General features: G+C 42.4%; 14 protein-coding genes across 22 annotated transcripts; 6 read left to right on the forward strand and 8 right to left on the reverse strand.

The window, feature by feature from the left end:
* Positions 1-34,290: 34,290 nt before the first annotated feature.
* On the reverse strand, positions 34,291-41,663 carry trappc3 (trafficking protein particle complex subunit 3). Its single transcript, XM_075449777.1, has 5 exons — positions 41,498-41,663; positions 40,424-40,521; positions 38,313-38,412; positions 37,105-37,287; positions 34,291-35,100 (listed from the first exon to the last, which is right to left on the reverse strand). The coding sequence occupies exons 1-5, from the start codon at positions 41,537-41,539 to the stop codon at positions 34,981-34,983; spliced, it is 543 nt and encodes a 180-aa protein (XP_075305892.1). The 5' UTR covers positions 41,540-41,663; the 3' UTR covers positions 34,291-34,980.
* A 524-nt stretch (positions 41,664-42,187) lies between these two features.
* smap2 (small ArfGAP2) lies at positions 42,188-60,399 on the forward strand. The gene is made up of 9 exons (XM_075450066.1): positions 42,188-42,587; positions 52,924-53,057; positions 53,890-54,054; positions 54,169-54,228; positions 54,613-54,670; positions 55,012-55,169; positions 56,204-56,384; positions 56,502-56,917; positions 57,003-60,399. Exons 1-9 carry the CDS (start codon positions 42,485-42,487, stop codon positions 57,126-57,128), a joined length of 1,401 nt encoding a protein of 466 aa, XP_075306181.1. The 5' UTR covers positions 42,188-42,484; the 3' UTR covers positions 57,129-60,399.
* A 699-nt stretch (positions 60,400-61,098) lies between these two features.
* Positions 61,099-101,262, reverse strand: rims3 (regulating synaptic membrane exocytosis 3). Its single transcript, XM_075449959.1, has 7 exons — positions 101,047-101,262; positions 88,643-88,972; positions 68,736-68,877; positions 68,540-68,652; positions 67,854-67,955; positions 67,621-67,760; positions 61,099-66,756 (listed from the first exon to the last, which is right to left on the reverse strand). The coding sequence occupies exons 2-7, from the start codon at positions 88,905-88,907 to the stop codon at positions 66,544-66,546; spliced, it is 975 nt and encodes a 324-aa protein (XP_075306074.1). The 5' UTR covers positions 88,908-88,972; positions 101,047-101,262; the 3' UTR covers positions 61,099-66,543.
* Positions 101,263-103,216: 1,954 nt separating this feature from the next.
* Positions 103,217-106,449, reverse strand: nup42 (nucleoporin 42). Its single transcript, XM_075449376.1, has 6 exons — positions 106,240-106,449; positions 106,054-106,142; positions 105,848-105,924; positions 105,584-105,670; positions 105,364-105,469; positions 103,217-104,833 (listed from the first exon to the last, which is right to left on the reverse strand). The coding sequence occupies exons 2-6, from the start codon at positions 106,127-106,129 to the stop codon at positions 104,331-104,333; spliced, it is 849 nt and encodes a 282-aa protein (XP_075305491.1). The 5' UTR covers positions 106,130-106,142; positions 106,240-106,449; the 3' UTR covers positions 103,217-104,330.
* A 1,844-nt stretch (positions 106,450-108,293) lies between these two features.
* LOC142368060 (gasdermin-E-like) lies at positions 108,294-114,541 on the reverse strand. Its single transcript, XM_075450107.1, has 11 exons — positions 114,297-114,541; positions 113,285-113,382; positions 112,706-112,944; positions 112,378-112,570; positions 112,032-112,209; positions 111,725-111,845; positions 110,858-111,007; positions 110,428-110,549; positions 110,022-110,199; positions 109,853-109,923; positions 108,294-109,632 (listed from the first exon to the last, which is right to left on the reverse strand). Exons 3-11 carry the CDS (start codon positions 112,914-112,916, stop codon positions 109,408-109,410), a joined length of 1,449 nt encoding a protein of 482 aa, XP_075306222.1. The 5' UTR covers positions 112,917-112,944; positions 113,285-113,382; positions 114,297-114,541; the 3' UTR covers positions 108,294-109,407.
* Positions 114,542-120,558: 6,017 nt separating this feature from the next.
* Positions 120,559-133,371, reverse strand: LOC142367074 (oxysterol-binding protein-related protein 3-like). 4 transcript variants are annotated; one of them, XM_075448977.1, is made up of 22 exons: positions 133,351-133,371; positions 130,995-131,185; positions 130,491-130,607; positions 129,788-129,841; positions 129,525-129,638; positions 129,195-129,347; positions 129,007-129,097; positions 128,753-128,856; positions 128,465-128,554; positions 128,175-128,334; positions 127,881-128,005; positions 127,660-127,791; positions 125,682-125,751; positions 124,993-125,228; positions 123,901-124,038; positions 123,727-123,790; positions 123,209-123,287; positions 122,897-123,041; positions 122,370-122,514; positions 122,155-122,281; positions 121,560-121,682; positions 120,559-121,291 (listed from the first exon to the last, which is right to left on the reverse strand). In XM_075448977.1, coding segments are annotated over exons 1-22 (2,556 nt in total). In that variant the 5' UTR covers positions 133,352-133,371; the 3' UTR covers positions 120,559-121,194. The 4 variants fall into 4 exon arrangements, with proteins under 4 accessions (XP_075305092.1, XP_075305090.1, XP_075305091.1 ...); XM_075448975.1 differs by having other exon boundaries at positions 124,993-125,267; XM_075448976.1 differs by having other exon boundaries at positions 125,664-125,751.
* Positions 133,372-148,057: 14,686 nt separating this feature from the next.
* tril (TLR4 interactor with leucine-rich repeats) lies at positions 148,058-151,436 on the forward strand. The gene has a single exon (XM_075449498.1). The coding sequence runs from the start codon at positions 148,419-148,421 to the stop codon at positions 150,897-150,899; it is 2,481 nt and encodes an 826-aa protein (XP_075305613.1). The 5' UTR covers positions 148,058-148,418; the 3' UTR covers positions 150,900-151,436.
* Positions 151,437-152,404: 968 nt separating this feature from the next.
* On the reverse strand, positions 152,405-168,444 carry LOC142368039 (cyclic AMP-responsive element-binding protein 5-like). 4 transcript variants are annotated; one of them, XM_075450079.1, is made up of 11 exons: positions 168,286-168,444; positions 165,836-165,902; positions 165,472-165,565; positions 164,030-164,139; positions 162,555-162,790; positions 159,075-159,201; positions 158,698-158,769; positions 154,519-154,887; positions 154,167-154,430; positions 153,969-154,077; positions 152,405-153,308 (listed from the first exon to the last, which is right to left on the reverse strand). In XM_075450079.1, the coding sequence occupies exons 2-11, from the start codon at positions 165,887-165,889 to the stop codon at positions 153,130-153,132; spliced, it is 1,614 nt and encodes a 537-aa protein (XP_075306194.1). In that variant the 5' UTR covers positions 165,890-165,902; positions 168,286-168,444; the 3' UTR covers positions 152,405-153,129. The 4 variants fall into 4 exon arrangements, with proteins under 4 accessions (XP_075306194.1, XP_075306197.1, XP_075306196.1 ...); XM_075450082.1 differs by having other exon boundaries at positions 152,405-153,286; positions 168,286-168,443; XM_075450081.1 differs by having other exon boundaries at positions 152,405-153,292; positions 168,286-168,441.
* A 5,738-nt stretch (positions 168,445-174,182) lies between these two features.
* Positions 174,183-186,269, forward strand: LOC142367064 (juxtaposed with another zinc finger protein 1). Of its 2 annotated transcripts, none has more exons than XM_075448964.1 (5): positions 174,183-174,467; positions 181,440-181,512; positions 182,643-182,770; positions 184,089-184,258; positions 185,356-186,269. In XM_075448964.1, exons 1-5 carry the CDS (start codon positions 174,353-174,355, stop codon positions 185,530-185,532), a joined length of 663 nt encoding a protein of 220 aa, XP_075305079.1. In that variant the 5' UTR covers positions 174,183-174,352; the 3' UTR covers positions 185,533-186,269. The 2 variants fall into 2 exon arrangements, with proteins under 2 accessions (XP_075305079.1, XP_075305078.1); XM_075448963.1 differs by having other exon boundaries at positions 182,643-182,839; positions 185,356-186,262.
* A 1,754-nt stretch (positions 186,270-188,023) lies between these two features.
* Positions 188,024-211,563, reverse strand: tax1bp1a (Tax1 (human T-cell leukemia virus type I) binding protein 1a). Its single transcript, XM_075448965.1, has 19 exons — positions 211,426-211,563; positions 210,401-210,511; positions 209,608-209,822; positions 206,571-206,673; positions 205,822-206,012; positions 204,982-205,137; positions 202,268-202,416; positions 201,708-201,798; positions 201,420-201,605; positions 200,996-201,247; positions 200,412-200,603; positions 200,226-200,298; positions 199,345-199,646; positions 199,030-199,248; positions 194,720-194,806; positions 191,943-192,129; positions 191,641-191,849; positions 190,885-190,967; positions 188,024-189,441 (listed from the first exon to the last, which is right to left on the reverse strand). The coding sequence occupies exons 3-19, from the start codon at positions 209,794-209,796 to the stop codon at positions 189,231-189,233; spliced, it is 2,880 nt and encodes a 959-aa protein (XP_075305080.1). The 5' UTR covers positions 209,797-209,822; positions 210,401-210,511; positions 211,426-211,563; the 3' UTR covers positions 188,024-189,230.
* Positions 211,564-212,028: 465 nt separating this feature from the next.
* On the forward strand, positions 212,029-235,514 carry hibadha (3-hydroxyisobutyrate dehydrogenase a). Its single transcript, XM_075449789.1, has 8 exons — positions 212,029-212,130; positions 213,275-213,435; positions 213,587-213,696; positions 214,407-214,528; positions 226,513-226,646; positions 227,670-227,746; positions 232,738-232,894; positions 234,020-235,514. Exons 1-8 carry the CDS (start codon positions 212,061-212,063, stop codon positions 234,176-234,178), a joined length of 990 nt encoding a protein of 329 aa, XP_075305904.1. The 5' UTR covers positions 212,029-212,060; the 3' UTR covers positions 234,179-235,514.
* Positions 235,515-259,463: 23,949 nt separating this feature from the next.
* Positions 259,464-262,049, reverse strand: evx1 (even-skipped homeobox 1). 2 transcript variants are annotated; one of them, XM_075450102.1, is made up of 3 exons: positions 261,686-262,049; positions 260,492-260,637; positions 259,464-259,991 (listed from the first exon to the last, which is right to left on the reverse strand). In XM_075450102.1, the coding sequence occupies exons 1-3, from the start codon at positions 262,047-262,049 to the stop codon at positions 259,464-259,466; spliced, it is 1,038 nt and encodes a 345-aa protein (XP_075306217.1). The 2 variants fall into 2 exon arrangements, with proteins under 2 accessions (XP_075306217.1, XP_075306216.1); XM_075450101.1 differs by having other exon boundaries at positions 260,492-260,727.
* Positions 262,050-270,998: 8,949 nt separating this feature from the next.
* hoxa13a (homeobox A13a) lies at positions 270,999-272,382 on the forward strand. Its single transcript, XM_075449656.1, has 2 exons — positions 270,999-271,650; positions 272,135-272,382. The coding sequence occupies exons 1-2, from the start codon at positions 270,999-271,001 to the stop codon at positions 272,380-272,382; spliced, it is 900 nt and encodes a 299-aa protein (XP_075305771.1).
* Positions 272,383-281,465: 9,083 nt separating this feature from the next.
* On the forward strand, positions 281,466-284,353 carry hoxa11a (homeobox A11a). Its single transcript, XM_075449521.1, has 2 exons — positions 281,466-282,229; positions 283,077-284,353. The coding sequence occupies exons 1-2, from the start codon at positions 281,560-281,562 to the stop codon at positions 283,307-283,309; spliced, it is 903 nt and encodes a 300-aa protein (XP_075305636.1). The 5' UTR covers positions 281,466-281,559; the 3' UTR covers positions 283,310-284,353.
* The last annotated feature ends 3,000 nt before the right edge of the window (positions 284,354-287,353 follow it).

A 287,353-nucleotide genomic window follows, 5' to 3' on the forward strand; every position in this document is an offset into this window, starting at 1 on the left:
TGTGTTGCACCTCAAACGTATGCCGGCAAATTCAATTAAACTGTTTGGAATAACCTGCTGTCATTTGCAAACAGTTTATGCAAAACAACATGAAATTGTTCCTTGCTCCTACATCTAATCATCAGTTTTGTCCTTTTGTCACTCAGGCAGTGGAAAAGTTGTTATTTTTTTGTTTGTTTTTCTTGCATCTCTTCCTGAGTCTCAGGTTTGGTTTCTGGTTTACGCTTTTTGGGTTTCCACTCTTAAGGCAACATGAATAAACAGGCAGGTAAAGACAATTATGCATAAACTCTCATCTTGAAGCAATCCGAGCAGAGAAGTCTCTGAATTTGTTCCTAATAGAGGCCAGGGTGTAGTCTGACGAGTACGAGGTCTGTTTGTGATTTTTGAGAAAACGAAAAGAAATGTTCAACAGAGCTCTGAACAAAAAGGACGTTCCAGCATCCAGAAAAAGGACCAGCAGTGGCATGTGGACGAACCAGAAATGATCATCAATTTGGTTCACAGTAAAGGACATGCAGTAAAACCTTCACTCTTAGGAACCATAACGTTAACAGATATGCCACCATTTTCTCTTTAAGATAAACTTACTCGTGAAGTCACTTAGGAAGGCTTTCATTATTTCAGTTAACTGTCTTTCTTTCTTTCTCTGCTCATATAAACAGCGTGTCTGAGCATTGACACAGCAGATGACAAATCTTTCCACAACAAGATAACGGCTAATCTGATAAGGGATAGATCTTAAGATATGCTGATATAAAACCATACCCTCCAGTCTCCAACTCATCTGCACTCCTGAAGGGTATTAGTGAACCAGAAAAAGACACCACACACATTTGGACGGACCCCACTATCCCACAGATATAATCCTCCCTGGAAGAGACTTTGCTAGTCTGTTTCCCATTTCAAACCTCAATGAATCCTATCCTCATCCTCTAAAAGCACCCAGACGCATTCACACCGTGGCCCGCAGAGAGGGTTACACTCGATGTCGACTCAGTGGAAAATTTCCGAACCACAGAAACAAAGGAGTTTGTTAAGATCAGAGAATAGAACTTTCAGAAATTACCATTGATGTCAATGTTTCGTGGCTTTACTTTATTTGCTCTGGAGACGCACATTTACATTGAATGCACTTGACTTTAGTTTAGCGGTTAGTGCTTGACTTTTAAAGACAACCTGCCTGTGTTCACGTGTCAGAGAAAAACCACTGAGACATCAATCTCAGAAATGTAAAGCTAAACCGCTTCATTTGCGTTTATATCTTTACACGGATGAACTCCCGGAAAGATTCTGTTGCCCGTCATAGACCAAAAAAAAAAGAATCAAATCAGATCAAATAAAACAAGTGAATTTCACAGTGGTGACATGACCAGTGGTGCTGTTTTCATAGCAGCAAAGCCTGAGCTTTTATGTGTTGATCTATTTAAAGACGTCCATTAGTTAATAAGTCCTGAAGTGCCCTGCTCTTTCCTTTTCCATTTCATCGTACAAAAACGTGTTTGTAGGATGTAACATTCACTCATATGCGCTTGTTTCAAAAGAGGTCTTGGCCGGAGCTGTGTGTTTCCAGTGTGGTTTCAGTGGATCAAAATGGAAACATATTGAGACATCGGTACAGATCCAGCTCTCCTTCAGTTGTGTACATTCTTCATCAGCAGTGAGCGCTGCTGAATCAGAAGGAGTTGCATAACAAAGTTGCGAAACCAAGAATCTCAGGGCAACAAAGTGCTCCTGGTTGTCTCACTTATGGGACGCCCTCGCCTCGAGCCCAAATAAAAAAAAAGATATTCCATAAATGTTTAGTTTGCAACAAAATGTTTACAGACAGTTTTCAGAAAGCCAATTGGTATTTACTTATTTGATATTTTGTTCTTATGAGAGAGGCTGCATGATATAATCATGATCTGGAAAAGGCCTGTGCTGTCAGTTTGGATCTGTCTAGGAAGGGTGGGAATGATTGTATCATTAATGTAATCTGAAGATTACATTGCAAAATGAAGAATCTGATGCCAAGCTGACCAAAAACTGTGTGACCCCAAAAGTTCAACGACAAACAAGCACATTTAGCCTGCCTCCGATTAGAATCAAACCACGCAGCAGAAATTAGTATGCTTTACAACGCAATACATTGCTTATTTTTACACTGTCAGTTATCATTGGAGTCACCATTGTATTTAACAGCGACACAAAATAAAAATCAGGGAATGTTTATGACCAAAACACATTCATCGCTAAGGAAGGATCCCCTGGGCAGTTATTGTTCCATGGCGTTCCTCAATATCAGTTTACTTTGAACCAATTCAAGTGTTTTGGTTCTAGAGGTTCATTGGTCTTTCCACCATCGGACCCAAAATATTTCAACAGTCATAGGATGGACTGTTTTTTTTAGCACCACTTCAAGCAAGCAATATGATATGGATAATAGGATATCTGAACATCTACAAGGACTGGCACGAAGTATAGTTCTGAGTTGATGAAATCAACTTTTGTGTTTCCTTGATGCATCCTCCTCCGATGATGTTGACATTTGATAAATATAAATACTGGACAGTCCCCTGTTATTTAAGTCCATCAGTAGGGATGGGAATCCAGAACCGGCTCCCAGTAGTTTGATCCCGTTTATAGGTTCTGCTAACGTCTGATGCATTTGCGCGATGACGTCATGTGCACGTATTTTGGCTCAGAATGTTTCCAACATGGCGTTGAGGAAGAAGCGTTCCAAAGTTTGGTTATATTTCACCAAAAAGGACAATCCTAGAACCAGTTGTAACACGTGCATAACACCTTGGAAATACATCCAACATGCTGAAACATTTGACCCCACAGCATGCAATTACTTTGCATGAATGTAAAGTCTTTGACACGCTGCTAAGCGATGGCGGCAACTCTCACGGGGGAGCCTGTGGCACGCCGTCTTCCGTCTCAAAAGTCCCAGGTAATGCAGGACTCAAGTTTTACGCATTAAGCGTGACAATCACGCTTTTCAGCCTTTTGTTACGCACTCCCACCACACATAGCATTTCTCATGCTGATAAAAAAAAAATATTTAAATTTCTCTGGCGCGCCACTATCGCTATGGAAACACCAGGAAACAAGCACATCTCCCATGAGTCTGAGCAGAGCAGTTATTAATAACAACAACACTAATATTAATGAAAGACAAGTCGAACCGGCCAAAACCGCCAAAAACGGCCCGTCCAACGTGGGGTGGGGTGGAGAGATGCCACCCTTGCCTGCATTCAAAACTTGAGAGTCCTGTAACGTAAAACTTCTAGGTTGTGTTGAGTGTAATAATGTTAGCGACATGCAGTATGAATAATTTCCATCTGATATTAACATTTAGTTGACGAGTGCAACGACTGCAAGAGTGAGGCAGGCTCCCGCATACCTATAGCTACCCATTTCATGGAGGCAGGGAAAAGTAAAATGACAGAGGCGAAAATAGATCAAATGTTGGTGCATACTTGAAATTAAAGTGTTACTGCAACCAAAGCCATTTGTACTATATATAACTGGATGAGAACCGATAAGGAACCGAATCGATAAGCGATATCGATAATGGAACCATAATTGCTAAATTCTTAACAATTCCCATCCCTAGCCATCAGTAGGTTCTTTGGGGGGTTAAGGTTTAGAATTGGGGGGAGGGGGTTGACTTTGTCAGAGGCGCTTGTTAAATCTTCGAATGTGGTTCTGCACGTCTTTCAGAAGTCCTGTTGCAGGAAGGGCCATATCTGGCTATTTCTGTAACAATTAACATTCCCACTTACTTTATTTGCTGACCTGATTGATAATCAGTCACCATTGAACAGACAGAACAAAAAAAACATAAATATGATGTCTATGAAGGACTGCTCTTCAATCAGTGATAAAGCATGCCCATCTTGAGCCAATATACACTCTTTGAGTCTGACAAAACATCATATAAACATTGATTGTGATCAAGTATTTACCAGCTCATACAGCTTTTTTTTCATGAGATATTGTCAAACTGCCTTAATCCAGCGCTGCTTTGTGGCTGAAGTTTTTGGAAAAGGTTCAATTTTCTGTATTTTTCTGCATCACTTACAAGCTTGAAGAGTTGTTTGACTGCCCAGAGTCCCTGTATGTACAAACATTATTATCCAAAATGGCAACTGAGAAATGGATTCACTGTGTTTTCCCAGTATCAAGCTCTTTGAGACAAACAATACTGAACAATAAGTTGATAAAACCATTGGTCTTCTTTTAAATGTGTGATTCCAGTACAGCCAACAGGGTATTAAACTGGACTACCGACTTGCTGAAATACACTCGGATGAAGATAAAAATCATCTGTTGAAACTCTCGTTGATCGAGATGCCATATTGGATGGACCCATATTTTATCTTTTACTAATGACAAAATCACTGTCACTGCTTGATGGCTCCATTTTGACTTGTATTGTAAATATCTACATCAGCCAGATTGATGAAACTCAGCTCAATGTGCAAGCCTTCAATGCATGAGGATTTTTCTTGGGTGGTGGATTAAAAAAATGCATGTGAATGATCTTGACTCGGTGTACAAACCCCTTGTCCAGAGACTACCTGTCACAAAAAGGACTGTTAGAAAGTGGTCACAGGAAGCTGAAGAAGCCTTACAGGGTTGTTTTGATGCAACCGATTGGATTTCTCTTTGTAAGCCACATGGAGAGGACATTAATGCCATGACTGAGTGTGTGACTGACTATATAAACTTCTGTGTGGACAACACCATCCCCACCAGAACAGTGAGATGCTTCCCTAATAACAAACCCTGGATCACCAGTGAGCTAAAGGAACTATTGAACAAGAAAAAAAGAGCCTTTAGGGAGCGAGACAGGGAGTTACTGAGGAGTATACAGAAGCAGCTCAAAGTTAAGATCAGAGAGAGCAAGGAGGTGTATAGAAAGAAGCTTGAGAGTAAACTGCAGAGGAACAATATCAGAGATGTGTGGTCAGGAATGAAGAAGATCACAGGCCTCAAGCAGAGGGAGGATCGGATGGATGGAAGTCTGGACAGAGCAAATGAGCTGAACACATTCTTCAACAGGTTCAGTTCAGGAACAAGCTCACCATCCTCCCCTCCTGTTCCCAGCCAAAGAGACATCCCACCCTCCTCTGACCCACAGCTTTCCTGTAACATCTCCACCTCCACCTCAGTCATGGATTATTCTGCTTCCACTAGTTTGTCTTCAACCCAATCAGGAGATGCTGCTGTCCCCTTGGCCTCCCCCTCCCACATTTCTGTTTCTAGAAGTCAGTCGAAGAGGCAGTTGGAGAGACTGAATCGGAACAAGGCTGCAGGTCCAGATGGTGTCAGCCCCCGAGTCCTGAAGGCCTGTGCAGAGCAGCTCTGTGGGATTCTGCAACACCTTTTCAACCTTAGCTTGACCCAAGAGAAGGTACCACTGTTGTGGAAGACATCCTGTCTGGTTCCGGTACCAAAGAAAACTCACCCTTCAGACATCAATGACTACAGACCTGTTGCCCTGACATCCCACATCATGAAGGTCCTGGAGAGACTCCTGTTGACCCACCTGTGTAAGCAAACCAGCACATATCAGGACCCCCTGCAGTTTGCTTATCGCCATGGAGTTGGAGTTGAAGACGCTATCATACACCTGCTTCAACAAACCCACTGTCATCTGGACAAAGCAGGCAGCACTGTGAGGATCATGTTCTTTGATTTCTCCAGTGCATTTAACACAATCCAGCCTGATCTGCTTCGTCTGAAACTCCAGAAGACTCAGGTGGAGGCCTCAACAATCACCTGGATTGATGACTACCTGACAAACAGACCACAGTTTGTCAGACTGAAGAATTGTGTGTCTAACCAGGTGATCAGCAGCACAGGAGCACCACAGGGGACTGTACTCTCACCATTCCTTTTCACTCTGTACACTTCAGACTTCCAGTACAAGTCAGACTCCTGTCATCTACAGAAATATTCAGATGACTCTGCAGTTGTCGGGTGTATCAGAGATGGACAAGAAGCTGAGTACAGAGAGCTGGTGGACCGCTTTGTGGCATGGTGTGGGAACAATCATCTCATCTTGAATGTTAACAAAACAAAGGAGATGATTGTAGATTTCAGGAGAAACCCGGGTCAGATCAAACCCTGTTTCCATCATGGGAGAAGAAGTGGAGGTGGTTGAGGAATATAAATACCTTGGTGTTCATCTGGACAACAGACTGGACTGGAGACACAACAGTGAAGCCATCTACAAGAAAGGACAGAGCAGACTGTACTTCTTGAGGAAGCTAAGGTCCTTCAAGGTTTGCAACAAGATGTTGCAGATCTTCTACAAGTCTGTTGTTGAGAGTGTCATTTCCTCTTGCGTCATCTGTTGGGGCAGCAGCATCAGAACCAGGGACCTAAAAAGACTCAACAACCTGATAAGGAAGGCTGGTTCTGTTCTGGGGACGACTGTGGAACCTCTGGAGACAATAATGCAAAGAAGGATTTTGCATAAAATCAAGAGAATTATGGACAACCCTGAACATCCTCTCCATGAGACTGTTATCAGAAAACAGAGTCTCTTCAGTCAAAGGCTTCTTCAGTTTGGATGCAAAACGGACCGCTACAGGAAATCATTCCTGCCCACAGCCATCAGCATCTATAATAACTCCTTGATTTAATTGAGCTACATCAACATTTAATTTCCCTCTGGGATAAATAAAGTATTTTTGAATTTGAATTTTGAATTTGAATTTGAATTGAATTAAATACAATATACAAAATGTGCATGTCTGTTCACATGTTTTAAACGCAATTATACCCACAAAAACAAGGCAGATTACTTATTTTCTCCTTTTCTAAGGTTACCCTCAGTGGGCCGGTTTCAATAGATATAACACACATTGCAAGTATTGCTCCAGTGCAAATCATGTGGACAAGAAGAGATAGAATTACAGTATTTTACAGATGTGGTGGAACCTACGCGTGACTTTCTGATAAAAACACTGAATGTTTTTTAACTGGATCTTTGGCATGAGCCCTATAGGCCTAAAGTGAGTCTGAGCAGTGAGCTGCAGGGCAAAATGATTGAATGATTCCAAGCATTTATCTGCCGTTTGTCGTTTCTGATATTTTTAGAGCTTCCATGTGGGATGATAAAAATAGGTTGATAAAACTTATATCGAGACCAAGCTTTCTCTTGCAGCCCCAAGAACAGCACACTTAGTGAAATCTTGCATGTGTGCCTCTGTGCTGTGTTCCCATCACTACTGGGACCTGAATGCTGATCACACAGTTTTCCAACTCATTACAAAATCCAGACAGTTGTGGGTGTCGGTGGATTTAACAAAGTGTTGAGTCGTAATAATGCCACCTCACAGCGAGAAGGTTCCCAGTTTGAATCTCAGCAGGGGCACTTCTATGTGGTTTGCATGTTCTCTCGTGCATCTAAAAACATTTATATTAGGTTGTTACTATGTCTCGGTTGTGTCTGTTCTGGCCCAGTGATGGAATGGCACACAGCCTGGTAGTCACTGAGACTGTTAACAGAAGAAACGCACAGCAAGTTAGAAAGAAACTGGCTTATCTGCAGGAATTTGAGACAGAGGATACAGTGGACAAACTACAAACATGTATGGATTTTTGTTATCGAGCTGTTTGTGACATTCCGCAGACTTTTCGGGATGCCATGACATCGCCCAAGTCAAGGCAATGGAAAAATGCTCTGGATGAAGAAATTAAATCCCTGGAAGAAAATGAGACTTTTAACCTCACCCCACTACCACAGGGCAAACGAGCAGTGGGGGGCAGATGGGTTTACGCACTAAAAAGTGACATAGATGGATATGACCAATAAGGCAAGATTCGTAGCAAAAGGCTACAGTCAGAAAACCGGAACTGATTATGAAGAGACATTTTCACCCACAGCGGACATGACGAATGTGAGAGTGATAATGCAAAAGGCAGTGCAGGAAGACCTGATCCTACACCATATGGATGTAAAAAGAGCCTATTTGCATGCACCAATTGATTGTGACAGCTATGAGAAAAAGTCAAAAACGGGTGAAAAGTTGGTGTGCAAATTACAGAAGTCTTTATATGGTTTGAAACAGTCTGGCAGGAACTGGAATGCTTTGTTACATACGTGGGTGAGGGAGAATGGTTTCGTGCAAAAAATCCTGCTGATCATTGTGTGTATACAAGGGAAGAACGTAACGAAAAGGTGATATTACTTGTTTGGGTTGACGATCTTATCATAGCAGCCAGCAATGAAAACGTACTCAACAGTGTAAAGATGATGCTCACCCAAAGGTTTAAAATGAAAGATCTGGGAAAATTGAAGCATTTTCTGGGAATAGATTTTAATCAAACAGATGGCCAAGTGAAAATGTCACAAAAGAAATATGTGACCCAAATATCGGAGAAATTTGGAATGGAGGATTGCAAGTCCAGGGAGACTCCATGTGAGCCCAAACTGGAGTTCAAAGAGAATGCCGAAAATATGAGAGAACCAAGGAAGTACAGAGAGGCAGTGGGAAGTTTAATATACTTATCCACATGCACTAGACCAGACATTAGTTTTGTCATCAGTAAACTAGCTCAGCATTTTGCTAAGCCAACAGAAGAACACTGGAACATAGTAAAACAAGTCTTCAGATATCCTCAAAGGTACAGCAGAACAGGACATGTGCTTTAAAAAGTCAGAGCAGCTAGGCCTCAGAGTGTATAGTGATGCTGACTGGGCACCAGATGTAACAGACAGGTGCAGCACATCAGTATATTGTGCAAATCTAAGTGAAAGAAGCGCTCTGATCTCATGGAAAACAAGAAAACAAGCAACAGTGGCACTATCTACATGAGAGGCAGAATACATATCCTTAGCATCAGCTATACAGGAATGTATGTACTTGGAGCAGTTGCTCAGTGGTATAGACAAAGAACAATATGCACAAACAAAAGTGTATGAAGACAATCAAGGTACCATAGCACTAGCCAAAAACCCAGTAAATAGGCAAAGGTGCAAGCATATTGATATTAAGTACCATTTCATAAGGGAAACTGTGGGCAGTAAAAGGGTAATTCTGGAATACTGTCCTACTGAACAAATGATTGCTGATGTGATGATAAAACCAGCCACCAAGGTAAAACTAAGGAGATTTGTTCCAGATTTGTTTGGAACTTAAAAGCGTCTGCCAAATGAACAAATGTTTGTCTAAATGAAAAAATGTAATATAAATGGAAACTATGTTTCCATTTTGTGCATATTGTTCTTCAGAAAGTCCTGCATAGGTTCCACCACATCTGTAAAATACTATAAACATAGTGTTTGTTCTGGCCCAGTGATGGAAAGGCGACCTATGCAGGGCGCACTGTGCCTCCAACCCAGTGGCAACTGGGATAACCCCCACCTCATCCCGAACCCTGAATTGGATAAAGCAGTTATAAGTTATGCCATACTTTTTATTGTGAAATACATTGTAGTACAGAAAAATGTGTATAAGAACCTGTATTGCAGGAACTTGTAAAACTGTTCACAGATTTTCCTTAAGGACTTGATTCAAGTGAATGTTTAATGGTTTTGTTTCTCATTTTATTTGAATGTGTGGAATCTATCAAAGCAGAATTATTTGAGCATGTAGACATGATGTCAGAGAGGATGCAATCATACTGCAGTGCAAATCTTGTCTGGCTAATGTTTTCATCCATGACCCTTGAGGTAAGCATTACAAATATCAGTGAAACTGCCTGATAGTATTCCAACATATAACAAAGGATAAGCCCGCTCTTGTTCATGACCACTGGACAGGAAACAATCATAAAAACATTTGAATTTATAGTTAAGGTTCCCAGTCTGCTGCAGAAAAATACACCAAATTGAGAACATATTTGTATATAAAAGTTTTGGTTTTCTTTTTCTAATTGTAATTGGGAACATTCACATTCAGATTTGAAAGACAAAATCAACAAAATATACCAGCTATTAGGGAAAAAGATGTAAATAGGTTCAAATTAGCGTTGCTCCAATTGGGAAATAGAGAACACATGTATAACAGGGAGATTGCCAGTAAGTTGTGTGAAAAAAAAAATCAACAGACTCCGTCAAGGGAAAGTCAAAATAAAATTGGAATTGGATGCCTTTATATACATGTAAATACACAAGTTTATTTGTACCTACTCAGATACCATGATGAGCATTACCTCAGCATCACCGAAGAGTTCAGTAGGTTGGGCAGATAGTCTTTTGGGGCCTGCCAATAAAATCTCCAGGGCTTTGCGGTGAGTCATTGGCCCAACACTTCAAAACACTCCCCAAATCCTGGATATCACCCTGAGAGGGAACATCTGTTGACTGGGGCAGACTGCAGCTGAGACCAGACTGAAGGTGTGTGTGTGTGTGTGCGAGTGTGTGCATGCTAAGAGAGACTGTGGTTATGTTAAACGAATAGGAGGTCTGGGTTATGATTTATGTCAATCAGCATTTAAGTTTCTTTACAATATGTGTAATTTGTTTAATTCCTTCTGTGGACATCCTTTTAGCGGTATTACCATTGCCTTACCATTGTGTGTGTGTGTGTGTGTGTGTTTGTTCTTACCCAACTGTCAGACTGATGATCCTTTTGACTTTCAGATCATTGGAGTTAGGACATCTTTGGGAAAGTGGAAACATCCCATATAACCAATATCATTTATGAATATTGACTTACCCCCTGCTGCGTCCTGTGAGCCGAGTTCCAGCCTCGTTTTGGCGTTGACGAAGGTAGTCCGGCTAGTTGGCCGGGGCTTAAAAAATAAAGCGTCTTGCTTCTCAAAACAATATGCGTTCATAAGAGTAATACATTCGCATCACAAAATCGTCCATCCAGAAAAGTCAGACCTCACAATCGCTTGGCGCTATTTTTGCCTCCCTTCATATCAATGCGTTCAGCCACCTGCCGATAGCTGCACCTGTTACGGTGTTTACTGCTCGGAAGCAGGGGACTGCTCGGTCTGCACGATTTACACAGCCGTAGTGATACGAAGGTAGAGGGTAGAAGGTAGAGAGAAATAGCGCCAAGCGATTGTGAGGTCTGACTTTTTCTGGGATGTCATACAGCTTCATGTCAAAAGAGGCAAACTATCCCTTTAAGGTTAGAATCAGGTTATTGTTATGCTGGCTTCATACCTGCTGTGCGGCCTGTGTATTGCTCAGTTGCTGCACTGTGGCTGCATGTATATATTCATACTGTCAGCCTTTCTATTTTGGCAGTGCAGCTACTGTCCACACAATCTTTTCCCATTTGTAATGACCATAAACACTCAGAGTTCTGTGTATTTCATGGCTTATAAGAATAGAAAAGTATGGATGGGAAAGTTGACTAATTGTAACCAGATTTCTAACCCCAGTGCAAAGAGGGAGAGGGGAACACTCAAAAACTGAAATTCAATTCCATCGACATATCAGCATAATCAGATCCCACTCTGGGCTTCTGCAATAACCATAGCGAGCCTACTCATATATCCACAAATCTCCCCTTTAAAAAACATGCCAAAATCGATTGAAAATCATCATCATGAAATGTAAAAATATATTTGTAATTTCTGTGACATATTGCCTACACGCTGAAACTCCAGAGAAAAGTCATTCAAGTCAAAATATGTTTTAGCTGTGAAGAGATCTGCTTTCCTGATGCTGACCTCATGCAGAAAAAATAGTCAACATGCTGAAGGTTTATAAGGTAGACAACCGCACCTGAGGTGTCTGGGTCATGATGCTGTTGTTCATGCTCTTACCTGTTTACATGGGAGCCTAAATGAAAATCATCACGTTCTGCACACAAAACCCACACTCCATCGAGCTGGTGTGAGGGCAGCATTAGGGTAAGTGTTTAAGTGTGGCACTTGGGGCCTGATTTGGGGTATTTAGTCAATCCTCCAAAGTTCTCCAAAAACCTAAGATTGCATAGACCTTGGAGATTACGCTATGGGTAGGTCAAATGTTAATTGGTTGAAAGTTAGCTTGATTTGATAGGGCGCAACAATTTTATCACAAAGCAAGGGGAGTACCCCAAAGGATAGAGAGGTGAAAAGCATGGGTGAAAAGTACAGAACATAGATTGCCCTTGACTGTCATCTTTATTTTAACACTTTGCTTCACTCCACCACAAAACAGAACTTTATCCATTTTGACTTGTGACTTTTCAATAGAAGAATAAAGGACCAACAACAACAACCCACCAGCACCACCAAGGGCAGTCCATCCCTCAAATTGTTCCACACATTTCTGAGACTCTGTGTTTGAGGAGCAGCAATGCAGAGCAGTCGCAGAAGCATTGTTAAGGCCTCGGTCTGCTTCTCCGTCGCTATCCGTCAATCCGACTCCGTGGTCACTAAACCTTTCAAAGTTCTCCGTCGGGATGTCGGACACGCAAGGCAATTCACCTCCCGATCAGTAGGCGTCGCTACGTTAGACGAACCAATCTCGCGACGTCTATCGTGAAAGTCGTTGATTGATTGTTTACCTTCCGGCTCCGTTCCACTCCTCACAGTCAACGATGGCGACCGAGAGAGAAAGACTGTTGATGGAGTTGGAGTTTGTTGAAATTGAAATGCAAATCATTTTGACCAAATGTTGACCGACACACAGTAAACCCTTTCAAAAATGGCGGTGTTGTTGTTCTGAGAGGAAGGAGCTAAATCGGAAAAATGATTCCGGAAATGATGTTGTTAGCTGGCCAATCACAACCCTTGCGGTCTCCGCGAGTCTCCGTCGCCTCGACGTATAGATCTGAATTTTGGCTGACACACGCAAGCGACGGAGCTCTCCGTAGACGACCATAAATCAGGCTTAAAGGAGAATTCCGGCATTTTTACAAACATATCCCATCTGTTGGAGACCCAGGAAAGTTGGCCAAAGGGAAAAGCGCCAGAAATTTTCACGCCAGCTGTGCAAAGTTGGTGAGTGTGTGCATGCATGGTTGTTTGTCTCGTTTGTCTCTATGTGGCCCTGCGATGGACTGGCGGCCTGTCCAGGGTGTACCCCGCCTCTCGCCCATTGACTGCTGGGATAGGCTCCAGCCCGCCCGCGACCCGATCGACGGATTCAGCGGTATAGATAATGGATGGATGGATGGATGTGCAAAGTTGTCCGATTGCGCTGATTTCCATGAAAGCGGGCTCTATCGGGCAAGCTTTTAACCTTTCCTGTGGCTCTTAACGTGTAACTTTGCGCAGCGGGCATGAAAATTTCTGGCGTTTTTCCCTTTGGCCAACTTTCCTTGGTCTCCAACAGATGGGATATGTTTATAAAAATGCCGGAATTCTCCTTTAAAGCTCTTAGTAGGGAAGATTGGGCAAGGATGGGGGATTAGGGACTGCATGATGTCACATAAATGTCCTCACAAAGATGGCCATATAAACATAATTGTGTGTGTGTGAGTAGTTAAACATGACATTGGCATATTTGTCTGTGAATTAATTCTGTTATGGCAAGAAAATTATCGACATAGCTAACACTATTATGGGGTATTGAAGAGTATGTCTTGATTTCATATACCAAAAATATCAACCAAAAGGTTTCACTAAATTAGCAAACAAAACAAAACTGTCATGATGTTGCTATAGTTTAAGTCTTGCTTCAACATAAACATGCCCCAGGTTTCTTTTGCCAAATTAGGCTTATTTTAGAAAGGTTGCAGGTTTGTCGTTGTCTGCAAGATTGTGGGCAATCGACAAGCTCTTTGTAAGAAAAATACAAAGACCTGCATGAAAATACACTTTGTACTAAGAGTGCAAGTCAACAATATATCGTTCAATTTAACACATGCTGACACATCACAGATTTGTTGCTCACACACACCTCCCTCACACGCTGCTCTTACAGCCAAGACCAACTCTGACTGACAACTTAAGCATATTCATCCTGTCTGTTCCCTTCAGGTGTGCTGACTGGCGGGCTGAGGATTTTAATCCAACATTTTACTGTAAACAGAAAAGGGGCGTAGATTTAAACTGGTCGCGGCCCACCAGCCAAGGAAAGCAGAGTTTTGTAGCCACCTCAGCAAACAGCTCGATTAAAAGGATTTACCCCTGATTTCTTGGTTAAAATTACAGTGGAAATATTTGTACAAAAGCTGCTATCAACATGAATTACCACTGACATGTTTGCACATTTTAGGAGGGAAGAAAAGAACGCTAAACTTAGTGAGAGCAAAGAAAAACAAATAGGGAATAAAGCGAGAAACGCAAAGAAACAGACATAGCCATGGTGAAGCTGAAGGTGATGTGGAGATTTTGTGAGAAGGAGAACATGAACGTTTATGATCAGCCTTTCTAGGTGGGAAGCATGTCGGAGGCTGAGTATAATGTTGTATGTGGTTTTCCCAAGGCCAAGTATATCAAGCCTGGTCCATCACTTTCTCATAGATGCACATTTACCACTGCAGAGAGTGTGTGTGTGTGTGTGTGTGTGTGTGTGTGTGTGTGTGGAGGGGGGGGGCAGGGTTTTCCTGTTCATGTGGAAAAAAAAAAGGAGAGAAAAGGCAAGGGAAAAATGAGTGGAGGTAACCCTAGCCGCCAAGGTGGCCTTCTGGTGGAGCCCAAACCCTATCCTGAATCTCTCAGGCTCCCTCACTTCCACAGACGCAGACGAGCGAGCCGAACACATGGGGTGAGCCACCGTGCACGATACTGGCTGATGGGGTGGGGTCCTGGCGCTGCTTAGGCCTCTCCCTCTTTTTGACCACACTTACATTACATGCCAGTGGGTGTCTGGTTTAGAAAATAAAGCAGTGCGTTGGTCCCATCCAGGCTCGTGCAGTATATAAAGCATATGTCTCCAAACACAGGAATCCAAATTCCAAAGGGAGGAATTTAGCTGAGCTCTTTAGTTCTACTTCACAACAGCACGGAGGTCTTTCAGTACAGAATGTAATTATCTTGCTTACAAATTGCTTGACAATAGCAAGAGTAAAGGGGTTGATTTATAGCACTGCAGGGTATTGAATGTAACTATGACCGTTGGACAGGGGCATTTGTCTCTGTCTCTGTCTGGTATCCACTTACTTTCTGCTCTCTTCATCACAAGTCCTGCTCTTTCCTCTTCATTTAATCTTCCCCTTTCTCCATTTCTGTCTCCCTCTGGGGGACATTGTGCAGGCAGACCTCAGTATTGCTGCTCTGATCCCAAAGAGGACTCACAGAGGAGGGACATACTGTATATTAAACTCAGCTCTATAAATGTCTAGCAATTTACATTCAGCACCTGGGAAAATATTACCCACAAAGTGTTGTGGTGACATTCTCAGAATGCATGACTGTATTCATTGTGTCTGCTCATAAATTCTCTGTTGTGATTAACAACAGAATGGGAAGCTTTCTGTGCTCATTAAACAGCATATGTTTAGAATGTTAATGGTGACAGATCATCCAATTGACATTCCGAGTATTTTCTTCTTCTTCATGCGGGGACTATAATTTTTGTAAGTTGAAATAAAAACGTTTGCTGGAAGTTTTAGCTAGGTAATTCAAATTTGGCATCATAAATATACACTTGATTTAAACATGCATGAACTTTTTTTGCAAAAAGAAGGAGTCTGAACAAATCTGAACCTGATTTCAACAACAAACGCACTCGGATCGCTACGTGGGCCCCCGAATCCTATAAAATGTGTCAGAAATCCATTGATAACCCGATTCTGTTTTGTTTCTGCAGATCCACAGTCACTTATTTCCACTTAGTGAGTAAACTTCTGAGTGAGCTTGTGCCATTTTACAGTGGCACAGGTTTGCTGCGTGAGAAGCCTCTGTGCAACACTTAAACTGCGTGTCAGCCAGCCAGTCCACTGCCCCTCTCAAATTTAGCAGTAATAACAGTCTTTTTTGCCCAAAATCAATGCTTTACAGTTAAAGATAAATACAATATTTTGGACACCCTTTATTTGCACCATCAGATGAAACCTCTGGAAATGATTTGTATTTTATAAGCAGGAAGTAAAGTCTGTAAAACAGAGTGAGTGACAGCGATAGCACATCAAATGACATGATACATACACGAGATCCATAGTAAAATAAACTAACGAGACAGTATTTCACTGCCTGTGTGTCAAAATAAGGAACAAATTCAAACTAGAACTATCAAATGTATTTTTCACTGCGCTACAAAGTATCAAAAATTCGGTGGTTCTCTAGTCTTTTATTCAACATATCAGTTCAATGCTAGCTAACGAATACAGCATTCATAACGATGGCTTGCATTTTCTCAGAATGGAAGACGAACATACACTTTAAACAAATTCTAAGAACTGCGTCGGACTGCATTAAATCACTCTGTAAAAAAGTGTATTGCCTTTGAATCATATTCTACCCCCATGTATGAAGATATGTATCACATGTTCTTACGAAAGAGAAATACATGCTTCCTAATAGCTGCACTGCAAAACATTATACATAATATGATTTTCATGAAAGTTATTTTCATCGTGTTCATATACAACACGTAACTTTTATCAATTTCTACTTAATTCAAACTATTCTTTTTTTGTTTGTTTTGTTTTGATTGTCAGACCAGTTTAAATGTTCAAAACTGGCACAAACAATGAGGGGAAGGGATGAACTGCAGAGAATTCAGGGAACACATTACATTAGATACTGATAGAAACAAGACTTTGAATTCTTAATCTAGGTTCCGTTGAATTGCATTTTAAGGCAGCGGAGAAATTTCTCACTACTCTGGTGCGTCACTCATACAAAAATCAGACAAGTTCAAGAAAAAAATTTTTAAATTTTATTCTCAAACAACAAGCTTTCACTGCCTCCATGGTGCCTCCCTGTTTCCATCACTGCCAATCAAAGCTGACAAATACCTGGGACTGTTGCAAGGTCATTTGACCCTGGAGTTGAGGTTGACACTACTCTTAGCGCCCTTAAGTCAAATGTTAGATTAGAAGGGGTTAATGATTTTATTTTTTTCAGTGTCAGCGTTGCTTATTTTTGCCTAAAATAGCCTTCAGTATCGGCCATATTCCTTGGGCAAATGTTATCCATGAAATATGCTCGTCATGGTTAATTTTGTAACCTAAAAACCAGAAAACATGTGTATGCAGCAAGGGGAGTTCACACATCTGGGAGGGGAGATTTTGTTCACCTAAAAGTGAAGAAAACAACATTTCTTACAACACATCAGCACATTGCTGATGAACTCTTACTAAATGCCCAGGCGTGCCGTTTTTTTGCTGACTGCTGAGAAATGTACTGTTCAATAGGCTTACTGTGTCTAGCTGTCGCAGCTGGACAACTGATCCTGTTGTGTGGAGGCATACGACTCAACGCCAACACTGAATCTTTGTGACTTTCTAAAAATACAACTTAGTTAATCTAACCTGCGGATCCTGAACAACGGATGGCTGTGGTGGGCCCTATTTGAGTTCAGTACAATGATCTGACATGTACCTAACCTGGGCCACAGCCATGACAGCCCCCCTCCCAGGCTATGATAGGCTTTCTTATTATTACAAGACCCCCTGAGTAACAGTTCCACTTGTCTGTGTAAGACCTCCTAACTGCTAATTTGGCACCTTATGTTGGTGGGTTCCTGTTATTTAGCAATTTAGTAACATAACATAAATAGTCAAATTTTTCCTTTAAAAATACACCATTTACCGACAATCCTTGGCCACTGCTCAGTGAACCCAGAAAACTGCAACAGGAAGCATGTGACATTTTTGGCCTCAGAAACCCTCCTCTTGGAATGACTTACATTCAGTCTCTGGGAGCCAGAATGCTTTGCATTTTGAAGTACAACCACAGTTGTGATTTTATGATTTTATGATGAGAGTGTGTTAACTCTGAGGCATACTACACTGTAAAGTATGGAGTAGAATTGAATTTTAGATGATTCTTGCCAGTTAAAAGATCTACAATTCATGTTTTGAATAAATTCTTCGCATGTCACCGGGAAATCAGAGGCACTAGCAGTTCTGGTTGCTGCTGCCTTACACACTCAATCCAAGCCTGACTATAAATTTCACAACAAGTCAACTGGTCTCTCTCTAGCTTTAACCTTATAAATAAAATTGGTCTCGAACTTCAATCACAAAACCAGGCTCGGGAGTCAAACATGCTCATTTTTAACAGGCTTTGGCAACTCTAAACTACAACAGAGAGCTCTCCGGTTACCACAGCTGCTCTGTGCGAGATGCAATTTGGGAAACCGATTTGGAGGGATGAATCCAAGGTAGAGATGGGATCTAGTGGACTCGACGCGACCTGGACTACTTCAGCCTGTGCACGCTGACAGTGATGAAGAAGAAAAACAAAGAGCTGCAGGGAGGGAGAGGAATCACAGAGGAAATGAATATCTTACAGTAACACATGGTGTGAAAGAAAGAAATGTCTCTCTCCCTGACCTCCTTGTGTTTTTCATTCCCCCCCACCATCCCTCTCAGCCTTCCCATCTACCCCTTACTTGCGCTCCATGCCGATTGAAATATGCAAGTATAATAGTCTGGGAAATGGGATCAAGAGGTTTATGAAGGAAAGTGTGTTTGGGCTGGGCCTGGAGTGTCAAAGACCGGCGAAGATTTATGCTGTGAAGGTAAACTGGGACTATCGCTCTGAAGGCAAAAGGCCACAAAGAGAAAATCATGCAGAGGAGAAGCAGAGCGAGAAAGAGATAAGGATGATAAAGAAAACTTTGGAATTTGGTTAGGAATGTGTAGTAACACAGGTCCCATGTGCAGCGATGTTTCAGAGACATGCTGGCAAATGTTATTTCTAACCATAGAGGTCACAAAACCTGGGGCATTCAAGAAAGGCAAAAGAGGGAGAGGGCACCAGCTGGTAGTTAAAACAAATGGTAAATGGTCAGCATTTATATAGTGCCTTGTTAACCTTGTCCATGTTTGACAAACTGCGGTATTACATACAAATACTGATGAATCGACTCTTTAAAGAGGATGGAGGGCTTTTTCTCAACCATCAATCAAAATGAACAGATTCGGAGTTATTCAGGGCCACTTCATCACGTGGAGGAGTCGAGATCGATTGCCACTCTTCATTTGCGCCCCCCCCCCCCCCCCCTTTATTGGACTAAGCTAACAAAGCCAACCCTCACAGCAGGATTAAAAATTAAAGCTGCAGTCTGCAAGATTTGTTGTTGTCATACGTAAAGTCCTACTTTTTGGCATTTTAAGAGTTTACATGATCTATCAGAACGCTTGAAGTTGAAAACGGTGACCTCCGTAGTCGCAAAATGCAAGAAATGCTTATTTTTTAACCGAAAAATAAAAAGTTATTCAACTTCCTGTCCCGCCCCTTCAAAACACATGAGAACTCGTGCACGTAGACGTGCACGCCAGATGCGCCTACACGACTCCTCATTCATCAACTCACCTGTCATTTGCGATCATGGAAGACACAGTAAGTAGACAAGCCGTAATGAAGTTCAATAGTCCAGATAAATAAGCGTGGGGACGAGCCTACCTTGTATCGCGCGTGCACAATCGGTGATTGACAGGCAGCAGAGCCCAGCTCGTAAACCTGATTGGTTACCTTTTACCGGTCCGGTCTGCAATTTTGTAAACAAACCTGCTGGCTTTGGAGGGACCTAGCGGGACATATAGGGGACCTAGAGAACTCTTTTTTTTTGTATTGGGGTATTTAATGTACTACTTTCAGAATCCCCGGACAGTTCCAGGCATTATGCTTGAAAAAGAGTTGCAGACTGCAGCTTTAACTACCAGTCATTTTGGGGAAAAAAGGCTCATTTGAACAATCTTGGATTCTTTTTTTTAATCCAGAAGTTGTTTCTTTCAATTTCTTTGGTAAACATGAGCTTCTCTGAAGACATGTAAACTAGGTCCTCTCTTGCAGCCACGAATACTAATGTTTTACCCAGGGTGTTGTGTTGTGTTCCCATCAATGCTGATTGGAGTAGGAGCCAGTAAAAATACCTCCTGTGAAGGCAATTGATGCAGATTGAACACTTTACCATTGCGCTCAAAAACCACAAATATACGGCTGTTAATGGTTTTTGAGAGGGGGAAACCTCTGTAGAAGCATCTGTAGAAGCAAAAAGCTAATCTGCTAGCCATGTCATGGGAACTTTAGTACACAACCAAACCCGGTCGTGTTACAAGAAAAGTAAATTTGCCATTTCAGTCCACACAATCACAATTCTGTAAAACTTAAGGTTAAAAGACTGTTTTAGGGTGTGGAGTGAATACCGCTCACAGACCTTGACAACAAAGACGCAAATAAAGGGGTTACAGCTTTTCCCTTGCGTTAAAGGTGCAGTGATTTAGTGACTAATGTCAGAAACTGCAGATTGCAACCAACTAAATGCCCCCACCTCACTCTGTCCATCCAAGGAAGTAGGGAAAAAAAACTATGTAGCCATGAATTTACATGAAAGCATAGATATGATTATAATGCTGTTTTCCTGCTAACAGATTGCCATAATAGTTACAAACTGCAATTGAAAGGTAATCTTGTTTTTAATCTAATTAACACTCACTGATTTAAATTTTGGATGTCGTGAGGTAACAAATTTGTTGACTGATTTGCCCAATGGATAAGGTGGTTTATGGTGTTTCGGTGCTGAAGTAGCTCCCTTACTGACCTTCTAATTGCATTGTGGTTCCCAGCAAAAACACGGATGTCCACTGATGTGGAGGTTTAAGTTCTGATTTTACCTTATATCTCTTAATATCTAACTCATTAGTATTTTTACCAATATTTGTTTGTTTGTGACATCTCTGTTAAATAACCGTGCCATATTGGGTGTCAAGTCATCTCTCCTTTCGTAACTTAAATCACTGCTATTCCAGAATCCTCCACAGCGTGAGATGTGCTCCCTCAGAAGTGGCTTGGGGGATTTGTGCAGGGGTTCTTGTTCCCTTTTTCTGCGGGACATCTTTGTCTGACTTCGCTCATCCAGGAGGATCATTATCTTGCACCACTGGCTTTACAATTACTTTGAGGGGATCTCTGCGACAGACACAATCCCACCACAGCTTGCCAAAATCACTCAAACGTGACCTTAAATTGTAAAGGATTACAACGGTAAACATGTGAAACACTCACTTTATATCATTATTTCACTGTTGAAGCTGTGTTTAGTGCATTTGTCTCCGAGGTTACATGTTCCCCACTGTGTCTGCGTGGGTTGTTGGCCCCGTATTGTGAGACTGGCAGCCTGTCCTTGCTCTCATCTTATGTCAGTTGGCATAAAGGCCCCATGACCTTTTGAAGTTAAAAGTGGGTAAAACAAATGGATGAATGGACAATCAATTCCTCAGGTTGGGGTGAATGAGACCTGGCCAACACCGAAATCTTTGTGGAATGGCTAAACAGTGCGAAAAAACAGCTAAACAAGCAATCTGTTGGTCAAAAGTGAACGTGCCACCCAACATGGTCTTAAGAATAGATATAGATTCAGATCATAACAAAGCCTTAGGTTTAGTTGTGACAGAAAACAACAAAATGACAAGTAAGAAACTTGAGATTCGTCACTTCAACACATCTACACAGACTCTGGCTCTTCTCTGTTTGTGCATATAAGCCAAATTCACCAGGTGACACTAATTAACGGCTATTGTGATGTGAAAAAGATTAAGACAGACTGGTCAGGTCTGGCCTTATGCACACCCAGATGACTATTCCCATCTCCTACATCCGGTTCAAAAGTCACACAAGAGCGCCCAACTTTCTTTTCCTACAGCAACCTCATCTGTCATCTGTGGCAGCCACAAAACTCCTCCTATCTCTCTGGTGCCCTGGACCAGATGGAAACATCAGACGGGAAACATCGCACTGTCCTTTCAACATGTGACTGTGTCCACTGGGATAGAAAAACTCATTGAGGCAAGCTGGGTATTAAACACATCAAGTGATACAGACATTGTTGGAGTGTACATAGGAAGCATTCCCGGTCAGCAGCTTAACAGCCGTTCTGTAAGAGTAAGAAAAAAAGGGAAACACTTGTGTCAACATTGCGTTTCTTTTTTTTCTTGCTTTATCAGTTGTTCCCACTGAGGAAAGAGCATGTGCACTTTTTCTGTGAAGCCACGTCACAGCCACAGAGTTTGTCGCCCTTCGAGCCAAAAATGGCGGGAAGCACCTGGCTGTGTTCATCTATCCTGAGTTTAACTTGATTGATAAGTCAGATATGACAGAAATAATCATAACGAACACAGAACAGACTAGCTCCAGGCGCAGATTGATGCTAATGTTGCTGGTGAGGGTTGTGATTTTATCCCTGTACCAGTTGATAGCTTGTAGGAAGTTGTGTTTTTAACACTGACGTGAGTGAGAAGCACTGGGGTGACGCACTCCAAAATGCTTCTCTGCCAGACACATGTGAATTTGACATTCACATGTTTCACTTTCTCCACTTGCAATAGATCAGATGAATACTTCCATGTTAAGCAATTCCCACTTCTCAAACTGCTAAAGGGAAACCATACAGTCCGGTCGGTGCTGCTTTCACCTGTTGATTTAATTCAACAGTTGTCATTTCTGTTGATTGATGTAGCAACAAAAGCATATCTTGCGATTAGAAATGAGTACTGAGAGTACCGTTAGGATAGCCAACAAATCTAAGCCGTATAAGTTATTGCGATCTAGTTGAAAACACTCAAGCTGCACTGATGGATTCTCCATAAAATCTATGTTTAGACACTCCTAATATTTACAGTGTGGATTCAAAGGAAAATGTTACATTTCCCATGTCTAATTTCAGTGTGTTGCATCGTATAAAATCAGGTAAAAAAATGTATACGGTAGTTCAATAACTGACTCAAGCTGCCAGTCAGAAGTTTGTCAACACCTCAGTTTGTGAAGAATAGGCTAAGAATCTCACTGGCTGAGGCCAGCTACATATATACTGTCAGACCAGAAGTGGTTGAGCATGCCTGGTGTCACTTCTGGGGTTTTAAGTTGAGCTGTAGGGCTTGACTTGGGCTCCTTTGGGGCTGGGCCCAGAGGTTTTGGCCGGGCAAATAACCTTGGGCCAAATCGGGCTACTCTGGTATGAGTGGACATCAAAGGCAGGCTTTACCTATGGATTGAGTTAGGGTCTTATTGTTGGTTTTTTTTGCCATTATTTTACCACCAATTTTGCTCACTAAACAGTGAAATTATCCAAATGAAAGTCTATGTCTGAAGCTACAAATCTGAGCTGCAGTTATAAGTAGCTGTATCATTTCTATCTACTTATTTATTTGATCAAAAACACCTAACAAAGATATACTCGTTGAATTTCTTTGCTTCTTTACAGCTTAGTGTAGGACCTCTTTTAGTCATTGGGCTACAGGCAGGACTCTTCAGTCCCCTTAAGCCAAAGACTCAAGCAACTCAACCAGTTCATGCTCTTCATGCTCTTTCACACCACACAAGCATTTTCTCATGCAGAGAAAAACAAGTCCGGCGATGAAGTCTCGGCGTAAAAAGAGAAGACTGACACCACCAGTGTTTTAGTGTTTTCCGACTTGGCGATTTACTGTCTCGCAAGGCCGATGGCAGAACAACTATCTGCTGCTCGGTCAAACACAGCAGCGCCTGCGAGCTGCTGCTTGTTCATGCGCACCGTCGTCCCTGAGGTGCAGGAGGCTGTGGGCTCACTGGAGACATTCTGTCACCTCTAACTTTCTCTGTGGAAGATCATCCCACAAGATATATTGCCAAAATCGCTGCGCAGATGTCCTCTTTATTGTATTTGGATAATGGTTTTATCAGATGACCCCGTGGTTATAAAATCACGAACTTATCAGAGCAGAGCAACGATCTCCAAATACTTTGATACTGACTGCGTGTTGACGTTCAGGCGTAATGAGCCGCACGATTTCAGACACAATCTCAGAATTGTTTTGCTGACTGCAAAAAGAAAAGAGAAAAAACATGCAGTTGAGCTCAAAACAATTCAAACTTTACTATCAGTGTTGCTTTACACATGACTGAACGTTCCTTGAGTTCTTTTTTGTCGTCGTCTTGTTTGTGTGAACGGCTGCTGTGCGACGTGAGTAAAGTGTGGACTGCGAGCACTTTGGGTGGCACTTTGTATGCAGCTTTAAGGGCACTATTCCACAGTTGAAACACAGCAAGGTTTTTGGCAGGGAGCTTCAAGCTCTGGGCTACAATCCTGCAGTTGTCCAATAGTGGCCAATGTGTACCGAACAAGTAATCCTCAGGTCCCTTTACAAAAAGAAAGTAAGTGATAAAAAAAATATATTAAAAAATGCTTAAAAAAATCAGCCTGCTGTTTCAACTGAAGTAAAATGATGAGAATCCCTGAAAAACAGCCTTTTAATGACTTCTGTTACAAAAGAAGTGGGCTGGTAATGGAACTCTGAAACTCTGAAAATTGGTCTCTCTCCAGCCCTGGATGTAAATGTGAGTTATTCGATCATTAGCGATTCCCTGCTGGGCTTTAGGTTAGATGCACATTCTTCAGAACATGCACTTCAGAAACTTCGAAGGAGTGAAGACATTTGGAACTATTTCAGGAAATGTATGTAATTCTGTATTTCCACGGAGCGTCTGGTTAGGGCTGCAGCACACTTGGCCTTTAGAACACCGGTAGCGAGCGCGGGCCCACAGGTGGTGTAATGTGCCTCTGAACACATCACACCACCATCATCATTTTATACTTCACGTAAGTGGCCCAAAATGTGAAAATGGAAATATTACATGCAGTTTTCCAAGCATGCTGCTCTTATTTCTATTTTTAGCAACCCTTTCTTTTTCTAAATGAGGCCCTCACTTCTACAAAGAGGTGCTTATAAATGACTCACATTTCACGGAACCCTCCACTGCGCCTGTCATTCGTTCCTCGCTGTGTCCACACCTTGCACCACTGACCACTGACTACACTGATCCTGTTATTTTCATCACCGTCGCACTAGCTCGCTCAGGTTCTAACCTGTTTTTTTTATTGTGCAGGGAGTGATCCTATTATGGTTGAACAATCCATACATTCATCCGTCTTTCAACAGTCTTGTCCTTACTCTTTCTATGAAATCTATTAAAATATCTTGCAACAGTTTGGGGCAACTTTGACCTTTTAGCAACAATTTCTAGCCAATCTCTCATTTTTTTCATTGCTGGTGTAAAAAATTCTGATTAATTCTGACTTGGCATGATCTACCTCTTTTTTTTTCTCTTCTCTTAAGTTGCATAATTTTTACAACTTAAAGCAGCCTCAACTAAAAAACATTTGAGGAGTGGAGGTTTCATCAGTTATTTAAGAGTTCTTTTTTCTTTTCCCCAAAAGCATCATATTAACAAGCTACGTTGCCATGGCAAATACAAATAGAATCCACTGGCTGTCTCCACGGTAGAAAATGAAAAAAAATTAAACATTTAGTAGAACACTATATAATAAACGCAATGTGTCACATTGTTCTAAAGGCTGGCAAAAACATCCAAAACGACTTGTACCGGCCTTTAGGGTGTACTGAGCTGTGCAGAATACGTATGTTGGCTATGATGGTGCTGAGAGGGGCCTCATGGGTCACAAGGAGCTCAGTGTTGTGGGCGGTAGGGTGGGTCAGGGGTCACTGAGGCCTTCAGAAAGAAAGGGGGCTGTGATTGACGGCAGCTTGTTACTGTATAATTACACAGTTATGTTCAACTCCAGATTTCCTCTGAACACAAGTCACCCCCTGAGTTATTATTGTATTTCTTTTCCCCCTTCATCCTCCAATGACACATTTTCCCAGAGCTGGTGTTATTGCTAATTCGGTTAGTGCTGGAAAACCAAACAAAGGTTGACACAGCACTCCATCACTTGGCTTGATGATGTCATGATATCATAAATACTCACCTTCCTATAGCACTTGTCAGAGGTTGGTGAACCATGGGCAGGTGTTTGTGCAAATCAACGACACTTTTCGGAGGCTGAAGAGTGACAGGGTGTGTTTTTAAGACAACCCCCCCTCCCTCTCCTCCTCCTTATGTTGTAAAGTTTTACCAGACCATGGTGCACCAGAGGTGGGTGTGAATGGGGAGTTATGTCTCTGAACAGTCCACTCTTTGAGGTCCCATTGCCAGGGTCATGGAAGAGGTGTTGCCATCAGGCTGACTGGTGTCGCTGGCCCCGAGTGTTCGAGTAAATTCTGCTTTATTCAACCAATTTCAGTTTTTTTGCAACCAATTTAAACCTCATATTTACCATATTTACGCCAGGAAGACATTTGAACAAATAGTGGGACAGTGGCAGCTTTGCCACTTTGTTGCATCGGGCATTAAGGGGGCACCGAGAATGGAATTTGCACAACACATAAAGAGGTGGTATAGGACACCATCACAACACTGCAGTCTTATAGCAGCGTAACCTCAAATGTGTCCTTCAAGGCCCACCTACTAACCTGATATGTCTTCAAGCTAGCAGTGAAGTTCCGTCTTGGACTCTTGGGGTCTTTCTCATTCTTCTGGTGTCCAGGAAAAACTAAGCATAGTGTGAAATTAATGGATGTAATATTCACAGAAAACCTGCTGCTCCTATTTCTTCATTTCTGTAGCGACAAAGATCAAAACACATTGATCTGAACACTGAACACTCCGCCTTCCTGCCTTTTAAGAGCGGAGTCGTGCATATATGTCCTCTTCAAACCTGGTGTACTAATATATTCGCAAAAAACTTAATATCGTCATTTAATAGAACTTAATAGAACGTCAGGGCAAAGGGGGGATGTTTTGTTGTGCACAGAACCCAGGGATGAATTACAGGCTGAGTGATCAGGATTTTCTCTACATTTATGAACAAAGAATGGTTCCGAATTGAGAATGCAGACTTTAAAAGCTTCAATTTGCATTAGTCGGGCAAGGTGTACTCGACTCAAGCAAATCTCAGAGAAATCTATAATTCATAATCCATCTGAATCTATAAGAATGGCATAGAATGACATTCAAAGCACAACTGCAGAGAGCATTTGTAGACTTATTAGCAATGATGTCAGTGTCCCACCACAGCTGACTGTGTGTGAAAGTAAGCTGTGTTCATTTGCGTGGGATTTGATATTTACATCTAATTTGAACATTAGATCACATTTTGTGATCACAAGTAGGTCACTTGTATCACATGTAGAGGCACGCTGTAATACCAAGTATAAACCGACGTAGTTAGAGCTGCTGATTTGTGATCAGATGATACAAAAAAGTATCTTAAAACCACGTGTAAACAGCCTGTAGGAGTTTGTGGTCTCTCTAGCAGCTGCTTGAATTGTATTTACCGCAGTAACTGAGTTACATAAGCTAAATTCAGCTTGTTACCACGGTTGCACTGACAACAATATGAATCTTACATAAGTCACTTGTTTACCATATTGGCTTAATCTAGGGTGTTGCAAATTTTTGAAAAGCAAGAAATTTCTATTCTATGAGGAACCCCCCCCCCCCCACACAAATACATAAAGAGAGCTATCGTGTCTTTAAAGCACTGCTTTGCTGTGAGAAAATCACACTTTTGGACTTTGGATTCATTACTATCGTGCAGACACTGTCTTGATCCGCTCGTGCCAGAAAATTGCGCTGCCTAAAAACAAGTGTCATCACATTCATCTTTGCCAATGCTCGTTTTTTTTCTCACTGTATCGTCTTATGTGCACCGATTCACATCTGCCAAGGAACAGATAAAAGCTGAGGGGGGGGGGGGGGGGGGGAAGGAGGAGATGCAAGAAAAAGGAAAAAACAACGCGAATGTTGAATGTTCCCTCGCAGCTCAAGTTATGCTTTTGTCTTCCAGATCACATCTCTGAGGACATCCAGGTCTCATTCACTTAGCTTCGCTGGCTTTTATGTCCACTGCAAACGTCTCCGTGGTGACAGCAACTTAGCGACTGCAAAAGAAACCAAATGTGGTTTCTTTTTGTGGCACCGACTGTTTTCACTGATTATTGTTTCACTCTCCTTTGTTTCTGTGGGATGGGACTTTGCTTTGGATTGTCGTTGCAGAATTTCTGAATCAAAGAAAAAAGAACCTATTTAATAGAAAACATGGGGTGGGGGGGTACGCAGATTACACGGTCGGACAACAAATTGACAATGAAATCGGTTCATGGTAACCATGAAAAGTTAAACAACAGTTAAATCAGCAACAAACTGTTTACTGAGATTAAGACATCGCTGCCGACTTGTGGCAGGCTTTCAGTCTGTCCACTTGTTGTTTGCATGTGTGGTTGTTGGCAGCCACGTGTGCATGTTGCAACATGGCCACAGAGATCAGAATCTATTTGTTTGTATCTTTTTTTTTTAGTTTTTCTTCAAACGATGATACACTCCTTTAACTGACCAACTAATGTCGGCGCCGACAGTCGAAGGTCAAGGTCATTGACCTGCAACATGAGAAGCCCGGAATCCGTCCGAGAAAAGTGCTACACAGCTTTCGAGATCTTTTTTCTCTCTCTTGGTTCCCTGGTTCACCATGGTTGGTTTAGCTGGGTCGGTTTCACAGTAGATCCATGACTCACAGAACCCAGCCGGGCCTGCGGAAGCAAAAAAAAAGGTTTATGAGGCCCACGGAGAAAGCTTTCAGCACCTCCACGTTGAAGAAGTAAAGAAATCTCATAGGGAGGCACGCAGGTGAAGCCCATGCACACATGCACAAGCGTCCGGGCGTAAATCCTCGACCATACGCATGCGGCCATCACGTCCTCAAGGCCATAAAAATTAGGAACTTCTGGAGCAGTGCTCACATTATGGAATGACATGAGTGAGGAAATGGGAAATTCGAACATTCAGCTACATATGTTTGGCACGGACTTTGCCACTTGAGAATACGCACATTAAGCGTCCAAAACACATGTATGCATGTGTTGCAGTTGGAAGACAATAAATACATGCAGGTATACATGTAAGGGCTGCACTCGCATACGAAATGAAGTACTCCCTCTCGCACTCAGAGGTTCACAAACGCCTCCCTGCTAGCGTAGATCATGCTGCTAAAACATCTTGTTACAGCTGTCTTTTCCCCCAAGAGCATACATTTCATAAATTCCCACACGCTTCCGCGTGTTTGACCTTCCATGATAAAGTGGCAGTGAGAATACTTTTTTGCCGTGCTTAATGCACTACATCTTTCACAGGCAATTTTAAATCTACTCCGTCTCCTCTCATGCGACTCCTGATATTCATTATGGATCAGTGAGAAGGTATGCTCTGCTCATACTGGCCTGTCCGATAAATATGACCTGTTGCAAATCACCCTCAAAGCCTTTGTGTCTCTGCGCAGCAGGTGAACAAGAGGTCTCGGGCTTGGCAACGATAAAAAGACTCTGAAGACTTAACAGTTGGGCAGACACATCACCACAGACAACAGCAATAATGGAACGGCGAAACACTACACCTGATTAAGTAATACCAGGAGCGACAAGGTGGACAATGGTCTCGTCTTGTCAGTTTTGACAAGAGGTTAAAGAGCAGATGATTGTAGCCAAGTCCGGGTTTATCTTAGCAAATTAGGAGTTAAGTATGACAGAACAAATCCCCAGTTGTTTTCACTGGCAGAGGGATGGAAACCCTCCTCCAGATTAAAAATTTAAAAAAAAGAATGTTAACAAATAGGTAATTCCCCCAAAAAGTAACAGCATAGGGAATTGATACAAGACATTTGTTGGTTTCGGGTTAAGTTTTCCACAGCAGTTTCCTTAAAAAAAAAAAAACATAGGTCAACAGAAATACTACGAATCCTCCAAAAGTAAAATACCGGCCAAAAAAAAGAACTGGATCAATGTTTGCTGCAACTTGTTGGAGGGGTTTCACGCCGCTCCAGGTAACCTTTAGGAATCGGCTCAAGTGGGTTAGGGTTAGGACTGAAATGTTCGTCTCAAATCATTTCCATCATGCTGTCGGCATGTGATGCCGATATATTCAGGGCAATTTGTCTAGTACGTTTAATATGCCAACAGTCCACTAATCGGAAAATCGGTGGTGCAATCTCCGGCACCTTCACTTCACATTGCGAGAGATTGGGAAAATAGGCTGAGTGTAAAGAATGAGAGGCATAGTGTGAATGTGTATGTTAAAAGCTAAGTGTTGCATGTGATATAAAGTGCTTTTACTTGTCCAAAAAGACTGGAAACATGCTACATAAAGGCAGTCCATTTATCAATGATGCTACATAACGTCTCAATCAGGACGGAGGTTAACCTTATTTCCCTGTGACAGCTCGAGGGTGTTAAAATATGAATGCCATACTTTGTGAGCCTCAAGTGGGCAGTTTATAAATCATTTGCAAAAGACATAAAGCCTCAGAGCCAGTGTCTAGATTTATGCCTCGATATTAGCTCGGACATAATGCTTTACACGTTAGATATGCGGCCGGCTTGGGAGACATGCATCACGACAATCCTGCTGCTCTGTTCGTTGCATGAGGTTTGTTTAGTCACGACAGGGTTGGGTTTAAGGTGACATACCCACACTGTCAGTTCATGTTTGACAGCGGCGAGCAGCGATAGGCCTATCCAGTGCAGCTGGTGTGCAGACAGCCTTGTGCTCTGGAAAGGGGAGGCCTGGTTTGATTTTAGTCCAGGGCAAACCGGGACTTTCACATTCCTGCTTTTCAATTGGAATTAACATATTTGTTACAGCCTGGGAGGCTGATATAAACATATGCTTACATCTGAAAATTTGGAGGGAAAAAAAAAAAAAAGCCTGGAATAATGAAGTCTAAGGTGAGGTGCCGTGTGGCCTCGGGGCCAGTCGGTGCAAAATTATACATAAAACCTTTTCTTTTTTTTTTTTTCTTTCTTTCTTTCTCCGCCTCACTCCAACTTCAAGTGAGGCTGTTCCAAGCTGGAAAGTTCTGTCGCTGTTACGTAAACTCCAGCTCTTACCGGCTGCAGGGTCAAATAAAAAAAAAAAACGCAGAAGTCGAGCAGCATTGTGGGAAAATTAGGCTCAAAAAGTGTCCGGAATTGCTACAACCTGTAGCAAAAAACGTCTTCTTCATCAGATCCGGGGGTAAGTCGGAGAAACAAAAGAGCAGTAGGAAATTGGGAGCAGGGTGGAGGCAGCTAAGCTGCTCCCATCCAAAAAGCTTGGAAGAAGGAAGAAGTGAAAACAAGACATTAAATGGCTCGGCCTCATCCAGACCCTGCCCGAAATCCAGGCCACTGTTGATACAGAAAAGAAACACAGCTGTGGACGTATGTCAGCCTGACGTGTCTTCCCGTTGAAAAAAAAAACTAAAACAAGAATCTCTTGTGACACCAGTGATACAGGACTGCATTGTTCAGGTTACCTGAATCTGACCCAAGTATTTTGTTTCACATTCCACCTCTCTGGCCAACACTTCCGATGACCCGAACGCAACTTTGAGAAGCCCAATAACTTCACACCTTCTATTAGATGGACTGCCTGACACACACCAAATGGAAGATATAGGAAGTGCTCAACTGTTTGCAAGCGGATGATGATTCACGATCCAAATGGCTTGCAGATGCTGGAGCACGTCTCAGCGGGTAAATACTGTGACTGATAAGCAAATCAACTCATAATTACCTCTCAAGACCACATCCAGATTTGTTTCCTGAGATGTTTACGCACATAAAACTGAAAAATAGCCTCCCCTCAAACTGTTAAAATCACAAACGGCGCCTTTAAATAGTCAAGAACGAATCATGTGAATTACACTGCTACAACCATCAGTTGTGCACTGGAGACATGCGCGGTGAATTGAACACGTTTCTAGTGTGCTTCGCCGCCTGGGAATATTAAGTTTGTCGGGGATTTTGATCACGAACACACTTCTTTGCTGACTCATTGCATTCTCTTCATACAGCGCGCCGCCTTCCCTGCTGTCCACTCTTTCCACTGACCAGACGCAAAGCACACATTCCAGCAACCCATGAAAGTCCCGGGTGACTGAATCTTCGGTCAGCCTTTACTTCACCAGAGAGGCGCGGAATGTTTCCCATCAGGTGCAGGACATTCCCAAAAAGGTGACTTTCACACATCTTGAAGTGAAGGGGAAAAAGGAACACTGGGGTCAAATGACGAGGATGTTTGGGAAGAGGAACGTGCGTAAAGTATGAGCAACAAGAGGGTGAAAGTGGATGAAGTGAAGGTAGAAGAAAGAGATGCGGTATTCAATAAGCGCAGGTCAATACCAAGCTGTGTGCTGGGCTTTGCTGTCACCGCGTGCCTTTCACCATTTGGTTCCCATAAAGGCCACATGGAAACGTTTATCTAGCTTAAAGCAGATCAGCGCACGCTGTCTCGGGCCTGTTACATTTGCTACTTGTCTTCCAGCTCTGTCCTAATAAAGTTTTCTGAAAAATACAGTCGGCTGCAATAAATAACATTACGAAAATAAAATGTTTTTTTTTGCAAAAAAAGGAGCCCGTCTGCCGAGGCGAGACGCTGAATAAGCTGTGCTCGATATGAGCGATGAGAACGTCCCAGAGTGAGTGGTTTAAACAAATAAGACAGAGACGGGAGGGGAGGGGAGAGGAGAGGAAAACACAAGATAAAAACAGCATCCTTGAGTTGTTCCTCATGGCTCGACAAGTCTCAAGTGTCTCAATAACAACTCTTCTTTTTCCTCCAAGTGTTTTTCGTTCTATGACAACATCTGCAGCGTTGCTACAGGAAATAGAAATCCCATCTGCACAGGTTATGGGGAGTGAAGTCATAATGGAGCTTTGGTTAAGTTTGTAGTTCTCATACTTTCTCGTTTAATGAGTAAAACTGTGAAAACTATCAACAGAAAGCTCTCACCAGGCATAGCAGCGAAGCTTTTGAGGGCTGAGAGTGCAAAATGGTCCATTTGCGTGTTTGGACAAGGTCCTTCTAGTATGTATTAACACCCGTTTGCGAGTACGGAGGTGGTAATAAATGTATCCTCACTTCGGCCACCATGCATGTGCGAGTGTTCGTCTATGCGTCTGTCGAGTTCGACTCCTGTGAGCGCATGGCAGAGGCATACCAGCTTGCACAAGTACACAAACCCAGCTGTCCATCCATCCTCCAGGTAGACAGCACCACACCTGCCAAGTCATTTACATTGTGGGGAGGGAGGAAGAGGAGAAAAAAAAATAAATAAATAAAAAAAATAAATAAAAGAATTTCCTCACTTCCTCACTTTCCATCCAACCTACACATTGCAGGCCAACAGGGTGCACAGATATGCACACGTAATGTGTAGAGAACGTGGAGTTTATTGGCCCTCCTGGTGCTTCCACTTTCCACTCTTGTTCCCTTTACATAATCATTACCACAGACAGAAGTGGGCAGAGGCTGTAAATAATAATCAGAAATCCCACCATATTACATCTCACAAAGTACAAAGTCGGCATGATGTCATTGTCTCTCTTTAATTTTGAGCCAAATCAAAGCTGGAGTCCATATATTTGCACTCTGCTCAACCACTGTGGATCGCTTTCCACGCTCCTAATCTGAAAAGTAATTCACGTCCATTTATGTTTTTGGACAGCTCCAGCCTCCAATTCCACAAATAGGGGGATGCATTTCTCCCACAACAACCATCTTTGGCAAAAAGAGCATTATTTTACATTGCTTCAGCCTCGCTCTGGGGAGCAAAGCCGCCATCAGGAGGGAAAAATCGTGTAAAAAGGCGCCCTCTGGCGGCCGCTCTGAGAAATCCCCAAGTGCCTCCTGTGGCCATAAAAACAGCCGTGGGTTCATGCAATTGCAGCTATAAAATGGGATGTGCAGAGCCTCGAGGTTTCCAGCATCTAATAGCAGACAGATTCCTCTAAAAGGAAATCCCTATCTGACAATCTCATCCTCTAAGCGTTTTCAGCAGACTCACAAGTTTGTGTCCTAATGTTACTGTTTTGTTTCACAATAACACACGCACACACACAAAAAGACTTAGAATAAGAAAAACATGGCTAATGTTCTCATGGTATCCAGACCAGATTTTATTTTTTTCTCTCCTTCCAGTAATGTGGGACCAGGAATGATTTGTGTGTGTGTGTGTGTGTGTGTGTGTGTGTGAGAGCCTGCGTGTGAATAGCCGCCTGTGTTTTCCGTTACTGATGAGGTGTGCGCTGGGTCCGACCGGGAGGTTCTGCTCGTTACTCCTGGATGACGTAAAGCCATTGACAGGTGTGACAACCAAAACCGAGCGCAGACTTTTCTGTAAACACGCACACACACACACAGATTACTTCCATGTACGCTGGACAAACATAAGGCTGGCATTAGGTCTGTTATTGTTTCTCTTTGCAAGAGCGGCTGCGGAATGCCAAAAGGAGCATCTGAAGCAGGAACAGCAAGGCGGTAAATGGGACACAGTATTTGCACATGCGTGTGTCAACAGTTTAAACTGTCCAAGGTCACCGAGGTCCCCCCCACGGGAGTCTCACAAACACAAGAAAAAAAAGCATCACGTCACATCACACTGATTTTACTTGAGATACCCATCGACATAAATTAATGTGCCAGACAATTGGCAGCAATACAGATTTAGATTCATACAAAAAGAAAAGAAAAAACAGAAGAAAAAAAAAACAAACGATTCAGCACAAGGGTTCGCTGCCTTGTAGCATGAAAAATATGTATATACGCAGATGAAAGCGCAGGATACAGGACATGAGCATCATCTGAGGGGAAAAAAGTGTCTTTTTGACTTAGGGTCAGTGGCAGAAATGTGCAGAAGCATCGTGCCCCCCATGTGACGGACATGAGCCTTTTTCCTCAAAGCGGACCGCATATCAGGACCAAGTAAAGTGATTTTTTTTTTTTTTTTACTGTATGTGGAGGAGATGTCCGGGTCCTGTTATGATAACGTAGGGACTTTCTTTTCCCTGTAAAATTTGAGCAACAGTTTACCGGAGCAGAAGACGAGGAGTGAATAAGATGCAGTTCAGACCTTTCTCGTGAATAATCGGGCATTTTTATGTTAAAAGCAACTCACAAAAAAGGTCAAACTGCAAGGAGAGTAAATGTCCTGGAGGCTGTTAGGATTTAGTGATGGTGAGAATAACGTTCTGTGTCCTTCCTTTAGAGCGTGAAAAGGTTCCTGGCGTAAATCAGTCCTCCCCCAAGAGAAACAGAGGTAAAAACACGTCTTTATTTCCATCATTCGTCTCCTGCTGGAAGGTTTTCTTCAATCCTCTTAATGAACTTCATACGAATTTCTGTGACACTGTCCCCTCTAAGAGTGTCCTGGACAAATTTCACATCCACGGCCATCTGGACCTAAATTGGATTGAAAATCAGTTATTTTTCTGAGCACAAACAACACCAGCACCTCCTTTCACAGTACGGGCCTTTCATCCTCATGTTTGTTTTACTTCTGATGGCGTTTGAAGGATCGTTAACTCCTCGGGATTTTCTACAGTCTAAAGCATGTGAAAAATGTATGTGAGCCACGTGGCTCGGCAGGTAATTTGAGGGGTGAAATTAGACTCGGGCGCTTTAAATCAGTGGGATGAAAATCGCATGCGGCGCTGTGTTTTGCATGAACCGAAACATTGCTCACCAAAATCTGAGCTTCACAACTAAAGAGATTCCTGAGCGCCTCAGAAAGAGCTTGTTTATTCGCCCGTTGTTGGCACGGCATCTTCTTCTTTAAACTAAAGCAAAGAAAAGACAGCCTCTCTCTCCAACTCCGGCTCCTTTGCACGAGTTGCCTATACGATGCTGAATCGTCGTGGTTTAGCTCCACGTTACATGACCGATATGTAAACCCCTCTTTCCACTGCCACTCCAGTTGTCCCCCAAGCGGCTGCAGTCCCTCACACGCATCTAAAACCAGAGTCTTTGCACACTCTTGAACAGTGTTTCCTTGCGTATCCAATCTTGCTTAATTTTTGGTCATTTTAAAACAGATTTAGAAACTTTTTTTTTCCTTTTTGCTTCGGGTAAAGCTGCAGTTAGTCAAATCCAACCTTTATTCATTTCAACTGCCTGTTATTCTAGATTGTTGGTGATAAGTTTAGGATTATTTCATTCATTTTTTTTTCTATCAGTTAATGTTTTTCCCTCTGTTGTGTTATGATTTTCAGGTATTTTTAAACAAGTACATGGAGGAGGAAGTATTTTAACGGAGGACGATGAGGGATAAATATATAAATAGAATAGAGTTAATTGTTATATTGTAATTTACTTAGTATATGGTATATTTCATGTAAAGCACTTTGAATTGTTTTGTACATGAAATGTGCTATACAAATAAATTTGATTTGATATATTTATTTATGGGGATAGTTTTATATATATATATATTTATATTTACAAGGATATGTATGTAGTATATATGTATTTTTGTGATTATATATTTTTATATAATCTTTTTAAATTCATTTAAATTATTTTATTTGTTTCTCTTTATATTCTTTTATGCATTTTTAATGCTTCTTACACTCCCTGCTGCAATGCTTTTATTTTATGTAAAGCACTTTGAATTGTTTGTACATGAAATGTGCTATACAAATAAATTGAATTTGATTTGATTATATAGATATTTAGGAAGTGTATATTGGTATATATTTATAGAGGTGTATTGTAGTTAGGATATTTACAAACTGAGTTCCTTTTTCGAACAAGGTGCAGTGTTTTAATATGTATTAGTTACTTTATGTGATTTTTTATTTCTCTTTTTCTTTATTTTGTATGTACAAATAGTTACATACATTTTTTTTTATACATGTTCGAAATAAAATCTATCTATATCTATAGGTTGTTTTTATGAATTTGCACTATTCCATTTGTCTTTTAAATGACTGACATTATATCATCCCTCTATAGAAAGACCTTTGAGTGAACCTCTGTTGTTTTTAAATGCGCCACAGAAGCGAAGGTGACCTGACATGCTTGATGAGGTGGGACATAGACCCAAAGCACACAAGCGGCTCTAACAAAGAACGAAGTTAAGGGTTTTGAAAAAGTCAAAGTCCTGACTTTAATCCAGTAGAAATGTTATGGAAGGAAATGAAGCGAGCAGCTAATGTGAGGGAACCCACAAACATCCCAGAGTTGAAGCGGTTCTGTTAAGGGGAGTGGGTTTAAATTCCTCCGAGCTGACGTGCAGGCCTGATCAACGTTAACCAGAAGCGCCACTTTGCAATTATTGCTGCTCAAGGGGAGCAGCAGCCAGGTTCACATACATTTACCACTCACGGATATTTATGACATCATTTAACCCATTTATAATTTTCTCTACTAAAAAAATAGACGGCTGTGTTCTGTGCTGTCATTTACCATCTCTAAGGCTCCTCTCAGGGCTCCACATAGCAGGTTGGAGTAGACGAGGGTGCTGTGGTTGTCCGGCAGCTCCACAAAGTCCACCAGTGGGTTGTTCTCTAGAATGAGGGAAAATTCATCTCCCGCTGGACTCCAGTTGGTCACACTGGGGGTGGTTCCCAGGTACATCTTGAACGCCACCTAACAGACCACAACACGGACAATGAGCGCACGGAAGAGCAGAGATTTACAAAAGAATGGCGCGTCAGGACATAAGTGCCCAAAGCAACTGGTGGACAAATGTGCAAATCCACTCTTTTTCTGCTAAAGGCCCAGGATCGACTTCTGAGCCCAAGGTCATTGCTTTTTCCACATAAAAAGATGACATAAGGTGATGATTTTGAGTTTTTCTCATGGCGTAAATATGCTACATTCACATGTAGGAAAGAGCAGCGAACATTTTCCTTGTTCAAATATATCAAAGAACGTTTCTCTACTTTGTTTTCTGCACGCCTGTAGCTCAATAAATGGCTCTGGAGATTTTTGTGGTTTAACAAGAGGTCAAGTGATGTCATCAGGCGAGGCACCTTCCAAGCTACTGTCCCGCAGTGGTTCTGTTTACAGTCTTCACCTTTCACCACCATGAGCAAATTCCCTGAACGAGTGTGCGGTTACATCTGCGGAATGACACGTCCAGCGAGCAAACCGCAACACCTTGACAGCAGCTGGAATGCTAAAGACGAAATCCCGGAATCGTCTTGCTGGACCCGTTTTGTGTCTTTTTGTCCAGCAGTCATCGTGAGCAACGGCGTTTATAATTGAGAAAACATGGGAGTGTTACAGAAGAAGAAAAGAGAAAGAAGCGCAGGTCAGAAGTTGCAGGATATCGAAAAAAAAAGTCTGGCGATTCAGTAAATAACAACAATACTCGCTCATCAACATGTCGCTCAGTCAACCAGAGAAGTGTTAAATTGCTACATTTCATTCCACAAAAGGTAAGAAAACACAAATGTGCTCTTCTTCATTCTGGAACTTGAAGCTTTTCTGTTCGAATCAAACATCCGCCCTTCCTCGCCCCTCCTTCTGCCCTTTATTCTATCATGTGTTGAGATGTTTTGATCTCTCTAATCTGAAATGTCTGTCCTCCCTCCTTTTCCCTCGTCCTCCCTGTATCTTGGGAGATGTTTCACAGTCACGCTCCGACCGGCCTGGAACCGTCCGGTTACCTTAGCAATGACATCGGCCGTTTCTCGGAAATCCTGACACCTGCCGATGCTGGAGCGTGCCAAGAAGTCCTCGATCAGACGCACTCCTATGTTGTAACCCCTGTGAAAGAGAGCAACGCAGACACAGCAGAAGACATGAAGTCATTCCTACTCAAAACAGCACAGAGGACAAATGACAGGCTACACCGGAGTGCGCCATAAAAAATAAAATAAAAGGTTCAAAAAGAGAACAAATCCTAATCCTTCGAGGCATTTTTGGTTCACGCTTTTGATGCCAATTCTGATTAGAGAATTAGAGAGTCAAGACAACTTATGTTAACTTGAGAGTCTAATGCATCCCAATCCTAACATGGTCCGTCTCTGATGGCAAATGGCAGAGTGGGCAGTGCAGATTCACTGCCTTCTAAGGGCAGGTAAGGCATTCCTCATCCTGATTTAAGCTCGAGGTTGCCTCACAACCAGAGAAACAAAGTTCATCCAGTCCAGAGCTCTGTCAACTTGACAGGATGTTTTGAATTTTTTAGGCTGTAAATCTGTGGTTTTGTCTAAACTTTATTAGGTGGGATTACTGTATCCAGCTTGGCTTCCCACCACCACTTTTTTTTTTTTTTTGCACTGTTAGAAATATGAACCGGCATTTTCTTCCTCTAAAGCCCCCCTCGTTCTCCCAAAGAGTCGAAGTGTGAGATATAAAATCTTATTAGGCCACGTCGCTGCTCAACTGAAAACAGAAGAATGTGCCCGAGTACAGTTAAGCTACGAGTTTAAGGGAGACGTTCCAGAGGCCAGAAAAGCCTACTCGGCCCCTTATAGATGATGAACATGCAGCCAGGGGGCAAAAAAAACAACAGTCGACTGTCGTGAGATTGTAAAAATGGATTCAATAAACGAACACTCTCTCCATTTGTAAGTTCTTCTTCACCCGATTATCAATTAAGTCATCTGAGAAACCCTTTTTCAGAGTTTAACAATCTAAGTTGACAACACACCCAAATGATCTCACCTAGTTGTTGACGCGTACTGTGTGTTTCTGCTCTCTCCGTATTTGACAGTATCAGTACTGTGAAGGTAATTTCACTGAGGCTCAATTAGTAGAAATGTTCACGCTACCATGCTGCTTTATAGAGGAAATGACGCGAGTGACAGCCAACTTAGTCTGGGACAGCGGCCGGCACCGATTTAAACCTCAGAGCAAACTGTTTCTTCGGCCCTGTAGCGATGTGGCAAAGAAACCCGCTGATAAGGGTCACGAAAAGAAGCATATAAACATGTTTGAGAACAACAGCTTGGTGCGAATGCTACATAACGGAGAGCAGCTACTGCATCTTGTTACCGATGAACGCCAATGAAAATGTAAAGTACTGTAACACTGTGATTGAATTCAATTTCCACACAGTTGCATTGTGTCTTTCAGTACTAAGTCATCCTGGTTTTATGAAATTGGTTGGGTCAACATAATCTTAATGTAATCACTGGAACCAAACTGAATCCTGTTGTATAAACAAGTATTTTGTCTGTGATACTTGTACCAGTACTGTTGAATGAATGGAAATGGTGTTAACTGACACAGAACCCATAAAACCTGTACAGGTGCTCTCCACAGCTAATGTCAACATTTGTTCAGTCCACCTAATCAAACTAAACCTGGCCCTTGTAAGTTTAATCGCCTTTGGCAGATTATGTTGACCCGACTCAAACACATCATTTAAAAACAACAACAAAACACCCAGAATTGCTTCATAAAGAATTGCTTTAAAAAATAGCCAAACAATTCTGTGGAAATTTGTGCTAGGTATTTATCAAGAATAAATCATTTAACAAACCTAAACCAACAAAACCTTTGTTGAATTTTGTTTTGAGTGAGGCAGTATGATGTGTGTTTTACCTCTGTGTATTGTACCAGTACCATATGGTTGTTATTAGTCTTTATTTATGGCAATATTTTCAACCAAGATTTTGTGTTTTTAGTAGACTACAACACAGGATACATGCGTGAAAGCAGTGAAGAATGTGGTTTCCTTCACAATGACTTCCAGATTTGTGTTTAAATGCACTTGCACTATTTTCTCACTGCAGCTGTGTGTGGAAAAGTCTAACCAAAAGGTACTTACATTTTGTCCAGCTGTTTATTGACTTCCTCGTCATTTTCATAGTCTTTACAGAGCTGGGTGACCAGGGCCCCGTAAGTCAAGGTGAACAGCTCGGAGTTCTACAGGCAGAAACAAAAGCAGTCGTCATCAGGTCTGTTGTTTACAAGTTGATGAGCGGCAACGTTTTCAACCAGCAACTGTGGGAATCTTACATTAATAAACATAATAACTTATTCAATCGCGTAGAAGAAAGAAGAAGAAAAAAGCTTTATTTTAAACAGATATAGTGTCACTTTCTGTGACGTTTAAAGGGCATTGGCAAAGTTTTTATAAATTGTGGCTCTTTTTAAAGATGTATTTTGGCTAACGTAAGGTATAATTAGACGATCATTGAGGCTAAAATCTTAGGTAGATACTGCAAATTTTAAAACAATGATGCTGTCATTTCAGCGGTGTTTACACGATGAATTACTCATTTCTGCCATGACACAGGCAGCAGTGGCGGTTTCATTCATTCTTTTTTGATACATGTCATTGTTTCTTTGTGACATAATTCCACAAATCTCTGAAATGAAAATGTGTGACTCATGTATTCAAACACGCTGGCAGCGCCAAGTTTGGAAACCAACACCAACACAAATATTAATAATTCATTCATGTTTACGGTTACTGGATCTCCTTATCAAGCCACAAAACACTAGGCTATACTTGTTAAGAGTCTTGTGTGGTTTCTGTGTATATCTCTCTATTTTTGTTACATGCTCTACTTGCATAGTATAATTCTATTTGTTAAATTACCCAAAAAGAGACGCAGCTACGAGGATAGGTACTTCTATTTATTGGCATCCTTTTAGCCTGTATGCTAAAATGTAACACTTCCTTTTAAAACACTGAAAGAAACTCAAACGTAACAGATTCAAATACCTTCCATAAACCTGGACACACATGCCAAACAACAAGACATGACTGTCAATGATGCAGTAGGTCCACATTTTTCAGTATTTTGTTAGTTAGCAAGCCATCTGATTACGGTTAGCATTTTGCTAGTTAAACCAGCTAGGTTAGGCTGCTACTAATCCTGCGGAAATGGCCTACCATCTTCTTGCTGTCTGTTGTTCGGTTGGATTGCCTGGACATTGTGGACAGGGTTATAGGGTTACACGGATGGTGACTCAAGATTAATCCTTTATTTATTTGATTCTGGCTAAGCGGTTATTTCCGTAATCTCTAGTTTACACACTTCCACGAATGCAGAGTAAGCTAGAGTGAAACAAATAAACTTCCGGGGTTTGTTTCAGAGTAAAAGAATCAGCGACGGTAATTGTTGAGAATTGTGGAGTGTCTGTGGAACAAGCTGTATTAAAGATCAACTTTAGAGACACTATAACCTATTTGTGACAATATAGAATGGTATAAGACAGTTTTAACAGAGTTTTAACATTTCATCAACTTTATTTTAAAAGGCAAATGCATCGTACATCCGGAGTTGCCTGGCGCAGTGAGTCAATTCGGAAGTCAGCTGCTTTTCCTTTGCTGTTTTACATTTTTTCTATTAACTCTTACCGCCCTCTTGCGGTCTGGAGGGAAACAGAGGACCACATACAGTCCACCTCAACCGTAGTCCTCTAATCATCCACAGGATGGCAGTAGAGGTGTTCCTGTGTGTCCTGTGCGCGCACGCGTGTGTGTGAAACAGAGAGAGAGAGAGAGAGAGAGAGAGAGAGAGAGAGAGAGAGACTGTATTGGGACCTCACAGTGCTCTATGATAGGTTACAGATGTGCTTCAAAGCCAACAGCGCACTTTGAATCCTGGAAATCACATGGTGTTTTCCTGCGCGCTACGTCTTAATTGGGGTACATGCGCCTTGACTAACCCGCACGCTGGTTGGCTGAAAGACTCTCATCCCATCGTGGTGAAACAAACTCACTGCTCTCCCGGTCGAGGAGGAGGAAGAGGAGGAACCGAGCGCGTCGCCTCTCCCTCATAACGCTTTCCTTTTGTGAAGTAAAAAGCTCTTTGACAATAGCCGGCGCTGACTGTAAAAAGGGGGGCTGTGGAGGAGGTGGACTAATAGTGCAGTGATGACGGGCAAATCTGTGAAAGACGTTGACAGATACCAAACGGTCCTCAACTCTTTGCTTGCGCTGGAGGAGAACAAATTCTGCGCTGACTGCGAATCTAAAGGTGGGTGATTGTCTGCATTGTGTTTCCCTGTTCGATCCCGCAAACACCCAGTCTTTGAGTCGCCCTTCCCGGTCATTTACTACGCTGGAAGATGCGGTGTTGCACACACCAGCCCTCGACCACTGGCGATGTAGGTTATGTAGGGGCCACATCCTCACAATGCAGAAGCGTGGCATGCAGTTACATCATATCAAGATAACTCAAGTACAGTGATGTCCATAAATACCTCGCGGCGACAAGACGGGGATTCTTACAGGATGGCCTCTCTTTCAAGAGGTTTTTTTTTATTATTCCCCTCCTTTTGGCTCCTTCATCCCCTGTTTGGAAACTGTAGCAGAGGCAGACAGATGAAGACACCTGTGCTGACTTTGAGTCGCCCCCGGACAGCTTGTTCCTGAAGGCTGAGCGCATGCAGGGACATCTATCTTACATTACAATGGCTCTAAACTGCACTCCCAATGTGAGGCTGTTATTCTCAGATTACTTGGGGAGCAATTACAATTATGTGGTTTGACTGGCCAACATGCTATCAGGTTGGAACACTTTACTGTTCCTAATTGTCCTATTCTGGGTCATTGTATTTATCACCACCGGTCTGACTCCAGGTTTGTGTGTTGATATGTGTTCGACCCTCATTGTCACACAAGCATCAAGTGGGCCATGAACGTGTCATCCAGTGGCGGCTGCTGACTTTTAAAACAGGGGAAGCCCATATTACGCGTTCAGGGTTGTAGTGGCTCGTGCCATCCCAAAGCAGAAGATAGCAAAGTTAAAAAGAATTAGTTATAACATAGCTGTGTCTAGTATGACAAGTATGCCCAGCAAATACACAGAAAGAAGGTATAGACTTTGAAAATTCACACAGCAAGGCCAAAATCAAGTATGATGGAATCTAAGGCCTGTAAATGGCTGGATCAGAATCTGTGGAGCATTTTTCCCTGTCATAATGAATACTTAGAGTTTGATGGTGGTGGTAAGTATTCTTAAAAAAGGTAACATTTGTGAATGGGCAGCATGAATTCTGGAAAGAAACAACTAAAAGTATTACAGCACTTTCACAGACAGCCAGTCTCTTTCGTATCCGCTTTGGGACTGAAGTTCCAGCGTGCTTCTCCCCGCTTAAAAATTCGGCTGCCACAGAATCTCTCATGATGGACAAACACTAACTCCAATCATCACGACACAGCCCCTCATATTGACACGCCCAAGTCTAATCTACCCCCAGAGACGCCGAGCAGCCTCGGAAGTGATGAGTTTTTGTCGATTTAGCCAATGATGACCTAGAATTGTAGAAAAAACTTGACTCTCCCGCCCCCTCCTGAAGCCGGGCAGCCCTCGGCTCGGAAGCCTGGCTGTTAGTGGCGGCTTCATAACATGATTTTCTCAGTGAACGGCGGCGATTTCAGAAGAAATCACTTCATTAAGCTACAGGACAACATGTTGTAGTTATGAAAGTAAATGCAGTATTGGGCATATCTTGTGTTTTGTGAATAACTGTTTTTTCGTCAATTTAACATTGAAGATGTAGCAATTTCGCCAGAGAATGGGAGAGGCTGTCCGGCTTCCCGTGTTGTCTCTGAATAGCCGCGGCTGGTGTCATCAGCTGTTTTTGCTGAACCTGTTTTGCCACACTGGTGGGTAAACACTGCTGTTTTGGTCACAAACACACTGAGCTTAAAAGTCTTATCATCTGTATCTGTCTTGTCTGTTTGTTGTTGTTTTTTTGGGTTTTTTTTTCATGTGTAACAAGCTGTCAGTGGGTTTTAGTGGGAAACACTTCCTGCAGCAGGCGCTGCCTAAAGGGGACTGGCAGGCAAACAACAGCCCACTTTAAAAATCCTCCTACATACGTAATGGTCGGTACCAGCACGTGAAGACAAACAGGGAGGTGTTGCAGACAAACACATAGCTTTTTTGGGGCACTAGTTAACCTTTGTGTCAGTGCACTCGTTGGACATTTAGTCGAAGGCCGTAATTATCCTCGTGTTCTCTCTGTTTACTTCCTCATCCCCCGCCTGCCTCAGCTTTCCCAAACGCAGGTAAAAATGATCTGATGCCAGCGGCCCCGAATAGTTCAGTGCGGGGACAAATGAATAGCTGTTCTGTGGACACGCAGCCTCGTGTCATACAGAATAACAGGGGGATTGTTGTGGTCTAAGATTAACCTACAAAGAAAAGTCTAAGCTTGATAAAATTCTAAAACCCATTTGTTTGAGTCTCTAATGAGCCATACAACTCCTTTTAAACCCTGTCGATAATCTGGGGTGAAGCATGCAACTATAAGAGACTCTGGTTCTAGTTGTAATAGAAAATCTCCCATACTATATGTACATCATCTTTAGTATGGGTTGTTGTTTTTATAAGGCTTTTAAATTAATCTTTAAAACAAGGGTACAAGTCTTATACTGGCAGTAGTGTGCAAAAGTCTTATTTCTGAGAGTCTTTTCAAAGTTTTCCTGGAGACATTGGCTGCTTTTTCACCCGTTTTCTGTCCATTCCTCGCACCCGACCATTTTCAGAGAAACGTGGTTAATGTTTATTTGTTTGTGAAGCCACTTAACACTGACCTATGAATCACCCCAGCACATAAAGCACAAACAAACTGAATGGATGAGCCGGTGTGCTGTGTCTACCCCTCACAGACAACTTGGCAAATGACCTATTTTAAACCTCGTCTTTAAAGCACTTTGTTACTAACAGCCTGTTGCGAAGGCAAATAAATTGCTCTCATTCACTTTAATGCATTGACAGTCATAGAGGAATATTTTTGGTCCAAGATCATTTCCAAAAGAGCTTTGGTTATTAAGAAAGAAGTTCAGGTGCCCGTTGTTCGGGCACTTGTGATTCACTTTAGATGTAACACATCATCAGTGTTGTTCAGTTCCATAAAACACTCATTGATACACGATGAAGGGAAAGATTGTTTGATAAAAATCTAGCTGTATTTATGTATTTATGTTTGTTGGGGGGCCATATGAAGACCAGTTTTGTAACTGAAATCCAGCTAATTTCATCTGATGCACGTCTGACTGTTGTCTTATCAAGTATGAGCCAATAAAAAGTTAAAGTGAGACAATGACCTCGAGGACATTATATGAATATTATCATTTCATGATGAAATAATCATCATGAGTTAGGCATTACATAAGTAAGTGATCGATACTCTTTGATTCACTTCTCTGCCGAACGTAGACAACGGCAGAGTTTGTTCTTTGAAAAGAAGACACGGGACCTCCGAGTTTGAGTTGACTTTAAATCGGAGAACGTCACCTGATCACGATGGGTGATGAAGTGCATAATACAAGGTTTTGTTCCCTCTCATATTGCCTTTGGATGATCTTTTAAAGAAAATACCAAAATTTAACTGACGCAGATGATGATGCACTTAAGGCAAAGTCAGTTCAAGAGTTCAGTTCATGCTGGGATCAAATCTCGCAGCTTAGCCGAACACTTGATTGCTTTAAGACTTGATTACATTTTAAAAAAGCGAGCCTAAGATGAATGTTAACGCGTGCATCGCATCCTTATAATTGACTTCAGGGAATGTGGAAAGACAAGGGCTATCTATTTAGGGCTGACAAATACGCTTCAGTTTTGCTTATATTTGAAGCCAACTTTTATTTCTTTTCCTCACATACTTAAACTCAGGAAGTGTGGTCATGTGTTGCCTTTTATATTGCCGTGACTGGTCACCATCAGTGGCAGATTGGTCTAATTAGGCTGCAGATGAGATTAGGAGTTTAGGGGGAAAAATAGAATCCCCTTCACACACACACACTCACACGCACAACCATGAAAAGGATGCAGAAACCCTGATTTGAAATGTGTTAGAATTTTCCTTCATTAATTAGGGACGTGTTACTACAAACTGATTTTCTGTTCCGTAGCTGTTACTCAAAAACACAATCTGGCTCCATGCATTCACAAATGAATCTTATGTCCCGCTTTTTCATATAAAAAAAAGCGTGAAGGAATAGACCGACGCTTGGATCTCGGTCGCCTACAGATGTTTTACCTCGTCGCTGAGCAGCACGTTTTCCCAGCCACACACGTGCGCTCGCATTCACAGGTCCACGTTCCTGCCTCCACTCAGGCTTTCAGCCAAATGGCTCGCCATGATGTTTGGCCTAATCTTGTTTGCGTTGACATAGTGCGCCGTGCGTTTATCACCTGCCTCCCTTGTGGGTGACTGAAGAGGAAGTGGTGTGATTCATGGAGCCAAGAATATGTTTGCACCAGCATATGAAAGAAAACACTCAAAGCCAGCAGTCTCCACATCTAGCCTCGCTGTACGGCTGCCACAGCCATGAAACCGCGTCTCTGTTTCCTCGCCGCAGTTGTGCTGCTGTGCTTCGCAACTTCCCGTCTCCTTCACAACCTCCGTTCTGCCCCCCATTTTCTATTGTTTGTTCTTCCAACCACTTCCTCACAAAGTGACACTGCTACTGTAAACCTTCAATACTGCCAGGAAACTCGATGGAGTGGAAGAGCCTGAGGCAGGTGTGTAATGTTGTACACACTTCCACCTCTGGCTTCAGTCTCCAGGTCCCATCTGTGGGTACGTCTCCTTGTGTGCGTTTGTGTGAGCTTGCATCAAAGCGCACTTTTTTTTTTTTTATTGTCTCCCTTGTGCTCGTGTTTACGCACATACTGGGCACCGGTTGCCGTGGAGATATCACCTGGCTATGTCATGCTTTCTCCCTCTACTGTAACCTCTCGGCGCCCCTCCTTTCACGCTCTTTAACGTTATCCAATCAGACGCCAGCAGGAATTTCCATTTAAACTAGACTTTGATTGGCTGTTTGTGTACCCTGCTAACTAGTGTTCAGAGTCTCACAGTACCATTGAGAGGCTGGCACAGTGGGAGGCTTCACACGGTGTTAACTCTCTAATACATTGGCATGCTCAGACAAACCTGCTAAAGGGCTGTGAGCAAAATAAGCTGCTGATTCCCCCTTTAACACCAACGATTCTCCCATTAAAGGTGAAGTTTCTGCATTACTATTACTGGACTCTTGCATATTGATCCTACTCTTTTGATTAAGCACACAATACTAAATACCTAAGCATGATTTGGAGCAGCATACGCTGCCATCCAGACAATAGTTGGGTTTAATCAAGTCTGTTTGAGGCTTGATTAAAGTTACGCACCAGAAAAGGTTGATGAAAGTGGTCAGTTTTGTCTGTATGTGACTTTATGCTCTGGTGTGTTTAAGTGGATACAGAAATGTATCCACTGAAAACAGTTTTGAACCACTGTTTTAAGCTAACATACAGTGTTTAGGACTGTGGGAGGAAGCCACGGGGGACCCAGTGGGCACAGGGAGAACATGGAAACTCCAAACAAAAAAGGCCACAGCTGAGATTTCAAATCAGGAACCTTCTTGTTATAACATAGCTGCAACAGTGCAAACCACCACATCACCATGCAACCCGATCCTAACCCTAAAGAGTTTAGTCAGTCCATTTGCTTATACCTTAAAGTTATTAAAGGTACATTAATGTGGTCTCGGTTGTCATTGATCAGTTTGTACCTTTAAAATTAAACTATCTACACATCTACAATGAATTTGCTTTTTCTGCCTTGAACACAACATTAACCAAATACCAATCTCCTTCACTGTCTCCATATTCAATGTTTACACCCTGCAAATCCTGATATGTATATAGCCCGAGTTTGCTGGTGTCCCCACCGGTGGAATCTTTGGGTAAAAGGCATAGTGCACAAGCGAGTGTGGGAACTTCTATGTCTTTAACAGCGTGGGTTGTCTAACTGCAGCCCGAGGTTAAAAAGATGATTTTCTGCCTAATGCGGGTCACAAAGAACAAGTTACGACAGAGCTGATGTTATAAATGACCTGTTGTCTCCACTTGAACAGAATAAGCATGGTCAAAACTTGCTGACACAAAATGGGAGTTACTTTGGGGTTTTCCTTGAAGTTTTGTTTCTGGTTAGCGACCACTACAGTTTATTGCCGCCTAATACAGCCTACACCACCACTTGCTCGTTAGTTGGTGTCAAACCAGGTATTAAAATTGAGCTGGAAACGCTTTTTTTTTCATGTAGCAGCTTTTTAAAAGTTTCCTTCAAGTTCGCTCCACAATTGGATGATACACAGTCATTGTCAGTCACAGGGACGACCCTCTCTATTTCTGCTAAACCAATTCTTGGTTTTCCAGTTGAAGAGTTTGGGGGTTTTGCTGGTCTGAGGCCCATCACCCACTGTGGATATTTGGCCCATTATGACACTACATACAACAAAACGGGTGGCAATATAATATAAGATAAAAAGAGTGATGATTAAAAACAGCAAACTTTTTTTTAAACTGAACATTGAAAACAAATAAGAGGTCATGCATCACATGCCACTGAACCAGTTCTTTTTAAACGAGTTGCTGCTATCAAATACAGAATGGTGGGGGTGTGTGTAAGTAAATTATCAATAAGGGTCCATCTGCCTCGCTTAGACTGGGACTGGGTCACTGGGTGGCTTCAGGGTTTCTGGACTGGTTTTAGTGCTGAGGGGGGCTAAAGGATGGCACAAGCGTGTTCTTGAGTGTGTGTGTTTGGATGGTGGTGGAAGAAGGGCGTAGCATCCACTGATGGCTGAGGCTCTATGGGATTAACTCGGTGCTTGCAGAGAGCACCATTTATCCTTGCGGGATATAGGCTAATGAGCCGTGTGCACCTGCTCATTGCACAAGTGTGTGTCGGTGGGCGTGCGCACGTGCACATGTGTTTGTGTAACGTGTGAGTTATGCCCATTGGTCTGTGTCGAAAAGCACCCACAGAAATCCATCCATCCATTTTCTATACCTGCTTAATCCGTCGGTCGGGTCGCGGGGGGCTGGAGCCTATCCCAGCGGTCATTGGGCGAAAGGCGGGTTACACCCAGGACAGGTCGCCAGTCCATCACAGGGCCACACAGAGACAACCACACACACACTCACACCCACTCCTTGGGACAATTTTAGAGACACCGATTAACCTAACATGCATGTTTTAGGACAGTGGGAGGAAGCCAGAGTACCCGGAGAGAACCCCACAGAAATATAGATGTTAGGAAAAAAGAAAAAGAAAAATCTGCATGTATTAACCTTTGATTCTCCGTTTTTTTTAATAGAGGCCCGATAAGGATCAGGGGAATAAGAATTTAGACTGCTCAGAAGAATTGAAATACCAATAAAAGTTCATTTAAAATCTGTTGCCTCCCGCTAATCGTCATGGCCTTGTTTATACATCCCAGCAGGTCATCAAACAGCTAAAGTCCAACATTTGATGACTTTAAAAGCTCTCTCCACCCTTGATGTGCTTCAGTTTGCATGTTTGACAAACACAACCACTGGCCTGTTTTTTTGCCAGGCTGTTTCATCAATCACCTAAGCAGACACGCTTCTTTTGGGTACTTTGCCCTATAGATTGTGAATGGGTTTATTAGTCATACCTCAGTTTTATTTGTTTTGTGTTTTTTTTATGAAACATGAAAGCGTTGGTATTTGTTCTTTGACAACAAACAGAAAAAACGCAGTTCATTCGTCTCTCTCGACCAACAGAGGAAAATTTTGCACCGCAGTGCGAAGTGTTTGTTCAGTCTTTCCCTCCTACTCTCTTCCTCTCTTCCAGCTCTAACTGTTTAAAGTACGAGGAGGTGTGAGCAGTTGCTGGACGGACATACTCTATAACCGGTTCTTCTTACACAAGTGCTGCATTGATTAAAACCAAAAAAAGATTCACTTAAGTTGTCTTCTTACATCCTCTTTTGACCCATCAGACAAGCAGTCACACATCTAAACAACAGGACTCCAAATACTATATGGCGTGGTATGAAAAAAATATCTCTGGAGTCGTATTAACAGCTTAGTGCATCGGTGTCTTAGCTGGCTAACATGCTCACATTGGTATATGGTTCAATGTAGAGGTTGAACTGTCACTGTTCAAGTCACAAAAGGCAGAACCCTCTGGGAAGTCGTCCATAGAGGTCAATTAGAAAAGGGCGAGCACTATTAGAAAAATACTAAACAAGTGACTGGGTTAAGGATTCCTGCTTACCGTGTGCAAAAATCAACAAATAAGAACAACAAAGTATTCTGATCCAATCGGTTCACAGACCTAAAGCCTAAACAAAGCAAGCAAAGGACACCAATTGGTCCAAACTTTTATTTTTTTGGGTCCAAACAGATAGTTTGGAGGCTAGAAAAAAATGATAATCTGGTTCAGATTTCATAAACGTTATAGCTTTCAGTGGTCAGAAATTTCAGAAGGAATGCCACCTTTTGTGAGCAAACTGAATACAGTGCTTCACTGTGTGTAATCTCCATCCCTGTTCGCATCATTTGGTGGATGTAGGGGGGTGGTCCTGTTGGGCATTAGACTAGTTACTAGTTGTGAAGTCATATCAGTAAGATGTACGTGTGTCAACCTCATAGTGTTGGAAAAGTAAAGTTGGTAGGTGAATTCAAGAGAGCCGTTTCCACAACACGCACTGCAGCTCTGAAATCAGCCAGAGGAAGGACTGCATGTAAGAACACAAATGCACAAATTCGAAGGACCGGACTTTGTATGGACTTCACAAATTCACACAGTACTGCCACATAGAACAAAGTCCTGTGAAAAAGTCTACAGTTCTCAATGTGCTGTAAACAAATTCTTGTGATTTTGACAGCATATCTCCTCCCAATGCACACTGTTGATCCCGTTTTTGAGTTCCTCCCACTTTTCAGTCTGGCTCAAAGCAGCTGACCAACAGATCAACATTTCTATGCCTGGAGCCATGTTGTTAATCTGCCCACCACCCAAAAGAAAAGAGCAACTGCATCGGCAGAGAAAAATAATAGAAAAGGAGGAATGTAACTGTCTGAGAAAGATATGGACAGACAAGGGAGTGGAGGGAGGAGACAGCAGTGGTGAATCAGAAAGATAAGAGATTGCGGGCAGGACACAGGAGGGGGGCTTTGGGATAAGGATGATGAAGGATGAACTAACGCCTGTGTTCAGGGAGTTCAGTACAACAGACAGTCTCTCTCTCCATTTCCCTGTGTCAGTGGCAGTGTTTGCAGCGCTTAAGCAGGCTTTGCAGAGTAATCTACTATTATTAGCCGGTGTGACAGCTAATGCTGCAGCTAGACGGTCAGGGTGACAGACGAACGCTCTCTGTCCGATGACCCCGGGCTTTACATTTAACGGTTTTGTCTCCGTTATGATATCAGCATTTCTTTTTGTTTCTCTGTCTATTTTTCTGCTGTTCAGAAAAGAGGAGCCCCCAAATGACCACATAAAACAAAATCCCACCCAGTTCAGTGATTGCCTCTTAAGAATGCAAACAGAATTCTATCCTTTCTGCATCCACGTCTCAGGATGCAAGCAGGACAAGAGTCTATTCCTTGGCTCTGCAGCCAGACACAGTGTCTCCGCAGCTGCCACAAAGAAAAAAGGTTTTGCATGTTTTTCCTCTCTGAAAATCAGCTTCCCCTATTCATTTGCATAGAATGCCCTTTTCTTACATACTGCACAGTGAATCCAGCTAACAAGAGAAAGTATCAATTCAAAAGCTGTTCTTCCACCTAGTGGCGTATAGGCCACAGTGCATGACAGCGATTTGTGGACACTACAGAGGAGAAGAAAATTACAAGTATTCTCTTTGAAGCTGAATGTTCTCCCTGAAGATGCCGGTTGCATAATTTTAACTGGGGGAAAAAAAAAATAGCCTGAGTGTTGCTCTTACTTCCGTGCTCTCTGATTTGCATGTTCAATAAATGACGTGACAGCTTTGTACTTAGAGGGAAGAGACTACATGAAACCTGAAATATACTGTATGCAGCACTGAGAGGTTCACACAAACATCACATGGATCCATTTAGATACATATGGCGGTAAGATGGACAAAATGGCCTGTTAAGATAACATTGCTCCCACACACAGGCTCATGACCAAATGAGTAATCATCCCTGCAGGTATCCAGGCTCTGAGTGTGTGTGATTGCTTGTCTATGTGTGTGTGTGCGTAATTTTATACTCCCCCTCTCTCCTCTCAGTCTGTTATGTAGGCTAACTCTTGTATTGGATCCTATTATGTGTCAGGACACTGCATGACTTACACAAGATTAGATGTGCTCCCTGCTGAATTCAAATTCATAATTGAGGTTCCAGGCTTGTCTCTATTATTGCACTAGAATTAATCAGAGTTTTTCCCATCATTCTCCTCCTCACTTAGTTGTCAGGCCCATGTAATCTGCCTTTCTGTTATACCACCAGATAGATTCATTACCTCCTTTCATTGTCCCTCTGTGCAGAGTCTTCTCTCTAAATGTCACATGCTTCCTTCTTCTGTCTCTCCTAGGTCCAAGATGGGCATCCTGGAATTTGGGCATCTTCATTTGTATCCGTTGTGCGGGTATTCATCGAAACCTGGGGGTCCACATTTCCAAGGTCAAGTCCGTCAACCTGGATCAGTGGACACAGGAGCAGGTCCAGGTCAGAGGTCAAACAAAAGCCATCCAACAGCTGCCAAGAGCAGATTTCCAGTGTGGGGTTCGAAGTTTTGGAGATGAATGGAATATTTTCAAATGGTGGTTTTATGGGAGTTTTATGTCTGGATGCTCAGGAATCATTATTCCTTGCACTGGTCACTGAACAAATTGAAAAAGCGTGTGGATATGCGCACATTGACGTTTTTATTTATTACTCAAGTAGGGCCTGAATGATGGCATTTTTGCAGCCACCAATTCACGCATGTCAGAAAATGTATTTGATGTAGCGATACCAATTTATAGAACAATATTGTTACCAATCATGTCAGCTGTCCATCTCCCCATCTTTTTCGTATGCTAAGCTAAGCAGCAGCTAGCTTTGTCATCATACTTTCTCACTGAGAGAGCTTGTTGTCATAGCATTTTTTTGTTGCATCCCTAATCACAAATAGAGAGCAGGTATAATTTCTGCCCTCGAATTAAAAAAAAAACAAACTCCTAGATATTTCCAGTTCACTCATTACCTGAGTGATCGTTGAATATCATAGCTTTCACCAGACTAGTATCCTTTTTGCTTAGCATGGCCTGAACATATGCCCGGCTCAATTGTATTTTATCATAAACCTTCACTCACTATTAGCTTCTATTATGTCCTTTCAGAGCCTCTATTTATAAAGTTATTTGAGAGGCGGTGGGGTAGATGGGGTCAGGATAGAGGAAGACAGACCCATGGCATGAAACCCTTTTTGGTATTATACCTCTGATATTGATTTCCAAATGTTCGGTCGCATGAGCTTGCTGTTTGAACTTGTTTTGTTTCTTGTTGGTGACCCTAGAGTGTTCAGGAGATGGGAAATGCCAAGGCCAGACGTCTCTACGAGGCTTTTTTACCTGAATGCTTCCAGCGCCCCGAGACAGACCAGTCTGCAGAGATGTTTATTCGGGACAAGTATGATAAGAAGAAGTACATGGATAAGGTCATAGACATCCAAATGCTCAGGGTGAGTCTTACACGCAGATTACAGAAAGAATAGGTTTTTGCTTGTGTCTTTTGGCTGAAGATCAGCCAAAAAGAAAAGACTCAACAAACAAAACCATGTGTTTTCTCCTAACAGAAAGAGAAGAGTTGTGACAACATCCCCAAGGAGCCTGTAGTATTTGAGAAGATGAAATTGGTATATACATCTTTCCATGTTTATATTCAGTATATCAAAGATTTGACTTAGTAGAATCGACATCATTTTGTACTTTATTCGCCACACTATAAACATTTACCTGCATGCAGCATAAGTGAGTGCAACACTGAGCTAGATTACTGGATGAGGAGGGACGAAGGAGGAGATGTGTCTGTCATCGTGGTGAAGGTGACATACTTATTACTGCATCAGTTTTCAGCCAGCAAAGAAAAACAGGGTGTGACTCTGCTGTTCTGACTCGAGTAGAGAAAGTCATTACACTGCCACCTGGGAGCCTGAAAGGGGAAAAAGAAAAAAGGATTTCTTAATGCAAGCCCATTTGTCAATGGAGAAATGTTGCATTAATTGTATTGATTTTCTCAGAAAAAAGACATCAGCCCGAAGACAAATTTCCAGTCCCTCACAGACCTGCTTGGACTAGGTATTGTACTTCTTGAATTTACACGGATGCATTAACACTCATTTACCTTGTAATGCCATTACTAGTACTTACAATGAGTGCTGGGCTAGCATAGCCACAATGCATAAATTGATTTAGATTACATGGCATAGTGAGAAATGCTCTATGAGCCAGGATGCTGTTGTGTCACACAGAACTGCTTTTGTGTTGCTTGTCTGCACCCCCAAAAAAAAAGAGAAACACCAAACATCCACGTCATGGTTTATGATTTGAGATTCAGCTTGATAGATTGATTCCAACGGGGTTGATTGATACCACAAAAAGTTCTAACCATTATCGTTCTTCCATCTACCCTCCATTAGATGCTCCTTCTCCAAGTCCTGTGGTATCTAATGGTGGAGGATGTGTCCGAGACAGGAATGAGAGCCCAGTGGTGTCTAATCCAGCTCTGGCACACTCTGCCCTGGATCTCTTCAGCTCCCTCCCCGCCCCCTCTTCTGCTTCCTGTACAAAAACCACGGTAGAGAATAGCACACTCTACATACCGCATGCTGTCAGTCTGTTGTATACAAACCCTTTATAGAATCCTCTCTGGATAACTAAACACTATGTATGTGCAGATATACTGGCATATCATTGATATCAGCCAATTAATTTTGCTCTGAAAAAAAATCATTGGGGTTTGCCGTGTCAAACGGAAATACTTGTTTTCTATGGCGCATGTTTCATTTTATGTCTGGCATTAAAGGTGAAATAACTGACAAAAATGGTCTGTATTGGCTATCGGCCAAATTATTATTTTTAAAATGAACTTTTGATGTCGGCCCAGAATTTCACAATCAGTCCATCCTCACTGAAAGCATCAGATGTTAACAGCACTCCCAAAGGTAGATTAAAATAATCCAGTCAAACAAATAAAGAAAAATAAACATTTTAAGTAACTATTCATCAATCCCGCTTTAATGAGTTTCAGCCCGTTCGACCACCAACATGTTTTAGAGATTGGATGATGGCTTTATGCTGGAATAAAGAGTTCTGCTGGATATATCTGCCAACCAAACATTTTTCCAGGAGCATTGTGGCTCGTCCACATGATCTTTGGCAAACTAGAGATGGGCAAAAATGTTACCTTTGAGAGCAGTGGCGTTCTCCCAGCAGCACACCGCTGTTGTTCAGCCTTTCTTCTAATGGTGAACTAATGAACATTAACATGAAACAAGGCCGTTGCTTTAAAATGGCCCCTTTTTCCATCCCAATGAGAATAAACAGGTGTTTTTCTAAAGTCCTTTGAAAGCTCCTGCCATGCGCGGTTATCATGCCACTGATTTAAAACACCTGACTGTAATTTCACCTTCAAATTATCTCCACTGTTAGAGCTTCACATATTTTTGACACTTTCAGATATGCGCCATACCATATCTTACTAGTTTGTTTAGCAGAACTGGATACTCATTTATCTACTTTTAGGGCTTTTATTAACAAATCTTATGACGTTTATGCACATTTACAGAAAGTTCTTGTATGTGCCTCTCCATTCTCCCCGCCACCCTGCAGCCTGTTTCCAGCTCCATGCCTCAGAGCAGAGTGACTGCCTCAGTGCCTGAAAACCTCAGCTTGTTTCTGGATCCGAAACCCAAATCATGGGACGGCACAGTCAAGAAACTGTCCAAGGATTCTATTCTTTCCTTGTACGCCTCCACCCCCTCAGTGCATGCCAGCAGCATGGCTGCACATGGTGAGAAAAAACACAGATTTCTCCCAGAAACTATCTAAAGATATTCACATGATGGTGGTCTCTATGTAATTAGTGATTATTTATCGCCAAAATTATTTCTGTGCTTCTTTCCAACAGGCTTGTACATGAACCAGATGGGATACCCGACACATCCATATGGGTCATACCATTCTTTAGCCCAGGTGGGTGGCATGGGAGGGGCAATGATGACATCACAAATGGCTATGATGGGACAACAGCAGAGCGGCATGATGGGGGTTCAACAGAACTGTGGCATGGGGCAGCAGAATGGCTTAATGGGTGCTCAGGGTGTCATAGCACAGCCTAGCGGTGTTGCGGCATCACCGTACATGTCAGGGATGACCCAGGGCATTATGGGACAGCAGCAAAGTGGACTGATGGTTCAGCAGCAGAATGGCATCATGGGACAGCAGCAAAGCGGGATGATGGGACACCAGCAGGTGGAAGGCTTGGCAACGTTACCCCACCAGCAAGTGTATGGCGTGCAGCAAACTCAGTGGAATGCTGCACAGGTGCGTGTGTGTTTGCTTTGGAGCATGTAGGTTTTGAGAGTAGTAAATGTGCTTCTCGTAACAAAGCGCTTTTTGTGCCTCTCAGATGACGCAGCACATGGCCGGCATGAATCTCTACAACACCAACAGCGTGATGGGATACGGCAGCCAGCCCATGGGTGGTTCAGCAACTCAAAGTTCAGCACACATGACAGCCCATGTCTGGAAATGATCTTATACATCCAAAAACGGAAAACCATCATCTCACAAAAGAGGGAAAGTCGTTGGATGAGACTATCCATGAAACATTTTCTGATGCAAGGGAGGAGGAGGAGACAGGTGTGAAGAAGATTTGAGAAACAACTACTACCTCTCTTTCTCACTCCTCTTGCTGTCTCATCTATAGTCATGCTCTGCAAATTTCCATGTTTGCCTTCAGGAAATTTTGGTACTTCAGCCCTGACAGTAGGTTACAGAAGCCACTGGTTGAACTCCATATGTCTCCTCTCTACCAGCCATGACGTAAGAGTGTGCGCACACATCTGCTGTCAGTAGGTGTCAAGTGGCTGCTTTGGTTTTGGAGAATTTTACTGTTTTCCATTCAGCACTGAGATTGAGCACCGATATTGGCCTAGCTTTAATAGTTTACGTGACTAACTACTAGAATGTATTGAAACAAGGCTAAATATGCCTTGTTAAAGGCTAAGTAGGTTTCCTTTTTGCAAAGCATGTGCTAACTATGTCTTTAAGCTCATGTTTGCTCAAAAGAAGTTTCTACATTTTAGCAGAAACCATATTTGAAGGAGCAAATACATCTTTACAGCGGTTTAGAGATTGTTGCTCAGGTGATTTTGAGTAAATCATTTGAGCAGATGTAAGAGGAGCTGCTGCTGTTTATGTACACACAAACTAATGTAAGCTAGGCTAATAGTCCCTTTGCAGTTGCGAGCAAAAGTTAGGGCAAGATTTTTGTTACTGTGTGAAGTGAAAATTTTACCAAAGCGGTAAACTTACTTCCAAAAGGCAAAAAAAGTTCAAAATGACACATTACTTTGATATTTTAAACATTTTTTTATTTCTTTTTTTTTCCAAATCTCAATCGTGTTCTCAGTGACGAATTATAGGTCATGACAAAAATCACTAAGTGAAACGTTCAGTTTGCACCTCTTGGTGGTAATCCATTGTGCATTTTGAGTTGTGTTTGGGATCGTTAATCTGATGCAAAGAGAGTCCTCGTGCATGATTTATCCACCCCTGTCCTGTACAGATGGAGGTGATGCTTTCACAAAATTCTACACCCTTTTTTTTGCCAATTAACCTTTGCTCATTGTGGCCCTTTGCCTGTCCACAGGCCACCGAATGCATCAGGCTTGTTTAGATATTGATCTATAAACTTAAATCACTATATATTGGGGTGAAGGCACTGTACATTGATTAGGACTCTCAGACAAATGATAGTGCATGTCGTTGCCTCCCCCAACGATAACGGTGAACAAAGCATTACCCGATCAGACTGATTAAGGTGTTCGACCTTTTCAAAAGTTCTCAGAGAGTCTATATCTCAAACTGGAATGGTGATTGTCACCTTTTTTCTTCTTTTTTTTTCACTCAAAAATTCTATTTAGAAAAAAAAAACGATACAAAGATCTTTTTTTGAATCTTGAAAAAACAATGTCTCATCTTTAACTTTATATTGGGATCAATTCATCTGTGAGTCTCTTGAGTTTTTAAAGTCACGGCAGTTTTTACTTTGGTGCCAAACACCTCCTTTTATGCAACACGCAGATGACTTAGGCATTAATATCTTCATCTGGTTCAACGTGAGACGGAACAATGGGTAAAAAAAACCTTTAAGTTTTCCTCCCTGTGCACAACACGTAAGTTCAAGAAATCCCTTTAAATGTGTTAATTATTTCCCAGATCTGCACTATATAGCAAGCTAGAACGTCAACAAAGTCTGCCTAAACAACCCGTATATATGATGTCTTCATCTCGAATTACAGAGGGCTTCATTTGAAATCAATAATCTCAACTTTTAAGTGTCCAAAAGTCCTAAACTGGATTTTGGGAGACCAAAGATCAACACTAGCTTTATTCAAACTGTACAGTATTCCAGTGTCCTTTCTTATATTGCCACTTAACTAGTGATTAGTAGAGAAAAATCAACACAGCAGTCCATTTGGAAATACCTGCTCCTACAGTTCACTGTGCTATTGCCTCAGCAAAGGTGGGACACTTAAGAAAATAAGAGAAAAAAAAAAGAAAAAATGCATGCATCGTCATCATGTAAGCGCTCGCACACCTCAAGTTAACAATCTACCTTGTACAATGGTGGCCTCAGATAATGTTGAATGTCTGTAAATGAGAGAAATTGGAGAGAGAGGTACAGATTCGTCATGTTTCAGATGCTTCCACTGAACTGCATGAAAAGAATGTTTATTTAGCTCTGATTGTATGTACTGTATGTTTAAGATTTCTGAATGTTTCTCTCTACTGTAAATGTCTGTGACCAAGACCAACAAAAAATGTCAGTGTGTGTGCGTCCTGAATGTGTTCATGATTGTGCTGGACCCATTTTGAGCACACTTGACTTATTTATTGCCGTGGTGTGCTGGTTTTCTTCCCTTTTTTTTTTTTTAGATATAATTATTTGACTTTGTAAAGCTTCGTGCACCCGTGCGTCTCTTGAATGTTCTGTGGTTGAAAACCTCCCGTTAGTTTTTTTTTGGTGAAACGTTTCATTCATCCGCGGTTTTGCTGGAACTGTCTTACCATCGAGTTAGGAGCAAACTGTGACCCGGCTGAAGCCTCTTCAGGCTTTTCAGGAGTGTTTGCAATTTGGCCAATCCACATTGTCAATTGAAAAGGGATTGTGCTTCCACAGTCTTTCACCTTTCAGTGTTTAGTTAACCTTCTCCATCCTGATTTCTACATTTGCCCTTTGGTATAAATGCATGGAGCCACTGATGTAAATAAACTCGGTCTTTCCACCTTTTTGTAAAACCACTTTGGGGTTAACCGCTGCCAATAAGTCGTCAGCCCAGCCTGCAGAACCCTCTTCTTTAGTCCTGTTTCTTTCAAATCTATCTAATATGGGGGCAGTTCAGGCAACGGTGTGACAGAAGCAGACGCCATTTCTGCCGAGAGCAATATTATCCAAAAAGAATGTCTTCTCTTCACTGTAACGGCAGATCTGTTAGAGAACAAAGAGTTGCTCCCGGAAAGGCAGTAAGATCCATCTTTATACAAGGCAAATATATTTAGGTCGCTTGCAATCAGTTCCTTTTTTTGTCTTGTATGTTTTCTGTGAAATGAAAGCAAATAAAGGAATGTATCTTTTTATGTACTCGTCAGTCAAGATATTGTGCTTTCTATTCTTTATCAGAATATCTCTGAATATTCTGTTTATAACTGGGGGTTAATCGACATGTTCTGTATATTAGCTTTGCGTTTACGACTTCAATGAACTTTTAACAATATAGATGTAACACATACTTGTCCCTATGGCAACAAAAAATAAATATTGATTAAATCGTACACATTGTTTTGATTTCAAATGCTAACCGTTGGTCTCTGCTGATGAAAATCTGCTGCCTATTCAGGTGGTTCTTAAGTCTGCTTAAGGCCTCCTCATCCAAACAAACGGTGGAGTATACAGCTGCAGCTTTATTTTGTTTAATTCATTTTTTTGTTTCTTTGTTTAACTATCCAGGCATTATCGAGGTAGTTAACACATGAGGCGACTAAGGAATGTTCATTTCAGTGGAAGACTAACTCCTTCTTTTGTGTGTACTTTACAACCTCGCAAGCCTTTTAGAATTAGAAGGAAAGCTAGAAGTCATTAAAGAGAAGGAATTAAGCAAATCTAAGCAAAGAGCTACTAGGAACTAGTTCACAAATTTCATAGGAGTTTGAGCTAATGCTACATTTAGTGAACAGGGAAAATTCACTTTTCTATGGCTCTGTTCTGGGTTACCTGTTTGCTGTGTTCGGTATTACTCCAATTCTCCTAACTGAGAACCCCGACTGCTCTCCACAGATAAGACATTGACTGCTCATAGGTACTTCATACAGCCATACTTTAAGATAAATCTAAATATCCTTTTGAAAGGAATTAATATTCTAATTCTGTAAAGTTTTTTAGCTTTGCCCCTGTGACCAAAAACACCCCGAAACACACTGAAATACACACTTGAGAGATTTTGTGATTCAAATAAACTTTATTGACTTTGCGTCCAGATGTCAAAGGGCATGCAAATACAGGCTTCTGAATCTGAAATAATAGATTTTATTTTATTTTATTTTTTTGTCCTCAGTTTGGTTCTATTTTCTTACAAAACTACGTGCACCTTAAGTAATCAATTTTGCAGCGTACAAACGACAAAAATACCAGTTTTACATTATCAAATACTGCACATAGAAAACATATACAAAGCACAGGTATAAAATTACAGCTCCGTTTGTCTTCTTTGCCATAAACTGCATCCTTTCATCAGTCTGTTACGCTTTGCTCCTTTAGTCTGCAAACACTCCTCAGTGGAAAGTTTGAGGCCAGTTCAGAAAAGACAACGCTCTCTTACCAACACCAGTGATCCAATTTTACTGGGATGAATGAATTGAAAGATGCTTTAAGATATCATTAATCTAGTCTACCATGTGTGCTTAGGAATATCATTGTGGTCCACTGAAAATGAGTAAAACTAAAGATTGACCTTGTTCCGAGGCTCCAAGTTCATTAGTTCAGGTTGTGTTTTGGGCAGTTCTGGGCTTGATAAGATGAAGGTTGTCTTTACAGTGGCGAGGGGAGCTACTATGGCCTTAAAATAGTCAGACAGACAGCCCAAAAGGACAAAGTGGCGACTTAAGAAACTTGTGCTGTGATCACTGACATTTCTAGACAAGAATGGAGACAAACCAGAAGCAAAAAGCTCTAATGTGCCGATAAACTCGGCAGTGTTGCCTCAAAAAAAAAAAAGGAAAAGAAAAGAACATTTGCTGCTTATGAGGGCTATCACATAGCAGGTATAAACAATGCCTTGCATGCTGTGTTGAGTCCAAAGTTGCTACTAGTGCTTGAAGATGGGTTTCAGTGTTAAATTTTATTTGTCATCATGGGAGCTCAGCGGATACGGTCCCCGTATCAGCAGCTCTATAGACTGCGGAGATCAAGAGCTCCAGCAACAGTCAAGGCTACAGCTGTTTGTTATTGCCAGAAGAAATATTTGCGGAAATGTAAGGCCAAGTCCATGCTACTTAAAGACACAGCAATGCAGACAATTCTTTAGCATCCCTTGCAATTATCTTATATCTTGTACTGGGTCTAATCTGTCTCATCAATGTGGCTTGTTTTCACCGTAGTCATAGCATCATAAAGATTAAATACAAGAAAGTTGTTCGAGAAATCATGCTGCAAACATTTTCTTTTGAAGTACAAAGGTCAACCCCTCGATACGTAGACTTGAGAGGTTAATCGGTGCGGGGGGGGCAGCAATCCTTTCTGCTCCGAAACCATTGTGGCGATTTAAATAAATAAAAATGCATCTCGCCAGATGGAATTCATGCTTCTTTCTAACACGGAGCTGTTCTCTCAGGAAACAACTAATAAGTCACAAAGATTACAGTACAGTAAAAGTTGGGACCCTCTGAGGCAACATCCTCGGAAAGTCTTCAAAGAGATTGAATACAAACAGGATGACCAAATGAAACAAATTGCACTCCGTTGTGGTGTAAGGATTTAGAAATACATTCATAAAACTATAAACATATAGGACTTCAGTTCAATATTCCAAGCAAAATACATTTGTCAAAACTTTCAGTTGTGTGCTACAATAGCGAAGCATTGTCTCCTACACCAAATAAGGCCATTGTAAACTTAACAAGCCCTCTTTTTTGCAAAAATCCAAAGGAAGCTTTTGCCCACTTCGCCTCTCTGACTCTCTCCTCCTTTACTCAACAATATCTCTGCCCTTACAAAAATAAAAGACGCTTTCAACACAGTACTCAAGACATGATGCAGGTTGATTTAGGATCTGTTAGTAAAGTTTTTGCACACGAGAGAAGGTGGGGTTTGCATGGGAGCAAGCAAGTCCATGGGGTTTACATTCTGAGCATCTGCAGCCTTTCAAATCCAAAACTCTGACTCAAGCTCTACACGCTCCGACTAACAGCTCTTTAGTCTCTTCAGAGTCTGCAGTCGACTCCCGATGTAGATCCAACAATTTAGCAACCTGCTTCGTGCATCTACTGTCAGATTTAAAGAAGTCTCTCAGATCCACAAAACCAAGTGACTGAAAACCTGACGTTTTTCTCTGCCCTGGCTTCAGGTTTCAGATTCATTTTTAAAAACTCACTCGGGTCATAGAACAAATAAAACCATCCCCGTTTGAGACAACGCATGATGATCATGTCACAATACGGTCATTTTTTGAATTTTTTTTGTTTTTGTTTTACAAACCTACAATAAAGTAAGTGACAAGAGGAAAAGACATTCTGAAAACCTCAGATGTAAAGAAAATCCTCACTGTAACTTTAAAAGTACATTTTCAGTCATTATGCATCACACAGTACAATAAATGCACCTCGTTAAAAAAAAATATACACACAGACAACACTTTGAGGAAAGGCGAATTTCAATCTTCTTTTGGTTGCAGGAATCAAAGGTTTTCGGACAAATTTGGCAAACGCTCTCGGCTGCCATAAACACTTCTGTTATAGATCATTAAACATCTCTCTGAATCATCTCTACTTTCACTCTTTTGAAGGGCAAATGTGCTCAGCGAGTTAATATACAGCAAAGGGACGCGCACGGTCTCGTACAAGCTGCAAAAACATTTGGATTCACATGAAAAAATATCAACAGCATTTTCATAGGTCACGAAGGATTGAACATTCAGCAGGGAGGTTATATATCTAGAAATTTCCTTGAGGTTAATTCTTCTTTTTTAAGAGCTTTCCATTTAAATTCTTTGCTCATCAGCCAAGCTTTTTTATTCTCAACAGATGGTGCGCACTTAAGGGAATTTGTGCAAATACCATGAATCCTTATTTTCACATGCCAGTCATCAGTCAAAAACAGATACAAATTATTATAAGATACATAATATCACTTCATATATGTGACCATACAAGTAGAGATCCAGCAAGAAGTCGCTCCAAAAACAAGAAAAACAAACTGGAACCCTGATCTCGACGGTAACTCTAAAAAGAGTTGTGTACATAATGGGAGGGTCAAAAAAACGACTATCATCCCCAGCCCAATATAATACAAGAATGCCAGAGCTCCCTATATCCAGAGAGCACTGAACCAAGAGTTGTGTTGGTGTACGGTGTTGAAAAGAAAAAAGAATCAGATTTTCCCTTTTTGCTGGAAGATGAAGAGAGGAATGAGATTTGTAATTCTGAGACGACAGAACACACAGTGAAGATGGAACCAAATGTGGGTTCAACAAACACATACACTTTTAATAGCATACGGGGCTTAACACTGTCAACGCTCTGCTAAGAAAACTATCCACATAAAGGTTTGGTGTTGGTTTCAACTCAGGCTTTTTCTCCAAACTCCAAAAAGCCACTGAAACGGCAGCGGATATCTTCATCTTAAAGAAAATAGGAAACTGCTCATTAAATCAGAACAGCTGACAGCTGTCTGTTTTTCCTGTTTTTTTGTTTCTGTTTTCAGATCTAAAATAAATGCCTGAGCATAAAATCATTGTAGTAATTACAGTGCAGGGTTAGTCATCGTAAACTCGGCCAGAAAAGGTTTTCTCAATTAAGAAGAAACAAAAGCCCCAAATCCCGTGGCTTACATGCTTTTTGTGACTAAGCCTTTGCTGTGCAAGATTTTATTTTTTGCCAGTAAATTCTAAAGTCTAAAACCAGTGGCAGAGCTGACCTGTTTCAGCTGTTCCAGTACGCCTCCACACGGATTTTTAAAAATACACTCTTGTTACATTTTCATGCTGGAATTCAAAGATTCGGAGAAATGAATGCGGTGTGACGAAAGGAAGTAAAAATACAGAAAGGAGTGGTCAAACTATACTCAGCTGTTTATATATAAAACATAATTTACAGTAAAGTGCGAGCCAAATCAAACAGCTAACCCAGAAATGGGGACCACACCAGGGACATATTGCGCCTGAAACGGGCAAAACTACCATCATATGGTAGATTACTGTTAATGCTAACAAAGTAATACTGGCAGAATATATGTCAAAAGAAAAAAGTCATTTGAAATAAAAAAAAATACATGTTTACACATTTACAGCAGGCTCAGTGGAACAAACAAGAGTAAGAAACTGTGTCTGTGATCCGAACGGAGGCGGAGGGAAGCAGAGGCACGCTCGCTGTCTCCCCTGCGTCCCTCATCAAGCAGGAAGAACATTTTGTGACATCAAAACAGGGAGTGAAAAAAAAATAAAAAATAAAAAATAGAATTCCAGGTGCTGGTAGAGCTCATGAGACATTGACCCTTCCTGGATGATGAACACAAGAACCCCAAACTGCTCTGTGCTTCCAGCAGTTGGATGCTTTGCGAAGATGAAGGCGGGATTGTAAATGTGCTCGGCAGCGAGTGTGTGGCTGGCTCACTAATTTGTTCTCCTCCTCTGCAGATAGCGATGATAGTCACCAAAGCCTTATCCTTTTCCCTAACTCAGTGCAGTGCTCTTTTCTCAGGACAGATTGCAAAACAAAGCGGCACTATACTCCTGTTACATTGGTCAAGGCAAGCTAAATAAAAAGATTGAAGCACTTTTAAAATGTCTCGCAAGCAAACATGCAGAATGCAGCTAATACATATTTAAAGACAAATAAGTATTTAACTATCTATTTAAAATATGTATATATACACATATATATGTATATATACATATATTATATATATGTGCCCTGTGAAAATGATCAAATAGCAGTGTTGCTACCTCACATAATAGCCATTATGTGAATATCCACGCCTGTTAGCCAAGTATGTTTATGTGTTTGGCCCACCATTCTCAGCCTGTGTGTGTAGAATGTGTCTTCTTTTTTTTTGCATTACATCTAAGTCATCGACTCTGCTACATATCCATACTTTATATTGTATACTAGTTCACCGAGTACTTATGTTAATAATAACAACAATAACAATTGCTTTGGTTTTAAAAAATAAAGTTTTTTTTTCTTAGTTTGGCATAGAGAGTTTAGAAACTGGCATCGGGATGGCCCTGGGATGACAGGTGTCACGGAGATCTGGTAACCTGGAATGCAGGATGCGGCACCCGGTGAGTCCTGTTAGGAAGTGCCCAAAACACGTGAGTGAAAAATGCTACATGTTCGGTTCAATTTTGTTTTCTTTGAGTTGAAAATGCTGATCGTTTCGTGAGCTAACACTGAGTGGGTGTGAATATGAGCATACAGTAAAGTATAATGGTCGGGTGAAAGTTATGGCAGGATGTTTGTGTGTTTATGTGTGTGTGTGTGTGTATATTTGTTAATGTGAATGCAATCAGGTGTTTCTCAACTGTGTCTTTCTGCACAGCTTCCGATGGGTGTTTGTGTGCGTGTATGCCTACCTGTGTTGCACTTCAAATACAGTTGTCGTGTATATACAGTACGTGTGTCTGTGTCTGCATGACTGCCTGCGCTTGTGCATGTGGGTGTCTCCTGGATGTCTAGGTGCATGAGGGGCTGGTGGCGCTCTCCAGGGAGGACTGGGAGAGGCGTCTGGTGAGGGGTCCGATGCTGGGGTCTGCCAGAGAGGAGGTAGGGAACAGCTTGTACCAGCCGCTGACTGTGGCAGACAGGTCCAAGTCCTCCAGAAGGATTTGGGCCATTCCCATGAAGCACTTGTGGTCCATACGCCCATAATCCCCCCACACTATTACCTAGAAGAGAGATTGCAGTAAAAAATAAGCCTCGATAGCCCTTTTTACACTGGTAAAAAGTGTTTAATTGGCAGTCACTTTATCACTGAGGACATTATCCTCTGTCTGAGTTTATCCATCCAGCTCCCTGGTGCCAGTTAAGTCTGACTGAAACCTTTCTGTCTTTGTACGCCAAACAGAACCCATGGAAAAATAAACATGTCCACATGTTTGCAAAGTTATCCGCAGAGGAACTGCTTAAGTTTCCCTGTCTGTGTTCTCAACCTGTGTGTTGTCTTTTGGGGTTGAAATCTTGCAGAGGTGGCTCAGTGCTGCATCAGTGTGTCTTTACAAACAGCAAGTATCGCAAGTCTATGGGGCTCATTTCGAAAAATACTGTTGGATACTGCTGTGAACCAATTAGGATTTTAATCTGATTGGTTCTGTTTGATGACAGTTAAAAGGTTGTTTAATTGATGTCAAGCAAATTCAAATAAGCCACTTTTTTTCCTGAATGCATCTTGCTCTTACGTGGCAAAACATCTTTAAGTTCCTGACACTCATCCCTGTCGGCCAGCATTATTTCCAACTCATGATACAAAAATGTAGAAACGTGTCTGTGCTCTTTTAAAATCAATAAATGGAAAAGTCTTAAGCCATGCAAGAAAGAACGAGGCACATTTTATTTTTGACGTGTGATCTATCGTGGCAACTGTGCTGCAAGATATTTTGACTCATGAGAAAAAAATATTATCATTCCCAAAATTACTGAGGAGACAGGAAGGTGTACATTAAGATGTGTTAAGTTTGTCTTTTGGGCAAAGGCAAGGCAAGCAAATAATGATGCAGGGTGAAAAATAGAAGAAGACAATAAACACCACTTACCTGTAAGACTTTGCCCTGAGGACTCTCATCAAACAACAGAGCCTGCTGGTAGGTGGGGTCCAGAGTTTTTTTCACTGCTTTGGTTTTCTTCTTGGCCAAGCACATTCCGTTCTCCAAGACATACACCTTCACATAGGTTGCTGAATGAATAAATAATCAAATAAATAAGCAAGCATTCTGCAGGCACTTTGTAAGTAAACAGTAATGTAATTCTAAAAAGGTAAAGTTGGTACCTGGTATGTTCCTGGAGCCTGGTTTTGGGGTTAACCCTCTGGCCTGGTTGACTTCCACCTCCAGCTGCCCTCCTCTGTCTACCATACCAACATGGACATCCCCTAAAGAGAGGAAAAACAACAGCACAAATCCCATTAAAACAACCAAAAAGTTAAAGCTCACATATTGACTGAGTTCTGAGAACTCAATTGAAACTGGACTATAAGGTGCAGTAGTCAATGTCTAACAGCAGAGGGCCTCCCGGAGCTGCAGGATGGTATGAACCAGCAGGTATGGAGGAGCACACGGCTCCGTGTTGTGGTTTTTAACTGGTGACCTTTGCATGAAAGATTTATATCTCATGCAAGAATAACTCCACTCATGCTGAGCGAATAAACAAGTACTGTGTGGTGTTTTTAGATGCAACTGTGCACCTGAGAGTTTGCATGTTAGGAAAAAGATGGTTTATGTAACCGATTCCCATTTGAAGAGATGATGGAAATGGTCTGGTTGGTAATGAATAATAACTGGCTGCTGTAATGTGCTCTTTATTCAGATATTTTCTTGCTCTTGTGTTTGTGCAATCAAATTCAATCAAAATTAGGCTAAACTACTTCAATTTTGGTTTTGTTTCACAGTACAAGAGGAAAAAAAGAGGCTGAACAGGATAAGTTAGCAATGCTGGTTGTCCTAAGTGTTGACTTACCCATGGGGGGTGTAGCTAGTGTTTGCCGGCCTACGATTTGAGCAGGGCCTAGTCCATCCAGAAAGTCGCTGAACTGGCTCTCAGGCCCGAGGCGTGTGGTAGGGAAGACAAACCTGAAAGAGGAGAAACACGACTGGTGACGGACGAATAGATGCTGAATATAAATGGATAGAGGAGTAACTTGTAGGACACTCACGTTCCATCAGAGCTATTTGAGTTGGTGCTGCCATCAGTGGAGTCCTTGCTGCCCTGCCGTGTCACCCGGTTCCTCATCTCCACGGCGATGCCAGTCTCTGTGCTCCTTCGGATGGTGCTGCGGAGCTTCTTTGTTCCACCGTCTGAAAAACATAGGTCACTTCTTTGAGCTGCCTTATTGCAGCAGGATAATCCACTGAATAATAATAATAATAATAATAATAATAGGGGATGGCTGATAGACAGCGCAGCTGTCGGTAGACAGAACCGACAGCTGAGCGATGAACCATCCACATGGACGTGCAGCTCACTCACTTTAAGAACAGTTGATATAAAATGATCTGACCATAAAGTAACAACACACATAAACAAACACCTGTAAGTGACAGAGGATATATGTTTCTGTAACCTTTTTTTTTTTCCCATCCAAAGGCTTTTCCTCAAAACTACTCTGTAGAAACAGAGGGAACTGAGAAGGCAGTCTCGCCTGATATTCACTGGGATGTCACTGCACCATTAAAAAAAAAAAAAAAATCTCTCCACTTTCCCGGTATTACTAAACTCCATTTTAAACACACAAAGCCTATTTGGCAGCTGCTGTTGTGAGTGGGGAGCAATAAGTTGTGAGGCAGAAACACCCACTAACAACTGGCAGCATATGTAGTGTCGTGGGTGTCAGGGTAGAAAGAAAGTCAACAGGCTGAGGACAGGCGACAAGGGTGGAGGACACGGGGGGGAAAGGGGGGGGGTTTAAGCTTTACATCTCTGCTGACGCCAGGAGAATGAGAGCGAGCTGGAGAGCTGCTGACCCCAGCTGAAGCTTTCAGGACATCATCCTCTTTGACGACACACTGTATCTACGAGTGATTTGACATGCTGAAAAAGTTGTAGGGCACGGTCGAGGTGATTCAAGTTGAGGCTGTGCACTCATTAAATTAACTGTGTGACCTCCAACGTTTATTTCCTGATCTTTCATACAGCATTACTCAAAGATCTCAGGGTCCAAAGACTTCAGGGCACTTTGCATATACATGTCAGAGTATCTCCAGATTAGCTTCAACAAGTAGACTTAAATTATTTTTTTTATTTTATGAATCTTTAAACACAATTCTTTCAAAACGAATTGAATAAAGACAGGTTTTTAATTTTTTTTGTGTGTCAGGGGTGTATTTTTTTATTGGGATCCCCTCTAAATTGATTAATGAATTTTGCTTTTATGGTATTTAAAAAATGGGCTTGTTAATAATTCCTTTCAAACAATGAGTTCAGCACAGATTCTGCACAGTTACATGCACACAACCTGTAGCTACGGTTACAGACCTGGCCACTTAATAGGACCAGCGTCCTTCTCCCAGTTTGCGTGCAGGGACGCGGAATCGAGTTATTTTCTGAAGTACGTCTTACGCCACAACGGTGAGGACCGTGTGAGAAAGGGGTCATTCTGCCTCCTCTAACTTCGTACATGTCAAGTATAGCCGGATTCACTGCACAGACGTCTTTAAGTTCTTAAAAACAGTCTTACCCTTATCTAATAACACTGCGAATAAAATCAGGGCTTTATTAGATCAGAACGTCAGTCGTGAAGTGGCCAACAGACCCTATGGGCTGATTGTCAACCACAAATATGTTAATGAGAGTCACTTTCTTGGCAATTTGGCAACATCAATCTATACTTAAGCTTCACTGCTTTTACAAAAAGATGCAAAAAGATAGAACTTTTGAGCAAGTGTGGAGTTGAGCATATAAATGAATGATTCAAACCCAAAACCACATTATCTTGGTCTGTCGGTCCGCTTTTAAGAAGCTTGGTTTTCTGTGATTTTGGTCTATCATGTTCTCATATACATGTTAAGAGTCTGCGTTTGGCAGGACGAACACAATGACTATTTTTAGTTTTTTTTTCTGGTGTAAACATATTTAAGGGGTCCTGATTAAAACTCCATTAATAATCTTTGAAAAAAACTGATCTATTATTGGAAAAGTCTGCAATCTTTGGAGAAAGATGCAAATGAAGAAAACATTCATTTTCTTTTTTTTTTTATTCACAAAAAATAAAATGTAGCTGTTAAAGCATTTAAAAAAACCTTTGGCCATTGGCATGCAAAAGCACCAAAGACCCGCTGTATAGCCAGTTTTTATATATGGTGATGCAACACGGCAGACCAGCAAGGACCACGACCTGAAGCTCTTTTAAGATCTAAATTGCACCTAAGATAATAAAAACACAATTCATACCCCCCCCCCCCCCCCCAATCTGTACACTAATAAAACCATATATATCATTTTGTGCTCCTACCAACAGATCGCCCTGTTTTTTAAACTTTAATATTCAAATATTTTGCAAAGAATCACCTCAACTGACAATGAAATGATCTCATTGTCAGAACCCCAATACGAAATCTCAGCATTTCATCACGTTTTTGTTATGAATTGCATTCACAAGAAGTTGAGTGGAGTAATAAGCCGAATGTCATGTTGAGTTTATAAAGCAAGTTGCCAAAAGGACGAACAAGACAAACACAGAGAGAAACACCACAGGCATTTTAAGTGCCATCTGCACACATTTACAATATAGCATTTACACACAGTTAAGCACCGTGTCTGCATATGAACAGTGCTGATGACAGGGCGACAGTTCCCTGAGGGATGAGAAAGCAGCTGAGTGGTCATGTCAGCAAAGCTCGATTTATAAAGACGTTTACAAAGTCTGTTTCGGGAACAACCCTTTGACAAGGGTTTCTGCATGCTTTAGTTTTAGTTTTTTTTTTGTTTCTATAAGTTTCCTTACGTTGTCCACTGAACTGGCTAGTTCTGAGGTTATTCATTGGTCATCAACAGGTAAGCTCCCTCAGTGTTAGCATTGCGTCTGCACAGCTCATTACGACGGTGGCTGTGGATGCAGCAGAAACTCACACTCTTCTGGGGCCCAGATAGGTAAAGGACGGAGTGAACTCACTCCAGCTGACTTCTAAGAAGCCGTTGCTCATTGTTCGCAGGGTAAGAACAGACCCAGGTACGGCCTTCCCACCTCATTAGCCTGAGAGACTCTAGTCTCATTAAGCATCCTCACCGTGCCGGTCTCATTGCCATGACAACCACAGACACCCTGCATCATCACCATCACTATGGAGATAAACAAAGGCAAACAAAGCAACTCGATGAGACTTTAGGGAGTTGAGATGATGATGATAGAAGGTTTTGTATAAAGTATGAGGAGTGCCACAGAGGAGAGAGGATGAGTCCTGAAGAGGGATGAGAGATAAGAAAGATGAGAAAGATGGGGTCCCACGAGTGTTTGGGATGAGGAGAGGAGCGCTGCCTTCTGATGCTTTCTATTTATAATCCTGCAGTCAAGAATATTTCCAACAGACATGCATGCGTGTGTGTCTCTGTAGCATGACACCAAGACAAACTCCATGCGCTCCTGCTGCCATGACAACCCCCGCCCTCGGATCCGGACCCAGACAATGCCACCTGAGACAACTGGCGCCATGGCGACAGGCTCATCTCCTTTCACTTTTTTTTTTAAATTAAATTTATAGAGGCAACACTTTATTGGAACTCCTGCACTTTACATCCTCTCTGCAACACTGACCTCTAACTCTGCCAATTACGGAGCCGCAGGGGGATGCTGAAGAATCTGAAACTGTTGTTCAAACATCAGACAGCAAGTGTTTCTGATTTATCATCACAGTAAAGTGTGCAATTAATTCACACAAGTGAAACAAATCCTGAAGGAAACTATCAAGAAGCTAACTATTTCACTTATTATCCACACTTGTTACTTATTTGTCTGTTGAACCCCCCCCCCCCCTCCCATCTAAACAGCCCCCCAACACCACTCCCATGGTGCGAAGCAGTGATCTCTTCCTTCCTAATCCCCTCCTCCTCGTCTGCGTTTTCCCTCCATTCGTTTCCATGGCAATGCCTTCTGCATTGCACCAAGAGCCCCAGCATGTTCGCTCATAAGCCTTTCCCCTCGCCCCATGTCTTTCTTTCCTCATATTGTCCTCTTTACAAGTCTTAATTCGCTATCAGCCACCACTTTTTCACACATCTCTGCCTGTAGCTCTTCCTCCTTTTACAGCTGCTTTTCATCCGCAGCTTCGTCTTCTGCTAACAGCCCCCTTTTCTACTCTTATGCACAGATGGTTGTTTTTTTTTCATAATTTTTTTAGTTCTTTGGCTTCTTTACACCTTTATCACACATCGCTTTTTCACCACACACTCATCAGTCTCTCTAAATTATTGAAGGTATTTTCTCCTGTCCTGCTGGTGAACCGACTCTGTTATTCAATATCAACATCAAACACACACACAGATCCTGGAAGAAGTAATTAGAGGCTGATGCCATTCGAGTGGCTAAAAATTACATTACACAATGTGCTAGAGGAGGGGTGTTCTGGGTCTGTGTGTGCTACGGACCTGTTAAAGTGTCTCCTGTTGGCCTCACTATGATGAGTAATATCTCAGTAAACACACTCAGGAATCTCACGGAAATGTGCAGCCTGGTGAGCGCTCACGTGCTCAAAACTTTCTTTTTTTGTGAGAAAAATAAATATTCGGGGGCTACTTATGCAGTTCACGTGTTTGATAATCGTGATAAAGCCAAGACCAAGCCACTGGGAGGAATAGACTAATAGGAGACCGGAGTGGTGGAGATGGAAAAAATTAATAACTTCAGTGGCGAGAATTAATAGCAGAGAGGGAATAAAGATAGGTGGGATTATTGAAAACGCCAATAATGCAGAAAAGAGCCACACACTGCGATGATAGACACGCTCTCACGGCTTTTATGTGTGAGGGAGTGTGCGCGCGCGTGTGTGCTCAGCAGATCATTAAAGCTGCTCTGACATTTGGAGAGAACGCTGATGAAGCCTCTCTCATTATATGCTGTAATATAGAATGCTGTTTTTAGACTCCCCGGCTGCGCCGACATGCCTATTGGATGCACCGGTGACGGCAACGATCCACAGTGCATAGCAACAGTAACCAAGGATGGATGTTGGAGATGAAAGATCTGTTGTGGTATCTTTACCACGGGACCCCTTCTAAATTTAACCGTAAGGAGATTAAGGTGGAAGCTTAAGTAAGTCAAGAAATTGAGCATTATATATATTTCTGTGACTCTGAGTGTTATTCATGCGTCACAATTTCAGTTTACAAAGACTTACTTGACTTCAAAGTCGTAGTTCTTTCTCTGGGAGCTATTGTGAATTTTATTAAATATGGGTCACGTCAACCAAAAAATATGCCTACCAACTAAAAGTATGTGTAGATGTTTTTTAATGGTTTTATACACGATACGGGACGTCTATGTTTAACATTCAACTTTGAGAAATCATTAATCATGATAGGCAGTATGCTTTGCTCAAGGGCACATGAACTGCCATGAGTAATGCTCCAATCATTATGTGTTAAAGTCTTATGACAACTGGTGGATCGGTGGAAAGACCAGTTCAAAATGATGAATTTTGGAAAATGTGCTTTTTTTCTGCATTGAGTTAGATAAGACAAGCGCAATCAATGCAAGTCTTTTAGTTTACCCTAACAGAAAGACAGGAAACTGGCCAAACAGCTTCACAGCTAGGTACAAAACAGAGGTGGATTTACTAAGGGGGGGTCCAGTGGAGGGTCCAGGCCCCCCCGTCTTATCAAAGACAGAGTACTGACCCCATCAACATTGTTGATTGGGCATCACACACAGGAGGTAGGGAGGAGGGGGTGGATGGAGGCATCAATCCACCGACTTCCATGTAAGGCACCAAAGGTAGAAAACCATCTCACGTATTTTCCTAACTTCAACTTTCCACTTCGCTCTTACTCGCACATGGTTGGGCTTAGAGGTTACAAAACACATGGTTCAAGTTAGAAAAATGTACATGCAAAATTAACTGTCGCACGTTTTCTGGTGAGACTGGACTGTGGAGCTCCACATAGAGTCAGTGTACTGTAGACTGACATAGCTGGTGACATAGAAATGACACTGCAACATTTCCAAAAGCTTCTAAAACATTTTGTGTACAGATTAGCCTTTATTTGTATCTAACAAACATAATGCAAAGCCTTTATTGTTGTTGCACCGTACAGATTACATCCTACAAGCTGGGAAAATGTTAACACGTCCATTTGTGAGCTTCATGGGTGCTGAAGCTCAGGTAGGTAGATTTTGATAATATCCAATAGGGCCAAGGTATAAGTTTCCCCATTAGCAAATATTTTTGCTAAGCAAACTAACCAAATACTGGCTGCAGAAACATATTTACAGGTACTAAGGGTGGCATTAATCTTCTCATCTCTCTCTCTCAGCCAAGAGGTGAATAAAAATACACTTCCAAACAAAGAAAGTGGACCATTCATAAAGCTAACACAACACCTACCTACGCATTAAGTAGCCTAATCAGGTCAAAGAACAGAACTTCTGAATCTGCGTGTTTCTCATTGTATTTATGTTTGAGTGCACTCGCACGCATGTGTTTCTGGTGGCGTCTCTGTTTGTGTTCTTCCTAAATCTCAAATTCACTATAATTCATCCGCTCACTTTCCCACTTTTCTAGGATAGCTACCGAACTCGACAACATTCAGCGACACAAACGCAGCAGAGAGTGAAGTGTAACCTGATATTCCAAGCTTTGCTTTGTGTTTAATGATAATGCAGAGGAATTAAACAAATCTAATCTCCTGTGTTAGTGACAGTGTGCGGGGATTACAGTAACAGCTCAGGCAGGGACATACAGTAAACCAGGGAGTGGTCAATGAGAAGAGATTAACTTCTTCCCAACACAACATAGCAAAGGAAATGATTTCTTGAAATCAAAACTCTTTGTGGATGCGCAGGATGTCTTTCAATGAGGTAATATGCAACACTTGGTTTCGTCTAATGGCAATTAATTACAATGAAGGAAAGAGTAATCTAATCCAGATGTAATTTCACCTTGATTACTCATCTGCGTGGCTGTGCAGTTAATGAAGACAATTCAAATCAGGAGATACGAATAGCATCAGATGGCTGGAAATGACAGCTTTTTAAAAAGCTTCAGATACTGTACATTTTCAGCACCTGAAATAAATGACGGCTAACATTAAAGGACAGAGAGAACATCCGTCTTTTTCATTTGCAAAGACATGTTCAACGATTGTGGCATAAATTAGGTCTAAAATTTTGCATTTAGAATGAGAATGAGATATTAGCATTTCCTCAGAGGGAAATCTGAGGAAATGATCTATGTTCAGGCAAAAAAAAAAAGATGGAGCAATAACTTTTGTTCTAATCCCCAAAACAAACAGAAAAATAGAGAGATTATTTATATCTCTCATATTTTAGACTTGGGTGTAAGAAACAATAACATCAATGTCTAAAAACAAAGCTGCATCTCTTATTCAGTATTTTCTGCAGTGCAGCGGTGGTGCTGCTGTGCCATGAAACACATGAAACAGATTTCAAAATCAATCACAAAGTGTGTTCAAATTAGCCAGATAGGAACTGTAAGAGTGTGAGTGTGGCTTTCTATGCACCAAAAGCTTGTTCCTCTGTCTGCTTTTTCTTTCCTCGCATCATACGTCAGGCGGCAGAAGGCTCGTATTGGATGTGCTAGAATGTTTTATAATGTTTTCATAATGAACTAACGTTAACAAGTGAAGCTAGCTGTGGCGCTATTTAGTTTTAAAACTGTCTCAAAGGTAACACTGGAAAGAAAAAAAACTTGTTGTAATCTTTCCTGGACAAAGAGTTGTATATGTAGCCTATTAAAGAAGCATATAGTGGCCAGTCATTTCACCTGTACAATGTCAGCAAAAGAAGTCAAAAGTTCTGCTTCTGTAAGAGCGCCAAGTGGAACTGAAAGTCAGCGTGTGGTGAACATTTTGGACATTAATAAAATTGGTGCAGTGTACCTTTCAAAGCTAATACTTCAGAGACGCTATAACCTGATGGACAGAAACTGGTGCACAGCCAAAAAAACGGTGGGTGGAACCGTAGAGCTGTCATTCGGAGAATTCATTTATGCTGAAACAATCCCACTTTTAATAATGCTGGGCTCACAAGGCGCATCAAAATGAGGAATCTTCCTACCAAACAATGACTCAGGATACGCACTGCTATACCCATCGAGATGTGTTTACTGCGAGTCAAGGTGTAATAACCTCGATTATATGTATTTTACAAACAGGCCTATAGTACCTAAACACAAAAATGAATCAAGGCGACTCATTTCACATGACAAAAACACACGATACATTAAAAAAATCTTACTGGGGTGCAGTTTTTTTCTCACAAGGAAACGTAGAATCTGGGTGCTCTTATCTGCTGGCTCAGCTGGGTCAGCTGGCTATGTTTTGTAAAAGTTCAGACATGCTGTATGATTAATTACAGTAACAAGGTGTACATTATTATTCTAATCATGTAATAAAACAATTCCAAAAAAACTCACGCAGAGGACTCACAATAGAGTAGTTACAGAACCTCACACTTCACTGGAACTGGCCCCTGTATAAAAGTACCCGACTTAATTTCATAAGCAAACATTTATGGACCCCAGTACATAAAGCAGATTTGCTCTCCTTGTTCATTTGTCCTGTCATGACAACGACACGGGGCAGATCCGTTTTGAATTGCATCTAGTGATGGACCTTGTCTGTACATCAGCTGTGCATCATTACTTTTCTATTAATCTGTTAGTGCAGACACAATAGTGTTGACTGTTCAAGTTCAGCGGTTTTGTGTCTCGATATACGTCAACCTCTGTGGCTTCATCCAACTTCTACATACTGTACAGCCAGTGGGGTGGATCTGCAAATTGTCAAAATTCAGGAGGAATTAGGTGATTTTGATTTTTTTTTTTTTTTTTAAAAGTCTGTCCCTTCCAACTTGCTGCAAATTCACAGTGATAACAAGCCCTCATGAAGTCTTTACTTACCCAGTGACAGTGCAAAGCTGTTGGCAACAGTTAAACATGAAATCGGACACCATTTCTAATTACGTTTTTGCTTCCAGTAACTAATAAAACCAAGATAACTGAGATAAACAGCGACCCTTTTCTTTTAAACTCTTTGCGATGTGTATTACTAGTTGTGCCCTGCATTGTGAATTCGTTGCACCTCCTTCCTTTGTAGCTGTGCTCCTTCGTTCCCTCCTGTAAGTCCAAAATCAGTCTTATTTAGCTCAGCTTGATTCAAAATGTCGAAAAAAAGTTTTGTTGTTTTTATTTGATAAATCCAAGGAAGAAAAGGTAAGTTGCAGAAGGATCTCTACTGGCAAGGTGCTCCACTTTGTCTCCAAACTGTCACGTGACTCTCGCCTGGTCCACATTTAGCACAGCGGAAGTGTCGGTTACCTTTCAGCTCAATGTTGAGGCTGCCTCTGCCATTCTCCGGCACCCTCTGTGGATTCTGCACAGGTCCCCGAATGGATGCCCTTGTGTGACGGACTTGTCAAGTCACCCCATGTTACAGCCGCTTCCACGTTTATTTCTATTCCATTTCTATTCTTTTCTTTTGTTATCCTTTGGCTTTAAGTTCAGTAAATGCACGAGAGCAGCAGTCATGTGAAATAATCAGGATCTCAACGTCGATCAAAATAATAGTCTTGTGATTATTGCCACAATCAAGAAGCACAACAATCATCGTCTTATTTTGAGCAAGAGAGTGAATAGTTATATCTAAAAAAACTAAAAACATACTGTGTCATGTCTAAGTATAGATAAATGCGTTTAAGGTATGGATGCTGCGATTCTCACACACACACACACACACACACACACACACACACACACACAGTAGCAGCTAGGAACAGCTGAATGGTTCGTCCTGTCTGGCTAAGGTTAGAGCATAAAGCGTGAACGAGCTGGTGGGGAAGATCGAGCAAACGTGATAGACGCCCGAGTGAAAGTGAGAACAGCAGAGATGGAGATGAGGAGGGGAGATAAAGGAGAGGGGAAATGAACAAAGCTGAAGGTAACACAAAGAGGCCACTCCAGAGAACGGTGAGTGGAGAAATGAGACACAGGAAGAGCAGAGAAAGCAACCGCTGGTCATGGTAGCCTCCAGGAGCCTCAGTGGGGATGTGAGAGAGCTTTTTGAGACGTGCAAAGTTTCAGCCAACAGGCTTCAAAAGAAAAGGGCATATTTAAAAACTACAGAAGGATATTTTCGGTGGATATGAATAACAATGAAGTTTAGTCGTCTTGTGAAATAGCTATCATTATGAAAGGGCAGTTAGAGTGTTACCACATTCATTTTCATTCAGCACTGGACCGCCATCCTTGTGCCAGTTTAAATCCAGTGGAGGGGGGTCGAGTTATTATCTGAAGTATGTCTGATGCTGCCAGGCTGTGGAGTGTGTGAGTAAACGTTCGAGATAATGCACTGCTGCTAACTTTCTCTGTGGAAGATCATTGTGCATCAAGTATAGCTGAATTCACAGCACATATATACTATACATATATTGCTTCAAGTCACTTGAATGGTGACTGTGTCTGATGGCGCTGCAGTAAAATCAGGATTTTCTTAGAGCAGGTTGACAGTCTGGAAAAGCTTTAAGCGGCAAAAAAAAAAAACATAAAAATATATGAGTGAGAGCAGCTTTATATGGAATTAGGCCGCATCGATATACACTTACACTTTACTGTTTGAGGGGAAAAAAGATGCAGAGAGACGGAGCGCTTTGCCACATTTGAGTGAAGCTGAGCATCTACATGCAGACTGATTTAACCTCCAACCGCATCATCTGGCTGTGTTTGTCCGATTCTGTGAAGCTCCATTTCATACAGTTTCCAAAAGATTAACATTGTTTACACGCATTTTCAAAGTTCTGTTTTGGATGTACTGACATAATATCAGTAGACAGTAGTTTTTTTTCCTACTGTCACGTAAACTTCATGTAAATCATGTTGTTCAGCCTTTTGAAAGCTGTCTCGAAATGGAAATATTTCTTTTAAGACATGAGCTGCGCCTCAATGGATCTGAACACTGCAAGCTTTCCAAAATGTGCCTGCCAAAATTCCTAAAAGTGTGTTTCCTAGCTGTGACTCAGAGACAAAGCTGGAAGTAGGGCACGAGTGACTCAGCCTGAAAACACCCCGAGTGCTGAAATTGCCAGGTCTCCTCTGTAGTCCCGTGTAAAAACGACGTGTCGTGGTCGACTCTTTCAACTATTAGACTGACTGTGGCCTTGAACTGACGTTTGATTACTTTTATGTACCTAAATGTGCCCTTGTATTATAAAACCTTCAAAAGTTAAGGCATATTAAAATTATTAGGCTTAAAAAAAAAAAAAACAGTAGGGTGGTGCTGAAGGGAAGGTCTTTCCTCCAGCCAGAGTGAAACAGAACCCCTCAGGAAATTGTTTCCTTGGCTATCTCGCCTCTGCATCACATCAACCTTTTCCGCCAGAGCTGTCTCAATGTGAGGGAGCACAATGTTCATGTCGCAAGTATCCGCCAAACAGCAAAGACTTTTTATCAGCATCATAGTTCAGAAAAAATGATCAAATTAGAGCTTAAGTTAAACATTTTCCTGTCAACAGCCCATCACATTCCCTCCTACGAGTAGGAACCAGTAGGCTTTAGATAGTCTCTGAAAGAAAACTAAAGCAGAAAAACGGACGTCGCTAACTTGCATGTTAACCTATAAGCATGATATTAATAAGAAAACTAACAAGTTGGGATCTAGGAGAACATATACTGTTTTTACACCCAATTAAATGTGTTTAAAAAGGCTTTTCAAACACAAGTATAGCCAAACAAGAGGCTTGATTCCTTTCCTATTAACAGTATTAGCATGTTTATCCTCAGAGCTCTAGGGGGTTACGGCATATTCAAAACTGGTCCACAAACTACCACTACCTCACAAGGGTGAAGCCTGTAACTATGACAACATAAAGGATGGCATTACACTCTTTTCTACGGCAAGTGTTGAGCACCAATTTCTATCCAGCACCTCTTTCTGAGATGATTAGACTGGTTTCTTATTTTCGACTGGACAGCAACGATCCCATTTAGTCTCCAAGTAGTTGGTGTCAGTTTTTTGACGAATGAAGATTTTAAGTTGTCATTTCATAATACACCAAATGTTTTTAGTGGGCGACAGATTTGAACAAGCTGGCTGACCAGTTTAGCAACTGGATTCGTACGACAGAGCCACACTGTTCCCATTCCCTGAAAAAGACGACATCTGTATAACAGCGCATCTTGTTTCCAGCCGTGACAAACTTTTTATGTTTTTGTGGCACAAAGAACACATTTTTCTCATTTTGTGGAAGTCGGTTTCCAGTAATCCTTCGAGTCAGTATTTTGGTCAGTAAATTTTCCAGAAACAAAAACAAAGCATAAAAGATAAGCATGTGAAAAAGAAACACCTGTGTTATTTTCCTGAAAGTAAATTCCAAACTGAGTGGAAGCATTTAACATTACTGGCAACGATGTTCGGCAGCTTCACAAATCTTCACTCCCAGCCCGGAGCTTGGGTTACAGTAAGCCAACTCGAAAATATTTGTCTGACAACAGTATGGAAAGAAATGAAATGTGGTTGCTATTGGCCTTGGAGCAAAGATGGAGCCAGCTTAATAAGCAAACTAAGAAGTAGTAGAATTATTCTCTTCCCCTGACAGACAGTTTTCCTTCCCCGTCTCTGTTTCTTTCCTGTGTCTCTGGTATACCTCCAGCAGCAACTTCATCCCCGCAGAAACAAACACACAGACGGACGATTTAAAACAAGAATGTTTAAAGCAATTGAGGAAAGAAGAGAATGGGTGTTGAGTGGGTTGAGAGAGCTAATTGAAGCAGGAAAGTGTGAAGTGATTGAGTATAAATGTGCAACAGTCAAACAAAAACAGAAGCACACGCAGACATAAACTGTTTAAGCAGGGACAGGGATGAAAGGGAGGGGGCTGGGGGGAGTGAAGCCTTTCACTGGGACACTAACCAAAGACACACACATATCTACACCTGGTTTCCTTTTATCCAACTGCTGCACTGCATCTCATCAATGGCGCTTGTTTCTCTGAAGGCCACGTCCCTCCCTGCAGGTCTTTACGAAACTGCTGGTTCCGTTTTACGCAGCCACAGATAAACCTGCTCAGGAGATAAGAGCGTGTTCAGCAGAGGAGTGACTCAGCCATCAAACCTGGGAAACCGTTTGCCTGTGTGTGTGTCTGTGCTTTCTTCTCACCGTTGCTAATAATAGCAGGTAATAAATAGAGCACAGACAGAACCCAAATGCCATCACCAATACTCGCCTGGTACAAAAGCTGGAATCAAGAGACACGGGCGCAGTGGGAGTCAGAGCAATGCATGGAGTGGCATGGAAAACTGAAAAGCAACATATGGGGGAAAAAAACAAAAAACCTGCGTGTAGGACTGCATGAAAATAGCCTGCATCAACGTCAAGAAGTTGTGTGTGTGTATATATGTGTATATATATATATATATATATATATATATATATATATATATATATATATATGTGTGTATATATATATACAGACACACACACACACACACACACACATACATCCATCACTTACACAACACAACTATGCTGCACCTCAAAACAAAGAAAGAAACTTATGCAACTTTATTTTCATTTATTTAACTCTGGTGCCATTATTTACAGCAATAAAAAAGATCATTGCTAGGGCCGGCCAACTGAGCTGTGAAATTGTATATTATCATTGCTATTATAATGAGCAAATGTGGTTTTGGTTGGAAACAATAGCGGGCACAATCGAAATGCAACCATAAACACAAATAACTCTAAGAGGCTTCGGCTGTGATCTGAAAATCTTGACTTGTACCACTTCAGACATCTAAAGCCCACTTTGTATAAGTGGATGGGTTTTCTTCCCCAGCTGATGTCTTCACTATAACTGGTTTTCCAGAGTGATAGTTGAGATTCTTTTTATTCTTTTCACCTCGTGCCGTGACCGTGAATTTCTCAGAACCTGAAGTCTTACGCCACTGGGGCATTTAGTTCCCAGCAGATTTGACTGAGTCAGACAAGTTGTATCAAAATCTAAAGAGCTTCAGAGCCAGGCAGGACATCAGACACACTAATGGCACACGTCACCTAGTTAGTTTTAATAATAAAAAAAAAATCTGTGTCAGCTCTTGATCATTATGCCATCAGAACCGGTGGCAGCAGGCCAGGAGTAACTCCATCAGAGGGTTCTCACCATGGATGAGAAGTTGATAAATTAAGTTGTTTTAGGACACCATGAACCCCTTTATACCAAGAAACTTAATGAAATCAGCTTACCTTCAAATACCAGCCAGTCAGACAAAATACTCTGTCTTTGTAACTCTCCCAGTGTGGTATCAAGTTGTGTTCAGGGAGCACAACAGAACCACATTGCAGTTTAGGAGCGAGTAGAAGTAGATGCGTTTTGAGTGGGAGACTTCTGTAGTTATCTCCTGCATCAGTTTCAAATCTTTCAGCATATGACTACCTTAAGCAAGTCTATCTTTGATAGAGATAAATAAATAAAAAAAATACTAACAATAGGTTTTTACAATAAATTAAAAATAAACTACAATTTCAACATGGATATTTTGATTGTTCTAAAATAACATTAAAGCTTTGCTTGGATGACATAAAAAATACATACGCTGGCATAAAACCGTACCGAGGGAGGTTTGTAGATATTTGTAAATGTTTTTATTTTTTTTATTTGAAAGCTTTGACCGTGTGTCTCGCCCGATAGATAGATAGATAGATAGATACTTTATTCATCCCAATTTGGGAAATTATTGTGTTGCAACAGCGTACAGTATAAAAGATATGTAAACAATTAAAGGAAAAACAAATAGAATAGAATACAAATAGAGAATAAAACATCAGCTATAAATAAATCTACAGTATAGAATAAACATCAGAGAAATAAACATTAGCTATATACAAATCTACAGTATGAAGAGTATACAATTAATACACAATTGTGCGCCAATCATAAAAATAGGTTATTATTACATAGGTTAAAATATGGCAAACTTGTCTGTTTTTAAATCCGGAGTAAAAATTTCCTGTGATCAACCTGTGGCTATTAGCTGGTCAACTGAGCCTCTCAGAAGGCTACTGGGTCAACGCAGACCAAACGGAGCCGTTAATGACTCCCAGTAAAAAGGAGCCTCATCTAACCCGACCAAGTGGGAAGGAATGTTTGCCTGTCAGTCATTCTGTTGAAGCTGCTTATCTAATCATATGGCCTACTTTGCCTTCTAGCCAAAGTAAATTATGAGGGAGAAAGAGAATAAGACAGCCCATCTTGGCCTTACTGGGTCATTGAGTAAACAACCTTGTTTTGCTCCAGCAGCAGGTTCCAAGACTCAGTCTACTACATTTTTCAGCTTCAGACAAATTCCTAGTAGCAGCAATGACATAATTTTGCTGAGTAAATTTTACGTAACAGTGCTGGACCTTGATTCAATTTGCACCGAAATCAATTGGGCCAGTAACTGAGCCTAAATCAGGTTATTTTGGCTCAAAGATGCACCGATCCAACTCTTTCCAATGCTCAGGGCATCGGCCTGTAATGAGTGGCAAACCACCATCAGGTCTCACAAATGCTCCCCTTTGCAAGCTGATCCTCTTCCTAAAGTGTTATTTCTCGGCCGATGCATATTGATCTATTTATATCTCATAGCCAAGTTCTGCTCCTCAGAGGAAAACTTTGGAAATTAATCTAAAAAACCTGTTGCCAGCGCTTGGAGTAAAATGATCACAACTCCAACAAGGTGAGTGCTGTGGATGCGAGAAGACAGGGAGGGGTGCATGATACTGTGATTTTGTTTCAGACGCTGTGTTCTTCTGGCAGCTGAGAACATCTAAATTTAGACACACCCCTCGTCTCCCCTTCCTCCTCTCCACATCCTCAGCCCCTCCTTGCTCCCTCATCCACACTTTCTCCTTCACTGTGCTCTCCTCATCACCGCAGGCACAGAGACACAAACACCCCTATGGTGAAAATAATAGCTCTGTCTGCATCAGACAAGTGTCAGCTGTGCCTGAGTGCAGCGAGCCCTTTGAATGAGTGAGTGTATGAGTCTGTATTGAGTGCAGAGGCTACGACATCACAATACTGATGGTCATATAAAATGTGGCTCAATATAGACGTGAAATGGGCAAGAAGTTTTTTCCTGTGAGATGGGCTGTAGTCCGATAATGAATATGCTAAACGTCCATATTCTAATCATTGACCAAATCAGGTCAAACAATATGTTATGGGTAATTTCGATTATGTTTTTTTGTTGACATCATGAAAGATATCAAGATTTTAATGACTATAAAAATGTCTTCTTTTTTTTGTGAGGCCTTTCTGTTGATTGATTTTATCATTAGAATGATTTTCTATCCTCACAGTACAATGGTGTCTCAACTTGCATACTTCTACACTTAAATTGACTAATTTGAGTTCTTTAGTGTGTTTGAATTGACAAATACGGCTACAGGCAGAGCAGTGTGATTACCCAGACGGGTGTACTCATTCATAGTGGTCAGAGTGTGGAGTGCGGCACACGGCTTCTAACCCTCAGCATCCTGCTATTTCTAACTTTCTCTCTGAGTGATCGTTGTATGTAGAATTACAGCTGAAGTAATTGCGCAGAAAGATGATGCAATGCCTCTAAAAATCAAGATTTTTTTGGGGACAGAGCAGCAGCCCTACAATGTTTTCAAAGGAACCACGACTGAACACTTTGGCTTAATGGGCAGCTATTCAGTCCTAATTTCAGACTTCCCGTCCCATCCGTGAACAGATGCAGAAAGAGATAACATTAAAATACAGCAAATGCAGGTGCAGAGAGTAGGAGAGAAGCGAACAGATGTAAAGAGCTGGAACAAAATGGAATGCAAATCTGATGGAATGATGTCATCAGGGCACACAAGTCTCCTGCACTGACCGTGGGATACACATACTTCAGCCAGCTCTCACACTTACCCTCTACACCTTGCATGCTGAGAAGTAAGGGATAATGCCCAGCCAAGTGTCACATCATACAGAATTAAAGAACTAAACGCAGGCATACAGAGTTTTGCACCTGGTTCACTGTTGTACCGGGTTATACAGACTTAATAGCCAAATACCTGCCAAGGATAAAACAGCATTTGTTGTTTCCAGGTGAATTCCAAAATAAGTTTCTTGTGATCCTGCTGCAAGCAAATTACGCACGCAGTTTATTCAATCAGCACACACACACAGACACGGAATGCAGAAAATTTGAAAATATTTTGAAAAAAATTGACCTTACTGAGAGAAATTGAGTTACATTGCCATGGAACAAGATGAACAGCTGATATCCATACACTGGACTGGATTACTGAGCCCTACCTCCTCTCAGATTTCTCCCCATCCCAAGCTTTGCTCTGGGACTGAGTGGATGTGCACGATGGGAGTTCAAAAGTTACAAATCCATGGGAGTTTCTTAACAGTTTTGCAGCGACCGAATGTAAGATCTGCCGGTTTCCGTGTACATATCTTCAAAATCGGATTCCTAAATCTCAGTCCTAATTCTTAAAGTAAACCAAATATAATTCTTCCAAATGTTCATTTTGGAGCAATGAGTTGCTTTAATGATAATGGCACTAAAAGGTAAGAATGCATTGCCCTTGCAGACAAATGGAAGTGTTTATCCTTACATTATAGCACATTAACTAACACTTTTAACCCAAATTAAGCGCAGCGTAAGCTCAACTTTGCATTCACTATTCTGCTTTATCAATGATCTTTCGAGCAATGTTGACGTGCACTCGACATTTCATCTCATAAGCTCCCACACAAGGTATCGTACTTCAGTTATGCTTCATGTCTTTGCCATGCATAATTTAATCCTTGCATTTGTGGGTTACAAAGATGTTAAGGAGGAACCTAAAGAGTTCCCCTTTCATTCTAGACACTGGAGGGTCAGATCAGAGTAGGGGCAGGAGAGGAGTTTTTGGAGAAATTAGCAATTGTTGTTGAAATATTAGAGGATGACTGAAATAAGGGTTTGACAAATAAAGAAAACTATATCAATCAGCTAAATCGCTCTGTTTGTTCATCTCTGCTTATGATGGTCAGTTATGAACAGTAGGCCAAACTGAACCAATTTGTAAGTAGCAAAAATAAATGGGAGTATTGGCCGGAGGCCACTAATGCCAAAGTTTGAATGGCTCTGTCCCAAACAGTTTGATGAATTCGCTCCAAACTTTTGAAGAAACTACAGAGCCCTGGACATCATGAAAATGCTAATTAGCATACGACATCACCTATCAAAATGTGGAGACCTTTTAGGCATGTCTGAGCTGCATAACATTAGAAGGAGTTTCAACACTGGTTAAAAGGACTATAAGTCGGAAGCAATGATGGTGATGCAGCAGCTAACTGGCGTGCAAACATTAGCAGATATTGATTAAGCATTGCAAATATAAATTGTAAATATTTGCTGAGTACCGCAGCTTAGCTTGTCGAATGTTTAAAACATTACACCTTTACAAAATATTAGAAGGTGAGAACCTAGCGCAATACATGCGGGGCCAAAGTGTACTAATGATGACATACTAAGTGTGACAGAGTGTAAGCCTTAGGCTGAGATAAATGATGATGTTTATTAAGTCTGATGAGCAGTTACTTTAGCAACTAACCAGTTTAGTTAAGTTCCTTTCAAATTGGCTTTTTTCTGTGGCCAACTGCCCAAACCTTTACAATCGAAATGAATAAGAACATTTTTTGAAAAGTACTTTTTTCAAAAGGAAAATGACCAAAAAAAATCTAAAGATACTCGGCTTTCTCCACGAAACAGAAAGCCTTAAAGCCAGAGATGCAAACAAACACTCTCAGAATAAGTAAAGAATATCAGGCAAGCAGACAGGAACACAGACACAGACACGCTGTTCTCTTAAGGTTACAGTTCAGTGTACTTGAAGCAGAAACAGAAGCCGAGGAGAACAGGAGGAAATGTACAACTTGTTTTCTACTGACAGACCGCGGAATGAAAAATTATTTAACTGCACTGGGATGAGTTGCATCCCCTGCCCCTGCTGGCACTGCCTCTAAGCCATTACCAAGTCTCAGTGTGTGACATGGTTTCCCCATTATCCAGCAGGAATGAGTGGGCTTTTGTGCACCATTGAGGTGCAAATTGAGAAACACTTTTGTTGCAGCTGCACAGGATCTGTAATTATACACCATAGGGGACATATTAGGACATAGAGCCACTGCCATACGGCCACAATGCATGCTTGCTGCTACTGCTGCAGACCCACTGCAGTATTCAATACACAATGATGCTTGACAAAAGGGTTGAGCATCTGACAAAGACTCTTATTAAGATAATAATAACAACACAAAGGTGCTTTAAAGCCACAGAGAGCTTGTTGAGTAATACCCTAAGGACTGAAATTAAGGCAATGCAGTAACGAATACCCCTCGGGGTGGATTAGGTAGTATTTTTGTGTACACAGTGAAATAAACCCTGTCCTGTAATCCAAATCTTATTGAAATATTATTGTCCATCCTAGAGCATTTAACAATAGTAAGGGCACATGGAAAATTTTGTGACATTTAGACCAAACTTAGAGTAAAGATGATCTAACATCTTAAAAACACCAAATGAAAATGACTCCCTGTTTGAAATCTAAACCAAAGTCTAACCAAATTCTTAATATTCCACGCCTAAACAAACTATATTCAAACAGACAATAAAGACAGAGAGGCCGAGGGCAGTAAAAGACTGGCTGAGAGAAGAAAAAAAAGTGTGGAAAAGTGTGGAAACAATGAGAAGAATGGAAGGAGAAAGAGTCAAAGGGAGCCCGGAGTTACACAGCATAGGTTACGCAAGAGGTGAAAAAAAAAATATCAGAATCAAGTCAAATAAATATTTTAATGACAGCATAATAAGAGGAGCTTGCATAATGTAAAATAATTTAAGACTGAAAACTGACCTTGCTGGTTGAGCTGCTGTGTGCTTTTGCTCCACTGTGACAACCCCACAATTGCCACCATCTTGGCACCCAGACTTGAGCGCCGCTTCTTGTTGCCGGCCAACGATGCCGAGTCTGGACCACCGCTGCTGGGACTTTTCTCCAGATTGTACATGGCCCCCGAGATACTGGAGGAGCGCACCACATTCCGGGCCGCCGCACTCAGACTGCTGAGACCACTCATCCCACCCGGGCTGGGCACCTCAACGGAGCTGCTGAGCATCATGGTCCCGCTGAACTGGAGGGCGGATGGGCTGGGGGGAGAGGGGGGTGCAGAGAGCTGCAATGGGGCTACGAAAAAAAGACGAGAGCAGAAGAAAAATGACAAGGTGAGGGTGGAAGTGGAGATATTGAGTTAGAGAGAGGTAGCAAATCTCAAATAAAAGGACGTCCTCGTGTGCCGTATCTCTGATAAAATGCAGTCTAATAGCTTGTCTTACAGCTGCACAAGCTCCTTGTGACTGAAGGACAATGAGTTTCAATTTCAACAGTGTGGCTCTCAGTTTAATTACCCACTTACTGCAGACACAGCAAAAATGACTTCCTACAGGATAAAAAGAACAAAACATGGAAAACTCTCAAAGGTCTTTTAGATATCCAGAAGTTTTGCGAACTGAGAAAACAAAGAACATAAAGGTCAGCAGGTGAGGATAGTACAGATAGCGACTGTTCAAACTAGCCAAGATGCTAAGAAATACCTCCTGCCTTTCACACAAATGTCAAGGCTGGCCTGCTGTTCAGGGGCTGAACCTATCAGCTGGTATTTGTCTTGTGGGGTTTTTTGGGTTGGTTTCTTCTTTTTTTTTTTTTTTTTTCTTCTTTTTTGCCTGACCTTAAACCGTGACAGATGATGAACTCTACTGTTGAAGTCATCACTGGCTGGCTGAATCCTGGCAGAATGCCATGAATACCAGTGTGATCATGCGCACACACTAGCACACGCACACACTAAACATTGAAAAAACATGTAATATCTAACTGATTGACACAGCAGCCTCTGTTTGCACAGATGAGGCTCTCATACAGCAGGAAAAACACAGCTGCAACTAATAAGGTTAAGAATGGTGCTGCTCTGTCGAAGAGTCATAAGCCCTGACCATAATGTGAACCAGGATTAGTTGGCAAGGATTCAGCCAACTAATTGTATCAATTACCTGCGTTTTCCATCTATGAGATGTAAATGTTTCCACAAAGATCATTGAGCACTGCTAGGGAGGTGCTATCCTCCTCTATCATCTTCTCTGTTCTCTCCTTTCTTTCTCCTCCATATGATCACTATACAATAAGGCTAAGCTGACAGCCATAGGGCAAATGAAATATATGGAGGCCATGTTCCTCAACACCGTTTTCAAATATTTGTTGTTCTTTTTTCTCCTCTTCCAAATTACAGTTTATTGTTGCAGCCCTGCTGTGACCTATTTTTTTTTTTTTTGTCACCCTCTATTGTTTTCAAACAGAGTACTGCATTGCTCTTTCATGACCTACATTATAGGGTCTTGAAAGATATGTCTACCTCAGCACACTAATACACATTAATATGATCATGTAACCAGCTAAAGAATCTTCTGCCGCTGCTAGGGCAAGCTTGAAGCTACTGCCAGTATGCTAATATGACAACAATGACTTTACTGACTTTTAATAGGCTTAATGTATTACGAAGTTGACTATTTTAGTTAATGTTGTTAAAGACTCCCATTGATCCAGGTTGTGGTATATCTAGGTGCCTAACCAGATGGGACCTTTGATACATCTTAGCTGAGCATGCAGCAGTTTTCTAATTAGCATCAGCATGGGTTAGTGTGATGCCGGTAATGCCAGTTTTACAAGCATTCGGGACAGGACCAGTTTTGTACAATCGTAATACTTTAACAGAGCTTCAAAAGTGAATGAACAGCAGCAGAAAAGGCTTTCATAAAACAAAAGTAAAAAAAAAAAAAACTAGCAAAGCACAAGCTGTACCCAGAGGAGCTCTTTCCTTAAACTTTTTTTTCCATTACTTTTGGCAACAATGATAGCCTGCTTATTTCTTGTCACCTAGAGGCGTCTCACACCTGGCAGTTCATGCCACTTTTCCACATCTATAGGTGACATGAGTCAATTTACCAATGGAAGACTTCAGCTTTCTTTAAAGGATTTAAGCGAGGTTTACTCTAAGTCTAATTTGTTTCCGTTCAATCATTCTCCTTTTGAGTTGTTGGATGCATGCTTTTGTTTTTCCAAAGTAAAAGCCGCATAACCTCTCCTGAAAATCTTGTTTTATGACACTGAGAAACACACTTTATTTCACATAATTTCTTTGACACATTCAATGCCTCCAGTAAAAGAGGCAGCAAAGCAAGCCCACATCATGATAGAACCCCCAATGAATTTTACTGCGTGTAAAGCGTTCTCCTTATGGGCCTCAATTTGTCACCTCTGAATAAACCGATGCGCTGCGTCCTCCAAGAGTTTGACTTTTGTTTCCTCTCTCAGTAAAACATTATTCCCAAAAGACTGTGGCCTATCTATGAAAGTTTGCCAACATTAGTCTTGCCTTTCTGTGCTATTTGACCGAACATAAATTTGACCTGATGACAGGGCCTTGAGGAAAAACGATGCACAAACACATTCAAATTCATCTCAGTGTCATGATAAACACCATTAGATCCACTTCAAGGCAATCCATCCAATAGTTGTCTAAATATGGAGGCACTGGAAGAAAAGTCGGGGGACGGTCAAGGTCTGCAGGAACCATCACTGAATATCAGTACAAGATTTTATGGTAATCCATCCAATAGTTGTTGCCAAACAAATGGGAAATTTCCATCTCCAGAGACGTGTAGCGTGCCTAAAAAGACTTAAGTTTTTTGCATACAGCCCATGACTGCAGGGAATAGTGCACAAATGTCGTATGCCTCTAAAACACTTATTGTACTGCCCAAACTAGAAATCATAAATAATGTAAAGACGTAAGAACAATGGTTTTGCCTTTATAGAGTCAGAACAGGAGACTGGCATGCAAATGCACAGTGCTTTAGGCATAAATCATCATCACAGCCCTGCTCTGTCACACACAACCCTGATGCTTACAAGCAAACTGACTGAATAGCCAGCGTAGGTACTACATAGGTACAGAGGAAAACTGATGTAGCAGAGGTTTAGGTAGCAAATACTGGCATTTATTCAAGAAACTCTGAATAAGAAGTCAAGGGGGAGGAAGACTGTGTTCACAGCAACTGCGGTGGCATTTGTAATGAAAGCAAAAAATAGAGGAAAGAATGAGGGAGAGACAAGGAGAGGGGGCTTTAAAGTTAAAATTCAGGTGAGCATATATGCCCTCATTTTCTCCCATCTCCTCCTTTCTTTCCCTCTCCTCCCTCTTCTTCATCTTCCCTGTTCCAGCCAATGTACACTCTTCACTGGTTCTCTGGGGGGCATGTCTACTTTAAACACACAGCGAGCAGAGCAGGGGGAAATGAGGAGAAGAGAGGAACAGAGAAGGCTGCAAGAGATAAAATAGAATAATTTCTGCTCTCAGAGAAGCACAAGGATGGAGAGGAACACATGAGAGGAGAGGAAGGACAGGGAGAGAAATGTGGAAGGAGGAGACGCTTCATAATGAATGGACAATGAGAGAAACACTGCACGAAGATGTGGCTAGATCCAGTGGAAGCGGGAGAAAGAGAGCTGGATGAATTTGATACCAACAATGACAATGACTGAGATGTGCATCTAGTTCCCCTTTCCACTTAATGATGCGATCCTCTATCCATCCGCATGTGTCGGTCTTTGACTGACATGCTCTGCTGTGATACAGGCTAAAGTGAGGGGCGCTATACCGTATATAGTTTATAGTATATATGTTTTACCTCAAAGCATGTTATACTGGATGTTGAAAGTCACTATGTGTGTTTCATATCCACTGATTAAAACAGAGCAGATTGGACATACTCCCATATAAAGGTTGTTCCAGTAAAGGAACACCTCAGCATTTTGTGCACTCTCTTGCTTACTTGCACTTAGCCTTGACAATACAGCAAAGAGACTATTAGCCTAGCTCAGCACTGTCAAAAGACTGGAAGCAGCAAAAATAGCTAACCTGTCTCACTTCTGGTTTACTCCAGTGTTTGCCGGTCAACCTTGCTGCCCATCCTATTATTGTCCACTTTTCAAGGAGGTGAAAATGAGAAAACAAAAGCAAACACACACATTAAACTAAAAGGTTGGTGGTGTAGTGCGAAGAGAAGCATTTACTCTTAAATTCTCTCCTGAGTTTTAGAAAACAGAAAAAACAAACTGCGTTGTACTAAAAGAGGAAGCTATTTAAGTTTAAAAGGTCTGATTTACGAAAGCAACAAATAAAAAGAGAAATCAGACTGATCTTATTATCTTGCAATGAAAATGCAGCTATGTGTGGTCATAATTTGAAGATGCAAAACACTGAGATGCATCAAAGCACTGATTATTAACAGGTAAGTCACAATTTCATCGACTCGTGAGGCCAGCAAAGACTCACACCACCCTCGTTGTTTCTGCATTTCTCTTCTCTGGACCTAAGTAGCGCAGCTTCAATATCTTTAGCCAGTGATTTGGGCTTAGTTTTGCTGTGCCTCTTTGAAGCAGATTATTTCTATGTGCTTTGTTAACTTCACAACTAATAAATCAAGCCACGGAAAAAAAAAAAAAAAGAGTTAGATTTTCTTTTTCACTTTATTATAAATAATGATTAAGATCACTAATATGTACTGTGTCAAAGTGACTCATGCCGACACAACCTGTGTCCGTATGTTGTGTTGCTGGACCTATAGGCAGACCCAGAACACATCCATCTTCATCTCTGTGCCCGACTGCTCCCTCGCCATATGTCTCCGTGCTCTCTAACTTCACATCCAAAAGCTCATTTATTTCTCTCTCCGTCAGCAAACTGCCCTGCTCTCGGCTCCTCCTTCCACACCTCCAAACAACCCGTCTCCACGCCACACAGCCACTGCTGTGCAAGATTTGACGACTTCATTTGTACGAGTATTTGTCCCATGAGATGTGGAGAAAGGAGTTGTTTCATCAAGTGAGCCATTTGAGCTTGAAAGCTGCTGAAAGTTTGTGAATCCTTTTAAACTGTTCTCAGAGCCAGGTGAGCCATTCCCCTCAATTTCATTGTTGCAATCTTGAGTTGTAGCTTGATATCAGTTGCATTCCTTTCATCATTGAAAAATAAATGTTTCTCAAAACATTCAAAATCGCAGGCTCTGGGATTTCTGGTGAATATAAGTGCCTGCTCATATGCAGACCACACTTTCACTACTGGACGGTATGCCTCATCAGCCCCCAAAGCAAATATGACAGTAAAGATTCACGATAGGTGTGACGGCCACATCGAGTCACACGTTGACAGAAATTTGCCCCAAGAAAGTATAAAAACTAGTTTCTTATTATTTATTTTTTGTTGTTATTGCGACTGCCTACTTCTTTCGTCCTATTTTTGAGTGAGTCTGTAATTTTTTTCCAAAAATTCCCCTTTTTGTGCTTGTTGTTGGATGAGTCTGTTTACATCCATCTCTGCCAAGTGTTTTTTGGCTGTGACGAGCTGAATGTCCCACATGGCACAGAAGAAGAGTAAGCTGGGCTGAATCAACAAAACAACAAACACTGAAGAGGAGTATCTCATCAGGGAATGTTCTATAGGTCATTTGATATCAGTCAAATTTAATTGATCATTTCGATAGTAATCAAACCAACATTTCTTATACTACTTGTGTTTGTAAGTAAGGTGTTAGCCAAATGACTTAATTTGAGAACAGCCGTCTTACCCCAAAGACTTCGATATCATGATTATGTTTACAACCACATTACAGTAACTTTTCAACAGTAGGATGCAGAATACATAGTCCGTGGGATATAAATAACTGGACATTGCCAGTAAAAGTTAAAAACCTTCCTCGATTAATTGCATATTTTTGATGTAGCTTTGGGAGAATAGCCGGCAAACTGGTTTGAAAAGACAGATTTGGGTTTTATAGTATATATGCGCTGGACACACTGTTTGATGAGTACAGCCTACAAAGTGTGCAAGTATGAAAAAATAACTAGAAATAAAAATTACATTCATGAACAATCAGACCGGCAGTGCACAAGGGCGGGCGAGAGCTGTAATGTACTTCCTGCTAAGGCTACCATGGAAACTTCCCAGGCCGCGATACAGAATGAGTCGGCCAGGCGCCTGCTGCCATTGCATTGTGGTTCGCCTAGTGCTGTACGCATGTGTGTGTGCGTGTGTGTGTGCGTGTAGCTGATGCATCTCTCAGATCATGAAGGGCCTCTTAAGGCGAGAAAACAGAGGGCTGGTTTTACAGTGACACACAGGGGAGAGTAAGAGTGCCAGGCTGAGGGACAACTGGGAGCCAAATGGATCATCACAAATTGACACACAGAGAAACCCGGAGTAGCACAAACACACATATGTTGTACTGAGTGTATGTGCCAGGGGCAGAAGACAGGCAAAATATTGGATGACAGAGGGCGTTAACACTGATGTCTTGGCTGTACGACTTGAATTAACGTCCAAATCTTCTGTAAAGCACTCGGCTCAGAAACAGATTGGCTTCCTAATTTTCACACCTGCTAAAGGAGCGCAAAGAGTCAGAAATGAACTGACCGCATACAGTCGCAGCGCCATTTAATATTCACAAATTTGCCATTTCACACTTATCGGAATAATGTTAAGCCTTGTGCGCAGGGGCTCGATTTTGAATTCTAACAGCTGTGAAATGAACAGAGAAGAAGGGCTCATAAGAAGCCCGTCCCATTGGCCCAATCATATTTTCATCCAATAGAATCATTAATGAGGTGTGTCGCTGAGTCATTCTCTCAGCGTCACCTCTTGACAGCAGACATAAATTCAATCCGTTACACCATGTTTTCCCGCAAACCGGCAAATTCATGTCGAATCAGGCGTGGCAGGCAAACATTTTCTCTATTAGAGCTGCAAAGCACTGAAGAGATTTTTCTATTATGTTAAGATCTGGTTGCGATCTGGCTACTCTGTAAGGTTTGATTCGGATTGTGAAGGGTCAATCCAAGTGCTCCATATTACCACTGTGCTTGTTGCACCAAGTTTTGACTGCAATAGTGCATCTGTGTAAATCTGCACATTATCATCATGGACATTTGCAAAAAGCTAAGAAATGCCCCATAGAAGAAACCCCACCGCGCAGAGCTGTTACATTAAAGGGCCAAGAGAATTCCAAGATTTAGCCACCAAAAATCCTCACAGAACCACCTCGATGCTTCACTGTTAGGTGCAGACAGTTAGGATCAAAAGCTTCTTTTGAAGTCCTCCGTGGAAAGATCATCGGTGAGGATTCATCAGAGAATGTGACTTTCTCCCACCGCTTCGTTGTCCTCTTCATGTGGCCTTAGCAGCATTCAATCTCTGTCACTGAACTTGGCATTCAATCTTACCAGAGGTGAGTTATTCTTTTTTGGTATGCCAGCATTTATATTAAACACAATTCCTCTCAAAACTCAGGAGCTCTTTTTACAGCCCCAAGTGTTCAAGATTCAACAATTAGCCTTTTATGGAAGTCAGAAAGCTCTTGCATTTTGACATATACAGTTATAATTCACATTCCGAATTTATGCTAAAATGTATATCAAGTATCAAAATGGCTAACATTATCATTGTGTCAATGCTTTACTCCAACGCTGCAAAATGCTGCCAAACTGCCAAACATTAAATCACTACCCTGTATTCATTCAATTGTTTATCCACTCATCCCAAGCTACTCCCATTTTCCAGGCTAATCCCCTCATAGCTGAGCTGGCAATATTGTGTTTTCATTGCAGCGATAAGTCAGCTATGCACTACTACCAGAGTCTGAGCAAGGAGCCCTTTGGAGCAGTGAGACCTCTTTCATATCATCACAGACGTCTCAAAAGCTCACAGGGTTTGGTTCTCTACACCACCATTATGTTCTTTATCTCTCCACAGTGACTGTCTAAACAAACTCCCTTAATTGTTATGTTCACACTAAAAGCTGTTTGTTTGAAGACGTTCCTTGCTGCACTACAATGGTTGACCCTAAATCTCTTCTCACTTTCATCCCTTGCAGCAACCTGCAATCTGTCCAGCACTGAATCATTCTCTTTGGGCCCTCTTCTCTTTCTCCGCCATCAAAAGAGGGATGGCAGACTTACTCCATCAGCAGCAGGGGGGGGGGGGTGGCGAGCCAGCGGGAAACAGAAAAATAGAAAGTCAAACTGGCAAGACTGGAAGAAAAGTGGGTTAAGGGGGGAGTGATGGATGAGGCTGGGAGCTTTTCCTGACTCATGGCCTGCTTTCTCTGGTGACTAATGTGGTCAGTGACATCTCTGTCTCACCACCCCTCAGCCGCCCCAGATCCACCATCGCTCCATCCCACCTGGGATACTGGTAGCTGGCCTCGGGTGGAGTAGCACACACAGTCTTATCCAATTTACCATGCATTAAGTCCAGGCTTACGATGCATTAACTGTGACGTGCTAAATGTGAGAGCTACAATCAGCCTGTAGAGACACAGCCAGGGTCGAGAAGAGCACACCTCTGTGTTTTACTTAGTGCTGAACCTCTGAAAGAGATGTGTGGACTGGATCGTAGTCCAATCCCATAGGAGAACAAAATATGGGTCATGTATTTATCTATTTCAACATTTATGTTTCTGACACCTTTATCAAAAGTTTTCTATCGACTTCACTCTGTACTCCCCTGTGTGGCCTTATTTTTGTGTTGGTTGCTTGTTTTGCTGATCCAATTGATCTCTTCTTACCATAAGATATTGGTCCGTGTTATTATATTTGCTGGCCAATTGCGCTTTAAAACTTTTCAAAACAGTCTGGCCTGCTGATTCCTATTCCTGTGTGTTTGTGTGCGTCCACAACCAGGTAGACAGAAGTTACGCTGAAAACTTGCCTGATTCCAGTCACTAGCCCACAAACGAGCTCATTCCTAAGTTGAACTATTACCTGCGACAACATTCTTACTTATGCTATTTCACAACTTTAAATCTTAATATGAAATACCTCTGTGTAAATTAAAGTTAAAAAGACACTGCAGTTTAAGTTATTATCAAGAGGTTTTTGGGGGGTTTTTTTCTCACAAATGGATTGTGTTAACATAGTGCAGCATATATCAGCTATTTTTGGTCTATCACACGTATATATCGTCTTGGTTGACTATTTATATTTTCTTTTTTTTTTTCACTTATTCTTACCAACATAATTAAATCAAATGCAGCGAGGTGAAATAAATGCATCTCAGAAGAGAGATCAGTACAATTTACACAATTTATAATTCATGAAACAAAGTAAGTGCAAAGTAAGGCAGTTAATACTTTTATATATATATATATATATATATATATATATATATATAATATACACATCATCAATAAAACAAACTTTATTTGGCGACCCACATGAAATTCCCCGCAACCCACTTTGGGAATGAATGATCTTGTGAGTCAAGTTATCAACGCTTGTTAAGTCCAACATATTCACAAACTGTCCTTTGTCGCAGTAGCTGGAGTAAGATTAAACTCCAAGAATAAAATGCAATTCAAGACTGTTAACTAAGAAATAAGCCACAAAGTCCTCATAAAGCTTTTGGAGAAGACATGGAAATAAGCAACAGGACTTAAAAACATAGGATCCAACTTCAAGACCACCTTCGGACAGCTTTTATTTTTACTTCTTGCTTTTATGCTGTTCAGTGTTCTAATTCAGTATTTGAATTATACTTAGATTGAAATAAACTGTATGTAATTGTGTTTGTCTTGGACCTCTTTACTTTCTCTTTAAAGTGCTCGGAGACTACTTTTGTTGTGAATTGGGGCTATATAAATAAACTGACATCATTTAAACTACTTGGTTAGGTCCAGGAAAGTGGGGGTCCGGTTTAAAAGTACACTGCTTCTTATTGCTAATCTTAAACTGACGTTAAAGGCCTGCATTGGTTTGACTGACAGATTGACAGTATGCGATATATATATATATATACACACACACATATACATATGAGACTGTTTTACTCCCTGTAAATCTATAATGGCCCTAGGATTTTTGTATTGTTTATGCTCCATAATTTAGCACAAATGAATAAACATGTTCTGTAAACATGCTTTAGTACAGCCAATGGCAGACTTTTTAAAGGCTAACATGAGCATAATGGAGGTCGCATTTTCTGACCGAAGCAGCCTTTTCGCACATGTAACAGGTTTCAAGAGTTATCGATTAATCAGGAACTGATGTCGCATCCCCAGGAGAAAGTACACCAGCAGTAGACTGGATCATCTCCTGACACTGAGCACTGAAAAGTACAGGCCAATAAAAAATATGTTGACCTCTTCTAGATGAGCGAGTGTGCAAAATAATCACATAAAAGTCCATAGCGTCGCACTGGGAACTCATGATATTGACCAACCATTCATAGTCAACCAATCACAGCCTCTCTCTTTGATGATACACACGAGTTGGCGAGTGAATTGTGCCTTACAGATGGCTGTCCGCAAGTGCACGCAGCAACATGCCATGCAACAAAACAGACAAAGATGCGCCCGAGCGAACACGCTGAAGCCTGCTCATTACTATGATAAGTGTCCGCTCAGCCCCTTGGTTGTTTTCATTTGATTTTCATTTCAAAGAGCACCAGGACCAGCAGCGGGCAGCTACAGATCTGAAGTGTGATCAGATGTGTCAGTGCATGTATGAGTGTGTGTGTGCTGTACTGAACTTTGCCCTTTCCAACTATCAATTCTGAAAAAGAGTATGCCTGCGTGTGTGTGTGTGTGTGTTTTTTAGCGGAGGCTCTTTGATGGAAGATGATACAGTGCACAACAGTCAGGCTGGCCTTTTCAGCAGACAGATTATCTGATAGCATGTGACACTCCCCCAACCCAACCACTCAGACTCAAACACACGCACTTTTCAAGTAAATATTTCACAAGAGCAGGATTTTGCTTGCCCCCTCCCCCCAACTTCGTGGCACACATCTGAAAGCCCTCTTGGATCGCCACACCCAACCAAACGAGTGCATGAATACTTCATAAAAAGACATGTACGCTTTGTGGCAGCTGTTTGAGAATGTGAAATGGGATGACTGATTACCCTCTGTTTTGCACTGTATGCAGAATTTGTGGAAAATGGCCTTTGCATTCAATGTTTAAATTAAGACTAAATGGGTTATTGAGTCATGGGTTTCCACAGTGCACGACTGGGTCTCAATTATGTCTCAATAGATTATTCAAAGGATCAAGTCTGAGTCAGGCGAGAGTTGAAGTGTTAAGCAGGAGGATAATTATTCACTTTCCAATAAAACGTGCCAAGAGGGGCCCACAGTTAATGCAGTTATTACATCTCACACACAGTGCTCAGCAGTAACAATTACAGATGTCAGAAATATCAAACCGCTTTCAGAGTCTGATATTATCTCAGAGAGACCAAGTCTAATAGATGCTCATGAGCCCCGTCACGTGTTTCCGTTGCCATCCACAGGTGGCGAGCACAGTCTGGGCCAAGATCGGGACGTTTTTTGTGTTTGCAATTGTGTGTTGCATACATGTGCATGCTGCCATCTGATACAATCTCACACCTCAGCATGCATTTGGCCTGACCTCAGAGGGCAGGCAATCTTGAAATATGCTTATTTTCTCCCTGACACACCCTCCCCCCCTCGCTTTTCTGTGACATGCACTCAAACAACACAAACAAATGGAGAAAGCAGTGTTCCGTTGACTTATTGTGAGGCGCATCTTATGCCTTTGACCTAATGCAACCCTTACTCGGATCACCGGAGGTGCACAATTGAACCGTGGAAGATCCATCTCTTTGTGTCTCAATAAAAAGACAGACCCTTGTAGGTCAGGCAAAACTTAAAAATCCCCTCAACATAATGAAACGTACACTGGAAAAATAAAAGCACATGTTTGAGAACCTCATGACAATCTCTACAGTGGAATTTCTTCTCGCTCTGTCATCTTATATGACCATATCGATCCCGTTAACCATATTTTAAGATAACAGAAGGCATCAACTTAATCTGTTAGGTGTACTCTGACATTTCTGGTGTTACAATGCCATAAGGATGAAAAATGTAAAGGGAGAAATGAAGTCTTCCTAGCAAATAAAAATCCAACCTGGTGGCCCTTACTTTTAAAATAGGCGTACACATCATACCATCAAAAACAAATATCTGTGCTGAGTTTGAGCCATACGTGCTGCCATCACTGATCACCATCTCAGATATTAATTTCTTTATTCAGGGCTTTAGCCCACAGCCGCTTCACTGTAGCGCCCTGCGCAGAGAGCGAGCACCGCGAGCCTTGCAATTAGAATAAAAAAGAAATTGGAGAACTCACCACTTAACAGCAAGGAGCGGCCGTAGGCAAGGTGTGGGGTCGGAAGTTGTCAAATAAATGTTGGCCCCTGTCGTTTGTGTAAGAATGTCATCGTTTGGGTTTAATGTTTGCTGTGCGGACGGGCGGCGGTTTGCTGGACGGTTTCTGCGCTCAGTGCTGCTGGTCATTCGGCATCCAAGGCGAGGTGAGAGGCACGCTGCTGTGGCGAGGAGAGAGGAGGAGATGGAGGGGAGAGATTCGGAGGGAGGGAGGTGAGAGATGGATTAGAAGTAGGCTCAGCTGATTTGAGAGGATTGGCAAACAGCGACCACGGGTGGTGGAAGCGTGAACAAAACTGAGAATCGTGTGCAACAGAAAGGGAGGGATCAAGATGAAAATATAGAAATGATCATCAGCATCTGGCAAAAAGTTCACTCTGAGCATTTACCATTACAGAGGCCTTAGTTGCCATTTGCATGATATTTCAGTAAAACAGGTTTCAGCATAGAAAAAACAAACAAAAAAAAAAACGGTTAAATGCTGGAAAATCTAGTGACCCAAGTGGGGACAGTGGTTTGGACCTGGAATGGCATCTAAGCCAAGCACAGTATGAACAATGGACCAATAGCTCTGTGTGAATGACAGGTACGCTCTGATCCACAGCCTGGGTGCTAAACCTGAACCATGGGTCTTACTGTTTGATAGTACATTAATCCTAAAATATTTGCGGTGGTGTGCTCACATTTGTAAAAAATGCTGTATATAAACCTTGCTGTGGTTGGTTCTAAGAATTCTATTTTAAACTAACGCACATGTGGTCAATTTGAAATGACGACTCCTGATTTGGGATTTCCTTGTAGACAGTTTTACAGGACCAAATGCTAGACTTGGACAGAAAAGTGAAGGCAAAAAAATGGGCTTTATTTCCAAAAACTATGGATCAGGCAGACTGAGGTACAGTAGTTTGGATTTGACGGCCTGAGATGATCTCAAACAGTCAGAGCAGCAGAGTAACAGGTAGGAAGGCAGTGGCCCTGGAGATGAAAGCAGGAAGAGGTTAGTAGCCAGAAACTTAGGATTTAGTCAATGCATAGCCTACTAGTTTTGAATGGGGGGGGGGGGGGGGGGGGGGGGGGGGGGTGTCACAATCATGTTAACAAAGACCTGACACAGGTACACTGGAAACACAGATAATGTATCAGAGATCAAAACAAGAGAAGCAAACTTTTCAGGAGATGAGATCACAACGATGATACGTGAGATTAGACATAGTGGGGCCTCACCTCCAGCCCTGGGGGACCACTTCCCAGCATGTTTTAGATGTTTCCCTGCCCCATCATGCCTGATTAGAGTGAAACTGCACTCCTCAACAGCTGGTCCACTAGTTCTGCACTAGCCTGCCCCGTTAACCTGGTTTTAGAGGTTCCCCCCTGTCTTGAAGCAGGGAAACCTTTGAAAGATGGCGTGCAGAGGCGCCCCCATGGCCAGACTTTGGGAACCCCAATTTAGCTCTGAAATCATGGTGGGTCAACAAACACGCATCGTGAAGGTGTGCTGCTGCTGTAGCAAATTAGATGGGGGCGGAGAGATTGAGCTGTGGCTGATACTAAAAAGAAATGAAATAGTAGAAAAATAGACTTGGCTTATAGGCCAAATAATCAAACGCCCTTGCTCACGGTGGCCAAAATATTCACCTCATCCAGTTTAAAATACACAGTATAAATTCTCCACTGACTCACCAAAGTGCGTGAAGAAAGGCTGGTCCAGATCTGTGGCTCAGAGGATATGTTTGCAGGTGAAATATGTTCAGCTCAGTCACCCATGAGGCAAGCCACTCAAACAGGTATAAATCACAGGCCAGGGATCAATGCACCGTTTCCCATAGGCGAAGTGCTCTGACAGAGCACAATCAATTCCACCCCTGGATTCATTGTTCCAATTAGTAAGCCTTGTTCTTTGCTATGAAGGTAAGGGGCCTCGAACGGCATCAGCTCCCACCAAACATTAGTAACACCAGCTCTGCATCTGAATCCCTTCATTAGCATTCTGCAGAAAGGCACTTCCAGCTGTGGGAGAAAGCATCTGTTGCCGTCATCTGCAGAAGAAGAAGAACAAGTTCCCTCTGGGGGAATACTGAACAATCATCAGAAGTGAAGTGTGACTGACTAAAAAAATAAATAATCAGGTCAAATAAGTTTATTTCCTTTATTAGAATACAAATCAGCAGTGTGAGCAACACGTCCACAGCCTCAGCCCTCACGTGTACTGCTGCTCGGATCCACTCTCCACCTCACACACGTTACATAAACACCTGCAGTTTGATGGAGCTGGACAGCGACTCAAGGCGAGTTCCAGTGAAACGAGCGCGCCTTTTCATCAGACACTCGCTTTTTAATCCGCTGAATTATTTATGCATTATCTTTTAGCAGGGGGACTGCTGACACAAACTGCACGCTGTTGCTCGCGGTTAACGTTCTGTGGCCACTTTTAGGTATGCAGTTTTATTGCGTGAGCGAAATCCACGATGCCTTCGGCCTGGCCAGCGCTGCACTCAGACTCACTTTCACCCGCAGCATCACAAAAAGCGCTCAGGTCAGCAGCGCAGCAGCCTCTGTGATCAAACTGCTCAGTGCTGCTGTTACTGTGTCTGGTTGTGGTCCTACCCAGCGAACAAAATAAATACACCCCGGATAATTCTACTCATTCGTTGTTATTTTCACTCGAACACAGTTGCTGTGGACTGATTAGTTTTTGGTTTCATTGTGGAAATGTTTTGGCAACACTGCAGCCTGAGTGACACAAGTTACACATCAGTTGCAGCATTTGCATGAAGAAATCCCTATGAACGACTAACATCCGATTAGCATTGCTTTGCCCCGTTGCGCCCCCTCCCGACCGATGTGTGCAACTACAGCTTTTTGTTTTAAAAACTGCAACGTGGGAATTGTATTATTCAATCGTATTTTGTACAAAAGACAGTCATTTCTGAAATACCTCCTGATCTTTCTACTACAAGGCTTATTTTTCTGATGGGTTGTAATAAGTATGTACACCTGAAAAAAAAAAAAAAAAAAAAACTATACAAATTGAGATGGTCAGAATGACTCATTCAGATTTCAAAAATAGCGCTTTGTGTGAGACAAACCCTGTTTAAATGACATGCAGTGCATTGCACAACTGTACATAATGTATACTTTGCATCTTTCAACGATCAGAAAATGAAAACCAAGCAAAATGCCAAAACTGGTCTGCAACACTTATTTCTTAGTAGAAATGAAAAACTCAGAGGTGTGTGTTCCACGGTTTCATACCAGTAGCATGTTAGCTGGGGGAGGCTTTAGTGGAATCTGGCCTAGAGTGAATCGCTTAGCCTTGAACTGATTCAGTTCTTCCTCGGTCAGTTTGCTCTCAGGTGAAAACAGGCTGTCCGATGCCTCCCCAGCAGAAACGGCTCCTGGCGCAGCCCCAAATCCTCCGCCCGCCTGTGCGAAAACACCACTGCCGCTTGTTGTGCCGCTCCCGAATCCCCCTCCTGCGTTCGCTGTAGAGGAGAAGCTGAAGCCCGAGGCGGCTCCAAACCCCGTAGGGGCCGCTGGTTTGTCAGCGGTCGAAGCAGCAAAGGGGAAAGTCGAAGCTGAAGGTGAAGAGGACGACCCGAACCCACCGGGAGGTTGTGTCGGAGGCGCTAAGGCATTACCAAAACCCGTGGTGGATGATGATGCTGGTGCAGCAGCTGAGGAACCGAACCCAGTATGTGAAGGAGTAAAGCTGAAGCTACCAGCCTGGGCAGGTGCTGGGGCACCAAAACCTGTGCGGTCAGAAAGACGATAAAAGGCTTTTTGAAAAGATGTTTCAGATACAACTGTCTAAAAAAATAAAATCCAACCAAACAACAAAGCGCGGTATATATCTCACTTTATCTAACGTGAGATATGGCAGAGGTAAGTGTTTCTGGTGTTGTATCGAGTTACACAGAGGTGGCTGTTTTAAGCAACGTTTAGCTTCTTAGTGACGCATCTTTAGGCTCGAATATGTGAATATCATGAAGCAGTTGCAGAGCACTTCCTGCACCAGGGAACACAAAATTACTAAAACGTCAAACTGATCCGTCAGTCATTGGCTAATAAATCCGGGAAAAATAAATAAATAAATAAATCAGCCAGTTCATCTCACACGCAGTGTCATCAGTGTACCACTCGCCCTTTTCTCCCCGTCGGTTTAAAACAATTCGGCTGTGATTCATGCATGTGCGAGACTTAACGGTGACAGGTCGAAGTTTTTACAAGCGCAAAAAAACGACAAATCGCTTCTGCTGTTGCAATAAAGCAAGACATGAACCTTTGCTTCCAAAGCTGGACGTGGAAGATCCGAACCCTGCTGCCGCTGCTGTGGATCCAAAGCCGCCGGAGGACGTCTGAGGCGCCGCACCGTTCAACTCCGCCAGCTGTAACCAAAGAAAACCGTCAATATCAAAACTTGCTCAATGGAAAATCGTTTACAAGGATAGTTATGAACTCTGTTGAACAATCACCACGTGTGCATGTTATGTATGTTTTACCAATGCTGTGCGAGTGGATGGACTCATGGTCTTCAGCTCCTGGACTCTGCTTTTCCACTGACTCAGCAGCTGATTGATACCATTAAGCTAAACACGCAAAATATGAGCATGTCAAACTCTTGCATATTACAAAATACATGCACATTTTTGAACATGCTTCAAAACCACTCATGTATATCATCTTGATTGAACAGAATACCACTCGTATCAATTGACGTCTTTTCAGATAAGAATGAAAACATGTAAGATCAGCGGGTGACTTACGTAGCCCTGCAGATCTCCAGATGCCCTTGTGGAGTAGTACTCCAGCCTGAGCTCTTCTGGAGAGAGATCAGTGAAACCTGCACACAACAGTTACGAAACACGTTCAAGTCTGGTGACTTCTAAAAAAAAAAAAAAAAACACAAAAAAAAAACGCGGCAATAATAAAAAACGATGGCGGTGCATTTCAATGTATATTCAATCCAGACCAGATAAAGAAGTCTTGAAGCTGGAGTAACACGAGAAGCCCCACTGCCCGGAACTGTCCCAGATGTCCATGTCCATCTGAATGATCTCCCTGGTTGATGGTGAGACATGTACACAACCGATCATATGACACACAAAAATGTATTCAAAAGGCAAACGATGTGGCAAAAAGAAAGGATCAAACTCACAGTTTTTTATCGTCATCTTCATCCCCAGCTGTTCCTACTCCTGTCGTTCCTCCTCTTCCTCCTCCATCAAGGTCACTGGAAGTATTGAGTGTTGAGAATCTGTTTTGAGAGGAGAAACTGAACTCGGAGCTCTTCAGGTTAGCTCTTCTTCCTCCCCCACCTCCTTCTCTGCCCCAGTCGCTCCCACCGCTGCCTCCACCACCTCCTCTGCCCCAGTCGCTCCCTCCGCTGCCGCCTCCACCTCCTCTGCCCCAGTCGCTCCCTCCGCTGCCGCCTCCACCTCCTCTGCCCCAGTCGCTCCCTCCGCTGCCGCCTCCACCACCTCCTCTGCCCCAGTCGCTCCCTCCGCTGCCGCCTCCACCACCTCCTCTGCCCCAGTCGCTCCCTCCGCTGCCGCCTCCACCTCCTCCTCCTCTGCCCCAGTCGCTCCCTCCGCTGCCGCCTCCACCTCCTCCTCTGCCCCAGTCGCTCCCTCCGCCACCTCCCCGACGACCCCAGTCATCGTTTCCTTGTGAGAAGGATGACGGCTGGATGAAACCTCCTTTTTGCTGGGAAGGATTCACCCAAACTCTGTTTCCAAACCCTGTGGCAAACATGGAAAACACCATTAGTCACAACTTTTCCAATAGCAGATATTGCTGTGCACCCTGAATCCCTCTTCTGTAACCAGCCCGTTTACACACAGGTCATGCCAGGCGTGTCATGAAGTGTTTTAGAAGAAGAAAAAGTGCAACCTATAGCCCAACTTCTGCCTGGCAAGTTATATCGCTGAAGAGTTGTTTAAAGGACACTTTTAAGTTTGTTTGTATTACCTCCACCACCTCCCCTGGACTGCTGCTGACCAGAAGAACGGTTGTAGTTCTCGTTGTAGCCTCCTCCACCACCTCCTCTGCTACCTCCTCTGGGGTGCTCATTCCAACATTTGTCCCCGTACCGACAACGTCCCTGAAGGAAAAAGCTACACACTGTCATTTCAACACGGTTTCACAGGCGTCAACTAGAGGGGTTTTGTTAGAGCCGAGGAACACTCCCCAGTCGGGCGAAAAGTACTCCGGTTATGCTCGAGTCGCACGAGATTTACGTCATAGCGTCGATAACTGCCCACAGCGACCCCATGTGGCGATTTTAATTCAAGGCGTTCATCTCTTCCGGTGGCCCCTTCCAGGAATTTTGATCCAATTTCACATCATTAAGTGCAACTTCTTACGCAATAGGCTTTCTGTCCTGTTTTAGTCAAACAAATGGTGTCATAAATCACGTAAAATACAAAAGTTAAGAAAAAGGAATCAAGGCTGATAGCCCTTGTCTTTTTAGTAATATTTGATCTAACCAGTTTAAAATGATTTTTGTTATATTCATTGTATTTTTTTGTGGAATACACTATACTTATATATACGTACAATTGTAAATCTATCTATATAAATGCCTATTCTTATCGTCTGCATAAGTTGTATTTGTTCATTTGCTCAATAAAGATATGATGAATTTTGATTTGGAGTGTCATATTGAACATGAATTGAACATTCACTTTAAGTTATATAATCAGACAAACTATGTGCCTCAAAGGCTGACATCTTACAGCAAGTTGCCCTGGGCTTTCTTTGATATTTTTTCTATCAAGAAAGGGGAGAAATCAGCAAATTCCTCAAATCGAAACACAATCACCAAACAGCTGTAAGTGGCTGCTGCCTGCTTCCATCAAACTCAAAGGTGAAACTTTCTTGCCGTTTATTTTTCTGTACTTCCCAACAGCATGCCTTTGTCCGCCTGTTAGGCCCTTTTCATCGTCTCCAAGTCCCCAACAATTAGGCCTGCAGACTTTACTGCAGCTGTCATTGTAGGCCCAGAGGGGAGAGCCATGGTGGTGGTTGACTCCTGTGTGTTGTATAATCATCTAAAATGTGTTTTTTTTTTTAAATGCAACCAATGATTTGACTTTGCTTTTCTGTATAGTGACAGCAGTATTCATAACAGGCGGCAGCGTAATGCATCCCACCCGTCATCAGCGTGGGCGAACAGGTGTATGGGTTATTCATGGTCCGTGAACACAGAAAAAAAGTCGAGTAAAGTTTTATTGAAAACACTTTTGCAGTGAAAAGAGCATGTGGGAGCATGAAGAGCAGCAAACAACAGAGGTTTTATGTATACAGGACCAATTAAAGGTTTTAACCCAAAAATGAAAAAAAATCAAATGAATAAACGTTGAAATTAAAATACAACTACAGTTGTATCCTCCCAGAACTCACAGGCCATTCATCCTGACTGACACACTGGTTATCGGACAGCAGCAAAAGAAAATACAAGAACATTTATTGCGTATAGCTTTCAACATGAGAAACCTTGAATAAATAAACACTTTCCAGGTTAGGCAGAGGAGTACAGTTTCTCATTTTGGATCGACTTTTCCTCATCTTTGGGAAACATTATTGATGGGATATATAAATATATATATTATGTTTTTATAACACAAATTATTAAAAAATGAATAACACTGTATCGACATGTAAATCTTCTTCAAAGTTTGTCAATATATCATAAACAAAGTCAAGTGCTTTTTTTTCTTTTTTTTTCTAAAAAACAATAAATTAGAAAAGTGACTGTCGGCATATGGCAAGGATGGCCTCGTGAAACCTTTCAGCTTATGTAGACGTATACAGAGTAAGCTCACGAAATGTTAAGACTGCCTTTTGAAAAGATTTGTGTTCGTCGAAAAGCCTTGAAACATGTAAGCGTCCCTGCAGCCAACATTCCCAACTGACCACTGAGGCAAATGAGCTAAAAGTTAAAGCATCAAAACAACAGGGATGGTACCTAACTCTCATCATTTGTAGCACAGAAAGTGCCAGGTTGAGCTCCGAACTCCTTAAAGGTTCAGATGGCAGAGCTGCACCACAGTATCATGACTTTCACCTCCATTCATCTGATATAGCTTTTTTTTCCTCTCAACATATATATAAAAATACGAGTGTTTGCTTCAGTAATAAAATATATGCTTTACAATGTGATTCTATGTATGAAAAATAGCATAACGAAGAATGTCAAAGGTGCAATAATACCAACTATGTGAATGAGTCCTGCATTAAACGATGACGAGCTTATTCTCGATTAACATATATAATAAAGAAAGAAATGAAAACGTTACAATACGCACGCAAAAAAAAAAAAAAATCAATTGCACAGCAAGGTCAACCCATGTACACTGAGACTGAGGACCAGAGGGAGAACACCTGCGTTATCTCCCTCCTCCATCCAGAGCTGGCCTGCGTCTTGACTCAGCATCACGCTGATGGAACCAAGGAGCTGCTCCGCCTGCTGGAAGGCCTGGTTGTCCTGCAGCAGCGCGGGAAGAGAGTCGACGGAGAGAGGCCCGTTGCTTCCCCCAAAGCCGCTCATCTGGAGTGATGGAAACACAGACAGTAAATAAAGTAGAAGTGAAGTCTGGGAAGTAAAGTTTTTGCTACAAGAATGATATACAATATGCTAATAAGTGTGTTGTAATATGTCTGGCAGTTGGATTTTGTTACTTTTGGATAGAACCAGGCTAGAAGCTAAATAACTCGTGTACAACAGCCATCAGAGCAAAACCTATAACAAACCAAACAAGTTAACCAACCAGTGCGTCCAAGGCTGCCAGAAAATCTGGTCGGCTCTCGCTTAGAAGGTGGAGCGTTTCATCCGACAGCTCTACAGAAGCAGGGAAAAGAACACAAAGCCAGATGAAACACACAAAGAAGGAAAAATACATTCTTTCGAAGGCCTCAAAAAATGTTTGTAGCTCTCACCTTCCATGGCGCTGACCAGCAGGTGAGCTGCTTTTAGGGGTGCAGGGACGTCATTCTGGCTGTATTGAGGGAGATCGTCTAATTCCAGCAGGTCCAAGGCAATGGTCTCTCTCAGTATCTCTGGCAGCTCCTCTGTAAAGGCCGTATTGACCGTTTGGCCACAGCACAACTCCTCCAGCTGTTTGAGAGGAAGATAAAAAAAGGTTTGTTTTTTTGTTTGTTTTGCTTAGGCACACTGACTTTAAAAGCAATAAAAGCAATGCATGGTGGCAATTTGGGAAAGTTTTGCTGTTGCAGCATTATCCAAACATCCCCTTTCAGAAGTGCATCAATATGTTTCCTGTTTTTCGCAGGGCGTGGCCATCACAAACACGTTGAATATTAGCATACGGACGATGTCCCTCACCACACACTGCAGATATGACAGAGCAGGTCTATCCCTCAGAGACTCTCGAAGCTTCTTGATCAAGGCGCATCGAGTCGACTGAGGGAGCTCGGCCAGAGGAAAGAGGTCCATCTTCAGTGATCCTGCATGACAGCAAAATATGTTGGCAACAAATCATGTACTCACTTGACCTCTGTATCACCAAGACTCCATTTTTTTTTTATCACCGTTTGTTTTAGTCCCAGCTTTTAGCATAAAGTTTCAAAACTAATCAAACTAACTCCTGTATGGACACATCACAGAAACAGCAGGATTGCCTGTCTTTCAAAGGAATGGGAACCTTCTTTGGTTCCAACATTGCAGAACAGCGTTTCACTTCCTCGTGACCACTAAACGACATTAAGTTCTTCAGCACTAACGAGAAACGGGACAAATTTATGAATGGACAAACCGTCCTGGAGTACACTCGGCGGTGCCTCCTCCGGAATCGTGTGACCGTTGCTCTTGCCATCGACTGTATCAAAGGAATCGATGAGGGAACGGGACGTTGAAGCCGAGTCCTCCTCAAAGCCTCCAATTGTGCCAGGTTGCAGGCATATATCTGAAAGTACACAGTTAATCACAGATTAAGGAAGCAAACCCCAGGCTTGTTAATCATTAAGTTAATTACCTTTGTAAAAAAGGAGAAATGCTTGCCTAACCATCAGATGCACTTCTCTATTCCGTGGCAGGGCGACGCCCTTCTGTTTTAAGATTTATCCCAAGCACCGAAATGTTTTTTTTTCGTGCAGTTTCACCGAAGAAACAGAATTAGATGCTGCAGGCTCTCTGCTCTGTCTGACTCACAGAAAAGAGAGGTGACGGCACGTCTTGCACCACCGATGGACGACTGTGAGTTTGTCACTCTTCCGAAGTTGCACTCACTATTTTGATGTCATTAATCTTAATGGCACTTTAGTTTTGTTTTATATCGTCAATCATCGTTATCTATGCAATGGTTTTGCTGTTGGGAGACTTTTCTGTCGCTGTTCGATACACAACAGTTAGTTCCTTTTTGGAATACAAGCCAATCCTGATCCTCCTCTGCGTTCATTGTTTTTAAAAACAAGAAGAAGAATATTTGTCGAGAAAAAATAAGCAATGACAGAACTGAACTCAGAAAAAAATCTGACGAGATGAGAAGTTACAACGCGTCAGCGTTTTTGGGTAAATGGTCAGAGAGATCACAAACCAGAATGGAGAGGTTACGTTGTGCGTTTCACTTTTCTATTCAGACATTCGATTTGCAGCACACAAACAAACATGCGCTCACACTCACCGTAGTGTCCGTCTTTCTTTATCTCCAGCTCCAGTATGCTGTATGCAATAACTGTGTCGGAGGGGATCTCCAAGGAAACATCACTATCCACCTCGACGTTGTTGGTGTCCTTCACACTAACCTGAGAACACGCACAGGTTTGATTAATGGAGTGCTGACTGACTTCAATACCTTTAGACGGCAGCTCTGATATTTGTTCAGCTTGGACAGGCAAGTGTAAATATAATCCTTTTGTGTTTGCACTAAGAGAATTGGACATATGACAAACGGTATATGATAACATACACATCTGATATAGATTTCCCACCTTGACGGAGCTCCCCAGCAGGCCCAGCAGCCCGAGCAGGCCCTGAAAGGTGCACTGCTGCTTTTTTTTCAGGGTGATGGAGCAGGAGCTGGTGGTGAGGATCCTCTCCTTCACCACTGCCAGCACTTCAGCCCGCTTCTCCAGCTGCTGCACCAGCACATGCTTCATGTCCACTAGCCTGATGCAAGGAGACACAAAGAGGCTCAGCGCACTGAACTCAACCAGCAGAGTGTAACATCACATCGGCAACATGGGTTTGTTCTGTGATACCTGCCCACATTCATCGGTGAATTCACCATCATGCCGCTGCAATGTGCAAACAGTAAAACAGAGAATAGCTGAGCACCTGCTGTGGGAGTCGCTCAACAGCTTTTTCACGTCCAGTTCCTCTTTCTTCAGCTTGTCAAAACATGAGTGGAGCTTGGACGTGCTTCGCCCCTCCAGCGAAACACTGACATGGCCAGCTTCTGTGTCCAACGTCCCAGAGTGCTCATCGCTGTATGTGCCCTTGTAGGTGAGGAACTCTGTCTCAGACACTCCTGACAAAACAAACCCAATCAATGGATGCGTGTCAGAAAGGGCGCAGGCACGGAGAAAAATATATGTCTCACTGTAGAAAAGGGTAACCGTAATCATCATGTTCACATAGAAAACCACCTCATGAAAAACCGTACCAGGTCTGAGCACCTCGCCACCCAGCAACAAGTCGCTGAGGGTGAAATCTGTCGGCTGGTATTTGGGCCTCTGCCAGGCCCAGATTCGGTTGCGCTTGACGACGAGCCCCATAGGAACCAGCTTGTGTGAGTCATTTACTCGGGACACGTGGATGAGGCTTCCTTCAGGGTCAACTTGCCGCACAAAGTTGGCAGTGGCCTTGGAAAACATGGCCTTGGCAGAGGAGGATTGCAGAAAGCTGAAAAAGAAAGATTTTCTTCAGGTTCCATTACCCTGAAGGCCACTGAGAACAATAACCGCAACCTTGAAATGTTTTTCATCATCTTCTAATTCTAATCTAAGGGTGATTTCCACTCTGAACTCTCCCCAGTTTCCCCCTCTTGATAAAGTTTATGCAAGATTGAGAAGCCCTTATGAAGACCATGGTCCTCGGTGTAGTGATTCACAAGGATTGAGGAAGTCCCCTGCATGTCAATCCATTATGGTAACCGTAAATACACACCACCGCTATCTACTTCTGCAGGCTCAGATTTCATAGTTTAAATATTTAGATTAATCGGCCAACAGAGGGGATTTACCTTGTGATGAAAAAGAGGAGAAAGAATGGCAGATAGTCACGGCTGTGACACCAGAGGCTTTAGGGAGGCTTCAGCTAAACAACCGATGACAATGTTGGCTGGAAGACACAGAAAGCAGACCTGAATGAAATGGAGAAAGCAACCCCCCCTCTTTGTTACATGATCAACAAAACAAGCTCAACATGACATGGCGTGGTATTCACCCTGTTGAATCACTCAGAATAAATAATTTAAGAGTTGTCCTGATGTCAGGGCGGATCTGTCCCTAACCGCAAACTCGCATTCCAAAGGCTCAAATGTACGGTTTATGAATATTTAACGTTTCTTCTGTTCAGTGTGATCTGAACCATGGAAACATGGAGGAAACAGGATGAGAAGCACTATAGAAGATGTGCAAATGCATTCACTACAGGAGCCTGCACGTGGTGAAGGCAACCTGTAATACAGTAATAACAGAGCAGGAATGTTTCAACGTTTATCTATCTATGGTCATGTACAGGCAAATCCAACTTCAGCTTGTGCTTGAACAATTATTCAACTAACAACATTCCATAATATCAATACACTGTAGATGTTCTACCTGGGAATGTTTCACTGAAAATAAGGTGAAGCCCTTTTTAGATACAGATAGAGATATGAGATACAGCTAAAAAACAAATGCATGCGCGTTCGCCCTTTCAAAGCAGGCATGCGAGCGCGTGAGTATTTCCCGGCAGTCCACTTTTTCCGAGCTGCAGTAGCTGGAAGCAGCGCGTGCCTGCGTGGTGAGCTCAGGTCACACATGAACTTCTGAAGACCCATGACTCTGATTAGAAAGTTAATTCAGTGAGGTGACACGTTCTGACGTCACCATTATAGTTAACGGGAGTTCACTGGACCAACAGTAAAGCCATTTTACTTGCTTATCCAAAAAAAAAGGATTAACTTGGGCTAAATAGTAAGGTTAGATGGGATTAATAACGCTATTTGCCTCAAATGAACCTATTAAGAGTTTACAAGTTGAGTTGACTACCTTCGTTCAGAGCTCGTGCGCGTCCAGCTGTCACTCCAATGTCAGTGATGGCGCTGCCACGCGTAAAACCAAAAGCGGACGAAAATGGTCGGTCGGTGAAACCCTGATAGTCTTCAACAAAACGTCACACGCTGCAGCTGGACAATGTAAAGCGACTGGTTGCGGTGCTGTTCGGTGAGACTTGTGACTGACGAGCTTGAGAAGGATCGACTTCACAGCGGAGGCTAGAGCCCGCCCTCCTCCTCTGATTCTCTCTGGAGTTAATTATGATCGTATGAACACACTGATGTTTGTGTGTGCGCGCGCGCGTGTTTGTGCGTGTGTGAGTGTGTGTAGGTGTGGATCGGGACATGAGCAGACTTGCCTGTTCGTTTTTCACTTTACCGATTAATCAAGAGTCAATATGTTCGCATATCATGTCTTTGTGATTCATTCATACATTTCTGCGGTTATCCGTTTCTGTTGCTGCTGGTACGCAGGCTGGTCTGCAGAAGCCATTTCAGTCACACCGCCCACGCCACATCCAGTTGAGGGAAGAACACGACCTGTACAGTTCACAGAAGAAAAAAACATATATATCAAGCTTTTGTAGCTAATTCTGTGTCAAAAACTTCAATTTTGGGAATTCCCTTAACATATAACATATGAGTCTCTGAACAGAGTTCGAGAGAAATTAGACAGACCGTGGCTACAAGAATGTTTGTGAGGGACAGTGGGAGTGAGTGGATGTTTTTGGTGAGTGAGACACTTGCCAGTGATGATAAGTGGCAACTTAAAGCTGTCAGGGAGTTGTCACTTAGATGCAGAGATAGTCGTCCTCTGCCTCTCTGCGCCCACACGCACACGAACAGTCCGAGCTGAGGCCTCTGTGACAGGCTGCCAAGAGCACCTTGATGTTGTGGAATAGATATTCTATTTCCTCTATTTTTCTTAATACACTTATCCGCACTAATATTGGTGTGATAAGGTGTAATAAAACAGTATTACCATTACTACTACTAGCTTTTATATTTGAACAGTTCTTTAGGTCTGTGGTAGAACATAAGTGCATAATGTCACAGTCTGTCCTGAGCCTGTGACATTATGCCCCCCACAATTCACAAATTACCTTAACCCTTTGGTGTCCCTCGGGTCAAAATGACCTGGGAAATATTTGGGGCTTTAAAAACAATTTTAACAAAAAATTTTATTTCGTAAACCATTAACATATATTGTCTTTATCTCAATTTCAAACAACTGAGATAATATATATATCAATGAATACAATCAGTCTCTACTAGAACACAATTAACAATGGAAGAATGACTACTCTTTTTGTCACAAGGTTATAATTGATGTTAAAAAAAATCCACTATACTCAGTACTTGGGTGTCATAAATCATGCTTATCTTGGAGAATACATGGCATACATGGAAGCTTTTCAGAGACATTGGGCCTCATGCAAGAACCGTTCGTACGCACAGATTTTTTCTTAAATCGTCCGTACGAGTGATTTAAGAGAATTTGTGCATTCACCAATCTTTTCGTATTTTACGTTTTCTTTCAGGTACGAACAGAATTTACGAGTGATCCAGAGCTGTCGTAGGAGTTTCGTAAAATAGTCCGCTGTTATTCAAATCAAGTTTGCTTGACTAATGGATTGTATATTTAATTACTTTCAAGAAAACATAAATAAATATACATTATACCCCATAATTATGCTGACATTATTTTGTTTGACTTAAATTGTGCACTATTGAAGGTTCATTTGAATCTGTAACGGGAAGCGCAGCGGCTGTCTTGCTACTTTTGGATGCCTTAGTGCGTCAGGCTCTTGGAAGAGACCGTGTGGAGACAGACGAATGGCTGACATCGCGATTAAGATTCCCAAGGACTGTGCTGCTACAAATATGCAGCTTCATAGAGCCACAACTCCAGAGAGAAACACGCCGATCAAACCCAATTCCACACACGCCCACCATCCTTACCATCTTTGGATTTTTGGCCACTGGAACCTTTCAGAGGGAGATTGGAGACGATCGGTTGTGTGTCCCAGTCCTCTGTGAGTCGTGCGCTCCCCTTGGTCATCAAAGCTCTCATCAGTTTATCATCCATGGTACATCAAATTCCCATACACCGCTGTCCAACAAGGACAAATTAAGAGGGACTTTCATGCCGTGGCTGGACTGCCAATCATAATTGGAGCACGAGACACATATACGCATCAAAGCACCCGTGCTGTCGGGAGCGCACTGAGCTGAAGGCCAGGTGGGTGCCAGATTTGCGCAATATTGCCATGATGAACGAGGGTCTCCTACTACCTGAACCAGCCCAGGCAGACAAGAAGCTGTGGTGCCAGAAGACCCCCCTCATGGACCACCCCATCAAAGTGCCATCATGATGAGGCAACAACTGATTGCACGGCTTTAGTTGCAGTCATCAAGCGCCTGGCCATGGAGAGACGTTTTTTAAGCCATTTTCATATCAAACCATTTATTTTTTTTTATTTCGGTGACATGGTATTAACAGCACTCCTAATTGCTTCCCATGTCTTAGCTTTAGCAGGTCCCGTAATTCCACTGCTGACACTGCTAAAAAATGACAGATTTTCCTTTTTGGATCTCTGGAAGCAGAACTTCAAACTCAGAGCCCGTAAAGTTGTTCTTTTTGCGCCTTGATGCTATTCTCATGACTCAACACTCAACACTTCCTGGCACAGGAGAGAGGAAGCACAGCCTTATATGGTATCATTTTGGGCGTGGAGTATGCAAATCTACTATCCTCGTGCACGTGAACTTAGATACGCACGAGTGGGATTCATCATTTACGCAGGTCGTTTACACACTTTTTCCGAAGTTAAGAGCGTTTGTTGAATCTGACGTGGCGTGTTCGTACGAGACCTTCTTACGAAAAAAGTGAGAGAAATTTAGAATAAAAATACGAAAATGTTCTTGCATGAGGCCCATTGTGACTTTAAAAATTGCTCTCCCTGCCTCAGCATCCCACAGACTTTCAGTCGACTCCCCTCTTGATCTGTAGACACCAGCAAGGATGAGGATGCCAAAGTAGGCATGCAGATGCATGATGTCTATCTCTTTCCACTGGTCACATGGGATCAATACCACTAAATTTGTCCATTCTTAGACAAATATGTCTGTGAGGCTCTTCCAGTGGCTTGCTCTTGGGCTGCTCCAGTGGCCACCTGTGGTGCTCCTTGTGGTGCATATTTCGAGTGAAGGCCATCTTCAAATTCACATTCAGATTGACATTAAATTATCCTCATATTTGGAGATATCTTCCTCTTCCACATCGCTATGTGCCTGACTCTCTTCAAATATTAGTTCCAAAGTCCTCTGGCAGCTAAATCTTTTGGTCATACTGATGCTGGAAGACTTGTAATTTAGAGGTATTTATCTCTTTGTCTCACCCCCTTGATGTGCAGGTGTAAAGCATATAGTGCGAGAAAATTTTTTGATTTTTACAATGTTCTGGAATTATATCTAAAAAAGAAAGTGAGAACAAACAGCTTCTGTGTGCTTTGATGATAATAATGTAACATTGTGTGTGTCTCTGTGGGCATGTTTCTGTGTGTCTCTGTGTATGCGGGTCAAAATGACCCGAAGACCATATGAAAGATGTAAATGTGTGGGGCATAGTAGCATGTGTGCTAAAAAAATGTTTTGGTTTGTACATGTTTATCACAGAAAATAAGCTAAGGCCATTGAGTTTCAGGTAGAAAAAATACTTGTACCATTTTTCTTCTTTTGAAAATTTGAAACGGGTCAATTTGACCCGAACACCATAAAAGAGTTCATTTCCGTTCAGCAGTCGAGAGGATTTGGAGTAAAATAGCGGGGCAAGAAGATTTGCATGATCTGGTTTTGAGCCAGTTAACCGTGGTCAGAAGGTAAGGCTACATTACATCACACTTGGCTGTAATAAACAGAGAGTGACTTTAAAAAGTGTAACTTAATCCTTCTTACATGGATTTCTCGAGAATGTTTGGATGTGTGTGTGTATGTCTGCATGCTACAGGCTGCAGTTGCAGAGCGGATGAGCAGTGAACGGCAGTTTTATATGGAGTAAAGTCAAGCTTCTTTTGGCATCTGCCGCCCAACCGTTTTCAGATTTTTGCCAGCTGAGTGTATTCGCACGATTTGACTTATTGAATATTTTCCCAGCATATATTTACATTAAACCTGTCGTTTGTAGCTTTTATTGTAATATTAAAAAAAAAATAAATAAAAATCGGTCTTGAAACCACCGCTGAAATGCCTCAATTTGCAGTACCACGAAAGGCCGCTAGGCGCGGTCACCAAATCAGTGTGGAGGTGGCTACTCTGAAAACACAGTAATTCCACATTTAAGCAGATTCTTGTACTCAAAGAAACAGACTTTGGCTTAATCACATTTCCTCCACAGCTCCACCCACTTGTACAAACATGGGCACTTTTTATTCAAAAAAATATCACAATGCCGAGCTCTCCGTTTCAGCAGCAGTTCGCAAACCAACTTGACTCCGTCCATCTTATATCTACTGACTGTAGTTTCAATGACAGTGCGTTTGTAACAGTAGGTGAAAGCTGTGGCATGCTGAAATTTCCCCTCCGTGAGAAGACCTCCTTATGATCATTACTGATGAATTGTTCACTTATTTCTTGGACTGTTTGGAAACACAAACCAAAGGAGGGCTGAAATGTTATGAGAAAGTATGATTAATTGATGGTGATGCTTGCCAAGTGAAGTGGGCAAATTTCCCCTCGGTTTGGTCATGCATATAAACAGGGGAAATAAGAAGTCCAGACATGGAAAGCAGAGCATGTCCAAAACCTTTTAGTCCCTGTGCTATAGCACAGTTCTTGGTATGTCATATGACTTTGATTATGTGTACTTATCTGAGTTGAATTGTTTGACTTGGAATAACCTAGCCGCTGATTGAGCAATGGCGTCCTCGTTTGTGCTCAACTTTCCACTAATTTGCCGACTTAAGCTTTACTGCCTGATGTCCGCTTTATCTTTTTAGATGACGATCAGCAAACTCATCCTGACTAACTAATGCATTCATATTTTTTTTTTGTAATCACATTTGATGAACCGTCTTTCCTGAAAGCCCACGAAAAACGTCACTTGTGCTTTTCAAGGAATGTATAACTCCACCAAAGGACCTGAATCTTTCTTATGCTTTAAATGACAAATGCAGATTTTAAATTAGTACAATGAAGATTGAGTTAACAATTTTGTATGGATGTGGTCACAGTAAAGGTGTTTCATTCAGTGAACAAGATGTGTTGTTAAGGTGCCTCTTATGGAGGTTCATTATTTTGTCTGCATCAAATTCCTCTAGGTTCTTTTTCCTGAATGAAAACTGAGTCATTAAAGTAAGTTTCTTTAATTTCTTCCTCAACAAAATGACAGTTTATCTGCATCGTCAGTGTTTAATCAAGTTCAGTCTATGAATAAATTCAGAGCACATTATGTCATTAATAATCACTTATGCCATATTCAATCATACTTCCTAATATAATAATAAAAAAAACGGACATAATGGATGACTGTGATATACTTTAACCATTTTACCTCAGGACACCATTTGACGAAACACTCAAAACGGTGGAAGTACGAGGATGGATTGCCTTGTCCTTAAATCATACTTCACTTTCATCAAATGTTCAAACATTAATCAAACTGAGGACGTGTTAAGTTTCATTCTGAGAAATGAAAAAGACCTCAAATTAAATTCAACAAAATGAATCCTGCGGGAGACGAAACGTATAGAAATAATTGAGGGAGGTAACTGGGAGACACAGGCGTCGTCTTTGCAGTTTTTGTAACATAAAAGCTTCAAGACTTGCTGTACATTTTCAACTGAAAACCAGAGCAGTCGTTATGTTTTCGTGTTTTTTTTGCAACGCTGTGGATATGACCATTGTTTCACCCGAACATTTGTCAAAGACCACAAATTGAGCTGAAAAAAACGCGTAAAGGGTTTGCACTTGGTTCAGTATCTTGCCCAAAGATACTTCTGACACAACCTGCTCCCCTTTCATTTGCAAGCTGGACAGCTAATGTCACCCCATAACAGCTGGATGTGTGATAACACGTGCTTAGTTAGAACCTAAACATATCTCAATACCAACCGGGAAATGTGTCTGTGCCGGCCTGAGTTCACTCAAACAGTCATTATCAACATATTCATAAAAATAATCTAGCTTCTTTTTGTGCCGTGTTTGGTGAGTTTAGGAAAGTGACAAAAAAAAAAAAGAAGGACGTTTTGACACACCGCAACTCTTCCACCCACTGTACAGTTTATTCTAATATTTCAATGTAATAATCTTGTGGTTTCTTCAATGAAAAACTGTGTCCATAGTCGTATTACAGTCATAGCCGATTATAACAAGGCAGCGCACCGACAAAAGCTTTTAAAAACTTCCTTTTTTAAAATCAAAACAGCTTGTTGCTGAAGTCATCACAAATTCCTGGCGTGTTAAAACTTTTTTGCACAAGTTCCCGATCCTTCTCTTTTCAGGGAAGCATCATTCTGACATCATCCAGTCTCAGAGTAAAAATCTTTTTTTGCATAAATGCTACAGCAGTTCATTGAGTGCAGCTTTACAGTAAAAGGCACTTTGGTAAATGCTGAGATGCGATATAACACATTAGTCTACCCTGGCATGGTGTAAATGAAGGTTTTTCATGCTGAACCATGATAAACAACAGTACCCAAACCCAAACAGTAAAAGAAGTTCTTCAGGCTCTGATCAGTTCTGTCCAGAAGGAAGAAGCAGGAAGGCCGTGTAGAATTTGGTTACTGTGACACAGAGCATTTCACGTTAACCAGGTCAGGACTACGCTGGTCTCAGTTCAGTTTTATACTTCCTTCTCTATAGTCAGAGTGGAGGGACATGATCGGATCCAGAGGTCACCACAACACCGGGAAGTCAATTTTGCTGAAGCCAGAGTCTCTGTGCAGCTCCCAGTACGTGTTGTTGCTCACCCACGTGTCATTCTTAGACTTCCTGTACGTACGCACACCCACACAAAAAAAGAAAGAAGAAAAAAACGTCACGACACCTTTTGAATAATTAGTCAATCACATTGGTATCTATCAAATTGGATCTGTTACGTTGTGGGGAGCAAAGTTTTTCAACATTTCTAACACAACGCAGGAGATGTTGCAGAGGGGATCGCAGATCATGCCACAGACTGATTTTTGGTGCCGAAACGTGAAAAAACTGTCTCGTTGCACACGAAGACATGCGTACGAACAAGCAAACAGCAGCGTACTTGAAAAAGCGTGGCTGATGGGACATGTTGTTGTCCTGCAGCACTTTCTTCCTCTCCCTCTGAAGCTGCTCTATCCTCTGTTTCTGCTCCTCGGCTCCTTCCACATTCCCCTCCTCAAGCAGCCTGGAAGAAAAATGGAGAGCCTCAGGATGGGAAACAGCTGGATTTCAGCCCCACTAAAGTGTAAGAAACATTTCTCCAGCCTCTCTCCTCTCGCACACAAAGGGAAAACTCTTTGTATGTGGCTGGCAGTTATTTACGCAAGTTTGGAAATATGAACATCTCTGTAAACATTTAGAAATAGGACAATGGTGTTCTTGTGTTTTCATCCTTCTGTTGCCATGGTAATGTTAATATTTCTGTCTCCACACCACATGGGTCTAACAAATCTTGGCCCACAAACTCGTGTTTTTAAAAAAAAAAAAAAGATTGGGACCAAATGGTTGAATTTCAGAGCATTTCATCAGTTCAGTCCAACTCTTCAAATTAGAGGGAATAAAAAAAAAAAAACAGTAAATTAGTTAAAAAAATACACACATTAAGATTGTAAATGCATAGAGACAGAAAACATAAATGAGAGTTTAAGAGTTGCGACCTCTGGTCCGGCCTGAAGCGTGTGTCTGTGGGGGGCAGCTGCGGTCTTAAGGTCGAGTCCAGCTCGTTTAACTCTATTGCAAACTGGGTGAAGCCGTAGAACTGCTCTTGGTCCACTGGCATCGGATCTGCAGACACACACGCACGCGTCAAAGTGAAAGCACTGCGGTGTTGTTGTACAGTCATAGTTGACATTTCCTGTAATTATTCACTCACTTGCTCGCCAGATACACGTGGCAGAAGGTGGGTCCCCTTGAAACACCGATTCGTGCCACTTTCCAAAAATGGAGTGCACCACTTCTCCATTTGAATCTGTGACCACACCCTCTATTTCATTCACTGTGGAGCTCCATGACCTTGCCTGAAGAAAAAGTAGGACGAAAAACAATCATGAAGAAAAGGAATGTATAAACAAATTTTTTTTTAAAGTAAGACGTTGTTTCCACTAGATGGCGCCATTGACCAAGATAGTACAGCATATGAGAAAGGAACTGTTTCAAGAGGCAGATCTGCTCACATACACGAGGAAGCCAAAATCCCACCGCACATTTGAATCAACCGCGCTACTTGCAAGCCTTTAATAGAGCTTTTGTGCTGTTCGTCTCTACAGGACAGGATTCACCTGAGGCATCACTAGAGAATTTCATCCACTAACTTTTCTTTCTTCTCAAAACTCATTTGTTCACAGCTACAGCAGAGGCATTCACAAAAAAGAAAAGAAAAAGGAAAATCTGTTTCCCCACCTTGACAAATGTTATTTTACACTGACAAACGTCACTGTTAACATTCTTGATGGCCATTTCTCCGTAGTGTTCGATCCATCGTTGGCCACTCAGGATGTTATGAATGCAGGACGTCACTTTGTTCCATTCATAGTGGTCCCCAAAGCTGGAGAAATCACACGCATGCTGTGTTTATTGTGTGTGAGGTGCGTGTCGTTTCATTTCGCTAACACATACAGCCTTCATTGTGCACACTGACAAAACGACCACATCAAATATACACACACTCGTGCATGCATTAACACACCCACAGAGAAGGAGCAAAGGACCTACGCAGGTAGCGTGACATGTGTGGTTCCCATGGGAACTATTTCCATGGATTTCCCCCAGAATTTATTTTTCCATCGCACATCTGAAATGACAAATGAAATGACAATTCAACAGGCAATATGGAACAATAGAAACTAATTAACACAATTTCAGTCTTCAAAGTTGTTCATCTGATCCCATAGACCCACAACAGCTTATTTTTATGCATCTTCTTTATTCATGTCCACAAAGAGAAACAAAGGAGGCAACAGGCTCCAGTTTCTTTGGCAACCGGCGGCTGTTCCATTGTATTTGAGAAACACGTTAATACCACCAGACTTAACGAATCAGGTCGCATTCTGCACAATAATTTGTTATATTATGCAAATGTAAGGTGGGATCATGAGGTCAAATCCAGTTTTTCACCTTGAATATAACCCTCGGCATGTTGGAAGCACTTGGGGATAAAAAAAATGATGTAATCTAAAAGTAAGCAAAGGCAGAAAGAGGACATTGGATGTTTATTCCAAACTTGTTCTCACCTTGCCAAAAGCTGAAGTTCCTTGAAGCCGAGTGACATGCTGAAACAGGTGGGTGATGACTCACCTGGGATTTGGAGAAAAGAGAGGATAAGATGCTTTGTCGCCTTTTCTGTGCATTTAGTAATCTAGACTGTGCTCTAATTCGGAGAATTGAGCAGATTGTGCAAGCTCTACCTGCTCCGCTATAAACCTGAAGCCCTTATCAGGTCTGTCGCACTCGTAACTCTCTCCGAGGACGGGATTAAAGGGTTTGCTTCCTGCCCGATAGTAGGTGGACGTATAGGCAGATATCGCAAATGTGGCAACATACACCTGTGTAGGAAAAGAGAAGGGAGAGGGGTGAAACGTCCGCACTGTGTGTTCACAAGAACGGCTGAATTTTCCCACTAACTCTGAATTCATACTTGTTGGCACGCGTGTCTCTGTGTGTAAATGACAGTTTGTGCTCGTGTCAGTATTGTGCTGTGATAGATGAATATGACTGTGTGTCTTGGTAACTAGCGTTCCAATAGAATAAATATGTATCCAGTCGTGTGGGAAAGTGAATCTACTGAAAGAAAAGGATCTATAAGGCAGATCTCTAAGAGGGGCACACACTGAACAGAAGACAAACATTGTTCTAAAAGCTGCTTGAAGATGAACACTAAGCTCAAAATGCACGTCAACAAAACGAGTCAGCAGACTTTAACCTTAAAGGAGAATTCCAGCTATTTTACAAACATATCCCATCTGTTGGAGACCCAGGAAAGTTGGCCAAAGGGAAAAACGCGAGAAAGTTTCATGCCCGCTGCGCAAGGTTGTCCAATTGCACTGATTTCCATGAAAGCGGGCTCTATCGGGCAAGCTTTTAACCTTTCCTGAGGCTCTTAACGTGTATCAAAATACTTTTTACCGAATTGGCCGTGGTGTCAGTAGCAATACAATTCAACCCAGGGGCTAACCATACCATTAGCTAGCACAGACATGATACATTTTGAGATTTCAAAAACAGCGCACCTACCTCTCTCAGCTTCCGTGTTCCACAGGCGTGCGCACAAATTAATCGCCGAAGTCATACACTATAGTATTCCAAAATTGTCTTTTTGTCCACCAAAAACGACCCTCGGGAACCGAACTACACATTGCCATGTTTGTTATTGTTTCCTATCGAACAGCTGACTCGTTTCAACACCCATTTTCGCCGTGATGTCATGACGTGTCAAATATGTCATAGACTAACGGGCAACTTCGCAAATGCAAAAATAACCGGGAATTCTTTTTACTCACCATGCGCTGGTAAGGATCTGCAGTCTGGTTTGCGGTGTCCAGGAGGTCGCTGTACTCGAGCTCCTCGCACAGCCTCTGCAAGGTGTTGAGTGGCTCGTTGAGCTGAACGGGCATGGCCACCTTGGACAGGTCCTTACCGATGTTGTTCCTCAGGATGTTCCACAGGCTTATGCTGCTGGCGGGACAGGGGGACGGCAGCGTGGCGCGTCGGCGGGCCTGCGTCACCGCGCTGCTGACTGAAGGACAAACGTGGTGAGACGGAGCCCCTCTGAGAGCTAAAACACGCGACAGGTTGTCTTGAGAAAAGATGATGATATCGTGTTATCCAGAGCAAATTAATCCAGATCAAACCCATATTTGTATTCGAAAGCGAACGCAGCTATTAACGCCTATTCTTTGTGTCCCTGCCCCCAGAGGCAAAGATGCAGTGACAATATATAAGTAAGTAATGAGTAATTTCCCCAATTTGACACATTCAGAATTTATTTGATGCCGACACTCTGAGTAAAATACACAGGAGGATTAGTCACAGACAGACAATCCCTGCCTCACTGACAGCACAGCAAAAGGTTTCTTTACTCCGTCTTGTTTTTCCATCCGCTGAAGGGGTTAGTGTGACTTCACACATACACACACACACATGCAGAAACACATGTAACTGTATCATGTACTAGAGTTGTGTCTCTCACTGCCTCCGTCGTACGTGTCCATGGAGACACTGTCGCTGACATCACTGATATACGAGTCATCATCGGACACCTGCAGACAGAAAATCAATGAGGAAAGGTCAACGAGTCTTTGGAGTGGAACGAATAGAACTCAAAGCAGAGCGTTTAGTGAAAGTATTGAGAAAAAGAGAAAAGGATTGTGCGTGCCACCCCTTTCAGTCGTGTTGACTTGTTTTTAATCAAAAATGAGTCAATGAACTCATTTGAAATTAATTTTTGACCTTCAGTCAATTTATTTCAGACATTTATGAAGCAGAAAATGAAAACACTGCTTATTCAAGTTGTCGAAAAAAGGGCAAGAGATCACCATTTACAGTGGCTCCAGTGAAGGAAATATTCTGATAATAACCTGACCAGGTTTTTTCCGATCACCTTAACCTGAACAAGGTCATAATTGAAGCAATAATAGAACTAAGATATGTAGAGATTTTCTTGACATGTTTACCCCTTTAGGGCATTATCTCGTGTGACAGCATCTGACAACAAACTACTGCTTTACAACGCATTCTCAGTTCCTTTTTACTTTTTAAGAACCCAGCCGCTTGTTTTAAACTTGTTTTCATAGAGTGTCTTTCTTATTTCTGCCACAAGATCTGGCAACACCGGCTCCAGAAGCAGAGTCGGTGCAGAACAGGAAGTCTGTGATAAAAAGAAGACACACTTGCGGGGTGAGAAAGGTACCAGAGTAATGTCACATACTTTAAAAGATATGGATTTTATGTAGGTTTTTGGGTGAGCGCTAAGATGGTGGTGGCATGGGAGGATGTATTGTAGGTGTGACTTATTAATCAAACTCAAATTTTATATAATTGATTTATACTGAAACATGAATGGATTATCCTATACGCGACTGATGTAAACACTGCAACTGGAATAATGTCATATTTAGAAGTTTGTTCAAACGCACTATTCCCATTCAGAGACAATTTTACACGAAAATTTACTGAAACAAAGAGACGACCAAAAGGGGGTAAGAAGTATCGCTATCATACTGTCAAGTTCATGGGGTTTTCCCCATGTATTTAGTTCTGTGTTTTATCATGTTTCAGGTCACGTCACATCTTAGTTTTTAAGTTCATGTTTAGTTAAGTCTTGCCATGTTTTGCCATTGTTTTTTCCTCAGTCCCCATGTTCAGGTCATTAGTTTCATTCACTTCACCTGTCATCAGCTGCACTCACTCACCAATCACCCTCCACAGTACTCAATCTCCCAGTTTGTTCATGTTCATGGCCAGATCCACACCCGTCACAGTCACAGCCAAGTTAAGTGCCTTTCAAGTTAGTCCAAGTCACTGTCCAAGTCATGTTCTTTGTTTTGTTGGGTCTCAGTCATGTTTTGTTTTCATAGTTTTTGTCATCCGGCTCAGCCGCGCTTTGTTTTGTCCTTGTTTTCTGAATAATAAACCAAGTTTTGTTGTTGAAGTATCTGCATCCGTATCCTTCCACGCCTCGCACCCACCCTTACCTGACACATACAGTCCCTGTTTTTACTTTGTAGTTACACCTTCACATCTTCAAGAACTTCCTGTAAAAACTACGGAGGGCCTCTTATTAATCAATTTGAATTGGTTTCAACCAATAAAGCAAACTTGGACTTTTCCAGACATTTTTCATTGTTTTTTTACATAAACAAAAGGTGAATTAGTTACGCTGTCGTACCTGCTGATTGTAACGAGCAACTGTTCTAAAAATGTGTGTAATCATTCCCCAGAAAAGGAAAGTTAATTATAGAAATCACAAATCTTACTGTCATTGTCTGGCATTTCTTAGAATGTCCAAACATAGGTTTAAGACTTTAAGGGTGCGCAGGAACCCAGAATGAAGTGAATAGTCAGAAGAGTCAAGCACATGTACATGAACAGACAGTTTGCTTATTGTTGCTTCTATTAATTGAATATTCATAAAAACAACAAAGTAGATGCAGCAGATATTGACTGACCTCATTTTCGGATGAAGAAGAGGAGAGGAGGTACTCCTGAGCGTCATAGAATTCCAGCATGGACTCTGGAATCGATACTTTGCTCTCGTTAGAGACCTGGTGGACCAGTGAGTGGGAGGGACCTGCGCATTCCTGATTGAAGACATTAGTTAAAGTGAATTAGACACACGATGGGAGTAATCAGGCAGAGAAATGAGTTTTGGATTGAGAGGAACACTCACTGAGGAGTAGCCAGTCTTCAGTCCCATAACCTGAGCCGCCTGGGGGGCTTGCAGGTCGATGGTGTGCTTCAATTTGTCTTTCTCTGTCACCAGTGAACTATATGCTGATTTTAGAGTAACATGGACTAGGGAGAATCAAATGCCAGATACAGAAAAGAAACAGGGAAAATTAGGTTCAGAGTTGTCATGGAAACTATGTTGGCATATACAAGCTGATACCAAAATGCTTCTTTTTTTCCCCCCTCTCTCCACAGAAAAAACACCCTCAAAGCAAACTACCAGACATCTACTCACTGTTGTTGGCCAGCCGGCAGAAGTCCTCCTGTAGACGTGACACGTTTGTGGGTGAGTCGGGGGATTCAGGACAGACCTCCTGAGTGGCTGACTCTGTGGTAGGGAGGTTGGGATTGGAGGCGTGCAGGCGAGGGGACTGGGAGGAAATGCAGCTTGGGACCTGGTGATCAAACAAAGGAAGATGAGTCATCATTTCCCTGTAATTCCCACTTAAATGCTGAGAACTGACGTTAAATGACCAGCAGTAGAAAATAGAAAAAGAAAACGAGAGACAGAATATGGACATGTACTTGTAGTGTGGATTTGGTTTCTTTGCCATTGTTTTTGGATCGCCATCTCCGTGGCCTCTTCTCCTTTTTGGGGTTGTCATAAGTAGATGTCTGTGGTCGAACAAGAAGCAGAAATGGAACATGGTATTAGCAAAATGGCTTCCTTAATTCTTACATTTGTTAATTTTTTCTTTCTTTAATTTTTTTTTTAAAACTTCTAAATCATCTGTCAATTTTCTGATTCCCCCCCAAAAACTATAATGACAAAGAGCGATTGCACGTTTAACTGTGGTTAACTTTGAAGCTTACTTGAAGTGAACTGATGGCTGGAGCTGAGTATGTGCGGTGCATGACCTCCATGCTCTTCAGCAGCAGGTTGAGTTCCAGCAGATAGGATTCACATTCCTCCAGCTCTGAATGAATAACAGATTGTCAATAGATCAGAGAGCGGGTGCATGAAGACGTGCCGACGAGGGGGTAAAACAGAACATGGAACACTACAGTGAGACGCACTGCAACAAGTAAGCAGACAGAAGCAAACAGCGTAAGAAGGAGCAGCTCACCTTTGGAGCACTTTTTCATGTCCTCAGAGGAGTGGAGCCAGGAGCTGACTTTTGCCTGGTGGACCGATGCCTGCTTGGTGAGAGTTGCCCTCTGAGTAAGAAGAAAGGCACACAAAGGAGAATGTGATGCACATGAGCTTTTCAGCAACCCCCACCCCCCCAAAAAGAAACCCTTTATAATAACTTACTTTTCGAAGCGAGTCACTAAAGGAGGGGGGGGACGATGAATTGGGGTAGAAGAGGTGCCTCTCATGGGGATACATAGCAATTTCATTCTGCCGAAACACGCGGTGGTGACGCAGCTTTGACACCCACTCCTCAAACAGCTCCGGAGACTTCACCTGGGTGCCATAACATGTAATTAGGACGAGTACGTTTAAGGAAGCTCCTGTGAAGGTCTTCTTAAGAAAAAGGCAGAGGAAATTAAAGGAAATGCCTGCAGATAGTGAAGCATTTGCTTGTGTGTGTATGGCTCAGACAACAAAAGAATACCACTAAACTTAAGGCTAGGGAGTTACCTTTAGGTGAAAAATGTTGTCCTCTGTGTCCAGGTCAATACACATGGCTTTTTTCTTGATCGACATAACAGAGAGGCCGACATCTATAGAGCCATGGAGCTTGCCCTTCTGCAACTGCGCAAAAATAATTTGCTTGATGTTAGCATCTAGTTTGGGAGTGTGTGTGTGTGTGTGTGTGTGTGTGTGTGTGTGTGTGTGCGTGTGTGTGCGTGTGTGTGCGTGGAGCTATGGCAGAGATGTGGCGCTCATCAGGGGACGCTTACATCACTTCCACGCTTTGCATACTTCAAGATTCCTCTCTCCAACACAAAGTATCTCTAAGGAGGAAGAAAACAAAATAAAAATCAATAATCTTTTGGGAGAGGTGACATGGTTCTTGCTTAATAAGAGTTAAACTTCAACTTTGCATTTTACAGTGCTTTTCATGTGACCCTGTCATTTAAATTTTACAACAGCAGCAGGGAAATAAGTGCTCAGCAGTGAGGATAGTGGTGACATACAGGCAGAACTGGGGCTTACGGGCACATTTTAGTTTTACAATCAGCGGCACACGCAGGCATAGCACTCTGACAAGACGAGGCCTTTTTATCAGTTGCAAAGTGGACTGTTAAAAGTGGTGGTTTCATCATGTTGCAAGGCAGAATTTTCCAGGTATGCATGAGCACAGTCACAGGGAGGGAAGGGGGTGGAGGATGAGTCAGGGTTACAATTTATTCAGCTGGGGATGAAAGGATTGGAAAGAAAGAAATCTTATAGAAATGTACAAAAGACAAGGAGATTAAGTGCGGAAATAGCTTTAGGTAATAAAAAGGAAGCAGGACAGAACTCTAGTTGGACTTCTGGACAATATTAATCTTGGAATGTAAAACTCCTGTTTCTCCAACTGAATTAAAGAATGGAATAACACACACACAAAAAAAAAAACAGAAAGTAAAATCCACAGCAAGGAGACTCCAGCAGGCTCACCTTATGCCAACCCTTCATGGGCCACTTCCTCCTCTTGAGCACAAAGCCCTCCTGTTTGTTGGGCTCTTGCATGCTGGCAGGAACCCCCCTGAGCCCCTCCACAATCTCCCAGCTATCCTGAGGGGGACAAAAAGAGGCAACATAGCATGAGCTGGCTGCCTTCAGATGACAGAGGTATTTAAACCTAACATTCGGGCTAACTGTTGTCAAGACAGTGGCTTCAGTCATAAAAAAAAAAAAAAAAAAAAAAAAAAGTTATTGCATGTTCTTTTCTTTAAAGAGTGTGTCTTGTGATTCTAGGCACACTTCAATGTGTGCTTCACATATTGACGGTTGTTTTCTCAAAGACCAATTCAAAATATTTTATGGCTACACAGCACACCAACCCACAGGCTAACACCACGCTGCAATTACATTAAGCAAATCAGAGGTCAGCTGATATCAAGCATGAAGAAAACACATTGTAAACCGGCAACAGTGGCGGCAGGCGCCACACATATGTACCTGGTTGCTGTCGTGTTTCGAGGAGCCACTGCTGTCACTGTGAGTGGGTGACGGTGATGTCATCTTATTGCGACCGAACTGTTCTTTCCCCAAGTGTTGTCTTGTTTCTGTGGAAACCGTGGCAATCGAGATCACATGGGAGCCTCTGGGAGCATCACTCTGACCTTTGAAGGCCACGCCAACAGTCAGCACTGCCGAGAAAGGTTACAGCAAAATGATGTCGGAGCCACACAGAGGTTATGCTGATTTCAAAGAGATGAGCGGCTGCGCAAGGCATCTGCGAACGGGACCGACGGAGGACTCGTTTACTCGGTTTGTGTATGAGTAACTGTAAAATCCCCAAAGTCTGATGTTGGCTCAGTTTTAGGGAAGCTGGACAGAAATATCCAGACTACATTCATAATCACGATCTCTCACACGCGTCATGATCAGATGTGCAAATAGATGCTCGGCTTTCTGTGGACTAAATACATGCATAAGCTCAAAGAAATGCTTCAAAGTCAATACTTATGGCCATGGCGGTACCACACACGAACAATGATCAAAGGACCACTGCCTTTGATCATTGGTCTTGTATGGTAATGGAACCATGTAAGCATCAGCAAACTATTTGGAATTCTAACATCAAATAATCTAAACAGTCCTTGAAAAATCCCATTAAAACATTATGACTCTAAAGGTTACAAGATCCAACTTTAGCGCCGTTAGAGTCAAACTGCCCATAATGTTCAGGCAGGTGAAGGTGTTTTCTAATCACATGTTCTCTATCTTACATTCATATATGTTTATGTACCTCTGCCAACACCAGTCTCATATCTATTGCATACATGTACAGTTTTACTCCACTTGCATACCATCAAAGGGTTTGGCTGGCTGCTGCTGTGTTGGCTTTTTTTATACATGACTCTCAAACAGTTTTTGAATGTGCTCAACAGATTTGGTGCTTTTCCAACATAATCAAAGCCTCTTTTCATTTTAGCAATGAATTGTTATAACCTCAGTGCGACTGACCTGAACAATGCTCAAACGTCTTTTGATTCAACACCTACAACAACAGGAACCCGAAGAAAGCGATTTCACGTTTGAGTTCTGCCTTAAAGCTCAGACGCACAGTGTCGCCTGAAGTTTTTTCAGACCGCTTTCAATTCAGGTTACCATTATTCATTTTACTTTCTTTAAAAGTAGCCTGATGATGCAAGGGGCACCGGTGAACACTGGAGATTAGACTCCATATTAACTGAAAGGGAGCTCCAACAGAACCAGAGTCAAATAATGATCTAATCTCTGTTTCATAAGATGAGGCTTTTTTTGTTCTGATTTAAGTAATACAACTGCCTTTTGGTACATTTTCAGAGGGCTTTCAGTTGCCTTTTAGTGAGTAGTGACAAGTGACTTTTGTCTGGCCTCTCTAAACAGCTGGCTGCTGGAGCACTGCGCTGACAGTTGTCCTTCTGAAAGGTTTCCGATCTCCACAAAGGAACTCTAGATTTCACTCAGAGGGACAATTTGCTTGTGTCCCTCCCCAGACCTGTGCTTTTCAAACAGTCATTTATAGAAAACCTACTTTAACCCCACGCCCTGATTTTCATTCTTACACACACCATCCACCATGGCAAGTAAGTGCAAAGTAAGCGTCCAAAGAATTAGATTTGCCACACGCGGACAGCGGTTAAATAGCAGGAGAGCGTTTCAAAGCAAACTGATAGAAGAAGGATGCATCAGAACTTAAACGCAAACAAAGAATCTGAAGGTTTACGTAAATGTGATATTTTCGTCTTCTATTTCAGTGGAGCACTTGAAACGGTCCGCACTGTGATTCCCAAAGCTGTACTGTTCACGAGTAGTGAGCAAAATTCATGAAACATCCCACTCATGCCGTGATGCAATATTCATTCTTCTCCTTACCACAAATGACACAACCTGCCCCAACCTGGCTGTGTAAGGTAAGCTTCTGTCTGTGTTTTAGCACCCCGGCCCCCTTTCTTGCTGATACTGTCTAAGATCTGTGGTTATGTGGAAGTGACGCATAAAGGTGATAAGGGCACATCCCTGCCTGGTGGGAATGCCTGCGAGCTTTGTGTGTGCTTGCACGCATGCAAATTTGTGTAAACTTCTGAATTCTAATGTATGCTGCCGACTACACTCTGCAAACACTGGTGGTTTAAGTGAGTGTTTGCGTGTGTTTTGTGAAGTTCCCCAAGGCCTCGCCGGCTGTCTGTACCATGCTCAGGACGTGAGTCATCAACAGGAAAGAATGTGCTCCGTGCTTCGATACCTCCAACACACCACAACGCCAGGCTAGCTACAGTCAACACTAAGCTAAAAGCAGACTGGAACACACGGGCGGCCCACTTACTTCACAGCTCAGGAGCACAGGCTAAAAGGACAGACAACAAATTTGAGTAGGTTTCACATGATAAACTCGGGGGAACTTGATTTAGCTCGTCAAGCTGTTCTGTTCGCACTTGTCAGGCTGTGACTTGCCTGCTGTCTTAAGCTGCGTTTCATGCTTTTTTGGACATAGATCCAGTCAGGAATGTACTAAATACAACATCTGCATACAGCTACAGCTGTGAAAATGCACCCATTTGTAATCTTAAAAAACAAAATAAAAACAAACATAAAAAACCAGCAAATTTGCATCTAACAATGAAACGCTCAAATACATGTTTTTCTTTTTACATACATCACTGACTCATTCTTATCAGGGCTACCAAATAGCAAATAAATTAGGCCAGTAGCAACAGCTTCTTCACCCCTTTCATACAACTCAGAGGCAAAGTTTGCAACAACACACTTCCTCAGAATGAAACCTCAAACATTGTTTAGGTGCATTAGTGCAGAGGTTTTGTTTGAAGCCTCGTTACCTTACTGCATTCCCCCCCCCAGAAAAGCCTGTGAGTATAAACACGTAGCAAAAACCTTACGCCACAGATAAAGTGTGAATGATGCTGGGACACGACTCCCTGAACATCCCACCGTGTGCCCTAGTTACAGTACGTTATCTCCACTGATTAGTGAAAGACTGTATACCGCCAAGCTTTCTGCAGAGTAAGACTAGAAGAACTGGTGCTTTCTGCTCGTAGCCTTGCATAACATGAGTCAATCATTAATGACATGACACCACGTAAACGATCTGTTCAACGACCCAAATGAGGAAGGAAAGCATTTAAAGCTGTGTTTTTCTTTTTTTCCCAAAGGCACCAGAATTTGCCAGGTGAGCCAACAGGAAGGAAGAGACGGCACAGATGAACGGTTTAGCCTGCATGTATTAATTCAGAGAGTAATATTTGGCGGCATGAATAATATGTGATCCAGTGACCAACCAATCAGGAGTATATCTCGGTACGTTTACCGTAGTTTCTGTTGCACTGGACAAAAAGTACCTGGAAGGCCCTATGATGTGTACACTTTTCCCCTCGAGTTTCTCTTCGAAATGGAACTTTAAACCAAGTGGGCGTGGATGCATACATTCGGGAGACAAAGTAGAGGGGACGCCGGCGTCCTGTAAAAGATCATGAGGCGATCACGTGACAACCCACTTTGTTGTGAAAAGGCATACATACGCTATGAATCCAAATGAACCTCAGAAATAATCATCTAACCTACTTTTTTTGGGGTCGAGCATGACGACAGGCAGCACGTATTCTCACAGAACACATATTTTCTTCACAAAGCAAAGCTGAGACCTATTCTTCAACAGTTTCTGGCTAACACCTGAGGGACTGGAGTTTCTGGTCCTGGCATTAAGAAAAACAACAAAACAACCCATTGATTGCCGCTCCATAAACTTTCTGACTGCCATCAACCGAACAGTCCACATAGTTGTGTGTCCTCCTCATTACTGGCTTAAAGGTCCTCGCAGATTACAGGATTATCATGTCAAAACTGTGGATGATCCACAGACGCTTTATAAGACTCACATCTGGCGATATCTATTTAATTCCTCAAAACAAAAATGCTGGAACTAAAATAGAGTAGCAGATTAGTGGCAGCATATGGTTGATGGCAGCAGCAGTCATTTTATCTGACCTCTGACTTCAAGTCTGAGCATACGGCTCATAGGACTGACTTTTTTAAAAAGCTATTCAAACGCCACTTTTTCGTCTGAGAAAGAGACAGTGCCTGAGTTTCCTGCCAGCAATCAGAGAAAAACTAATGCGGCCATCAGCGAGGGATCAAAGAGACACAAACAGCCCGAATATGCCACTTAGCAGTCAGCTATTTTAGATTGCGCTCAAAGAGCGACAGAAAGAGAACAAGCCTCAGAAACAGCGTGCCCTCAGATACCTGACTGCTGTGTTTTTGACAAGCTGCATCACAAAATAAATGAACTCGGTCTGTCACTGCTCAACCACAGATTGCTGTGGATACACGGAAAAAAAAAAAAAAAGAGAAAAAGAAAAAAAATTAGCACGTTTGTTATTTCTAAATAATGTGAAGACGATAAACTGAATTATTTTTAGAACCTGCACTCACAGAAGCATGATTTCACACAAGTCTCTCTTCTGGCCGGCTTAAATGGAAGTAGGGCAGAACACCCCTCAGCCTCGTGCAAGCACAGGCAGGCTATTCACAGAGCGGCCGCTTGGTGCATTAGTCAAGTGGGAGCGCTCTGTATTCCCCAGCTTTTCAGTGGGTGTTGTGTAAAGGAGAAAGTGACACAGAGATAACTCTGTGAGTCACGTCGGCCACGCTGGACGTTTACACCCGGGAATGTTGCAGCAGGAAAAAAAAACATTTGAGCTGGACAGCGATCAGCTGATTAACTGACTTAAAACAGACCCCTGCGGCAGAATCCTCCTTCAGCCCGAGATAACGAGAGCACTGGAAGAGCAGCCCTAAACAGAGCCACATGCAGTAGGAAATTTATCTCTTGCTCAAGGACACTTCAAGAAGGCAGATGCTCGCTAACGGCTGGGTCTGAACCATCTTGAAGTATAGTGCTTTACTCAGTGCACAGAGCATTAGCAGGCAGGCACTGCAACTACTAGTCTGGAGGGGGCTTAGTGGGGAAAATTAGATAGTTTAGATGACTCACTGTCACATGATTGAATATTGACTAATATACTTTTCCATCCATCAGGGCAAACAATGCCAAAGTCAGTGATCGAACAAGATTGATCACTGACGATTGAACGATTTCACTAGCGATCAAATGATTTTATTCAGTTTGCCTGCAAAAATTCAAATAAACTGGAATTGGCCAAGGAAACTGGTGCAAGTGGTGCATCTCTCAAACAAATCCGTCACAACTTTAAGGCAACGTGGTTCCTGCTTTTGGCGGAAATGATCTCTTCTAAGACAGATTTTGTTTGGGGTTGCGTGGTGGTGTGGTGGTTAGTGCAGTCAAGCTCCTATCTCGGCAATAATCTTTCCGTGTTTGCGTGTTCTCTCCTCCTGAGCATGCATTATTCGACGGTCGGAGTCTGAGTGCGAGTGTGCAGAGGTCGTTTCTCTCCGTGTTGGGCCTGCGATGGACCTGTCCGGGGTGTACCCTACCTCCTGCCCAGGGGCAACTGGAATACTCTGAATACGATGAAGTGATGGAAAATGAACATGTGACTTCGTGTGTCTTTTTGAGACAAAATCCAATCATTCTGAGTCTTCCTCTTGTGCTCCGCTCACTGCGGCGCACCCTGAGCCTGCATGTTACTTACTGGCAACACGCTTTGTTTTGTACACACAACAATTTTCCGAGAATGAGCTGTGTGTCCGAGAAGGTTTAAATCAGAAAGAAATTATGCGGCATCAGACACGCCTGCCTTGCATGGAAACTAAGAACCCTTCAGGTTTACTTTTGTGTGAAGACAGCATAAAATGTTGAAGCGTGGCACACAGCCAGTTGACCTTATTTGACAACACAAGTCTTGATATCCAACTATTGAGCATGCGTACTGTGCAGCCCAACGAGTATTACTATGCAATAGCCTAAGTCCTCGATTAATGGATTAATAATTCAAGTTCTAAAATTTCTGAATTATTCTCTGAGATTAGACATGTCTACAGAAAATAACCGCAGGGCAGCAGTTTAGTTTGCATGTGGCTTGAATGCTGAGTTGGCGGTAAGCACACAGGCTATCAGTGACTTTCACAGTGATAGTGATGCCATCACTGCCCGTGCTTAAAATGATCTCGTCTGGAGGAAGAGGTGCTGATGCCCTGTATCGATTTACAGCACAATGGGATCAAAGTCACTCAAGCAGCACAAAAGCCACAGGGAAGTGATTATTTCATGATAATTGGCAGAAGTGAATCATCTTCTGAATACTTGGTGAGCTAATCTTTCCTTTTGTAGCCTGCTAAATGAAAAACGCCCGAGAACTGTACCATTGCTCCAGGTAAACAGGCAAGTCCCCCACTACCGAGACCTCATCAGAACAACCTCAATACTTAACAAAAAAAACAAAACACGTAGATTAAAAATAACTGTTTAATTATGCCGTGTATGATGTCAGAACTGCAGCCAGTCGGGATTGGTGTGATTAAATATTCACGAATAGGGGACAAACTCCTCAGGGAGTAACCACAGGTGGCCGCGCTCAGACTGTTCCTGCTGCCAGCAGTCGGCTCGGCACGTCAAAACTTGTAAGCGTTAAGAAAATGTCCAATATGTTCCCTTTAGTCGGGAGGCAGACAGCCGCAAACAAGCCAAAACGTTAACAATTCGCGTACATAAACCGAGTCCAACAATAACCGGGCTCAAAATATCAAGGAGTCCATCAATAATTCTATCGAAAGCGATTTTTCAGTTGATCTGCTGAACGACGGACAGCGCTGTCAAGTCTGCCGCTCAAGTCTAACGGAAGCGACGTTACAACAGCCAAAACACAGAGCGACTTTCACGTGAGTTACGAGTGTTGATAAAAAAAAATATATATATAAATGCTTACGGTTCTGTGGCGAAAGCTACAGCATCCTACCCAGACAGCAGAGCGACACACGGCACCTGGCTTTGGACTGCTCCTGGTTTCGTGGCCAGAGCAGAGTGTCGTGGACGGGGAGGGATTTGCTTGAGCAGCAGGTGTGAGTGACGTCCTTCTAAGCTAATCACAATCAAGGATAACTCAGAGAGGCGGGGCATGAAGAGTGGGGAGGGGACATTGTTTAAACAGGCCTTGAAGTGACGTAGGCAAAAAATGTAAAGACAGAAAATCTTGTCGAGGTGAAAGTTTAACCTCAACGTTGCAGAGCGTGCGTCAGGTAAGTTGCTGACAAATGTGACGCACAGGTCATGTGAATAGACAAAAAAAGCCAGCTTAGGTTTCTGTTAATACAGCAAGCCTCTTAACTTCAAAGATAAGACAATTGCCACTCGTGTTTTACGTTCCCCAAGTTCACTCTGCTTTAGGGTATTAACTAATGCGGGCTCTTTGCTTGTAGCCACCAAAAGATGAACTACTACATAAGAGCAAATTTTGGCTGCTTTGTAGGTTAGACAAAGTCCTAAGAACAGCAGCATGTGCAGGAGTATACACACAAAATACAAGAACACACAAACGCATTAAATTCTTGAGTAATCTACTGTGATGTCACAAGGCCAAGTTATCTATTTAAAATGTTGTTAGTTTTGTCGAGAAAAAACAAAACAACTGAACAACACAAAACTCTCTGCTAGGCCAGATTGCTGAAAGCGGTGAATGTCTGGTTACTCGTCAGTCTATTTAATCTAGAACATTATATTTTAACATCTACAACCTTGCAGAGTATGAGCATTTTGTTAAAAACACACGCGCACGCACACAAAGCAATGAGTTGGAGGGGTTCAGCACATCTGGTAATCTCTCTGGTTTTATTGCCAAATAACATTGCTGATAGTCCTGGGACAGATTGTCTGGTGAATTTCCAAAGACATTTTGCGTGCAAAAGATGGCTTCACCCGCAACTGCTGACTGTCTACTTAAACAATGAATAAGTGAGAGAAGTTGTGTGACTGCTTCTTGACGATATGAGCAAGTTGGTGAACAACTTGGCATGTGCTTACGTGTATCTGCCTAATCCGCCATGTTTTCCCTGAAAAGCTCTGCTCCTCTGCCGTCCTTGTGGCCCTGTTCTCCACCTCCGTGTCGGGGATTTGTTGATCCAACAAAACAAATTCCCTCCTTTGCATGGGCATGAGGCAGACTTCCTGTCTGGGTTTATTTCTATGGCAACAGAAGGACGGGAAAAACATAGAGAAGAGGAGGGATTGAGGGGGGTTTTTGAAAAGGAGAGTAAATGGGCTGGGTGTGTCCAGAAACAACTTAGAATCAAAAGTAATGGAAGTGCTTGGTGCGAAAAGGAATGTAGGCTTTCCCACGTCAAGACTGGGACTAAGAGAGAGAGTGTCTGCTGCTTACATGTCGCTGTGTAGGGCTCAGAGTGGCACAGGCATAAAGAGGCTGTTATCTGGGCTTGTGTCACTGGCTTCTCCTTGTAAAACTAAAGTGTATTCCACTGTAGCCTACTCACCTAAGGAGTGCATAGTTGTAGCCACAATGGGACACACCCTTGCTCCGTCCACAGCTGACAAACTCTGAACGGTGCTGGTCTGCGCACAATGACTGCATTCGGCGGCCTAGAAAGTGCCCCAGATTTTCAGTGATCGTGACTTTTAAACAAGGTCTAGTTATACAGGCCTAATTTGAAACTTTACAGACAAACACGGGGACAGCCATAAACACGATGATATAAACTGAAACACAAGTTATTTATATCACTTATCACCTCTCTTCCACTTACAACAGACATGGAGGAGCGAGACGCAGTACCGTGCAAGCCAATTGTGTGTTACAGTGCCATCTGTAGGTTAGCTTTGGTTACTGCACACAGAGTAGCTTGTATTCAGGCAGGAAGCCATAATGCTGGTAGGGCCTCGTGATATTTACACTCCATACAAAGGCCTGCCATTTACTTCAGTATGAGCAGTGTGCAGTTTCATTCCAAGTGTGAAAGGGATGCAGTGCAGGGAGGCGGCACCCTTTAACTAAGAGACCTCTGTCTTCTGAAGCTGAACTTGATCCTCGATTATAGGCTGGACTAACATGCAACCCCTCTCTGTGGTGCTCTGTTTAGGACCACTGCCTTATTCAAGTTGGGGATTTCAGTAGGGTTTTGTATGTGGTAAAATGGACCGAAAACGCAGGAATGCACCACGTGCTGTTGTCACAAAGGACAGACCTGAAAAACGAGGCATTTACTCACGCTGCTACAGTGTAATGCTTTCCATGTTAGTGATCTTGCTTTTGTAGTCTCCTATTTTCTATATTATACTAAACACAAAGGGCAACTGATGGTGGTGTGGCTTGTTTTTTTGCGGGGTCAGATGCCAAAGTACTGGTACAAATCTACAGTTTGGCTTGATGACGAGGGAACCTCAGGTACAACAAAGTCACCGGAATCTATCGTTGGTAGAGTTTTAACATCCGCTTTCATCTCTAAATGAACAAAAATAACATCTGCTTTCATCTTTAAAAGAACATGGATGGCCGCTGAACATTTAATGTTCACCCATCCAGTAGCTGCTCTGTTTAGATAAGCCAAAACGCTGATGGGACCGTAGGAAATCTCAGGGGATCACTGTATATATGTATATCTGGGGATCTTTCATATTACAAATTTTGCCGCAATCCAGTGTATTCAGTACAAGTCATGTTGCAAGACTAAGAGCAAAAATAGCACATTTAACTTTGAGGTCACTGAGGGTCTGAGTTTTTTTGTGCAATTTAGCATGTTTGGTAATCCAGTCTTATAGGCCAAATGGAGCAAAATTGAGTTTCTGCATTTGCATGCCTGCAGGGGGCGATGTTGCACACGAACACTGCAGTGCGGGGACTCCTGCAGCTGCAGATCAGATGTCTCAACCTAAATTACTGACTGACGACTTTGTTTTAATGACTCATAAAGGCCTCATTTTTCTGCACTCTTGTTTGTGACTTGTGCTGCTTCGTGTTAGACTGAGCGATCCTAATCCAGAGATCGTGTCCATATGCGGGTCTTTTTTTGTGTGCACATGCATCTCTGTTCCTATGTTTAGGGTGTTTGAGTTCCTGAGGGTTATCAGGTCAGTGAGCTGAACGTCTCAGGGCATTATGCTGTGTTAGTGTCATTATGTGACTGAGGCTGATTATGGGTGTGCAGACTTTTTCTATCAGACTTGTTAGATCAAAGCATTTGCCACTCAGTACACACACACACACACACACACACACTATCCTTTACACTACCATTCTCATTGCTGTATCTCCCCCTCCATTCTATCCAGACTTTCAACAGGGCAATAGCATGCTCTGTAATTTTTGCCAGATGTTGAGCGCCTCCCTTCCTCCCCTTGCCTGCCTCTGTTCTTAGCGCTCCCAGGGTTTACTGAAACCGTGAAGGTTCTCCCAGCCCTCCTTCCTTTCCATTCCTGCGTTGCCCCTCCCCAGCTTGTTCAACACGCTGGCCTCAATAACGAAACGTGACCCCAGGAGGTCAGGCAGCAGCTTTCCCAAAGCAGAGAGGTGCTGTTAAAACCACTTTTCCCATGTTGTGTGAATTGTACTTGGTGCATCCAGCACCAATGGTGCAGCTGTTCGGATATGCTATATTGCAACGATTTTGATGATGTTAATAGTAGATATCATGAGTACACTAATGATTAGCAAAAGAAAAGAAAAAAGTGTCCTTGTGTTGTTTCTGTCCATGCCGGCCTCCTTTTTCTCCCGCGTGTGATGGGAACCAGCTGGGGGAGCCGAACAGGGGAGCATGGGAATGTGGACGACTGCAAACATGGGAGCCAAGTGTTTGTTTCACTCTTCCTCCAGCATTTATCCTTATTTTGGCACATGCAGAGTGTGTTCTCATCATCACATGCTCCGCTCAAAGGAAAGTCTCTTTCACCATCTTTCTCTAATTGCAGAAACAGACTCGTACATCCCCTCACAAACATTCAGACATGCACACCGTTAATGCACAGTGAGCATGGAATAGATCTATAATCCCCGGCTCCCGCTGAAGCACTTAACGATCGCAGCAGCTGTTGATCATGTAAACCCTCCTCACTCGCACAGCGACACATGTACACAATCCCACCTCCACAACCACGCTTTTCTTACACTTTTGTTTTGCTCTCCTGCCTCCATGTGTGCATTTTGACACTGAAGAAGATCCCTAAGAATACAGCGGGCAAAAGTCTCGACAAATAAACCTATATGGCATCTGTTCTTGTGCTTATAAACCTGGAAAAAGCACACATGCACAGACGCAGCCACACATGCTTTCTGGACTTGCCACACGCACACATTTATTTGAACCGTTTCCTGGCGATTAAGGCACTCCTGCATTTCTAATCTGAACAACATTTAATGCAGCCTACCCCTTTACAGTGATTGCCAAGATAAGGTTTAGATATACATTTGTTTTGTGCTGTATTACATTAACAGGGGATCTCCCATCAGTTGTTTCTCTGATCCAAGATCTGCAGGGAAACTGAGATACCGAGTTCCCTGCACTTAGACACAATAAGAGGCATTTGTTTTTATAGGTTTGTGTCTTAGAGTGAAGCTCATTAGTTATTCTACTGTAAGTTCTGCTTTGTTTGCTGCACTTTGTACAGTATATGTGTGGAATACATCATCTTTATTCCCTGTGTAGTATGTCTATAATAAGTCTATGCGTGGGTGTATCCAGTGAGATGAAAAGTTTTTACACACTGCTTGGTCATTTCTTCATCTGTTTGGGAAGTAAAACGGCATCAAGAGTCTTTCCTTTCTTGTTTGGAAAAATTTCACCCACTCTTCCTGCAAAATGCATTTTGCGCTGTGCGATTCTTTGGTGAATTTGCAGATGGTTTCTTAGTTGTTGTTTTTTTTGTAAAAGATCGTTTAGGTTGCTTTGACTTTGAGGGTCATGTTAAAACCTTCAGCTGCAGCTTCCTGAGGTGGTCCACTGTGGATTTAGAGGTATGTGTAGGATCGCTAGCATGTTGAATGATGCCAGACAGATAGTGTGTTATTTGCCTCCAGAAAGTTCATTCTCTAATAGACTCTTCCAGCGTATTTCCCCCCATGCCATTGAATGCAACACGAGCCTAAAGTCTGACCAATCCACTGCTGTGTTTAACAGCTGAGGAGGTGCTTTTCTCATGAAATTCTGCATCGTTTTTTCTCCAAATATACCTTTGCTCTTAGGTAAGATGCAGCGATCAAAATTTGACAAATAATCGGCTCATTTAACATGAATACTAGTTCAAAGTAAGCTGTGGAAAAACCCTCACAAAAGCAGGTCACGGGATGGTCAGATGCTGCACTGCAAAAAAATAGTTAATTCCCTAAACTGAGGTCACGCAATGATGAAATAATTTCTGAGAGAAGGACTGAAGAATTGTTTCTCAGAAGTTTATAAATGAGTTTATAATACAGTTGTCATCATTCATTAAACTCAAAGATAATTCCAACATTTCTCAACTGAATGAGTCCAACAGCAAGTTGAAAAAGCAGATGCTCATACACAGACTGTTGCCGGTAAAAGGTTGGGATTTTGTGCATCTGGGGTTTCAAGAATGAAATGCTTAAATGCAGGTGGGCATTGAAAAGAAGTCCATCTTCGGCTAAAATAATTTTCCTCAGTCATATTTTTGAGACACATTAAAGGGTTGTGTTCCCAAATTTCTTTCTTTAAGTTCTACTGCTTTATGATGGTCTCAACTTGTCCACGTTTTCTGTTGTCGACAATGCTTTTGTCTCCCGTGTGCCGACTCGTTTCGAAGCCTTTGTACATACCACGCTGTCGCTATCAGCAGATAAAGCGTGCCAGCTGTTAGTGAGCCATGAATACTCAAACTCTCCACTCCCCTGAGCAAAAGGGCTCAAAGAAATGGGTGAAAAAGAAAAAGAAGATCTTAAATGGAAGTGTTTTCGTGAACCATTCGGCATACTGCCACTTGGACGCTCTAACAGATGGGTAGAGTGTGCTGGAAATAATTGCAATAAACAATGTTATTGCCATTTAAGTGACTGTTTCGGGCAACACATAATTTATAAGATGAGAAATAAGGAGCAATGCATCACTCTTGGATGACACAGCCTAATTAGGCTGCAGCACATACATACATGCACACAGTTGTCAGCGGGTGACCTGGATACTCTTTAAGTCACACAGACATTCTAGCACACTAAAAATCAGGTTGATTGGACATTGAGAGGCCCGTTGAGAACAGCCTTTGTTGCGTGCAGACACGGAGACGGGAAGCTCTGTACAATGCTCTCAATAGAGGCTGTTTTTTCAGTCTCTTTGTGAATCTGGGTCAACCCTGAAAACCTCTGTCATGATCAGCCTCGCTATGCTCTCACTTTCTCTGTTCTTCTTTTCTTCCTGCTTCCACCTGTCATTGTTTTTTTCCCTGTCTTAACCCTCTCAGCAATGTATCATTCAGTCTTACTCCCCTCTGCATTTTGTAATGATTGATTTTTTTTTTTTCCTAGTGTTACACCGAAAACGCCGGTCTGTGCCGTAAAAACCTTTTTGTGCATTCCTTTTAACTTTGAGACGGACCAGGTGACTGCCATTAAACAATCGTGCTGGTCCTGCTGTGTCTGCTTTCTCGATGTGTGTGTTCCCCTGGAGAAGGGAGAGGGAGCCGAAACAGACGTGGATCCAGGAGGGGGAGAAGAGGAGAAATACAATAGAGATACGGTCTGACAGGAAATGACCTCCCAGAGAGAGGGGCTTCCCCATGGGTTCTATTTCCCTCTGTCTCTCATAGTCACTCAGCTCTATAATGTCTGATGATGTCCACCAACAGATATGCATGAGAATGAGGCCGGTCGTGGAATGCTTTCAGTGTGTGCTGGGAATGCAAAGAGCTGCTGCAGTCATGCATTAGCTCTGGAAACCATTGCATCACCTCAGTCTCAAGAGTGCTTGGAAAAGCACATGTGAGTGTGCTCCTGTATGTGTGTGTGTGAAGTTTTCTTCTTGAGAGAGCTGATGGTCCCCGAGGTTGACAATGATCAAGTCGCAAACTTAAGGAAGCTGAGAAACGAAAGAGATGGATGGGCAATTGAAAAAGTTAGCCTAAGACAATGAAGAAAAAGTCAAATCTGTCTACCCAAATCAAGGAATAGTAATGGGTCATTTAAATAGGTGACATTTATGCTTTATTTTAGCTTAAACCAATCAGTTTTTTTTTATTTTTATTTTTTTTTTATTTTTTTTTTATTTAAAGGCACACACAGGCAAAGTATGCCCCGAGGACCAAAAGTGGCCCAATGACCACATCAGTCCGACCTGCAGTGTTGTCGGATGAAAACAAACAAAAAAAAGTCAACAAAAATATGTATTTTAATAGGAAATCTTTAGGCAGAATCTATACTACATTTCACCCTATTCTATCACTGAATATGGTGTGCATTTCGACTAAAATAGACCAGATGTTTTGAAGCTGTGATGGCAGAACTTAAGATAAGTGCTTTAGAAAGAGAAGTGTACTCCAAATGTCGAGTTTAACTAAGCGGAAACATCAAAATATGTTGTCTGGTTGAAAAGCATCTTGACATGCCAAGGGAATATCGCTGTGTTTAAGAAGTACAGCAGCAAAGGATGTTTTTCAACCACTAACTAAGCGAAAACCTGGTCCTTGTGGGGAAAAGAAGGCAAAGCCGGAGAAAGTCCTCCAACTAAATTCCCGGGGGGGATATCTTTACTAAGCTGTCAACACAGTGTTGATTTCTTGTTGAGAACTGGTTGATTTTTAGCTTCTTTGCTTGACCAACTTTTCTATCCGCAAAGAAAGAAGACTGTATTCATACCCACAGGGGAAATTCACTTCTTAAAGCAGCAAGAGTGAAGAAAAACATCAAAATGGTTCTAAAAAAAACCTAGTGTGTTTATAACACCAACCTTTCAAAAACACAAATTTGTTTAAACATTCATGTATGTTTTTGGTTGTGGGCTGAAGGAGACATTATCAAGATCAAAGGTACTCCTCCAACATCATATGAGGTATACATTCATGGCATTTGGTGTTTCACATAAAATCCCAACAAAATGGAACTATGGCTGAACGCTGCCAACAAGAAGCCACCAGGACTTGATACAGCGGGGTTGAGAGCTTCTTCAGCTGAGGATTGATTGTATGAATTTCTATTATAGATGAAAATGTCTCATTGAGACTGACCCGTAGCAGGCTGGATTCCTCCCCTATACTCTGCTCATGTCAGTAATATGACACTGTGGTGGTCACCTGCTCAATGGGTTACGAGAGATGCTCACAAGATGAAGGCCTGGGTTGGACCTCCGGAATGAATGTCCCTTTTCTGACTGTTAATCCCATTGAAACCAGGGCTAAATGTGAATGTTTAATAAGAACCTCCAAAGATTGGCATTAAAAGGAATAGATTTTTGAACCAGCTCTGGACGTCTTTACCCTGATGACCATTAATTCACGCCCATTTGGGATTCAAATAATGAAGCTTTTGTCATTGTTTTTGTGTAAGCCACAGGTGCACTTATGCCTGCATGTCAAGAATATCTCCACAGACCGGTGCTGTTATGGCCTCTTGCAAGCCGGTTCACCGGTGTTTTTGACTGAAACCCCTGTCCCTTGTTCTCAAACTATGAACTGTCTTTCACAGTCACTACATTTTTTTTCTCCTTGCAATTTTAAAAGGAAATCAGAATCAACCACCTGTGTCAGTTTAGCATTATTTTTATATCTCCCACACATTACAGTTAATCTTAACTGTGTCTCCTTCATTGTTGTTGCGTTGCTCCACTCATTTATAATATGTCCTACATGAAACCATTACAACTCAATTCGATGAAAGAGGGAAACAAAGACTGGTTAAACTGTCTTGTGTCACAGACTCCAAGCTGTATGTCCAAAACAACCACTCAACCATAAAGAATATGGTAAATGGACTGTACTTGTATAGCGCTTTTCTAGTCTAACTGACCACTCAAAGCGCTTCTAACACTACATGTCACTTTCACCCAATCGCACACACTCATACAGCACGTCTACATCTATACACACTACGTGCTTTATAATCATTCACACAAACATTCATACACCGACGGATTTATCGGTAGGCAACGTGGGGTTCAGTGTCTTGCCCAAGGACACTTCGACATGTAGCCCATGGAAGCTGGAGTCGAACCACCGACCTTCCGATTGATGGGTGACTGCTCTTCCTCCTGAGCTACAGCCGCCCACAATATACTGAATACTGAATGAATTTTTGTGTAGCCTTTGTCGCTGCAGAAGCACTCCGCCTCTGTTGGCCATAAATGTGCAGATGTCTTGGCCGTGACGTTGCCTGCTATGAGACAGGCCCGGAAATCTCTACATACAGTGAAGAGAATCATTCCTCTGTCTGCAAAAGTATGCACATATGCTTCACTCATCCTGCATGTAGACTGCCCTTCCCCTATACTCTTAAAGTTTGAGATCTTTAACTCAGATTTGGCACCCTTTACCCACCGGTGTAACACGCTCTTGTCGTCCTGAATTCCTCATCTACAAATGTGAAACATCTGTGCTCCAAATGGCCCCCAACAACAAAAGGGCGAGTTAATGAGAGATTCTAAATTTGCAGTTACGCCTCGTGTGCGGGGATTGTGTGATCCTACAGAGTGCATGCAGGCAGGGCTGGTGTGTGTGTGAGTGTTGCCTCTGCTGGGAAGACACCAGTGGGCTGAAAAACACGCTTCATACTCAGTTATACTCTGTCATTCTTATAGCTTTCACAAAAATAAGGGCATTGTGAACTTAAGTGCTTCAAATCTTGTTCCATGAGTGACTATCGTTTGCTCCAGATCGACTTGCCAAAATATTTTGAAAAAAAGAGAGAAAGAAAAAAGAAAAAAAGACTCAGGGCATCTCTTGGGATTCCGCGGGAAGTATATCTTCCTGTCTGCTTTGTCCATACCAAAGATCCAATCCAGATCTCAGACCCCATTGGCCGCCGGGGGCGCGCACTAAACTCGGTCACAGGGTTTCTCAGCCTCCGTCTCTCTCTCACTCTTTCATTGCGTGTGTTTGATCACCTGCGTGCACGCGCAAAGTTCTGGATCTCGTGCGTCAAATAGAGTGCACATCTGGTTCTGGCAGGGTCGTAGAGTTGCGGGGGAGGGACTTCTTGAGTGTGTGTGTGTGTGTGTGATAACTCAGCGTCTGAACTCTATAATTCGCTGCAGATGGCCACTTGTAGGGATGGATCTTTTACTTGGGAGGTGAGCGCTTCTTCCGACAGCATCAGAGCGCATTGGACTAATTAATTTAGTCTATAGATGCTGCAGCTCAGCGATTGGGCCATGTCCTTGAAGTGTGAAATACTTTATAGGACAACAAGTGAGTTATGGAGGAGTCGGTCTGCAGCATGACGGCGGAGACGGGCGACTGCACCTGAACAACGCAAAGCGAATGCCGCATCAGATTCTGGCTGTGCCAGCCGCGCCACGGGGATGGAGACCAGCAGTTTCCTGGCGGGAATGTGCTTTTTGCTATTGTCGCACAGTGGGTTTTTATCATCTTCACCGGCGGTGGATGTTTGTCCCGAACGCTGCGACTGCCAGCACTCGCAGCACCTCATGTGCACCAACCGCGGGCTGCGCACAGTGCCCAAACCCGCCGCGCGGGTGTCTGACGACACGCTGATCTTCAGCCTCGGGGGTAACTTCATCGCCAACATCTCTGCCTTCGATTTCACACGGTATGGCAACCTTGCAAGGTTAAATTTACAGTACAATCAAATCGCAATTATTCACCCCAAATCATTTGAGAAACTGACCAAACTGGAGGAGCTATACTTGGGACATAATCTTTTAACCGCTATACCCGCTGGAACTTTACAGTCCCTGAAGAAATTGACGATTCTTTATGGAAATAACAATGCCATTAAGAAAATCACACCGGAGCTCTTTTCCAACTTGGATAATCTTGTTAAATTGCGCCTGGATGGCAATGCAATTGAAGTTCTGCAAGACTCGGTTTTTAAAAGTCTGATCAGCCTACATTATCTTCATCTGGAACATAACAAAGTGCAGCACGTCCACAGAAACGCGTTCTCCAAACTGACCAACCTGCGCTTTCTAAACCTGGCCCACAACAAGCAGTCCGCCGTGCGCAATGTCCTCACTTTTTCCCAACTCAGAGCACTGACAACTTTGGTGCTGTCTGAAAATGAAATCCAATACATCGGAAACCATGTCTTCCAAAACCTGAAAAGGCTATCTAAGCTCTCGCTTAGTAACAACAGAATCTCTCGGATGGAAAGCGACGCTCTGAGGGGACTGTCGAGCCTCAGGGAGCTTTTGATTGACGGCAATGAGTTGGTGGAAATCCCCGCCGGTCTTCTTGACCCCCTTGAGCGCATCGAGGAGCTGGACTTCAGCCGCAACCGGATCTCTAACGTGGACACTTTGGCCTTTTCCAGACTTAAACACCTGAAGGTGCTAAAGCTAAAGAACAACTTTCTCACCAGTCTGTCCGGTGACATTTTTGCCATCAACAGCGTGCTTTACGACTTGGACCTCCATGGCAATAACTGGACATGTGACTGTCGCCTGGAGGAACTCAAGAGATGGATGACTGCTGTGCATTCACAGGGTAAACTGTTGAGTGTATTTGTGCGATGTCATTACCCAATAACTCTGAGAGGGAAATATCTGGACTATGTGAACAACTCTCAGCTGCAACCCCTTGGCAACTGGAGCCATTTGTGTGAGACTGGTACTGGGCCTGAGGAGAGCCGGGGAGGGGGTGTACTAGTGAAAGTGGAGAAAGTGAGAGAAGAGATAAATGCAAAGAATGGAGAGTGGATAGATACAGAGGGTCAAGTGGAAACAGAGAATAGGAATAGAACAGAATTGGGGGAAAGAGAGGGTTTGAGACAGGAGAGGAGGGATGGGACAATGATGAGGAGAGAGGGGGATAAAAGAAAAAGAGAGGGACAAGAAGAGGGGGGAGTCGAAGGAAACCTGGGAGGTCCAGAGGTGGCAGAACATTTGTTTATCCTGAGACAAAAGAAACCAAAGAGTGAGTCACGAGCTGCTGCAGGGACTGCTGGGAGGCGTGCCAAAGGGAGACGTAGGTCAAATGCTATTTCAAAAACTGATCCATCAGTGACTTCTACATCGAGTCATGCAACAGACATCAGGCTCAGTACCAGTCCTCCTGCTCAGTCAGGAGAAAAGTTTGATCTCCTGAGGTCAGACCAGGAGGAGGATCTTCCTGTAATCGCAGATCCTTGTGTGTTCAACCGCCATTTCATCACTAACGTGTCAGTGGATCAAGTGACGTCCAGTACTTTCACTGTACATTGGACCACCAGGGATCACCACCCCTACACACCAGCATCCAAGCCAGGCCTAGATGAAGTCCACTATCGGGTTCTGTTTGACAGGTTTGGCACCCCAGATCGTTTCCCCCGCTACGTTTATGCCCAAGCAGCAGCTCGCTCCGTAACCCTTCGAGAACTCAGCTCAGGTGTGACCTACATGGTCTGTGTGGAAGGAGTGGTCGGAGGGTCTGTGTGTCAGGTTGCGCCCCGGGACCACTGTGCAGGACTGGTCACTCTCCCTGAGGGGCTGAGCCCTGGAGCCACGCTGACCTCTGACCTCCAGATGGTGACCGTGGCAACACTGGCTGGGAACGCCGTTCTGCTCCTTGTCATCGGTGGGGTCTGGCTGGGGCGGAGCCTGAGGCGAAAGCTGCAGAGGAGGAAGTCAGCCGTCCACGTGCGCCACATGTACTCCACCAGGAGACCATTTCGCCCCCCTATGGCAACTGCCTCCCTGTCCACTGACTTCACCAGCTTCCAGAGCAGTCGACCAGCGCGACTCGCACCATTAGAAGAAGGAGACCTCATTGAGTTCCCTTGTGATCGCTTTTTAGACAACTGTAGTGCTCGCAGAGACGGGGACATGCAGAGATTCTCTGACTAAACTCCCTCTAAACTCAGCCCTAGAAATACTGACACTGTACAGCATATACACATGTGAATTTGTTTGTTTATGTCTTTGCTCTTCTCAGCAGGCACACTGCCATATCACATTATAAGCACGAGGTTTCCTTGCAGCTCCAACTCACAAACTCACAATGCAACTTCTCTGAGTTGTAATGACTGTAGAAGAGCTGAGCTCAGGAGGTTCTATTCAGGCGCCAGAGGAAATCCACTCCTTCTGACTGCCCCTTCCTGCTTTGTGCCTTTCCTCTTTCATTTCCTCGCACCTGTGAGTGTCTCTGAACATTTTATGTGGTGGGAGTGCTTGTGTGTATATGAATATATATATATAACACTGATTTCAACGATGGTGCTAATTCTGAGTTTGCAGACGTCATATTGTCGCATATTTGTACAGAATGTAATGATGGCTACTGGCTGGCAGGAGAAAAAGAAACCTTTGTTTTGTACCACACCTATTATGTTTTATACTTTTTTTATATGGCACTTTGTATCATTTTGCATTACACAAGGAAGTAAAATCCCCAACAATGTGACTAATTTGTCATTTCAGTGTTTTTGGATGGTTTAGTGCTGTAACAGATGCTGCTGACTATGGTTGCAGTGTCATATGTGAGACACTTACTTTGTTTGGCAAAACGGCCCCTAAAAAGTATACTTCCATGGATGCAGGGAATATAAAATAAGTAGTCAGTGCTCCATATACACAAAATAGAGGTTCTCACAAAATAATTAGAAGGAGAAACATTAAACATCTCGGTGTCTTCAGTACCACTATATTTATTAACTCGTCTTTTTGGACTTAAAATGTCTCAGGCAGACAATCTGTTCATATTGACAACGCTAGCCTGCTCCAACAGCCTCTGTTTCGGAGGCAGAAAGAGCACGCAGGGCTGTTGGGGAGGTAAGTGTGTTGCATGCGTGTCAAAATGAAGTCTGGCAATAGTTAGGCAGTCCCTTTTCTGAGTCAGCAGGGTGGAGTGCTTCTCACATTAAAATCAAATCACACTCGCACACAAACATGCTTGCACACGAACAATTTTCATATCACCAGTCGCTCGAGGTGTCCGAAATTGAAGCTTGTCGTAAAAACTTCTTAATATTCTGCACGGCAGAGTGCGTTCCAGTTGGGAACATTTATAGATAGATGAACACACTGATAGGAGTGACATTACATTAGATAAGAGAGCAGAGACCACTTTCAATGTTTTGCATTGTTTGCATTGAGAAACCCATGTTTGTTTTTGCCAACCCTTAAACAGGCTCTGCTGCGCTTTGACCATTTTTACGTCTTGCGGTTGGACACCACTCTCAAAAGCAGACACTAGATGGCAGAGTAGACCACGCTGTAAGTACAGTCAAAATTGATAACCATAATCTCTTCCTCCACACCCACTGGTTTGTCACTTCCCAAAACAAGCTGACAAAAGCCAAGTCCTTCAGCTTACACGTCCAAGAAAGACAAAATCCACTAAAAGATACCAGAATAAGTCTTTTTATTTTAGCATTAGATTTACAGCGATTGTCCACATCTTTACAGTACAAAAAATGTAATTTCAGCGGATACGATCTGACAGGGATTTAGAAATGAAGTGCAATTTGCAGTTCTTTAGTGACTCAAGGCAATTGTGTTACAAAAAAAAAAAAATGTGCCTTACAGGAAACACTGTACAATCATCATTTAAATGGCTGTCCAACACAGATGTGGTTTCGACTGACTTTTATTTACAATACTATGAAATTTCAAAGCTCAAAATATCATTTAGCCTTGAACTGATTTATTTGTTAAAAAAAACAAAAACAAATACAGCTGTACAGTTTATTGCAAGCTGCCTTGGCTTAAAATAGAAGGCATAAGGTGTGCGAGAGCAGCTGCTCAGTTAGAAACATCAACTAAATATTTAAGCTTTGTTTTTCAAAGTTAGTGCAAGATATCAGAGCAAACGATGTTCAGAGAGTTATGTTGTGTTGTGTGTGTGGGGGGGAATTGTCTGTGGGTCACAAGTGATGGTCAGACTGATGTAAACAGAAACAAACATTTACTGCATCAACACAGAATCCAGTTGCCATGTAACCATCACAGTTTTTAACAAGGCTCACAGGAAGGGTCATTTTTGCACCTGATGTGGAAAACGATATATCTCTGGTCCAACCAGAAAGTCTGATAACAACATAAACACCTCAGTGCTCTAAAAGTTCACTCATCCAGTTCAGCATTTCACTTGTATGTCGAAGGCTAGTGTCCGGGCTGGGGGACATGCCCGGTGTCGCCTCTGGCGGTCGAGGAGGTGGAAATGCTGTTGTGTTGGATAGCTTGGAGATGAGACCCAGGACCTGCAGGGGTGGGACTTCCTCCTGGGCTCACCCCTGCAGCTGGACACAGAGACAGCTGTCAAAGCCATTTATAATGTGTGGAGTGTCCGCTCTTGGAGTGAGCCTTTGCCATCACTTTCTTTTGCATATTTAATAGATTAATAAAAACCCATTGCGGTTCCGATTCCTTTTTTAATTTTATTTTGACAATTGAATACTGTACATACAAGTAAAAAGACAACAATAGAAATATATGAATATAAAACATGCCAATACTGCATCTCTCTTTGTTCTCTGACGCTCTTAAAGTATAATATCCGAAAAGTGGACATTAGCCTAAAGGTGCAGTGTTTGTTTTCTTTCATCACTGTCAGTTAAAGCTGCTGTTGAACATTAACGTTAGCTTGCCTGGAGTGCAAGATGAGCAAGGTCTGGTTCATTAAAGCAGTGCTTTTCCTTGATTGGCTCTCCTCAGGAATAAAGGTGCATCTTATGTTTAGAGACTGTGGGGTTAACAACAGTTTTAATTCGTAAGTGCTGTTTAGTTGTGCTCTGTAAGACACAATTTAAAGTCTCTATGCATGAGACATACATAGAGAAACATTAGCATGTAATGTTTTCTTAAGAGCCCATACAAGGACTAATGTGCCTGAATTATCCCCACAGTATTGATAAAGATGATCTGCAAAAGCTGGTGAGCTTTCTAGAGGGGTGCAGGGGAAGGGGTTTTACTCACTGGGGTACCCCTGTGTCTCTCTCTGCCGAGTGGTGACAGGGCAGTCCTTGTGGGTGAGCAGAATCTGCTTTAGTTGACCCACCTCCGACCTCAATGATGTCACCTCGTTCTAGGAACACAAAGTTAGATATGCTGAGTATCTTGGTTGTCTACATTGTGTGAATATGAGCGCTTGTCTGCGTCCAAAGTGCATCCCACCTGTAGCTGCAGGTTTGTGTGCGTCAGCTCTTCTGCCTTCTTTTCCAGCGATGACACCCACAGTTTCCTCTTCTGCCGGCAGCGGGTGGCTGCAGCCCGGTTCCGTTCAAGAAACTTCTGCCTTCGCTCGTCTGGGTCGTGCTCCGCTGACCTCCTGCGACGGTTACCACCTCCTCCGCCACCGCTGCAGCTACCAGCTGCTTGCACTGCGTGCTGAGAGTGGGATGGGTGTGAAGGCTGTGTCTGTTGTCCAACTGGTGATAACTGCAAACAAACAAGACTGAGGTTACCTCAGTGTGCCTGAAAGCATGAATACATCTCAAATGTGTAATGTTCATCAAACATATTGCACCTGCGCTGGGACAGTCAGAGGAGGTGCTGGTGGTGAGCCCTGGTGTAAGTGTGAAGGTGGGGATTGGTGAGCCTGAGCGTGCGGTACATTCCCTAACTGGTGGTGCTGGTGGCCTTGGGTTGTTCCCAGGTGTTGTGGAGGTGGAGCATGGCACCGCTGTTGGTAGGTGAGCGGTGGAGCTGGGAGCTGTGCATGATGAGGATGATGATGATGATGATGATGCTGGGGATGGTGTTGTTGAAGTGGAGGTGCTTGGTAGCGCTGTGACATCATCTCCATCATGTGACCCATGGATGTGCCAGGGTTGTTGATCGGGACCATTCCTGGGTGTTGCTGCTGGTAATGGTGGCCCATAGTCTGTTTGGCTCTCTAAACATAGACAGATCAGGAATAACAGAAATGGACTTGGTTTATGTTTGCTTTTCATTTCATCTTCTGTAAAGAGAGAATGATATGATACATGATGCACATGAACATACACATGATCAATGTGACTATGCAGAGTATCCTGATGCAGTATCATTAGGATTCTGTTCATGTGTATTTATGTGAATTTGGACTCCTAACACCACACTTAGTTACCCCGATTTTTTGCAGAGTTTAACACATCTTTTCTAACAACCTCCCTCCGAGTGACCTTTTAAGCTCGTCAATAAAGGCAGGCAAGATCCTGCAAACTACAGTGCTATCAAGCTGTAGAGTTCTGTAGAAAAATCGATAACAGAAGTTCTGGCCAACAGAATAAACAAATATAGTTTTTTATATATATATATATATATATATATATATATATATATACATACATAAATTGCCTCTGACTCAAGGGATTCTGATTTTCTTTTTTGGGTGAGTGATTTGCTGTGTGGTTCCATGGTAAATTAATGAAAGTCCATCCATCCATTTTTCTATACCCGGTTAATCCAACTCAGGGTCGCAGGGGGTCTGGAGCCTATCCCAGCTGTCAGTGGGCGAAAGGCAGGGTACATCCTGAACAGGTTGCCAGTTAATCACAGGGTCACACAGAGAATAACAACTATCCAACCTCACCTTCACTCAACCTCACAGGACAATTTAGAGTCACCAATTAACCGAATATGCATGTTTTCTGGCAGTGGGAGGAAGTCACAGTACCCAAAGAGAACCCACACTTTGACCCTTTAACACTCTCTCACACTGTTTCCAGTGTGAGAGTGTGTGTGTGTCCTTGCAAATGAAATAAATGTAACATTCAAATTTAAGAATGCGAATGAATGCGTTACATTTCTTGACTAACTCACAAGCTGCTGTGAGAGAAGGTTTCTATGCATACAGCTGATTACAGATCATGAGATTCCACTAACATATTTGGGATCTGTTTTACAGTAAATGCTACAAACCACCAGGTGAATTAGTGACCAACAGGCCACGTAAGAGTCAAATAGCCATTTCACCATGATATTCTGTCTCACTAATGTCTGAAAAATAAAACGTTTCTCAGTAAAAATCCTCCACTGTAGCCCATCATTGCAGTTCCACCTGACTATCTGCAACAGTGAAGACAACTGTTGATAAGAAGGAAAATGTGTTCCAATAAAAATGCTGCCGTCTGCAGCTTGATGCTTTCACACTTTATCATTCCTGTGTATCATCTGACTAAACAGACTGTACGAGCTAAATTAAACCTCATCTCACCTTTCTCCCATGCTCAGCGAGAGAGGGAGAGGTCATGTTTGGAGCATGACATCACCTCCCACTCCCCATCCCCGGCAATATTGCTATCTCCTTGCTGTTACACAATATTTTTTTAAGAGAAGAAGCAGATTTCTTTTCACTCTCTCCCTCTCTCTCTCCGCCATTCAGCCACGAAAAAAGGGAGCACATTTAGCGGGTGCCAAGGATGAGGTCATTCAGCCGCCTGTGCCAACTTTACCAGCCAGCCAGGCCGCCAGTCGAACACACATGTGCTGCCGCACGCACAGAGCAGGACGGGACACGAGTATTGCTGCTCTGTTTACTACATAGTAACCCTGACGCTTGGGGCTGCTGATTACATCATAGGTCTCCTTGGCCTAGATGACACACCACGTTGATATTTCTGTCTGGAGGGATCAGTGAATGAAGACGCAAAAACTGTACATGAGACACTGATCCACTTGTCAAATGTTTACTTTTCCACTCGAGCTGAGTGTGGTGTTACTGCACAACAGAGGCATGTTAACGCACCTCTTGTGGTTTTAAAGGAGCAGGGTCCCGTTTCACATCCCGGTAACACTAAATTATAATTAAATAGTGTACTGTATGTCTGGAAGGAGACGACTGACTGTGTTACATGGGTGTTTGTAATTAGTTTGTGGAGAACCAGTTAGAATTTTTCATCTGAGGAGTGTGGACATTTGTAGAAAATTGGTATTTTTAGTCAGAACACACACTGAACACACTTTTGAATTAGAATTAGTTTTGTTGGAGTGAGATGTGAGTTTAGGCATTGGTTGTGACAGCTAAAGTATGGGACTGAGGAATGCATTATATCAGTGAGTGCCCTCATAAATAGTGTATGAAGAAGAGTGGTGCAGATTTTAGCCTGGAACCTGACTGGCCTGTAATTTAAAACCACCTTTCATTTGCCCCTTTATATACAAGCTCTGCTACAAGAAGTCATAACCTGTGAGTGTGTGTGAGAAACCTGTGAGAGAAAAATTGTGTATGCAAGGCGAGCTCACAGTTTTCCCTTTGAAGTATCTATTTAACTATTCATTGAACATGCACCTTGAAGGAGGAAATGTAAAATTCAAAAGGGAAGAGATTGAGAGCAACTTGACACAAGGAAAATGTAACAACCAAGATAATCAGGGGGAGCATGGAGATTGGGACTTCCTGTGGTCCAGAGCTGTGCATGTGTGTGTGTGTTAGAATAGAATTACACTCCATTTCCTGTCTTGATTAGAAAGGAACAAGCCAAATACAGCAGGTGAGACGGGCTGTGTTTTAGTGGTGCACCACTAATCAGTTTGCCACATGCAAGATCTTTAGTGGATAATCATAATCCTATGACCACAAATCATGACTGGAGATTCTTTTTGAACCATTATATATACTGTTCAACAAACAAACACCCAGAAATATCCCACTAAACTTGTCATAAAGAATGAAAAAAAAACAACTGTATTATTTGTAGGCCAAACAAACACAGTCCAAATATTGTTTCAGATCTTTTCCCTATTCCATGAAGCATTAAAACAATAAGAAATTCTATCCATCCATCCATTTTCTATACCCACTTAATCCAATCTTAATCAGGCTTGCGGGGGTGTGGAGCCTATCCCAGCTGCCATTGGATGAAAGCCAGGGTACACCCTGGACCGGTCGCCAATCAATATGAAGATAGTCATTTAAAAATATTTTGTGATGTGAAATAAGAAGTTAAACACTTCCTCTATACATTCATTTTACCTAAAATATCGAATTTTTGCTATTTAGAAGAAGAAGTGAATTAATCCTGCATTTTTAGCACTAAGCTAATAATTTGTTGCTAATACTATAAACCGTGTTTTTGTTAAAAATCATTCCCTTACAAGTTGCACCCCACAAGTTGACGGTATTGGTGTGTTTGGTTTAATCTGTATGAAAACCTGGCTGTCAAAATCTGTGTTTTGTAGACCATCATTGGTATAGTGCAGTTCCATGGTGGCAATACTGCCTATATCACTCATATCCCTATTTATTTATCAAATAATAGAAATGAAAAGTGGTATATAGCTCTGCATTTTGGGAAATGTTCATCTGTTGTGTGGTGGTGAGTCAGATTAGAAGACTGACACTGCTCTCCACAACATGTTTTTTTTTCATGTAATCCCAAATTTTTTGTGCAGTTTTGCTCAGCACAAAAAAACGAGAAATGGTTGAAAACGTGCAAATTTGTGGGCTTAAACAAAGTTTGCGGGTTGATATATTTGATTTTTTTTCATTTTTGGATGGAGGTGGACTGGCTGTTTCCCACTGTTTCCTCTTTCATTGCTAAGCTAAGTCAGCTAAGCTAAACAGCAACCTTATACTGTTCTAACACAATAGGGGTGTCAAACGTCACATCCAAGTCTCTTTTAGAGACAAACAAGTACGTCTAAAACATCAGATTTTGCTGTAATATTGACACCCGACTTTGAGTTTTAGTCCTAAAATGTGTCACTGACTGACTGTCAATACCTGGGGTGAAGAGCAGGAGGGGTTGTGTACAGGAGCTGGTAAACCCATTGCACAAGACATCTGCTTTTCTATCTAAAATAGAAAAGAAAGAAAACATTGACACAAAAATAACCTTTCGGTTGCGATGAAAGAACACATCAGTACGTATAAACAATAACTTTAAGTGTGAAGAGTTACAAGGTCCCATCCATCTAGATTCAGACACTTTTGATTAATTCATCCACAAGTGTGAAGTGAATTTTCCTCTCAACTCCAAATATTTCTAACTTTGGGAGCTTGACCACTTAGGTCACCGTACCTCCATCTATGAATCATAAAGCATACATGTGCGTATGCTTGTAATCCTGAGCATGACAGACGCTGCCTCCCATACTTACAGTCATGTGCTGAGCAGATGCCCCTTGCATGGCGGGGTCTGGCAGGGTGCCAGGTAAGGAGGCTGGCAGAGGTTGTCTGTGTCTGTTTCGCATGTGGAGGAGGCAGGACAGCGCCCCGGGAACCGGCCTGTGGTCGGGCACAGAGAAAGAAACTTAACAGGTCAAATGAGGGCTATCTGCCGCTTATGTTCAAGTAATACTGGTTCAATGAAAGGTGTGAGTTGAAACATTTCTACAAAAAGAATTTATAGTTTTTCAGTCATTGCTTGTTGATTATACTCGTGCAACAGTGGTTGTGGGGTTCCAGAGCAGGGTATTGGTGTTGTTTTCCAAATTTGGAATTGGCTATTATGTATTTTTTTTCTCTCAAACATCCGTTTCGAAAAAGAAAGCAGAAACCATCTAAGAAGTATAGGTGGGATATCAGTCTTTGACAGAACTGCTTACAAATCATAGAAATGTTAAATGTGGCAAAACAAGACAATGTAACAGGACACTTATTTCGTATATGTTTTTTTTTTTTTAATACTTAGATAATTGCAGCAGACTAAAAGTACTGTGTTTCTGTTTGAGATGTCGTGAATATTGATTACTTTGGAGAAAAGGGAGGTTCTAACTGGAATTTTGGTTGTATCGTTCATAGCAATTAATAAATCAACAGCAGCAGCAGATACAATGGCCAGGTCACTTGAGGTAATCCACAGTCCTCGCATAGGTTATTGGAATGACTTTTTACAGAGGAAATAGTCCCTAAAAAGAGTTGACAAGCATGTTTCTTGATAAGGATTCAATATGTCATTGCACATATAGTGTAAACAGGTTTGGGTGAAGCAATGACAATGGCAGGAATGATGAGGTGAAAAAAAACAAAAAATAGAACAGAGATGTGTTAAAAAAAAAAGCTTGAGAGGGAGAAGAGAATCTCAGGGGATCACAGCGGGGGATGCAGAGACCCAGGGTGCCATGTGCTGACCTAACCGCTCTGGCTCTCTGCCCGTCACACAGCATGGGCCTCTGTGGCCGTGCTGAAGTCATTAGCAGTGATGTCATCACTGAATCGGGGAGTTTGGGACCTGTTTAACATACAACAAAGTAAAGACAAACCAAAATGGTATTTCCTAACAAAACCACAACATCTCAAGCAGGCTCAACAGCCAGATACCCACAAACCAGGTTGCTATAGAAACTGGTGGTAAACTCAAGAGGAAGCAGTCAGACGGCCCATCCACGGTTCACCTAGTAACACTTAGTGAGGTTTTCACTGACTAACATGCTGTCTGGTTTCATCTGGCACTGCTTTATTGTGCCATAACCGACTGTCAGCTCTCTCCCCACTGTCCTCTCATGGCCTGCCTGGGACCTGGACAGATGTTTGGAGTTTATTGTGTCACCGACTTACTTTTGGCACCTTGACTCATCTAATCATCTGCAGGGATGTGACAAACGCTTTGTTTATGTGCTGCGTGTGTCGCAAGCAGATATCACCAAAAGGTCAGTTGATAAGAGGTAAGAAGGAATTTTATTATTGATAAGACGGACGTTTATCATAAAAAAAAAGTTGACCATTTTAAGGCGCTGATGGCCAAATTCCTAAGGTAAACAACACATAGCAAAATGTAATCACTTCCTCTCACTATGTCCTGTCTCCCTGGCACTCGATGTGAAGGCAGAAAAGAAAGCTTTTTCCTTCAGTATTTGTAATTGGGTACATAAGTATAAATATTTCAATCATAGGCATACGTTGGGTGGCTTACTCTGTTGTTGCCACCATAGGGATGTTGGTTAGGGTCACTGCATGAATCTGATGGATTGTGAGATGAGCGATGTGGAAGGAATGAAGGAAAACGAAACAAACTGAAATGATGTTGTCATTTAAATTTTCCTCAACTTTTCTTTTCTTTTTTTTCTTTTTCTTTCTTTTCTTTTAATGAAACCATCCAAAACGTTAAAAAGTGCTTACAAAACTTTTCAAAGTTCTGGTCATGCTTGATAACCCACAAACATAAATGGTTTTCAGCTAAGCTTCATTGGGTCTACATATGAGTCCATTTCCGCCAATGTGATAAAGGAAAGACTCTGTCATTGTGTGTAGACACTTCTACACGGCATCCAAAACAACAAGTTATAGTTGGATGCCGTGTTGAAATTCTAACTTAGTTTTTCATTGAGAATTGATCTCGATAAAATCGTTTGTCAATCCCAAAACAATAGAACAGCCGTCACTCAAAAATGTTAATGCTACGAGACAATACCTCGTTATTTTCCCTGAGAATTTGGTGAAATTGAGACAAAAAATAAATACATTTGAGGTATAGTGAGAGGTATATAGAGGATGTGACGGAACGTCACCCCATGCTGTATGCTGGGACTGCGAAGCCATCTTGTAAAGAATGCTCTCCCATTACCTCTGCCCAGTGCCATTGTTGCCTGGTCACTTTTTGTTTTGTTTGACTAAAAACTTCCAAATCTAGTGGGGAAGAGCTGGAGACAGGAAAAGGATAGAGAAGGTAGGCCTCGCCTAGACTAACTGAATGCCACTGCTGAGTGCAACGTCTGCTTATTGATAAGCCGGTATTGTGCCCAAATCTGATCCCCCACAAAATCTGACCCCAGTTTTCTGGCCAATTGACCAAAGTACACTAATTATAATACTACCAAATACATTTATTTTTTTATAAGTCACTATATTGATGATAAAGATGTGTTTTAATCTCAAAACTCAATAGAAATATGTTGTTCAACTTGTAGTGGACAGATAGAATTAGTATTTGGTTGTAAGAAGCATATTTTATGGCGTTGTTATACTTACATTTGTTAAAACTTTTAGTGCTCATGTGTCTTAAATTGCTGAGTGTAACACTAACCCTGTAGTATATGCAAAAGTATATGTATACATAATGAGAATTTCTCAGACTGAGTTTCACAAATCATTAGCGAAACTGTCGGGAAGAGTGGGAGCAGCTGGTGGGAGCCGGTCAGATGAAAGACAGGAACTCCTCTAATCTGTCAGTTCAACTGGGTGATAACCAGGGAGCCATGGAAGCTGCCCAGGCACTGGGAGACCTCAGTCTGGTTCTGAGTTTTTACAGACATAACAGAGGCGGTAGTTGGGTGGTGGGGCGGGAAGAGTGAGTCGGGGCGGGAAGAGTGAGTCGGACCGTGAGTGGGTGTTATGCCGTGGCCCTCCATCCCTGCTTTGTTCCTTCAATAAATCGAAGTTTGAAATGTTTCCTCCTTCCTCTCAGTTCATTAATGAAGTGATGAATTATGCAAGGGAAAAAGCCAGTCTGTGCCCGACAAAGTGAGTTATAACGTGTCCAAAACAGGACAAGAAAAGGAAAGAAAGAGTAGGGAAAGGGAAATTAAAAGGAAATGTGTGTGTGATGGAGAAAACCGTACATGACTGAAGTAATTAAGTCAAACATGTGTATGCTTATTCGAGTATCTTGAGTTTGTGTGTACATTCAAAGCTATACTCACCCTGAATGTGTTAGGGTGGAAGGAGTCTGGGTGATGACTGATCCAGACTGGGAGGAGGAGGTCAGAGCTTGCTGGGCAGCCAGGCTGCAGCTGGGTGCCATCATGGGGCCGTGGCTCTGGGGATGATGTAGCGGTGCCTGGGGATGGGAGTGCTGAAGCTGGGGAGGGTGTTGGAGCTGAAGCTGGGGCTTGAGCTGGTGCTGGTTCATATAAGATGGCCCATTACGAGAAAGAGTCTGGAGGGAGAAGCAGGAGCAACAATCAGCTGGAACTCTTTTTGGAACTTGTGGGATAGTATTTGATTCCAGTTGCATATGCGCAGTGTGCGTTTTATGATCTGGAATTAAGGTGACATCGATGTGTGTGTCTGTGTGTGTGTGTGTCTGTGTGTGTCAGCATGCCTGCATTTGTTTGGGCACATTTGTGTTTGATGACTGGCTGTTTAATTTACTGGGTAGAATTCGATCACCTGGTGTGTCTTTCCTGCAGCAGGTCAGATATCTGTTTTTAATCTCCCTCACAAACGAGCATCACTCAAAACGCCAACCCGACAGACCTTACAAGCAAATTGTATTGTGTCCTGACTGTTGCTTAGAAATCCTTTAAACTTAAAGGGGAACTCCGGGGCATTTGAAGCGCAATCCCATTGCTAGAGGTTGTCAAATACTGATAGTAGGACACAGACAGGTGCAAATCTGCGCTCCCTGTGCGTAGATCGCGCTGTTTGTGCAGCCTGTCATGCGAGGCTAATACGTGGTGGCTAAGGGCAAGCGCTAACCCTTCCACGTAAAACAACAACTTGCACACTGCAGAAATGTCACACCACTTTATAAACCATCCGACAATAAAGTCACAAGCCTTACCATCAAAACCATATGCATGGTTCTCACATTACTGGCATGGGGACGTTACAAAACAACTTTATAAACAGCATGTAACTACAATATTACTGGGCATGTATTGTTGTAATGTTTTAAATACTTGAACGCAGTTTTTCTAGAGAAGATAATTGCTTTGTATATGGGATTATCGTCCATTGACTCTTTTGGGCTTTCACATGCGCGAGCATACAAACAACCGGTAAGTGACATGCTGTTTATAAAGTTGTTTTGTAACGTCCCCATGCCAGTAATGTGAGAACCATGCATTTGGTTTTGATGGTAAGGCTTGTGACTTTATTGTCGGATGGTTTATAAAGTGGTGTGACGTTTCTGCAGTGTGCAAGTTGTTGTTTTACGTGGAAGGGTTAGCGCTTGCCCCTAGCCACCACGTATTAGCCTCGCATGACAGGCTGCGCGAACAGCGCGATCTCCACACAGGGAGCGCAGATTTGCACCTGTCTGTGTCCTACTATCAGTATTTGACAACCTCTAGCAATGGGATTGCGCTTCAAATGCCCCGGAGTTCCCCTTTAACCCCGACTGTGAAAAGTGTCGAACGAATGCTGAATTTGTTGTCTTTTCTGTCATATTTACCTGTTTGATGTTTTCCTCCTCTTGTGCTTGAAGAAACTCCTCCTCTATCTCCCGAAACACTCCGACTTCTTCACAGTTCTGTAAAAATCGCGTTGGCGTTGGAGTCTCGTCTGAAAACATCACACACAAGTGGGAACGAAAGAGATGGGGTTTAAAAAGGATTTGTGGACATTGGAAAGTATCCACAAAAGTCTCTGTTGTTTGAGTTTTTCTTTTTGAATCAACTACCGTCCAGGTTGTAATGCAAAGAGGAGAGACGAGTCGCCTCTCAGCCGCGCTCGCTGATAACATCGGCCTGTCTCTCTGAGCCGTCTAAACATGCAGAGGTCAAAGGTTAGCTGGGGGCTTTGTTTTGACATGAGATTTCCTACAGGAGGCTAGACGGGCTGCAGGATGGGGACGAGGGGAGCGGGACCCAGCGGGAAAGTCTGCAGTGGTTTGATCTCACGCTGATGTTTGCATCCAGGCAGACAGCTGTTTCTATGGTTACAGACTCTGCTTGTTGGCAGCATTTTGACGGCGAGACTCTGTAGTTGGTGAAAACCCCAGTGACAGCAAAGTTACTTAATATGCATCTAACATTGTAGTGACTTTTGCACTGACGAAACTAAATGTATTCATGTGCAACGGGACAGTTGTAGTCGGTTGATGCCTGTAACATCCGCCCAAAGCATCACTGCTTTCTCCTTCAAACAAAGCAAAATGTGTTGCTTGTTATTATCATATATATATATTATTATTATTAATGTGCAGAAACATGCAGGAAGAACTAGGTTTTTGAAAAACTAGATCTGTTTATGCTCTAATATAACATTTAGAGATGGTTTCTGATTGCACTTCAAAACAAAATTTCGAATGTAATCCTTTTATGATACTAAAAAAAGGGAATTCATTAATAACTGATCAAAATTAAGCTATTCAAACTCTGTATGACGACATCTGTGGTGTCACTGTATAACTATTCGGATAGTCTGGTGGAACAGCAGTCAATACTTCTGCTGGATATTGCTTGTCAAACAGCAGCATGACAAACAATCCGCAATTTTAAGATGAGAGCTGAGTTCTGAGCCCTGTTTTTTTTTGTTTGTTTATTAAATCACGTTTGGCCTCATCCGATGGGAGTTTAATGTACATGCTGCAACACGAGCCGCTCTGTTTCACAGTGCAGACTACCTGAGGGAAGAAAGCCCGCATCGGGGTTATCTGATTTCATACTGTATAACATATCATCGTCCTTTTTTTTTTCATCGAGCACAGAGTCCGAGAGGGGGGTTCGCCCCACACACGTGCCTCCTGAGCTGAGCGGCGTGGAAAGAAAACCACGTGGTTGAGGGAAGACAAGGGTGAAAGTGAAAACGTCCAGACATCTGTAGAAACTTTATACACAAATGCCATAAAATGTTATCTGCTCAAAGCCTCTTTGCCTCGACTGTTGGTCTCACCTGTAAAAGCTGTGTCAGTCTTCACAGGGGAAAACTTGAGGGTCATCTCATGCTTGTGTTTGTGGACCATCAGAAGCTCCTCCAGCTGAAAGCGCTGCAGGCACATCACAAAGATATAAGAACATGCATGCAGGTGTGTGACACATGGGATGAGTCAGTAAATCAGCTGATGCTTCTTCGCTAACAGTCACAATGTTCTTAGTCTTGTTTTTAAGATACTTTGCTGCTCATACGATGAATGAATGGCATCAGCTTTTTGACATCCCATGACTACATGCTGTGCAGCTGTACTTTCCACATTTGAAAGTAATGTTAAGATAAGCACACCTCATAATAGTGCATGTTCATGCCGTGTCCAACTGACCTGAGAGCAGCCAGGAGCGCCGCAGACATAAGGCCTGTCCTGTTTGTCATTCATGTCATATGCAAGCCTACACAAACAGAAGAAGAGAGAGCAATCTATTAACTTACAGCCTCCTCACAGAGGGGGAACCGTTTCTCTCGGCTCGCGGCTCAGACGAACTCGTTCAGCAGTCAGCCCGTAGTTCTCTGCCGTTTGTGAACTTACCCAGTCAATGCATGGTAATGACGCATTGTGTCCTGTGTGTCGAAGCTGTGTGTAATAAGATAGTTGCCACAGATGATGGATGCTTCACTCTGAGACACAACATCACCTTGAGGAAAATGATCCCTTTCGTGCCAGTGGGAGTGCAGCAGCTCTCTGGGTGTTTATTTTTGTTAGGACAAGTACTATAATGCACAGAATCAGTCTTTTTTTTTTCCCACTGGCTTTTCTTTATCTAATTCTAATAACATGTAAACACCCGAAAGGCATCAAAGTCTTACAGTGTCATGATCTTTTGGTGGTTATTGTGTCGTGAAGTTCTAAGTGTAGTGCGATTGTTTCAACCTGCAATTAGGCTTTCATCGCGACACGGTTAATAATACGAGTGTGATGAAAGGATGAATGCTCACCGGGTCTTATATCAAGTCAACACAGGATAAAAATATCAATACGAATGCAGAACAGAGAACGACAATACGCCAGCTTGTGCTGTAGTTAAACCAGACTGAACCCAGTCGGCTCAGCTGTGAAGATGGTAAGTAACTGATGGGGAGTTCAGCCGCTGCTGGCTCTTCATTTTAAGCTGAGAATAGCCTTAAACTCTGCCACCTAAAGGGCTCCTAAAACCCAAACCTTTTTACCCCCGCAACTTTTAAGGAAGAAAACACCAGATAGAAATATTACTATGGATGTTTTGGTGGGGGGGTTTGCAAACTCACTCTTGAAAACTTTGGTTTGCATGAGCAAGGAGAGCAGTGCTGGGACAGGGAAGTGGGTCCTGATGTTATGGGAAAGAGTGAGAGCTGAACAGAGGGCAGTTGGGAAAGTAAGAGAAAAGTATATGCTTCCATAAGAAATGGAAAGAGTGTGTGTGTGCGTGAGGGGTGGGGGGGTGAGGCCAGGGGGCGGGCTCGGAGCAACATGAGGGTGATGGAGAGGGGAACGGAAAGGGCAAGTGGCACGGAGAGGGAGAGAGAGGCAGGAGGACGTGATGAATGGAAGAGAGTGAGCAGAGGGAGGGCCGCGCTTCAGGGCCTGCACTCCTGACAGGTTTGAACCTGCCTCAGCCCCCATTTTCCAACCCCAGGCAAGTAGAGGTGACTTCATGGGTGTGTGTGTGTGTGTGTGTGTGTGTGTGTGTGTGTAGGTGTGTGAAGGTATAACAAAACAAAACAAGTGAGCAAGTGTCCACAAGGCCGCAGTCACAGATGGGTGGGCACATGGAGAATTGACAGTTTACATTATCAGTTGGAAAAAAAGGCTAAAAGGTATCACAGCCGCACAGTTTTATCCAACCGTACTAACACATACTATCCAACCACATCCAGTGTAACTGCGTAATCTCACATTTCACAGAAAAATTCATACATTACAAAAGGCTTCTTTTTTCTTTTTTTTTTCTTTAAATCACCAGACTACATCCATTAAGCAGTGCTTGTATGAGATTAGCAGACTCAGCAGATTTCCAGCAAAACCTTCTGTCAGAGTGGTTACATCAATGCACAATGACGTCACCCCTAATGCATAAATCTCACATACAACAACAGACCAGACAATATGTTGGGCATTTAAGACGGATTATTGTCAGTTCCAGAGTTGTTTATTGTCATTTCTATAATCTTTGAAGCAACTAAATCAGAACCGTTTTCCCGCCTCCTCTTCTGTCTTTGACGATGGATTAACGCATAACTATTAAAAGCCTATCACCAAAGCTGTTGAATCGTATACCCAAGTGCCCAGCCTCCATAAAGCGCCGACTTCAGCAACCTACTGTCTCTAAAAGTTCACATATTTGACGGATGACTCATGACAACATCACCGAACCGGGCCGGGCAGGCATTGAGATCATTCAGCTCACATAAAGCGGCGGTTCTGAGCGCTAAAACCTCCGGCAGGCGGGCGGTCAGTGTGACTGCGTGCCCCAAGAAAAGCCCATGACCCGGCGTGTCTCTTTCCTACCGCTCAGTAAAGAAACCTGTTCAACTCATAAACAAGCCCGGCACAGCTGTACGGAGAGTGCTGTCACACCCCCCAAATAGACACGAGCGCTCAGCCCCGTCCGCCTGGTGATGAGACTTCACCGGGACACTGAGCCCGAAAAGTTCCGCAGTGAACTTTCCAGCGCCGCTCCAAAAACTTGTACACAAAATGAGGATACACAAGCAGTTTCAGCTGACTTGTTTTCAGAGCGTTGACAGCGGTTGCGGCGCAGTTAAAAGTTTTGTGAATGAAAGTAAACGGAGGCTTACCTACAAGTGGAGAGGGACGAGCGGCGCTCCAGAGAGGAACCACGTTGGACTGGAGCGCGATTACAATACGTTCTATTTACAGAAGCATTACATCACCCTCGCGGTGACGTCACGTGGGATTCCTGAACTTCTAAATCATTGCGGTCCCGTACGGAGAGAGGGATAGAAGAGCTGGGTGGCGGGGCGGGGTTTTGACACCGGCCGGTAGGGGGACTTGGTACCAGACGGGACAGCGGCATGGTGGAATATGGACCCGGTATGACAGACGGAACAAGTCAGACACACCGGCAGCAACGTGACACGACACGGGGCAGACCGTTAGGGCAGAGGAGACCCTCTTCTTCTTCTACTTCTTCTTCTGTTTTTTGACAGCTTGCTTTACTTCTAATATCAGTCCGAATAAACTTGAATGAAAATGAATGAGCCCCCAAGGTTTTGACAACTTTGACAAGAAAATACTTGCAAGTGATAGGCTACTGCCAGCATGATTATTACTATTGTTATTGCTGGGTATTTTAAAAATCTATAATGACACAACCAGAAAGAGTCAGACATCCTACATTAAAAAAATAAGTATGAATGATACATAATTAACTTAATATTTAAAAAAAAGAATGAACAGAAATTTCTTGAAAGAACACTGATCCCTTTAAAAAGCTCTCAGCGACTCCAGTATTGTGATGTGCAAACATAAGCTGTTGGGTTATTCAAGATACAAGAGTCGAACGAACAAGTTTGGAGGTTTTCAAGATAATAATTTCATATAAATGTGAGTAATAATTACCCAAGGCAATAAAGCCAATGAGTTTTACAATCAAAAGCCAATGAAAAGTACAACATTAATGAAATGTAGAATGATCGACTGGGTTTAGTGTCATATTTACTCACAATTACTGCACACTGGGTTAATTATAGGGTCTCATAAGTGATTTTCAGGGCAAAAAGACCCTCTATACTGGGGGATATTTTATGGAGGAACAGTTTCACTTAATAACAATGTCTTTATAATTGAATTGAAAAAAACACCTTATTAATCTCAAAGGGTAATTGTTTAACTGTTGTTTAATTGTTTGGAGTTTTCTTTTTTAATCTTATATATCCATTTTGAAGGCCCCCAGTTAAGTCACCTAAGAGGAAGTGAATGCCCTTACGTGTAAGATCTCACTTCACGTTATGCTCCCCTCTGGCAACTTTTAAACAACAAAAATAAAACATGTAGTCATTAACATGAGCTAAACCCCTGAATGATATCTCTGCCATGTTTGGACATGCTTTCCGGTGCCCCAGCCTGGCTGGAGCAGAACACAGGGTTATGGTTTGGTTTTGTTGTGGTTGTGTTGCAAAAAAAAAAAGAAAAATAGAATGAGACCAAACCCCCATGACTCATCATCCACCAATCGACTAAAGTATGCAAATCCCGGGCACCATGGCAACTCTAAGAAACAGGAAGTTGTTATGAAGTCACTCTGTGTTTTGAGCTCATCCCACTGTGTGGATGTGATGTGAATCGCTGGGGTTTGTTTTCAGCGAAGATAAGGGATGTTTTACAGCACACGTCCATGTGCGAGAGGAGTGCGCGGTCACACTAAAAAGTCTATGACGGTAGCCAGGAAGTCTCTGGCTGGTGCCTTGAAGCAGACAATGCCACTGAGATTACAACTGCCTCTATAACTCAGGGGCTACACCGGCCATTACCATCTGGCATCTTCACCCCGGCATGGCTTTTAACAGCTGGCCTGGGAGCTGCCTGCTCAGAGTCTGATGTCACTCTGACTGTAGAAATACACTGTTTCAGGTCAAAGGTCAAACAAAGTCACTTACATCATTATCTACACTTTGGCTTTATCACACATCTGGCTCAGTTGCAATGTGAAATGTGAAGGTCTCTGGCAATTTCTATTTGTTAAACTTGGGGAGGAAAACTGGATGCAGAAACAGTCAACAGCATCCTAGTAACGGCAATCTGATTATGGAATGAAATGATTTGATTTAAACGTACGCTCCGCTCTGTCCTCGAATGCAGATCAACTTCAGAGCAGACCACTTGCATTGGGTGTGTGCTTGTTGTGGTTCTGTTTGCGTCACACCACAAAGCATACTGCGCTCAGTGCGCTGGAGTGCCTGTCATCCCACTTGTCGGACAGTTTGTCGTCATCGAAAAGAGGCAGACGAACAGAAAGTCCAAGTTTGAAACCCCAAACTGCAACAGTGTGCGCTGCCTGCTGACCTCAGATCAGGTGATGTCATGCTCCATGAACTCTCCCTGGGTCTCTCTATTTCTCACCGGCGTTTCGCAACACATGCGTCCACTTCTCATTTGCACAACTGCGTCGGCAACTGCGTCTCCGTTGCAGGTCTGATGAGCCATGTGTGTCTAATGAGTGTGTTTATGTTGAGTGTGTGTATCGAAAAGTTAGTGTGTAAGAGAGAACATCTGTGTTCGGTGGATGATGTCACGAAATTCTATACCGTACATGTGTTAAAGGGTCTGCCCTCTGATGATGTCATGCTATTTTTGTGTGTTTTCTTGTAAAGGTTACAACACCACCACTTTGTGCATTTTATTAATTTCTTTTTTTTTTTTTGTATTTTTTTGTATGTGCGTCACTTGATCTCATAGCGTTGCGTTGATGGACGGTAGTGAAGAAAAAGAAAAAGCTTGTTCCCGGGTCTTAAGGGTGTTTACTGAAGCCACTAGTTTACAACAGGCCATTTTAACGCTTGATTAACAAGTCCAACACAAACCAGTCGGTTCTAGTTGGCCAACCCCAGTGAATTAAGGACATTCTCCTCTCTCTGGGAGCCACACGCATACACATACAATCACATTTCAAAGCTACACGCTCCTCTCCGCACAATTGAGCCATCATGTGTCACATCAATCTATAAACTTTATGGATGAATCAGATTCTGTTGTCAAGGTGTTGTATACAAATTCTTTCACCTTTCTCCCTCTTTTCTCAAGCACTGACATGTTTTGGAAACATGTAAGATATTGTCTCCAGCCAAATAACATGGCATTCATTGAATTTATTCCAGTCAAACTAAACAACAAGAGACACATATTTCTGTGGGGCATGTTTCGAATAAATTCATGAAGCCATTCGAAGTGATAGTATTCAACATAGAGTACAGTAGTTTGTAAATGCCTCGAGCGACAAATCATTCCTGCGAATACTGCCAGGAAAACGGGAAAGTTTTGCAGCAAATTCATGAGACAATGCGCAAACATAAATGGAAGTTAATTATATCATGCAGAAACAGAGATTGTTCAATGCCATCGAATTTGAAAGTCGGTATTTGGTAGGTCACCTTTATTCTTCAACACAGCCTGAACGCTCTTTTACGAAAGCTTTTTTTGTCTCTTCTTTAAGTAGTCCTCAGGAATAGTTCTCCAGGCTTCTCGAAGGACATTTCAAAGCTCTTCTCTGGATGTTGGCTGCCTTTTGTTCCGTTCTCTGTCAAGATGATCCCACACTGCTTCAATAGTGTTGAGGTCCGGGCTTTTGGGAGGATTCATCCCTCCATAAGACCTGTGGCTACTGATACCTCAGCCTCCGGCCCATTTCCCCCTCCTTCCAAGAACGGCTTCTTGTGACGGCCACCCTTCCACGGAGACCAGTTCTGCTGAGGCTTCTGTGAACAGTAGATGGATAAAGTGAAGGGTTAGTTTAATCGATCGGGCTGTTTGTACCCATTTCTTCAGGACATCACTTTCAGATACTGTTCACCTGCTTTAGATGGATTTTTTTTTGTCTTTTTTTGTCTTCCATTTGTTCGATTTCCTCAGTTCTTCTTAAGGACACACTGCACAGCATGTTGAGATATGCCAAGTTAGCTATCGCTCTTTGGGAATCACCTTGTTTACACACACACAAAATATCTTGTCATGCCTGTTAAACTTTGTTTTCTTTTTGACATCTTTATAGATGTGAGAAAAAAAAACAACAACAAATGATGTGTTTTTGAAACAGGCTGCTACAAAGAAAGTGTCTAAAGATAAAATAGATTATTTGCTACGTTGTTGGGAAGGTGGTGTGGACACGTCGGTGCATTCATTGAGTTAGGTGCCTTTTTTAATGCCCGAATGATTCCTAGGTCTGTGTCAGTTAGCTTAACTGAAAAAACCCCACATTCCTCTGAAAATGGTCAGATACAAGGACTGAAACGAATGAGAAAGCAGCCAACGACTAAAGAAAAACTGTGACTTACCTGCTGAGAGCCCATCGGACAATGGATTGAAATGAAAAAAAACATTCAAAGATTATAAAAACAAAAACGTCTGGCTTATTTGAAGCAAAATATAAAGAAACAATGGGTGGATCAAGAATTTGCCAAGTCATGTGTGGGTTGAAAAGCCATTCATGAGAAACTATGTCAGCAGATGACTAAAGTTAATGTTTGGGGGGAAAAAATTAAACGCAGCAACTTATTACAATGAAAACATGTACTCGCTGCATCTTTCCTGTTCATGTGTTCAGTACCTGCTAATCCTGACCCTGGATGCTTCAGTTCCCCTACCAGACATTTATCCACATAATATCTACATGACAACTCCAGTCTATTAAAAGTCCTCAAGGGACTTTCATTTAATCTTTTTATTACACACAAAAGAAGCATCACAAAACTACCCTTTATTACCTCAGAGAGGTGATTAACATGTAGGTCATTTTCAGTCTTGCTTGATATATCTTCGTAGTTAGCCAGCATGTTATTAATGTTGACCATCATTTTAACCTGTAGCGGCTGTAGTATGATCTAAAAAAGACTAATATCATCTTTTTGCAGGCCTGTAAAAAAAAGCTATAATCATCTCACAAAGCATCAGCTCACCATACATCTTAAAATATGTTTTATTAGATTACAGTTCTAAGGATTACTTGATGAAAAGCTGCTGCCATGTTTGAAAGATGTAATTAGGCACTTGGGGAAAAAATAAAGCCAAAGAAAAGCAGTTCAACACATCCGCGGATGTTTCAGCCAGCACCATTTTGTAAAGGCAACTTGATCTGATCAGTTGTAAATGCAGAGTATGTTGATCAGTCTTTTTTTTTCCCCCCTCTTTGTTTGCATCAAAACCTGAGGATGAACATATTGAGTAAGTGCTCCTCTGGAAAAACAAGAGCAAAGTCCCGCATTAGGCTTTTGATTGATAAAGATCAATAACAAAGACTTGCTTAAGCCAAACTGCATCCAACCCGACAAACACACAGAACGCATACAGTTTTTGTCAATAGCTTTCTGTCTTTCTGTGTCATTTGGGTTGACCAATATAATTTGATTTGATTTTGGTTGTATTATATGTTGTGTTGTGGTTGTGTCTTTTTTTTAAATTGTTATTATTATTGTTATTACTATTATTATAAAGTGAAACATTTTCAATATTTGGTTGTGAAGTTATATAAAAAAATGTATTCAGATATATTAATTAACATCAGATTTATATATAATAATAAGTATAATAACAATAACACAAACTATATGTATATATATATATATATATATATATATAAACACATTGTAGTTTGCTTTCAGCTAATTAGTACATTGTAATGTTATCTGATGCTACTTTGCCATGAAATTGACCAAATATACATGGCTGGGGGCATTTACAGTGAATTTCCAATTGCCACTACAGATCATATAAAAATCTACTCTTCCTACTAAGAGCAGAACAGCAGCTGCAAAAGGATAAAGGAGACGATCGCTCTGTTTTCCACCCTCCATGTGTGAAAACAGTGTATCTGGTGTCCATACAGAAAAACGCATAGAAATCTGCAAAAAATTGACTAGTTTTGATTTCTCAGATGAATCTGAGCGGGCTCTGACTCCAACAGGTAGGCACATCGTGACGTAAACCGTCACCAGCCACCCTTTTCCTCCCTCCACCCCCACCGCAACGCCAGCCTCCCAGCTGCGTCCGCCGCTGTCCTGTCTAGCCTCCCGGTGTCTGCTCCGCTCTCTGCCCCGCTCCGCTCCCACCCCGTACCCAAAGCCTCAGCCTCCGCGTTTACCCCCCCGGCTCCCGGACCCCTCTCCACCCGGTGAATGCACCAGTGCTGCAAACATGACGGGCATCGCTGCTGCTTCTTTTTTCTCCAATTCCTGCAGGTTCGGAGGCTGCGGTCTCCAGTTCGAGTCTCTCGCCGAGCTCATCGTCCACATCGAGGACAATCACATCGGTGAGTTGGGGCCAGAGGGGGCGACGGAGCTACTCAGCTAGCTGGTATTTGCTAGCTAGCTAGCTAGCTAAACGACATAGACATAGGCTCGGGTTTGCATTCCGCTATCTTCGCTGCCCGCTTTTCGTCGAGGCTTGTTGGAGTGCGAGTTCTTTGGAAACTTAGACATTTATTTTTATGGAAAGGGATGCTCGGCATGTCAATTGCTTGTGTGTTTTATCAAGGTACTATGGTTACCTTTGCAGCGGTAACTCGACTGCAAGGGCCGCGTAGGTCTCATAGGTGTAACTAGCATCCCTACCAAGCAGCGGTTTTTTAGCTAACACTAGTCTGTGTTTACATTTCGAGGCCTGATGCAGTGCAGCCGCAGCTCCTCTCTCAGCTTTTGTGTGTTGAGCTGCCAAATAGTCTGTCACTTGGTCACCGCAGGTTTCTCATCAATGCATCACGGTGTCATTTCAAAACCACTGTCACATCACTTTAACCAAGTTGTGGGAGACGCTCAGGAACATTGTTTGATTTGCTTCCTCAAGCAACAACCCTCAACTTGTTGCATCTCTTATTAGATTTTCATCTGACAGGCAACCCAGATAACCGTCAGGAGCCATGTATAAATAGCCTTCGAATTAGTTTACCCATCATTTGATACAAGAGACACCAAAATAGCAGAAGGGTTTAACAGCAGAAGAAAGGGGAAAAAACAAACAAACATCTGGAGTTGTGATAACTGGTGTTTTCAGCAGCAGTGCATAAGAAAAGAACAACAGTGAAGTTAGAAATGAAGAAAATTACTTTTTTTTAATTGAGGGAATGTTATTTTCCTTTTATGTTGACATGTCAGAAGAATAAAAAGAGCAACTCAGATTCTATTGAATAAACCTGCAGTGGCTGTTGATGAATATTTAACAAGCGTTACATAAGTTTGTGACGCGTAGATCAAACTTTCACCTTCACATTAACACAAAACCACCTGGTCTTGCAGATTAGACTTTGATCCATAATAAAAAAAAATAAAGGAAATGATTTAGTGAGTTGCGAACCACTGAAACACTAGTGTGTAGCAAAACTGATCGAGGCTAATCATCATTTGTGGCATGTATCCATCCTCACGAGGCTGTTTAAATGGGGTGAGGGGGTAAAATGGATGCTTCATTGAGCCAGTCTCCATGGCAACTGGCAGTCTCCAACCGGGTTGGGGGCAGTATATTGGCTGAGTTATTGCGCACCTGCTGTCTCACAAACAAAGAGCGCTGCAGAGCCCCCAGCTGTGGTGATGACACCCTACGTGATGTCACATCACATGTGGGATAAGACTGTGTGCAGATGTTTAAAAATGGTCTAAGTTGTGGGTGATGGTGCTGAGGGTTGAAGAGAAGGTGGAGTGGGGTTGATTTGCAGTGGTGCCGACTGATTTTCCTATATGCTCCATGGATCATTCCCAAAATGACCAAACCAGAAGCTTTATTTCATTCTTTTTGTCTCAGCCTGCCGCTAAAAAGACCTGTAATGTCTTACCCAAGTCAGAAATGAACAAGTTAAGGGTATAAATGGACAGAAATGCAGAATTGGAACTAGTTTTCTCAATCCCACAACCTGAACACAACAGACACTGATTGATGCCCCATCTGGCTCATAGCTTGACCTTTAACTGCAACCGTCAGCGGAGCAGAATGTTGGTTTACTTGCCATATCTTTCGGATTAATGAATTGCCCCTGTGCTCGCTTTACGCCACGGCTTTTCATCAGCAGTGTCAAGATCACGTGCAGTCTAATCAATATTGCGTACAGATCAGTTACCACAGAGACCTCTGTGACAGATGGAGCGGCATTGAGGTGAGAGAAGAAGGGGGTTTGTGGCATTCTGAATGTGCTCACCCCGCCCCTTTTATTTTGGGTTTTGAAACAGTGCAGTGGCTTGTGATCAGAGCTGATCAAAGTATCATCTGTTTTGATTCTCCTGTCTTCCTCCTCACTTGAGGTGTCACATGAACTGATTGTGTGTGAATATCGGATTGGGCATTCTGGCACAGATTATGAAAGTGCATGCATGCATCCAAAATCAGTTAGATGACACTGCGCTTGTGCTATAACATGTGTGTAAATCGTAGTAACAGAGACACTGGGACTTGGATCAAGGTGCAGAACTGTTCCAGAAATGTCTTCTCTCTGCTGCAGTCTGTGCTGCCCTCTTGTGGCGGGGCATCCGATGTGCTCCAAAGCCCAACAAAAAATCAAGCTTTTGGTACCGTTTCTGGTTTAAACCCCTGCTTAACTCTCTAATCTCAGTTTTAACCTTAACTTGGACTCGTGCCTCGTCTGACACAGAGTACAATAGCTGGCAGGCAACAGACCAGTGGAGCCTATCTAGATTCTTTCCATGAGAAAACTAGGTAATGTGTGGGTTTTCAGTGGTGACCTCATCCCAGAAGAAAGAGTAGCAGGCTTGCATTGACGTACCCCTGGGTGTTTAGATTACAGCTGAATGCAAGAGGAAGTGTCTCAGGTGGACTGTGTTTAACGTGCAGCATTTGGTTGTTGTCGAACGCTTTGTGCAGTGACTCTAGGTAAGGCCAGAGGAATGTAATGATGTCAGACTACTGTGCCTGCGTGCATTACCGCAGCGTGTTGTGTCCTCACCTGCACAAGCACATACCTGCCTTTTAGTTCAGCAGAGAGAAAGAGCAGCGGGGGGGGGGATGTGGTTAAGAAAGCAAAAATCAAACAGGTTCATGTCCAAAAAAATCCCATAGATGTTGGCTTTGTTTGGACAAATTTAGATGTTTTATTTTTCCGCTTGGTTTTGATCTAGAATCAAAAGTTGAGCCACATTTGAAGTGAGGAGTCAAGGCACCACCATGTTATGATAATATTGGCTCCTCCGTAGCATGCTTTCACTCAGCCCGCAGTGATTTAATGACATAATCAACACAGTATGAAGAATACATTTTTACCCGTTTAACATCAGATAGGGAAGCCTGTTCCAGTTTATTTAAATTCGTGATATATCGTGAACTGATCAGAATCACTTTGAAGAATTCTGTAATGTATAAAATCAGCTGAGTGAAGGTAATGGAGACGTCGGATTTCCTTCGCTATCTCCACATGGTTTTTCACAGTATGCACCCCCACTGCGTACTCAGCCGAGGGCTTTTTCTGTGGGCATCTTTTGACAGGAAATCAACAAATAAAATGTCAACATTATGGACTTGCACTTTCGTTGTACCCAGGTGTGCAATAACGGTCAAGTTTATTCTATTCTATTGGTTACAAAGCCAAATTCTGCGCAGTGGGCACAATTTGATTTACGCTAAATGGAAGGGAGAACCACCTAACTTAAAGCCGCTTTCGGACAGAGCCGTTCTAAGAACGCAGTTATCAGAACTGTCCTACTCAAATTTCGTTCTGATAACTGTCCTTCTGTTTCAGTCTGCATTCGCACATGAGTCGGGACCTGATAGGGACTGATGCGCCGCGCGCAGCCGTCTGCGTCAGTGACGTGTTACGTTAGCCGTTTAGCGCCACATTCAACAACAAAACAGAACCCGGTAAAAGTAATGAGAGTAGAAAAAACACCACCAAGAAGCTAATATGGAGAGCGGGGAGGCCACCGTGTTTATGGTCTGCATGATGGTGATATTAATCATGGACGATCACATCAGGCGTCTAACATGGAGGCTGGAAGAACTCACAGAGAGAGTCAGGAGATACTTTTCATTTCATGAAGGAAGAAAGGAGAGCAGAGCGCCGCAGACAAAGGAGACCAGTGTAAGTTTAACTTATTGAACACCCGCCGGTTGTGTCTGTGTCGTAGGAGGAAACATTTCAGCCGTGATAGCATGACATGGGGCGTAGCTACCGACCACCACACACCTCCGTCAGATGTGTTCTATAGAACCATGAAAAGACCCGACCTCGGAGAAGGAGCTAAATAGTTATAGGAACTGAGGGAGATAGCCCCGAGTTCCTGTATGTCCGAACACGGGAGAAAACGGCCCCGCGGATTAAAAGGTTATTAGAACTGCCAAAGGTTCCTACAGTCCGAAAGCGGGGCGGGAATGATTTGTTGGATATGTGGTGAGAAGAGGCCGATCTAAGGTGCTAATATCACATTTTCACAACTATTATTGGCATAAAATGAGTAGAAAAAGGCAAGTAAATTGTTGCCAAAAGCATATGCTATGAAGAAGCATTTTTTGCCTATTTGTAGGAACAGATAAAAAAAACCCCTCAATTTTGTAAATTTATGTACAGCGCAGAAAATGTTTGTGAGATTAGCAGCGAGTGTCTTAGTATTTGTTGCTTGTGAGGCCAGGGAAGCGTTTTACCCATTTCCCATCATAATCATACTATCAGAAGTATTCGCACGCTCATATATTACCTGTAAAATGAAAACAAGGAGACGAAATACATGTGAACTATCGAGATGTTAACGGCTTTCATAAAGCTTCTGTAGAAATCCAGGAAGAGGTAGGGATGAGTGTGACCGGCAGGCATGCAGATTTCAGCCGTGTAGTGCAGCCCTCGTTGCCAGATTGTTTCCCATCCCACCTCCAGAGGTGCGACACGGGAAGAGGTACATGTTTGTGCATGCGAGAGAGTGTGTTCACCATACCTCCTAAATGACCTGTGAGGGTGAAGCAGAGCAATTACCTAACTGGCATCTCAAACTAGAAGCTGCAGACACCCTTTTTTTCCCCCCTCGCCACGAACACACATCCACGCACACCATCACGCACAATGTCTCTCGGAAGTCACAGGGCCTGAGAGGCTCACCGAGCACTGGGGAAGTGTAATTACAGAGAAGCCCTCCCCACCCCCACCACCCTCCCTCCTTGCTCCTGCTCCTCCTCTGTTCTCCCTCCATCCGGTTGCCTGCTGCTCTAAAAACACGTTAAAATCCTCTCTGCGGCTTAATTAGCAGGCTGCATAACAAGCCATGCATTCTTGGCCTACTTTCAACACATACACATGCGAAGACGCCTATGCACAGACCATGACACATGATGTGCACACGCTTGTGGACGCACACAGACAGCAGGGGGCAGCAGTGTGCCGTGTATGCTTGTGCAGGGGTATGAAATGAGGCTGTTGATTGGGTGCTGCGTTCAGTTCTAGGGATGTCGATTAAAGATGTGTGCACCGACCCCATGAAGGCTTTGAATTGTATCAGATATGTAACACACATGCTGTTAAATACAGACCTGACCTGCTAAAATGATGAATTTGAAGATGAGAACGCTGAGATGAAATGTGCGTGTGCAGACCCTTCGTCCAGTTCAAGCGGCAGGATCAGCAGCACGCTAGCTTCCTGTCCTGTTAGGTGAGCGGAAGTCGTAAAGCCAGCGAACATTTACTGCACCTGGCTTACTCCTTTACCACCAACACCCTTCCCCCCCTTCTCCACACACATGCACACACTTACCTCGCCCACCATCCCCTGCTCTCGGGCATCCAAAGTTATTAAGTCTGGCATATTTTCACCCAGTATTTCTTTCATTTGGTTTTTCTTTTCTTTTTTTCGCCTCTTCCGGTGATACAGCGGAAATATACACAACGGTATTATTAGTTAGATGATCATCTATTAAAACAAACTCAATAGCCACTCCAATTCCATCATTGTGTTTTTTTATTCATTGTCCAGTCCGGCTGGGTTTTTTTCTATGGAAAGTTCATACTTTAAGATGTTGGTTGCTCATTATGTCTCATTGTCTCATGACTCAGCCTTCTCAGTCATGTAGGTCGAGGTGTGTGTGTGTGTGTTTGTATTTGTGCTTGCTCATGTGTGTGCACAGAGCCCTGGTCTCTCCATCTAAGCAGCAGGTAGGATTATTAAGGCTTGACTATAAAAGACTCAAGGACCACCTCTGTTGAGCACCACACGTGTGTGTGTGTGTGTGTGTGTGTGTGTGTGTGTGTGTGTGTGAGAGAGAGAGAGCTTGTTAGTGCTAATGAATGCATACAGCTGAACTCCAGCTATTTTTTTTTTTTTTTTTTTTTCTTTCCTCATTTAGCTTTTTCACTCTGGAAGGTTGTGTGGGACTGCTGCCGTTTAGAGGGCAGCAGCAGAGTCTTTTCCTGGCTTGTTTTCTTGTTTGCTGGTCTCCTTGGTGTTCTCCTGCACTGTGGGAAGTCTGCATTCTATTTTTTCTTTCTTTCTTTTTTTTTTTAATTATGAGGTGTGAAAGCCTGAAAGGGCTGAGAACACACGCACACACACACACACACACACACACACACACACTTGGGATAAGTTGGAAGGAGTGTCCTGGTGTCCTCAGATCTGAATTGCAGTACACCTGCAAGCCATTAAATACAAAGCTGCAGTTAGTCCTATACGTGCGCGCACACACATGCATACTTAGATCTGATGGCATGAAATTTTTTTAAAAGTTTGGCCCATTTCGAATGTTCCTCAGTTGAACACTTGATGGCACTGGTAGTTCGCAGATACGAGCCACCCGCAGTGCTTTTATGCACACTTGCTCCTGTTTTCCAGGGGGTGGGAGGTGGGACTTTGAAGTTGACACTGCTACCCTCGGGCCGTGGAAGTTGCCTACTGTAGTGTTGCTGACTTTAGCAAGTCAGCGGGAAAAAGCGTGCGTGCGTCTTGACTAATATACTGTGCACATTCATCACAGCCTCCTTTGAGTTGCTCCTTCACTCTCAGACACATTTCTTCATTTGCCGCATTAAGAGTCCGGAAATGATTAAGCAGCCCTGGTCCAGTTGGTTTAATTTAGCGAGTGCTTGGTGCCGGTGTAAAAATGCACTGCTTCTGAAAGGATCTGAGATGAAGCTGCAGGGCGCCCCATACTATGCACGAATGCAGAGTAAGTGTGGGAAATCTCAAGCCATCTATCAGCCTGTCTGGCAGGAATAGTTTAAATATGAGTCGGCTCCATACGAAGGGTATTCACACGCTTTCCCTTCCCGGGGAAAGGTGATTAATCTGATCGTCTCTTTCTGTCTCAGACACAGATCCGCGGGTTTTGGAGAAGCAGGAGCAACAGCAGCCCACTTACCTGGCCCTGAGCTACATCAACAGGTACACATCTTCACTTCTATATTAAAAATTGTTTGTCTACAGAGGGCAGCATTGCTCCACCTGTGAAAGTCTCCCATTTATGTGTTCATGTGATTTGCTGAGAAAGTCATCAATGACTGTCTTCTCATAGACAGAGTAGCAGTGACTCATCCACAGACCGGCGCACAAAACCACACAAGACAATCACCGCTGACTCCCCGTGCTGCCAAAGGCAGCGTGTGTCAGTGTCATGGCATGTGTGTGTGTTTTTGTGTGGTGAACCGATGTGTCACATCCCACTTAATGCCCCATCAAATCACTACAAGATGTAGCTTCCAGAGAGACAATGGTAAAACAAGGAGACAGAGAGAGAGGTTTGTTTTCAGTGATAATTGATCAAGCAGTGAGGCTGTAAATGTCACCAGTATTTACTGTCTGTGTTGTTAGGACAGTTTATTCAGCAGCTCGGTTATGTTTTATCACACCACCTACGGTGGAACAGCAAAGACTGCGTGAGATAAAAGCATCGAGACTCACGCTGTTATAACAACAAGACAACAAACAAAAGAGCACAAAGGAAATTTTCATCAAGGAATTTATGAAGGGATTATTAATCCCACTTAAGCAGAGCTTAAGTTAAATCTTAGTAACCATATCTGAATGCGGTGCGACACATTTTATAGAACAAAGCTGCCAAAAAAATGAACCCAGTCTTTAATAAAGCAAAATTATCCTCCAACTTCTACATGATAGTGAAATCAAATGATTGTTGGTTTAAAATATGCAGTGCGGATTGCATTGAAGAATGCGAGTTGTGTTGTTGAATATTACGTATTGGCCAACACATCAAGTCCCAGCGTGTAACAAGTAATGGTGTTGTAGATCGCCCCAAAAGAAAGTGTTACAAAAACAATAGGGCGTGTCAAGATGAGCACTGCTCCAATCACAGGGTCCAAAATAAACTTTTTGGCTCATCATCTAATGGCATTAACCATTTAGAACAAATTCCATCCGATTATCTCTAAAAAAGAAACACATACACACACACAAAAAAAATCACTCACTGTAAGTTCCTGTTATGCATCTGTCTTTAAAATAAAAACCAGTACTGAATGAAACATTATTTAGTTACATTCCGTCTTATTCCACAGGTTCATGACAGATGCGGCACGCCGGGAGCAGGAGACCATGAAGAAGAAGGCCACACCCAAGCTGTCCCTGTCCATCACGGGCGGAATGTCTAGGAACAGCACGGCCACGCCTCCCCGCCACACCAGCGGTAACCTGACGCCTCCCGTCACGCCTCCCATCACCCCTTCCTCCTCATTCCGCAGCAGCACACCCACAGGTACGACAGGTGTGTGTGTGTTGAAACGTGTGTTTGAGAGGAAGAAAGATGGATTACTTTGACTGTGGAGGGAATGAAGGCGTTGAAAGTGACGAATGTAAATTAAACCCTCTGGCAGCAACAGAAAAAGCTCGCAGTTATGATTGCGCCATCGGGAGCATGTTCATCAGATTCAGGCAGAGGACTGATGGAAATGTTTGTAATGCAAATGGAATGCAGCTGATTTTATACCTGTCCGAAGAGTTTGCATTACGGTGAGAAACCCAAGCACCAGAATACCTCGGCGAGCATGAGGCTGCTCAACTTTTTCTGTAAACAGAAACCGCAAATTATTCACTTTGGGCAATAAAACTGTTTTGAGTTGGTTTGGAAGTTTCCACGCAGTTTTTCCTCAACATTTTAAAGCTTGAGGAAATTCTGCTGTCAGAGTGGAAAGTTGAAAGCCCAACCACTATCTTCTGTGCTGTGCGTGTGTTTGAGTGTTGGCTCTGGTCGCTCCTGCAGTGAGCAAACCAGTCAACACTATGCTAATTACATAGCAGCTGTCACGCTGTGTGTTTGCATGGGGCCGTGTGTTGCACAGCTCAGAAGCAGATGTCCAATTCCAGCCCAAATGGTTCCAAAAGTAGTGTTAAGTCTGGACTTACACACCAGCATGGACACACACACACACACACACACACACACACACACACACACACACACACACACACACACACACACACACACACACACTCACTCGTTCAACATGTGCCAGGGTGCCATCCACTTCCTCATGCTGAGGTGCAGCATTTCCTGTTATATGGTGGGGGGTCACAGGGCCTTTGTGTGTGTGTGTGCTTGTGTCTCTGAACAATTTAGTAATGTGGTATGTGGATGCTTGTGTGTGTGTGCGTGCATGCATGTGAGTGGAAAATGTTCTGCACTTAGCAAAGCACTTTTTCCAGGCTGAGCAATGGGGATCACTCCCACTTAATGATCCCTTTCTCAGTGCCAATCCCTGCATTTTGACTCACAGGCACAAACACACACACACCACTTCTGTTTTGTCTGCTTTCAATGACATGTGGGCTGCTTCCGCATCAAAGTATCAGCAGAACACAGAGATAAGCATTAATAAAGAGTCACATATCGTTTTCTGCGTGGTAAATTCCCACAGCGGGAAGCTCTTTTGGCTATGTCTCCCTCCATATTTCATTCGTGATGACAAATGTTTTTTTTGTTCTGCATGGCTCCAATGTGCCTTCAGGCAGCGAGTATGATGAGGAGGAGGTAGACTACGAGGAGTCGGACAGCGATGAGTCGTGGACCACAGAAAGCGCCATCAGCTCCGAATCCATCCTGAGCTCCATGTGCATGAACGGGGGAGAGGAGAAGCCATTCGCCTGCCCCGTCCCCGGGTGTAAGAAGAGATACAAGGTGAGGTTAGACCCAACGAAGAGGGAGTCAGTTTCAGCCATGGGACATGAGTTTTTTTTTTGCCTGTGATTAAATCTACACTGGCGCTTTTGTCAGAGGATCACATGTCTGGGCATACAGTTTGCAAAAAGCACAGAATAAATCAAGGCTGCTGTGATTGCAGGCACTGATAAAAGTATCATGGTGCATTAGTTTTGGAAAATGTTTTAAATGTTTATCACAGCTGGTAACAAGAACCTCATTCAGCTCACTGTCCGCACTCCTTAACTAGTGGAAAGTGTCGGATCACTGCTCATTAATTCCCCTTTCAGGCCGGAAGGGCAACGTGGGAAAAGCCACATTTTGTGCTGGGACCTGCAGAGTTTAAAGCTGATTTGACTGTTAAAATTTGATATGAAAATGAGTTGGGACTCAGCATTGCTTTTAGAAATATGGTAACAAAAGCCTACATGCTCATAACGGTCCTGTTTCCATCAAGGCTTTCCTAAGTATTGTGTTTGTGTGTTCCTGAGACACAGAAGCACAAAAAATGTGGGGTAACATAGCTGTATAAAGCCTGCATTATAATGACATATATGCATTAAATTAAAATCAAAACCATTTTGTTCAGCCTACAGAATTGGGTTTTTTTATATGAAGTGATGCAGTGTCCACCTCTTTACCAAAGTAAAATCAGCTTATTTATTCATTATCAAACAAGCAGGTGGTGTAGAATTATAGTTGCAGCTATGCATTTCCATCTTGGAACTGCACCGTCTCAGTGACAGTTTCAAAAACACAAGTAGCCAGGATTTCATTATGTAATATACCTTTAATAAAATAAATGGTCAGAGCTGGCGAGCAGGTTTCATTGAGTATTATCAATAGTAGAGCTGGATCAGTCAGAGATTAATCCTCAGGGACTAGTTCACCCGCTAAAGATTTTAACATAGAATTAGAGGATGTAACGTCCACATAGAAATGGAATTTGTATGCAAGACCCGGGGCGATGCTGCGGTGTGTCAGCTGTTGTGAGTCAAACATAAAATGCGTGCTCGTGCTCCCCCTTATAACCTTCAACCTCACGTCTTTCTCTCTCTGCACCCACAATTCTCCAGAATGTGAACGGTATCAAATACCACGCCAAAAACGGCCACCGGACGCAGATCCGCGTGAGGAAACCCTTCAAGTGTCGCTGCGGCAAGAGCTACAAGACCTCGCAGGGCCTGAGACACCACACCATCAACTTCCACCCCCCCGTCTCCACTGAGATCCTGCGCAAGATTCAGGGCTAGAGCCAGAGACGCACCGGTCAACTACCCCAAACGTAGCCCTGTCCTGACTTTCTTTACTCACACTAAAGGTTCAAGTGCATGCTTTAAGTTGTTTCCATTATTTTTTTGTCATACTTTTTTTATTTGAGTCACGTTATTGTTATTTTTTTCTATTCATATCACAAGTATCTTTGTAGTATTTTTTATTGATGTACATTTGCACATTCGTATATGCTATCATTTGATTTTTTTCTTTTCTATCGTTTCACTTACACAAGGTGCTAACTGTAAAAAAAGAAAACAACAGGAACAAAAAGACAAAAAAACAAACGATACAAAAGAAGAGCGGAGAAGTGGAAAAGATGTCAAATGGGAAGCGCGACCGGCTCCTGCCTTTTTTTTTGTTCTCCACCTGCTCGCCTCGGAGCAGGTTGAGGTCGGCTTCTAGCGCTGATGTGAGCTCTGAGGTTTTTTTTTTTACACTCCCGGTTCCGGTCGCTGCAGAGTCCAGCTGAGCTAAGGTCTGTGCCTTCATGGTCACTTGTGGGAGTTTAAGAGCAAGAGTTAAGTTATACTTTTAACAGATATATTGATATATAAACAACAGACAGATATGTATGTGTATATAGAAAATATAAAAGTATTCATGAGCATATTCATAAATAGTACACTTTATTTTCAAGCTTTATTTTTTTTTTTTTATATATATATATATATATATATATATATATATATATATATATATATATATATATATATATATATATATATATATATATATATCGTCAGTGTTTTAGATTTAGTGTTTTTTTTTTTGTTTACATGTATCGGTAAGTGTTTCTTTCATTCCTCATTTGCTGAGGTGGCCAGTTTTGCGGTTCAACGGCTGGTTGTTTCAGATGTTGTTTCAGTTTTTCATACAGATCTTCGAGATCGGAAGCCAATTAGTCCTCTGCGTTTGGAACGCTCTGAGTCGTGTGCGTATTTCACTGTTGATCAGGAAGAGAGCGCGGCCTGTTTCGTAAACCTTTTCATACCCAGAGAGCCATCCACATCCCCGGCGGTTCGTCATTCAGAGTGCCAGAGCTGTGCTCCTCAGACTTGAGCATCACATTGTATTCTCGTTGCCAAGATCTTTGTTTTTTTTTTTCCTTTCTTTCCATGATCGTTGCCAACAGCTCTCCACTGCCAAACACTGACCGTACCATGTGCCTGATGGGAGGGGAGGGGAGGGGAGGGGTGGGTGGGGTTGCCATGATGGTATCACCATGGAGGTCGTCAAACGTGTGGCAATGATATTCATCTTCATCACGCCTCCAAAATGTGCACGGACGTACACGAGCGGAATGTTTTCACACGTGCTTTCTGAAGAAGAGGCTGCATTTGTATTTAAGAGATTATCATCGACAAACTTGTCATTTGTGTGTGTGTTGTGGACAACAGCATTCCAGTCCCATTGTGTGTGTGTTTGTTTTTTCAGCACAATCCAAGTCGTCAGCCTGGAGAGTATTACTTTATGTGTGTTTCAGTGCTTGGATGTCTCATGGTTCTGTGGCAGGCTGACTGGGATTTCATCCTCCATTAGAGGAGAGTGGTGCAGTCACCCCAGTTCATTGCATCTTTCCCCTCATACACAATTTAGATTCCGCTGGACGCTCAGAGCATGAGCCTTTTCTCTCGTTTGTTTGATGGATACACTGACCTCTGACATGCACACGCCCTCCCATCCTCCAGTTTATTTTTTTGGATTGGTGCGGCAGAGAGAACGCGTTCTCAGAATGTTTCCACAGGGTAGAATACAAAAAAAAAAAAAAAAAGATATTGATCATCACAGACCCGTACTTATGACCTCAGAGCATTCGACTAGAGTGCTGCTAAACAAACAAGCACAAATGTTGCTTCAGAGACGCTCTGAGTTTATTCTGAAGCACCACTTTCAGCGTCCATCTGTGGAGCCTTAAGAGTCACCCTGAGATAATGGTGGAGGAACCCTTTGAGCGTACGGGAGGTCTTTCTCAGCAGGGGCAGACAGCCGAGCTGTCAAACACTCGTAAAACCATCCTCGTTTCACAGACTTCGCCATCGCCATGGCAATGGTGTTCATGGGGGTCGTCTGTTGCATTGACACAAATGGAAAAAAAAAAAAGAGGAGCGGAGGTTGTGTGCAGAAGGAGGGGATGAGTGAGGGACTTCAGTATACCATGTACAGTGAATGTATTGTAATGTATTGTATGTTGTCAAGTGCTTTTAAATTATATTTTCGTATGTACCGTGGAGACCAGCGTTTCCCTTTTGTATGGGGGTTCAACAGGTTCCAAGAAGAGTGACTTGTAAACTTCGTCAAACTGTCTTTCTATATAAAAGATGAGCTGCTCAAATGTAAAACAAGAAAAGACTGAAAAAAAAAAAAAAAAATCAGCAAAATAAAGTGAAAAACTCTGTAGCTCAGATTGAGTATTTCTTTTTTTTTTGCCTCCTTGTTCGGCCCAAATGAGCAACAACGCAGCAAAAATGCATTTAGAGAAGCGGAATTTATTCATAAAGATCTTTGCAGTACACAGATTAGCCCGGAGATTACCGGGCATGTGCATTTTCTTTTTAAAAGCCTGAACGCAACACTGTCGGGAGTAACTTCGTAGTGACAGAACATTAGACGAGTCCTGTGAAGACACACTTAAAAGGACATTCAGTCAAGAGGACACACTGACGAACAAAGCAGCAACTTCTTTATAGTTTTGATTGACAAAAACAAACAAAAAAAAAAAAAAGAGTGAATAATAATAAAAGTGTCGGTAGCGCAATGTCCTGCAGTCTATTTGTCTAAAACACGACGCGTCACCTCTCAGCCCAGCTGCTTCAGACCCACTCAGGAGAAGAAAGTGCACAACAGGAAGTGAAACATCACTGGCCCGTACTTTTTTTTTTGTTGTTGTTGTTTTTTTCCCCCATCGTTTAAACATGAGGGAGGTAACGATAAGCGGAGACAGGTTGACGACAGTAATTCACAGGTCTCTCCACAAGTTCTACTTAATTACACTTATGTACAGTACATTCAGAATAAAGCCTTATTTAGTGCAGATACATGAAAACGTAGTGCTGTTTTTGCTGAAACCATCCGACATCTTCGCAACACACTCGTATGTACAACCGCATCGGAGGAAATCTCATATGTACACGTCACGCAGTCAGCCTCACTCTGCATTTACGCTTCCCTCTCAAGCCTTAAATTCTGTGGACAAGTAAAAGATGACACACACCGCCTCGGCTCCTTTTTCACATTATGCTATATGAAGGTTTCTTTTCTTTACTGTTCAAACTTCTGCTGGAATTCCCTCAAGAAATAACAGGAGTTTTGTGGTTGGGAAACGTTTGTGATCACACACTATAAGCATGCACTTTAAAAGGTGCTTAAAAGGAGCAGAAAACTGATATAAAAGTAAAGAATGACGGCACTACTGATTTCTTACTCATTTGCGTATTAAAGTAAAAGCTACCCTGGATCCACACCTTGGTACGATAGCCGCCACAACGCAAACTCTGCTCCATTTCAGCAGTCGACTACATTCTTTCAAACCTTTAGGATTGCGAAAAAAGTGCTAATGATTGTTCTTTTGACAAGACAACTTAACTGACCCCTAATCAAAATGAACTAATAGCTGACAACACACGCGGGACCCACAACGGTGTCAGAGTTCCCGACTCCGTCCATCACGCATCCATCACTCGATCTGCTCGAAGTTGAGCACGTGGCCGTCAAAGTGCGTGAGGACGTGTCTCTCGAAGAGCTGCTGCTGACAGTTGAGGGGGAACTGCTCGGAGCAGACGGGGCACACCTTCCAGTGGCTCTCCACGTGCTGCTCGAAGCTGCGCTGCTCAAAGTGTGGCGGGAAGATCACCTCGCACAGCGGGCAGCGCTTGTGAACGTCACTGCTGGGAAAAGAGGGAAGAAGCAGGGCGGGGCCAGGAGAGAGTAGGAAGACGTGAGAATTTATGTGCAGGTCACATGATAAAGTGAAGATATGCCGGAGCAGAAAAACCTACTAGTAGGCTTAAAAAAAAAAAAAACACACATCAGCAGGAGATCCTAAAGCGAATTCAGCCCAGAGCCGAAATATTTTTGGCTTTTTGTTCAACAGACCAGACCGCAGCTAACAAAATCCAGAAATTTCAGCCTTCTTGAGAAGCGACTGCTTAGTCAACACCCCCCCCAGATTGGGTTATTTTGTGTCCACTCAGCTGTCCCAACAGAAGTTTTTTTTCGATTTCGCTCTCATTTTTTAAGGATGAAACAAACAAAAAAAGAAATCTATCTACATGAAAGAGAAGTTTATGTGAGCCACGGGGGAATTATTGATCAATTTAACAGCCGTTTTTTAATTTTGTTTTTTATAGAGGGTCAGAATCAAAATGTGAAATTTAATCATCAAATAAGTTTAGGGTTTTAAAAGGGGCGGCAAAAAGAAAAAATGTTGCAAACCTGACATTTTGCCTGTGGCAGCAGTTATGTAATTGGTCTTTGGGGATCTGCCACGTTTCATCGTAATGTTTCTGTCCAATTTGTCAAAACACACCGTTCAGAGTGTTTTCTTGCAAAAAAAACTTTAAAAACTAGTAAATATATCCAATCAATATTTTTCCTTTTAACTTCCCGACAGACTTCTGTCTGTCTTTGTGGCTCTGAGGCAACATCGGGGTTAAATTTGCAGACACTGGGCCGTAAAAAAATGGCTCCAGAATGAAAATGTGCAAATACCAGTGCCTGCTCAGGCTGCTGAAGCTGACCAGTAACAGAAGTGGAGTGGGACAGGACTCCCTCCGCTTCAGTTTTTTTTTCTTTTTTTTTTTTTGCAGTAACTTGAAAAACACACAGACGCAAATGGCACTTTCTCAACCATGTTGTAGGAACTTTAAGCTGAGAACACGAGTTGCTTAAAATTTTAGAAATGGGAATTTGAAAGAAACTGGTAGAAATAACCCTATGAGCTACTTTACTCCTCCTTTAAATGGAATAAAACCATTCAGATGAAAAAGGCGTTACAGTTTTACATGTTTGAGTGTAAAAACAATCTTATCATTTGTTATTCGTTGTAAAGTACATACAGGAGTTGTAACGAGGTCCACGGGAACACGAGTTCAACAGCATGATTGCAAACTATACGTTTAAAAAAATTGGGAAAATGATCACACCAACCTTCAATGCTCACTGAATTTACTATCTTTATATCAGTCTTTTCACCAGCACACATGCTGACTGATGCACAGAGAAGAGATCCCATCCTAATGTGTTGGCATCTGCTTTGAGCAATACTCTCGTGTTTTCTTTCTTTTTATACAGCGTGTCCTCCTCTCTAGGTTTCTAAGTAGGGGCGTTACCTGGAGTCAAAGCAGAAACTGCCCCTGGCCTCACTGCGTCTGTTGGACTGATGATCACACGACTGCTGAGCACCATCACACACCTTGGACACACACACAAAAGGACAGGAAATGATGGCGGATTATTGCTAAAAACAGTTCTATGCATTACAAACACAGCCGCTTAGGAGAGGAGGGGTTTGTAAATGGCTATGAAGGTTCTGTATTTGCCACCGTTTAGTGTTCTGGTTTCTCCTAAAGAACGAAAGATATACTGCAACACTCTCATACTGATCTCAGGTCTACCGCTATGCAAAACCTCCCCTAATTACTCTCTCAGTTCTCATTATCTTCCTCCCTCTTGAGCTCTGAGGGACTGACATTAATTAGAGCTTAATGCAAATTAGTTCAGAGTTCCGTTTTTTAAGGGCAAGCTGTACTTCTCCTCAGTGTGTGAGGGAGGAGCGCTCTAGAGACAGAAACTGACAGAGGTGCAGTTAAGGAGGGATTAACGTGACAGGAATTCACTGGCTGCACAACACAAAGCTCGGGTGGGAAAGCGTATGTTGGACTAAAAGAGGCCAAATCAAAGCAGTGAAAAATGCTCTGCTAGCATACTGACATGTAAAAAGAACACCTTTATTCATAAAGCATAATGTCTCATTTGTTGGTGGATGTGGATATGTCGCGCTAAATCCCAAGAAAAAAAAAAAAAAGCCCCCCCAGTCTGGTTATTGGTTCACTGAAAGGCTGCGTTCGCCTGCACGGGCTGCTTACGTTTTGCGGCTCCTCTGGTTGATGCTCACTGCTCTCGGGGAAACTTGTAATGCGCGAGGGCTGGATGCAGACCACCTTTCCGTCCCAGCCAGGGGCTCCAGGACCAGGGCTGGGCGGTGTGATCGGTGGGGCGCAGGGAGAGGCGCAGGGAGGAGCTTCGGGCGGAGGACGTGACATGTGCTCAGGAGACAGTGCTACATCGATCCGATCTGTAGACACAATAACACGAGGAAGCATTGCCGATCAAACAGCAGAGGTACAGGGCGGGAAAAATGAATGGCTGAGGATGTATCCCCCCCCACCTCTTGTAGTGTCAGTGGAGTAAGGATTGCCGTACTGCAGCTCAGCGGGCCTCTGTGGCACCAGCGGTGGGGGGGAGGGGTCCTGAGGGTACGGCAGGGGGTAACGCAGCACCATCGGCTGCCTAACCTCAGCACCCTGAGCTCCTGCCTCCTGTTCCCTCTGCCTGGACATGTGACGCCGTAGCTCCTGGAGAAGAGACACAGCATCCATCTCTGAGAGCCAGCACTTAATCAAACTTCCCATCATGCAATTCAAACTGGTACCATCTGTATCCAAAACTAAGTACTTCAGGAGTATTGATAAACGTCCATTAGCCTACATCAGACCTGGGCATTTCACGGCCCGCGGGCCAGATACGGCCCTTTGCCCGTCCCTGTCCGGCCCGCGCCCCCCTACCCCCTCCAGTCAAAAACAAAAACGGATTTTGGTGTGCATGCGATGCAGCTGTCTTTTATTTTGAAAGGGCCTGACGCATTGTTTATGAATGCACGCACAGTGACAGGTGATGCTAGCATCCGAATCCCTGATCCACACAAAATGTCGTCTCCCGGTAAAAAAAGAAAAGTTGATTCAGAATGCCGTGTTTTCAACAAGGCATGGACAGCGAAATATTTACTGTAAAAGCTGTGTGTTTAGTTTGTGGTGTGTCAGTGGCTGTGTTAAAGGAGTATAATATCCACCGTCACTACGTGACTAAACACGGGGAGAAATACAAGAACTTTTCAGAGAAAGAGCGCGCAGCTGAGGCGTCTGTGTTGCTCGCCAAGCTGCAATCTCAACAAACACTTTTTACAAAACGTTTGCCATCCAGAGGTGCTGCAGTCAAGACAAGTTTTGTTATTTCACACAAGATTGCTAGAAAGAGCAAACCCTTCTCTGATGGAGAGGAGAGTTCATTAAGGAGTGTTTGGTGGACTCGTCTGCACTAATATGTCCCGAGAAAAAAGACGCTTTTGAGAACGTCTCCCTCTCCCGCCGCACCGTAACGAGGAGGATTGAGGACGTCGTGAAAAACCTGGTGCTATAACTGAAAGACAGCGTGAATGACTTTGGGTACTTTTCCCTGGCTTTGGATGAGAGCTGTGATATACGGGGCACAGCCCAGCTGCTCATCTTCATGCGCGGGATCAGTGCAGACTTCAGAATCACGGAGGAGCTGGCAGACATGCGGTCAATGAAAGGGACAACAATGGGGAGTGATCTCTTAGCTGAGGTAAATGCATGTCTCTAAAGCGTGGGGCTGAAATGGGACAAACTGGTGGGCGTGACAACAGATGGGTGTCCAAATCTCACAGGAAAAAAAGTTGGTCTGTTAAAGCGAATCCAGGACAAAGTGGCAGAAAAGAACTTTTTTTCATTGTATTATACATCAGGAAGTGTTATTAAAGTCAGTGTTACAAGTGAATCACGTTGTTGATGTTGTAACTAAACTGTTAACTTTATCAGATCAAGGGCACTGAATCATAGACAGTTCGTTTCACTTTTAGAAGAAACTGAGACTGAACACCGTGACCTAAGCTACCACACAGCCGTCAGGTGGCTGAGTCTGGGGAAAGTGCTGAAAAGCTTCTGGGACCTGAGAGAGGAGATTCAGGAGTTCTGTGTGAGGAAGGGACATGCCATCCCTCAGCTTTCAGAGGCAGACTGGCTGGCAGATCTTGCTTTTACTGTTGATGTGACTACTCAGATGGATGAGCTAAATGTTAAACTGCAACTGTTATTAACTATTAATTTGATAGAATTAGTATTAATTCTCACTTCAACCTAAACCACAATTTGTTCATGTTTATAAATATTTAAATATTCTTATTTATTACCAAAATAATCTGATTTAAATATTTTATTATAAAAAGAAATATAATGAGAAAACATAAGTCAATATTAAATTTGAGTCATTGCTGGTTCGGCCCTCCAACACATTTCAGATTTTTCATGCGGCCCCCTGAAGAAATTAATTGCCCACCCCTGGCCTACATGCACACGCACTTTCCTACTTGTACATGTTCAAGATGGTATCCTAATATGTAGAGGAGACATTTCTCATTACTTTTGTTTTGCTGTGTTTTTTTTTCTTTCTTTTTAAAGTTCTTTCTAGAGTCACGTATAACACCCTCTTTTGTACACTTGAGTATCAGCATGCCAAATGTTTACTTGCCATCAGAACAGAGCCGCAGTCATCATCAGTTTTCAAAGTATGTCGGCCCACATCTTCATTCCTGGAACCACGAGGTGAGTAAGTACGTCTCACTTCCAGTTTAGCTTCCCTAAACACCGTTTCTGCCCTTTGTGATTCTATCTGAAGCAATGGCATTAGTACCCTACTCATTACTGTAATGGGTGTCAGACTCTGGCTCCCTCTGCTCTGGCTTTCGCTGATGACGGCGCTCACCCTCTCCCTTTTCGTGCCTTCTTTATTCCTCCCTGATCTCCTCTCTTGATGACTTCATTAGTGCGCTGCTATCAGGTTTAACATTTAAACCAGGGTTGGGAAGGTGAAACAGACACGTAGTGTGGCATTTGCACTGTCTAATGGCACCGTACCGGAGGGCGAAAGAAGCAGGTATAGATGTATTAATTAGAGGGTAGGGGGGGAAGGGTTGAGTTTGACACGTGCTTATAAAGTGCATATAATTCAAAGTAGTGATTTTGTTACGGACTTCAGTTTAAAGTGTACATAATATACATCTTTAATTTGGACTTTCAGCTTGCTGCGTGTTGAAAATGTTGCCGTTCCTGAAGTAAAACTAACTCATTTAGGGCATCTGCACAGTTTTACCTCTTGTAGCTGTTCTTTGTCTTTAAGAGCCTTGGCGAGGTTGCGTTTGAGCTCGGTCACCTCACTGACTCGCTCTGCTATCTGCACCTGGTGACAGGACACACACGAAGATTAGAAAACAGGAAACGGAACAAGCTCATAATTGTGAACCACAAATAACCGTATCCACTCCTGTAGCCCATAGGACTCCCTTTGAAAGGCAAGACGTCTCAGTAAAGATCCCTGTCATGGAAACTCAAACTGGAGAGGACGCATCTTCTCTGGCTGATAAGAGCCTCTTTCCCGCTTCCAGTGTCTGTCAACTGATGAAGAAAATCAGTGTGGATACACACACACGTGAGCAGCAAAATATCTGGCTTTTATTTAAACTGGTGCAGGGTGGAGTGTGTGAGGTTTACTGTAAAACACATAAGTAAAACCAAAGAAACCAGGTCAGTGTTCAGGGGAAGATGAATCGGGTCAGGGGGGTCGTCATAAATCTCTCACTCTCTAAGAGAACTGACCCGGTGGGATAGTTTACATCGCTAGTTGCTCGCTCTTCTCTTATTTCACCCCATTTCAAAGGTTCCAAATCCACCCCTCCTCCTAGCCCATGGTTTCTCTTTCTGCTTCATGTCCGTCTGTCCTGATCTCATCACTCTTAAATTCTGCCTGCTTCTTTTGCTCCCCCCCCAATTTTCTTTCATCTCCGCCGAGCCCCCCCACCCCCACCTTTCTTGTTCTCCTCTCTTTTCATTTCAATTTACGGCTCAGCATTAGAGGGCTAAGTTCAGGTGAAGGGAGTCTAAAGCGGTGCATTTCTGTGCCTCCCCTCCTACATGTGCATCTCCCTCTCACCATCCTCTGGCTGGCTGATGTAAACAGCCGTAAAGTACGGACTTCTACGTCTGCCTCCGTCGTCGGTCTCCGGCCATTAAGAGAGGCTCGGGGGCCCCGGGCACTCTGCTCGGACAGGAGACTCTATCAAAGTCAAAGGAGAGCTGTATTTACGGCGCTGGTAAACACACGCTCACTCACTGAGATTAAATGCCAGTCTGTGCTTTGGCAGACATTTCCACACAAAACGGAACCGTTCCGTTCAATAATGCGCACACGCACCACGCGCAGAAACGCACACACTGGTATGCGATGTGGTGGCCGTGGTCCAGAACATCCGTGTATGCACTTCATGCAGACTGCAAGGGAAGTTCTACGCGTCCCATCAGTGACTTCACTAACGACCACATGATCACGGTCATTTTTGCATCATCGTCACAACCACCGTTTTCCTTCACCTGTTTAAAAGGAACTGGGCGAAACTAACAGGAGTGTCATGTTTCCACAGCGTTTTCCACAGTTTAAAAGACCGACTGACTAACTGATGCACAGCGCTTCGCAAAAGTCGCGAGCCCCCCCTTTTCTTTCCGCTTCTCGTAATACGTTTTGGTGGTTTGAGCAATGGTCTTTCCGGGCATTCTAAAAGTCTTTCAAAGTTCGTCTTCAGACACTGGCTGCTTTGTCACTCGTTTTCACTCCAGTCATCCTATCAGACCATTTGGAATGTGTTCTCTTTTTTTCTTAAGCCACATAACACTGATCTGTGAATCACTCAATCATAAAAAAGGCATTAAAATGACACACACATTTTCTTGGTAATATATAAAGAAATTTGAGACTTTTGTACAGAACTCGGTTAAAGCTCTTTAAATGACACAATCTTTTTGCTTCTCTGTTCTTTGCTGCAGTCGTGCCAAACCTTCCCTTTATTTCAGACATGTCCTTTTCATTTGTATTTACATCTTTTATTCCTCATTAATTGTATGTGTCTGATTTAATTTCCTCAGGTGTAATGCCATTTAAATAAGGACCATCGTGCATCAGAGCGATGCAGAAAATAGTTTCTCGGCTCAGGATGTCCAAATAACGGCTGATCCAAAATGTTGCAGCCAGAGATCTGACGGGAGCAAGCAAGAGAGAATATAGTTCTTATTATTAGCTTCTCTTCATTGGCTCCCTGTGAAATCCGGAGTCAAAATACACTTCCTCACACGTGAAGCTTTTAAACGACCAAGCATCATATCCTGGGAGCTGATAGTGCCATATTTTTCCAAAAGTGGATTTCACTCATATAGTGCAGGCTTACTTGTGGCTCCACGAGATTCTAAAAGTAAAATGGGATGTGGACACTTCAGTTATTAGGCTGCTCTCCTGTGCAGCCAGCTACTTTCCTTTCTGATAAACTTGTAGTTAGAGATGGCTCAGGGGACCCTTGGTTATGCCAATACTGGCCTATCTTGCTGGTGGGTCTCCTCTCTAATCTACTGTCTCCATGCATCTCCATGCATGTACGGCAGGCCCATGAGGCTTTCTTTCTGTTGCTCAGAGGAAATGGTGTGCTTGAAATAGCTTTTTGTTGTAAGCTGGTCCCACTTTACTCGCAGAACCCTAAAAATGGCAGAACAACAAAGAAAGTGTGCAGTAATTTGTACACCTAACCATGGACTATGATTTCACAACAGTGACAGCCCTACAGTATTTATGGATGGATTAAACAAAAGCCAAACTCGATCACACTGACACTGGGGAGGCGGCGAAATGTGCCCCCCCCACCCAAAAAACAAGCACAACCCATGACCAGAACCCGTCCATCAAAGCTGGTAGGGGTGTTATGACTTGGGCTTGTCAACACTCAATGGATGGCATTTGATCATTCGGCATTCATCATTCAACTATCTGCAACCAACTTAGAGAACTTTCCAAGAGGTGAAATGCCCTTGAGTGGAACAGTCAATCACATGACTCCACTGGCTGTGAGACAACAATGTAAATCCTACACGGAGGATCTCCATTCCCGTCGCTGAAGGACAGACCGAAGACGGAGAGACACCACAGCAACAAAGAGCTGGAGGTAGCTGTAGTAAAGGCCTGACGGGGGAGGGGGAAACTTCTTTGCGTGACACCCTGAAGGGCTGCACGTTTTCCTTTGGGTTTATATAAACCCAAAGTCTAAAACAGAGGTCTTCAACAGGGGGTCCGCGGAGGTACTGCAGGGGGGTCGTGAAATCTTTGGTTGATTAGACGATTTTTAACATTTAAAAGAAAAGGGACCGGGTGGGATAGTTTCCAAACAGTTTTTTCTCACAAATTGTGTGCAAACGTGTGCCATCCACAGATGGTTTGAGGATGCATTGTCCCATGTATGTTTAAAGTTAAAATCTATGGATTATTTGAATAGCTCAGTGTTGTATGCAAGATGTTTGTTTATAAATGGCAGTGGCACGGCCACCCTGTACCTTGCACATGTTTAAAATAAAAACATGAATATATTAACCTGTGTATTATTTGAATAGCTTAGTATTGAATGTACAATAACAGAGTAGCTATATTTATACATGGCACTAGGCCCCGTTAAATATAAAACACAATTGTATGCCATTTAAATAGTAGGGGGGTCCCTGCTCCAACTCTCCATCAGTTTGGGGGTCCCTGGCCTGAAAAACGTTGAAGACCCCTGGTCTAAAATGAAAGCTGAGGCTCGTCAACTATTCTGGCACTCATTATCTAATACTGACAAAATACTCATCTGCAGTATCCTGGTTACTCTGGTACAGCAAAGGTAATGTTACCGTATGTGCAGAGAGGATCAAAAGAAAACTACCTATTTGATTGCTGCGTGTCATATTTGCTGAGTAACTTTGAAACACGTAGATTTTTTACTTCAATCCACTGGTACCAAGTCCGAGTGCGCTTTGGGGGTGGCCACACTGGCACGGTATCCCCTATTTCATATCATCCACCACTTTGAGTTGTGTTTGTTTGAAAGCCTTCAGCTGATCCAAAATGCTGCAGCCAGAGTTCTGATGAGAACTAACAGCAGAGATCATATTTCTCCAGTTTCAGCTTCTCTTCATTGGCTCCCTGTTAAATTCAGAATAGAATTTAAGATTCTTCTTCTCAAATATAAAGCTCTTAATGATCGAGCTCCATCATATCTTAAAGATCTCATTGTTAGATATTTTCCTAACAGAGCACTTCGCTCCCAAACTGCAGGTTTACTTGAGGTTCCCAGAGTTTCTAAAAGTAGAATGGGAGGCAGAGCCTTCAGTTATCAGGCCCCTCACTTGTGGAATAAGCTGCCAGTAAATGTCCGGGAAGCAGACACCCTTTCCGCTTTTAAGACCAGGCTTAAAACTTTCCTTTTTGATAAAGCTTATAGTTCAATTCCAATTGGCTTGAATTGGACTATACTATTTAAGTGCCTTGAGATGACATTTGTTGTATTTGGCGCTATATAAATAAAAACTGAATTGAATTGAATTGTTGAGGCTTACTCGGAATCGCTCTTCCTCATCGGCCAGCCGCTGTTTGAGGGTCTCGTTGATTGCACACTGCTCCCTCCACTTCTCCTCCATCATCGCAAGCTCAGCCTCCACCGAGCACGTCTGCTCTTTTTCTGCCTCTTCCGTGCTACTCTCCTCTTCCTCCTCTTCCTCTTCCTCCTCCTCCTCCTCCTCCTCCTCCTCTTCCTCCTCCTCTTCCTCCTCCTCCTCCTCCTCATCCTCCTCATCCTCCTCCTCTTCATCCTCCTCCTCCTCCTCCTCCTCCTCCTCATCGTCATCCCCTTCCTCTGCCTTCAGAGCTTCCGCTTCTCTCGTCTCTGTGGCACTCAGCCTCTCGTCGCCCACCTCCACCCAGCTCGTCATCCTCAGGCTCTCCTCTGGCAGACTCTCCTTCTTCTCCCCCTCTTCGTTCTCTTTGTTTCTTTCCTCCATTTGTTTCACGTCCCTCTCAGCCTCCAACTCCACATTCTCCATCGGTGTGTGCCCTCTCTGCTTTTCCTCCGTCTCCGTTCTGATGTGTTGGTCAGCGTATGCGAGTCTCTTGTTATTGAATTCTAGAGTGATTGTCATGGCTGCGGCTTCTTGCAGTGCTGCAATAGCAATTTTTTCTGTGAAAAAAAAAAAACACTAAGTTTATCACCCGGACAGACAATGCGTTACTTCAGCTTCGAATAAACATGTGTTTTCAAATGTAAAGACTTTTTAGGACAAGGGTGAGACTTACTGTCTGAGCTGATGAATTGTAATGCAACAACAAGCCAAGGTGGCTAGGAGTTTTACCACATAAATGTAATTAGTATTTCTGGTGCACTCCCTCAGTCCCACACATCTACTACCGATTTCCTAATTTCCAGAGAGTGATCGTTGAGAATCTTGTGGGTTTTAGGTGGAACAGGATGCAAGAGTTTTTTCCAATTTAATGCCGAGTTAATCCTTTTTCTGTGACGTGTTTGAGGTAACAACAATTAAATGTGATGTGATCAACTGACAACCCAGTTAGTAACTCAACATTCTGGATGAAAAATTTTTGTTAAAAACAGTAAAGGTTTGTGCAGATATCCGTGTAAATTAAATTAAATGTTGTTTGTTCAAACTAGTTTTTAAGCGTTTGAGGCTAAATTGTTTTGAGAATAAAGAAATGAGAAATGAAAAAAAAAAAAAAAGCACGTATACTTCTGCACTTGTACCTTCTGTAGGTGATTCTGGGCTAGAGATCAGTGGCTCCTGTGTTGTCTCAGTGGACACATTTCTCTTTGACTCCTGCAAAGTATAAACAAATGCATTAAAAAAAAAATTATATATATAAAAATTGCGCTGTTTCAGGAAGCGGCAGGAAGGGAAATTTCTTATGAGTCTTCCCACTCAGTACTCACCCCCTGTGACTCTGTTGTATTGAGCTTGGCCACCTGCCTGCGGAGGCGCTGACACTCCCGGTACTTCTCCTTATAGTGCTCAGCAGCCATGTGGAGACGCAGCTTCAGCTCCTCCACTTCCCTCTGCAGCTCGGCCTCCGCCTCCGACACCACCACAATGCTGGGAGTCACATCCCCGCCGGTCCCAACACCCTAAAGCCCGAGGGCGTCAACATAAGACATGCATGTAAAATATATACACTTTACTTGATTGAAAGCAACACATATCTGTGAGGAATTTAAGAAAGGAATTTTAAACATTTGACAAACTCCAAGAAGTTTGTTTTGCATTGCGGTTAAAAATGTTTCGCCCTGAAGTGAAAAGCCGGGGTGAAAACATCTCCTTTTTTGTGACTACTGCGCTCTCAATTTAGCTTAAATCTGAAAACAGATGAGCTTTAAACACATTTTTTATGCTAAAATGAATTTCATTTACTCAGGAATGAAAGTCCGCTCTATAAAGAAAAGCGAAAACACAGACAGAAAGAAGGAAAACTCTGGCTGAAGAGAAAAGAAAATGCATCACGAGGAGGTCGGACACTGACCACCTCCGTCTGCGCAGTGCTCCTCATGCGGTCCAGCTGGCTCTCCATGCGTTGGCACTCTGCCTGGGCATCAGCCAGGCTGGCACGGAGCTTGTCAGCCTCCACACGGGCGCGGTACAGCTCTGTCATTGTGTGGTCGCGGGCACTGGCTGAGTCACGGAGCTCTGAGGCGAGTAGTGAGGCTTGCTGCCTGGATGCCTGGAGCTGTTCCTCAGTTTGACGAAGCTGCTCGCGTACGCATCCCAGCTCTGCCTGATAAAAGGTAGAAGGCATTTAATAACTGATTTGACAGAACAGATACACCCGTTAAGGATCAGTGGAAATGTAATCTATGTAGATGATCGAAGAAAACTGAAAAAAAACACGTATGACTCAAATGACTTTCAATTTCAACTACAGGAATATTATGAACAACCACCACTACCTTGTCAGCTTTGTGTATCAGCAGTTCTTTCTCCAAGTTGTCTCGCTGAACCACGCAGGCCCGGAGCCTCTCCAGCTCCTCCTGGAATTGAGCGATGGTCACCTCCCTGTTCAGCTCCACTGCCTTCAGCATCTGAAGCTCTGCACTCAGCTTGGTGTTCTCCAGCTCAGTGCTGCGCAGGTGGGCCTACGTAGACACCAAAGCAGAGAAGCAGAACGTGCCATGTCAGGCAGCAGACAGGAAGGTGCACGTTCAGGAGCTTTTGATGCAACGAGCTTTCTCTCTCACCTTATAGAGATCTCTCTCGTCCTTCTCATTCTTCAGCTGGCTCTCTAGACTGTCTCTCTCTGCCGTGAGTTTCTTCAAACGATCACGAAGACTGCAACATTAAAAGGGTGTTGATCTTACAAATTGCCGAGCCATTCTAAAAAGAAACGTGTAGAATGGGGGTCCTGAGGATGTGATGTGAAGAGAGTCCTTTATGAAAACTAACTTTTCACAAACTTAGTTATCATTTTTCGACAAATTGGCCGTCTTCAACAGGCATTACCAACGGTATGTGTATGTACAGTCTGAAATAATCTAATAGGACCCAGCAGATGCAAGAAAAATCTTTCAAAGTGTTTGGATGTGGGAGGTTAACATAAATGCGAACATATTCTACATAAAGTCAACATTTTAAGATGGATGAAATTTAGATGTGTCCAAGTTATCAGCATTGATGAGATGAGTAAGGTGATGAAGATGTTAAGGCAACAGACAGCCAGGTAGACAGCTCCGTCAACCACACTAATTTCAACAGTCAGCTCCTCGTGGAAATTGATGGCTGCACGTTAGCATTCGCTCACCAACTCAGCTCCGTCTCCTTCTGCAGGCCTCTCTGGGTGACTCCCAGCAGGTCCTCCTCCAGCTGGCGGACCCGGTCCGTGGCCTCCGTCAGCCTCCTCCGTACCTCCTCCCTCTCTTCTGAGAGGCCTTGCGACGAGCGCAGCAGCTCCTGCAGGAGAGAAAGGCAGCCAATCGTAGCAGTTGAAGCAGGAGGGCTGACGTTTGCAAGGAGGGGAAAAAAAGCGCTGAACAAAGTTCAAACTTATGTAGCCCTTCTGATTATTAACAGATGATAATATTTCATGCAATTCTGTACTGTCATGTGCATATGTCACGAAGGCTTAGTCTTATATGCGCTTGTGCGACACTCATAAATGCAGAGCAGGCTTTGCAAAGCCTGTTTCCAGTTTTTGCTGAAACAATGGCACAACTTGACAAATCATTTTTTTCACATGTGTATTTGCACAAAAATGTAGCTAATGTGCCATTACTAGCTTTTTAAAGTCTCCTCGGTTGATTCTCTTGGAATGGCATTGTACTGACACAGCTGTAATATATGAATTTCCCCTCTGGGCATCTGTAAAGCCTTATCTTATCGGTCGTAAATTACCCGCTACAAATCATGACTTGTGGATTTGTTGATGGATGCAAAACATGCATTGAGAATCCCAAGCTACTGGAATGCTCTGTAGCCTAAAACGAACAAACAGTAGGCTATGCGGTTGGAGCAAACGGGGAAGACTTGTGTAGAATGAACTGAATATCTTTCATCAAACTCCTACTAATAGACAACAGACCACATGAAGCCTGTTTTCTGTATGCGTCATTCCTGCTGAGGGAAAGCCTTGTTTCAACTTGCTGCTAATCAGCAGTGAAAGACATTTAATCATCCATAACTAATATTGGTTGTGACAGAACAACATACCTCCGCACACACCCTACTTTCTGTTCATAAGAGGCGCACTTATATACTCACTCACAAAGCAAGCCAGACACACAGCTGCACATTCAAGGACATATAGACAGTCGGCACTGAGTATAGCCACAATCAAAAAAAGATAGAGCGCACACGCACACACCGGTGCATACTCAGGCCCGTCGCCCTGTGGGCTTGGCTCTGCGTAGATTGCAGTATGATTTTTACTACTGGCGTTTGGGAAGCACTTTAGCAGTGCATAAAGACCTTATAAAAAGTGTAGTCGTAAAATTAGCAGCCACAAAATATGTACTTATGTTTTCATGTTAAACTCAAAGGATATTTTCATCAGAGTGCCATGAGTTGACGCACCCTCTGTAAACGCACTGCGAAAGACACACACACCTACTTGCACAAGTCGTATATCCACAGATGGACATGCCTGTTGAATGAAAAGCAGCATGGTAGTAACAGTGTGTGTGTGTGTGTGTGTGTGTGTGTGTGTGTGTGTGTGTGTGTGTGTGTGTGTGTATTACCATTTAATTTATGGCGATTTTGTCCTTCGTAAAAAAAGACCAGCGGACTAACTCAAAGCAGCCTGCTCTGACTGTGGATCTACTCCACGGAGCCACACCAGGGGGCGATGTGAGACTAGATTCAAACTCTCACAACTCTTGGCAAGTTTCAGCATTTCAACCTCTCTCTGCCAACTCCCCTCTTGCAGCTAATATTAAGCGTCATCGAATTAAACGGGTTTTTTTTTTTAAGTCTTCTGTGCCAAAAGCTGCTACTCTTCAGACGAGCAATGTAACAAACGAAAATCCTGAATCCGACTCGTCCTGCAAAGAATGTGTGCAATCATCAGAGGTGTAATCATTTTAAAAATGTTGTTCAGAAAAAGAGGTTTTCAAATGTCAACTCATTTGGATGAACTACTTATGTTCTTATTTTGCTGATAAAGAAGCTCTGAATGCGGAAAAAGAAAGCCGACAGACAGAAAGAAAGAAAATAGTAAGAAGGCAGTGGCCACTGAATCGCGTGACTGCATGGTGTTTGTCCCTGAGGCTGGGCAGGGCTCTTTTTTCAGACAGGCGGTTTTGTGGACTACCCTCCTCTCATTCCACACACAGACTAAAAGGGTTTGCAAGCGGGTGGCATAATAAGCGTGTTTGTATTTGTGCGTGCTCGTGCATGTGACTGCACACCAGAGGGGCCCTGTTATGTAGTGTGGAACCTGAATGCGAGTGCGACACTCGTGCGTACGAACGCGCGTGCGTGTTTGACGTCATGTTTGTTCACTCTGCGGTTGCGATGGCATCGTCCCTGACGCCAGATGCCCGGGAAAACTGCGTCCCAATTCCGTTCTGGCCCACTGAGTCAGGTCGTTAAAAGAAGGAACGAGAGACTGAGTGTACACACACATGGCAGCTCATTGTGTGTCTCTCAAACACGGACACAGATTATTCATAAATGTAGGCCTTTGAAGTCTTCAGCACTATGATCACTGGTGAGGAACCGGCTCCATGCAGATGTACATATGGCGGCTGAACTTCCACATACACACAACTGCAACCACTCACATAAAAGAAACCATCGCACCTACTCTCACAGTGTTTTGAAAAGAGCTTTTGACTGGAAAGAGTAATTATGTAGATGCATGTAGAAACACTTCAGCTCCATTTAGACAATTTTGTCAAAACTGATAATGATTGCTGTTTGTGTGTGTGTGTGTGTGTGTGTGTGTGCAGCTGAAAACACAGTGTCTCTATGCCTCCATTCTTGCCATCGCTCTACCCCACCCCCCTTCCTTTCTCTGACCTGGTTATGTGTCCGCAGTAGGCAACATGTCTCCCTCTCCTGCTCCCTTTCCCTGGCCAGTCGTTTCTGCTCCTCCTGCAGCTGTTGCTTCTCCTGCTGCAGGAGATGCATGGCCTTCAGCAGCTCCCTGCGCTCCTGCTGTGCCTCCTCCACACGCTGCCGGACACAAACAGAGAAACAAAGATTTATAATGTATTCCTTATAACATATCACATCAGAACCATACGTGCTATTTAACCTTGCGCTCCGGTAGGCAATCGTTAGCCATTGAAAGACATTTTCATGCAAATTTGCCAGTTTGTCCAACATGTCAGCACATGTAAGGTAAGTCACTAAGATGACAGCAATGATGAAAGGTTTAAAGCAAGTGCAGCTCAGCTTGTTGCTGACAAATACAGCATCCGACAGCCAGTCACATTTACAGTGATATGGCTTCAAGCGGTGACCCACTCAGTACGTGAGTAAGTGTTTTATTTCTGAGGACACACACAACCAGTTCCGTTTGAACAGTGGATATGCAAAGAAGCAGTCATAATACCACAAACGTATAGCTCAAAGCAAATATATTTCAGTCTTAAAGTCAACTGTTCTTGAATTTCTTTTCTACGCTGTTAAGACACCTGAAAAATGCTGCGAGATACATTATTAACCTTGCATATAATGCTGTGTTGTGTCCTTCTGTCTAAACAATAATATAACAAATTATAAAGCAAAAAGCGGAATTTCCTTTCTTCCTCTCTCCCTACTTGTTGAGGTCAGAGTTCACTGTTGGTGTCTTTATTGGAGGTCAAGACCAAACGGATGACAAATAAGCAAAGACCTTGATCTTGTGTGGTCTACCTCAAGCAGGCCAGTTTTGGTGGTGACGACCAGTATGTCCGAGTTGCTGTCGTCCTCGGTAACAGTCAGCAGCTCTTCGGTGGGCGTGGCTGGCCTGAACTGGAACGGTGTGCTGGCTCCTCTGATATCACCGGTGTGCGTGACATAACAGAACTGGTAAAACTCCCCGTCGGATTTAGGAACATAATAACCTGCGACAGAAAGAAACAACATCTCGAATTTGCCTTTATGGTTTTCATTCATTTTAACACTGAGGTGATGTCAAGTGGTGTCCGCTTTCCGTTTTATCTTGTATTTATGGAAAAAGTCTACATTTACTAAATGTCCTGCGGCAGCAGTGACGCGTGATGACTTTTCTAACAGAACATAGTTACACTCTGAGAACCAATTCAAGCACCACATTCAAGTTTTAGGCCTGCTGCTCTGAGACTGAAGGGAGTGAGCACAGAATATCCAGAAGCCGAGTGGTTTTACTGACTCCTAACACACCACGGCATGCTCTCATATTTTCACTGTGTAATATCTGACCGTTCCAGGCCCAGTAAAACCGGTCTGCAGACCCTCAATGTGTGTGTGTGTGTGTGTGTGGTTTGAGAGGTGCTCAGGTCCCAGGCCGCCGTTGCGGTTGTGTTCCCTTATTAAATAAAAGTGCTGGTTTTTATATGCACTGTAAAATGGAGGAGTTACTTTGGAATACCCTGGGTCTGTATAGTGGTTTACATGGTGTGCGTGTGTGTGTGTATGTGTACCTTGAAACATCACAGTTCTGTGCACAGTACTTCCTGGTTCATAGTTTTCAGGCATTGGAGACCAAAGAAAGGTGTAGTAATCCCTTGCTGTGCTCCAACCCACCTGAAGAAATGGTGATAATAAAAATGAAAAGCCACATAGATGAAAAAAAAAAAAAAAAGTAGAGTGGACATATATTTTGCATCAAGATGTAGAATTTTATAATTTTCAGAGCTTTGCATTCTTTTGAAGACGTACTTTTTTAAAGAATACTTTTGGACGGACTGGAGGCAAGAGTGGAAACATTAAAAATAGTGTCGCCTCATTCCCCTCCCCCTCTCAGTTCCTGCCCCTTCTGGACTCACAAAAAAAAAGAGGGTCAGTGAAGGTGTGGTGGGAGGGCAGGGGCAAACTTTGTGGGAGGGGGGGCAGCTGAAAGAGACCCCCATGGACCTCCAGAAAAGTGGAAAAAAACATGGATCAGAGTTGGGGGGGAGGGGGGGGGGGTGCCATGGGAAATGCAATTCCCCGGATTTCATGTGTTGTCAGGTGACAGATGATAGAAGGGCATAATGAATATTAGAAATTAGGTCCCGCATCATACATTTTTCCTGTCAAGCCCACTCGTGCAGACACTCACTTTCAACTACCGTATCTCATTGATGTTTCAGAAGATTCGAGGCTGTCTAACTCAACTAACTGATGCTATTAGATGTTTTTACATAAAAACACATAAGCTTTTGAACAGCTGCCACTTACTGTAGTAATCACAGACATTGCAATTTAGGCAGTTGGTTTATTGTGCAGCAAATAATAGATTGCAGAAAAAACTTTTCTTTTCAGAAAGGCAATACCAACATGCCAGTGAATGGGACTATGATCACATAAAACAATCCCCCATAATTACATGCTCAAATCCAAAAACAGCAACTGTATCTAGAATTAGATTGACTTAGGTAGAAAACAATCAATAGGTCAGTCAGAGCAAAGCATTTGGAAGCTCCAACTGTAAATCAGCCGAGCTCCTCAAAACATTTGTCAAAATTGCAGATTCGATAACACTGTTGTCTCAAACGTAATTGCAGTGTTTACCCCAATCAGCCCAATTATACGGAGTATAATGCCGCTGCAAACAAATGGTAATAGTCAACATGAAAATCTGGGCCAAGAACATTCTTTTCCACCTCCCGTGGCTTCCTGCCAAGTTTTCTTGTGTGTTCACATGTATCTGCTAAAGACTGAAGAGACATCAATAATTGCTAATTGCAGAGTGAAGTTGACTGACATTTGGTTCGGCACGGTGTAGCATTCCAATGCAGGAGTGATGTTATAAAATAATCACAGGCAAAGCAGCTATCAATCATCCAGCCCAAGGGTAAGGGGACAACATGATGACACTTTAATTATACACTCACACAACGGGTTTCTCCCTACCGACCCAACAAACATGCCACAACCAAAAACCTCCATGTTTCTCCCCCCCTTTTTTTTCCTTTTCCTTTTTTGTAAGAGATTCATGTGCGTGCTCTTGAGTTAAACCTCAGGTATGGATATTTTGAATTACAAATATTTAGTTTGTTGAGGCACAAACCCATGTTAGTAAGATAGATACTCTGCTGGAAAAACCAAGAAACGCGGCATGCTTGTTTAGAACGTACACTGCTGGTGTTTACTGTGTAAACACAACATGCCAGCACTGCTCTAGGGCACCGCCGTCTCGGAACAAGTTTGTTACACCACAATCCTTATGATTTTACTATATGGATTATTTCAGCCACTAGGGGGTGTCTTTACACAACTCAGTCCATCTGAGTCATCCTCACAGCAGGCCAGCTTTGTTGCTCAGCCTCTTTCTGCCTTTCAGGTAACGCCTTTACACTTGAAAGGTAAGTGGAAGGAAATATTCCCACCCTGAGTCATCTCTGCACAAAGATTTTGCCTGTGGGAGAAAATTAAACTTAAGAGATAAGACAGACACTTTCTTTCCTGCCGCGTGGGAAAATGAAATTAAATCAATCGTTTTTAAAAATCCCCCGACCTGTTGATTTATTTTTATTTTTTAAATGAAAGCTTTAAACATCAAAGGGAAAAGCATAAAACGGTTTTATTTCCTGCTCTGGTACACGGTTACTGTTTGTAAAAGCACATAAACACTAACGTCCTCATGCTGGAATGGGTTCATTCTCATAGCTCACAGTACGAGCTGATATTGCTCAGCTTTTATCAAGTAAGACCTTTGTGAACACAAAAAGGACAGTCGTTTACGTCAAACAGATAAAAGACGTGTGGTTTGCTTGTTCCCTTACATGACGCCTGAACCATCAAACAGATTTCATTAGCATGGATTACCATGATTACATTTTCCAGTCGTCCTTTTTCCAAATAAACCTTGCATCTTTATTCCTTTTTAATTGAGCTCGGTGGATTTGAAGTCAGTTCTTAAACAACAATAAAATGTTTGTCTTTTGACTTTACGAGACATTAAGTTTCCTCGTTCACATTTCCTGTTAATTACGTGTGAGATTTGATGGCGTTGATAAAAGAGCAGGACGGGGGGGGGTGTTGTTGATGGCTCGCAGGAGGCAGAGAAAAGGCTGATGGAAAGACAGAGGGGAGCGAACATGTGAAGAGAGGGAAAAGAGGTTCTAATAAGAATCAGAGTGGTTCATAAAGAGCACCAAATGTTTGCCCCCCCACTCCAGTGAGACCTACTGCAGCTAGCCCACCATGTACACTCTTCCTCTTTCTGAATGCAGAGCAACCACACCAAAGCTTGCGGTATGGTTGTCAGCATGTAGTGAAGAGCTGAGCCATTAGCGTCAGGGCGGATGTATGTGTTAATTTGCCAAGTGCGAACCTAAGGGCAATTAATAAAACCCTTACACATAATTTGAGTCGCAGAAAATTGGGCAAAGGCTGTCGAAAAGTTCTAATTTCTAAATATCGGACGACAACAATAATTCAGATTATCAAAAGTCTGCTGAAGAGTTGATATACTAGACTTTGTCTGTGAAGCCTGATCTGAGCAGGAGCAGTTGTAAACCGTGTGTGTGGTACCTTGAAAATGCCCACCCAGTCTTTGGGGTGGGGAGTAATGTAAGGGGTCAGGGTGTAACAACACTCCAAGGGTGCCTGGGGTAGGAAACTCTTTCCGACATTTTGGAAGATGACATGGGCAAAGTTGGACGTTTCCATGATGCTGACGCTGCTGCCAGGCGATGTGTCCACCACCTGGAATGATGACATTGTATCCAGTTGGTCACTTCATTTGTCTGTAAGAGAAAAGAGCAGGAGAGACGTCAACAGGAGGCCAGAATAAGGCGAATGGAAGAGTATTTCTCTCAGATATATACACACAGTGAAAAGATAAGAACAGCTTTTGGGGTACAGGAGCATTTCTGATTCTGTATATCTGCCATCAATATATCAGAATCAGTTTTTAGTGCCAAGTAGGTTTTCACATTTCAAGTGGAGTTTGTTTTGGTGATTGGTGCAAAGAGTATTTAAGAAAGTAAATAGAGGAATAAGTTAAAAACTAAAATAAGGTAAGTCATGTAAAAAATAAAGCAAAGTAAAGTAAGTCAGTGTATGTGGAAAAGTAAAGAAACAGTTTAATGTGTTAAAATATTGAATTTCTTGCCGTCCGTGGTGTTTACAACGAAGTTGAATTTTCTGCTCTGCAATTTTACAAACAAGCCTCAACGCAGCGTTGCCATGCTGCCTCCCAAGTTCGCAAAGGGTAATAAATGGCTTAGTGGACAGACCTGGAGTCAGCCAAAATAAGACTAAAACTGGAGTTTTTCTATTGCTTAACTAGTCAATTAACTCATCAGAGAAGAAAAGACATTACCTTGCATGTGGAAATTTGATCTGTTCTCTCTGGCTCTAGAGGACTTCAGTCGAGTTAGGGATGGTGATCATATGGTGACATAAAGTCTTATTCTTTCACAAAGAAGACAACCTAGAGAATGATATATATTATTATTCAACTGCAATATACGTTGTCTTTTCCTACTCTTTTGTAATTGCAAAATATACAAGAAACTGAAGAACTAGCTGGATGAATATCTAACTTTGTATAGTAACGGTAGTTGTGTGGACGACAAAGTATTAAGATTAAGATCAGATTTATTGGTCATGCATACACACGAAATTTATAAAGCATTTATTAAGGCTCAACCCTACCACTACAACAGGCCTATCATGATGCTTAGAAAACCTAAAACTTTATCAGATTCTCACACAAGTCCTAAAAGTAGGACAATGTTTTAGATTATATTCAAGAGGGCACAAACATTTCTACAGGGTTTTTGAAAACCTTCGTGCACTCCTGTAAATACCTCTGCAGAGGGGCAACTGTCTTTTTGCAGCACAAAAAAAAAAAGCCTTTGGTGGTGGTAAAGAGTGGGAAAAACAAAACAAAACAAACAAAAAACAGGTGTGCATAGTGCACCTCTGGCCATGAGGAACGCAGCTCTTTTGCACTTCTGTCACCCAGTTATATTCCACCGGAAGCTAACGAGGGTGAAACAACAAACCTCATCTACTGCATTCTCTTAGGACCCAACCCTTAATTAACTAAGATTATTATTATTATTTTTTTTAAAGTGGAAAAATGACCGAGTCACAACGAGAACAACTCACGATGAATATATGGCAAAGCAGCAAAGGTGTAGCTTTTCCGTTCGAAACTAGCACAGCTAGCCTTAGGTTTATCTTTCTTAAGGATGGCTAAGAAGCTAACATTAGCTTGTGAACGGGCCATGTCATGTCAAGTCACTAGCTAGCTAATCCTCATACTGGGAGGACAGCTAGCTCGCTGACACACGAGACGAAACTGACAAGTGTTAATATAGCTTGAAAGTATTAGGTTACCCTTTTCGGGTGACTGCCGCTGGCAAAGTAGAGTTCCAGACGGGTTGACCGATATTTATGTCACAGTCCCAGCTGTTGTCAAAGCACAGACGGTAATGCGTCTCTTCCTGAAAGAGAAGATGATGCTGAACTTCCGGGATGCTGAGCAGTACCAGTGATGCTGTAAAGGTTGAGAGGGAGTCAACGGAAGTTTCAGCGACTGTAACTATAACAACAATTACTACTACTAGAATGATAGCAACTATGTTTTTCTTGCAAAAATAAAATCGGATCACAAATTATATTGCATTGCCTCGTAGATTTATATTTTAAAATCCCTTTTAATAACACCACATGCTAGCTGCTCAGGTAATCTAAATACCTAATATTACAACGCAAAACAAACAGGAAAAACAAAGCTCTTGAATCAGCTGGTTTTATGTGTTGCCATTTAGAATGGGTAAAATAGTAAGAGTGAAGCTAAAGGGCACTTTCATGTGAAATCACAGGATATCCCGCCTTTGCCTCGCTCCTATTGGCTATAACAACTCATCCGCAGCTGTGATTGGTGAAAAATACAGCTAATCATAACAGTTCACTGTGGCTTTCCTGGTTTGACAGCTGTCACCGTACGCCGAGGTCAAGGGGAGAAAAGCATGGCTGCGTTGTTTAGAGGGTCTCGGAATATATGGTTAAGGTGGAATAAGCATGTCGACTTTGCCTTTGGTAACGTATCCGTTCATGCCGTAATTCCCCTTGTCCTACTTTTCTCCGTTTACGAATGTGTATTCCTTTTATACAAATACTAGCGGAATATTCCATACTCCAATTTGCTAGCTAGCCTGTTAGCCCTCAGAAGAAACTGTGAATACCTGCTGCCCATGTTTGTAAAATGTTGCAGTCCGGACAGTATGTCCCTGAGTTCTCTCTATGAGTAATGAGCACGAGCAACAACGGCTCATTTGAACAGATAGCTCCCTTTATAGGGTTCTGTAGGACTATGCTTTATCTCTTTTTGGTGGGTGGTATTGGCTATCACTACACAAAACTGTTGATTAGGTCTGGGTTGCTTTACTGCCACAAAACCATGGGCTCTCCACTAAAAAGTTGAAAGCATTAAAGATTTAGCTATGTTTTTTCTGAGTCATCAGCAATAAATATTAATGTGAAATGAAAGATCCCAGACAATTAAAAAAGACCATTTAGCTCTTTTTCTTTCTGAATCATGATGTGAATCAGACAAGTATATAGGTATGTATGTATGTATGTATGTGTGTGTGTGTGTGTGTGTGTGTGTGTCTCTCTGTATATATATGTATGTGTATATATATATATATATATATATATATATATATTTAATCTGTTCTGTTATGTCATTAGAACACCATCTTTGTAGAGGTCAATTTCAGGCCAGCAGAGTATATTGTAATATTTATTAAAGTAATAGCGTGACGGTATCATCTGATTAGGTTTGCAGTGTTGTCTTATTTCTGCTAAGCTCTCTATTTGGGCATCTATATCCTGGCCTAATCCTATTGTTGGAGTCTGATTGGTCCACTTCCAGTTTCCACTCAGTTTAGGATAGCTTAGCCTGGCTGGTCTTTGTTCTGATCCAGAGATGTTTAATAGCCCAAGCAGACTTCCTAAAAGTCCGATGTAAGTTACATCACTAAGTTATTTCAATAACTGAAAGGAAATTTCAGAATTTCAGAAAATTCCTTAATAATGTTTTTTGCAAACTACTATGAGAAGTAACCTTGCCTTCAGTATCTTGACCTTGGGTGTATGACATTAGGTGTAACTGTGCCACTCCTGGCTTGAGCTTTTTTTTTTCTTCACATTTTTAATGTTTGTTCATTTCCCACATCAGTGTCAACACGATCGATGGCCTCAAAGACGCCAGTGGGGTTTATTGGTCTGGGAAACATGGGCACTCCCATGGCCAGAAACCTGTTAAGAAACGGTTATCCTGTCATCGCCACCGATGTCTTCCCAGAGTCTTGCAAAGAGCTGCTGGACATCGGTGCCCAGGTAAGATGCTGTTGGGAACATATTAAATGTCCATGTTTAAACCCTTTGTTGGCCGCACCATGTTTTCTTTAATTCTCCCTGCAATTCTCTGAGCATTTTTGTGTTAGCTTATATGTGTTAATGATCCGGTGTGATGATGACTGTTACTCAGGTAATGGACTCCCCAGCAGAGGTGGCAGAGAAAGCAGACCGCATCATCACAATGCTGCCCTCTAGTCCCAATGTAATCGAAGCCTACACAGGCCCAAATGGCATCCTCAAGTAAGCAAATTTTTATATCTCAAGTCCCTTTCAAATATGCACTGGAATCCTGGGATGTTTTGGAGAAGTGGCTTGTGAGAGCGTAAATATCCATATTATTCGCTTTGGACTTTTGAATGTTCCAAACAGCTCTCTAGTAAAAAAACCCCAAAAACTCTGGATTATCACGTGAGAGAGAATGTGAATGCATCAGTAAATATTCCAAATTTGCTGCTGTGCAAGTGTGTTTATGTGTGTGCATGCTGGTTAGTTTCTCTTTTCTGCCGACATGTATGCTGCTCTCTAATCTCTCCTTGCTGCAGATGACATGCAGTACTCATGTCGACACAATAAGGAACCACTTTTGCGATTCTCAACATGTAAAGAAAATGGCAGTTTCCACTTCCTAATTTCAGCTTCACCCATTGCCTCCTGTGCGCTCCGAACAGTCGTTCCCCCACGCCTCTTCCCGTGCATTTCCATCCTTAAGCTGTGAAGCCTATGTGTGAACAGCAACTGTGGGAAAAAGTCCAGCCCAAATCATCTTCACATCCCTTTGAAAATATCTGGTGTTCATATTTTTGAAATGGTTGCAGTGACTCAGACTCATGTGATGTTTAACGCAACGCAACCCTACTCTACAAACTGCAAAGCGTTTAGTGTATGAACAGAAAGACTTATTCCATGCACTGTACATGTGTTCTTCACATTTTCTGTCTGCCCTGGTTTAGGAAAGTGAAGAAGGGGACGCTGTTAATTGACTCCTCGACAATTGATCCTACCGTAGCTAAAGACATGGCCGTAGCGGCAGAGAAGATGGGTGCTGTGTTCATGGATGCTCCAGTTTCAGGAGGTAAGGCGTTATGCACAGCTTCATTTTAAAGCACAGATTTGTCTTTGTCTTGAAGCTCTTCACCTCTGGAGAATCTATCCCTGCACATTTGCATTTGTCATTATTTATTTTTCTGCATTTGTGTCTCCAAGTAAATTAGGAACAACGTAGGAAATCTTAAAACAGAAGATAATCATTTTCTCTCAAGGGGGGAAATTCATGCTTAGAATTTCAAACTTTCCATTTGATAATGCAGCAAATATTTTTAATCTGTGACGAGTCTGGAAGGCCTGCGGGCTATTTTTATAGACAAATGGTTGCTTTTGTAGTACATGCAGAATGTGGTTGGCAATATTCTGCGGAAAAAAAGAGAGGCATTCTCTGAAAAATGCATTGCAAATGGCAGAATATTTTACTGCATCCAAAAGTATGAATGTACCCAAAAAGGTTTTTCAGCACATCTGTGGTTTATGAAGCACCCACAAAAAGGGGGAAAAAAATCAACTAATTCTTACATCAACAATGCAAGCAACATTTTTCAAGGCAACTCACAGCAGTTTCTACCGATGCAGTTTGATTTGATTGCTTGCATGGTTCAAACCCTTCCATCAAGCTCTTCCTAGATAAGTGCAGTGGAGCTGAGGTGGGGTGATGTGAGTGAAAGCACACCATCCTTTTTTTTCTTCTTCAAGTATTTCTTCAAATCCTTGAGGTGTGTGTTTGTCATCATTGTCTTGTTGCATGACAAAAGTGGCACCAGTCAAATCGCGTCCAAATGGCATAGCACGACACCTCAAGTTGGAGTGATATCCACGCTAGTATATCTATGATTTTGCAAAGATCAGCAGTTTTGTCTGCAGTAAAGCGCCCCAAACCTGGTGGTGGTTGTGCACTGAGGAAAATGCTTTCATCTGTTTGCCATATTCAAACGTAAAGATGATGGTTTTAACCAACCGTCTCAAATCTTTGACTGACCTGTCCACAAAGACTTTGTTCCATTCATCCTCGGTCCAATGTAGATGGTCATTGTCTCCCCTCAGTCTCTTCTTCTTGTTCTCTTTCTCAGAAAATGCCAATCTGGTCTGCTAGCTCAGGCACTGGAGTTGGATACGAGTCATCAAGCTTCGCTGATAGTTAAGAAACTTTTAAGCATCTATCCACAGATGACACACAGAGAAGCTTGTGTTGAAAGCACAGCGTGCCTTTTCTTCGCTGCAATCACTGATCATTTGAGTTTTTAGCAATTGCCCTGAAGATTTATCTTTCTTGTTTCGACAACTAAAACAAATCACCCTTTCCCTTGGAACGTTCCTTCTTTTTGTGTTTAAAAAGTTTGCCAGATTTTCACTGTTTTCTTTCTGTTTTGACAGAAGCTTTTGCAAAATGGCAGAACATTAGAACAGTATTATCTGACCCCGTTGAACGTCTTAAATCACTGTCTGAGTGACTAAAAGCAATAATTATTAGATTATAAGATGTTTCAGAGCAAGATCGCTGTTCTGAGGAGTAACAGATATGGTGTTCATAGCACTCAACCTCATAGTGTTTAGCAGTTCTGTCTTTTAAAATTGGTGTTTTCCCATTCTGTCACACTCTTACATGTCAATAAAAGTGACTTACACATAAGCTTTGCTGCAAAGCTTTGAATTTTTCTGGTGTATTTATATTTTTGGAAGGTACTGCATGTTCCAAAACTTGTATGCATCGTTTAGATTCTAAACGATCCATAATGAATGGGACCTCCTTATGGGCGCAGGTTGTCAGTGCCACATGCACTAATGCCCATCTGTGCCATAACAGTGGCTGGCTTTTGGACTGCGTGCTGACAGCAAGTTGAATGTTCACTCTCCTCTTTAGTGCAAGAACGTCCAATTTAAATAAGCTTGAGACATGAAAAGGCAGTGAAGCCTCCGAGTCTCAAACGGTTCTAAACGAGCGAAAAACAATTTGTCAGTTTCAGCACTTCAGGCGATTTTGCGCTTGCAAGCTGCGTCTAAAGTCATGGAACCCTTTCTTTATTTTTAATAGCGCTGTCACTGATCAGACAATAAATGAAGAAAATGAGAAGTTAATGGTTGTGGTATCGGAATCAAAGGCAGAATTTGACAGCTAGCTTGTTCATTTGGGAAGAGAGACCATAGTGTGTTACGCCTGTGACCCTTCAGCCTAGGATCTGAACTGCCTTACACTCTCTTTGTATATCTAAACTATAGGACCTTTTGGGTTAGTGCTCGGACATGGGTTGTAATTACTAAGCGGGCCAGCCAGTGGGTGCCCTCGTGAGGTTTTTATTGCTGCTTTTGACCAGGGGTCTTAAAGGCAAGGTTAAGGTTTTAAGTCCTCATTATGTTGGTGCTGTCTACTCGTGACGGCTTCTTGACAGAGCACAGGATCACCAGTCGTCCTTAATGGGCTGAGCTGCAGTGGAGAATCCCGTGTCAGGGCTTTTCATGTTGATGGAGCCGTAATGGCGGGTATCCCATGTTAGTGCCTTTCATGTCAGATAAAGAGCCATAAAGAAGAGAGAAACTGCCCTCACATGGAGAGCAGGAGACAAGAGGAGGGAGATAAGACATGAAGGAGATACATCGCAGTAAAACTGTCCATCTCTCATCCTCTCTCTATCTTTCTCTTTTTCACACAAGTGCCCACACTCAGTCCTTTTCATTTAAGAATGCGAGTTAAAGTTTTCTAATTCCCTTCATGTCAGAATGCAAACTGTGATCATTTTTTCCACTGGATGTTGCTTAATCTTTAATTCTTGCTCATTACACACTGTATTTCCTGCCTGCTTCCATGCAAACACAGACTTAGCCCATGTTGGCATGTTTACCTGCTGGCGTCTGCAGAGCAGACCAACTGCAGTTAGGGAGATCAGAGATGTAAGCCTGTTACTCTCCCCTTACACGTACACTGTTTACATACTACAGACAGCGCGCAGCTTTTGTGTGTGCAGCCTTCTGTGAAGGTTCTTCCTCTTCAGTCTTTTAACTAAGCCACTTTTACTAGCCTGAGATGACCAATGATTTACCTGCTTCCTCTGGTCTCTGCAGGCACTCTTCTTTCACATGCACACATGCCGCACGCAGCCACCAATCCTGTGTCGAGCATATTCTTTTGCTTTGCAGTGGTACCAGGCATTTTATGGGGGGGTTCAGTTTAAGTAATGTATGCCACAAAGATGCAACAAATTCCACTTTTTAAATTCAAGGGTTCACTGCCTTTTTACATTATTGTTTTAGAAGAAAAATACTTTTTCATTGAACTTACTATGTGCCAGCAAAGAAAAGTTTTTTGAGTCACCCTGATAAGCTAAACGTGTGATGAAAAAGCGTTCCTGTGTGTTACCACTCAGTGGAAAATTTCTATGTACTTTGCCCCCCCCACCCCTCCAAAAGCCCTGCCTTCCTCATCTTTGGGTGGGATATGAGGTTACATATCATGCTCTAACCAGGAGATGGCACCCTACCCAAACAGGGTACTGTCACAATCTTGAAGTTTGTGTTTTTGCACGTGCAAGAGGCATGCAAGTACAGATGAGATCAGGTCAGCTCAGCTCATGACAAATGACACATTTATTGCAATTAGTTCTCATATTAAAAGAAACAGAATTTAAAATAAAGTGAGGTGAAACTTTGACACGCGAGTTGAACAAATGCATGTCATTATATCACGTATGTTTGATTAATGTACTGTATAGTGTCTGATGTACTTATGACAAATTTGGATTTAGCTGGCTGGAGGGAAGGCATTATCCTGTCGAAACTGATTTTGTTCTCTGGGGAAAGAAAAATGACAGACTTACTCTGATCTTCCACTTCCATACTCTTAAATTTTTGCAGTCGCAGCCTGTTCTTTTGTGGTTCCAGCATTTGTTTTTGTTTTTTTAATGTACAATTTCTTTTGATATAAAATAAATCCCTTTGTGTGTCGTGTGAGGTGGCGTATTTGTTGTGTGCGTCACTCGAGGTTTGGCAGGCAACCATGGGAGTCCTAACCCTTTTTTTGTGTATAAAAAAAGAGGTTAAAAAAAATCACTTTCTTCTTCTTCTTCTCATGGTGCTGGCTTCCATTCTTCCACATTGACCAGTGTGTCTTGGCTTTAGCCACACACTAGCCAGCTGTGTCCCGACACACACACACACACAAGCAGGGTTGTAATCTTTAAATGTCCTACCCCAGCACTCTCACCAATTTCTCACATAGACATTACTTCATTAACTTAGACACTGGTTCTTCAGGCATGCTAACATTTACTTGTGCACACACTCTTCTACCACTGTCTGGTGTCATTAAAAGTGTCCGCATGCAACGCTGACCCACAACAAAACGAGCTCTGATGTCACAGACCCAGGGTGTTGGCACAACAACAGCAAAAATAGGAGGTCTTTCTAACAAGCGGCGGGGTCGTTAGCAGTAATTACCCAGAATGCCTGTGTTTGTGTCTGTGTGCCCATGGTGGGCTGCCGCATTGCTAACGCACGATGGCTTTAAAAAGGCCCTAAAAAACCTTTCATTGTGTTTTTCCCAGTGCTGGGAAAGTTAGCTATCGGTGCAAATGAAAGCTAAAGGGAGGTTTGCTGCTGTGGGAGCATAAGCATTCAGGCTAATGTTGCTTGTTTGTGAGCTCTTTTATTCCTGAGCTAACTACCTCTTTAGGCTGAGTCTCAACACCACTTTAATCATATCCATACCACATCAACTCAGCCTGGGTTTTGCAATGTGTCATTTGCTGACAGTTTGAACGTCATCCTCCAGCCTGTAGTAGCTTGTTCAAGCCGAGGCTGGCACCAGTCGGTTTCTCAGTCAACGCTGTGCCAGTCCACCGAATGATAAAGACTATTTCTTCCTCTCAGACCACAAGACCTGGAGCTTCTACCACAAAAATTCATGGAAGAATCGCACGCATGGCTTTAATTTATCAGTTTAATTATTGAATCGTGGTTCTGAAAAATAATTACACCTTAGATCATTTTATATGATAAGTATTTCTTTGATTTAATCATTGTACTTTATCAAGAATGAAACTTGATTTTTGGTCACAGTATTTTGACAAAGCGTTCCTAATTTAAGGCCCTTCTTTTCCCCTGAGCTTTGAGCTGTATCAAATCGGCTGGTGGAGTGTTTTCTCTTGCTACTTATGTAGTTTAGAATGAACTCACCTCCCTTCTCATTCCCTGAAGGCTGTGATAGAGGTAAACAAGCAGAGGAAAATGCTAGAGTGGCCACAATTTAGAATTGTGTTGTCAAATGGTTTAATCCTCTGACTATGTTTAGGTACATTCCTCATGTTTCCTTGATAATATTCCAACTCTTTGAACTTTACGTTTGTTTAGAATCTAATGGTCACAGGGACTTTGAAACTGGAATGTTTTGATTATTGTTCCGACCGCAGTTCAATGTACAGTATTTCCTAATCTGAGTTCTCTTAAACTCTTCTTTTTTTCTCATGGTTGCCATATCACCATACTTTCTATTCCAAATGTGAACCATGTTCATTTGTCACTAGGACTATTACTAAAATCAGTCTCTTGTCACACTTTTTACGATGCTAATGCTGGATCAACTGTCCACCTTTTAATGTGAAACAATTTCATGGTTGTCAAATTCGTCAAATGACCAAAGATAAGTCTTTTTTTTTTTTTAAATGACTGATTGGTCAGTTCCCTTTTCTGCTTTTTTTTCCTCAAACTCTTTTATTATTCTATTATTCGTGCGAGACTTCTGTTTATATTTTGGGGCAAAATAAGACATGTAAAGATGCTACGTTGGGCTTTAAGAAATTAGCCTCCTTCGCATATGCCTTTTCAAGCTGGGACTGATGTGCCTTTGTTGCGCATCATGTCATGTGCGATAATACAAATATGGAATCTGTCGTCGAAGTTCGAAGCTTTGAGAAAGCAAGGGAGGTAGTAACAGAGTCGGACATCGAGCCGGCATCGCAGAACTTGCTACTCTAACTACTCACTTAGCTGATTTGACAACGTTGGCTTGTTGTGTGTAAGAACACAGTGATGTGGGGCTGATCTGAATCTATTTTACATGTGTGAGTTAAGGACTTTTGTTTTGGTTCCTATGTTAACAAATGAGAGCATCCACACCGTCTGCGTGAGACGCAGCTTGGTCTGTGCTGCAGCTGTGAGGCATCCAGAAATCTGGCCTGGTGCATATTTTTTCTAGTCATATCAGACGTGGATTATAGAAAACTCTGTGTAATTGGGGTTATTATCAGAGGCATGTCTGTGTTTATAACAATTGTGCAAGCAGCTGTTGTGCGACAGCAGAGCCCCAACAGAGAGTTTGTTGGTGTGAATACAAACGTGTAGCAGGGATGCAGCAGTTCTGCAAAGCACACATAATGCACAGGCCACGTTTCCAGTGTGAGGAGGGCATAAGACTTGCCTCACTCCTTAGACCAATCTAAATCTTTTTGTAGAAGCTAAGTGGTAGCTTTTTAGATACCGCTGTACTAGTTCCCACTCAATCCAGTCTGATAATTTAATTGTTTAAGAAGCTGACCCTTGGAGCCTACTTGTTGTTTAGTTAACTTTAAACACTGAGCTAAGCAATCACGTTGGACAGACCGGGGGTGGACCCCGCCGCAGTCTGTCATGGCTAACCAGAACGGGAGAGCGTCACTTGTCCAAAGACCAGATTAGCATAACAAGCCTCTCGCTGACGGGTTCTGGTGACAGAGAGGTGGAGTGTGGGGATAGTGGGAGGGAGGGTGAGCAGTGGTAAAGTGACCAGGGACGGTAATGATGGAGGGGCAGTTGAATGGGGGCTCTTGCTTGTGCTCCAGATGGAGGTAGACTCAGAGCAGCTGGGGGGCTGGTTCTTACAACTCTGCCCCAGTGTCATCTGCTGTGTGTGTGTGTGTGTGTGTGTGTGTGTGTGTGTGTGTGTGTGTGTGTGTGTGTGTGTGTGTGTGTGTGTGCAGGCAAATAGTCAGCTGGTGGATGAGTTATACAGAAACTGTCCATCAAATATAGCCCAAACTGCACATCACTCGAATTAACATTGGGTCTGAATAACAGTAAGTGTGTGTGAGTACGTGTGTTTGTGTGTGTCATCCCCCTGCCCTCTAACAGCCTAATTGGGGATCATTGTTAACTTGCTTTATCCTAGATGAGTCTCATTGGGCCAGGGATAGGATTGATCGAGGCTTTCTCCTGCTCCCTCCATTCTCTGTCACTTACCATTGACCAGCCGCTCCCCTGTGGAACACAGCGGTTACTGATGATGATGATGATAATAATGATGATGAGAGCTGACCTAGTGGTCTATAGATTGTAAACTCCTAATGCAGTAGTAACAGTTTTATATTTAAGAAGCTACAGTGTGTTTGCACTGTAAATTGTCTTCCTTCCTTCTTCCCCTTTTTTTTTTTTTTTTTTTTTCACCAAAAACCCAAACTTTCGTCAGTCGCCTACTCGCGCAAGGTTCTCATGGAGCATTTGTGTGCTGAAGTTGGTTCTCATGGCCCGGCGCTTGTTAAATGCAGCCGATAAAGAGTCTGTTTTTAACACAACAGTGAAGCATTAGTAAAGTTGGCAGAAAAACTGTTGAAAGTGCTGATTTTTGTGTGAGCGATTTTGGTTAGCGCGCTCCCATGTCCCGTTTCACTTATTTACTCGATATCCGCTGTGCTTTTTACAGGGCCTGTTTTGGGTTTTAATTTGTTTGAGAAAAAGATCTGCCCTTGGGTGTAATTATAATGGTGGACCACATGAGGCTGCGTTGTTGGCCCGTAAACATTCTACCCCCATTGGCTTACACTCCAAGCAGTCGACTCCCATTGCTGTTCTTCTTTTCTCTTAGAATTGAAGATGACTACAGCAACTCAAGACATCCTTACATGTACATATAGTTACAAAGTAAGCAGCGAACAACATAGTATATTGCCAGGGGTAGAGTTGTATTCACAAAGTACTTTTGGACTTAAAAGTGTGATATGAAATCTTGTGTATCCAAAATCTCTCCCGGTATTTTTACACTTAGAGCAGTGACATTATCATTTGATCAAATGAGGTGTTTTGTTGAGCTGATTATGTTGATTTGCTAATAGTTTTTCATCTAATCTCTTGACTGAAAAGCAGGGTGATGGAATGGTATCAAATGCGTCATTCATTACCAAGAAATAGGAACGTCCCCTCATGTGTGTGTAGCCTCATATCCACAAATCTAGTTTAATTTAGACCTACCACCAATAAAACGGGGCTTATGTTTTACATGCGGCTTGTGACTCCAAAGCACAGCCTCAGAAGCTCCGACTGACGTCTTACTGGCGGCCAGCTCTGGGATGTACACCTGTCAGTGTTACACACTCACAGATGCTGCATGCACATGTGCACACATATTCTTGCTTTGTACACGCACCACTTCAGAGAGGGCTGAGTTTTAAAAGGTTATACGGCCGTCTTGAATTGCTTTGGTTGATTTGTCTGTGTGTAATGAAAGCAGTGCTAATGAACTTAGTATTCTCTACAAACGGATCAAACCAGAGTTGTTTTACTGATGTTCCTTTGCCTTCACACGAGCCATTTCACACTCTTATGTTCATGGATGATGCCGCGGTTGAAACCTGATGAGAGGCATCTATCCTTATGGCACTCAACCGCTTGCTTGTTAACTCTAGTTTTGTTACTAGGGGAGTTCAGTAGTGCTAAGATGTCTATCCTCTATGTGCGGCTAACTTACTGGCGCTGCCCACATCTTCACAGGGCATACAGTTTGACACACAAATACATTATAATATTAGTAGATTAGCAATCTTCAGTGCGGTTTGGGAACGTTTGAGTTGGATGTTTCAGGAGTGAGGAGGTTTACTCCCACCTCTCAGTCGACCAGTTTTTCCCCGTAGATTTAGATAAGTGAAAGTGACTGAAGAAAGAGGTGTTTTTACCCAGGGAATCTTTTTCCCAAGGAGGTTTTCCTTTTTTCAATTCTCAGTCATTTTGACATACTTAAAAGTGGGGACAGTAGTTGGTGCTCTGCTATGATAATGATATGCTCACTTTTTTATTTTATATGTATTTATTGTAGCTTACATAACTTTCTCCTGCGGATGTCCTCTTGTTTTCCCTCTTCTACCCTTTCGTCTCCATGTCTCTGCCCTGAATCTTGTATTATGGATGCCTCCCCCCCCAAACCCACACACACACACACACCTTGTCTCCTCCCCCTAGGGGGCGATGTGTAGTTGTGCAGTGCTAACGATCCAGGACTGTCACTCCCGCTGGGATGGATGAGCCGGCATACCCGGCACTCAGGAAGCCTCATTAGGATTCCTCTTTAATCCGTCTCTGACAGGACCGGCCCGTGAACGGGGCGCCCCCTCATACAAGCACGATTCGGTGAAGGTGCATGAACCACACACACACCAGTGCAAAATCACACGTCAGAAATACACTTCAGTTCATGCACAATGAACAGACTCGCCGGTACCATCAAGATGCCTACACACACACGCCCAAGCAGACACGCACACTGCTATGCTAATGATGTCTTATTCTTCCACCTACAAGGATCTTCCATCATCCTGGTGTCACTCCTTATAGAAATCCACTACAGATCATAAGAGCTTATTATGGGTGATTAGTTAATTTGAGGGAGGGATGTTGGGAGGTAGGAAGAGAAAGATCGTTTTCCTTCTTTACTCTCTCTCTCCCTCTCCTTCTTTCTCTCTTTAGGGAGAAATATCGATCACCACGTCAACTACTGTTATCAATAATCTCCTCTCTGGTCGACTGCAAACAGTGATCTCCACTAATGAACCTGCAAAGTTGTCACACTGCTGCGTGTGTGTGTTTAGGCATATGTGTTTGCATTTGTGTGGCTCATCCTGCAGCATAAACACTGGAAAATGAAGTGAGAAAGAGACAGAAAACTGGCAAAGTTTCACAACAGTCTGCAGTAGCACTTGATAAATTTCTTACCTTTTCTTTAAAAATTATAATGACAGTGTTACAAAGAGAAGTTTCAAAGCAAGTGAATATTCATTTAAACTAGATGTGATTGTAAAAAGTGACACAGAATATCAATAGAAGAAATGTATAGATCATCTCTGTGGACCATATGTGTGTATGATTGGTATCCGTGGTGGCCTTATGTTGAGTGCATGTTAGCCTTGGCCCATAGGCAGCTGCCGCAGCGTGGGCTTTGGGCTTCATTATGTGGCCCTAATGACCTGCTGACAGCTCATCACTGACAAACACACACAGAAACACACCGTGGCATCATCATACACTTGACAACAGCACAGCCAATTAAATAAGGGGGAGGGGGTAAGATGTATATTCATGTTTATGGCCCATGGAAATATACAGTAAATATTTCCTCTCCTCTCCTCCACAGTGAAACCTGATAATGTGATTTTAGCTGTTTTGTCTCTAGTAATTCCCTTTTAATTATTAACACTGGCATTATTAGGTTTTCACTAGTTAGGAGCCTTTCATTAGAGCTTCATGGCACCCTAAAGAGAGATTAGAAGTTCATCTCCTTTCTCTGCTACTTTCGCAGAAACTGCACTCTACTCTTTTATCACTGTCGAGCAAACTGGATGCAGACTTTTGAAATGATGAAACAGAAAATATGAATTGTTTCATCTAACTGAATGAAAAACTTGGCTGTCGTAGCTGGGGTGTTGTCAGATCATGAAAACATTATAGGATACGTTACTCATGGCTTTAATAACCATTTACAAAGCTAGGGATGAGTAAAAGCAGGAAAAAAGACTTTATGAAAAGTTAAGTAACGTCCATTTGGCCATTTGCAAGAGAAAAAGAAGGAGAGATTATTTTCAGTCAGACACGTTGTATTATATCTTCTCATTCTGCTTGAGAAGCAGACAGCTTATCAGTCATTCCCAGTTAGATGTTTGCTCCATCTGAGCTCATTTGGATAAGCTTTTTACACTTGTAACAAGGCAAAAACGGCCTCAACTCGGCTATGTTTCTCTTTGACTCAACCTGTCCAAATGAAGTTTTTCAATCTACCAATAAAACCATTTGATGGAAATGGGACTATTTTCTTTTGTATTGAAAAAATCTGTTACTTTGCATATATGTTTGTTGAAGGTGCCCTTTATCTCTTCTGCCAAAACATTTTGTCTCGATCGCCTCAAATTTTCAAATGGTCTGTTAGTGGATTCGTTTTGTTTTACTTTTTTTTTTTTTTTTTTGTGTGTATTTGTACTCATATTTCTATTTATCCTAATCCTCACTGTGTGTCACAGGTTCAGGGCCAATCATAGAAGCATTTAGGGGACACGTCCATTGCATAAGAGGTTTAGGCCAGCTGGCTAAAGTCCTCTATGAAAAGGAGTTATTTCTGCATTAAGGAGCCTGTAGAGAGGTTGGGATGGGGAGTGGGGGGCATGTTACCTCCTACAACATGGCACGCTCCTTAAGCCATCAGGCATGGGGAGGGACGCCTAATTGAACATGATAAAGTGTAAAGTTAATTACCCCTCACGCCTGTCACTGATACCCCCATGAGGGAAGCTAGCCTCAGCCACAGCTGTTGGCGTGTACGTGGGTTTGTGTGTCTGCGCGAATGTGAAAGAGCAGAGGTGACGAGACAAAAGGCAAGGGTTCCCACGAGGGTTGTGGAGTGGATCATGGCAACAATCGGCTTTTAAAGATACCTCTGTCCCTCTGGTGCACCACTACTTAACACGTTTTTCCCACTGTGAGCGTCATGTACACGTGCACTCACAGAACAGTACACAGCTCACCTTTGAGACACAGTTGCACAGAAATGAAACTGTCAAGCGTTTGAAATATGATGTCAATTGTGCAGCAAATTCATATATTTTAGTGTGATTAAATTTCTCCTGTTATTTTATGAAATCAAGAATTGGTTTTGGTAATTGGTAATTGGTTTTACAGATTTGCATGTTTGGCTTGGGCTGCCTTGCAGACTTAGGTTCGATTAAGTCAAATATATGCATTATGAAGCTCAGTTCTAATAACCTCAATACTGTACATGTGATGTGTGTTTAGGTGTTGGGGCTGCCAACATGGCCAAACTGACTTTCATGGTTGGCGGAGTAGAGGAGGAATACAATGCTGCACAGGAGCTGCTCACCTGCATGGGTGCCAATGTTGTTTACTGTGGACCAGTTGGCACCGGACAGGTAAAGCCACACAGACAAAATGGGAATGAAATGACATAATGGAGTTTGTTTGTTTCTGAAATGTTTTGCTTTATTTTCTACATATAAGTGACAAGCTAAGATAAAACAAATGATTTTATCCAATTTATCTAAACATGTCGAACTTAAAGGGATAGTTCGCCTCTTTTGACATGAAGCTGTATGACATCCCATATTAGCAACATCATTTATGAACATTTTCTTACCCCCTGCTGCATCCTGTGAGCGGAGTCCCAGCTGAGTTTTGGAGTTGACGAAGGTAGTCCGGCTAGTTGGCTGGGGACACAAAAATAAAGCGTCTTGCTTCTCAAAACAATATGCGTTCAAAAGAGTAATACATTTGCATCACAAAATCGTTGTCCAGGAAAAAGTCAGACCTCACATCGCTTGGCGCTATTTTTGCCTCCCTTGATATCAATGCATCAGGCCACCTAGCGATAGCCGCATCTGTTACGGTGTTTACTGCTCGGAAGCAGGGGACTGCTCGGTCCGCTCTTCGGTCTGCACAGTTTACATTGGATGCATTGATATCAAGGGAGGCAAAAATAGCGCCAAGCGATGTGAGGTCTGACTTTTTCCTGGACAACGATTTTGATGCAAATGTATCACTCTTTTGAACGCATATTGTTTTGAGAAGCAAGACGCTTTATTTTGTGTCCCCAGCCAACTAGCCGGACTACCTTCGTCAACTCCAAAACTCAGCTGGGACTCCGCTCACAGGACGCAGCGGGGGGTAAGTCAATGTTCATAAATGATGTTGCTAAAATGGGATGTCATACAGCTTCATGTCAAAAGAGGCGAACTATCCCTTTAAAGGTTCTTCTCGTGTCCCTACATCAATGTATCATCACAAGTTTATTCTGAAGTCAAATCATCACACATTTCTCCATCACATGTTCTAAATTTCTTAACATTGTGCATTATGTGTTGCTTTGCAAACCTCAATGTACTGTATGCATAAGGAGCACTTTTTCCTTCTTCCTCTCTCTGTTCACAACCCTCCAGGCTACTAAGATCTGTAACAATATGCTGCTAGCCATTGGAATGATTGGGACTGCTGAGACCATGAACCTTGGCATCAGGTACTGGAAGGAAAAGCTGTGCTAACCGGTTCGCTAACTGCTATTCCAAAACAAAAACCAAGAGTCAATCTGTAGCTTGCATAGTGTCATTTACATGGCAAAAGTTTATGTAAATCAAACGAGGGAATAGTTGTGGGGACACCGACTTAAGGATGCTCATGGGTTGGCGATTAATATTAAGCACAAATAACCTGTCCCGTGTAAAGGTTGGCGTGTATGAGAAAACCCAGATTTCAATATATTAAAGGTGGGGTCTGTGATGTTTTCTGGAGCATTTTTTATCATATTGTCTGAAAACCTCCTCACGACCCCATTGCACCCACTAAAATAGAATGTTTGGAAAAAAAACTAAATATTTTAGTCCATTGTAGAGGGTGTAGCAAGAGGAAATGTCTGACCAATAGAAGTAATGATGAGAGTTACTTCTATTGGATTCTGACACGCCAATCAACCGTCAGCCCCCCTCACCCCTCCCCCCTGCGCGTTCACAGACTCGTGACTCGTTCATGTGTTTTGAAGGCGTGGTTTCGAGGGGTGGGCTGAAGGGTACTTCAGGCAAGGTTGTGTATTTTCAAAAATATAGCTTGCAGGAACCGTTTTTCCAAGATCTCAGACCCCACCTTTAATCTTGGATTAATTTTTCTTTTGAAAAGGTGCAAATGAGTTTAATCTAAACACCTTCAGGGTTCACAGGAAATATGTCCTTTGAACTCAAACGGGAGACATTTTGAAGGTGCCACCATTTAGCCGTGTATTAATTCAGCCATGAAATCGCCCTTAGATATAGCCATCACTATAAAAACAATTACTACAGCAGTGATAAGGCTGTAACTCTAATTTACTAGTTCAATACACGTTTAGAAATGTGTATGTGACTGTGGGAAGTTTATGGAGGTACAAAGGGGTCAAGTCTCTGTAAGACCAAGATGGATGAGGCGGTGGAGCCACAGAGTCTGATTTACATCTGCTGATGGAGCACACTCTTGTATCCTGCCACAACCGTGCCTCTGAACACCAGCTAGAAATCCCATTCGTCTTCATGCTTCTTCTTCCTCGAGTTCTTTGTCTGGCAAGTGGCTAGGGATGATGGGATATGAAGTCTTACAAATTTAACCAGTAGCCTACCGTCTCATAAGGGTCAGGATCAGGGTCAGGAAAGTGGATTTTGAGTACAGATTTTTTGAGTACAGATTACCCGCAGTAAGTTCGTTGTCCCTCAGGTGAATGATTTGTGCATTTCTATTCTACTCCATTTATGCATATCCCTTGTCAATAATAGTCTGTTTCCTCTGGTGACTGTTGCGCTATTATGTGTTTTTATGGGTTTTACAATTTGAAATTGTACGTGCATCCAGTTTTGTGCTTGCTTGAGTTAAAATGAATTGCTCTTTTCACAGTGCAGCTGTGTTAGTGCGACTGATTTATCTATGCTGAGACAGAGGAAGAAAATTGGCATGAGCAGTCGCACATAAATCCCCTCACTAGGCCTCTGAAATATGGAAGCATTAAGGGAGCAACACAGATTTACACATTGCCACGCTGTCTCTGAAGCGTGCATGCACACACACAGATGCCGATTTACGTCCAGATATAATGAAAAGAGAGGTCTTACACCAGTACAGCAGCCCCACACAGTACATTGTCATTAAAATGTATTCCTACAGAAAAAAATGTATCCTTACTACTGCATCCACTCACTTTGAATCTGAAGTATCATCATACTTTTGAAATACTGACCCATATGCAGTCTTAATAGTACGATAATACATGCATGCGCGTGTCTGTGTGTGTGTTCCCATGTTTCCCTCTCTTCTTACTCAACAATCTCTGGGGCTTTATTAGAGGGCTTGACAAAGTCTGTCATCATTTAGAGAGAACACATACCCGCAAATCTCCCAAGCTGCATTGCGGCCCAGCCTCTTATGCAGAGAGGACGCTATCACAGGCGCATGTGTACAGACACACACACCAACACAGTCCAACACAAAGGAGACTGAGCGTTCACAGCCAATTTACAGGAAAACGGCAATAACATTTTATCATACTGGACTTGGGTCTGATAGAGCTGCCCTTTCTTCAAATATATATGCGTGTGTGTGTCTGTGTGTGCGTGTGTGTAGCTGCGCATGCTGACATACACACAAATCGTACAAACACACACACGCACAGCATTCTGTTCATGGAGCTAATTTGTTGATCTCAGATGGAAGCTCTGGCCGTCTCCAGCAGAGCGTGACGCTCTTTGAGTGCAAGGAATGGCCACGCATGACAATTATGAACACACACACACACTCCCAAAGCTACATTCACACCATATCTTTAGCATCCGTTTTTTTTCCCCTTGCTTTTGGCCTCGTTTCTTCCCAATCCACTTTTGCTGTACATGTAATTTTATAATCATTTTTATTTCTTTAATCTTCTCTTTCTCTTAGATGCCTGTACACTAATTTCTGTATCCAACCAACCAGTCATTTAAAGAGGGGAATGTTAAGCTGAGAGTAGCTCAGAGGAACAGCAGTGATCTTATTTATACAAATGAAGATGAAAAGTGAGGAAGACGAAGAGGGAGACGACTGATCTGAAAGGGCATGTGACGCTTTTACATAACGGCTCACCTTGCACATCTATGTATCTCACCCATTCATGGATACAATCATGTAGTCATTGATATAAAAGTAGGTGTGAACACGTGCTCTTTTCGTAATATCTATGGGTGGGTGATGGGGGTGGTACAGTCAAATCAAATTGTATAACAAGATGCAAACCTTTTGCCTGTTGATAGGAAAAGGTTTACCACAGCAAGCATCTCTCCTCCGCTCTCCGTAGCTCAAATGAATTGTGAGCATATGTTGCGACAAAGATTAAACGTGACCGATAAACGTGCTTGCTGCCTCTATAAATGCGATAGTAAACGCTTCTGTGTGTAAATGTGCTCATTAGCTCTTCAATGAAATAATAAACGGGGAACGGGTTGGGCTTCCTCCCTTGTGGCATCAGATGAGAACGAGAAGCTAATCATGATGAAGCAGACAGTTCATATCAGTTCTGCAAATGAACTCTACCTGCTCGAGCTACCCGCACAGTTCGAGCTTATTTTTTTCATCTGCAGCTCCATCTCTCGTATTTTTTTAATCTGCAGCAGCATTGAACAGCAACACGTTTGTTTCACCGTTCATGTCTGTTTATCCATGTCAATCTTGTTAAAGCGTGACATGTCCTCTTCTCCACGCAAATTACCGCAGGCGAGGAGCAACACCACTGCGTCAGCTAATAACCACAGCTGAGTATGTGTGTGTAAATGTGTGAAGAGAGCAAGAGGGGAACTTCATTGATTTATCGTTAACAGAGGACAACAGCTCCCCGTCAGCGTCTCTGGTCGCTATAACAAACGATCTGCGCGCTCGGACGCGCTTTATTGTAGCTCAGCCAGTAACCTTTTCAGCTGCTGACCCAGAACGCAGGGAGGGGCAGCCTGCTTGTGTTAATGTGTGTGTGTGTGTGTGTGTGTGTGTGTGTGTGTGTGTGTCGAGAGTTTAGAGGGGGTGGCGTTGGGTTTGTGTGCGATGTCAAACATATGTCCCCAAGAGTCGTCAGACAGGGAGGTGTCAGCATGGATGCCGAGGGGGGAGGAAGAAAAGAGATGAAGCAGGATGGCGAGGCATGCATACAGACGTAAACAAAAAAAAAAAGCCATCATGAGGGAGACTGCTGTTAAAAAAACTTGCATGCAGAGTCACTGATGCCGCATTTCCAAAGCTGTTTGTCAAAAAATTTACAGAGTCTGAGAGAACACATAATACATGAAGAGGAGTGAAATAGATGAGGGAGAAACGCAGAGAGAGTGTAAATGCAATCCTTATTCTTAATTAGTTAGGAGACAGCTAATAAAACTGTGCTAGTAATGGCAGAATGAAAGCCAGGTGGAGAAAAGGAGGGAGGGAGACTGCTGGCTTTAAGGACCCATGATGGTTTAATCGTCATATTGAGAGCAGAATAGAGTTACAGGCCTGTAAGTAACAATAAACTAAGGCAGCTAGGACTTGATGTGGTCAGCTTTACAGTGGCCTTTAAACCATTAATATACAAAAGCTGCACTACACAGGCACATTGAATGCCCAACACAGGCTTTACGGTTACACCCTCCCTGCTGTAATGGTTGGCACTTGGTTTCACTCTTTGCTTCTGTCTGTCTGTGCTTCATCCCTTTGTCTGGTTTCCTCTCTGTTGCCTCTTATCATAGCCTGGACATTTGTCCTCTTGCATATGAAAGTAGGTTGCCTCAAAATGGGGCAGCAGAGCTAAGAGTGTGCCTCTGAAATGTGACAGCGAGGTTTATGGCTCCCCTGTGCTGCTTAACCACTTCTCCTCCTCTACTTTCTTGAAAAAGGGATGATGAAGGATAGTTCTGGTGGTGAACATCAATACTGCATTAGCCAGCATTACAAAGCCTTCAGCCATTAACACTGAGGAATGGTCACAGCCGGGCTTAAGGTTCAGTGGGGGTCACTTGAATCAGTAGGCACCCCCCCACACACACACTCATCTTTTTGCACATAGCTTCTTTACACTCTTGAAAATGAACACCATAATCGATGCTCTTGTTCATCTCACTATCTCCCTATTTCCTCCTTTATCCACTTTCCTTTTCTACATTTGCTGTCTTTTTACTTCACCTCCTTGATACTAAGTTCCTAAATGCCTAAAAATGAAAATGGATATCTAAATGTATAGTTATCCATTACAATCTTGTACTCGTTTTGCCATGTTGCTTCCCCTTTCATGGAGGAATCATATATATAACGTCATGTTTTTCTTGATTTTTTATTTATTTTTTATTTTTTTCTGGGATTCCTATAGCTAACATCTTCAAAATGTTACCGTTACCAATAGAACGGCAAGCTTGTACCTCAAATATAATGAACACCATTTCACAAATCGGGGTCACTGATCCGAAGGAGTGACTGACTTTTGTCTTTTCCTCTTTGTTATAGACTGGGTTTGGACCCCAAACTTCTGTCAAAAATCCTCAACATGTCCTCAGGTCGTTGCTGGTCCAGCGACGCGTATAACCCTGTTCCTGGAGTAATGGACGGAGTCCCCTCTGCGAACAACTACCAGGGTGGCTTTGGAACCACACTAATGGCCAAGGTACAAGACCTGCTAACTTTGTGTGAAGTTTTGTTCTAATAATTTATCATCATCTTTTTTTACTTTTGTATTAACTTCATAATCACCTCATAGGTGTTTTCTTCATTTTGTATTTAGCCTGTAAGAGCTCAGGATTCATTCAACCCTCCATTTTGTATGGATCAGCAGCCCAGACACTGCATTTCTCTGGAATCTTTTTTGGTTGCTACCCACATTTCATGACCATATGTAAAAGCTGGAATGAATATCTGCGGGGATATCTGCGCTAGTCCTCCACCACTAGTGAACTTGACCCCGAGATTCTTCTCGAACACGAAGCAGGAAGCCATTTTCTGGGAAAGAACAGTGGCCTCAGACACAGAGGTTAAGCTTTCCAATCCCAGCTGCTTTGGACTCAGCTGCAAACCGCCACATCGCAAGCCAGAAGTCTAACAGTTAAACCAACTGAGCCACATCATCTGAAAATGCAATTATGCAATCCTTAACCAGCCAAACAAGACCCAAAAGAGCCCAACACCTGGGAAACATGGCTGACTCACTTAAGGAATTGTGTACTAAATTTGTTGTTGTGTATCAGTTGTAAAGATCTGGATCTGATATCTCATCCTCCAGAAGCATCCTTATCCTATCCTTACCCCCTTTCCAGGTGTACAAAACACAAGTTGGTTCAACAAACTCATACACAACCAAGGTGTCAGGTGACATCTTCAGAAGGCTTGGTTTATCCAACCAACATCTTCACGCATTGCAGTGAATACTTGCCATTGTTCCTTGATAAATAAGTCGCATTGTTAACTATTCATCAAAACATCAGCCATTTGAATATGAAGTCATTGTTTGAGCAGCATTGTCTATTATTTTGTCTTTGTTTGTATCACTTGCTTTGCTTTGTTTCACTTTAAACTCTTTTTGTGTGAGATGAACAGTCGATGCTCTAGAACACCAGGCAGTGTCTGCATTATTAAGTGAATTGAGTTCAAAGTTTCTACTAATCTCTCATGACTGAAATTAAGAAATTTGATGATAAACACCAATTGTCCTGGTTTAAAAAAATAAGCCTTTCTACAGCCAAACTCCCTATTTTGACTTTGTTTCTCTTACTTCTCTCATGTCTCTGTTTTAAAGGATCTCGGTTTGGCCCAAAACACAGCTACCAACACAAAGACACCCATCCCTCTGGGTTCCCTTGCCCATCAGATCTTCCGAGTCATGTGCTCTCGCGGCTACGCTAACAAGGATTTTTCATCCGTCTTCCAGTTCCTGCGTGAGGAGGAAGGACAGTAAATGAAGGGGGTGTACAGCTGACTGTGCTGCTATCAAACACAAATACACACATCTGAACCACACACCCCAGTGTCCCTTATCCCACTTTACTCAGGAGAGACTGAGGCCTTGTGCTCAGGCACAGATCTGCAGTCCGATTAACATACTGTATGTTGACACATGTCCCCTTGCTGCATTAGCTGAATTATATTTTCTATCCCTGTCCCTCCCTCTACGTGAAGGAAATGCTAAAACTGACCTTCGATCAGTATCTGTGGAATGCAACTGAAAAACCAGGTATAGTGGTTGGATGAGGTGTGGAAGGTTTACATGTAACAATGCAATTATTGTATGATTTTTCAGGATGGTTGATGAGTGATAATTGCATGGATGCTATAGATTAAGCATGTTTTTGTCAGATTTACACTATATGCCTGTTGCCCAAATGACTTGAGCCTGAACATTTTCAGTGATAAGGACAGGGGGAAAAGGGATTCACATCATGGTGGGAATGCAATTGAGGAGCATGGAGGAGAGTGCAGAGGTTGTGTTATATTTCTGTTAACTGTTATTTCTGTTACCCATATTCACGGTGGTTCGTGCGAAATTACCAAAACTGCCCACACTAAGTTTACTGATTTTGCTCCATTCGGTGTCTTTGGCAGGAAGGGGTTGTTATTTGGTCGCACTTATTCCTTCCTGTTTGGGGGGCATCATTTCATTTGTTAATTTGGTTATTTAATAATTCATTTTAACTGCTTTTTTTTTTTTTTTATTACCTTGTGAAAACACTAAAGTTACAATTGTCTGGGTTCTGAGGTAATACATTTAAGTCATTAGTTGCTGGGTTGGCCAGGTCTGCTCTAACGATACTGTGAGAAAAATATCTGGTTATTTTTGTACCGTGTGCATCGCAGTGCGATGTGCTGGGCTGTTTTGATATCGTTACATTTGAACTTACCTCTTTTCTCTACTGTCATCTGCTTATTGAGCCCCCTGAGTATTACTTTGTGACCAATACTGATTAAATTTTATACTATCGGCAACAAAACCTTATCACTGTCGAGCACCTTCTTTGGTCCATGTTCTTCTCATATATTTTCCTGTCTCTCCACCTCTGTATGCATCTACTACATCTATGTAAAGTGTCGGGGCGGAATGATTCCTCCCTACTCTGAATATGTACATAATTTACATTGCGCGTTGTTGTGTAGCATTGAAAAGGAATCTGAATGGGCCGTCTTTTCTTTGTTTGTTTTTTTTAGTAAAATGCATTGATCGTGTCTACAGTCTGTCTTTGTTCTGTCAAACTGTTTCTCAATCACACTGTAGCCTAAAATAAAAGATGTTCTGTGTATCTGGTGTTTTTGTACGATTACTTTGTGTTTCGCTGAAAATGCATTTATGACTTACCGTTCATAAATTCTAACTATTTTGATTGTATTAGCCAAATAACACGAACAATGGGAGAAGTTTTTATATAATGTTTTATATAGTGAACCGTTGCTGACACCCTTCACTCGCAGAATGTTGTTGCAGACTCTTTGCTGACAGTGATGCCCACCAAACATTTCTTGTGTCCATTCAGTATTTTCTTGGTCTCTCTGATAGTAGTGTGTGCCACTCCTATATTGCTGTACTTTCAAACTCTTTTAGGTTCGAAGGAGTCGTTCTTGCAAAAGCATAGTTAAACTTTAACCGTTTTTAATGGGATCCTAATGGAAGCTCACAGCAATCTTTTTCAACAGTTCTTTAGCACCGGGCCATGTTTGTCTTTGGTTGTTGTCCCGCAGAAAGGTGTCATTTTTCCACAGTCTGCTCCAACCTTCACAAGTTTCTCTCCCCGAGCATCTTCTTGGTGCTACTGTGTAGAGGAGTTGTCGTTTTTTTGACCGTGAAACCTCCACAGCACCGCAGTCTGTTAAAACAGGGATTTTAAAGATCTTTGTACGGTTAAAGTTTCCGATGCTCTCAGACAGCACACCTCTTTTTGTCTTTTATGAGGGAAGAAAACAATTGGTTTCTTCTTGTCCAGCAAACTTTTAATCAGTTGGTTAATTCAGGTAAAATGAACATTGAAATTTAGCACCATGTTGTCTTGTTTGTATATATGTATATATTTTGTTTGTATTTAATTCTTACCAGCACAGAAGTTACATCTTACAACATTAGAGATTGTGGAGATTAACAGCGTTTGTTTGTAATTATTTTATTTTATTTTTGAGGATGGGAAATGTAGAGCTATTAAGATGGTAGATTGGTGGTCAACTTTCCTGATAGCTCATAAGAAAACATTCACCAAATTGTTCATGTTCCCAATATGCTGAATTATGCATGCAACTAATGCGCACGTGTCTTTGTCCAAAGTAATGTATCGGGATACATGCTTTACCATGTACATCAGTCCCCACCGTGGGGAGCAGGGCATTCGGTTGCCCGGCTCTGGAACTCTCTACCACCAGACATCGAATACATCAACTCTTTCTCTTTTCAAGTCCAAAAACAAGTCCACTTAATTTCTGAGACACTGCCTTTTTTTTTTTTTTTTTACATTGTTTTTAGTTTTTTGTACATTGATCGTATGTCAGTTTCTTTTTTGTCTCCGTGACCATTTCTTTTTTCGGTGTCCTCGAGATGTTTTGAAAGTCGACTTCAAAATGTATTATTATTATTTTAAAAAATTAATAGAATTAAACTTTAAGGGTTCATCAATGTAAGCAGGGATGGGAACTATACATTATATGGCATAAAACAATCCATGTGATAATAAAAGTTTCACCTTGTTTTTGGTTCTATATGATGAATCATTCCAAGGATGCCAGTATTTGAGGAACATGGATATTGGTATCAGATTTCATGGGAATCCATGTTATCCAGCCACATTGGAATAATTCACTCTCCACCTTAATACTGACATAGCAGCCTTCCAATGCAAATGCAGGATGTTGAAATAGAAATGGGGCATAAATCATGAAGCCCTCTTGGCCATCTTTGTAATCTTGGCATGTATAAATAAACTTGATTAATAGGTAATACCACATATTTGTTTCCAAATGTACTCCTCTTGACTGATATGTGCACCCCATGGTAGTCTGCTCCCTCATATCAGTGTTTTTCAGCTTGAAGTTTCAGTTGATGATCTTGCCATACTTCTCCTCAGTGGGTTGTTGTTCCATTGTCTCTTAAAAACTCTTCAACAGGCACTCGTATAAAGCTTAATGTCAGTTGGGGAGAAATAGCAGCACTAATCTCAGAATGATGCCCTTATTTCCATTATTACAATGAAATGAGAGGAAAAAAACAAATGTGGTTTTGTTTTATTTCACGCTCTTTTTTTTGGAGGGTTTGTGTTTCTTCATCATTTTATGGAGCTGCTGTTGTCTAAGTGGCAGTCGCAGTTGTAGCAGACTGTGGCGAGCCGTTGGTGACCGGAGTTGTGTTGTGGGCATATGACTCAATGTTATTGTTCTTTGGGATGTTGTGCACTTGTTATGCACTATGCATAGCTGTGTGCTTTGAAGATTATCTTCATGTGATTGTCAAAAAAATCATGGACTTGCTGGGTTAAGATATGGAGGTGATTGTTATCCCAGTACCGTGACTTCTCAGCTTATGGCACACCTCGGGGACCTATTTTGCATCCTGCCTTTGCAGACAATCGGTTCTGTTCCTCCTGAGGTCTCTCTAAAATAGAGCTACGCCTCTGGCTTGGCCTGCTGAATTAGGCAGTGTAGCTGATTCATATTTGGGTGTTTTAATTTGCCTGTGTTTTATAGCAAGCTGCTGAGCCGGCGGTTTCCTCATTAAAGGACACATGAAAGCAGGCTGTAAAGGAGAAGTGGTGAGGCCGCCCTCCGCTGACGTCTGAAGGGGACGCAAGCGACCGAGGGACCGACAAAGTCCCGAGCCAGCCGGTCTGAGCCAGAGGGCCTCACCCTCCGAGCCCTGCAGCCAGCGGTGGGACACCAGACACACCACAGTGACTGTGTCAACACCAGGATACAACACGGATCTCATGTGTCAGCAAGAGTTCAGAGTTTCATGTGTGACTTATGTTTCTATTTATAGATTAGTGAATGTAACACTAATCCTATTGAGACAGTTTAACCCAAAATTATTCATATTCATATTTACCCTAAATACCATCGGATGAGGAATTTTTATCATGACAAATATGTTTCTTATGGGTGGAAATAACATAAAGTGTGCCATCGACAGGAAGACATTGTGTCTGAATTTATGTAGAAGTTTCAACAAAGTTTATAATCTATTTCAATGCCATGTCTAAAAGTATTCATACCCTTTCTTGGTAATCATTGCCAGAGCTATTTTTTTTTTTAAAGAGAGCAATCACATAGTTCTTTTGATTGCTATACTTTCTCTGTTTGGATGTAGGGCCACTCCTTTTCTTTGAAGATCTGTATTTCTGCGAACCTGGAGGACATCTTTTGCAATATCTCTAGTCTTATATTGCCTTTACATATTCTGGACGCTATTCGAGTTTGGACCCCTCAAAAATCTCGAAATTTTCTGTCGAACATCTCTTGACTACTTTGCATGTTTCTGATCAATGTCTACATCAATATCCAGCAATGACCGAGGCCCAGTTTTCTGCAGACTACCCAAAGTTTTCTTACAGAATCTTAAAGTTTGTTGAAATTATGAAAAAAAAATTAAATTTTCCTTTGACAATTTTGCCAGGCCAACTGGCTGAAAAGAGCTTTTAATTAAGGAAAACCATGTTCTTTTGTCCAAACCACTCATCTCATCTGGCTACCTTTATCAGAGTGAGCTGTTGCAAATGTTAGGCATGCTTTAGTCTGAATGTTAGTCATTGTCCATGCAAAACAGATATGTGCAATGTCAGCTTGAGTGACTGTCTCGGGGTGCTGCTTCCAAGAATTCTTTAGATTCATCAGGATGACTTTGTTCTTTGGAAAAGAAGACTGTAATTAAATTTCCAGTAAGCCTAGCAAAAGGTCCAGACAGGAATCACATCTAAAATCTACAGAAAGAAAAAACTAGATTGTTGGCAAGAAGGCCTTCATACCCAAAAGACCTCCCAGTGAAGATGTGCGAAAAGCTGAACAATGATTTGGGTTGCAGTGTTTCCAAACACTGATTTTGATACTGATTACTGACAAAAGGTTAGAATAATTTCGGACATAGTATTCAAAGGAAAAATACAAAATTAAACAAAAAATGTCAAAGTACCATTTGGCAAGATGCTGAATCTCATATTTATAGAAGCACTGTGTGAATGGGTGAATATGCCATAGACTATAAAGCACTTTAAATGTTCAACATGACTAGAGATGCACCATATAAATGCAGTCCATTTACCTTAAGTTACTCATTACTAAGGTTTCTTTTGTGTGGAAATGGCACAGAAGAAACCTTTAGTTCTCTGCAACCTGTTCATGAACATCTGCTTGAACCGGGAGGCCTTCCTGCCTCTCAAACTTTGTAGAAAATTTCCCTTGTGCTTAACTCCCCCCCCTCTCTGCCATTTAGAGATTAAAACAGCCTCTGCTTTGAGAGCTGCTGCTGTGATAAATACCAGAGGCAACGGCGTTCATTATTTCCCCATTATAAGTGGTCGCGGATCCTCTCGGCTGTTTAACGACTTGCTCTGTAAGGAAGTAAGAGTGGTGAGGTCATGAGGCAGCGAGTGGGCCAAGGCTCCTTGCAGCACCCCGTGATTCATATCAAACGAACGTTAAGTGGCATGCGGCTAAATTAGTGGCTGGAATCTAGCAGGTATTATAGCTCAGGCAGTGATGTGTAACGAGCCACTGTCTCGCTGTGTGGTAATGCGGCCTTGATATCTTTTACATGAACCCACCCATAATATTCAGCCCATTTAGCCCTAGCTCATATCCACACCCACACCGTCTGCACATCAGCACAACACCCACACGTCTTCTTCCTGTTTTGTAGACATCATTCCCCCGTCCTGAGTCACTGACTCTGCTTTGGTTCATTAGTGAAGATAATTCCATTTCAGACAGCGAGTCAGCCCCAAACATGTCATATCGACAGCGAGGCACATAACAACACCTAATTATAACTATTAAGTCCTCATTAGAATTTCATTGGGGATGCATTGAGTTGTTGTGAAAAGTGGAGCCTCTACCTGGTTAAAAGGTTGCAGCTCAACAATATGAGTAAATAAGTTGCGGTAAAGTGGGCACCCGTAAACTGTCCCTGCTTGTCTTGTCAAACTAGTTTGTTTTCACTTACTTTGCCCCTTATATTGTGCTTTCAGATAGATATGTGGTGTTCAAAAGGAGTAGAATTTTTCTTTTGGTGTCCCCTCATTTTTAAGAATATCCCTTCCCTCCTTTAGTATTGTGTTGATTCCTTCATATTTTTCTTGTTCTTTTCTACATTTCCCCTATGAGTTGCCCACACTATTTCTCCTTCTTCATATTACCCCCCCCCATACACCTACTGTCACTTGTGAGTAACGACAACACGCATGCACTGTTCATTATATGCTGCTGCACATGCTCAGTAGCTCGTCATTGTATTAATTATTCTCATTGGAGGAGGGATCATCAGCCCCGTCAGAATCCATCACCTGGGTTCCCACAGAGGCCCAGGTCCAGTAAATAATCACCAGTGTCGGTAACAGGGCTCTAGCCCTGCCATTACCATAAGACCCAACATGGTGGGCCCTAAATACTCAGAGGGGGAGGTACAGCTCCCACTGTGCCACATTTATCTCTGCCACCAACTGAGGGAGAAGGTAGCGGTTAACACCTGATCCAGAAGCTACTCCAGACCTAACTGTGAGTGCATGGATAAAAGTAACCTCATCCAGACTCAGTCAACTAAGAGGGATAATACATTCTTTTTTAAAACAATCTGAAGAGGTGTATGAAGGTGATAATGCGTTCCAAGGAAAAGTGAGATCCCATCAGGTTTATAAACGAATAAATCAACTTTGGAACACGAGTGGAACCACAAGTTAGAGTGCACAGCGGGCATGCTCAGTGCAGTTAACCAAAGTTTGAAGTGTTTGTTAAGTCTTTCTTTTATTCCATCAAGCAGAAATCATCCCAAGTAACAGTAAAGAATCAGTGGGTTAACTGATGATTCTGATTGTGACAGTGAGTGTGCAATCACAACACTCAATCATGGAGGTGGGATTGTGATGACAGGGGGCTGCATGAAATGAAAAGGTTTTGGCAAAAGAAAATGTATAGTTAACACCATGAAGTTTGTAGATTAAAAAAAAAAGGGGCTCACAGACTATGGGTTGCTTCAGGTTGCGTGAACAGAAAATGCAGACATCAACAGCAGCAACTTTTGAAAAGCCTTTCAGAAATACTGTATAAATATATATATATATATATACACATATATATATGTGTGTGTGTGTGTGCATGTGTGTGTTTGTGCATGTGTGTGTGCTGTAAAAATTACAGCCTGAAAGACTTACAGTAGTTGCTCTGAGCATAGCAACTTTTTGATGGCCTAATCTTGCTCTGCTTAAAGCTTTCTTCACGGTCAATTGGCCTGATACCTCATTCTCATCTCTTGTTAATTGAACAGAAGGAATGTGAGTGTGAAGCAGGGTGAGGGATAGAAAGAGAAAATGAGGGGCACTGAAGAGGAGGGAGTGATAGAGGATGAGGGAGAGGGGTGAAAAGCAAGTGGTGCTGTAGCACACAAGGCCTCATTGATTAGGTGGTGAGCGGTGCAATGTTTCTCTCCTGACACTTATACGCATTAAAGCTACATAAACACCCATAATTGGTTCATTTAGAGCAGTGTGGAGGGAAATGGAACACATACACACGAGCAGAGCTGTCACTGACCGTGTGTGTGTGTTAGGAATACAGAGAGAAAAAAGAGGACCAAAATTAAATGCTCATAAAAAAAAAAAGGCATCACTAGCTTGTAGTGTGGTTGGTGTGGGTGGAGAGATCCTTGTGTGTGTCTCATAAGTCCCAGTGTTGTACTAAGCAGGAATGATAAAACCATCCTCAGAGACTCAGGATGACAATAACACTCACTTCAGGGAGAGAAAAAAATGGGAGGGACGCTGCTGACTGTGACAAATTATCCCTCAAATATTGCACAAGCTGATTGGCTGTAGATGTCAGGAGGGAGAGATATGGTTGGCTGGCTGAGTTGATGGATAGTTATTATGTCATTCTAATAAAAGAAGATGCAACTTTGGGGTTTTTCAGTTCGATGATAGCTGAGGAGAGCTGCTCATTGCTGTCATATGGGATCCAGCAGAGTAAGTGTGTGCTCATCTACGCATGCCTTGTCCATGTAGCAAAACGTGCACTAAAACACAATTGTTTTTAAATGCACTAAAACATGTTAGACCTGTGCATACTGTAGCACTGCGGTCCGTGAGCTTATATCCTCTTAGATGTTAATGTGCCTGAGAGCCAATATTCAGGGTGTTCTCTACGTCCCATAGCACCACATCCATCAGGTCATAAGACCCCCTGACAGGGTGTAACTGGTACCCTCCAATGGCTTCACCCCAGAGGGCCATGTCAGGGGTTGGATGTAGCGCTCCCTGGATGTGGAATGATGAGATTCCTCAGTCTTGGCTGTCATCTCTAATCCAACAGTTTCACCCACACAGCTGAATCTTCATCTCTCTCTGTCTCTCATGTTGTGCGCACACGTACACACACACACGCACACACACACATACACACACACACACACACACACGCATACACACACACACACATACACACACACACACACACACACACACACACACACACGCATACACACACACACACACACACACACACACACACACACACACACACACACACACACATTGAACTGTCTTCCTCCATCTCCACTCTGAGCCACAAATAAATTTGCATTCACTGCCAATTCAGATGCTGTATCAACATATATACATATCGTTGACGTGTCAAGGTGCTAAGTCACCATTATGTCTCCCTTCAACACACACATGGATGCACAAACACCCTTGGGCAGGTAGGTCACTGTGGCCCCAGAGCACTGGACTGTGCTAAGCAGGTAAATATAGCGAGGACAGGTTTTATCAGAATAGACAAAGCTCTCTTACTGTCAAGGGTAAGTATGACCTGTTGGGATGGACCTTTCCCCTACGCTCAGTTCAACAGTCAGCCTTAGTCTTTCTAAAAGGCCTCCAACACCGTTTGGTTGTTTCTTTCTTATACAACTCTCAAAAAAGACTGTGTCATGAGGATTCCTCGTGTTTTTTATTCTACTTGTTTTATGTAATATCACAATTCAAAAGGAGGTGTTTGTGTGCACCCTCTATAATTTACCACGAATGTTCTGGGTTCATAAAAAACCAAAATTTGTGTGTGTCATGTCTTTAATGTAACTGTCCAGCAGACTACTGCATTGCCTCCAAATCAATACCCTCGGGGTGAAAGATGTGTCACCTTTGCATCCACCCTGCACATACAGAAACGCAGTTTTTTTTTTCCACATGCATGTTCATTATGGTGTTAAGCTGTGTTGACAAATGGAGTAGAAAGGGGGAGAAATAAAGAGATGATGAGAGAGATATAGAGCCCGGACTATGCAATCTTTCTGGCCTTGTCATTTCTATCAGAGCCTCAACACAAGGAACAATCCGCTCTCAATCTTCCAAAGCTCATCGATCCTTTCAACATCCAGACTGTGTAAGAACCCCCCCTTCTCTTTCCAGTGCCTCGCACTCACTCTATAACTGGGATCAATATTGATTATCATCCTTAAACTGCCTTTTTTTGGCCATCTGCCTTTTAAGAGCTGCTGTTACTCAGTTGAGTTTGAGGATGTTGAAGAAAAAAAAAACGCTGTGATGACTTTTACTTTGGATATACTTTCTGAAACTTTGAGACTCACAGAGAGAGATGAAAAACTTAAAACTGGAAATGTCCAAGAAACGGAAACAAATGGATAACAGGGGCATTTCTAGTTTTCTAGTTTGTATAGGAATTGCTATCTTTGTGCAGACCGTTTCATGTTCGCCGACAGGCACATATAATGATCAGAGTCCAGCTCCTTTCAAGTCTTCCTTTCCCCACACACTCCCACCTCACATCTTTGGCTCCATCCAGTCAATCATTCCTCTCAAATATCCCCATGATCACAATCGACACTCAAATGATGGAAGTGAATAAAACTCATTACTGACAGTCAGAGTGAGTCATGGCCAGGCATTAAAAGTTGCATCTAGCCCACAGCTGTCCATTCCTCAGCTATGCTTTATGATGGGAGCCCTGATCGGGTTCTCATCGCCTTTCTGTGCCAATCTCCATCAATCCACTGTACCTACAGACACCCCCACCTCCTCCTTCAGACTGAATTCACCCTGTTTTGTCAGACATCAGTTGCTGGTGGTCGGAGTTTTTGGTTGTGGAGCTTATCCAGGTTGAGTCATACAGGCATTGGAGTCTGAGGTTGCAAATGTGGTTGCTGTGGTACAAGAAATTAGCTAGTTTTTTTATGCATGATTAGACACTCGTCGCTTTCCTCTGGAAGAAGGAGTCAGTCCTTTCCCACACTACAGAGGTAATGGTTGGACAACTACACAGTCCCTTACCGACAAGCCTTCAAGCCAGTAGACTGCTGCTGGCCATACTCTCCGTCTGACAACACTAAACACTGCCTAAACAAGTCTTTACCCAATGTAAGCTAAACCAGAGCACCGAGTCACCCAACGGAGACCTCCTCTAAACTCGTTCTGTCCTCATAAACCCAATGTGGAGAAAGAGAGCTGTGTTTACAGAAACACAGGAGCGGCTCACCTCTGATCTGCCCTACGATAGATGGTAAAAAAAAAAAAAGAAGACAGAATGAAAGACAAGGGCGCACAGAGAGAAACAGAGGAACGGAGACGCCAGGAGTTACATGATTGCAGAACAAACTCATAAAAGTTCCATTAACCCGCGAAGAGTTAAAGAGGCCCTGTTTTCATTCAGCAGACAGCCGTCACAAACAGAGCATCACCATAAACCCTATCCTCCTACCCTACTACCATCTTTCTCTTGATCTCTAGAGCCCTTCTTCACGCACCCTTTGTCTCATTCTCCTCAATCCTTCCTCCCGTCTGACCCTATTTTTCTCCTCTTTGCAGTGTTTTACATTTGCATTCTGCACACAAATCTGTAACACATGGATTCTCCATTACCTTCCTGACACCCTTCCTCTTATTCGGCTGACCAAAAGAAGTCTTTCTTGTTATTGTCCCATCCCCATTTAAACTGGAGTTCCTGGTCTGTGAGTCAGATCCTGAAGACGCCACAGGTCTATCAGTCAGCGTCACTCTGTCTGTCTTATTAAAACAGCTTGCCATTCATTCATGTATATTCACCAACTTTGTTATTTTTTCATTTTTTCTTTTCCAATAAGACTGCTCGATGTTATTTTAAGAAAACTTAAAAAACTTAAACTTTGCTCAGTTTAAACACATAATTCCGTTGTGTTTTATTCCATAGAAATATTCTTTCTGTTAACTTAGAAAGATGCAAGTCACACGGATTTTTTTTTTTAGACATTTTGGTCATTCACAATTTTCCTCAACTGCGCATCAGTATAAAAACATGAAATGCATAAACTGTTCATATGATCTGCAATTTATATAAAGCATTATTCTAAGACAGTGTAATTTATTCTGTTTTTATATGAGTTATACTTGCTGTATGAACAGGAAGAATATTTATGGGGGCTGATAATTCATTCAATGAAGACATTGTAATGTGAATGTTGTGCTAAATTAGCAAACAGTGAACCGAACAGGTTAAGTCTCTCAGAGGAAGGTCCCTAACAGTGAACATAAAAGTTGTTCTGATAAAATCTGATCCTCCCGTCAAGATTAAAACCATTAAAGGTGATTATTTCAATCGTACATCCCTCAGTCACACTGTATCTATCATACTTTACTGCCAGTATACTATCCTACTATCTTAACTGCATTCTTGACTTTTAAGGATAAATGTTCAGTGAACTTATTTTTATAGAAAATTAGAGCACTGAATGCAGACATGCAGATGACCCCACCACCACACTGTCAGTCACCAGAGTTTAATAGTTGTGGGGAGGTCTGCTCCCTGCTAAACAGTGTGAGTGTTCTTTGAAATCATCCATTAAGGCACTAAGCACAGGCTCTTAGCTCCTCGTCTCATATCCTCACTATCTGGTACCATCATCTGCTCTGTTCCTTTTCCCATGGTGTAACCTTACCTCCCAAACTTGTCTTGCCTCAAAATACACAGACATTTTTCCACACCCTGCTTTTCTATAGTCTTGTAACATTTCAAATTTATGGAATGCACTGCATACGAGAGTTTGAGCAAGTTAAAGAGAAATAAAATGGTGGTGGTGAGGGGGCATCATGTCTGAAGGGCAGGGCTCAGTCTTGCAATTTTATGCAAAGCGATGACAGGATGGCTTCCTTTTAATATATTGATTTGTGTCCACAGACATGGTTTTCACTGTTTTTGTGCTACTGCACACAAAATAACTCCATAGAGTAACGCAGTGTCACAGCTTTTCATCAAATAGCCACATATTGATTGTTACTATATATTTAATAGGGGAAAAAGTCCATATTTGGAGTTTGGAGGGGTTGGAGGATACCGCTGCACATACTGCTGTCAAGTGGAGAGACCAAGATGAAGTGCCTTGTGGACCACTGGTATTTTCAAGTAACTTAACTTGGAAATATAATTTTTGCATAAAGCCATTATTGGCAGCTAAGGGCCCACCTCTTTGGATTCAGATTCAGATATGTTTCGAGACAGCTTCACAAACTTCTGTGAGATTATGGCGCAAATCTAACAGTAAGTTAAGGTTGGCTTTGTAAGCTGGTCAAAAGGGACTCAATATCCACAACATTTTCCATTCACCTGTCTTGTTTATTAAGGAAAAACAAAATAAAGACTTGTAAAATGATTTTTTTCCATTCATAACAAAAGGCTTCATATTTAAAAGCAGTATAACAGTGCTAAAAGTAAGGAATGAAGGAGGGGGTTGACTAATTTAATTAGACTGCCCGTTTCCTGTTTGGTCCACATCTGTCGCTATAGCTTTCCTTCAGGGTGCACAACACACTTTTGTCTCCAGTTGCTGTTTGGTTATGTTTTGGCACCAATATTAAGGTTTAGAAACTAAAACATAATTGAGATAGTATTAAAAACCATAACTGAAATACCCCCTCTCACAATCTGCCACTTACTAAAAACTCCCTTTTACAGCTCACTGTGTGACGAATCCTGCCCCATTTGCAAAATGCATTAGAAATTTCTTTCATATGAAACAATCTTCCATGTAAAATACATTATCCTTGTTTTTCAACTAAAAATGCACAATTCGTGTCCAACTCTTCAAGTAAATTGTTTCCATTTCACAACTCAAACTGGGCTGGCCTGCAGTGCTTTCAAACAGCAACCTTCTCAAATTCGCTTAACATCACCACAGCCACTGGTCAGCAGCAGAGAGAGGTCAGTAAAACTCAGCACTTAACACTGAGAGCAGGTTGGGAGATGTGGGGTGCTAGAGTCAGAATACGAGCAGGGGCTTGCAGGAAATAGAGTAGAGGATAGAAGGGGAAGCCCAGACTTCCCAGTCCCCAGGAGAGGACCAGCAGCCTGGGTGTGACGGTCATGGGATGGAGGCAAAATGAGGATGCATCACTACAGCAATGAGGTACTCTATCACAGGCAGACACATACTGGCTCTATACAGTAATCACCAAAGACCAGTGCTGATGTCACATTGCCATCACCCTTCATAGTGTTGTACAAAGACCATCAAATTAGCCCAAACTGCAGCACATTCTCATAGTAAAGCACAGAAATGCAACACTGTGAATGATGCAAGCCCATTATAACTGTGGGAACAGGCTTGATCCTCATATATTTGCACTGTAGTTTCTTTGATTTTCTGGGAAAGAAGGGGAACAACTTTTCCTGTCGCCATCAGCCACCGCTGTTACCGAGCAGTAAAGCAGCCAGTAAGTAGTAAAATAAAGTGAGGTGTGGGGAGAATTGGACTGATCTGCAAAGCTATTGGCTGCCAAGAGGGCTGTAAAACAATAACACTCTGTCGTAAAACAAAGTGCTTATTAAATCATTTTTAAACAATATCGCACAATGTGGAGCGCTCTGTGAGCTGTTCCACAAAACAAAAATATCTCATGGGGACAGTAACTGAACAGTCTCATGAAATTTAATAAGTTGATCATTATCACAACTCTGAGTAAGACTTTTGGGAGACTGTGGTGGCTGAGCTCCTACCAGCACTTTCAATAATGTGACACTTGGCCATTATGTGGCCATTACTTGGACTTTAAGTGACAGTTGTACATTAGAGGAGCAGTGGGGTACAGCCTCTTCTGTATTTCTACACTAAGCCTGCAGTGTTTCGTTCTGTGTGTGGGTGGTAATAACATACAAATAGATGCACAAAGTCATGCATGTATACACACGGTATCTACAATATATAAAGCAGCATGTTATATATATGATTTTCATGAAATAATGACTCTTCTCAAGGTTGGTGGCTTGGCCCTGTGAATACACAAATGTCTAATTCTTTTTACTCTCTTCTCCATTAATTTACATAACAGTGTTTGTGCAAAGGATGACTGGTGAAAAAATGAGGGACCTCATAGATTCCTCATAGATCCTCATGGAGATTCATAATGTAGACAAACCATACGGGGTATACTCACAGCATCAATCAAAATACACTATTGTCTATTCATTTTGAACGAGAAGGTGTGCTTAAACTTTACTGACCCTGTATCTTTCATCATTATAAGAGAATTATTTGAAGAAAAAAAAAATTTATGCTTTTCGATCCTATTTAATCAGTTGGACAGGACGCCAGTCCTCGTCAAGACCAACACAAAGATGAGCGAGACAAACAATCACGCACACTTGCTTCTATGGTCAAATTAGATTCCCCAGTTATCCCAACACGCATGTTTTTGGGAGGAAGCTGGAGTACCTGCAGAAAACCCACACATACATGGGGAAAACATTCAAAGATTCAAACCAGAAGCCCTGTTGCTGTGAGGCGACAGTGCTAACCACCACACCACCGTGCAGCCCGGCTAGTGGAAATCGCCCAGTAAAATTTTGTGTTGCAGAAGCAATTTATAAAAATCACAAACTTGCACCAGCACTCAGCGTAAGCCAAGTATGGTAGAATTAATATACCTAGTTTGCTCCACTGAGGCCTTCATTGTTACAATCCCAGTTGTGAGGTATTTTACATGTACAGTTATCCTCCAAAGTTTTGGAACAAAATTGCCTTGAAGACGCTCCTATTTTTGTGGTCAGATATGATGAATTATGTTCTCAAATTTATGTCTAAATGAATAAATCAATCAATAAAGATAGCAATCTAATCCCTAATTATTTGCTAATAACTCTACCATGAAAACAACAGTTTACAAAGAAATCAAATGAATTTGTTGACAAAGAAAGACCTTTGTCACGCCCAGAGACTCTTGTTTTTAGTTTTCATGTTTAGGTTATGTTTGTTTTTCAGTCCAGGTTTAGGTTTTTTGTCATGCTTTAGTTTCCCTGCACTCTGTTTATTAGTTCACTCACTTCACCTGTGTTTTTTCCCTCAGCTGCATTCACTCCCCAATCACTCTCACTCCCTATTTAGTTTCCTGCCTCCCCTTTCAGTTTTGCCGGATCTTTGTTGTTGTTGTTGCTGTTAATTCTCATGCCACGTTGCCACGACTAAGCTAAGTGTTTTTCATGTTTCATGTCAAGACTTTTGTTTTCGTTAGTCACAGTTATATTCATGGTTTAGTCTCAGTCTCATTTTTTATATCCGGCTCAGCCACGCTTTGTTTTGACTTCTTTTGTTTTTTGAATTAATAAATCTACCTTTTTTTTGTAAGTCCGCATCCGTGTCCACCCTTCCACACCCTCACCTTGACAACCTTGAAGGAGGGGATATGCCACAAAAAGCTGTTCATAGATTATTGGTGGAACTTGCAACAGCAATCCTAACCTTGTGTGGATTTCCAGTTTATGTAATTTAAATTTAGAAAATAAACATTTTTTAGACTTGCTAATTAATCTAGTCAACATGCAGATGTCCACTTGTGGATGAAAGGAGCCAGATGCAAACTCAATTGTCTCAAGGTTCTTGTCCTGACCTAGCCTGGCGACGCCATCCTACGTACTTCCGCCCAAAGATTTTGGCTCCGCACATAGTCTGGCCAAATCCCCCTACCTCGGTTCGCTCAGTGTTTTGCCAATCAGCAAACAGTTGCGAGTGGTGACGCAGAACTCCCGCGCGGAGTCCATTGTAGTCCATATGATTGTAGTTCAACCGCAGCGGAAATAAACATGGCGACGGAAGAACGCTAGAAGCTATCCATGAAGTTGTCTCAACCCTGGAGAGCATTACAAAATTAAAACAAGAGCAAGAGCAATGCCTCGTCAATTTTGTTAGTGGCAAGGATGTAGTAGCTCTCCTTCCAACTGTCTTTGGGAAAAGTTTGATTTATCATAATGGTACCGGTATAATGAAAGCGGATGTGGGAAGCGTGATTCGCGAGCTAGAGCCTCGCGAGAGTAAGCATGAACCTCGGCGCATAACCTACGTCCTTTCTAAACATTACTGATTGGTTAAGGGAACTCCAATGAATTTAAGTTGCTGAGTAAGGTCCCACCCTCCATGGAAACGGATTCCTCTTGGGTTTTTCCAGACTGTTTAACGGAGTCAACAGTCGGCTTTCGCCCAGGCTAGTCCTGACCCACAGACTCAAATATTGTAAATCAAGAGATTATCAGACTTTACAAATCCGTACATCCTTGAGTTGGCTTTAGAGTGACTGAAGGAAATCAAGCAAACCAATGTATTGACATGTAATTATCTTTTTTTCTGTGCCACATGGTGTTTAATCAGGTATATCCAATAATAGACTTCATATATTAGATAAGAAAGCACATTTTACTGGGGTTGTAAGGCAAGGTAACAGAGTGGGTTCCACTTCATATGCATTGTAGGTAATAAGAGGACGGGCAAGCTGACGAAACAAGCAGCAAAAAAGATCAATAACACATAGACAACAATATTGCAGTTTTTTTAAAATAGCAAGGTATGATATTAGCAGTGCTGGAATCAATACACAAAAGGTAGGCATCTATGGTTAATCAGTAACAGAATATGTACCATAAAATGTAAAAGGATGCCGTCAAGATAAGAACATATTAGTGTCAAGCATGATCGTGACTTCTCCCTTTGGCCCCACCTCTTGGCCCTACAGCTCAGTTTTACAGATCTAAAGTCCTTTCTTTAAGGGATCATAAAGTAACGACCATTTAGCCTTTCAATTGGCACCAAAAGCCCCGAAAAGAAATGAGATACTTTTCTTATTATGATCGTACTTTTTGGATCATGTAAAAACAAAAATGATGCTGTAACCAAACTGTTAGGAAGCAGGTTTCATAAAAAAAGAGCAAGAGCAAATAGAGCTAGAAACACAAGTCTGTATGAATGCCCTCTCACGTGAGATTCAGTGTCTCATGTTGAAATCCCTTTTCTTTCTCCCTTACTGTCTCCATTGGGTTTGAAGATGTAGGAGCCATTTTTTGAAGAATTTAGAACATTGACTGGCTCAATAGGTTTACCTTTTGTGCTGTTAGCCGATCACAATATGGGTGAGAACTTTCGCTGTGGTGACAGATGAATATTTGCTTGGAGAGAAGACAAGCTGTCATTATAACCAGACTGCGAATTGGATATTGTGGGCCTTACAAAGATTGCAAAAATTGGAGAACATGGAGGATGAATATGTGCATCAGGCAGAAAACAGCCAATTGTCCAGTGTACAAGTGGAATGTAATCTTTATGAGGAGAAGAGAGCACTGCTATTCTCTAAAATGACATGGATGGGATTACAGCAAGTGTCACTGAGGAACGGTCTAAATCCAGTGGAGAACCAATCAGGGACTGTGAAAGCAATTCATAGATCTGATCAAATAGTCCTTTCTGCTTAGGTTTCCTAACTGAATAAAATGGCCAAGAAGTATCAACGCAGCAGCCATTATAACACCTGTTTTTATTCTCTAAATGCTAAAAGAATTGGCTTCAGGCCTTGCTTTATCTCCTTTAGCATAGAAAAAACACTGCAACAAAGGAGACAATTCCCAAAACAGCTTTTGATATTTGTTACGTCGTTGCCCTGTGATTTGTGCAGATAAGCATAGACGTCGGAAACGGAGGAGACGGGGGGAGTTATAGCTGCCAGGTTTCCGATATGTGCCCCCCCCCCCCATGTTAAACTCATTCCTACGCCCTTGCAGATAAGTATGATGATTAGATATGATGTGAGATTAAGGAGTCTGTGACAACAATCTCTTTCACTTTTGTGCCTTTTTTGTTAATTTTTTAGTTATTAACTTTAATGATAAAATAACATTTTGTTTTGTATTCTAACATGCTGATTATGACATTGTCAGGGACCAAGCAGTAAGGCAACAAGGATGCAGGTGCTTTCGTTCAAACATGGATTTTTATTTACCCCCCAAAAATAAGAAAAGTTATGCCCAATCAAAAGCTCATCTAAACTGGCCTATAAAAGAGGTTAACCTAATAGAACTGGACTCCAAATCCGAGCTAAAGAAAACTAAAAAAAATGCATGAACATAACAAACAAACTGACCTTCCTGCACAGACACATTAGGGCAGGGATCTCAAACTCCGAACCTCAAGGGCCGCTGCAGATCTGAATCAGGTGTGTTGGAGCAGGGAAACATCTAAAACCTGCAGAACAGCGGCCCTCAAGGACCAGTGATTGAGATCCCTGCATTGGGGGAACTTAAATACTGGTTTAGCAAAACCACGTGTAACACAAGGGCAGAAACAAAATGGCTGCTACTATCTAAACCAACAGAATAATACAAAATGAACCCCAAACACCCCTATGACAGAGCAGCATGTGGTTCAGTCCAATGAGGCTGGCAGATATTACAGTCCTCAGGACTTTGCCACACCTTTTGCCAAACCAGGAAGGAGAAGCCAAACACCAGGTAAATCAAAAAGAAAGAAAAGAGTATTAATACAACACAAATGGAGTTTTACCTTGCAGTGTGGATATGTGTGCACTCCATATCCACCTAACAAGGTGACAAAAATAAACTAATTTGGTAAAGAAATGTGTTGAGTTTGCATGTATAAATGTTTGGATAAGTGACTGTAAAGCTAATTAAAGTGGAAATACGCTAGTGGTGAGTTGTGGATATCACCATGTGTGGCTCGCCATCACAGACATATATTAGATAGCATTTGTGATAAGGTCGTTTTAGACAAAGTATCTAAAGCACGTAGTTTTACTGTGTGTGTAAGTATGGTCAGATTCTCATTGCAGCAGCTGTCTTTTCCTAAGTCCTAAATAATTTCTCCTATCAGTGCTTAGGAAAAGGTAGGAGCTTTTTATTTCTTTTCTATTTTCATCTTACTATTTGACCAGACACCTTGGATTTTTATTACCATCCCAAAGGCGACCATTTTGTATGTGAACTCAGTCTGAACTGTGAGAGGCTGCTCAGGATGGTGCTACAAGGCATCAAGAGTGCCAGAAATGTGCAGAAATGTGGCGTAGTGGGTACAGCAGACGCTCCATGTACAGAGGCTATAGTCCTCGTGCAGCTGGCCCCGGTTCGAATCCCGCATCGGAAGGCCCTTTACTGCGTGTTATTTCCCTCTCTCTGCTGATTTTTGTTTTTTGGTCTAATCACACGTTCTACTCTCCTTTTCAGTTGATTGTAGTAATATATCACTATGCTGGTGTGCCAGCCACTGATATACCTATAACCAGATGTTTTCACATAGGAGCACATTGGTAACATGTTGGTCTGATGGAAATTTATGGAGAATTGATTTTGATACCTGCATTTACTTAGGAGTAGTTCCTTAGGCATCAGTCACTCTTTTTGGAGAAGCAGGGGGGAATTTTCATGGAGGAAGCTAAGCTAACAGCTACTTCTCCAAACCGAGAGTGCTCTGACCGCTGCCCACTGCAGGTTAGAAGAGTGGAGAGAGTTGAGAGTCTAGTGTACTTATGTATTGGCTACAGTGCATCATGGGTGGTCTTCACATAATCATGCCATGTGTAATTGCAACCAATTGGTTTAACTCCCAGCAACTCTAGCTTTTCAATATCTTGGAGAACTGCTATCACTTGAACCCGCCTGACTTCTATTGCTGAGAACTAGGGCAAGACCACAGGAAGTGACTCTTTGGCATCCTCTAGTATACACACATTAACACCAAGAAGCCAAAAGAAAATCCTTTGGAAATATGGGGTGTTTATGTTCTTTTTTTTTCCTATTACAACTTTTTTACTTGTCTGCGCCCCCCCATCTTAAGACTGTTCAATTTGTAACTTTTCTATAAGAGATCTGAGTCCTGCTCCGAAACTTAGGGATTCCAGTGTCTTTGATCAGCAGCTGCATCCACAAGATAAGTCGTTGAAAATGCAGAACAGCATGTTGAGTGGAGAAAACCACTCCAGGCTGTATTTTTTTTGCTCGGATGCAGAGGAAACATCAGGTGAGTTTAAAGAAGCACGAGTGAGTTTCACCACTTACTGTGAAAATTTGTAATCCATCCATCCACTCCTATTGGTCTCTGGGTGTTTCTTACTAAAATGCTGCTGCAGATCTTAAAGTTAAGAGGTGTTTCCTCTTCTGCCCCTTTTTATGATATATATGTGTGTGTGTGTGTGTGTGTGTGTGTGTGTGTGTGTGTGTGTGTGTGTGTGTGTGTGTGTGTGTGTGTGTGTATTTCTTACTCAGGTCCATTGAAACAGAACTCGTTTTTCAGATTGTTAAACACCAAATAAATAAAAAATCTTCCTTGTGAAAACAAATGTAGTTTGAGAAAAGTCTTCATAAGAAATGAGAAAAGTTTTTAAGAAAATCTTTCATGAAGGGAGAGAGCAACACATAGAACAGACATTTATAAATGTAAAAACAGCAGTCTTTGTGCTGTTACAAATTTTGGTAGCTCTGAGTGTGGAAAGAACCTAGGAGCAACAGTAAGCATGCTCGTGACAATAAACTAAATTGTGTTAGTATGACCAAAACTGGACTTATTTAAATATTAAAATTAACGTAAAAATTTTAGTCTGACCAGAATTATACAAAATACTTCCCGGAACCATACTCCTCCACCCAGATAATGCTGTTGCAGCTTGATTTGCCCCTACATGTATATGCACTCTGTAACAAAGTTGCATCTTGTTGTAAAAACAGTGAACCACTCGTGTATTTGATTATAGAATTGAATCCCCAAGAAAGCTGCTCTCTTTTCATCTTTGTTAGATGGCTGAATCCATCAGAAATTGGGATTAGAAAGTAAGAGAATGTCAAGGTTGGTTATAGCATTTCCAGACTGCCACTCTGCTCTAGTAAAATCCTGATTTTATAACTGCAGCATCATCAGACAAAATCACCAGTTAAGAGGCTTTGTAAACCATCTGCGCAATCTATTTGGGTATACAATAATCCCCTAGAAAATGTCAGAAGGGTGAGAATGTCTTATGTTTTCTCATACAGTTCTCAGCATCAGACACACTTAAGTCAACAACTCCATTTCACTCAGGTGCATGTATGCAACTTCAATAAGAGGCCAAGACTGGACACTGATTTACTAATTTGTCAGATTGGTTGGAACATGGGTTATAGAAGAGAAAAAAATCATGTTTCCAAGATTGCTGAAAATTGGACTGAAGTAGATTAACCCACCTAATCCTGCTCCAGTTGTGGTAGGCGTATTCAGACCCTTGACTTGAGTGAAAGTATCAGTAAAGGTAAAAAAATCCAACTTAATGAGTTGCTCGTATACTAATCTTTGGCGCATCTGATTTAGGTGATGTAGTAATCTGAAGAACACAGATATGAACCCTTTTTGAAGACATTGATGAATCTGGATCACGATGAGAGAAAATTATCCACTAGATTTAAACGTTTCCAGGCTCTCTCTGTCACCGTTTCACAAATTAGAATGTGATATGCCAAGTGATTCTGGAATAATTGAGACGAAAACGCATTTATAACCAAATGTGCGCCTAACCCCCCCTAAATAGTTTTTTTTTTTTAAATGAAAAAAAGCTAAATTGAAAAACGGAACGTTGGATCACATAGGGGAAATTTTTATAAACGAATTTGGCTCCACAAGACGAGGAGCTAATCATGAAGCTTTCTTGATAACCTGAACTCCTCCCGCTCTGTTTTCTCGCTCCTCTGTGTGACACAAGCGCGCAGCAGCCGGCCTATTTTCTTGCATGTGGCTGTCTCCGGTGCACCGTAAATAATGCTGATAAAGACGCCGCCGAAAAACGACTTTCACGTGTCCCACGATTGATTTACCGTGACCTCCGTTTCCAAATGATATTGGAAGCCTATTTAAACAGATGAAGGCTTAAAGTGCCGTGCTTGTATGCGCATTAATCCCCCATTCATCATCATTACTGCGTGATTGGTCCGTCCACGCCTCCGCCAGCCTCTTGCGTTACGACAAGGGTCTGTAAATTAGGATGTAATCCAATTCAAACAGCGCTAGCAGCAGCCACAGATCCACTCGTTTCTTTTGTGTGTGACTTTGTGTGTGTGTTTGGTTTCACTGTCGGTGGACAGCTGCACTGTACCGCCCCTATCAAAATGCTTTGTGCTAGTTGTGGGAGCTGGGGAGCCCTCATCCCATTTGAACTAATATAATCTCAGAAGGCTGATGTAATTGCTGTTATGTGCACGATCTATAGGAGCCCATCGTGTCCTGAAGCTAAGTCATACGCAATCTTTCAGCGATTAAAATGGCATGTCTATGCTGGATTAGGCCATTGAGGATTCAGCCGCATACAGGGAGGGAGAGATGAAGGTTCATGTGTGTGGCTGGCTAAATGTGGTTGTAATTTGCCTCACTTAATGTGTCATTCTGGCACAGTGTGGCGCGGGTTTGGAAGATGATTGTATCGTGCTGCTGCACCAGCGTGAGGGAAAAAAGGAACAAGCCTGTAAACACAAATAAATAGATAACCATATTTGAGGCACTGCACCTATTTATTATCCAGCCTCTTCCCTTCATCTTTGTTTTACGGCGTGATTTTTACTATGAACAAACCAGAGCCATTTCCCTGCTTGACCCGTGTCCCTATCAGGGCTTAAAGACACCGGCTGATAGTTTACATAAATCTGCCTTGTGCATTCGCCCCGACCCGGGAGGCTTAAACGGTGTATTATTCCAAACATATGCATTTTAATCAGCTCGGTCACACTTACAAGAACTCCAGTTAATAAGGCCATCAATCAAAGGCGTGTGGTTGTGTGGGAGGGGGTGCGGGGCGGCTCATTGGCGCATGTTGTGTCTGATTAGGATGAGCCTTTTTACCTCAGGAAGCATCACAGGATGAAAATGTACTGACTTCGTAAGGCAGACTCGGTAACAAATGTTCATTCGCAGGTTTTCGTTGAGTGAGGATTGTGATTTGCCCAGATTTGTGTGTTGGGATAAAAAGCTGGCGGATATTTAATGTCCTTTTTTTATTTTCGTCAAAGCATCATTGTTGTTATTTTATTACTAGGCTATAAGACGCAGTCTTCCCCACCCCCCATGAAGACTTCTATTCCCGGCTAAATGCCAGCCATTTCATTATATATTACAGCAAAAACTTCTAATCTGCGACGCAAAACTCCTTTAAAAGCCTGATTTGTGCGTCTCTCTGCGGGCCTCAGCTTTTCGCCAATCCCATTACGCTCAGAAAACTCCTTTAATTTGTGCGGCCTCGATCAAATGTGACCAATTAAGATCTGGTTTATTGTTGGCGCTCCTCTCTGAATGATCGATCTCTTTGCATTTCCAATATCTTTAGACAACTAATTTCGTGTCTATTAAGTGGTTGCAGAGAAAATATGTGTGGCGTTAAAGGAGCCCGGGGACCACTTAGCTGTCACGGTCAATCTAGCGGTCCCATCAGGAAATATGGGGGCACACTCTGGTGTTTTGACAGCAACCACTTGAGAGCAAAATTAGTGTTATTATTGAAGATGGGGGTGGGGGTGGGGAGACTCGTTCACCAACTGAGCCTACTTGTGCTGAAGGAAACATCCAACCCAGCAAAAGTGGTCTGAGGGCAGCAGAGAATGTTTTATTCTTAAAGTAACATTAAGATTGAAAGAATTGACTCCTCATTCGGGGCTTTTTCGAGTAAATCAGAGATGGGTTTAGAGGACAAACACTCCATTGCTGCATTGATTCTTTGACATAATTTATTGCAAATTGGACGTCACGGACAACCCAGCCAAATAACAACAAAACAACCACAAAATATGAGCAGAAACAGACTGATGAGATAATATTAATAGTATAGGACAAAAAATATATATATATATCAGTCACTTTTTGTCCGTAATAATGCCACAAAACTGGGGCCACTGTAGCTGTGCAAAGCGAGAAAAACGGTCCATTGGGCATAATTGAATCACATTTTCATCAAATTTAAGATCTTCCTTATGTCTTTATGGGAGGAAACAGACAGAGAAGTGTGTTTGAAGGCCTTGAAAATGCTCAGACTTTATTTTTTCCTTTTTGATTGTCCTCTCTTCATTCTCCTCATGGACCTCCCCTCCCCTTGCCAAACCGCACGAGCTGTAGTAATCCGTTCCCTCGGCGCCTTGTTACCTTTTGGCAGCAACGATCCCTTCCCGGTATTATCATTAATTCAACATTCAAAATTCTCCGGGTCGTACATATACATCACTTACTAATTTTACTTGCATCTGCACATTTCGACCCGGGCCGCCGCCATGCAGGGACCCGGTGTGGAGAGTTGGTTAAAATGAGACGGACGCAGTCTGTTAACAAATCCCCTTGTTAAAAAGAGAGATGGAAAGCATCATTCTCGCGTAACTAACAATACATGGAGGTCGATTTGGATGCGTAAAGAGACGACAAGTAATGATAAAAACCTCAACGCCATCCATCACAGAGATTTAAACGTTTCTCTGGAATGCCCCCTCCCCTTGTTCACATATCAAATTAATCTTCTAAAAAAGATTAAATAACAAATTGAGTCCATGCGGTCATAATTAGCCCTCTGTCGTGGCTCTGCACTGCGATTATTATGTTACAGTAATGGCAGATCTGTTGTGCGTCGTCTAGCTGCAGATCAGGCTAACCATTTTCTCCATCTTTGATCTGGAATTCACTGCTTCTACCTCCTCTCAGTCCTGATCATAATGCGTGTTAAGAGAAAAGCTTATGGCAGAGGCTTTTGTAGAACATGAGTTGGTTTGTTTTGGTTTTATCTGGTCAGAGGCACTTCTTCCCTCTGGTCTAATGTCACAGATGAGGATTTGCTGAGCACTGAGGGCGTAAAAGTGACGAAAGCGTCTGTCCTGCTTGTTGGGGAGCAACTGAAGTCCGAGCCGGAGGGCCTGGTCGAGAGACCGTTAGACTGACTGGAGTGGCAGGCTAGACAGGAGCAGGGACTCCCCCCGGGACCGAGGCCGTGAGTCGGACCTGGGTACATGGAGGGGTGTCTGAAGGCGCACAGGAGCTCCGGCCTCTGGTAGGGATGTGACAGTACCCGGAAACTGTCGAGAGAGCGCAGGGGGTTCGAGAAAGCGGTGGCTGCAGGACCAGAACCAGCACCGACACCCAGGGGGGAGTAGTAGGGTAGTGGCAGGTGGGATGGGAAGGGGTAGGGCAGGTTTCCTGTGGCTGCTGCGTGGCTCATCATGTATGTGTAGAAGGCCGGGTCGGCGGGGTGAGGCCACGTCATGGCCAGACGCTGACGCTTGTCTTTCATTCTTCGGTTCTGAAACCACACCTGGGACAGAGACACGGTGCGTCAAATATTAACCAGCTTTTCGTCTAAACTCTCATAACAAAAGCAGATATGGAAGCAAGATCATACAGTAGTTCCGCTTTCACGCACGCCCGAAAGCGGATTTGGGTTAAAGCGAGCGTTTTGGTTTTAATCTCATTTGGTGTCCATTTTTAACAAACCACCTTTGATTTGCGCTGTTTATTTTATCAAGTAAGGGTGGTGAATACAAACGAAAATAAATTAAGTAAAAGTAAATTATAAATGAAAAGCCTTGATGTAGGCTATATATGTAGATGAAGGCCTCTGCTTCCCAAACAATCTCTCTGCGGGTATTTTCCCTTCCTTTTTGTTCCCCTGCGCTTTCTGTAAATACAAATGGATCCTTTACGTCCACTAAAAGTCAGTGTTGGTTTACATCCAAACAAGCTCACAAAACGAGAGCCTGTGTTTGTGCACCAGAGGCCTAATTCTTTCCTGCTTCCTTGAGACAAAAATCTTACCTTGATCGTGGTTTCAGGGAGATTTAAGGCAGCCGCAAGTTCGCATCTCCGCGGCCTGGATACGTAGTTCTCCCGGTAAAATTCCTTCTCCAGTCGGCCGATCTGCTCCCGGGTGAACGCCGTCCGGTACCGACGTATCTGGTCTGCTGAGTAGGACAGAGAGCCTTGACCCGGCAGGCTCTTACTTGGATCAGCACCAGTCTCACTTGGGTGACCCGGAGAATCCCCATTTCGACCTGAACGAACATGCAGAATAAAGTGATGATTTTGAATTAGTAGGGAAAGCTCAATGTACATTTGTCTAATCATCTGAATGGAATGACAACGCACTGATGTGGTTTATTATTTCTAATTCGTTTAGCATTGTACAGGCTATTTTGCTAAAAGTTGGCATTTGGTAATTAAATTATTTAAACTCCCGTTTGTTTTATTTGTCATATCTAAGGCCTTCCTGGAATAAATCTTAACTCAGGTCTTTCTTTTGTTGATTCTTCTCAGCTGCCTCCTATTTTTCAAATGTAATTTACTTGAGGTATTGATTTCACTTGTGTAGTTATGAACAAAAATAGTAATTATTGAACAATCAGTTGTTGGCATTCATTTGTTTTTCTTACCATCAACTTAGTTGAGAGCGAACTACCTCTAAATAATTTACATATAAAGATTAGTATTTGGCAGATTAATGTAATTTTTGGATAAGATGGGGTAACCCCATACATGTTTTTATGTACTGAATTTTGCATTTTAGAAGAAGCAAGCCAGACACTGATGGAAGTGTACATATTTGCCTCGTTTCCCGAATATTGCTTGTGCCTTAGGTTGCTAAAAATCCTGCATTGTTTCTCAAGCTGTAAATGTGTACGTATAACATTTGCTGTAAAAGCCAGTGATAAACATGTCTGGTTAAATTGTGGGTGTCACCTCAGCTTTCCCAGCTGCAGTGGTCACTTGACAGAACAGCTGTATGCACCGACTGCAGCTTCACTGTGATTTATCCTACTGTTGAGGTTAAACTGTATTTCAGTGACTGAGTATTTTATTTCCCTGTGCAATTGTCATGCAACATTTTTGTAACTTTTGAATGGTCCCTTTAGCATGTGGCACATATGAGATAATTCGGCATTTTGCATTCAATCAACTTCATGAGCTGAATCATGAAATCACATTGAGTCTGCATGCTGCAGTGTAGCCTACCTTTAGCTGTTGGATAGTCCATGCTTTCAGGAGTGCAGCTAACATCAATTTCCTCATAGAAGTCCGACTCGGTGTCCGAGCTGCTGGCGTCCTTATGGGGCGGATCAGCCCGGTGCCTCTCGCCAGATGAGGACGTGCTAACCACCCGCACGTCGGCGCACATATTCTTACGTGCGCTCTCCTCCACCACCAGCTCGGTCCTGTCCCGGGAGTAGGGCGCAGCGGCGGGGCTAAGACGGCTCTTGTGGCCCGGCTTTCCCTGCGGTTCTCTCACGGGGCTCCCGATGGCTTCCGACAAATTCGAACCATTCTTTCCAAGCTGACCTCCCTCCGCCAACCTCGCCACCTCCTCTCTGCTTTCCATCACCAGCGCCGCTTAAAGACCTCGACTTCGCGGGAGAGTTCGAGCCGTGAAAAGCCGAGGGGATAATTCTCAGGGTTTAGAGGTGTGTGAGTGCGGTGGTGGAGGCGGAGGTGGGTGGGAGATGTTTTGCCCAAAGGGGTAGGAGAGGCTTCTGGAAAAGAGGGGATGCAATCCGTTCTGACCCTCAGAGAAGACAGCTCCAGAGTGCGGAGAAGGAGCTCTGGGAGGGATCACCATTTACCCTCGCTCTCTCTCTCTTTCTTCAGAGCTGTCATTCTTAACAGGCCAGTCGTCATGATGGTCCCCCTGATGACGACACGCATTGATTGGAAATGTGGGTAAACAGAGGGAGCAATGGCAGCGACGAGATGTGTGTGTGTGTGTGTGGGAAGGAGGGGGTCAATTGTCTGTCAGTGGGTACAACAAGCAGCAAGAAGAAACAAGAACATCCATGTGCACTATGCGTTGGTCTGTCTGGTGCTGATGTGTACTTGGATGATGTTTCTTTCTAAGAAAATCATTTTTGGTGCACATCAACTATCAGACGTAGATATATTTTGATAATGCACTACTATGCTGAAACGGAAGACAAGCTAATACATAACATTAATCTATTCTAATCTAATGTTTTATGCTTCAACTAACTCAAATGCTTTTTGCTTTTCACAGTGCTGCTTGAAAATGCAGATGATCATAAATGAATTATTCTTACTCAGTGCACCCCTCCTCTTCACCTTTGTGTCTCTGGTGGCTCCTTTCCTCCTCTTAAGTGGAGTCAAGTAAAGTCCTCAGAGGTCAAGTCTTAGGTCAGAGTTTAGATAAGAGGCCGTTTAAACAGGAAGTCTTAAAAATGAGCAGAGCCTGGACCAAATAACGCGATATCGTGTCACAGCATATACAGCGCGCCACTTTGGCACATTCTGCGCGTCATGTTTTTACATTACACGTCTCGTTTACGTTACATGTCGCGCGAAATGGATGGAACTGAATTAGGATAGTGTTATCCCTCAAGGGTACATGGCCTAACAATAAAAAAACGTGTTTGATGGGGGAGGGGGGTAAACAAAAACGTCATTCATCATGACTACAGGGAAATTATTATTTGCCAAATTAATTATAAAGCACGCGATCATCACACATTGTGTGCAAATGTGCAATTATTTATATATATATAGGGTATATTTTCAAAAAAGATCAAACTTAGATCAGTAAGAATAATTCGTTTTAGCCTTTGATATACAGTGTGCCACTAAAATGGTAATGAGCAATGGCAACGAAAGACCAGCTTTGCCACAAGCTTGTTGATCGTATTCCGGGGATAAGAGTTTCAATGTATTGTGCTTTAATGTGTAAATTTGTTTAGAACGTAGGCCTCATGTTGAAAACTTAGATTGAGCAATCGGTGTTTTGTAACTGGTTTGGTTTGTTTGTCAAGCATGCAGTACACTTAATGTCCTTTGTTTCAGAGCTCCATAGTTCTTAAGCCAAATCGAGTTCGCTCCATCATACTGGCAAGTCAACTGTAAGAAAAAGAAAATGGGCCCCATCCATTGTTACATTATTTCAGACTAAATTATGCTAAAGTTGATACACTGTGCTTTACTGTAATCAGCGGCAACTGCTGGAAAAATGAACAAACCAGACAGCATTTGGGCACTATAACTTTTAATTGTGAGTACTCTGTAATGTCTTTTGTGCATTCCCCATGGAAATTTGACTTGATCCAGCTGTCAGTCTGCTTTTTAAAAAGTGACATATAATGACCACATTCCGCGTTTCCATTTTCAGGACCAGCCAATAAGCTCCTTGCTCGAAAGATACTATTAATTTCAAACATACTTCATCACACTTATAACAGATAAGCAGTTGGTTTACTCAGGATTGCATCACGGCGACCTGCCACTTTTGATACCTCTTGACTTTGCCTTTTCTTTTTCGTGATTGTGAACATGGTTTAAACGTGTATAGCTGCAGGGAACGGGGTAGTTGCGCTTGGATCTGAATTATGTACTTTGGAGGAGGTGTCATGTGGTCTCACACAGACAGGAGAGAGTGGCAGACTGTGGAGTTCCAGCAGCCTCCGCTGTCCTTGTGCGCCCTCGCCTGTCCGAAAGAGGGAAAAGGCCCCGAGCAGCAGTCGGCCACCTCCCCCAGCCCAGAGGCTGAGGAGTGAGGGAAATTCCTTTGCCTTTCTAGCCCAACTCTTTCATCTGGTCTGCAAAGGGAAGGAAAAAGTTAACTTATGTCTGCACTCTCCTCACTCTCTGATGGTTGCTGCTGATTTCCTCATTTGCAAAAGCGAGTCGTAGTTTTCAATAAGTCTGTCTATCTGAGGTAATGAATCGATTTAACTGTTTGAGGTGAACCTCTGTGTTTTAATTGGTACACGAGGAGTAATATTGTAGAGAGAGAGAGAGAGAGCAGAAAGTACAGCTATCGTCTCGTCGATTCGAGTTAAAGATCAACCCATCAACCACAGAATAGTGGAAATTCGAAATACTGAAAAAAGCTCTCGGCTGAACCAAAATATCTCGAGTCAAAGAGGGAAGGGCAAAAGGAATTTATTTAATTTCCGTCTTTGAGACACAGAGGCAACTTCAAGCTTATCGGGCTGTTTACTTTTCCTAGTTGTACAAGGCTTTAATGTTGTTTTGTTTCATATCAGTATATCCTCCGTATGCTGTGTAAAGTATTCAATATGTAAAACAAACCAAAAACTACACATATAGGGTATTTGAACGAATCAAATTACATCAAAGGCACTGGCAGAAGTTTCGCTCTCTGTGGAGACGGAGTTTGATAACTGGTGCTCTTAAATTCATAAGGGGGCACATGTAGTCTTGGTGCAGCGCCCAGAGGTGGCAAAGATCTCATCGCTTTGTTACTCACCAAGAGTTATGCAATGGGTCGTGGCCAGGGCAGATTGCATCTTGTGATCGTGCAGAGATAACGCTTGGAAGGCTTTTGCGCAACAGACGAACGACCTTGCGCGTTAAGAGTAGTGTCACTTATATTGTGTGTGTTTTAGATAGTGAAGGTCACGGGATGGGTTTAGTTAGCTGATTGTGGACCACGTTATCCCTTACATTAAATGTATCTCTGAAGTGCACAGTGTGTCCAAACCCTGCGCATTCTTGGGGCAGAAGTGCAGTGCAGCTCTGACTCCAGTGTCTAGTTTTGCAGGAGAAGATCAAAGAGGGGGGGGGGGGGACTCCCCCCGCGGCAGACACTGCAGAATGCGCCCCTCAGTTTTACTAGCCAGCCTAACTTGAACTTGACCATGGAGCCTGCGCAGTTCGTTTGTAATCTAATCCATGGCCCTAGCTGTTAAGAACTGCAAGAGTAGTGCTTTCAACCTCCAAAAACTGTATCAGTGTGAGATGGAATCATTCATGAACTGTGGATGTCGGATGTTCAGTCCGCCTTTGGCTGAGGTGCGCAGCAGAGGAAAGGTGGAAGAAAGGAAAAAAAAAACTTCCTCTCCTTCATTATGGTGGCCCCTCCCGTCTCCTTTGCTTCAACTTGGCCTTGAAACAGGATGACGCAGTCAGCAGAGAGTTAACTCGTTGACCTTGGAGCGGAACTAGTCCCGATGACTATACAGCAGGAAATATCTCCGCTGCAGCGGAGAGACCCTCTTTTTTTATCGCTCTTTGCAGCTCCATCCTACAAACGCGAAGGGTTTAGCAAGCCACTGAGATTAGGTCCGTATTACCCAATTAAATAGGTGGGGGGTGGCTTACCATCAATTCAGTAGAAACACACCAGGTGCAAAGCCCCGACTTTTAACCAGCGCGTTTGCCATTCTATAGACTGGTCTGAGCGTCCCTGGCATCTCTGAGAAAGGTGATATTTACAAGTCTGTCTGCCTGCTAATGGGTTTTTATTTTTAGGGGCTTCTGGTGTCGTTAGGCCCGCTTTCCCCCTGTTTTCTTTGTGGTGTTTTTAGGCTGCTACTGGCTAAGGGTTTGGATATTTTTGTTAGTATTTGTACTCTTTCTTTTGAGCATTGCGATGCCTGCAGTTAGATTAATGGTCGAATTAAGGGTACAAAGCAGTATGCAAACAGACAATCTGGTTTGCATAAGCCTGAATGTATGTTAAAGAAGGCCTCCACAGTACTCGGGGTTTCTTAGTCCTCAGCACTGATTACCTACTTTTCAGTCAAATGTAATTGTATTTTTTCAAACTAAAATGAACAATAAAAACGTTTGGTGTCTGACTTCCAGCCAGTGCCATTTAAATAAACAGGTCGACAGTTTTCTTTTTTTTTTTTATTCCCCTACCACCACCAAAACATTTATACAACAGTACTCTTAATGTTTAACACGTCATTGTAGGTGTTTAATGGATAACTTTTTTAAATCACGAGTATAATCATGAAATAGATATCATGGTTTACTAGACATTTAGGTGAACAAAGAACAAAAATGTTCCAACATTAAATAATGAAGCTAAAACAAAAAGTCGGACAATATTTTAAATGAAATAACTCTGCTTCTTTAAGATAATTGCAGATGTTTTCAGATCTGCTGATAAACCTTTCAGTATTTAGATATTTATTTTAAGGACCCAACATCAAATGCATTTACACAGAAAAGGCACGACAAGCTCACTATATGTTTTTTTTCATTTTATTCTTTTATTTTTATAGCAAATTAAATAAAAGATAATATTCATTCGACATATGAGGTCATCTGAAATTTAGGTCACATTTACAAGGGTGAAAGTTTTGCTGACTTATATTTAGTACTTGGTGCAAACAGACACTGAAGCTGAAGAAAGAAAAATTAATTTTACTTTGGCCATTTTACGAAATGATCTGAACGCAAATAACAAATGGACAGAATAGCAGGTTTTACCTAGTTTCCCGGTGTCTCTGTGGATTTAAGAAAAGAAAAAAAACACGGAAAATATTTAGAAATTTTGATATTTACAACAATTAGTAATGATAATGGTGACGATGATGATTTAAGTCCAGGTGGGACAGAGAAAATAAAGCTGAAAAACAAGATAAAGCTGCTTTAGTTTTGCTTAAAATAAATGTTTAAATGTCCTGACAGTCATTTTACTTTATTATACAAAATATCTTACAGATTTACTGTTAGAATGATGAAATTTTAAAAAATTGGTACATAAACCAGTACTTCCTTACTTTTGGAAGCCACTTGCCTCTACAGTGAAAAACTCACCAGATGTGGAACTGATCATTCAGTGGAACAAAGCGCGGACCTTTGTATTTCCTGAGGTTCCTGTATGTCAGTAAATGAATGGCACATGCAGCTTCCAGGCTGTAGCTTTAGCAGCCTGTTAACGCAACATTTAAGACTTCTGCTGCAGAAGCTGAAACTGAGTAAAATCTGCAGCAAATGTGTCTGTTGAGAGCTGACACTGAGGACACTTTGGAGGTGAAACGGTGGATATTTAAGTGCCTTGTGTACGAAAATGGAGTGGCTCAGCTTTTCTTGTTATACTTATGCAGACCGGCATAATCACACCAGGCAAGCGTCCAGAAAATATGGAAAAGTCAAGTGTGTGACCGCCCTGTGGTTGCCTGCTTTGACCACAAAAACATATTGGCTGTTATGTTTTGACAGCTCTTTGACAGCTTTCTACTATAAACACGTGTCATCAACAAGACTGGAATTTGACTGCAGGTTCTTAGAAGCCCATTTTATATCTCAATTCCTGTTATTAGGGGTATAAATTTATGGCTGAACATAACTTTATATGGACCTTTCCCTGCTTTACCCAGGCTCCAGACGCTGAGGCCGTGGAATAAATGTGTTATTTCTTTCTCTGGCTTCGAAATTTGGATGCCAGTACAAACAGGGGGTTGATACTTGATGACCTCAGAGAAAAGCCTCCAGGCTATTCTGCCAAGTCCCAAAGTGGAGTCCAAGGAGTTTTCCGGGATATTTTAGATGGACGAGGGAGGTCCATAGCAAATCAAGAAATTTAAATTCAGTCTTATTAATTCGTCTCACATTGAACGTACAAGTCAGCCTCCCCTCGTTATCTCAGTCTTCTGCATACAAAACCGAAAGAGTGGTTCCTGGCGTCCCTTGGTGCATTGTGGTGCATCGTTTCCGGAGCGCGCCTCCCCTGCAGACGCTGCTCGTTGTTGAATATGTCTCTTGCTGAAACTGACCTTACGTGCGCGCCGAGGGCCACCTTGGCGAGGGCTCAGGTCTGTTGTCTGCAGGACGGTGACGCAAAGAACTGAAGCAGGAACGTGGAAAAAGACAGAATGAACTCTTTCAGTCGCAAAAGTGTGATAAACAGACATTAACTATGAAAGAACAAAGCACAACTACGGAACAGTTAATGATTAAAGATACAGTGTTTGTGATGAAGCTCGATTTTCTTGCATTGACAAAAACGCCACAAGGCAGCGCGCAACAGGCCGGGCCTTGTACTAATACTCATAATTATTGCTGCATGTTGCTGCTGAGTGAGTTAATTTCTTGGCCTTTCTTGTTTGATAACGTCAAGATAAAACCTGACTACTGTGCAACTCGCTGTAATGACCGGCTTCATATTTTAGCTGGTCATTAAACATATTCAGACGTGCAGAGCAAAATTTGATGGGACAAGTTCGAAACAAAAGAAAAGGCACACGTGACTTTGTTCAACGTCTTAATATGAATGGTATTTTTGATCAAGTGGAACCTCTACAATTTGAGCTACAAATAGAACAACATTTTCTTACTATGTTTGTTTTATTTAAACATACACCTGATACAATAAGAAACCTAGGATGCAGCATAAACCTACCGTTTGCCATATTCGATTAAATGTCATAGGCCTAAAGTTCCCTTAATTCTCATATTTTGGATAAATGTGTCTCTAGCAACTGAATACAAATCGCAAACTGTTCCCTTTAAAAGGAAGCTCATCAAATTTAATTTGATTCAAAAGAAATGGCATCCAAAACATAACAACACGAAGCAGGCAAACTACAATTTGGGGTTTTGTCGCTACAACGCTCTCTACCCTTTGAATGTGAGTAAGTAAAACCATTTTCAGTCTATCCCTATTTGCTCTGCATTTTTTAAAGTGCCAATAGCCCCGCAACGCCAAATAGCTGCGGTTCCGAACATTCCTGTTTAAAACTTAAAGAAGCTTTCAGTGTTGACTGTTGATCAATCTATTTGATTTAAGGCTATTTTAGGTTTTGTTGGCGTTAAATATTTGGTTGCGATTTACTGGTGTTCAAATTGACCAAATGAGATGGAATGATCTTTTTTTTTTTCTTTCAATCAAACAAAGTGGGAATCAAACGTCTGCATTCATGAGTGGCACGCATATGAACAGTAGCTTATTTTTGTAAAGTTTTTCTTTAGATATCTCAAAATGGCTGCAAACAACAACCATAGGCCCAAACTACAGCTACATTTTGAAGCTGAACACAAATTCAGTGAAAGTGCCACCACGTTCATTTTCCCTCAGTGGAATAGGCTTGGAGCCACTGGCCATAAACAAAAAAACACACACATACACTTGCTCTCTCTCTCTCTCTCTGTGTCTCTCTCTCACACACGCACACACACACACCACACGTCTATTCCGCCCCCCACCTTTTCAGGGATCAAAATCATTTTCACACTTATCTGCCAAAAACACCACAAAAAATAAAATAAAATAAAAAATAAAAAGAAGACACACACACTCGACAGCCTTCAGTTTAGGTTTCCAACGCTGGGACGCAAAGTTAACGCAGGAGCCAGGAGAAGCAGCCATAGACGAGCTGGTGAGAGAAAACGGTAGAGAAAACAAAATGATTGTAAAACTTAATGTCCTCCAATAGCTTTCATTGGGACAGGAATTCTCACCCTCCTTCCGCTCTTTTCAAGAGCTCAGACGGGGCCCTTCAACGCCTGAATAGTCTGACAGGCTGGATGGCTAGACAACAACTTTCAACTTGACCTTGGCCTCCAGCCGCGTCTTCCTCTTATGTAAAGCACTTCCAAGTCCAGAGCTGTTTTTTTTTACTTTGCATATTGTAAACAGGTCGGAAGGCGACTGGCTGGAGGATTCTCTAATTTAAATTTGGCCTTATCAGATTTTGGGTAATTTGTTTGACTTTAAACTCGCATGAAGATAGTGACGTGAGACTCCATTTACAGCCCTTTCTTCAGGATTGATCATTTATTGGAATGTCATACACTCATAGACTTTCATGGACTCAGATGCTTTTCCACAGTATTCTGCGCCACATAGAACAACGTGCGGATATGGACGATCAAGTAAAGCGTACATACTCTACTTATGCAATGCAACAAAAACGTGTGTAATTGCAAGTAGATCGTGTACAATGCGACATACTTTATAGTTATGTTTTCATAAAAATAATCTTGTATTGTGTGTGTATATAGTCGTGTAGTGATACCCAGTTCCTGCAGCAAGGAAGACAAAGAGGGTCGGTTTGCATGCGTAAAGGCCACAGGACTATGCGTATTAATCCTCTGTTAGTGTCTGAGTTAGAGCAGTTTTTTTTCAAATATCTAAGTTATTTTCAAATAATCGACTCTTATTTGAACTTTAGATACATTTTAAGTGAATATTGACAATTTTTAGCGTTTAAAATTTTTTAAATATATCAGAAAATATACACAAAACATTGTTTCATGTGTACCTCATTTATTATAGATTTTAAATATATATATATTATCCACTGCAATTAAATCATCAAAATAAAACGTTAAATCCTTTGATAGGAACCATCACCTTACTTCGCCGCATTTTTCTCCATTTAATTATCTGCTGATGTTTACCGTCCTCTTTGCATAGCCTGATCACATGACAATATCTAGACCAATAACATCACCAGCCCTGCGCTCTTGTGCGCGTCAGAGTGGCTTTACTCCCTGAGAAGCAGTATCTTCTGTTTTCAGTCTCTGGGCTTTTTAAAAAAGAGGCAGAAGCTTCAATGTTGGATGCCGTGCTATGACAACGTCACTGCTCCTCCGTCCTCGCTGGGTCGACCCGTCGGTGATGTTTCTCTACGACAACGGCGGCGGTTCCGATGAAGTGAGCAAGAACATGGAGGGTTTCCCTGGTGGCAACTTTGCTGCGAACCAGTGCAGGAATCTGATGGCGCACCCCGCGTCCCTGGCACCCAGCACGGCTTACTCTTCGAGCGACATGCCCACCTCCGGTATGGGCGAGCCGGTGAAGCAGTGCAGCCCCTGCTCCGCGGCCCAGAATTCATCCAGCGCGTCCTTGCCTTATGGTTACTTCGGTTACCCGTGCAGAATGTCGCATCACAGCAGCATTAAGTCGTGCGGAGCGCAGCCCCCCTCCGCTTATGGCGAGAAATACATGGACACGTCCGCCTCGGGCGACGATTTCACCTCTCGGGCAAAGGAATTTGCTTTCTATCCAACTTACCCGTCGGGCCCATACCAACCTGTCCCCAGTTACCTGGACGTTCCTGTTGTGCCTACAATCAGTGCGCCGTCAGAGGCCAGGCACGAGTCACTGCTGCCTATGGAGAGCTATCAACCGTGGGCACTCGCTCCCAACGGCTGGAACAGCCAGGTTTACTGCGCCAAGGAGCAGCCTCAGCCTGGACACATGTGGAAATCCTCCATACCAGGTAGGCTAATCCCTCCGCATACCGACTTTGCATGGAAAGTTTGACTTGTTTGCGTGGTATTCTACAGGGTGTGAAACCGGTAGACCAAATGCCAGAATTACATGACGATTTGCCTGCTATAAATAAGGCATTATATGGCAAATTATTTTAAAATGGTTTGCTTAAAATTGGAAACCACAAAATCCCAAAATACGTACATCCCTTCTTTTTTTCCAATTTAGACACCGAAAACATTTTTCCAATAACTATTTTCCGAATTACTCATCTGTTATTGTCCTAACTTTCCTCAGATCTTATTTTTTTCAGGGATCTAACACATCCTTCCGTAAGCAAATCTAGGATTGTCTGATTCTAACTGGAAACGAGTATGAACGTCAATCCTCATGTTTCTATTTCCCCGGGAAAGAAGAATAGTGAGAGGGTCATAACGTGAGACCACATGTAGAGAGGCAGATTCTGACATCTCCTTTTCTCTCTTTGTCAGACGCAGCGTCTCATGCCGGTGGAGAGTCCGGCTCTTATCGACGTGGGAGAAAGAAACGCGTGCCATACACCAAGGTGCAACTGAAGGAACTCGAGCGCGAGTACGCCGCCAATAAATTTATCACCAAGGACAAAAGGAGGAGGATATCTGCCCAGACCAACCTGTCTGAGAGACAGGTCACGATATGGTTTCAAAACAGACGCGTAAAGGAGAAGAAAGTTGTCAACAAATTGAAAACGATCAGCTAGTTCATTTTTATTATGTGGACAAATTCAGCGGGAGTTACTTCTACACGCTTACACGCGCGCGCGTTTGGACGCATGGAAACAGGACAAAAAAACTCCTTACTGACTGAACATTATTCAAATGTATGTAGGCAAATGATTTTCCGGAGCCTCTGGAACAAACTTTCCGGGGCCTGTGAAGGCCGGACCCTCCATTTCCTGCCACTTGTTGTTAAATATTGTTTAAGTACTCAAGTGGGAGAGAAGAGAAAAATATACAGTATAGCTGCAGTATGTGTGACCTTTTTTTTTTCTTCCTTTTTCTGGAATGCTCAGTCTCAAAACAGGAAAAGTGACCCCAGCTCAGAGAGATGTGCGCCACTGAGCTACACCTTTATCTAGAACAAAAGCGATAAATGGAAGATACACTAAATGTTTTGGATTTGGACCTTGGGAATGTTAAATATTAATCAACCCCGGCTTCCTTTTAAAACCTAGTCACGTGCTTAGCTTGTATGAAGTTTAGTCTTATCATTATGAATATGTGCTCTCATTCATATCCAGTTCATGGTGCAATTCTTATTGTAATGCTTAGATAATCGTCCAGGACACGTGTTCATATCTCATCAAACATAGCTTTTATAATGTGTGCATATTCTTGTGGTTGTATATATAAGTATATATATAAAAACAAACAAAAAAAAAAAAGTAAATTGCGGCATGATATCCATGTTGTGTGTGAGTCCAGTGTGTTAAAGTCCGTTCCAATAAAATATGGACTTGGTTGAATTTTTATCCCAGTCATGGTGAAGATGGATCTTTTTCATGGATTCATATTCCATCTGTATTTGATAATAAGCCCAACAGGTTAATATAGCCTGATGCAAGAACTGAGACTTCCACCTTTGTTACGCATGAATGTAAGACATAAGAAATACACTCGTTCCTCCATGTGCACACGTTAGGTTTTCTAATCAAACTGTCTAGTAGTGACTTAGCAGACCTCATTGTAAACTTTATCCAGAAACCCTTAATAGAAATTCTGAGTTTTCCAATAATTAATATATATCTTAAAACGCTTCATGCCGGGAAAAGAGGGAATGAATCAGTTGAGGCTGCTTTTTGCTGAAATATGGCAGACGTCGCCATCTAGCGACCGCTTTGTAACATACTCCAGTGGAGTGTCAGCAGTCATACACCCCATTCAAAGCTTAAAGTCAACTTAATAATAATAATAAAAATACTACTACAACAACTACTGCTACTACTACTAATAGTTTGACCATTAGGTACATTTTTCATGTCATGTGAACACACGCAATTAATACAAGAACTGAAATCTCATTTATATTTATTCAGAACACACAAACACAGACGCAACACTATCAAATTATTCCCTTCACTCACTCCCTGTGACTCCACACTCTAAACAATTCCCTTTAACTATTATATTTTGAAAACATTAACATCGCCAAAGTGAACTTGTGATTATGACTCAAACTATGAGAAATTCTAGGAGCTATAGGTAGCCTATGTTTAAGAAATGTTCCCCTAAACAAAAATTAAAGCAAACAAAAAAATCCATCTTTTATCATCTAGATCCATATAGAAGGCTTTGTTCTGTTTCGTATTACTTCTTGTAAATAGTTCTGTGATGAGCTTCTCTGCTCTGAATTGGTCCATTTGACACCATTGATGATCCTAATTATTATTCTTATCTCTTAGGTAAAAGCAAACTATTTGATAATAAAACATTTTTTGAATTGAAGTTTGAATTGAGTAAACATTTGATCAGATTTAAAAAGAGAAACTGATATACGTGATATGTGATATAGACGTATCCACGTACCACTTGACGCATTTTCTAACGCATTTTTAAACATCTGATTCAGGTCTAAATGTACCGAACTTGAATCAGAAATATTATGATTGCTTTTTCGTTTTCAAGGTGGCGTTTAGGTTTGAAATTAAGAGACTTCCCTAGACCGTCGTTTCTTGTACTTGGGAGCAGTGTGTGTATGCGTCTTTTCTTCTAAAAATAATAAATACAGATACGTTTCGATTTTTCTTTTTGACTGAAAATAACCGACTATCCCCCACCCTGGCTGTTTGATAAAGCTGCGAGACGTTGTTCGGTTAATCCGGACGGGAAATCAGGCACGAAACCAAATCCGTTCCTGCTACCAGCCGTGTGGCTTACACACCTGGTGATGTGACCGTTTTTTATCCATGTCGCAAGGATATAATAAAACATATGATTCGTACAGATTTAAATCTTAACATTCAACAATTTTGTACTAAAAATGTGGAAGGTTTTACATGCATTTACCGTAAAAATAAATCACTTTCTCGTTTAAAATTATTTAGATCTGAAAAATACTGCGTTAATAACGATATTATTCAGTCACAAGACTGCTTCTTTACACTTCTATGTGCTGTGTTCATAATTTAGAAAATTAAAAAATCCACGTGTTCGTCAGTCACGCTGATGGTTTATAATTCAAAGCGATTACGGTCTGTCTGGACTTTATTTTCATTGTTTAAGTATCCCCTTTTCAATCATATTATTTTTCCGTTTTGTCTCACGTGTTCCCTCTGATGGGAGAGTTTCACTCACTATTCGCAGCGTTGAGTTAGAAGCCCGAGTAAAAACACTCAGCAATGACAACAACTGTCTCTGGGCTGCTTTGGTGAGTAATTTTAAAAGACCAGGCTGGTCCGATATTTTGTGCGCGTGACGTACGCGTGGTCGTGTGAAAATGCTTGTCCGCGAGCACGTAGTCTGACGTTGAAACGACGGGGCGCGCAGGTGTTAAATATAGCGCTCAGAGATGGGAGAGACGGAGAGATGTGTGACTGCTCAGTCCAAACGAAAGAGGGGAGAAAAATGGACGCGGAAGCGCCTCGTGGAAGTGACGTATCCCTAAAATGGGTGGCTCATTGGCTGCGAGGCAGCAGAGCAGCATCTTATTGGATTAACCTGAACCAAAACAAGCCTTGCAAGTCCCGCCTACGTCCTGAAATGTGTGAGTTCGGAGCTCTCACTGAGGCTCCGCCCTTCCCTCCAGTCGCCTTTGATTGGACAGACTCTAGGACAACGCACGAGGCTTGGAGCACCACGTTCAATAATTGAATTCTGCTGCCACACTAAGGATGAAGTGGGAATTACAATTAGCTACTTTAAACGAGATCCCTGATTTCAAGACATCAACAACAAAAATAAAAGAAGGTAGATACTCATGTACACCTATTCACGTCGTAAATGAACGATAAAAAAAATTAAGTAAAAAGGCCTTCAAACAATAGAAAATGGCACCTTTCTCATTTTTCCTATCTGATTCCATCAATCAGAGAAAGCATTCATGCCAAAATAAATTACTATAAAGGTCAAGAACAGTGTTTTTTTTTAAAAAAGGAAACAAATAGACAGCATTGGCCTTAAAAATCTTTCTTAGGTTAAATCTTCTGAGACGGTACAGGCTGGATTGAATCTGTTTGCTGACTAAACGGATCAGTGCACATAGGGCTAATATCCGCATCTCCAGTAAGCAGAGCCGTTTGTCTCTCGCCTTCCTGTCACGAGCGGCTGATCTCCGGCAGAGTCAGAGCTGCTCTTTACATTGACCTTCGCTGTCCATGTGTGTGTAATGGAGGCAAGGCCTGCAACCTTCAGTCGCTCAACGGCGCTGCTCTGGTCAAGCTTGAAAGGGTGATCTTGAAGATAATCTCGTAATGCACCACAAATACCTCGGCAGACATGAGCTTATCCAAGACCGTGACAAGCGGTCAAATAGAAGCACTTGACCGAGATTATGTAAAAGCCTCCTCCATGTCCCACTCGGCGCCTGATTCATCTACAGACGGGGTTTTCCTGCCTCCTGACACCGCACATTGTCCGAAGACCAAATAATGTACTGTCTTCGTTCATAAAGGCCATGGAGGCTTTAAAAAAAGACCGGGTTAGAGTGAAAGCGGAGCTGGTTGTTTGCTTTTAAAAACACTACATCAAAAATGAGTTCTAAATTAAACCAAGGCATAAACATATTCAGAAGATTCAAGGCAAACTTACGCTTTTCTTCACGTAAGTTACACTTGGCCCGTTGGCTAAATCCTTAACGTGTGCGTCTCCGTGGAAAAGTGTTCACGAAATGTGACTTGTGGGGTTAGAGGAGCAGTCCAGACAATGGTTACGGATCACAGGATTACAACTGGTATTTCCATTTGATTTATTTTTTTAAAAACACGAACTCTAATCCTCAGATTTATCAGAAAGAAGCCCAGGTGATTTGGTGTTCACTGCATGAAGACAGAAGCTCAGCGGGGTTTTCTTGGGTCCACGAAAATCCTACAAAGTAATAACAATAAAACTATAGAAGCTTCTCATAGAAGGTGGACGTGCAAACGTCGAGCGGGAATGCATGAATTTTTGGTTGATTTTCATGTCGATCTGGGGATGGGGACGAATATATATATCCGCCGGGATCATGATACAGGCCTATTTAACGTAAACGGTTTGACGCCGTTTGCTGTGTCCGCAGCCGTTACAGCTCAATTTGAACAAATAAAAAGCAAAAATGAGACGAAATAGCTGTTTCTTGTCATTCAAAATGTAGCCTATCGGAAATCCGTTGAGGGGCTTGCACACCCACGTCACGTACGATTGTTCAATATTTAGTTTTGTCCTGCTCTCACGGATAAAAACTGAATCAATTTCAATAAAACAGAGTTAAGTTTTAATGCAGCGGCCTTCTTTCCTAAAATGTAGATTTGTGTCTCATTGGACCAGGCGCAAAATTAGAAGCATTCAGTTGAGATTCAATGTCTGACGCCTTTGTTTTTTGCTCTACACTTTCTCCAGCCATCAATTAGGACACTTATACCTTTGCCTATTTTATTTTCCTAATATTATTTATGTCTATTTCTTTAACTGCAGTCAAGTAGCCTACTTCCGACTCTTTCCTTGAGTAAATGCCCATTTATTCGCCGACTGAAGCCCGATTTGTTCTTTTTGTCCAGGTGCCTTGTCTCACAGCCTCAGACAAACCCAGCAGTGTTCCTCTCCCCTGCTTAGCCAGAGGTGCTCCCGTTGACCGTGGAGTTTCCCTGTGTGGTCCTCCTGCAGCCGCTCGGCCTCCCCTCTGTCGTCGCCATCGCCGTCGGCTCACATTTCTGTCACCTGTGGATAAATCAGCAGTTGCTCGCTGAATCAGGTTGGAATTTATTGACATATTACAGCTTGTTCATTTAGGGAACTAAGTGCGACCTCGGATTGTTTCAAGTTTCGGTCTGGTGGTTTTAGTATTCGCCAGCAACACCGTATAGCGGCTTAGCCCAGTCTGTATCAACATTACAATTCAAGTTCAACAACATTTCGTATAACTATGTATTTGAGACTTTTGAAAAAAAAGTGCACACAAGTTAACACGCATGTATGTGGTTTTTATGAATATTTTGGTTCAACAAAACAAATAATTCACCAGCTTTTGTTTTGTTTTGCAGCTGCACTTTTCATGAACGCATGACAATACACTTCTAAAACATCACATTTGGCACGTTTCTTCACCGCTTTTGTTTCCTCTCCGGCCTCCTGTTCGGCGCACTATCCGAACGACAGTGTTTCCATCTTGGGATTAAGGATCTTGTCAAAAGGAGCTTTGATTCGCAGGTGTGGTGGCCCATTTTTCTGCCATAAAATGAAAACAAAAACATGCTGTGTTAAAGCTCTGGACTTTCTTTTTTTCTTCATTGCACTTGAAGACTGAAACCATAGGAGGTGTCTTTGCAAGAGACTGAATGCGCCCATTTAGCTTCATTTACAGCCTTTGGGCCTACCTGACGTGGCCTTAAACTCAGATCCTCCCCACACTTGATTGTTTACTTGTTGTCTGACGGAGTTTTATGGCACAAGGATTGGGCTATACGTGTCGGCCTCTCCTTTAGACAAATCCAATGCGCTTCCATTGCTTTTATTTTTGCAGATTATTACTCCTAATTTATAGTTATAGCAATCAGTTCTTGTATTTTCCAGGTGTCAATTTAGTAAAGTAAAAAGGTTTGTACAGCATGTTTTTATTCTCTTCAGGTACGCCTGCGTTATGGCAGGAACACGTGAACACAAGCTTTTAAGGAGAAAAAAAATGTCCTTGAGTAAATACCCCGATTTGTCTATCTTGGTGTGCAATCTACAGCATCTCTCATGGTTATTCATTACCAAAAAAACTCAAGTATCTGTCAGTTAAATGATAAGAATGTTTTCTTCTATATCCAAATATAATTGTTTTAAACATCCCAGTTGTCTTTGCGTACAGCGTGTGAACCAACTTTTTTTAGTGAGCCCATATAGCCAACTAACATAACTGTTGCTAGTTCCATCCTTTCAACATTTTAGATATGAAAATACGACCTTGGGTTCATTTTTCCCCCTATTGCTTACGTCTCTAGTTTCACACTATGAACCAAACTCGTAACCTAGCCTGAGTAGATGCAAAGGCAATTAATAGAACTCCATCCGGGGCACAGCGGGCCCTTAGCTCTCTGTGAAAGGATCCTCTCCCTCCCCCGAACTTGAAGTCGACCGTACAGACAAAGCTTTGGCTTTGAGAGTTTTTTACGCAGCGCCAGACTGTCAGCTCTACTGACCAAAAACAGCTCCTGGGTGCTGGCCACAGGACCCACACAACCACTTTCTTTAAAAAAATAAAAACACATTTGTCATAAAATGAGACCTCAGGTTGCCCCTGTTTTTCTTAATCTTTTTTTAAATTTTGTTTTATTTATTTTTTAAATCAAACACATTTGTATTAAAACAAACTATTTTTTTGGCATTGGATTGAAGAGCAGCTTATTGTAATAAGAAATCTTACCTTAGTTGTTTACAGACAAACGATTCTATGTTTTTGAAATTCCTCAGTCACTGACTTTGAGTCCGCGTAGGTGGTGACTTCCTATCACGCTTGGCCAGTTTTGTGGTGTCTGTCTGGCTTGGGGGAAAAAAGCACAGTAGAATACTATAGCAGCAATAAAAACGCAGGTCTGTGCAGAGCTGGCTTTGGTTTTCCTGGGCATCCTGTCCTCAATTACAGCTTAAAAGCTTCAGCACAACTCGTAGAATTTGTCTGGATTGACTGAGAGGCGGAGCGTGTGGTCGCAAAGACACTCGACTTGTTTGTGTCCCTGCAATTTATCCAAATAAAATGGCCTGTAAGATGGACGCTTTAGATGACACGCTGCATTCTTTGTCCATGTTTTGATACACGCACAGGGCGTTGGTTGTTGCTCGCGGAGTATTAGTGTGTGTGATATTTCAGGCTTGTGTTTCATATGTGTCACCCTTGAATCCCCATATGCACGTCAGGCTGTGGGGCCAGACCAGCCGCGGCGATCTTAATCCGAGCTCAGGTCTCTCGTTCACAGCACATTAGAGTCGGGTTGCAGCCTCTCTAAAACAGGCTGCATGGTGGCCTCAGAGCAGAGCAGAGCGGAATTGCAATGTGGCATGTTTAGCAAATCAAATAGCAGAAATGCATTTCAGTAGTGATTCTGTACATACACATTATAATTTGCATTCCCTGATATGGAGAAAAAACGTTTCATATAGAGTGGTCTGTTTATCCCATGTTAGTCATATGGACATATTACGAATTTATTTGCAGGTGTAACTGCAAAATACAACTGCAGTCATTCTATAGTTCTGCAGCGCATGATCAGTTTATAAAGAATGCTGACCCCTTTTCTTCTGCTATGTAGATTTACGCAAAAAATCTAAAGAAAAAAAAGAGTTCCCCATGAGATGGAAACTATAAAAACGTATGAAACTGCTGGAAATAGTAATTCAGGCAAACATGATGTAGTCTAACGTTTGGATAAATGTCTCCTTGCAGAAGAGTGCATATTTAAATCCATGTTTTGACTCAAGCGTCGCGAAATAGCCGTGCGTAAAAGTGGACCGGATTTCAATAATGCGAGTTTAGGAGCTGCCTTGGGTTCATAATAATGTTAATTAGAAGCAAACGTAACAGCGGGACGAGTGTCTTTCGAAAATAGAACATCTTTACCTCTTCACCAAACTTTCACAATGTCACCACTGAAGATACGATGGCAGGCGATACATTTTAACCACCAGTTTAGGCGTCTTTCCCTCAATAAGAAATGCATCTGCTGGTAATTTCTATTGAATAACGAGGAAGTGTGACAGCATTTAAATGTCTTAGTTACTTTAAGCTAACATATAAGTCAAGTATTTAATGGTGAATGGTTTTATAGACAACACAAACCACATAAAAGACAGCCTTAACTATAATGTCTGTGCTTTCATCAAATACGGTAGTTATGACAGATTGTTTCCATCATTTATTTTGCTGTTAGGTCTTCAATCTCAGTTTGGGCTTGTACTGATATCACTACAAGGCTTTTTCCGGTTGAAACATTAGCCGCTACTTTGAACATGACCCTGATAACCAAATGCCCAATGAACCAAATGTTATGTTGGAAAACCACCAAATGATGACTAAGGCATCCTTAAAAACAGACTTTAGGGAAAATGTCTAGTCTCCGTCCTCCAGTTAACAGTGATGCTGATTTAGTTAGTTATTGGTGATGTGTTTTGACAGTATGCGTTTTTTTCATAAATTGCATGCTTCGTTTAAAAAAAGGCAAAGGATAGTTTGGAAAATTAAAAAAGACAATAATACATTTTATATCTTTTATTTTCAGAATATTTGAGAAAATGATTTTCAGGCGCACATTACATCTGGGAAATTCATGGGAGTATTTTGGCCAAGATTTTAATCTTTTTTCTTTTTTTAATTCTGGTTGACTAGTTGTATGTTAAGGAATTCATTTATATCCGCCATTGCGATAAACCACCAATGTCAAGCTTCACGACACACAGCAGTCATGTCTCTTACACTCCTCCACACTCTTTCTCTTTCCAGAGCATACACACCCGCAGGCAGTCACGCACGCACGCACGCGTACACAAACACAGAGCTAGAAAATCTGTCAAGTTCTAACGCGTGGTCACGTGTCCTCCTCCTCAGAGGAGTGGATGGAGATGGCTCTCCACGTCAGCTTACGTCTCCAAATTTCTGCTTCGCGAACCTGCTTCAAAGAGGCTAGAGGCACGGCGCTTCAGAGCCATGTTCAGGGCGGTTATAGAGGAATCGAATCCCAACATAGAGTTATAGAAGTGGCTGAACTACGATGATGGATTTTGACGAGAGGGTCCCCGTCGGATCGAACATGTATTTACCCAGTTGCACTTATTATGTATCGGCGGGGGCAGATTTCTCCGGTCTTCCCTCGTTTTTATCCCAGACCCCGTCCACTCGCAACATGACATACTCTTACTCTTCTAACCTGCCGCAGGTCCAACCAGTCAGAGAGGTGACATTCAGGGACTATGCTGCGATTGATGCATCCGGTAAATGGCCGCACAGGGGGAACTTGGCCCAGTGCTACCCCAGCGCGGAGGACATGGTGCACCGGGACTGTCTGTCAGCGCAAAGCGCGGTCGTGGGGGATATGTTTGGTAAAAACAGCCCCGCAGCCGCCGCTGCTGCCGCGTACCACCACCACCATCACCACCACCATACGGGCGCTGGCTCCGCTGCCACCAGTTTCTACGGGAATGTGGGCAGAAACGGCGTGTTACCACAAGCCTTCGACCAGTTTTACGAGACGGCGTACGGGAACGCGTCGGAGAGCTCTTCCACACATGCCTTCTCAGGGGACAAAACAGTGATCAAACAGCCCAGCTCTGCGCCGGAGCAAGCACCATCTTGTCGGGACAACGAGGCGAAGGAGCAGCGGGATGAAACGAGCAGCCCTGAGTTATCTTCCGGCAACAATGAGGAGAAATCCAGCAGCAGCAGTATGTATTAAAGTCAGCGCCTTGGTTATGAGAGAAAGTTTGCAATCTTGCGCGCTGCTGTTAAAAATTTTATATGCTGTTTTATAAGCATATAAGGTTTATAGAGGGCCTGTAGAGCCCCCCACCCCCAACAAAACTTTGTTATAAACTGCAGGATCACGTGTTTGGAATTGAAATTGGCCGTGAAAGACAGCAAGCCGGTGTTTTTTTTTCTGTAACACTTCCTGACGTTTCCAGAAAGCACAATGTTATTAGGAACGTGGATTCTTGCACAGACCTGTTATTTCCATTTATTACGTACGTGCTTGTTTCACGCTTTCTTTGCGTTAAAGGAGCCCTTGCATGTAATGAGGGTGGTGCCTGTGTTTTAAGGTTTAGCACACATGAGCTCTGCTGTTAAAGCTATCGTGGGGCTTGTGTTACCACTCATACATTTCCCCTATTATGTCCTCTATAAAACCAATATTTTCAGATAAACTGTCTCTAGTGCAGCACGGTCTCATTTGTTGTAGCTGCTAGTTGCTTATGTTTTAAAGTGAGCTTGTTTTCATTTGCTAGAAATGGTCAAAGCCCAATTGTATTCTCTAATGAGCAACAGCAGTCTGGTAGTATTTTCAGTGTGATAAAATACCAGTGTATATGACAGTTGAAATATCAGAATGGGAAACATGTTGCTAATGTTTTATGTAGAAGGAAATCCGCTAATGTGTAATATGGATAACATCCAAGGCATATAAATCTTTTTTCTTACATACTTGGCAAATTAGAAATGTTTGTATTTTCTTTCTGATTGTTGTTCCTTTTTTTTAACCTATCTCTCTTCTTTTTTTTTTTTTTTACATTCTAGGTGGACAGCGGTCGCGCAAGAAAAGGTGCCCTTATTCCAAATATCAAATCAGAGAACTTGAAAGAGAATTCTTTTTCAGCGTGTACATAAATAAGGAGAAACGGCTGCAACTGTCGCGGATGCTCAACCTCACCGACCGACAAGTAAAGATTTGGTTTCAGAACCGTCGCATGAAGGAGAAGAAACTCAACAGAGACAGATTACAATATTACACGTCCAACCCTCTGCTTTAGGAACCAGAACAAACCACGCTACAGCTCCGGTAGTCCCATGCTGTGGGGCTGGCTACGTTTACAGACTGACTGACTCTCTCCAGTGTACTTTGTGCACCACAATGGCCGCGACAGCAGCAACAACAACACTGCTCAATGGTTAATTTCAAGTTCGAGGACAACTGTCCAATTATATGAAATACCTTGAACTGAGACAGGCTGTGGACTTGATTTCGCTCCTACAGTCTCTGAATTGGGAAAATGTAGAAACGGTTTTCTGTCCCCGCTGAGACTGTGTATTAGCGAAGCCCATGTTAATATTGTGAATCACAGACGCCTTGTTTATTTCCCTTTTAGGCGGGCAAAAAAAAAAATCTGCAGTCACCAAATGACTGCTCTAGTGTATTTTGTATTCAAAAGTTATATTTGATTTTTTTTTGTCTGTTAAAAAGAAAAGTGGAGCATTAGGTAAAAAGAAAAGTGGTGCATTTAGGTAAATATGAGACTTATCGAATCTGTATTGGTGTGACCAAATAATGAGTCCGTACGGACGAGAATGATGTGTTTTTGTTTTGTGTGCTTATTTATTTTGTAGCCACTCGTTTACTATCTCCTTTAATGCCACGGCTATCCAAGTCACTATTAAAGGCGGGCTGTTTGGAGTCCATGTTGTTTGTGAGTTGACCTCAAAACCAGCTTTTTTCTCGTCTGTCGTGTTGCCTGCAAAATGAGGGCTTAATACTCTAAATACTTAAGTCCCTGCTCTCCTTTTGATTTTCGGAGACTGTCAGTAGAGTATTGAACATGCAGGCCAAACCAGAGAGATAAGCTTGTACACCGGATCCGTGTGGAGTTGCACTACACGCCCGATACATTCACACAGGTGTATAGCCTAATAAGCGGGCCCCTTTGGTCTTATATTGATAACAGATTCTTTTTTCATGATTCGTGCTCCTTGCACTTGCAATATACAAAGACAAAAGAAAGCTACTATTTGAAGTGTGCTGTCAGGGCAAGGCTGGTCAGGGTCATCGCATTGAATCAACTGCTTGATATGTCCAAATTGTTGTGTATTATACTATATTTCCAAATAAAGATAAATCAAACGATTACTGAAAACCGACTTATTACTGTCATGGTTACTATTTTTCTTCACATGCTTTTTTCTTTTCTTTTAAAAAGCTGTATATCCCGTGTCGACTGGTCAAATGCGCACATGTGAAACATTTTACGCACACCAGATCAACACATTAAACACGCGCTGACTGCAAAATTGTGGCAATAAAGTTTCTAAAAAATATATATATTTTTGGCAATTAAGTGTCGAAAATTTTTTTTTTGACGATTCTTCAAATGATGTCAAAATGTGTAACATTTTCCATCATGGAGTCTAAATGAATCCACTGTAAACAGGTATTTAAAGAGGGGGTTTCTCCGTGAGGGTAAAATCGTGTTCCCATTGCTGTGTTTTCCCAAATATTTTGATATATATATATATATATATCTGACCAATCTAAAATAAATAAAGAGAGGTCTCTCTTGAAATCCATCTGAAGTACATTTTTGAAGAGCAGCTTTATTTATCGAAGCAACATCTCCTGTTTTGCTAAACATTCAACTTTCCACCACTTTGTCTTCCGGTTGCTTCTTTCTGAGTGTCTCTCTCTGCCTGCGTACAAGCTGTCATTTTGCTGACTGGCCTTGGCAGCTCTCCTTCAACAGCAGGCTCTTTTGGCGAGGGTCGCCATATTTGCTGTTGTTATCACTGTGTTTATGGGAGCTGGCCGCAGCGCATTGGCGTTCATATATGACAGTCAAAAGGGCCATAAACGCGGGGAGAGAGGCTGAAGTTTATGGTTGCCTCTCTCTGCCATAGTCCGGCCTTGCCTTACGCATCCTTTACTGCGCGCTGGAATTCCGTCCCTAATTACGGGACATCCTCTCCGTTGCTGCAGCAACGCCACCATAAAAGCTGTCTGAGAGTCTGGAGCATTTGTACAATTGGAGTGCAGTGCAATAAACTGTCTGAGACCCAAGGTTATTAACTGTGTTACCAAGGAGGCGACAGCAGCGACAGGGAGAGGACGGATTGGAAGAGCCTCGGCTAGCTGGCTGGGCCGACTTCATTTAAGAAGCGTTTCCCCCTCATGTGGTTTATCCACCTCAAATCAGTTTAGTGGAGACGGCTACACTGGGGATTTTGACGATCCTACCACCGGGCGGCGCTATTGGGACCAAAGTCATGGCCTTGGATCTAAACTCACTTCAAATGAACGCAGGTAAGGGCTGCCAAGGCAGCTTGAGGCTTGAATAGTTTGCACTGCGGCAAACAAATATGAATATATACAGTCACAGAGTCACAATTTGCATGAGTGATGAAAGAGCCGTTTTGTGTTTTAGTCTCCACATTTCTTGCCGATGCCCACTTGGTCGTGCGTTTTAGAAAGTCTCCCAGAAGCCCTAATAAGGCAACACGTGTGCCAAGACTTCATACTGCATGTGCTATTCATTTTGCTGAGCTAGACCGTTTTAATGGTTTAAGTACAGCATAGCCGGCTCGTACTTGGAGAGTTCTGCAACCCAGTCTAACCACAAACGTTTTGAATTTTGAAAAGTTCTCCTTTACAAAATTGGAGACGGCATAATAGGCAATGTGTTGGTCACAAATCAAATGAATTTATATTTCAGATACTAGTGCAACGTATCTTAAATCACATCACGTGTTTTGTTAATTCTTCTTCCTCTGCAAATCAACCGCTGAAACCATTTTTTTCACTCCCAAAACACATTGGTCTCGGTGAGTGCCAAATAGTCATCCAAAAGTTGTTATTAAAATGGTCGATTTGATTGTGATAGGGAAGGAATTGCGTCTCCCTTTCCTTCCTGCCATGGAGCTGAACTCTGCCTTTTCGATGTCAGCTCGAGTGGCGAACAGCTTTTTTTTTTGGACCTTAATGTGTGCGGACTGGGGCTTTCTCTCCTTTGTCTCTCGTGAAAAATAAATGCTTCCGCTGGATGTAATAAAACGCCGCATTATTGTTCATAACTGCTCTCAGGACGAACATGATACGACTCAAACGGCCTCTTCGGCCACCATTATATGGGTCTGATCAAAGCCAATGGTCAGGGTAAAGTGTTTTCAGGATATAATGGCCGGGCAGCTGTGAAAATGAAGATTTAATAGCTACAATTAATAACTGTAACACTAAGATATCGATAGGCCCTCCCATGCTACTTCAACATCATGAAGCGTGCGGGCCAAAACAACTTAATACCGGGCACACATTATTAATGAATGTATTTAGTTTCCTTTCTGGGTCATATGTCCCACAATGAAGGGGCTTACTGTTTGGAAAAGTGCACAGACCTTAAAGCTCGTGTTAGTTTTTCAATGTTTAGTGGAAATACATCTTATGAAGCATTTTAAGTTTAGTGTGGACGTTGCTAAAGGTGCGCACTGCTTTGTTTTTAAATCTCCACAGAAAATGCTCCCGAGTCACTCTTTTGGTACGTCCTTTTTACCTTTAAGACTGGTTATTGTATCACGTTAAGATAGTTCTAAATCACCCACAACACATCTTATTTATTAAGATAATTGGGAATGTTTTACCCTCTCAGCCGCAGCCATTGACAGACGTCCACCCTCGGCGACGAAAAACGGCAACTATTGTGCATTAAACGAGCTCTCAGTGACATGTTGCAAAACTATGACTGACCCAATTTATATTCCCCCAAAAAATTCCCCCAAATTTACTCATGTCAGTGCAACAGGCTGCAAACAAAGCCGGGGGGCGCGCAGACACCTGGGCCTGGTAATGGCAAGGCTGACCAAGATTAGCTTCAACCTGGAAAAACGCAGCAGAGCCCACATGTCCAAGGACACGATGAGATTGAGGGAGAATTTTATTGTGGCTCTTATTGCCCCAAATTGGAGCGCCAGGATGTCTACTTGCACGAAGGATTTTTCAGGTCTGCTTCACTTATGCACCCAGAGACATTTCTCTCACACACACCATCAATATTTTTTATAAATGAGCACATTTAAGTTTGTATACTGATCTTGCC

Source organism: Odontesthes bonariensis, chromosome 18 (genome assembly GCF_027942865.1).
Source record: "Odontesthes bonariensis isolate fOdoBon6 chromosome 18, fOdoBon6.hap1, whole genome shotgun sequence".
In the NCBI taxonomy this organism is placed as follows: Eukaryota; Metazoa; Chordata; class Actinopteri; order Atheriniformes; family Atherinopsidae; genus Odontesthes; species Odontesthes bonariensis.

Excerpts from the sequence above, each read along its gene's own strand:
- evx1 (XM_075450101.1), bottom strand. The coding sequence starts at position 262,049 with ATGGAAAGCAGAGAGGAGGTGGCGAGGTTGGCGGAGGGAGGTCAGCTT. Across the intron at positions 260,728-261,685 it reads GGACTATCCAACAGCTAAAG|GTCGAAATGGGGATTCTCCG; the intron begins GTAGGCTACACT and ends ATGTTCGTTCAG. Across the intron at positions 259,992-260,491 it reads TCCCTGAAACCACGATCAAG|GTGTGGTTTCAGAACCGAAG; the intron begins GTAAGATTTTTG and ends TCTCTGTCCCAG.
- smap2 (XM_075450066.1), top strand. The coding sequence starts at position 42,485 with ATGACGGGCAAATCTGTGAAAGACGTTGACAGATACCAAACGGTCCTC. Across the intron at positions 54,055-54,168 it reads TAGACATCCAAATGCTCAGG|AAAGAGAAGAGTTGTGACAA; the intron begins GTGAGTCTTACA and ends TTCTCCTAACAG. Across the intron at positions 56,385-56,501 it reads CAGCAGCATGGCTGCACATG|GCTTGTACATGAACCAGATG; the intron begins GTGAGAAAAAAC and ends TCTTTCCAACAG.
- LOC142368060 (XM_075450107.1), bottom strand. The coding sequence starts at position 112,916 with ATGTTTTCCAAGGCCACTGCCAACTTTGTGCGGCAAGTTGACCCTGAA. Across the intron at positions 112,571-112,705 it reads TGGCGAGGTGCTCAGACCTG|GAGTGTCTGAGACAGAGTTC; the intron begins GTACGGTTTTTC and ends TTGTTTTGTCAG. Across the intron at positions 109,633-109,852 it reads TGGCAGCCTTGGACGCACTG|ATGAGCGGCTTTGGGGGAAG; the intron begins GTTGGTTAACTT and ends CCATCACTCCAG.
- rims3 (XM_075449959.1), bottom strand. The coding sequence starts at position 88,907 with ATGATGCTCAGCAGCTCCGTTGAGGTGCCCAGCCCGGGTGGGATGAGT. Across the intron at positions 68,878-88,642 it reads ACAGCAGCTCAACCAGCAAG|ACGGTGGAACAAAGAAGCTC; the intron begins GTCAGTTTTCAG and ends TATGTTTTTCAG. Across the intron at positions 68,653-68,735 it reads TCAAATAGCTCTGATGGAAC|GTTTGTCTTCCCTACCACAC; the intron begins GTGAGTGTCCTA and ends CTCCTCTTTCAG.
- LOC142367074 (XM_075448974.1), bottom strand. Across the intron at positions 128,335-128,464 it reads AAACCAAATCCACACTACAA|GTCCCAAGCTGCATTTCCTC; the intron begins GTACATGTCCAT and ends TTTGATCACCAG. Across the intron at positions 124,039-124,992 it reads CAGATCCTTACCAGCGCATG|GTGTATGTTGCCACATTTGC; the intron begins GTGAGTAAAAAG and ends TTTCCTACACAG.
- nup42 (XM_075449376.1), bottom strand. The coding sequence starts at position 106,129 with ATGGACATGGACATCTGGGACAGTTCCGGGCAGTGGGGCTTCTCGTGT. Across the intron at positions 105,925-106,053 it reads CTTCAAGACTTCTTTATCTG|GTTTCACTGATCTCTCTCCA; the intron begins GTCTGGATTGAA and ends TGTTGTGTGCAG. Across the intron at positions 104,834-105,363 it reads GTCCAGCTTTGGAAGCAAAG|GTTTTGGTGCCCCAGCACCT; the intron begins GTTCATGTCTTG and ends CTGACCGCACAG.
- hoxa13a (XM_075449656.1), top strand. The coding sequence starts at position 270,999 with ATGACAACGTCACTGCTCCTCCGTCCTCGCTGGGTCGACCCGTCGGTG. Across the intron at positions 271,651-272,134 it reads GTGGAAATCCTCCATACCAG|ACGCAGCGTCTCATGCCGGT; the intron begins GTAGGCTAATCC and ends TCTCTTTGTCAG.
- hoxa11a (XM_075449521.1), top strand. The coding sequence starts at position 281,560 with ATGATGGATTTTGACGAGAGGGTCCCCGTCGGATCGAACATGTATTTA. Across the intron at positions 282,230-283,076 it reads GGAGAAATCCAGCAGCAGCA|GTGGACAGCGGTCGCGCAAG; the intron begins GTATGTATTAAA and ends TTTACATTCTAG.
- trappc3 (XM_075449777.1), bottom strand. The coding sequence starts at position 41,539 with ATGTCCAGGCAATCCAACCGAACAACAGACAGCAAGAAGATG. Across the intron at positions 38,413-40,423 it reads AATAAACAGCTGGACAAAAT|GGGTTACAACATAGGAGTGC; the intron begins GTAAGTACCTTT and ends TCTCTTTCACAG. Across the intron at positions 37,288-38,312 it reads CGGCCGATGTCATTGCTAAG|GTGGCGTTCAAGATGTACCT; the intron begins GTAACCGGACGG and ends GTGGTCTGTTAG.
- tax1bp1a (XM_075448965.1), bottom strand. The coding sequence starts at position 209,796 with ATGTCATCATTCCAGGTGGTGGACACATCGCCTGGCAGCAGCGTCAGC. Across the intron at positions 201,248-201,419 it reads TGATACACAAAGCTGACAAG|GCAGAGCTGGGATGCGTACG; the intron begins GTAGTGGTGGTT and ends ACCTTTTATCAG. Across the intron at positions 194,807-199,029 it reads ATGAGGAAGAGCGATTCCGA|GTGCAGATAGCAGAGCGAGT; the intron begins GTAAGCCTCAAC and ends TCCTGTCACCAG.
- hibadha (XM_075449789.1), top strand. The coding sequence starts at position 212,061 with ATGGCTGCGTTGTTTAGAGGGTCTCGGAATATATGGTTAAGGTGGAAT. Across the intron at positions 214,529-226,512 it reads GGATGCTCCAGTTTCAGGAG|GTGTTGGGGCTGCCAACATG; the intron begins GTAAGGCGTTAT and ends ATGTGTGTTTAG. Across the intron at positions 232,895-234,019 it reads GAACCACACTAATGGCCAAG|GATCTCGGTTTGGCCCAAAA; the intron begins GTACAAGACCTG and ends TCTGTTTTAAAG.
- tril (XM_075449498.1), top strand. The coding sequence starts at position 148,419 with ATGGAGACCAGCAGTTTCCTGGCGGGAATGTGCTTTTTGCTATTGTCG.
- LOC142367064 (XM_075448963.1), top strand. The coding sequence starts at position 174,353 with ATGACGGGCATCGCTGCTGCTTCTTTTTTCTCCAATTCCTGCAGGTTC. Across the intron at positions 181,513-182,642 it reads GCCCTGAGCTACATCAACAG|GTTCATGACAGATGCGGCAC; the intron begins GTACACATCTTC and ends CTTATTCCACAG. Across the intron at positions 184,259-185,355 it reads GGTGTAAGAAGAGATACAAG|AATGTGAACGGTATCAAATA; the intron begins GTGAGGTTAGAC and ends ACAATTCTCCAG.
- LOC142368039 (XM_075450079.1), bottom strand. The coding sequence starts at position 165,889 with ATGAATGACAAACAGGACAGGCCTTATGTCTGCGGCGCTCCTGGCTGC. Across the intron at positions 164,140-165,471 it reads GACTGACACAGCTTTTACAG|ACGAGACTCCAACGCCAACG; the intron begins GTGAGACCAACA and ends TGATGTTTTCAG. Across the intron at positions 162,791-164,029 it reads AGGAGGAAAACATCAAACAG|ACTCTTTCTCGTAATGGGCC; the intron begins GTAAATATGACA and ends TTCTCCCTCCAG.